Source organism: Staurois parvus, unplaced genomic scaffold, assembly GCF_062004578.1.
Source record: "Staurois parvus isolate SC_StPar_1 unplaced genomic scaffold, SC_StPar_1.0 ptg000549l, whole genome shotgun sequence".
In the NCBI taxonomy this organism is placed as follows: domain Eukaryota; kingdom Metazoa; phylum Chordata; class Amphibia; order Anura; family Ranidae; genus Staurois; species Staurois parvus.
In genome coordinates, this window is record NW_028318345.1 from 4227668 (window position 1) to 4516025 (window position 288358).

The 288358-nt window shown below is 41.7% G+C and overlaps 2 protein-coding genes across 2 annotated transcripts; one reads left to right on the forward strand and one right to left on the reverse strand.

The window, feature by feature from the left end:
• Positions 1-43002: 43002 nt before the first annotated feature.
• On the forward strand, positions 43003-176593 carry LOC149451072 (transmembrane channel-like protein 2-A). The gene is made up of 20 exons (XM_089691036.1): positions 43003-43048; positions 45868-45918; positions 57750-58092; positions 65022-65159; positions 69288-69378; positions 72234-72315; positions 86597-86703; positions 91762-91860; positions 100695-100837; positions 102841-102988; positions 117685-117873; positions 123960-124139; positions 127228-127377; positions 136829-136957; positions 141651-141718; positions 148721-148960; positions 150441-150566; positions 151614-151692; positions 168530-168653; positions 176265-176593. The coding sequence occupies exons 1-20, from the start codon at positions 43003-43005 to the stop codon at positions 176474-176476; spliced, it is 2745 nt and encodes a 914-aa protein (XP_089547162.1). The 3' UTR covers positions 176477-176593.
• A 20247-nt stretch (positions 176594-196840) lies between these two features.
• On the reverse strand, positions 196841-260555 carry ALDH1A1 (aldehyde dehydrogenase 1 family member A1). Its single transcript, XM_089691072.1, has 13 exons — positions 260376-260555; positions 238487-238591; positions 237045-237185; positions 232982-233111; positions 230406-230467; positions 229539-229667; positions 227063-227176; positions 223429-223531; positions 217434-217618; positions 211980-212144; positions 211233-211390; positions 203089-203163; positions 196841-197018 (listed from the first exon to the last, which is right to left on the reverse strand). Exons 1-13 carry the CDS (start codon positions 260457-260459, stop codon positions 196946-196948), a joined length of 1524 nt encoding a protein of 507 aa, XP_089547198.1. The 5' UTR covers positions 260460-260555; the 3' UTR covers positions 196841-196945.
• Positions 260556-288358: the final 27803 nt, after the last annotated feature.

Here is a 288358-nt window from a genome sequence, read left to right on the forward strand (position 1 = left end):
CCTATTGTCCGGGGGCCTCATGAGTTGTCAGTCTGCCCCTGGTCAGGACCATGTGTTTTGATGGGAACATGCACCGCATTGCAGTTTTGACTATTTCCAGACAGGAATGTAACAACGTATTCACTATGGTAGTTGGAAGGTTTGACATTTTTATTAAAATTAATTTTAATGAAACAAGAGAAAAATGGTGAAAGAAAAAAATTACAGAAAATATATTTCAAAATAGACATAAGCAACACTAAAATAAATTGATTAAAAATGAAAAATACTTACAGTATGTACATTTTGTCTAGTCTTTGGCTTGCAGAGTAAGTTCAATCTGATGTTTACAAGAGTCACTAGCCTTCAGACAGCACAGCAGCTTTTTGTTGCCCATACAGCAGGTGTTTTGTTGCCCATACAGCAGGTGTTCCAAATCTAATTACACCCAATTCATGGGTCCAAGGGATGTGGTGATAGGTGTACTTGGAGAATTTTTTTTATTTATTATTTATTATTTTATCAGTGAACAAACCGCTAATACCAACACTCCTAGGCACATTTGTACGTCCATAACAATCCAAAAACCAACATATTGTTTAGCAGCATGTAATTATGATTTTTTATAGAAAGAAATGTTATGGATCTTGGGCTCCATGAACACTGGGCTTAAAAAAAATACCAGCTCCCTTTGGAAGAAATAAACACTGATACAGGGTGGTTTTGTATCACCAGATATTTAGAGTGACCAGACCTGGTACAAAAAGCAAAAGTATTCCACTCACTCCGCCTAATGGAGCCTTAGGCCTCCTATAGGTCTTACTTAGTAAATATTTATGCAGAACTTATATTCTACTCAGGTGCAAGTAAATGCATTGTGGTTCTTTATGGTCACCTTGTTGAAGGCCCAGTAGTTGATACAAGGATGTTAGGAATGCCTACAGTAATGATGCCTGTGGCTGCAGTAGAACTGGAAGGATAGATACATTTCTTTCACAGATTCTCATTGATGTACTCTTTAAATGTGGCTAGCTCAAGTTTAGATTGAGAAATAATCCAGTTTGTTGGAATCACAGCACTGGGTGGAATTTCAGTCGGGCAGTCATGGATCTGACGTGATGAGTGTCTGTCCCCTTCTTCTCAAAAATTAGGTAGTAATGGTATGGATAGGGAATGCTCTCCTTTTCCACATCCATGCAGTGAAGGATGGCCAGGATTAGCTAGACAGAACTGGTGACAATAGTCTAGAGGAAAGAAGATTTCTCTTGTAGCTAGGACAAGTCCAAAATAACAGGAAATAACAGTGACAAGATGATGTTGAAATTTCAGTATTATTGATGACATGCAGAAATCATGGTAAAAAAAGTAGAAAAATGTCTTGGTGCAGGCACTTGAATCTATAATCAGCAGTGTTTTAGTAGTTCTTTTAGGGACCTGAAAATATAGAGGTAAGCATAGATAAGAATATATTTAAAAAATATATTTTTTTTAAAATATATATTTTTTAAATATATTCTTCAGATTTTTTTTAACATATAAAAAAGTCATTTTAACATATACAGTATTTTTACATATATTTGTAAATGCATTCCAAAAATGTAGATTTGTATATTTAAAGGCATACAGTATATTTGAAATCTATATTAAAAATATTTTTCATATATTTTGCAATAAAAATGCATTTCAACATGCATTATATATATATATATATATATATATATATATATATATTTTTTTTTTTTTTTTTTTTTGAGATATATTTTGAAATATATTGAATATGGCCAAAATTTTAGTATTTCAAATACATGGCAATATATTTGGGAAGAATATTTTTAAAATATATATTTCTTCCATGTGGATATGGACAATAGGTAGGCTGATAGACAGAGGAATCTGCCTTACAGGATGGTCTCACTGGACAGTTTAAAAGAAAATGCCCCGAGTGCGCATGCGCGGCCACCGGGATCGGATGTCCCGGCACTAGCTCCGCACATCTCCGGCAATGACAGCAGCCCATAAAAGGGCATAGTGCCGCTTCACCCCCGGGCCCCCCCCTGCCTTTCTCCGGATCTCGGGCACCTGTCAATATGCCTGGAAAGACGGCGGTGAAGAGCCGTGGAGGCTCCCAGCTGCGGCTCCCTGCGGGGACTGGGGGATCCAAGATGGCGGCCGGATCGGAGAGGGAGAAGATGGGCTCCTTGTCCCATGCTAATCCAGGGAGGACTGCAGCAGCATCATCAGCTGGGGTGAGTGACTCCCTGCAGCCCCCCCAGTCACCGTCCAGCCCTGTGCCACTAGAGTCCCAGGCTTCGGCCTGTTCATTGAGCCATGACTCCCCTGCATCCTCGCCCTTGAGCAGCGAAATAGCTGCCATTTTTTCAAGCCAGCATAGCGGTCCTGAGCCCACGGATGATAGCCCTGCTTCCTCGCCAATGATTCCTCCTGACCCGCCTCTATACTCTGGTGATGCGACTTTGATAGCTCGGTTCGCAGATTTGCTGCAATGCGAATTAGACAGAGCTACCTCAAAACTAGCGGCTGATCTTAAACAGGATTTTCAGGCCTTGGGCCACCGTCTAGACAGTATTGAGGCTAAAGTTGATGTGACAGTCCAAAGTATCTCCCAAAATTCTAACATGATCACCGACTTGCAAGATCGCCTGGAGGAGGCGTATTCTAAAATTGATGACCTGGAGAATTGGGCCAGGCGATACAATTTTCGCATTCGAGGTCTTCCTGAATCGGTTAAGGAGCTTACTAGCTGCGCACACACCCTCCTGCGGTCTGCTATGCCTGCTATTGATGACCTTCACCTTGAGATTGATCGCATTCACCGGGCACTGATCCCCCCCCGGCAAGGGGGGCCTCCTAGAGATATCATCGTCAAGCTTCATTTTTTCCAGGTTAAGGAAGCGGTTATGCGGTGTGGCAGGGAGAATCCGGATATAGAGCTTGCAGGGCACAAGGTACAAATCTTTGCTGATGTCTCGTCGGCCACTATCCAGAGGCGGCAATCCCTCAAGCCACTTCTCTCTCACTTGGTTCAAAAGGGCATTAAATATCGTTGGGCCTACCCTTTTCGTCTACAGTTCACTCTTAATGGAAAGTCCTATGGGTTTGCTACATTCCAGGATGGCGAGGAGTTGCTGCTTCAGCTGAATATTATATCTCGCAGTCCGACGTCCCATTCTCCTACGGGATCGGCTCCTCGACCTCCGCTGCTCCAGCCATTGTGGACTACTCCATCATCTAAGAAGAAGGGGTCCCGGAATCCACCTGGGAGGATTTCTTGAACTTCTGTGTTCTTTTGGGGACTTTTCGCTGGGATATGTTCATTGATGGTAGCCTCTCTGTGGCTCTTAAGAGCGTTGGCCGCTGTTGCTGTGTTGGTGTGGGGGGATGGGCTGGGGTGGGACTTGGGGTGTTAATTGCATCTATTTGCTGAATACCATTTCAAGTAGTTATAATTGTTTTGTTTTTATGTTCAATGCGCTGTGTGTTTGATTTATTGTTGATGGGTTATAATTGCTGTCGGTGCCGGAGAGTGTCTTTGCGCTCTCCCTGATTGGAAGACTCTTCCCCGGGATTGTTTCTCTGGGCAGATCTATTCCACCACAGGGCTATTGCTCTGTATTTCCTGGTACATTGTTTCATTAATTTACTAGTACTGTTTTGTGTACCGCGGTCACTTGGCATTTCGACTTTTGTGTTCCGAATGTTCTCTTTTCTTTTTTTTTCCCGATTTTTTTTTCTCTTTGTTTTTTTCTGATTTTTTGGGGGGTCAGCTGGCGAAATTTAAAGACTTCTAGGGATCTTCATACTCTTAAGGAACGAGGGGTCTTTATTATGCTTAGTTCCATAATTATTTATCATGTCTTCCTTACGGTCTACTAGCGGAGAAATGCGCTTCCTTTCTCACAATGTTCAGGGGCTCAATTCCCCATCCAAATGCATACAGGCCTTTAGCTCGTACCACTCCCTTGGGGCGGATATAGTTGCCTTACAGGAGACTCATGTTCCCCCCTCCTTCTCTCCACGTTATATTCATAAAAATTACCCTCTCTGCTTTTTTGCTAATGCTACAGAGAAAAAGCGGGGGGTGGCCCTATGCTTTTCTCGCCGAGTGTCCTTTGTCGAATCTAAAATTATCCGGGACAAGGAGGGGTGATATCTTTTGGTGAAAGGCCACTTGGGAGGAAACCTTATCACTTTTATAATTTATTATACTCCCAATGCCAATCAGGTTGAATTTTTCCAATCTTTGCTAAGCACTCTGGTCGGAGAATTTGAGGGTGACATTATTCTAGCTGGTGACTCTAATCTAGCGTTGGACCAGACTCTGGATCGTTCCCAAATCGCCACGCTTCAGCCTCCTTCTAGACGGAGCCGTAAATTGGCTCAACTTTTATATCGATATGATTTTATTGATGCATGGAGGGAGGCTAATCCTACTTCTCGAGACTACTCACACTACTCCTGGGCTCATAATAGTTATTCTCGCATTGATTATATTTTTCTTCATACATATTCACTCCCCAAACTTGTTACTGCTAAAATCTTTTCCACGCCCTGGTCTGACCACGACCCAGTTTCTATCACCTTGTCGTCCGAGATTCCTGGTAAGACGACTTTTCATTGGCGTCTTAATGACTCTATTTTGGGTAATCCCTCTCATTGTCGGGAAATCTCCTCACACCTACAAATATTTTTTGATTTGAATAAAGCAGAGGACACAAACCCGGCGATTAATTGGGCAGCTCATAAGGCCTCAGTCAGGGGATATTTTATTCAACTCTCTTCTCGTTTAAAAAAAGCTCGAAATGACCTACTTGCTACTAAAACTCAGTCGTATACTGACCTGGTTGCTCAACATAAGCAACATCCCAGTTCTGATTTGTTACTTAAACTTGACCAGGCCCGACTGGAACTTAACTTATGTCTTACCACCACTGCGAATAAACAACTTCGTTGGTCTAATCATAAATTCTTTACTTGGAGGGACAGGCCTGGCACCCTGTTAGCACGCAAGCTGACTCCTAGACATTCCCAGACGACCCTCCCCAAGCTCAGACTGGACAACGGTTCGTTATCCCAGGACCCGGGTAAGATCCTTCACAAATTCCATTCTTTTTACTCTCAGCTTTATAGTTCGCCCACGGGGGTTGTTCTTCTTCCTCTCTGGAGGCTTTTTTGGAGTCTATCTCATTTCCCCCCCTCCAGTAGGCCCATAGGGAGCTAATGGAACAACCTATCTCCTGTGAAGAAGTTGGGAATGTGGTGAAATCCCTGGCCTCTCATAAGGCCCCGGGACCGGATGGTCTTCCCAAAAATTACTATAAAGCTTTCCCAGACATTCTGATACCCCATATGGCCCTGTACTTTAATTATTTGCGGGAGGGGGGAGTGGTTCTCCCAGAGGAAAATAAGGCATTCATTAGTGTCATTCCCTAGCCTTTCAAAGATGCTGCTATGGTCTCCAGTTACCAGCCTATTTCTTTAATTAATTGTGATTTAAAGATTCTTACTAAAATCCTGGCCCTACGGCTCCATAACTTCTTGGCTCTATACATTCATGATGACTAGAGATGAGCGAAGTATTCAAAAATTCGATTCGACTGATTCGGCGAATTCGTGGAAAAATTTCGATTCGAGTTGAATATATTCGCTGCGAATTTAACTTATAAAAGGGTGTTTCTAGGCTTCAGAGAGACTTTATATTAGTGCAGAACACTGTACCTTTAATTTAAATGCCCTTGGAGTCTGCTGGGGAAGAGAAATAATACTGACAGTCAGTATGACATGCAGATGAGTGCCGTCGATCTTAGAATCACCACACACTTCACTCATTTGGGCAGTCACGGGGCCAAAACCAGAGTGTGGAGCCACAGTGTGGCGGTGGAGGCAGCAGCAATGGGAAGCCATACAGCACCCTATGACAAAAATGGAAACCACCAGCAGTGTGAGGAGACCTGAAAGTGGCACATGGCAGAGTGTGGCGATGGAGACAGCAGCAATGGGAGGCCGTACAGGGACCCATGACACACTCTGGACCTGGCAGCAGCCTGAGGAGGCGGTACAGGGGCCCATGACAGATTACGGGCCTGGCAGCAGCATGAGGAGTTGGTACGGGGGCCAATGGCAGATTACGGGCCTGGCAGCAGCAATGGGAGGCCGTACAGGGACCCATGACACACTCTGGACCTGGCAGCAGCATGAGGAGGCGGTACAGGGGCGCATGACAGATTACGAGCCTGGCAGCAGCAACTTGGACAGGAGGACGTTCAGCTTCTGCACCATTGGGTGCGTGCTCGCAAACTGTTGTCTCTTGGAAACGGATTCCAAGAAAGACTGCTGACGGAATCCGTGAAGAGGAGTAGCAGGAGAAGGAGCATCTGAACGAGCGGAATATGCCAACAAGCGACAACAGGGGCCCATGACAGATTACGGGCCTGGCAGCAGCATGAGGAGTCGGTACGGGGGCCCATGGCAGATTAGGGGCCTGGCAGCAGCTATGGGAGGCCCGTAATCTGCCAGCACCCTATGACAAAAAATGGAACCCACCAGCAGTGTGAGGAGACCTGAAAGTGGCACATGGCAGAGTGTGGCGATGGAGACAGCAGCAATGGGAGGCCGTACAGGGACCCATGAGAGACTCTGGACCTGGCAGCAGCATGAGGAGGCGGTATAGGGGCCCATGGCAGATTAGGGGCCTGGCAGCAGCTATAGGAGGCCCGTAATCTGCCAGCACCCTATGTCAAAAAATTGAACACACCAGCAGTGTGAGGAGACCTGAAAGTGGCACATGGCAGAGTGTGGCGATGGAGACAGCAGCAATGGGAGGCCGTACAGGGACCCATGACAGACTCTGGACTTGGCAGCAGCATGAGGAGGCGGTATAGGGGCCCATGGCAGATTAGGGGCCTGGCAGCAGCTATGGGAGGCCCGTAATCTGCCAGCACCCAATGTCAAAAAATTCAACACACCAGCAGTGTGAGGAGACCTGAAAGTGGCACATGGCAGAGTGTGGCGATGGAGACAACAGCAATGGGAGGCCGTACAGGGACCCATGACAGACTCTGGACTTAGCAGCAGCATGAGGAGGCGGTATAGGGGCCCATGGCAGATTAGGGGCCTGGCAGCAGCTATGGGAGGCCCGTAATCTGCCAGCACCCTATGTCAAAAAATTCAACACACCAGCAGTGTGAGGAGACCTGAAAGTGGCACATGGCAGAGTGTGGCGATGGAGACAGCAGCAATGGGAGGCCGTACAGGGACCCATGGCAGACTCTGGACTTGGCAGCAGCATGAGGAGGCGGTATAGAGGCCCATGGCAGATTAGGGGCCTGGCAGCAGCTATGGGAGGCCCGTAATCTGCCAGCACCCTATGTCAAAAAATTGAACACACCAGCAGTGTGAGGAGACCTGAAAGTGGCACATGGCATGAGACACTGTGGACCTGGCAGCAGCATGAGGAGGCGGTACAGGGGCCCATGGCAGATTAGGGGCCTGGCAGCAGCTATGGGAGGCCCGTAATCTGCCAGCACCCAATGTCAAAAAATTCAACACACCAGCAGTGTGAGGAGACCTGAAAGTGGCACATGGCAGAGTGTGGCGATGGAGACAGCAGCAATGGGAGGCCGTACAGGGACCAATGACAGACTCTGGACTTGGCAGCAGCATGAGGAGGCGGTATAGGGGCCCATGGCAGATTAGGGGCCTGGCAGCAGCTATGGGAGGCCCGTAATCTGCCAGCACCCTATGTCAAAAAATTCAACACACCAGCAGTGTGAGGAGACCTGAAAGTGGCACATGGCAGAGTGTGGCGATGGAGACAGCAGCAATGGGAGGCCGTACAGGGACCCATGACAGACTCTGGACCTGGCAGCAGCATGAGGAGGCGGTATAGGGGCCCATGGCAGATTAGGGGCCTGGCAGCAGCTATGGGAGGCCTGTAATCTGCCAGCACCCTATGTCAAAAAATTCAACACACCAGCAGTGTGAGGAGACCTGAAAGTGGCACATGGCAGAGTGTGGCGATGGAGACAGCAGCAATGGGAGGCCGTACAGGAACCCAAGACAGACTCTGGACCTGGCAGCAGCATGAGGAGGCGGTATAGGGGCCCATGGCAGATTAGGGGCCTGGCAGCAGCTATGGGAGGCCTGTAATCTGCCAGCACCCTATGTCAAAAAATTCAACACACCAGCAGTGTGAGGAGACCTGAAAGTGGCACACGGCATGAGACACTGTGGACCTGGCACCAGCATGAGGAGGCGGTACAGGGGCCCATGGCAGATTAGGGGCCTGGCAGCAGCTATAGGAGGCCCGTAATCTGCCAGCACCCTATGACAAAAAATGGAACACACCAGCAGTGTGAGGAGACCTGAAAGTGGCACATGGCAGGGGCATGATTCATGGCGGATTTAGTCAGTTGTGTCAGGAACTGGTGGTTTGAAATCCAGACTAATCCACGCCTGATTCATTTTCACAAACGTGAGTCTCTCCACACTTTGGGTGGACAGTCGTGTCCTCCGCGGAGTTACAATACCTCCTGCCGCACTAAACACGCGCTCCGATGCCACGCTACTGGCCGGGCATGACAGCCTTTCAAGGGCAAATTCAGCTAGTTGGGGCCAAAGGTCAAGTTTCGTTGCCCAGTAGTCAAGGGGATTGTCTACCTCGGTTGGCAGGGTGCTGTCCAAGTAGGCCCAAGCCTGTTGTTTGAGGTCCTGCTCCAGGTCCACCTGATGCTGCTGCTGCTGCGGCTGGTTACTAGTTTCCTCACTGCGCTGGTGAAGAAAGCTACTCATCATCGACTGCAGACTGAGTCAGCCGCTGCTGGTGGAGCTGCCACTGCTCCTACCACCCCACCCCTCCTTTGCTGCCATGGCAGCGGAACGCGAGCGCACAGGGCCCACAGTGTCTGAGGATGGACGTTGGCGCACAAAGGCAGAGACCAACTGTCAGGGCTCCCAGGTATGACCAGAGATGTGTGACTGACGCAGGGAAACGCAGACTTCAGATATGGGATAAACAATATCATTTATTAACACTAACAATACAAACATAAACGCAGTGCAATACTAAACATAATACAGTGCAAACAAACCAAACCAACCACCCACCCACAGATAACAGTACATACAAGCAAGCGTCGTCAGGCAGGCCGGGTCAATATCAATTGGGCAGGTAGGTACAGGGGGAGCAAGCGGAGAATGGTCGGGGTCACAGGCCAGGTTCAGCAGGTAGCAAGCAGCGTAGTACAGAGGGTCAAGCAGAGGGATGGTCAGGGTCACAAGCCAGGGATCAGAACAGGTAGCAAGCAGCGTAGTACAGAGGGTCAGCAAAGGAACAGAAACAGGATGCAGGACAGATACAGGGCCCAGGACAAACACACACCAAGGCAGAGTCTGTGGGTCTGGCCATCCCTTAAATACCCCAGCATAATCAGTTCCAGGTGTTAGCTGGCTGCAAAGTTGAGTCTCTGATTGCTGGGAGCACCCGCTGGCCAGCCCTGGTACTGCAGATCAAAAGGCAGGTGAGTCCCACCATTGCTGGCCAGTCCATTCCTGAGAGTACCCCCCCCTCAAGGAGCGGCCTCAGGACGCTCCAAACAGTCCTAGCTGGGAAAAATGTTCCACCGCCCCGGTCTGGTAACTGGCGGGATATCAAAGACTGGCACACCTGGCAGGACTCCGGGCAGCGGTACACCAGGCAGAGGCACATTGGGCTGGATTCCGGGCAGAAGCACATCGGGCAGAGGCACACCGGGCTGGACTCCGGGCAGAGGCACACCGGGCAGAGGCACATCGGGCAGAGGCACATCGGGCTGGACTCCGGGCAGAGGCACATCGGGCTGGACTCCGGGCAGAGGCACATCGGGCTGGACTCCGGGCAGAGGCACATCGGGCTGGACTCCGGGCAGAGGCACATCGGGCTGGACTCCGGGCAGAGGCACATCGGGCTGGACTCCGGGCAGAGGCACATCGGGCTGGACTCCGGGCAGAGGCACATCGGGCTGGACTCCGGGCAGAGGCACATCGGGCTGGACTCCGGGCAGAGGCACATCGGGCTGGACGGGCGGGGCGACAGGCATCGGGCTCCCAGGCGGGGCGACAGGCATCGGGCCCCCAGGCGGGGCGACAGGCATCGGGCCCCCAGGCGGGGCGACAGGCATCGGGCCCCCAGGAGGGGCGACAGGCATCGGGCCCCCAGGCGGGGCGACAGGCATCGGGCCCCCAGGCGGGGCGACAGGCATCGGGCCCCCAGGCGGAGCGGCGGGTGCCGGGCCCCCAGGAGGGGCGACAGGCATCGGGCCCCCAGGCGGGGCGACAGGCATCGGGCCCCCAGGCGGGGCGACAGGCATCGGGCCCCCAGGTGGGGCGACAGGCATCGGGCCCCCAGGTGGTGCGACAGGTCTCGGGCCCTCAGGCGGGGCGGCGGGCGCCGGACCCCCAGGTGGAGCGACAGGTCTCGGGCCCTCAGGCGGAGCGGCGGGTGCCGGACCCCCAGGCGGAGCGACAGGTCTCGGGCCCTCAGGCGGAGCGACAGGTCTCGGGCCCTCAGGCGGAGCGACAGGCGCCGGACCCCCAGGTGGAGCGACAGGTCTCGGGCCCTCAGGCGGAGCGACAGGTCTCGGGCCCCCAGGCGGAGCGACAGGTCTCGGGCCCCCAGGCGGAGCGACAGGTCTCGGGCCCTCAGGCGGAGCGGCGGGCGCCGGACCCCCAGGTGGAGCGACAGGTCTCGGGCCCCCAGGCGGAGCGACAGGTCTCGGGCCCCCAGGCGGAGCGGCGGGCGCCGGACCCCCAGGCGGAGCGACAGGTCTCGGGCCCTCAGGCGGAGCGGCGGGCGCCGGACCCCCAGGTGGAGCGACAGGTCTCGGGCCCTCAGGCGGAGCGGCGGGCGCCGGACCCCCAGGTGGAGCGACAGGTCTCGGGCCCTCAGGCGGAGCGGCGGGCGCCGGACCCCCAGGTGGAGCGACAGGTCACGGGCCCTCAGGCGGAGCGGCGGGCGCCGGATCCCCAGGTGGAGAGACAGATCTCGGGCCCCCAGGCGGAGCGACAGGTCTCGGGCCCCCAGGCGGAGCGGCGGGCGCCGGACCCCCAGGTGGAGCGACAGGTCTCGGGCCCACAGGCGGAGCGACAGGTCTCGGGCCCCCAGGCGGAGCGGCGGGCGCCGGACCCCCAGGTGGAGCGACAGGTCTCGGGCCCACAGGCGGAGCGACAGGTCTCGGGCCCCCAGGCGGAGCGACAGGTCTCGGGCCCCCAGGCGGAGCGACAGGTCTCGGGCCCCCAGGCGGAGCAACAGGTCTCAGGCCCTCAGGCGGAGCGGCGGGCGCCGGACCCCCAGGTGGAGCGTCAGGTCTCGGGCCCTCAGGCGGAGCGGCGGGCGCCGGACCCCCAGGTGGAGCGACAGGTCTCGGGCCCTCAGGCGGAGCGGCGGGCGCCGGACCCCCAGGTGGAGCGACAGGTCTCGGGCCCTCAGGCAGAGCGGCGGGCGCCGAGTCATCTGGCACGACAGTGGGCTCCGAGTCAACTGGCATGACCGCTGGCACTGGGTCAGACATTGGATCGTCTGGCTGGACAGCGGGCATCGGGTCACCAGGCATCAGGTCATTTGGCTCAACAGCGGGCACCGCGTCATCTGGCAAGGCAGTGGGCTCCGAGTCAACTGGTATGACCGCGGGCACTGGGTCAGACATTGGATCAACTGACTGGACAGCGGGCATCGGGTCACCAGGCATCAGGTCATTTGGCTCAAGAGCGGGCACCGCGTCATCTGGCAAGGCAGTGGGCTCCGAATCAACAGGCACGACAGTGGGCACCAGCTCATCAGGTACCGGATTGTCTGGCAAGGCAGTGGGCACCGGGTCACCAGGCATTGGATCGTCTGGCTCGACAGCGGGTATCGGGTCACCAGGTATGACAGCGGGCACTGGGTCACCAGGCATCAGGTCATTTGGCTCGCCAGCGGGCACCGCGTCATCTGGCAAGGAAGTGGGCACCGAGTCACCAGGTACGACAGCGGGCTCTGAGTCAATTGGCACGACAGCGAGCACCGGATCAGGTACCGGATCATCTGGATCAACAGCGGGCATCGAGTCAACTGGCCTAATAGGATCATCAGGCTGGATCAGTTCATCATGCTGGGTAGAGGCATCAGGCTGAATGCCGGCGTCCGGCCGAGTAGAGGCATCAGGCCGAGTAGAGGCTTCAGGCCGAGTAGAGGCTTCAGGCTGAACCACGGAAGGCAGGTTCACCAGTTTGGATACTGGCAGGATGGTATTGGTTGGAAAGAATTTTCGCTTTTTTCTGGTTTTAACTACTGGAGCACTGCAAGTAAACGCAGGTCTGCAAACGAATGGAGCAGCTGGAGACAGAGAAGAACTGGAGGATGGAACAGGAGAGGGAGCAGTTGCTACAGAGGGCTTTTTTACAGGGTTAAAGGCAGGATAGGTGCAGCGAGTGGGAACAGGGTACTGACATGCGGTAGATAGCCAAGTATACTGGGCTGTAACTGGAGGAGCTGTTGGGAATACAGGAGTAGAGTTAGAAGCAGGACTGGGTTTTTGTAAGCTGACTGAGGCTGGGTGCAACAAGTCTGTCCATGTCTGCAGTATGGGTTGAACAAAGCTGAGCTTACACAAAGCCTGTCTGGTCAATGACTGCACTGCGTTTATACAAACTCTTAGTGTCTGTGGTGAACATGCAGCATAATGCTCCAGAAAGTAACCCACATCATCCTCTAATAACCACACCAGGGACTCTACCTGGTCTGCACTAAATGGTGGCAAAAATTCATCCCTGCATTCGGGGGAACCAGATGAAACCAACTCTGCACAAACCTCAATCAAAGGCTGCGCCTCAGAGAACTCTGTGCCCTGATCTACTAGAACATGAGCGAGCCATATACATTCTAGCAGTTCATCCCGGGGATACTCCTTCAGAGTTTGATAAGCATACTCCCTGTCATCAAACACTAGCAGAGATAAATACTCAACCTCATCCAGATCCATCCTTCCCATCAACAAACCAAGATGGCTTCCCTGTGCAGCCACTTCTGGTCAGGACTAGCCTTGGTGTAATGTCAGGGCTCCCAGGTATGACCAGAGATGTGTGACTGACGCAGGGAAACGCAGACTTCAGATATGGGATAAACAATATAATTTATTAACACTAACAATACAAACATAAACGCAGTGCAATACTAAACATAATACAGTGCAACCAAACCAAACCAAACCAACCACCCACAGATAACAGTACATACAAGCAAGCGTCGTCAGGCAGGCCGGGTCAATATCAATTGGGCAGGTAGGTACAGGGGGAGCAAGCGGAGAATGGTCGGGGTCACAGGCCAGGTTCAGCAGGTAGCAAGCAGCGTAGTACAGAGGGTCAAGCAGAGGGATGGTCAGGGTCACAAGCCAGGGATCAGAACAGGTAGCAAGCAGCGTAGTACAGAGGGTCAGCAAAGGAACAGAACCAGAAACAGGATGCAGGACAGATACAGGGCCCAGGACAAACACACACCAAGGCAGAGTCTGTGGGTCTGGCCATCCCTTAAATACCCCAGCATAATCAGTTCCAGGTGTTAGCTGGCTGCAAAGTTGAGTCTCTGATTGCTGGGAGCACCCGCTGGCCAGCCCTGGTACTGCAGATCAAAAGGCAGGTGAGTCCCACCATTGCTGGCCAGTCCATTCCTGACACCAACTGACTACATAGGTGGTTTTTATAGTACGTTATTTTGGCCTCCCTCTCAGCAGGTGTGAAAAAGGCCACCATTTTTGAACGGTAGCGAGGGTCCAACAAGGTGGACAGCCAAAAGTCATCCCTCTGTCTGATGGTTCTTATTCGGCTGTTGCTACGCAAGCAACCGAGCATGCTATGGGCCATTTGTGCCAAGGAATGCGAGGGACTCCCTGCCTCCATCTCCACAGCATACTGCCACGGTGCGTCTGGGTCCTCTGTCTCCTCCTCCTCTACCAGATGCTCCTGCTCCTCCACTCCTGTCCACTGAGTGGAAAAACCACCCATTTCACTCAATAATTCCTGAGCACAAATGTCCTCCTCTACCTCCTCCTCTTCTTCCTGTCCTGCCCCCACAGGGGTCATGTGGCGTTGAGATCTGTGCGCCACGTCTACCGCACCCTGACCAGCCATTGTTAACAGCATTTGTTCCAGGACGTGCAACAGAGGAATGACGTCGTTCATCCCATAGTCCTGCCGACTCACGAATAGCGTGGCCTCCTCAAAGGGCCTGAGCAAGCGGCAGGTGTCACGCATGAGCTGCCAATGGCTGACATCGAAGTTACACAGGGGAGTACCTTTATCCGCTTGTAACATCATGAAATCGGTGATGGCCTTTCGCTGTTCGTAAAGGCGGTCTACCATGTGTAGGGTTGAATTCCACCTTGTTGCAACGTCGCAGATCAGGCGATGCTGTGGAATTCCGTTCTGCCGCTGCAGCTCAAGGAGGGTGTGCTTTGCGGTGTAGGAATGGCAGAAATGCATGCAAGGTTTACGTGACATTTTAAGGATGTCTTGCAGTGGGATGGTGGATTTTAGGAACCGCTTGACAACCAGATTGAACACGTGAGCCATGCATGGCGCATGGCACAACCTTCCTTGACGCAGAGCAGACACCATGTTCTTTCCGTTGTCGGTCAACATGGTTCCGATTTTCAGTTTGCGCGGAGACAGCCATCTGTCGATTTCTCTGTTCATTACACTGAGAAGTTCCTCCCCTGTGTGACTACGTTCGCCTGGACCTGGCAGCAGCATGAGGAGGCGCTATAGGGGCCCATGGCAGATTAGGGGCCTGGCAGCAGCTATGGGAGGCCCGTAATCTGCCAGCACCCTATGTCAAAAAAATGGAACACACCAGCAGTGTGTGAGGAGACCTGAAAGTGGCACATGGCAGAGTGTGGCGATGGAGACAGCAGCAATGGGAGGCCGTACAGGGACCCATGAGACACTCTGGACCTGGCAGCAGCATGAGGAGGCGCTATAGGGGCCCATGGCAGATTAGGGGCCTGGCAGCAGCTATGGGAGGCCCGTAATCTGCCAGCACCCTATGTCAAAAAAATGGAACACACCAGTAGTGTGTGAGGAGACCTGAAAGTGGCACATGGCATGAGACACTGTGGACCTGGCAGCAGCATGAGGAGGCGGTTCAGGGGCCCATGGCAGATTAGGGGCCTGGCAGCAGCTATGGGAGGCCCGTAATCTGCCAGCACCCTATGACAAAAAATGGAACACACCAGCAGTGTGAGGAGACCTGAAAGTGGCACATGGCAGAGTGTGGCGATGGAGACAGCAGCAATGGGAGGCCGTACAGGGACCCAAGAGACACTCTGGACCTGGCAGCAGCATGAGGAGGCGCTATAGGGGCCCATGGCAGATTAGGGGCCTGGCTGCAGCTATGGGAGGCCCGTATTCTGCCAGCACCCTATGTCAAAAAAATTGAACACACCAGCAGTGTGTGAGGAGACCTGAAAGTGGCACATGGCAGAGCGTGGCGATGGAGACAGCAGCAATGGGAGGCCGTACAGGGACCCATGAGAGACTCTGGACTTCGCAGCAGCATGAGGAGGCGGTATAAGGGACCATGGCAGATTAGGGGCCTGGCAGCAGCTATGGGAGGCCCGTAATCTGCCAGCACCCTATGACAAAAAATGGAACACACCAGCAGTGTGAGGAGACCTGAAAGTGGCACATGGCAGAGTGTGGCGATGGAGACAGCAGCAATGGGAGGCCGTACAGGGACCCATGAGAGACTCTGGACTTCGCAGCAGCATGAGGAGGCGGTATAGGGGCCCATGGCAGATTAGGGGCCTGGCAGCAGCTATGGGAGGCCCGTAATCTGCCAGCACCCTATGTCAAACAAATTGAACACACCAGCAGTGTGTGAGGAGACCTGAAAGTGGCACATGGTATGAGACACTGTGGACCTGGCAGCAGCATGAGGAGGCGGTACAGGGGCCCATGGCAGATTAGGGGCCTGGCAGCAGCTATGGGAGGCCCGTAATCTGCCAGCACCCTATGTCAAAAAATGGAACACACCAGCAGTGTGTGAGGAGACCTGAAAGTGGCACATGGCAGAGTGTGGCGATGGAGACAGCAGCAATGGGAGGCCGTACAGGGACCCATGAGACACTCTGGACCTGGCAGCAGCATGAGGAGGCGCTATAGGGGCCCATGGCAGATTAGGGGCCTGGCAGCAGCTATGGGAGGCCCGTATTCTGCCAGCACCCTATGTCAAAAAAATTGAACACACCAGCAGTGTGTGAGGAGACCTGAAAGTGGCACATGGCAGAGTGTGGCGATGGAGACAGCAGCAATGGGAGGCCGTACAGGGACCCATGAGAGACTCTGGACTTCGCAGCAGCATGAGGAGGTGGTATAGGGGCCCATGGCAGATTAGGGGCCTGGCAGCAGCTATGGGAGGCCCGTAATCTGCCAGCACCCTATGTCAAAAAATGGAACACACCAGCAGTGTGTGAGGAGACCTGAAAGTGGCACATGGCAGAGTGTGGCGATGGAGACAGCAGCAATGGGAGGCCGTACAGGGACCCATGAGACACTCTGGACCTGGCAGCAGCATGAGGAGGCGCTATAGGGGCCCATGGCAGATTAGGGGCCTGGCAGCAGCTATGGGAGGCCCGTATTCTGCCAGCACCCTATGTCAAAAAAATTGAACACACCAGCAGTGTGTGAGGAGACCTGAAAGTGGCACATGGCAGAGTGTGGCGATGGAGACAGCAGCAATGGGAGGCCGTACAGGGACCCATGAGAGACTCTGGACTTCGCAGCAGCATGAGGAGGTGGTATAGGGGCCCATGGCAGATTAGGGGCCTGGCAGCAGCTATGGGAGGCCCGTAATCTGCCAGCACCCTATGACAAAAAATGGAACACACCAGCAGTGTGTGAGGAGACCTGAAAGTGGCACATGGCATGAGACACTGTGGACCTGGCAGCAGCATGAGGAGGCGGTTCAGGGGCCCATGGCAGATTAGGGGCCTGGCAGCAGTTATGGGAGGCCCGTAATCTGCCAGCACCCTATGACAAAAAATGGAACACACCAGCAGTGTGAGGAGACCTGAAAGTGGCACATGGCAGAGTGTGGCGATGGAGACAGCAGCAATGGGAGGCCGTACAGGGACCCATGAGACACTCTGGACCTGGCACCAGCATGAGGAGGCGCTATAGGGGCCCATGGCAGATTAGGGGCCTGGCAGCAGCTATGGGAGGCCCGTAATCTGCCAGCACCCTATGTCAAAAAATGGAACACACCAGCAGTGTGTGAGGAGACCTGAAAGTGGCACATGGCAGAGCGTGGCGATGGAGACAGCAGCAATGGGAGGCCGTACAGGGACCCATGAGAGACTCTGGACTTCGCAGCAGCATGAGGAGGCGGTATAGGGGCCCATGGCAGATTAGGGGCCTGGCAGCAGCTATGGGAGGCCCGTAATCTGCCAGCACCCTATGTCAAAAAAATTGAACACACCAGCAGTGTGTGAGGAGACCTGAAAGTGGCACATGGCATGAGACACTGTGGACCTGGCAGCAGCATGAGGAGGCGGTACAGGGGCCCATGGCAGATTGGGGCCTGGCAGCAGCTATGGGAGGCCCGTAATCTGCCAGCACCCTATGTCAAAAAATGGAACACACCAGCAGTGTGTGAGGAGACCTGAAAGTGGCACATGGCAGAGTGTGGCGATGGAGACAGCAGCAATGGGAGGCCGTACAGGGACCCATGAGACACTCTGGACCTGGCATCAGCATGAGGAGGCGCTATAGGGGCCCATGGCAGATTAGGGGCCTGGCAGCAGCTATGGGAGGCCCGTATTCTGCCAGCACCCTATGTCAAAAAAATTGAACACACCAGCAGTGTGTGAGGAGACCTGAAAGTGGCACATGGCAGAGTGTGGCGATGGAGACAGCAGCAATGGGAGGCCGTACAGGGACCCATGAGAGACTCTGGACTTCGCAGCAGCATGAGGAGGCGGTATAGGGGCCCATGGCAGATTAGGGGCCTGGCAGCAGCTATGGGAGGCCCGTATTCTGCCAGCACCCTATGTCAAAAAAATTGAACACACCAGCAGTGTGTGAGGAGACCTGAAAGTGGCACATGGCATGAGACACTGTGGACCTGGCAGCAGCATGAGGAGGCGGTTCAGGGGCCCATGGCAGATTAGGGGCCTGGCAGCAGCTATGGGAGGCCCGTAATCTGCCAGCACCCTATGACAAAAAATGGAACACACCAGCAGTGTGAGGAGACCTGAAAGTGGCACATGGCAGAGTGTGGCGATGGAGACAGCAGCAATGGGAGGCCGTACAGGGACCCATGAGACACTCTGGACCTGGCAGCAGCATGAGGAGGCGCTATAGGGGCCCATGGCAGATTAGGGGCCTGGCAGCAGCTATGGGAGGCCCGTATTCTGCCAGCACCCTATGTCAAAAAAATGGAACACACCAGCAGTGTGTGAGGAGACCTGAAAGTGGCACATGGCAGAGTGTGGCGATGGAGACAACCCACCGACTGTTTTGCTCGCTGCCAAGCTGCCACCCTCTTCTCCTGATGATGCGGAAGCAATAGCCTGATGACGACGAGGCTGCCAAGTGCGATCAGCCTCATCATCATCAATTAGGGTCTCCGCCTCACTACTAGCCCCCTCGGCTGCGTGTGGGTCAGGAGACAGACCTGTCTCTAGACCGGCTACTGAGCCACTCTCCTCGCCACTACTTCTTCGCCTGGCTGCTGAAGAGGCGGATGTCTCCCCCCTTTCCTGACCGCCCTCTGTTAGCTCTTCCTCACTGTACTGGATGACACCGGGAGCACTGGCCTCTGGCTGCGAATAGTGCTGCCTCGACCCCTTCCTCTGCTGCCACGTCTGCTCGCTCCTAAAACATTGCCTCCTCTGCCACTCCTCTGCATGTTGTCTGACATACTCTTTAATTCAACGATTCTGTGTCCCTGAGTAACAATTCTGTGTCTGTCCCTGAGTAACAATTCTGTGTCCCTCAGTAACAATTCTGTGTCCCTCAGTAACAATTCTGTGTCCCTGAGTAACAATTCTGTGTCCCTGAGTAACAATTCTGTGTCTGTCCCTGAGTAACAATTCTGTGTCTGTCCCTGAGTAACAATTCTGTGTCCCTAAGTAACGTTTCTGTTGCCCTAAGTAATGTTTCTGTGGCCCTAAGTAACGTTTCTGTGGCCCTAAGTAACGATTCTGTGGCCCTCAGTAACAATTCTGTGTCCCTCAGTAACAATTCTGTGTCTGTCCCTGAGTAAGAATTCTGTGTCTGTCCCTGAGTAAGAATTCTGTGTCTGTCCCTGAGTAAGAATTCTGTGTCTGTCCCTGATTAACAATTCTGTGTCCCTGAGTAATGTTTCTGTGGCCCTAAGTAACAGTTCTGTGGCCCTCAGTAACAATTCTGTGTCTGTCCCTGAGTAACAATTCTGTGTCCCTCAGTAACAATTCTGTGTCCCTCAGTAACAATTCTGTGTCCCTGAGTAACAATTCTGTGTCTGTCCCTGAGTAACAATTCTGTGTCTGTCCCTGAGTAACAATTCTGTGTCCCTAAGTAACGTTTCTGTGGCCCTAAGTAATGTTTCTGTGGCCCTAAGTAACGATTCTGTGGCCCTAAGTAACGATTCTGTGGCCCTCAGTAACAATTCTGTGTCCCTCAGTAACAATTCTGTGTCTGTCCCTGAGTAAGAATTCTGTGTCTGTCCCTGAGTAAGAATTCTGTGTCTGTCCCTGAGTAAGAATTCTGTGTCTGTCCCTGATTAACAATTCTGTGTCCCTGAGTAATGTTTCTGTGGCCCTAAGTAACAGTTCTGTGGCCCTCAGTAACAATTCTGTGTCCCTCAGTAACAATTCTGTGTCTGTCCCTGAGTAACAATTCTGTGTCTGTCCCTGAGTAACAATTCTGTGTCCCTGAGTAACGTTTCTGTGGCCCTAAGTAACAGTTCTGTGGCCCTCAGTAACAATTCTGTGTCCCTCAGTAACAATTCTGTGTCTGTCCCTGAGTAACAATTCTGTGTCTGTCCCTGAGTAACAATTCTGTGTCCCTCAGTAACAATTCTGTATCCCTCAGTAACAATTCTGTGTCCCTCAGTAACAATTCTGTGTCCCTGAGTAAGAATTCTGTGTCTGTCCCTGAGTAAGAATTCTGTGTCTGTCCCTGATTAACAATTCTGTGTCCCTGAGTAACGTTTCTGTGGCCCTAAGTAACAGTTCTGTGGCCCTCAGTAACAATTCTGTGTCCCTCAGTAACAATTCTGTGTCCCTCAGTAACAATTCTGTGTCTGTCCCTGAGTAACAATTCTGTGTCTGTCCCTGAGTAACAATTCTGTGTCCCTGAGTAACGTTTCTGTGGCCCTAAGTAACAGTTCTGTGGCCCTCAGTAACAATTCTGTGTCCCTCAGTAACAATTCTGTGTCTGTCCCTGAGTAACAATTCTGTGTCTGTCCCTGAGTAACAATTCTGTGTCCCTGAGTAACAATTCTGTGTCCCTCAGTAACAATTCTGTGTCCCTCAGTAACAATTCTGTGTCCCTGAGTAACAATTCTGTGTCCCTCAGTAACAATTCTGTGTCCCTCAGTAACAATTCTGTGTCCCTCAGTAACAATTCTGTGTCCCTGAGTAACAATTCTGTGTCCCTGAGTAAGAATTCTGTGTCTGTCCCTGAGTAAGAATTCTGTGTCTGTCCCTGAGTAACAATTCTGTGGCCCTAAGTAACGTTTCTGCGGCCCTAAGTAACGTTTCTGTGGCCCCAAGTAACGATTCTGTGGCCCTAAGTAACGTTTCTGTGGCCCTAAGTAACGTTTCTGTGGCCCTAAGTAACGGTTCTGTGTCCCTCAGTAACAATTCTGTATCCCTCAGTAACAATTCTGTGTCTGTCCCTAAGTGACAATTCTGTGGCCCTAAGTAAAGTTTCTGTGGCCCTAAGTAACGTTTCTGTGTCCCTAAGTAACGATTCTGTGGCCCTAAGTAACGATTCTGTGGCCCTAAGTAACGTTTCTGTAGCCCTAAGTAACGTTTCTGTAGCCCTAAGTAACGTTTCTGTGGCCCTAAGTAACGGTTCTGTGGCCCTCAGTAACAATTCTGTGGCCCTCAGTAACAATTCTGTGTCTGTCCCTAAGTAACGTTTCTGTGGCCCTAAGTAACGATTCTGTGGCCCTAAGTAACGATTCTGTGGCCCTAAGTAACGTTTCTGTGGCCCTCAGTAACAAATCTGTGTCCCTCAGTAACAATTCTGTGTCTGTCCCTAAGTAACGTTTCTGCGGCCCTAAGTAACGGTTCTGTGGCCCTAAGTAACGGTTCTGTGGCCCTCAGTAACAATTCTGTGTCCCTCAATAACAATTCTGTGTCTGTCCCTAAGTAACAATTCTGTGGCCCTAAGTAACGTTTCTGTGGCCCTAAGTAACGTTTCTGTGGCCCTCAGTAACAATTCTGTGTCCCTCAATAACAATTCTGTGTCTGTCCCTAAGTAACAATTCTGTGGCCCTAAGTAACGATTCTGTGGCCCTCAGTAACAAATCTGTGTCCCTCAGTAACAAATCTGTGGCCCTAAGTAACGTTTCTGTGGCCCTAAGTAACGGTTCTGTGGCCCTCAGTAACAATTCTGTGTCCCTCAATAACAATTCTGTGTCTGTCCCTAAGTAACAATTCTGTGGCCCTAAGTAACGTTTCTGTGGCCCTAAGTAACGATTCTGTGGCCCTCAGTAACAAATCTGTGTCCCTCACTAACAATTCTGTGTCTGTCCCTAAGTAACAATTCTGTGGCCCTAAGTAACGATTCTGTGGCCCTCAGTAACAATTCTGTGTCTGTCCCTAAGTAACAATTCTGTGGCCCTAAGTAACATTTCTGTGGCCCTAAGTAACGATTCTGTGGCCTTCAGTAACAAATCTGTGTCCCTCAGTAACAATTCTGTGTCTGTCCCTAAATAACAATTCTGTGGCCCTAAGTAACGATTCTGTGGCCCTCAGTAACAAATCTGTGTCCCTCAGTAACAATTCTGTGTCTGTCCCTAAGTAACAATTCTGTGGCCCTAAGTAACGTTTCTGTGGCCCTAAGTAACGATTCTGTGGCCCTCAGTAACAATTCTGTATCCCTCAGTAACAATTCTGTCTGTCCCTGAGTAACAATTCTGTGTCCCTAAGTAACGTTTCTGTGGCCCTAACTAACGATTCTGTGGCCCTAAGTAAACGTTTCTGTGGCCCTAAGTAACGATTCTGTGGCCCTAACTAACGTTTCTCTGTCTTTAAGTAACGTTTCTGTGTCCCTAACTCTCTCCCTGCATACAGCCAGGTCTGCCTCTGTTGAATGACTGGAGGCAAATGGAGAATTTTAAAATGGCCGCTATTTATAGCTCGACCATTACACTGTGCTGGCTGGCTGGCTGCTGATTGGCTAATGCGATCACATGTCATGAATGAATGCATTATGGGTCAGCGCGCCTTGTCTGCGCGCCTTCCCAGACATCCCCGCTCCGTCGCCGCACATGTCGCCGCCATTTTAGGAAAAATTTCGATTCGCGCATCCGAAGTCTGCTTATTTTCGGATTCGACGAGAATCAAAATTTTCCTAATATTCGAAACGAATTCCACTTCGCCTACTTCGATTCGCTCATCTCTAATGATGACCAATCAGGATTCATAAGTGCTCGACAACCATCGGACCAAATTAGGCGGACTATAGCTTTCCTGTCAGCTGTGCAGTCCAATTGGGATGGATCGTCGCAAAGGGAAATTTTACTACTGTCACTGGATATTCAGAAGGCATTCGACAGTCTGTCCTGGGACTATTTGTTTAGAACGTTGGACAGGTTTGGGTTTGACCCTTATTTTACGACGCTGTTGCGGGCCCTCTATTCTACTCCGTCAGCTCAAGTTTCCATTCGTGGACATAAATCAGTCCCTTTTTCGATAGAACGAGGAACTAGACAGGGATGTCCTCTTTCTCTGTTGCTCTTTGCGTTGGCGATGGAACCTCTTGCGTTTGCTATTCGCGCTGATTCCACTATATCGGGTGTTACCTGTGGTCCAAGGGTTCATAAATGCGCCCTATTTGCCGATGATGTTCTTATGTACATGTAGCAGGAGAGATTAATCCTGTTTCATGGCTGTGATCTGCTGACTGGCCTCTCCTGTGTAACCTGACACTTGCCCTGACACAGACAAAGCAGTGAGGGATTTCAGCCCCCCCTTTCTCCTCTCAGACTGTAAGAGAGAGAGAGCCAATTATGAGAGCCATAAAAGGAGCCAATGACAAGGGCTCTTTCAAGCAGGAAGTGCAGCTGCAAAGCATTGTGGACGATGGAGTTTTGAACAGAAACGGCCTTATAGGCTAATATGGAGATAGAATTAAAAAAGAACCACGAAAGCCATCATGCTTAGAGAGAGCAGAGTGAAGGGGCCATCTTGGGTGTTCTCCTGAAGGAGAGGGAGATTGCATGTGGCAGGAGAGAGATTGGACCTGGAAAAGAAGTGCTTTTGGGCAGTGCACTGGATGCTTGGTGATCTGGATCAGACAAAGGAACATCCAAACTGAAAGAAGTGGTCTACAGTACAGTGCCTACACTGACAGTGTGAAGTGCTCATCGTGAGGTGACCAGAGGAATCTGTCATTTCCAGGACGATCGTTTGGGCCTTTGTCACAGGATCTGGTGAGAGGGATTTCTCCCACTGTCAGATGACAGGAACATTGCACACATACAGAGACATCATACCTTGCTCATATTCACCAGGCACTGGGTTGTGTAGATGGCCCCGCTGAACAGACACCATGTTCACTTTGCTATACAAATACTGCCACAGGATTACAATTACACTTTAAGTGTTTAAGGAGTTTAAGTGCACCAACGAAAGTGGCTAGCTGAAGATCCCAACATTCATCCAGTTACAAAGAGACTAAAGTTACTGGTGCCATACGAGCACGCGCATGCGTAGTCAGGCCTCTATATTGCATGGTGTGTGAGGGAATAGCTTTACCTTGAAAGTAGCTATTAAACATCAGTTGGGTACAGTGTTTTCCTATTGAGGTCATGGTGTCGGGGGTTAGAAGGGAGAAGTCTGACATAACAGAGAGTCATTCTTCTGCTCTCCTTCTGCTTGGACATCATGGGGCCCATTTTATGAAGAGGAGTTAAATCCACTTTGAGGTTGCCATTTAAGTGTTTGCCTCTGCTCTTGGGGTTATTCATGGTTGGAATCCCCTAAGAGCAGCCTGAGTGTAAAAGTGAGTTATATTGCTTTCTGTCACAGTATTTGTTGTTCTCTTGATTCTCCTAACATATACCTGTTGTTAATGTTTATTACTTCCCATAGAGGTCTACAGTAAAGCTGATCTCTGTGTTTTATTATAAAGTGTGTGCTTTTCATTGGTCCTTGCACTTACACTATTGCCAGGTGTGCCAGTGTGGGCTGAGACAGTTCTTGGGGTTGAGAGGCAGAGTGGCGGAGTGAACAAACTTAAGCAGCCCCTTCGGGGGTACCGCTACATGTGGGGGCTCGTCCGGGATTACTTGCTGCTCAATCACCCAACAACCACTCAAGCAGTGCCCTATACCAACTCCTAAGATGGACGTCGCAGCTGCGACCAAGTGGTGCAGCAGGGAAAATGCTTGCCCAGAACGGAGTGTAGTGGTCGAGTTCCCCAGAGAAATGGGGACCGAAGAACAGATTACCAAGATAGTGAATGCACTACCCACAGAGGGGAAGAAAACGTGTGTGATAGATGTGATACCCGCCTCAGACACCACCCTGGCATATGCCCTGCTAGAGTGGAGGAAGGGAATCCCTGACAGTTTCCAAGGAGCCAATATCCAAATAGAGGATGGGACAAGGCTCCAGTTACTTCAGTTGAACACCCCAGGGCCTAGTTGTGCAAAACCTGAGAGGGAAGAACCCCTGTCCCAGACACCTCTAGCCACCATAGGCCCGGAATTCCTCACTGCATTGGGGGACTTCATGTTAAAATGCCGCAAAGACCCCTCTCCATACACAGGGATGTATCGGGAGCTCCGATTCTTCTCGGGTAGGCAACCAATACCTACTGGGGAGGATGGCTTTGAAGAGTGGCTAGACCAAGCCATGCAAGCACTAAGTGAATGGGACATTCCTGAGGCCCACAAGAAACAGAGGATTACGGAGAGCCTAAGGGGCCCTGCATTGGAGGCCATTCGCAACCTAAAACTTAGCAAACAGGATTGCACTGCTCAGGGCTATCTAGATATTTTACAAGATGTATTTGGGCGCACTGAGAAGGCTTCAGACCTCATCTATCAGCTAGAGCATACCTACCAAAATGAAGGGGAGAAACTCTCCAGTTACATGGGACGTCTAGACAAGATAATACACCAAATTCTGCTAAAAAGGGGAATAGGCCCTGAAAGAGTAGATGAGGTTCGGGCGCAACAAGTCCTACGGGGAGCCAGGCCCCTAGACCCTATTGCCATTCTATTACGAACTCGGCGAGATGGTGGCCTCCTGAACTATCCAGACTTGATCCGGACTGTGAGAGAGGAGGAAGCCATGTTGGATGACAAAGAGAGACAGTCAGACTCTGTTGTAGGGGTCCGGGTAGTCAATGTGGGAGGTGACACCCCTGAAGTTGAACTCCTTAAGACTCAGGTGTCCCAATTAATGGAGATGGTGACCTTACTAATGGCGGGACCATCGGGTTTAGCAAGAGAGACGAGAGCAGTTTCTGAAAACCTGTCAGGAGTTGCCCCAACGCAAGCAACTAGTCCCATCATTCAAATGACCTGCTTTAATTGTGGAGGGACCGGACATGTCAGGAGAGTCTGTCCGAGCCCCAGGAAGCCTGAAGCTAAGCGCCAAAAACCGGCGGAAAACTTCAGAGGGCCCTGGTGAAGGAGCAACCCAGGGACCCCACCACCACAGCTAGCTCCACTCAACCAAGTAAAAGGGGGGCGAGGAGAAAATCTGGTCCTATCCAGAAGGACCCCACCATCCCTTACAAACAGCCTAGGGAAGATGCCACTTCACCTCAGGGAGTCAGTGCACACCTCAAACCTGGGAGTCAACCACGGCTTAGGCCGAGTCAAAACTCCCCCAGGAGGGGAGTAAGGATAAGAACTGCAGAACAGAAGAAGACGGCTACCTGTTCACCACTCCCTGAGAATTTAGTGGGACCCTCCCCTGTCGTCCCGATTCAGGTAGAAGGGATTTATACCAGGGCTCTTCTGGACACCGGAGCCCAAGTAACCCTTCTGTATCGAGATTTCTATGACAAGCATCTGAAGCATTTGCCCTTGCAGAAGCTGGAAGATCTGGAAATATGGGGCATAGGAACCCAGAAGTTTCCCTATGATGGTTACCTATCGGTCAGACTAACTTTTGATCCTTCCATGACAGGGAAGGCTGAGACTTTCGAAGCCTTAGCCATCATCTGTCCCCGGCCGCCTGGGGCCAATAGGAGTCCCCTAATCATAGGGACCAACACCAATCTTGTCAGAAGGCTGTTGGCGCCATTGGTCGAAGAGCCCAATGATCAACCCCCTTCTGTACATCCCATGCTGAGGCAAGCATATCAGCGCCTGGTACAAGAAAGGAGAACCCCAGCGGAAAGAATAGGGAAGATATGGCGCCTGGATCAACATGAGAAGGTGCTACAACCCGGAGAGGTGGCGTGTTTACAGGCATCAGTCAAATTGACCTGGAAGCAGCCAGGCCCCTTCATTGTCCTTGAGGCTGGTGGCTGTGAAGAGAACACAGGAGTGGAGATCCTCCCGGAGGTAGTGTCAACAAAAGCGCTACGGAGGAGCCACGGAAAGGTTTCGGTCAGTGTTCATAACCCAACTGCTGCCCCAGTGAAAATCCCAGCTCGGGTGCTGTTAGGACATGTGGATCCTGCAACTCCAATCTTGCCCACTGAGCTAGGGGACGGAAGAGAGAAAGAAATCCCTGTTGATGCGTTTTACCCAAGAAACACCCCCCTTTCCCCGGAATGGAGAGAGAGAGCGAAGAATCAACTCCTAGGGTGGCGGGCTGCATTCTCCAGAAGTGAGTTCGATGTGGGGTGTGCAGAGAGTGCCCATCATCGGATCCGGCTTCGAGAAGACGCTCCATTCAGGGAAAGGGTTCGACGAGTTCCATTGGGAGATTTGGAAGACCTGCGTGAGCAATTGGCAGAGTTGAAGAGGACAGGCATCATCAGAGAGTCCCGAAGCCCATACGCCTCTCCGATAGTGGTGGTCCGGAAGAAGAACGGATCTTTAAGATTGTGCATCGACTACCGGACGCTAAACCGAAGAACTGTTCCTGATCAGTATACCACCCCCAGGATAGAGGATGCTTTGCAAAGCCTATCAGGGGCAAAGTGGTTCAGTGTGCTGGACCTGAAGAATGGGTATTACCAGATCCCCATGCACCCAGAAGACCAAGAAAAGACCGCGTTCATAACCCCAATAGGGTTCTTTGAATTTGACCGGATGCCTCAAGGTTTGTGCAACTCTCCAGCCACCTTTCAAAGGCTGATGGAGAAGACAGTGGGCGACATGAATTTAATTGAAGTACTGGTATACTTGGACGACATCATTGTGTTCGGGAAGACCCTAGAGGAACATGAGGAGAGATTGGAGAAGGTACTCAAGAGACTTCATGATGAGGGACTGAAGTTGTCTTTGGAGAAGTGCCAGTTTTACCAACCCTCGGTCAATTACCTGGGTCATATCGTATCTGCCGATGGAGTGGCCACTGACCCCAAGAAGCTGGAAGCTGTTACTTCGTGGCCAAGGCCCACAAATGTCACAGAGCTCAGATCTTTCCTGGGGTTTTGCTCCTATTATCGCAGATTCGTCCAGGGCTTCGCTCGGATAGCCCGTCCACTCAATGAACTGCTCAGAAATGAAGAAGACAATGATGATGCAGATCTTTCTAGACCTGCGAAGCCAGCAGTGGGACCCAGGAGGCCTAGGGAATCTATTCAAGGACAATGGACAACCCAGTGTGAAGAGGCCTTTGAACGGCTGAAAAAGAGTCTAACCACCGCTCCAATCCTGGCCTATGCAGACCCAGCCAAGCCGTACGAATTGCATGTGGATGCAAGTAGAGATGGGTTAGGGGGAGTCCTCTATCAAGAACAGAATGGATGCTTGCGACCTGTCGCCTATGTGAGTCGGGGTTTGGCGTCCGCTGAGAAGAACTACCCCACCCACAAGCTTGAATTCTTGGCCTTGAAGTGGGCAGTAGTGGACAAACTTCGAGATTACCTATATGGAGCAGAATTCGTGATAAAAACAGATAATAACCCCCTCACATACATTCTCACTACAGCTAAGCTGGATGCTACTGGCCACAGGTGGTTAGCTGCCTTATCAGAGTTCACTTTCAGCCTCAGTTATCGGCCAGGGATTGGGAATAGGGATGCAGATGCCTTATCCCGAAGACCTCACTGTTCCAAGGATTCCCCAGAAGAGTGGACTCAGGTGCCCTCTGAAGGGGTACGAGCCTTATGCCAAGGAGTGGAACACCGAACAAGAGGTGGGTCCAGGGCAGAAGACATTGGGATTTCGGCATCTGGCGTTCCCAGGTGTTATTGCAATGTCACCCAGGTTGGGGGTGAAGGCCTGCCCAAGCTTTCCAGGAAGGATCTGCGAAGAGATCAGTTGGAAGACCCCCTCTGCGGCCTAGTATTGAAGGCTTTAGAAAGCAAAAGCCCTGATTTGCTTCTTACATCGTCAAGGGAGGCCCGGCGGCTACATCATGAGTGGGATCGGCTACAGTTACGCCACGGAGTGGTCTACCGAAGGGGCCCCTCTGATGATCCTGAAGAGAAATGGCAGCTATTTTTGCCCGCAAGACACAGAGAAACGGTGCTGACTGCTCTCCATGATGACCATGGCCATCTGGGACCAGAAAGAACCTTTTGTTTGGTAAGAGACCGCTTCTACTGGCCCTGCATGCGGACAGAAGTTGAAAGTTACTGTCACTCCTGCATCCGATGTATTCAGAGGAAGACTCTGCCTCAACGAGCTGCCCCAATGGGCCACCTTCAAAGTCAGGGACCCATGGAGTTGGTGTGCATTGACTTCCTGTGCCTGGAGTCGGATCAGAGTGGACAGGGAAATATCCTGGTAGTGACTGACCATTTTACCAGGTATGCCCAGGCTTTTCCTGCTAGAGATCAGTTAGCATCAACTGTGGCAAAGATTTTAGTAGAAAGGTTCTTTGTGCATTACGGACTACCACAACGTATCCACTCAGACCAAGGGAGAGATTTCGAGAGCAATCTCATCAAGAGACTCTTGAGTCTACTAGGCATCCAAAAGTCGAGGACTACTCCATACCATCCTCAGGGAGATCCTCAGCCAGAGAGATTCAATCGTACCCTCCTGAATATGCTCGGGACTTTGACTTCAGTGCAAAAGCAACACTGGAGTAAGCATGTAGCAGCCATCGTACATGCCTACAATAGCACTGCCAACGACGCTACAGGATACTCTCCTTACCGGCTGATGTTCGGCCGGGAAGCTCGACTGCCAGTAGACTTGGCTTTTGGAACCTCTGTAGACCATACCTCTGCAGCTTCCCATAGAGGATATGTGGACCGCTTAAGGAAAAGCCTGAAGATTGCTTATGAGAAGGCTCAAGCCACCTCAGATGCCAGGGGACAGAGAAACAAAGAGAACTTTGATCTCAGAGTGCGAGTACAGGACTTACAATCTGGAGACAGAGTCTTACTGAGAAATCTGGGCATCCCTGGAAAACACAAGCTGGCGGATAGGTGGCGATCAGAGCCCTATGTCATCTGCAAACAATTGCCTGGATTGCCAGTTTACCAGATTCGACCGGAAAAGGGTGTTGGCCCACTCAAAACCTGGCACCGCAACCACCTTTTGCCTTTGTCAGATGCAGTCCGTCTACCATCACAATCTGATCCACAGTCTACCCCCTCAACTTCTCAGAGAACTAGACCTGTGACCAGGTCTCAACCCACACCACCTCCTGTAAATGAAGAGGACAGTGAGAGTGAGGAGGTAGGGACAGATTTGCTGTGGCCATCTGACATTTCCGAACCCACCACTCCTTGTTCCACTGGAGTGACTGACGTAGTTCCTCTTAGGCCAGAGGCTCCTGAATTTGTACCTCAGGCTCAACATACAGAAGATTTGCAAGAGCCTGAGCCTTCTCTACCCGAGTTAGAACCTGAAGACTCTGGGTCCATTGTTGCTGAGGGAGAAGACATGGAGGAAGCTGAACTGGGAGAGACAGAGTGCGTCGAGCAAGAAGCAAGGGTTGATGAGTCAGTAGTGTCAGAACCAACATCGGAAGCAATGCCAGAACCATTGCTAGAGCCCAGAGAACAGAGAGAGCGTAGAGTTATTCAACCCCCAAAAAGACTGACATATGATGTGTTGGGTGAAAACTCTGAGGAAGTAGTACATGCTTCTAGAAGGAATCTCGTGACGCCTGGTTCTCCTACAGCAGTTTCGGTAGAGAACAGCCCCAACTCACCCCCTGGCACATCTGGTTGGGCCATTCCCATTAGTGTGGCCTATGGGCAGGACAACCCTCACTTTGCTACATGGTGGGAGGTTCCTCTGCCAGATTCCTATGCAAGTGTGAATAATTTAATTTCCTGTGTGTACTAATTTGTTTTCTCCGCGTGTATATATCAAGCATGTACCAGGTCAAGGATTGTTACTGCCTTTGGAGGACCAAAGGTTCTTTGGTGGGGGGAGTGTGTAGCAGGAGAGATTAATCCTGTTTCATGGCTGTGATCTGCTGACTGGCCTCTCCTGTGTAACCTGACACTTGCCCTGACACAGACAAAGCAGTGAGGGATTTCAGCCCCCCCTTTCTCCTCTCAGACTGTAAGAGAGAGAGAGCCAATTATGAGAGCCATTAAAGGAGCCAATGACAAGGGCTCTTTCAAGCAGGAAGTGCAGCTGCAAAGCATTGTGGACGATGGAGTTTTGAACAGAAACGGCCTTATAGGCTAATATGGAGATAGAATTAAAAAAGAACCACGAAAGCCATCATGCTTAGAGAGAGCAGAGTGAAGGGGCCATCTTGGGTGTTCTCCTGAAGGAGAGGGAGATTGCATGTGGCAGGAGAGAGATTGGACCTGGAAAAGAAGTGCTTTTGGGCAGTGCACTGGATGCTTGGTGATCTGGATCAGACAAAGGAACATCCAAACTGAAAGAAGTGGTCTACAGTACAGTGCCTACACTGACAGTGTGAAGTGCTCATCGTGAGGTGACCAGAGGAATCTGTCATTTCCAGGACGATCGTTTGGGCCTTTGTCACAGGATCTGGTGAGAGGGATTTCTCCCACTGTCAGATGACAGGAACATTGCACACATACAGAGACATCATACCTTGCTCATATTCACCAGGCACTGGGTTGTGTAGATGGCCCCGCTGAACAGACACCATGTTCACTTTGCTATACAAATACTGCCACAGGATTACAATTACACTTTAAGTGTTTAAGGAGTTTAAGTGCACCAACGAAAGTGGCTAGCTGAAGATCCCAACATTCATCCAGTTACAAAGAGACTAAAGTTACTGGTGCCATACGAGTACGCGCATGCGTAGTCAGGCCTCTATATTGCATGGTGTGTGAGGGAATAGCTTTACCTTGAAAGTAGCTATTAAACATCAGTTGGGTACAGTGTTTTCCTATTGAGGTCATGGTGTCGGGGGTTAGAAGGGAGAAGTCTGACATAACAGAGAGTCATTCTTCTGCTCTCCTTCTGCTTGGACATCATGGGGCCCATTTTATGAAGAGGAGTTAAATCCACTTTGAGGTTGCCATTTAAGTGTTTGCCTCTGCTCTTGGGGTTATTCATGGTTGGAATCCCCTAAGAGCAGCCTGAGTGTAAAAGTGAGTTATATTGCTTTCTGTCACAGTATTTGTTGTTCTCTTGATTCTCCTAACATATACCTGTTGTTAATGTTTATTACTTCCCATAGAGGTCTACAGTAAAGCTGATCTCTGTGTTTTATTATAAAGTGTGTGCTTTTCATTGGTCCTTGCACTTACACTATTGCCAGGTGTGCCAGTGTGGGCTGAGACAGTTCTTGGGGTTGAGAGGCAGAGTGGCGGAGTGAACAAACTTAAGCAGCCCCTTCGGGGGTACCGCTACATACATATCTAATCCTCGAACGTCTCTGCCTGGTTTCTTCCATCTGTTTCATCGGTTTTCTGAGGCCTCCGGTCTTACGCTCAACTCATCTAAAACAGTTGCTTTAAATATCTCGTTACCCAATTCAGAGGTTCGCTACTGCCGGGAAAACTTTGATTTTCAGTGGGCCCCTGGTTCTCTCCCCTATCTGGGGATTCTCCTTACGAAATCTTTATCGACGCTATACCAGGCCAACTATCTCACGCTTTTCAAACGACTTAAAAATGACTTACTAGCCTGGCAGGATCTATCACTTTCCTGGTTCGGTAGAATTAATTCTATTAAAATGACCTTCCTACCTAGATTATTATACTATTTCAGGACGTTACCAATTCTGATTCCCAAACGAGAACTAGTCTTACTACAGGCTGCAGTCTCCAGATTTGTATGGAGGGGAAAGCGCCCTAGGCTGAACAAATCTACCTTATTTTCTTTGAAGAGGCATGGCGGTTTGGGACTCCCTAATCTTTTCGCATACTTTCAGGCGGCCCAAATAGCACAACTATCTTGTACTACGGCCAGGGGATATGTCCCCCAATGGGTTGGGATTGAGGCTCTTTCATGCCGTCCATATGCTATTGGTACTCTCATGTGGCTTCCCAGTAGATTGCGCCCTCCTATTTTGTGTCCTACTCTATCCTATTTATTGTCAGTGTGGGATAGATGGCGAGCTCGTAAACCTTTCTACTCTCCGCATACCCCGTTGGCTCCAGTGTTTGGTAGTCCTGAGTTTGCCCCGGGTTTATCTTTCGCGAGGTTCCAATGGTGGATTAATAAGGGGTTGCTACGTATTGGGGATTATTTGGATGGGGTTCGCCCTTGGTCTCTTCATTATTTTGTGAATTTTTGTGGGAGGCCTCGTGGAGAGATATTTTGTTACCATCAACTTCGCTCTTTTATTGATAGCAAACTTAGACTACTCACAGAACCTTGTGCGCTTACTTCCCTCGAGGTCTCCTGTGGGGCAAGTGGCATGATGCGAGGTTGCTTGTCCATTGTTTATGCTTCGTTGGTTGATCCCCTAACTAAATTATCTTACATGATTCTATGGGAACGGGATTTAAATAGTTAATTAGATTTGGATACCTGGCGGACTGCGGCCCATGCCCTATCGAAGATTTCGATTAACACTGATCTTGTTGAATCTAACTACAAAAGGCTACTTCGATGGTATTTGGTTCCTGCTCGCCTAGCCATAATGTATCCTTCCGTTTCATCTGGCTGTTTCCGACGCTGTGGTCAAGAGGGTACCATGTTCCACGTCTGGTGGAAATGTCCAGTCGTGAGTAGGTTCTGGATCCGCATATTTAATTTTCTTTACTCAGTGACAGGAATTAATATCCGTAGATTGCCGGAAGTGGCCTTGTTTAATATACTACCCTCTGATGTTCCCAAAAAATCAATTAAATTAATTTTATATATCATATTGGCGGCTCACATTACCATAGCTAGAAGTTGGAAACAATCCTTGATCCCGCTGGATAGAGTGAAACAAAAACTCAACTGGATAATGGTTAATGATAAACTGACGAGTATCGTCACTGATGATGTGTCCAGATTTGAGAGGACTTGGGATCCTTGGATTAATTATATTACTGTATCGTGAGTGTCTTGCAGTTGACCCCCCCCCCCCCTTATATTTTTTTTTTCTTTCTTTCACTTAGGAGTACTTTCTTTTTCGTCTCTCTCTTCCTCTCTTTTTCTACTATTCGTTGAAACATTTTTTTTCTCTCTGTTATTTTTGGTTCATTTTGGTTTAATTTTTGTTTATTGATCTATGAAACCTGTATGTTCTGATGGCTATGACACTTTTTGTGTGAATTGTAATGCTATTGTCTACTAATCGTTTTATGTACCTACCAGTGTTATGATTATCATTCTACATCTTGTTCCACCATGCGGGTGGGCCCTTTTTTTTCTCTTTTATTGTTTGCCATCTTGTTTTACGCTTTAATATGCTTGTTTCTCAATAAAAATATTGAAATATAAAAGAAAATGCCCCCCCCCTTCCTCATTGGAAACAAAGATCAAATTGTCAACAATGCTAACATTCCTTGAAAGACAGAAAAGATCAGGATATACCCAACTGCATGGGTTCTCTCATACTCTGAGGTGTTAGGGATCTTTTAGCCACAACTGTCACTGGCAGTGAATTGTCAGGGACCCAAAGGAAATGGCAGGCCATATTTTCTCCAGCTTATATTATCTGAGTTGGAGGTCAATTTGAATAGCTAGTCTGATAAATGTACCAGAGATATTGTGACTGGTTAACTCATTTGTCAATTGCACAGAAAGACTGAGACAGAACTGATGCTTAAGAGTGGCATAATTCTACTGGGTATCTATACTCCATTTACAAAAACCTGAAATATTCAGTATTTTTCAGCAGATGAAGGTTGCAAAGATTAGACCCAACATTAGCAGCTTGTCAAGGGCCGTCATAAAGTTTGTCCAGAGCCCTGTACAGTTTGTTCCTCAGAGAAGATCCTTGTCTTACTTAAAAAGTATATGAGATTGGTACTACAAAAGACCTGGAACGAACTCCTGAAGCAATCAGGAAAATGTACTATGAACCCTGATGTATGACACCCCTGGGAAATGATGCATACTCTACCAAGGTGCAGACTCTACTCTACATTAATGCCCAAAGAAGAAAAAATAAGAAAGTGAGCGCTCTCTCAGCAGCAGCCAATGCACCCAAGGTAATCACAGCAAAACCCTCAAAATACAAAGAAATATAAGAAGTGCGGCGCTAATGAATATGTGTCTCAGATGATCTAAAACACAATATGATATATAAGCAAAGATAAAAAACCAATGCATCAGATAGATAATAATGTCCAAGCAAATAAACGCAGGACCTTGCATAGAAAGTAAAAGAACCAGGATCCAACGGTAAAATTGCGCACTCACCGGACGCGCTATAAGAAAGCGCATATGTAGTATGACCACTGGAAATCCCTCATCAAGCGGGGACGGTAGATAGCCATCCAGGAACAGATGATCTTGATATAATGGACAGCTTCCAGATCCAGAAATCCCCTTTAGACTGGGTGAATAATAAGTGAGGAACTCCCTCCGGTGGTGAAGATGAGCAATAGAATTTCCTGAAATATGTTAGCTCCAGATAGGAGCGAAAAAACACCTCATAGTGTAGTAAGTAAAATCAAAAACGTTTATTCCAAAAATTTTGATACTTAAAACAGGGCAGAGACACTGAAACAGTGAATGATGAATGAAGTGTAAACTGACCCAAAAGTAAAATGGCCGCCGGGCCTCCTCGTGGCTCCAGGCGGCTAAATGTCACGCTCTGCTGGCTCCTCTTAAGGCCTTTCGTGCTCCAGCACATCATCAGAGGGGAGGCCAACCCTTATAGCGCGTCGGGTGAGTGCGCAATTTTACCGTTGGATCCTGGTTCTTTTACTTTCTATGCAAGATCCTGCGTTTATTTGCTTGGACATTATTATCTATCTGATGCATTGGTTTTTTATCTTTGCTTATATATCATATTGTGTTTTAGATCATCTGAGACACATATTCATTAGCGCCGCACTTCTTATATTTCTCTACTCTACATTACTTGATCTTCAGCAAAGCACCCTGCAAAAAATAATTGGCCAGTACCCTATAGATCCCCGGAGCTATTTTGGTGCAAGCTGACACCAGGTTACTGACCACAGGATTGCCTCACCAAGGGGTTACAGGAGCAGGGTGGCTATGCTGAGTAGACAGGATGAAATATGATGACAGGTCAGTGTTCAGACAGAGCAGGCAGCAAGCTGAGAGTAGTCATTGTCTGGGTTGAAGTTGAGGCATCCAGCAGACAAGAGAAAATAAGAAACAGGCAGAGTTGGCAACAGGGGTTAGAGACACAAGCAGGTCAGCAACGTGTAATCAGAATAACAGCAATATAATGCACAAGGTATCTGGCAAGGAGACACAGCATTGGCCACTTCAAGAAAACAAAAACGTAAAGACCCTTCTGGGCTTGCTAACATTCCCAGCATCAGGGATGAGTGCAATTCATGCTAACAGACACTCACATGCTTACTCTTATGTGCATGATCAGCCAAGGCCATGAGCTTTTGTGTGCACACATGTAACACACTGCAGACATGTCCCTGGCAATAAAGAGGGTATTAGAGGCTCTGTTATAGTAATATAGGGGTGTGTATCTAATTGGTATCTTATTAAATAATTGTGTAACAACTTATCATGAAGGTAACTCCTCCACAGCTAGAATTATGGATTATGCATCTGTTTATAGCTATTTATGACCAAGCCATTTACAACAAAGCCCAAATAGAAGACATTTGCAGACCCTTCTAGTGGAGTTTTATGACATGTTGCATTCCTTCTTAGCTAGCTTCTGTTCTATCAAATTTATCACCTTCCATGACTGCCCACCAGAGACATAAGATTTAAAGTGTTTGTAAACTCTAGCAGTACATTTCTCTTTTTTGCACCCTTTTGGTTTACTAAGAGAGCAATTGAAATAGTTTTATTACATTGCATATCTGTTCATCAAATACAAAAAACCCCAAAACTGCTCATCCAGCTAGAACTTTTGTGAGCTGTACTCTCTGCCTTTGACTCAGTTAGCATTGTTCCCTGCTATCTCTGTGGACTACTAAACACCTACCTTGGTTATGAAGAAGACAGGGAGGTGTTATGTAGTCCTAACACACTCCCAGTCCTATCCATACAGCAGAAAATATATTTTAAATATACTGTAAAAATATTCTACCCAAATATATTGACATATATTTGAAATGCTACAATTTTGGCCATATTCAATATATATCAAAATATATTGCAATATATATATCTATATATATATATATATATATATATATATATATATATATATATATACTGCATGTTGAAATGTGTTTAATTACAGAATATATGAAAAATATTTTAAAAAATGCATTTCAAATATACTGTATGTCTTTAAAAATACAAATCTACATTTTTGGAATGCATTTACAAATATATGTAAAAATTACTTTTTTATATGTTCAAAAAAATCTGAAGAATATATTTAAAAAAATATTATTTTAAAAATATTTTTCATATATTTTGTAATATATAAAAAAATGGATTTCAACATGCAGTACCGTATTTTTCGCTTCATAAGACGCACCTGACCATAAGACGCACCTAGGTTTTAGAGGTGAAAAACAAGAAAAAAAATATTCTGAACCAATGGACTGCAGACACAGTACAGGAGATGACCAGAGACTGCGGACACAGTGCAGGAGATGACCAGAGACTGCGGACACAGTGCAGGAGATGACCAGAGACTGCGGACACAGTACAGGAGATGACCAGAGACTGCGGACACAGTGCAGGAGATGACCAGAGACTGCGGACACAGTACAGGAGATGACCAGAGACTGCGGACACAGTGCAGGAGATGACCAGAGACTGCGGACACAGTACAGGAGATGACCAGAGACTGCGGACACAGTACAGGAGATGACCAGAGACTGCGGACACAGTGCAGGGAATGACCAGAGACTGCGGACAGTGCAGGGAATGACCAGAGACTGCGGACAGTGCAGGGAATGACCAGAGGCTGCAGACAGTGAAGGGGATGACCAGAGACTGCAGACAGTGAAGGGGATGACTAGAGACTGCAGACCTTTGGGGAGGGAGGGGGAGCGGGTACCTGAATTTGACAGGTACCCGCTCCCAATTCCGCGGAGTTGCCTTCCCTCTTCTTCCCGGGCCGGCTTCTGTGACAGCCGGGTGCCCACTGCGCAGGTGCGAGAAGCGCTTCGCTTTGTGAATGGCCCGGCGCCTTCTGGGACCTTTCATGTGTCCCAGAAGACACCGGATCATTCACAAAGCGCAGCACATGCGCAGTGGGCACCCGGCTGTCACAGAAGCCAGCGCGGGAAGACTGTGCAGCGCTGGAGAGAGGAACAGGTAAGGCCCTGCAGGAGACAACAGCTGAGCGGCCGGCCCGGTATTCTGACATGGTGGCCGCAAAAATACCGGACCGGCCGCTTTATATTCGCTCCATAAGACGCACTGACATTTTCCCCCCTTTTTGGGGGGGAAAAAGTGCATCTTATGGTGCGAAAAATACGGTATATATATATATATTCGAATATATTGTGAAATATATTGAATATGGCCAAAATTGTAGCATTTCAAATATATGTCAATATATTTGGGAAGAATATTTTTAAAATATATTTAAAATCTATTTTTCTTCCATGCGGGTAAGGTGGCAATGTTGCTCAGTGCAGTTGTCACCTGAGGACAGGAAGTGAGTTATTGGTAGGATTACCAGGTGAAAATACAGAACAAAAGTGTGAAGAAAGAAAACTAATACAGTCACCCCAATCAAGGACCGGTAAGCTGTAATACTCTCAATTTTTGTTTTCCGGTTTAGTTATGCTTTAAATATAACTGTTTTTGCTACTGACCTGCAGATATTGGAGAAATGAGAGTGGCACTTTGTTAATTATGACTTTCCTAACAACTATGGGCTCATCAGACATCACTATTGTCACAGTCAGCTGTCTAAAAGAAACACTGACTTAATAAAATGAATAACATGTAAGATGCATCATGGTTAGTTTTAGCTACTGCATTTGTTATTACAAACCAGTTGTAACTCTGAAAAGAAGGCAATGAAATGTAATACGCCACATTAACATTTTAACACATTACGCTATGTCAGTCTTGTTCACAGGACAGAAATCCATACTGAGCCATCTGGACAACACTGTGTGGAATTAAAACAATTAGGCTTTATGCACACAAGCGGGTTTAAAAAAAAAAAAGCTATAATAAAGCTGTTAGGAGTGTTTTAGTAACGTTTAGGAGTGTTAGTGTTTTATTAGCATTTTTACTGTACATGTAGAGAAAAAAAAAAACCGCTTTATAAAGCTGTTAGGAGCATTTTAGTAGATTGCAAAGCTGGTTGGGATTTCAGTCCAGCAAAGGCAATATGTTGTCACCCCAAACAGAAAGTACCAAGAACAATGGATTGCTGGCAAATCAACATGTAGTTTTCTATACTTGCAGCATTTATGTGGAAATGTACATGTGATATAGAAATGTACTAATTGTGTATACCAAATCAAAACCTTCATCATGGGAATAAGCAAAAACAGTACCTACTTCCCCACCCTGCTCCACGGAATGTATTTCCTACTTTGGTAGCTCTTTACAATTGAGCCTCTGTCACTCTTTTCAGCTCCGATAACCAATCTGTGTCCACATCCTCTTCCTCAAAGTCTCTATAGAGTGAAGGAAAAAATGAAGGTAAGTCATCTCTGAATTTACACTGAAATTCGAAAGTCAGAAAACCCACTCAATTTTCCTTTAGGAGGACCTGTTAGTTTGTAAATAAAGGAGCCGCCAATGTTGATCTGTTTTTGGTGGTTAGATTTTTGGGTTTCCCATTCCTATTCTTGCTTCACTACCTATAAGGTTATTGTTATGGTGATTTTTGACTGTAAAAGTGATTTTTGATTGAATGCCAAGAGTTAATGAACTTGGCCTTTGGAGAGTATGCATAATTTACGTGTTTGATCATCTGAACTTGGCTGCAATATATCAATATCTAGGGAAATCTCCTCTCTGCTGTCTGTGGCATCTTTACCTGGAACGTCAATGCTAAGTGGTCCCTTCAGACATTCTTCTGCAGGTTCTATTGTACAAAGACAGAACATCTTAGCCTTAGAGTATACTTTATGACCATAGAAAGATAGATAGTACTCATGAATAATCATTAGCTGGTTTATGTCCTAACCTACCTACAGACAAGAGGTTACAGGTGCTTCACTTGCCCTCCAAAGGATTTACCCCCCTTCCTTACCAGGCCATTTTTTGTGATGGTCACGCAATGCTGCACCCAAATTAAATTTATGTCCTTTTTTCCCACAAATAGAGCTTTCTTTCGGTGGTATTTGATCGCCTCTGCATTTTTATTTTTGTGCTATAAAAAAAAGGCCAAGGAAAAAAACAATATTCTTGACTTTTCACTATTAAACACATCAAGTAAAATCTTTTTTAAAAAATAACATTTCGTCATAAATTTAGGCCACAATGTATTCTGCTACATGTCTTTGCTAAAAAAAAATCCCAGTACATGTAAATTATTTGGTTTACATGAAAGTTATACAAATGGCCATATAGATACTGGAACTTTTTTTATACTAGTAATGGCGGCGATCAGCGACTTATAACGGGACTGTGGGACTGTGGCGGGCATTCTGACACTGGGGGGGGGGGACTGATTAACTGTCACTTGAATCCCCAGTGACACCAATATAGTGATTGAAAGGATCTAGATAACTTCCATTTTGTATTATGTACGCCATTTTAAGTATTAAGTTAGCTTTTTGCAGATATATTAGAAGTTTAATGAAACTGTTTTAGTTGTTCAAGGATGTATCAACAGAAGCTAACATGACCCTGACAATGTCTTTATCTGGTTGTTTTTCAGAAAGTTAGCCAAAACAATTTGTACCAAGAAATGTATATGTCATGTTTCATGTAGTTAGCTCATGATGGAAATTTACAAGTTACAGTTTTGAAACTCGCTCCCCCCTCCCTTATTTTATCTGTAGTCTATATAATCTTATTAATGCCTAATAAACTTTGAACATCTCTGAACATAAGCTGCCGTTATTCCTGTGTTCAAGGGGTGTTCCCAGAATTCTGCTGATAAACCAGGAATCTCTCCACAGACCGGGGGTCTCTGAGGGGAAAAGAAAATCATTCCTTTCAGTGATCAGTGCTAATAAAAAGAACTGACACTGTACTAATGACACTGGGCAGGAAGGGGTTAACATCTGGCGTGATCAAAGGGTTAGCTGTGTGCTGTGTGTGTTTTACTGTGTAAGCACATTGCTTTGTATTGCTTTGCTATGCAGAGCAATACTTTGTCCTCCGCTCCCCATTAAGGATTGGTACCTTTGGGGAGTGGGGGGGGAGCAGGTACCCAAGTTTGACAGGTACCCACTCCCACTTCTGCTGCGATCGCCTAGGCGATCGGAAGCAGAAGTTGTCCTCCTCCTTCTCCCTCCCTCTTCTGTGACACGTAACAGGTCCCAGAAGACTACAGGGCCATTCGCAAAGCACAGCGCTTCTCACGCATGCGCAGTGGGCACCCAGCTGTGAAGCCGCAATCTGTCACAACCGAGTGCCCACACTGAAGATGCTGGCGCCAGGGAGAGAAGACTGGGGGACAGGTGAATGGCTGTATTTTAAAAGTCAGCAACTACAGTTTTTGTAGCTGCTGACTTTTTTTTTTATTAGCTGGAACTCTGCTTTCACAACTGATAACTTATCAGAGGTTCGCCTGCTGACAGCTGAAGTGTACACAAAAAAAAAAGCAGCCTAACAATGTTTATCAACAACGTTGCTGAGCTAAAACAGAAAGATAAAAAGAAACATTGTTTCTTTTTTATCTTTCTGTTTATTCATCTACAGATCAAAGGGATAAACTTCAATCTACAGATGAAGTCAATTAAAAGCAACCTGTCAGGCTCCATGCACACTAGCGTTTTTTAAAGCTCCTTGAGCCTGGGTTCACATACATGTGGTGCGGTATAACACACGTGATTCGTGCAGGAACAACGCCGCATTCCTGTGCAAATCACATGTGATTTGTGTGCGGTGCGATCGGAGGCATACATTTTGTATGGCTCTAATCGCACCGCACCAGCACCAAAAAAAGTGCAGGACCCTTTTTTGGGTCCGCACTAGAATCAGATTGCGTGGGTATTTACACCTATGCAATCCAATTCTGCACATCACACCATGTTTTGTGGTTTGCTTTCGGGGTGTTGTTAACTTAACATACACACCTGCAGTGGTTCACATGAACAGGGTGCGATTCTGATGCGGTGCGGAATTCGCACAGAAAACACTGCGAATTCCGCACTGCATCAGTATGAACCAGGGCTGAAGCTGTTATTAGTATTTTTTCTGTTCCTAGAAGCTAGATAGTGTTATCCATGCACACTACTTTAGGCTATTAGCATTTTTTGAGCTTCAGCAGAATAATTTTTTAGTAAATGTCTGGGGATTAGTTTGTTTTTACACTGCAATTCACAATCAATACCAACAAAACCAAGAACCACTGGGAATTTTAAAACAGAAGTCCTTTCTGAAAATTTTCACATACCTTTTTTTTGCAAAACCTTAAAATGTTTTCTGAGTTCACTTTTTGTGGCTCAGCGTATTCTGACTAATATATTGCAATTTCTGAGTTATTTTAAATCATTTCTTTTTCAACCTTGGGAAAAATATCTTGGTGTTTCATATGACATTATAAACATACTCATTGGACCACTCATATCTTATTAATCATAAATGAGATGCTAACCCTTTTTTTCAATATAGTGTTTTTAATTTTGATCAGAAGGGAAAAAGAAACTGTATTGAATAATAATAATAATAATAGTATTATACAAGTTTAGTTACAACAGGAGCACACAACTACTAAGGTAAATAACTATGGCAATTTATCCAAGGCCGTGAGAAAATTGTTTTAATAATTAATTTTAAAGTGTGAATTCACTATAATGGACACAGAAATTGCATTTTTCTGCAATTCATAGTATGAAGGCTTTATTTTAAATATACATATATGTTTTGGATGACCTCACAGACCATATATGCTTTAGACTAGTACCAGTGGCTCATATTACTATGTCTTATACAATAGCTAGGTGTGACTTGTAGTTTATTATTTAACATTATGTGAGATTATATGACACCAGCACAATGCATAGTGCCATTAGTGCAGACACATTCAGAAACCCTCAAACATAAATCTAACACGTCAAGGATTTCAACAAAATAATTGCCATTATACACCTTTCACAATGGTACGGAAATTTAAAAGCAAGATGGAAAACCTTATGGATAAAGGTATGTGGAAACTGTGATGAACTTTTTTTATATAGCAGACATTATAGCAAGCATTTTACTAAAAATACTGAAATTGTATGTTTGTAAATGTTACATGACACTGTGCTTTCTTGATTTCTGTTATTTTAATGTTTTTTTAATTACACTTTGCTATGAAAAAGTGATGTATAACTGAAATCAACTGTCACAATACCTGCAAACAAAATCTGGGCTTCAATGAAAACATCTTAGTGTCTTAATATTCATTTTAGAATTTCTCTGCTGTTAATGCTACATTTTGGTTTATCCACACAGTTAGCTTACATATGGCATACTATAGTAAAAGGTATAGTAAGAAATACAGCTTTCTGTACATTACAGTATACATTTAATAACACTTTGAAATGATAAACATTGAAATCACCTGCAGGTAGTTACATGCCATAATTGGGTGGGAAAGATCTCCTAAGGGAATTGATCCCTCAGTGATTCAGTACAAAGCCCTGACAGATGAAAGTAGCCTATTTGGACACTGAACTCTCAAAGAAACATTGGCGGCCATCTTGGGTGAGGGAACCTTTTAAAGGGACCCCATGTCTTTTTGGTGCATTGCTGGTGAGTGTGCGGTAGGTAAAGGAACCCACTTATAAAGAACAGTGCTTAGGATAGGGTCAGGTTCCAGATGAGGGGGGACAGCTAAGGGAAGGCTCCTTCTTCACTTTGTACAATCCAGTAAGCAGTGCTATGACAAGGGACCAGTACAGACTGCAGACACTTCTACGGCCTATGCCAAGAAGGTACAATACCCCTGGTAATGGAAGCCATCTTCTGGTAATATCTCCTGTTAAATACTGAGACTGTATATTTGCTGGTACATAAACTACATTAAGGTAAAAAACCTTCTACTGACTGCCCCCCCAACTTTTACCTGACTCCAAACCTATCCAGCACTGTGCAGGTTGCTGGTCTTTTCTCCCTCTATTCCTGGCCTCACAGGATTTGCTGAGAACAGCAGGAGCCAGGGCTCCTGCTGCTGTCAGTCAAATTCAATGAGCAGAAAGCAGGGGTGGGTCTGAGCCTCGCTGTGTGTGTCTATAGACACACACAGCCCAGCTCAGGAGCAAGTCCACACATCTGTCCCCATAGCGAGCACTTTGCTCTGGGGCAGAAACAGAAGAGGAGGAATCAAGATCGCCAGCAGGAGACCCCAGAAGAGGAGGTAAGCGGCGGCTCTTGTAGAGAACCTTTGCAGCAGGTATAAACCTGTTTATTATTTAAATTTTTTAAAAATAGACTTTACAACCACTTTAATTTACTGGAAACTTTTTTCTGACTACAGGAACACAAACAAAAAAACAAAGCTTTGCAAATTGTGCAACCATATCAATCTACTAAAAAGTATCACACACAAAAGGGAACCCTCATTATTGCTGGATCATACATCTGCACCTCCAGCAATGTGGCATATGGACCAATTTACACTAGAATGGTCAGCTGTTGGAGCACGTGACCTCTCAGACAGCTGGCCATTCCTGACTGCAGTAGGGGGCAATGTAGTACACCATTCAGTGCATCACACAGCTCCCTTTTTTTGTAAAAACTTTATTTGAAGTGTACATGTACACTCCACTGATGTTGCTGTACAGCAGTTCTTGTTCTTTGTGTGTCCTTGCAGTGACAGGTGTTTTACTGCATGTTGTGAATTCACCCTACTTCATGGCAAAATGTGCAACTAGGCATGTAGAGCAGAAGAGAAATTACAAAACAAAAGGAAGAAAAAGAGAAAGGAAAATATGAATAGTCTTCATACCAAGACCTAGGGCGAAAACAATCAAATGATACTCTTTTAAGGGTGGGTGCTATTTAAAGTGATAAATATAATGAATAAAGATGCTGTCATTATTCTAAAAAATCATTAGTAAGGTAATCCATTATTATAACTTAAAATTAAAGAGATTGTAAATGTTCGCTAATTTTAAAATAACAAACGTGTTTTACTTACCTGCTCTGTGTAATGGTTTTGCACAGAGCAGCACCAATCCTCCTCTTCCTGGGTCCCCTGCCAGTACTCCGGACTCCTCCTCCCCACCAAGTGTCCCCATAACAAGCTGCTTACTATGGGGGCACGTGTGCATGCTCACTGCCGCGCCGCCTCTGTGTGTCCATAAGATACACAAAGTGCAGATTGGCTCCTCCCCCAGCTTCCTCCTCGCTGGCTGTGATTGACAGCAGCAGGAGCCAATAGCTCTCGCTGCTTTGTCTGAGCCAATGAGGAGGGAAAGAGCAGAGAGAACCTGTGCTCTCATGCACATTGCTGGATTGAGTTTGGACTCAGGTATAGGGTGGCCAGTGGGGAGCTGTACACTGAAAGTTTTTCACTTTAATGCAGAGAATGCATTAGCCAAGGTTCACACTACACCAGTGCGGCATTCCTGTACAGATCACATGCGATTTGTATGCAGTGCGATTGGAGCTATACATTCTGTATGGCTCTATTCGCACCGCACCCACACCATAAATGTGCAGGACCCTTTTTTGGTCCACACTAGAATCAGATCGCATGGGTATTCATACCTATGCGATCCAATTCTGCACATCGCACCGCGTTTTGCGGACCGTTGTCGGGTGTTGTTAACTTAACATACACACCCGCGTTGGTTCGTATGAACGGGGTGCGATTGTGAAGTGGTTTGGAATTCGCACAGAAAACGCTGCAAATTCTGCACTGCATCAGTGTGAACCAGGGCTAAAATTAAACAATCTTCAACTTTCAGAACCACTTAAGAAAGACTTCAAAGAAATACACAGGTTCTAATTCAAATTAATTGATGTTTTTGCAGCTGGGATGGATGTTGATGGAAATGCGGACAGCTCTGAGGAAGAAAGTGAGGGTAAGTCATATAACCAGGACATGTTACGTCTAGTTAACACAGATTACAGTACAAGCAAAGCAGTAATGTAAATCACTTTTGATAAACATGATTAATGTGGGCAGATGAGCTGTGGATATACATCTTTCACTTAGGATTTGAACTTAGATTGGTGACATGAACGGTTAAACAGCTCTGTTCAGCTCTTAATGCACACAGGGTGTTAAAAAACTCCTAGAAGCTGTCCTCCAGGCAGCAGCGTTTTTGCAGAAAAAATGCCTGACACCCATAAAAGGATCTAACGCTTTTACAAGCGTTTAGGTGCGTTTACAAGTGTTAATTCATTTAATTGGCCAGACTGATAATTTATTCTGTCCATTTAAATGAATTAACTCTTTATGCGTTTTTGCAGAAAAAATGCCTGATGCTCATAAAAGTATCTAACGCTTTAACAAGCGTTTAGGTGTGTTTACAAGTGTTAATTCATTTCATTGGCCAGACCGATAATTTATTCTGGCCATTTAAATGAATTAACACTTGCCACTTCAAATGTTTTTTCTGCCAAAACGCTGCTGCTCCTGGAATCACTGGCCCTGTTTTTTCTCCTGCTGGTAAACGCTACTGCTGCTAAAAGCCTCTAAAAGTCTATGTGTGTATGGACATATAGGATAACGTAGAGGGTGGTTTGGAAGCAGTAAAAAAAACACCTGAAGCCTCTAAAAGTGGCTGCAAAAATGCCCTGTGTACATGAAGGTTCATGCTGTATCAACTGACAAGATACCCTTGTGAATTTACAACTAGCCTTATCCAAAGCTTTCAGCCATCATTGAGTTAGGATGCAGACACTGTTCAGGTGACATATTTTCACTCTGGCCTTTTGATTTTTCAGTTGACTTTTGTGGAGCCGGTTAATGCTGACAGGGTCACCAGTGGCTAAAATTTCAGCAGATTCAGCATTATTTAGCCAAAAATGTAGTTGTATAGCTAGCCTAAATGTTTTTATCCAACAAATTTAGAAGAACATTTGAAGAAATACTCTTACTTTTTAACTAACTGTGAAATAGAATTAGTTCAATTTAGCTTTAGAAATCCATCCTGTACATTGTTCTTATGTTGGCACTAAAGATACAGAACTACAATCTTTATCCAAGGCGATATTAGGTGCCCGTGCAAGTGGACCAATGCTCCCCAGATATTTCAGATCAGTGTTGGAGTAGAATCAAATTGTATAAAGCCTGAAGAAGGGACCTAATGGCTTTCAGAAGCTTGCATCTTTATTAACTTAAGTTAGCTAATACAGGGTATCACCTAAACGCCTAACTTTCTGCAAAGATTAATGTTGAAGACATCATGGCAGAAAGTTTTATATAGTTTGTGGAAGTGTTTTAAATAATTCCCATTTACTTTTGAAAACTAAGAACCATAAATGAAGTCACAATAGAGACGTTGTCTGCTGATGCATGGACAGCCCTGTTCTATTGCCCTGCTAAAGTGATCGGATCATATAATGACATTGCATGCCATTGACTTCTCCATCATGTCCAACAACGCCACCATCAAACCCGCCCCGCAGGCCAGAGTACTTGGTGTCATTTTGGACTCCGACCTATCCTTCCAGCCCCAAGTCCACTCTTTAACAAACTCGTGCAGACTCCACCTCCGCAACATCGCCAAAATCCGCACGTTCCTAACTCCAGAAACCACTAAACAGCTCATCCACTCCCTCATCATAGCATGACTCGACTACTGCAACTCCCTCCTCACTGGCCTGCCTCGCCGCTGGCTATCCCCGCTTCAGTCCATCCTGAATACGGCTGCCAGACTCATTCACCTTTCTAACCGCTCCGTTTCCGCCACCCCCCTCTGCCAATCCCTCCACTGGCTTCCGATTGCGCAACGGATCAAATTCAAAATCCTAACGCTGACGTACAAAGCTGTCCACCATACTGCCCCGAACTACATCACTGACCTAATATCCAAGTACCGCCCAGCACGCACACTCCGCTCCTCACAAGACCTCCTTCTTTCTAGTTCCCTGGTCTCCTCCTCCCATGCCCGCCTCCAGGACTTCTCCAGGGTGTCACCCATCCTCTGGAACTCCCTGCCCCAACCCATCAGATTATCACCTACTCTCCTCTCCTTTAGGCGCACCCTGAAAACCCATCTCTTCAGGGAAGCCTATACCACCCCCTGCTAACTTGCCGACCTCCTCCACTCTTCCTACCACTCCATCCCCCACAGCTATCTCCTCCTGTGCCACCACCCCCTCCCTCCTAGATTGTAAGCTCGAAAGAGCAGGGCCCTCAATCCCCTCATGTTTTGCATTGTATTGGTATTGTTCTGTCACATGTTCTGTCCCCCTCTGTAATGTACAGTGCTGAGCGAACTATTGGCACTTTATAAATACTGTATAATAATAATAATAATAATTTACAATGCGTAACTACAGTTTTAATCCCTGCATTCTAGAGGGTGGAGGACACCCCTTCCTTTAAAGTCAGTAAATGATTCAAATTATGAAAGGTGGAATAAATTAGATTTATACTTTATTTTGGGTCAGTAAGAAGAAAAGTTATTTTAATTTGAAGTGGAGTAGGTAATGCGTTATACCTCTTTATGTGTAAAATAATTATGCATAGCTTATTTTCCTCATGATTTTTTCTTCTTTTGCTTCTCTTTTTATGTAACTTTTCTTTATCATATTTATTAACCACTTCAGCTTCAGATGATTTACCTCCCTTCATAACCAGGCCATTTTTTGCTACACGGTGCTGCGTACTTTAACAATTGCACAGTCATGCAACGCTGTACCCAAATGAGATCTATATAATTTTTCCCCACAAACAGAACTTTCTTATGGTGGTATTTGATCACCTCTGTTTTTTTTTGCCCTATAAACAATAAAAGACTGACAATTTTGAAAAAAAAAACCAATATTTTTTTACTTTCTGCTGTAAAACATATCCAATAAAAACATTTAAAAAATCTAATTTCTTCAAAAATTTAGGCCAAAATGAATTCTGCTACATATTTTTGATAAAAAAATCCCAATAAGCGTATATTGATTGCTTTACGCAAAAGTTACAGCATCTACAAACTGTGGTGTATATATACTGGAATTTTTTTTTCGTATACTACGAATGGCGGCGATCAGCAACTTATAGCGGGACTGCAATATTGGGGCAATATTGGGGCTGACAGTCTGACACTAACTGACACTTAGATTTATGCATATTGAGATTTAACATCCACAGTTAAAAAAAGAACACATATGCCCAAGCATGGGGGCCTGGGGTGGCCAGTGGGTGGATCGCTCCTATGCTTTGGCATATAGAATTTTACAATTTTTTGGCACAGATTTAAAAAATGTTGTTTTATTGAGTTCATGTTCTATCGTTACTGTGTTTTATTGTTAACCATTGTTATTTTCTTTGCAGGAAAGCCATTCAGCTACAGCACCGATCTGTTTACTCTGACAGCAACAGGGTGTGCTCTCAGAAAAAACGTCAGTGAGTGCAGCGCTGTTGGATGAGATTTCTCATCTGCAGTTAAAAAAAAGAACATATATGCCCAAGCATGGGACCTGCAGTGGTCAATGGGTGGAATGCTTCTATGCTTCGGCATATATTTTTTACATTTTTTTGGGCGGAGATTTCTTCATCCACGTCGATCGATGAAGATTTGCATTCATTATTTATTTGAAAATAAAAATAAATAATAAAAACAAATTAAAGCACACTCGTGCACAATGTTGAATGCAAGTGTCAGCCCTGTGTTTTTATGTAAACAGCGGTTCTACCATGCAGGTGAGGTATCATTGCAAATGTCAGATCTAGGGCAGTAATTATAGCACTAGAACTTCTGTGTAAATCTAAAGTGGTAGCCTGTAAAACCTTTTAAAACATTGCCTATGGATATTAAAAATGTATGTAATTTGTCGCCGTTGCACAGGGTGTGTGCAGGTTTAAAGCATGTCATGTTTGGTAGCTATTTACTCAGCATATCATCAACTTTCTAGCTCCTGTATGTAGCTAGGCTCCCAAAAAAATCCCACACATGTGGTATTCCCATACTCTGGAGAAGTAGCAGTGTATATTTTGAAGTGTAATTCCAAATATACATATGGCACTTGTGAGCAATATACCACTTAAATGACCACTTTGTGTACAAAAACTCGTGGAAAAAAAATAAATCTTCCATGGACTCCACATGCCTATCAGAAAATAGCTTAGGGTGTCCACTTTCCAAAAATGGGGTCATTTGGGGGGGTGTTTGTACTGCCCTGGCATTTTAGCACCTCAGGAAATGTGATAGGCAGTCGGAAAGCAAAAGCTGCGTAAATTCCAGTATCTATACCATGTAAACATTATAACTTTCACACAAACGAATTAATATACACTTATTGGGATTTTGTTTACCAAAGACATGTAGCAGAATACATTTTGGTCTAAATTTATGCTGAAATTTGAGTTTATTGCATATTTTTTATAACAGACAGTAGAAAGTGTAATTTTTTTCAAAATATTCTGTCTTTTTTCATTTATATCACGGGAAAAAAAAATCCCATTAGTGATCAAATACCACCAAAAGAAATCTCTATTTTTGTTAAAAAGAGGACTTTTTGGGGTACAGAGTGGCATGACTGTGCAATTATCAGTTAAAATAGTGCTGTCAGGGATCTCCTCGATCCCCGCCACGATGGACCCGGCGCAGGCGCAGTGCACCGCCCTGTGCAGGGACACGGGCACTAGGTCCGGGCCGGCCGCGGCGTACGAGTTTGCGCATGCGCAGTAGAAGCCGCGGCCGCCCGCTGGGCACCAATGGCAGCGCAGGGCGGGATATTTAAATGGCCCTGAGCTGTCATTCAGTGCCTTCTGGTCTTACCTGTATCCTGTGAATCTGAACCTGTACCTAGTAAGTTATTTGACCTGGATTGCTCTTGACCTGCTGATTTCTCCTGCCCAGACCCTTGCTTTGCCTGACCTCTCTTCTGAATGCCCCTCATTAGATCTGACCTGCTGTTGCTGACCTGGCGTGTGACCCGACGATTCTCTGTCCGCTCCCTTGTACCGTACCGTCCTCTACGTTACCAACTCGGCCCGTCTGACTTCGGACTTGCTCAGCCATCCATCCCAACGGGGTCACCCGACCTCCTCATACCTGGCTCTCCCTGGTTGGAGCCCCTGGCGAACACCCCTACCACTGACAGGTGTGCTCAGTCGTTGCGACCTGGTCTCGGGGTACTCCAAGTCCATCCCCACCATCAGGGGCTTTGGTGAACAAGTACCCTGGGACTTAGACTCCGTGCTCTGGGCACGCCTGACCAGGGGAGTGCTAGTGGTGCCGCTAGGCGGTCCCTCACAAGTGCAGTGCTGAATAGCAAAAAATGGCCTCATCAGGAAGGGGGGGGGTAAATGGTCCGGAGGGCAAGTGGTTAAAAAAAAAGAGCTCGTAGTAGCTATACAATCAGGTATCTGGAGGTGCTGTCACATATCTACAGTATAGATGAGGTTTGGATTTGCCACTACCATGGGTTAGCGACAGGATTGTACTCCTAGTGAATTTAGCCATATCAAATTTTTTGTAATAATGCCTTTGAACTCAGGTCAGCTGGCTTAGAAGGGCCAGTACCAGGGGCGGACTGACCATTCGAGTATCCGGGCACTGCCCGAGGGCCCGGGGTCAGTAGGGGGCCCTATGAAATGCCCCTGGTACCTTTTATAGGCTTTGTGGAATATTGAAAAGGTGCTAAATAAGTACCTTTTTATAGAACTGCCTAATAGTAGCAGTAGCAGAGGTCATGGCAGCTGCCTCTGAGCAGTTTTATGAGCTTTTTAAAACACAGCAGTCAAACTTGGCTACAGGCAGAACTCACAGGCAATGCCTGAACAATGTGATTGCTGGATTGAGTCCAGGGCTGATGCAGGCAGTCTCAGAAAAGAAGACTCCATGAAATATTGAGTCTCCAGGCTGAAACACTAGCTGGAGCTTGTACAGTATGCACTGGACCAAAGGCGGACTGACCATTTGGGCACTCGGGCACTGCCTGAGGTGCCGGGGTCAGTAGGGGGCCCCATGAGATGCCACTGGTACCTTTCACAGGCTTTTGTGGGTATGGTTTGTGTGTGGATGGGAACACAGGGGCCCCATGATCCCCTATTGCCCCATGAGTTGTCAGTCCGCCCCTGCACTGGACAATGACATTTGGTTATGGAGAGGTGAATCCACCTATCTCTTATGGACTGGCTCACTTACATTAAAATGAACCATCCTTTCATTGCAAATAACTACTATACCCTTTATACTGATGCTACAAACTAAACAAATGTCACCTGAACAAAAAAAGATACCTGCCACCCTTAACACATTCTGGCACCTCTTCTGGCCTATTCCAGTGCTTCAGTACTGTAAAAGTGCCACACAATATTTCTGCAGCTTGACCTCAGATTCAAATTTTCATTGTTTGCTGTAGGGTAAATCCTCCAATGCACCACAAAGTTTTTGACTATTCCTGTGCTCCAGCAATGTAAATGTGAAACAATGTTTCAGCAACTGGACCTCAGCTTCCAAATGTCTAATATTTACTGAGGGGTAAATTCTGTGTTTTGCCTTAAAGTTTGCCAGTGCTCTGGCACTGTAAAGATACCATACATTGTTTCTCCAGTGGTACCTCAGCTGGAAAATTTCTAATGTTTTCTTCAGGATAAATCCTGCTTTATGTCTCAAAGTTTGAAGCTCTTTTCTGGTGCCCAGGCTCTGTAAAAGCAATACACAATGTTTGCACAGAAGGACCTCAACTGCTAAGTTTCTATTATTTGCTGTAGGGTAAATCCTGCATTGCTCCTTGATGTTTGCAGCCTATTCTGGTTCTCAGAATAGGCTGCAAAAATGGTGGGTGCTGCAATTTTTTATGTCACATAGTACTCACACAGCGATTTTTCAAACAGAATATTTTTTTTCTTAAATACACTTTTTTTTATTTTTAATGCCCAAAACCCAATATATTGGCTAATTAATTGGTAAAATATAAATGATGATGGTATGCAGAGTAAATAGATACCAAACATGACATGCTTTAAAACTGCGCATGCCCGTGCAATGGCAACAAACTGCATACATTTTTAATATCCATATGCAACGCTTTAAAATCCTTTTCACTAGCTACCATTTTAGATTTACAGAGGAGGTCTAATGCTAGAATTACTGCCCTTGATGTGGCGTTCATGGCAATACCTCACATGCATGTTTCAACCGCTGTTTACATACCAGCGGTGGGTCAACGCTCATGCACACATTTTTAAATTAATTTTACACTGTCCCTTTCATTTTTTTTTTGATCACTTTTAATGCTATCACAGGGAATGTAAATAACCCCTATAACTTCAATGGGCATTGTCATATATTCTTTTTTTTTTTAAATCTGGGGTCTATCAGACTCTAGATATCTCCTCTGCCCTTCCATTATCTAATCAAACCAAGATCGGTGGGATTAGAAGCTTTCCCAATTTACAAATGGCGCTGTTTATATCCTGCAAAACTGAAGTGATGAAATGCTTGTAGCTTCCGATTTCTTAGATTATAGAGATGATTGGCACCATTCCGGTCTCCAATCAGCTCTATGGTCAGCTCGCAGAAACACCGGCTGCATTCTTAGGTTCCCCCGATGGCATGGGACTGTCCAAGAAGGCCATGGAAGGCAGCTGGGGAAGGGGGGTATCATCTCCTGCTGTTTGTAAAAGCAATCCTGCAACTAATTAGGCGCTAGGATTGCTTTTACATGAAAGTCAATTGCCAGCTGAAAAAAAATCATACCAGGATGATGCCTGCAGCTGTAGGCATCATCCTGGTATAACCATTCAAAGTCCAGTGATGTACAAGTACGTTGCTGGTCCTTGTTGAGTATATATGCTATGTTCTTTTTTTTTTGTATGCAGCCTGTGGGCTGAATTAAAAAAAGGGAAGAAATCTCTGCCAGAAAAAGTGTGTGTTATGCCCACCATTAGAATATACCACCATGCATCCACCCACGTCTAATGGTGGGCATACATTAGGTCGCACGGTGCCACATGCGCCAATCCAAGATTGTACAAATGTCTAAACAGTGGCATGCTTGAATAAAAATTGTCCACGTATAAGTGGTACTCCATATGGAAAAAGGATGACACCAAGTCCCAAACTATCTTGCCACTATTCCCAATGTAGTCTGGGCATCCGGGGAGCTCCACGTGACTATCTTTTCCCTCGTAAATACAAAACTTATATGTTTAGCATTTTGTACTCTCACAGGTCTTATACATCTTGACCCCATATCTGGCACACTTGCTGGGGAGAAATTGTTCGAATGAAAGGCAGCCAGAAAAATTAATGAGGGACTCATCAACACAGATGTTTTCCTGGGGGGTATAGACATTTGCAAATTTTTGCTTAAGGTGATTTACGAGGGGCTGAATTTTGTGGAGGCGGTCAAATTCAGGGTCACCCCGAGGACGACAGAGTGCGTTGTCGTTGAAATTCATAAAACACATTATATTCTCATATCTATGCCTGGCCATGGCAGCAGAGAACACGGGCGTGTGAAGAATCGGGTCTCTGGACCAATACAACCGCAATTTATTTTTTTAGTAATGCCCATGTTGAGGGTAAAGCCCAAAGAAAATGTAAATTTGTAAACCGTATTGGATTTACATGCGAATGGTCTGGCAAGGTTTAAATTTGGGTTGCCGGCAATAAATTGTTGTGCATATAAATTGCTTTGATCCACGGTCAATGCATACAGATATTCCGTGAAAAACAGCTCCAAAAAATCAAGGGGAGTAGTTAAATTTGCTGTTTCCACCTGAATTCCGGGTTGGGCAGTGAATGGGGGGAAGTACAGATGCTGCAGAATGTGTGGGCTGCCAATTGGGATTTGCAAGCACAGGATAGGATACTATGGGCTCTATGGGCCTGTGTGCAAATTCTTGGTGGTTGCGGGACAATACTTGTACTCGCCACGGCACCAGCTTGTACTGCACTTATGGGACTCGCCACATCACCAAGTGATACTGCAGTGCTGGTATATGAAAGACCAGGATGTACTAGACCACTGGTGCTTGCCATTTCTCCAAAAGGTAGAGCACCACTAGTACTGGCACTCTGCTGCATATGAGAGTCATCAAAATTTACCGGCAAGTGCTAACAGAGATCAGGCCTGATTCTGCAAACACTGGTTTTGTGTGCAATGTGACAATGACCTACTTACACTGCACTTGCTGGGGGAGAAAGGGGGGAAGCGTAGGGGCTAAACACAGATGCTGGCAGGTGCTGGGGCTGATCCCACTAACGCGGTGTTTTTGGGAACACTATACTAATGTGAACGATGGTATAGTGCTGATCTGATCAAAGATATTGATCCGTTCATACACTATACTAGCAATAGATGTTTATTGTGTATGAGCATGTTCCTGGCAATCAAGGGGTTAAATGTGATTACTGGTGTACTGAGGGGCAATCTGATGTTATCTGGGAGGGGCGTGAAAACCGCGGGAGTATGAATCACATATATATACATGATTTTGCACACCCGTGTCGCTCTTTAGCAGTATTTCTTCTATAGTGCAGTAAGGAAGCAGTTACAGAAGTGGTTTGCGTTACGGTGCTGAGTTATTTTAACTGACAACTACACAGTCATGCAACGTTGCACTCAAATGAAATTTACGTCCTTTTTTTCCTACGAATTGAGCTTTCTTTCTGTGGTATTTGATCGCCTGTGCTTTTTTTTATTTTTTGCGCCATAAAAAAAAGACTGCAAATTTTGAGAAAAAAACAATATTTTGGACTTTTTGCTATAAAACATGTCCAGTAAGAAAATGTAAAATCAAATTTCGTCATAAATTTAGGCCAAAATGTATTCTGCGACATGTCTTTGCTAAAAAAAAATCCCAATACGTGTAAATTAATTGGTTTACGTGAAAGTTATAGCTTTTATAAATGGCGGTATAGATACTGAATTTTTTTTATACTAATATGAGCGGCAATCAGTGACTTATGGTGGTGATCAGCAACTTATGGAGGGACTGCAGGACTGTGGCGGACATTCTGACAAAAAAAAAAAGTACTGACACTGTACTAATGGCACTGGGGAGGAATGGGCTAACAATGCGAGGCAATCAAAGGGTTAACTGTGTGATTGGAGTGTTTTACTAGGGGACAGGGGGTGTGTGCTTCACTGTAAGCACACTGATAGGGGCGGCAGTGATTTGGGCACTGTGCCCAAACTGACAGGGAGGAGAACTGCATTGTAAACATTGTAAACAATGCAGCCCTCCTCCCTGTTGGTGTTTGCCGGTAATCACCGGGTGCCAGCGGGTAATCAGTGGCCAGGACCTGGTGATTGACTCGAGGGGCTGCGATCGACGGTGCGGGTAGCGCTGTCGAGTACCTCACGCGCGCCCCCTACCCGGAAATGGAGGATCATGTTTGTATACAAGATCCTGCGCACAGGGGCTGCCTTGCCGCAGTATATGTACTGTGGGTGGTCCCCTAGTGTTTAAAGGGAACCACAAGCCAAAATTAAAAAAATGTGGAGACCCCCCAAATTCCATAGCAGACCCTTATTAGAGTATGCAGCCTGACAGCTCAGGAAAGGGGGGGGGACCAAGCGAACGCCCCCGAACCATACCAAGGCACATGCTCTTGACATGGGGAGGTGCTTTGGGGAAAGTACCTTGTCCCCATGTTGATGGGAACAAGGGTCTCTTGTCCACAACACTGGGCTGTGGTTCTGGTGGTCTGCAGGCAGGAGGCTTATTGGAATCTGGAAACCCCCTTTACCAAGTGGGCCCCCAGATCCCACCCCCCCATATGAATGAATATGAGGCACACTATACATGTACTTATTCACCAAAAGAGTGTCAAAAATAAATAAAAACAAAGAGATGTCATAGGCTGGCCACGCCCATTTGTTTTTTTATCCTCCTTGGGAATTAGAGCTGTCAGACGGCAGGAGCCAGTGACAAGAATGAAAATCCCGCTGACAGCAGATGAATCATGGTTTTTAACCCCTTGACACCGAGCGTCTGGACCTTGACGCCGAGCGGACGCATATTTGTGTGCCATTAGAAGACACATAAGTGCTGAGAGCGCGTGCCCTGCACTCTCCCAGCACATATGTCCGTGACTCATGGAAAGGTCCCAATCTCCCCTTGCGATCGGGACCTTTTACGATCATGTGACCTCTGTGACAGCGAATCACGGCAGTCACATGACCCTAAAACCCTGCCTCCCGGCTTCTGAAACTCTTAAAGGGCTTCTGAAACTCTTAAATACACGGCAGCCAGGAGGCCTCCCTGCTCCTTAACAACAAGCTATTATCAAATTAATTTGAATAATTTGTTTTCTTTGGATCTGAAAGAAATTAATAAATGTTGTTAATGTTTCAGTTGAATTCATTGAAATTTGTTATTGTTGTATTCGGAAATTTGGATACATCCGAATGTCCAAATAATGAAAAATTTGTCAAAATTTTGATTTGAAATAAAATGAACTGCACATGTCCATTTATATTATTTCAACATCTTTTTTCTTGGCGGTTACTGCAATCACTATTTTAGTGTAACAGCCTTTGCAAGCACAATGGCCTTAGACACTCTCATGCTCAAATAAATTGTTATTATAGGGCTATCCCTGTCTATCTATCTTTTTGTTCTATATTTCTGTCAAGTGCATAAGAGATTGCTGGATAAAACAGGAATCTTTTGTTAAAAAAATGGCTACAGTACGCTTTTCTGTTGTACAGTCAGTCTCATATGACAGACATAGTGTATGTTCTCTCACTCATGGTTAATATCTAAAAACTTCAATCTTTTATATAGATATTGAAACAACAAGTTCATTAGACAAAATGCAAATAAAATATATAAAGAATAAATCTAACATTCAAGAAAACTCCAGTGACAGTGAAGATGATGAAGAAATTGGATTGCCAAAAAAGAAACGAATGATAAGAAAATCTACAAGGAGGAGGAAAGTGGAAGAACAGGAGACTGAAACAGAAACTGAGTCTGAGGAAGAACAAAGCAACAAAAGAAAGTCAATTGTAGTAAAAGACACCAACAAGAATGGGAAAGCAAGCAATCAAAAAATTGCAGCCAATGCTAAAACATCTAGCAAAAATAATAAAAAGGAGGACCACAAAAAGGATAGAAAAGATAGCAGGTATTGAAATTAACGTATTACTATTATCATACAGGATTTATATAGCACCAACAGTTTGCACAGAGCTTTACAATATAAAGGGAGACAATACAGCAACAATACAGTTCAATACAAGAGGGTTAGAAGGGCCCTGCTCCTTGGAGCTTACAATCTAAGAGGGTGGTACAAAAGGTAATAACTGTGAGGGATGAACTGATAGGAAGAATAGAAGATTAATTTATTAGCTGAAGGCAGGATAGGCTTCCTTGAAGAGATATCTTTTCAGAGATCACCTAAAAGTGGGCAGAATAGGCGATAGCTGGACAGCTTGGGGTAGAGAGTTCCAGAGGATGGGGAGGCTCTAGAGAAGTCCTGAAGACAAGCATGGGAGGAGGAGACAAGGGAGCTATGGAGCAGGAGGTCGTTGGAGGAGTGGGGAGGACATTTTGGGTGATATTTGGAGACAAGATCGGTGATATAATTTGGGGCAGAGTTCTAAAGTGCTTTATATGTTATTGTTAATGTTTTTAATTTTATTTGTTGGGCACTGGGAAGCCAGTGGAATTATTGGCAGAGAGGGATGGCAGATATGGAATGGTTAGTAAGGTGGATGAGTCTGACAGCAGCATTCATGATAGACTGAAGAGGGGATAGCCTGCGATGAGGTAGGCCATTGAGGAGGGAGTTACAATAGTCAAGGCGAGAGATAACAAGGGAGTGAACAAGTTGTTTAGTGGTTTCAGTGGTTAAGAACGGGCGTATCTTGGAGATGTTGCGGAGGTGAAGTCTACAAGATTTGGACAGTCCTTGGATTTGGGGCTGAAAAACCAGATGGGAGTCTAGGATTACACCTAATACCCTGGCATGAGGGGAGGGACTGATGGTTGTGTTATTGATCTTGATGGAGAAGTCAGGGCAGGGGGCATGGGCTGGAGGGAATAGTATGAGCTCCATTTTGGAAAGATTTAGTTTGAGGAAGTGGAGTGACATCCATGCTGATATATCACTTAGTAGGTTAGTAATGCGAGAGGAGACTGAAGGGGTGAGGTGAGGAATAGAAAGATAGGTTTGTGTGTCATCAGCATAGAGATGGTACTTAAAGCCATGGAAGTTTATCAAGTGACCAAGGGAGGAGGTGTAGATGGAGAAGAGAAGGGGTCCAAGGATAGAACCTTGAGGGACCCCTACAGAAAGAGGAAGTGGAGAGGAGGAGACAGCGTTATAGGTAACGCTGAAGGAGCGCTGCGATAGGTAGGAGGAGAACCAGGAGAGAGCAGAGTCTCGAAGGCCAAGAGAGTGGAGTTTTTTTGAGGAGGAGGGGATGGTCAACAGTATCAAAAGACACAGAGAGGTCAAGTAGTAAGAGTATGGAGTAGTGGCCATTGATTTTAGCAGTTAGTAAATAATTAGTGAGTTTTAGTAGGGCAGTTTCAGTGCAGTGTAGTGAGCGAAAGCCAGACTGTAAAGGGTCAAGAAGGTTTTTGTCAGTGAGGTAGGAGCTCAGGCGATTGTAGACTAAGCGTTCAAAGAGTTTAGAGGTAAACGGGAGCATGGAGATGGGTCTTAAGTTGTTCAGGTTGGTGGGGTCCAGCGAGGGCTTTTTAAGTATGGGAGTGATCTGTGCATGCTTTAGAGAGTGGGGAAGGAATCATTAGAGAGGGAGAGATTGAAGATGTGAGTGAGGGAGCATAGGACAGAAGAAGAGGGTGACCGTAGTAGTTGAGAGGGGACAGGATCCAGGGGGTATGTGGTGATAGGGGCTTCTGAGAAAACTTTAGTGACCTCTTCAGTAGTAGCAAGGTCAAAAGAGGAAAGTGTTGAGGGAGGTTTAGTATAAGATATGCTAAGTGGAATAGATGTCTGTGTAGTGGAGATGCCCCTAAAAATTACATCAATCTTGTTTTTGAAATGATTTGCAATCTTGTAAGCAGTGAGTGGGTTACTGGGTGGAGGTAGAGAAAGTAGAGAGTTAAAAGTAGAGAAGAGACGACGAAGACTGGATGACAAGGTATTAATAAGAGTGACAAAATAGGCTTGTTTGGCAGTATGGACTTTTAAGATCTCTGGTGTCGTCAGTCTGCCAAAGTTGTATTGGTTGGGGCCTGATACTGCTCATTGTATAAATTCACAGGTCTGTGTATAGACTGAAGCATGGGTCATTGATTTCTGTAACACACAACTACTATACATTCCTTTTAGGGGTGAAATCCAGACAAGCAACTAAGCTGAAATACAGTGGGGAAAATAATTATTTGATCCCTTACAGATTTTATAGGTTTGCCCACTTACAAAGAAATGAAGGGTCTTTCATTTTTATCATAGGTGTATTTTAAATGATAAAGACAGAATATCAACCAAAAATCCAGAAAACAAACACATGATACAAATGTTATAAATTGAGTTGTAGCTCAGTGAGTAAAATAAGTATTTGATCCCCTACCAACCAACAATAATTCAGACTCCCACAAACTGGCTATGTGCCCATGTGGTACAAAGGTTAGTCCTTTCAAATTAAGAAGGTGCTCCTAATGACAACTCGTTATGTGTATAAAAGACACCTGTCTACAGAATCTCTTTCTTGGGCACCACCATGGGCAAGACCAAAGAGCTGTCAAAGGATGTCAGGGACAAGATTGTAGACCTACACAGGGCTGGAATGGGCTACAAGACCATCAGCAAGAAGCTCGGTGAAAAGGAGACAACTGTTGGAGCGATTATTCACAAATGGAATAAATATAACATAACCATCTATTGTCCTCAGTCTGGAGTTCCATGCAAAACTGGAAGAATAAAAATGCTGACTATGACCCTAAGAACACCATCCCTAGAGTCAAGCATGGAGGTGAAAACATTATGCTTTGGTGCTGTTTCTCTGCTAAAGTTACAAGCACATTTTGTTTCAATGAGGGTCCAATGAACTGGGCCATGTATTGTAAAATCTTGGAAGAGAAACTTCTTTCCTCAGCCAGAACACGGAAGATGGGTCGTGGATAGATCTTCTAGCAAGACAATGACCCAAAACATACCACCACAGCAACAAAGGAGTGGCTCAAGAAGAAGCAAACATTTATGGAGGGAGCTGAAACTTCGAGTTGCCAAGTGACAGCCAAGAAGCCTTAAGGATTTAGAGAAGATTTGTAAAGAAGAATGGACCAAAATCCCTCTTGAGATGTGTGCAAACCTGGTAACCAACCAGAAGAAACGTCTTACTTCTGTGCTTGCCAATAAGGGTTTCTCCACCAAGTACTAAGTCATGTTTTGCTAGGGGATCAAAAATGTATCATGGGTTTTTTCTGGATTTTTGATTGATATTCTGTCTCTATCATTTAAAATAGACCCTTCATTTCTTTGTGAGCAAATTTACAAAATCTGCAGGGGATCAAATTATTATTTTCCCCACTGTATATATGCAGCAAACGTTTGACATGCCAAAAGATTTGTACTTCTGCTCAGCCAGTTTTATCATTTTTATACCTCTGTAAGAAAGCATAACCAGGTCATTGATGTCAGTGCAGCAGCAACTCAACTTGGTCATGAACACACACTGTAGCCTGCTAACAGGGCACTAATGGAGCAAAATACATATCTTGAAAATAATATTGTAGTCCCATATCTATTGTAGGAAGAGAAGCCACTCACATTGGCGATAATGATATTGATGACAGCTACTGCATGCAGACTACTGCATGTCACAGCCAAATAGATCAAAGCACTCTATCTTAGTGAGCTGTGATGTGCATAATAGTAAAGCACATTTTGGACTGAGTTTGGACTGAACATTAGCTGTTTGGACATTCAGATAAATGCATAAACATTTACACATTTGTCTATTATACATGACAGCTTTTCCCTGACAATAGTTGGTGAAGTGTTTGTAAAGGTAAAAATAAAACAAAAAACTTGCCCTGTATCCTTAAATTGTTTAAATGTGATTTCTTGTGTCAGTATTATATTTTTGGCTGTTGATTTTCTAATTTACCTGTTTGATCCTGACTGTGCTGCTCCTCCTACAAGTAAACTGAGCACGGTTGCATCCATGCCACCATGGTCAGTTAACATCTTTAGTCATCATACTGAAGATACAGGCGGCTGTGCAAAAGCACAGCATGGATGCATCTTCTATAGTCAGTACACAGCTACGCCCCCACCCATCCCTCTTGCCTTGACTGAAATGCAGAAGCTCAACGGCAACATTATTTCCTTTTTTGATATACATGCCCAAAACTGGACACATCTACCAGCAGGTCCGTGCATCACTATGGAAGCATTAGTGATCATGTGACCTGCACTTCTGAAGATGGAAACAACTATACAGGCATTGTTCAATTGTATAAATTAATTTATATATCAATTTATAGTGCAGCGCTCCTATTTGAAATCCTTAACTGTAAATAATCTCACACTTATAAATACACTAAAAGACTTTATTTATGCACTTTATTAGTTTATGTACATCCACTTATGAATTTGCACAATATTGATTAATTGATCACATGTGATATGTATCACCACAGATTATGATTTTGATTAATTTATAATATTATCTTATTTATTTTTATTTATAAGTCACAGATATTTATTTGATATAATATTATTTATGTATCAACCTAAGCACTTTTAGTGTATTTATAAGTGTGAGATTATTTACAGTTAAGGATTTCAAATAGGAGCGCGGCACTATAAATTGATATATAAATTAATTTATACAATTGAACAATAGCAACACAATTAAGTGGGTTTGTGTAAGTGCCAGCGAACCTTAGTACACTATACCAGCAGACAAGAATTAATAGCTTACTGAATACCTCATTCATAATAGCTCACAAGTGGTCACTTTTTATAGTTAAACTATACAGGCATGCTTTAAGAAAATCTAAGCTCACAGTAAATATAAGCTTGATTTTATCTGTTGAATAATGCTTTTTTTGTAAAAAAAAAGTTTTGTAGGTCCTTAAAAACTGGTGCTGTCACCTGCCTGAAACACTTACATGGCTGCAAAATATAAAATAAAAATGTATGAGGTCCCCACCCAAAAATCCATACCAGACCCTTATTCAAGCATTTTTTTTCTTGATATTTTGTGTGCAGTTCCCCCTTAATATTCATACCAGACCTAAAGGGTCAGATATGAATTAGGAGGGGAATCTCATGCTGTTTTGGTAAGGGTGCCCCTCATTACCATTATACCAGACACTCATGTAGGATAAAGGGCTGGTATAGATGAAAGGAATCCTTGGCTACCTTGGTTACATGCAGAACAAAGCAGCTGGGAGATGTCATTTTGTTGGCAATTTAAAAAACACACATTTTTCTTTATAAATCTCATTTAACTCTAGTAGGTTGTATACATTGCACAGATGTGCTACTTCATAGGTAGGGTCTGGGCATCCCCCAGGCATGGTTGTTTGCATATTTAATGTTCCACTTTAACCACTTGCCTCCCTGCTAAAGCACATTTACTGCAGCGGGGCAACACTTGCAGTCACATATATATCTATCTTTTGTTCAGTTGCATATATATATATATATATATATATATGTGATTGAGTCTGTTGTGGTTTAGAAGCATGCTAAGCCCCCGCTGGGGCATGCAGTGCACCACTCCTGTGAGCGATGTGTCCACTGGAAACAGCAGATCACTGTTATCGGTAACCAGGTATCATGTGATCATAATGATTGGTTATAGCGAACACATGATAACAATGTAGACATGCTTGGCTTTCCGATCATAAACAGCTTGCTTACTGTTGTGATCTGTGATTGGCACACAGCAATCACATAGTACCTGGCTACCTGTACTTTGTGATTAGCTTAGCCAATCACAGATCACAATCAAAAGAAAGCTGTTCATGAATGGGAAACCCACTCAAGACAGCTAAAGCTTTTGCTTATACCGTGATCTGTATAAGCAATAACAGGGCAAAAAAAATTCCTGATCACATCCCCTCCAGAGTTGTACAGTGTTACTATGGTGACACTGAACTACTTTGAAGACAGGATGTAAAAAATAATAAAACATTTAATACAATTATTTATTTGCATTTTGTCATCCCCAATCACTGCCACACCAGTCATATGGTGACACTGAACTACACTGGTGACAGTGTGTAAGAAAAACTATTTTTTTCATTTTCCAAAAAATTGTGACAAAAAATTTACAACTTCAAAAAACTTGCCATGCCTTTTGCTAAATACCTCAGACTGTCTACTTTCCAAAAAGGGGCCATTTAGGTGGTAATTGTACTGTCCTGGCATTTCAGGGGCTCAAGAAATAAGGATTGATCAATTTTCAAATATATAGTTTATATATAGTTCATAGATTATAGTAACTTTCACACAAACCAATTAAATAATGACTGTAGCAGAATACATTTTGGCCTAAATTTTTGAAGCAATTTGACTTTATTGGATATATTTAATAACAATAAGTAGAAAATATTGTTTTTTTTCAAGTTTATACATTAAAAAAAAGAAAAAAAAAAAAAAAAACAGTGGTGATCAAATATCACCAACAGAAAGCTCTATTTGTGTAAATAAAAATGTAAATTTAATTTCGGTACAGTTTTTCATGACTGCACAATTGCCAGTTAAAGTAGTGCAGTGCCGAATAGGCCTGGCCATGAAGGGGGTTTAACCTTCCGGAGCTCAAGTGGTTAAGCTTTACTACAACTGCTGCAACCAGCCAAAATAAACTTGTAAAAATAGTCTTTTGCTTTCGTAAATGTTCCCCATGGCAGTTACTGTAAAGACCACTAGTAATGTGCTGTGTCCCCCAAATGACAGAGACCATATTTCAACAAATAGCAGTGAAAACTGTATGCTCACAGGTTTTAGTAAGTAAATAATATTGTTAAACAAATATGTTGGTGGCCAGCATCAAGATTCTTGATTTGTTTGCTACATTAACACTTACATATTATATGGTGCATTTATATTTATTATTTTTTTAGCTCCTCTAGCTCTGATGAAGAAAGTATGTCAGAGGAAGAAAGAGAGAGGCTAATGGAGGAGGTCGAAGAGAAAAAAAAAATTATTTCAATCATGAGAAGCAAACCTTGGCGTATATCAAAGAAACTTCATGTGCTAAAGTAAGGTACTAATAAAAGTACGATGCTTGTATATTGAATCATAACTTTCCATAATGCATGTTTTGCCACCAAAATAAACAGAAGGTTTTTATTGCTCATGTTTTCAACAAGGCACTCTTTCGGAAAGCTACCTGATGTCCAAGGAATCAAATGCTAATTATAGGGAAGCAGCCCATTGGTGTCTGCAGCCAAAGAAGAGTTCCATAAAAAGATTGTGCCCTTTCTTTGATAAGTAGTGTTACCAGTGGAAAACTATTCACTTAAAGTAAAACTATAGGTACATTTTTTTTTTTATTCTGGATAGAGCAAGGGAGGGTCATATCCCCTGTCACATTTTTTTTCACCATCTGTGTCCCATTGCAGAGCTTTCCCTTCACTGCCTGTCCCATAGCCAAACAGAAAGTGGGAAGAAATTCCTTCAAAATTAAGGGAATTCCTTGGGGACCCCTTGATCACCAGAACTAATGTCTCCATTGGAAGATTCCCCCGCTATTACTTTCCTGGGGACAACCCAGAATTTGGGATTTTGTTTTACTTTCACTTTCAATGATAATGGTAAACAGGACAAATAGAGTGGAAGAATTTCATTAATACGGGCACAGACAGCAAAAAACTGACAGGCATTCGAAAACCCTGTCCATTCCATCCAAAACGGAAAAAAAAGTTTTTTCTTTAGTTATGCTTTAACTTCAACCAGTACAATGCAGTAGACCATTTCTCTGTTTTTGGAGCACTGACAAAAATAAAAAATTAAAAACCCTTTTTGTATCATTGTAATATTACATACAGTAAATATTATTTATAGGAAAGGTCTTTTGGATGGCTTATAGATGTTTGTCCATTACCCCATTTTCTCCAGTTTCAGCGAATAGATAATTGCATTAGTGCAGGGTACAGCCAAGCTTTGTGGGATGCTATCTTGTATATAATCATCTTTACTGCCTATTACATAAAATACTAATTACTGGTATCTATCAGAAGAGGTACTGGCAAAATATATCTTAAATCAACCAAGCTCAAGTAAAGAAACAAAAAAAGAAGAGCATACCAGCCTAATGCAACACCTTCTGACACCATTAAATTGTTAAAAATGTATTAAAATACTCAAGCCCTTTACTTCAGTTCAGAGGAAGAGGGCTTGACTCTTGAAGTGTGTTAGTACATGATTTAAACTCTTTTGCAAGTATTTTAATAAATTTGTGACAATTTACTAATGTCAGAAGGTGATGCACTCTCATTTTCCTTTGTTTAGTATTGAAGATCTCCCCAGCCAGAAGAGAGCTGCAAGGCCTGGACTGATTCCTATGCACAATGAAAACTGACTAGTATCATGGGAGTAAAGCTCTTATATCCTGCTTTTTGTATCTGCTGTTCTGTACACTTCGGCGCTGACATCTGTGACCAAAGCTGTGTATACACTGAGTGTTTTCTCATTCAGCCAGCAGGAAAATTGGCCTAAATCAACTATGAACTCTGATATATTTTCCTCGCTATTAACTATTGCGAGAGCACATCGCTTACACATGTACCCAAAAACTCCAGGGGCACCTCCACACCCTATACTGGTGACGTTTTTACACTTTAAGGAAAAAGGAAAGCATCCTCCACACTGCCTATACTATGGTCAAAATTAAATATAATGGCAATATTTAAATTTTTCCTGATTTTATTGCTGCCACCCAGAAGAAAAGAGTTGCCTTTACAACAAATAAACATAGGCTCAGGACAAGAATTCACGTAACAACATGATCTATCATGCAAAACTCAGGGTTGTCTGCAAAGGCAGATGCCTTGACATGGTTAGATGGTCTAGCCTAAGATGTCTTCTGTGACTATTGAATTATCAATCAGTTTTTAATAGGAAAGCAGAGAAATTGGCAGGAACACCAGGGGTTTCACACAAAGGAAGTAATACAAAGAGAACAGGATACTTTTTATACAAGTACATGGTACCAATAGGCACATATCAGGAATATTAAATACATATTCTTTAACGCAGATCTCAAAATACTTTCCAACATTTTAGCTCTCAGGTTAAATTAAGTTTTTGCATCACTAGTAATTTCTGACCAAACAAGATTCATCCCTGGAAGGTCGACCAATATTAATATCCAAAGACTTTTTACTAATCTTTAGGTCTCCAACGTCTCTCAGACCCCTAGAGCTTTTGTAACCTTGGATACTCGTAAGGTGTTTCATTCCATAGAATGACCTTATCTAATTCAGGCTCTGTGTATATTTGGATTTGGTGATAATTTTATCACTTGGATATATTACAGACATGCAACCCCTAGCATGTCTGTAATATAAACAACCACATTTGTTCCTTATTCATTATACAATGGGGCACTAGACAGGGCTTCTTTTTCTTTGCCTTGTTGTGTGCCCTAGCAACTGAGTCTCTACCGGAACTCATCTGCAGATCCACTCTGTTGAAGGGTATTCACATCAGTATGTTGGAATAACGAGTCTCACTATATGCTGACGATATGCTGTTATAGCTCTCTGATCCCTAGCAGTCCATATCGGAAGTCTTACGAATTGTTCAGTATTTTGGTTACTATTCGGGATTCAAAGTTAATTGGTCAAAATCACATATATTCTCAATGGACCCTGAACTCTCTTTCACTTTTCTGTCAGATTACAAACTACGAACCACGGATAATTTTCATTAGGAGCAGACATTCAACTGCCACTTTCCAAATACTATGAGAATAACTTACTACCTTGTAGCTCCTCTTTTCATATTATGAAAGTTCATTTGCTTAAACTTCCTCTCATTCTGGCTGACAGAGTAAATCTTTTTAAAATGATTTTCTTCCCCAAATGTTTTTATATTTTATCTAAGTCACTGACCTAAGTGCCTAAAAGGGTATTTAGGGAAATTGTTTCAGTTCTTTCTACACTCCTTTGGCACCCCAAATCAGCCAGTCTCTCGCTGGAGACTCTGCAGCTTCCCACTACTAGGGGAAGTTTGGTGTTATCCAATCTTCATCTCTATTATTACGCAGCACACTTTGTTTATATTCATTGGTGGCCCTACCCTCAGCTGAATAATGTGGCTACTATAGCAAAGTCTGTGATAGTTTTCTCATATGAGACTCCGGCCAATCTTATTTTCAGGCATACACTCTCAAAAACAGAGGGCACTGACATTTTATGGGTGTCAATGAGAATATATGCCAAGTGCCTGCCTATACTTTCAGACACTGCACACCTTAAACCTTGAACAAAAGGGTATTTACAACTGTAAAGAAAGCTAGAGAGGAAGATGAGAAGCAATACGAGGTGGGATCCTGTAAGAGGAAACATAAATCAGAAATGTTGTTATAATCCCTCCATCCCTCTATTGGGCAAATGAGCAAACATTTGGTAGTAGTCAATCAAAAAAAAAAGTCAATACTTACAACCATGTTTATGCAATAGAGAGAAGAGGTTGATTAACCACTGATGTCTTACACTTCTGTCGATCACATAATTCCATTTTATAAAAAACAAAGGCCTGGTGTTTTGCTTACATAGCTTGCTCATCTCTCTTTCCCTTGCTTTCAGTTTGCAAATAATCAGACAATTCATGAAGGCTAGAATCTTGGTAAAGTCTATGAAAATTCAGGACTTTGCAGGCTAATCAAATTTCATATGAATCCAACTTGCAACTTGCTGAAATAGTAGAGATCTGTCAAACTGCCTGATTGGTACTGTTTACAAATTGATTTCTTAGTCTCTAGTTCTAAAATGGCACCAAAGTGTGTGCATGTTATACAGTATGCTGGCTGAAATGTGGAGCATACAGTGTGCCACTAACCTGCCTCTGCTTAATGCTGTAGAAAGAAATCTGTGATTGGAGGCTGCTTCAATGACTTAAGACAGTTCCTCCTGCCTTTTTTTTTTATAATTCATTTTAATTGTTCACTGCTTGCTTCAGTGTCCTGCATCTAACAGAGCACAGTACATATCTGTGAAGTGTGGTGCTTTTATTGCGCAGTTGCTGCTTTATAAATGGACCACTTCGTATACTTTCTGTTATCTATCAAATGTAATGGAGCTACATATGGCCTCCAAATAGAAGCTGTCTATTATCTTTTGATGTGGACGTCATGTGATCAATGCGTTTTTTTCTTTAATCAGAGAGGCACATGAGTTTGTTGAGAAATTTGAAGGAGCTCTAGGAAGAGGAAAGGGAAGAAAGCTCTATGCATATAAAATCATGATGGCTAAGGTAATTACACAAAGAGTAATGTTTGCTGGAAATATGAACAGTATGTATTACTATACAATGGTTTAAAATAGTTAACCGATATTTCATTACCGTAACAGTCTTTCTTAATGTAAACATAAAGGTAAGTTAAATAGAAGCAATATTATGTTGTGATTTAAACAATAATCTTGTTCAATATACGGTAAAAGAATACAGTAAAGAAAAAAAAAAATATATATATATATATATATATATATATATATATATATATATATATATATATACACAATGGGGCAAAAAAGTATTTAGTCAGCCTCCAATTGTGCAAGTTCTCCCACTTAAAAAGATGAGAGAGGCCTGTAATTGGCATCATAGGTAGACCTCAACTATGAAAGACAAAATGAGAAAAAAAAAATCCAGACAATCACATTGGCTGATTTGGAAAGAATTTATTGGCAAATTATGGTGGAAAATAAGTATTTGGTCAATATCAAAAGTTCATCTCAATACTTTGTTATAGATCCTTTGTTGGCAATGACAGAGGTCAAACGTTTCCTGTAAGTCTTCGCAAGGTTGGCACACATTGTTGCTGGTATGTTGGCCCATTCCTCCATGCAGATCTCCTCTAGAGCAGTGATGTTTTGGGGCTGTCGCTGGGCAACACGGACTTTCAACTCCCTCCAAAGGTTTTCTATGGGGTTGAGATCTGGAGACTGGCTAGGCCACTCCAGGACCTTGAAATGCTTCTTACGATGCCACTCCTTCGTTGCCCGGGCGGTATGCTTGGGATCACTGTCATGTTGGAAGACCCAGCCACGTTTCATCTTCAATGCCCTTGCTGATTGAAGGAGGTTTGCACTCACAATCTCACGATACATGGCCTCATCCATTTTGTCCTGTACATGGATCAGTCGTCCTGGTCCCTTTGCGGAGAAACAGCCCCAAAGCATGATGTTGCCACCCCCATGCTTCACAGTAGGTATGGTGTTCTTTGGATGCAACTCAGCATTCTCTCTCCTCCAAACACGACGAGTTGTGTTTCTACCAAACAGTTCTATTTTGGTTTCATCTGACCATATGACATTCTCCCAATCCACTTCTGGATCATCCAAATGCTCTCTAGCAAACTTCAGACGGGCCCAGACATGTACTGGCTTAAGCAGAGGGACACGTCTGGCACTGAAGGATCTGAGTCCCTGGCGGAGTAGTGTGTTATTGATGGTAGCCTTTGTTACCTTGGTCCCAGCTCTCTGCAGGTCATTCACTAGGTCCCCCCGTGTGGTCCTGGGATTTTTGCTCACCGTTCTTGTGATCATTTTGACTTCACGGGGTGAGATCTTGCGTGGAGCCCCAGATCGAGGGAGATTATCAGTGGTCTTGTATATCTTCCATTTTCTAATTGTTGCTCCCACAGTTGATTTGTTCATCCCAAGCTGCTTGCCTATTGCAGATTCAGTCTTCCCAGCCTGGTGCAGGTCTACAATTTTGTTTCTGGTGTCCTTCGACAGCTCTTTGGTCTTCACCATAGTGGAGTTTGGAGTGTGACTGTTTGAGGTTGTGGACAGGTGTCTTTTATACTGATAACAAGTTCAAACAGGTGCCATTGATACAGGTAATGAGTGCAGGACAGAGGAGCCTCTTAAAGAAGAAGGTACAGGTCTGTGAGAGCCAGAAATCTTGCTTGTTTGTAGGTGACCAAATATTTATTTTCCACCATAATTTGCAAATAAATTCTTTCCAAATCAGCCAATGTAATTGTCTGGATTTTTTTCTCATTTTGTCTCTCATAGTTGAGGTCTACCTATGATGCCAAGTACAGGCCTCTCTCATCTTTTTAAGTGGGAGAACTTGCACAATTGGTGGCTGACTAAATACTTTTTTTCCCCACTGTATATCAGGGGCGGACTGACCATTTAGAAACTTGGGCACTGCCCGAGGGCCCGTGGTCAGTAGGGGGCCCCATGAGATTCCCCTGGTACCTTTTTCATAGGCTTTTTTGAGTTTGGGCAAGGACACAGGGGCCCCATGATCCCCTATTGTCCAGGGGCCCCATAAGTTGTCAGTCCGCCCCTGATAGATATATATATATATGAAAAATACCATAAGTTCTGGGATACATCCATTTCCAATTCATCTTTTTTTTTTTTTTTAAATAATAAATAAAATGATGCAAAAAAATTGCAATGAAAAGTTAAGTGCACCACTTATCATGCTTGGAATAAAAAATATTGTGGGAGATGTGTCAGTTGGAGAATAGATAGATCAAATTAGCCAATCTCTGACAACTATAGAGTCAAGGAGTTGGTTGAAAATGGCAAAAACAAAGATTGTACATATCGAGAATAAAACATTTTCCGTCTGTCCGTCTGTCTATCTATCCCCTCAGACTTTCCCATGGACTCCTATTTGCATTGTAACCTTTTGTATAAGCTTTTATTTCATGTGTAGGTTTTTATCAAATGTTGATCTCTAGAGGGGATTTGAAAAAAAAAGAAGTTGCAAGCTAAAAGTAAATTTGCCTCAACTCACTTCAGCTGCATTTATTTTTCACTTTTCTCCACTGTATGTAGAATCCCCAAAGGAGTCCAGTATTTCACAGATAAAGAAAGCCACTTATTGAAATCTTGCTCTTCTACAGCATACCTTCTTTTTTTGCTTACCAAGACCAATGGGAAGACATGGAGTAGGCCCCCATGTGCACAAACATTCATGTAGCTTTTTTACCAGTGGCAGTAGTGATTGCTAATGCAGCTCCAAAGTACCTTAACATGTTTTCAATTGCATTCAATCCAGTGTTAACTACATTTTAGCAATGTAAAACTCAATAAACATTTATTTTACCTTATTAAAACATAAAATCTGCATTTTATTTGTAGAAATGGATGAAATTCAAGAGAGACTTTGAAAATTTTAAAACTGCTTGCATACCCTGGGAAATGAAAATCAAAGAAATTGAAAGTAAGTGGAATTAGCATAAAGTACTGTATATATATATATATATATATATATATATTGTAACAGGGTTAGCTCGGCAGCGGGTGTGTGTGACCCCCTGGATGGGTGCACAACACAAAACGACAGGCACAGCACAACAACAGTGGAGGTGAAAACAAACAGGTGCAATTTATTTACAATATTTACAAAAAAATGGTAAACCAAAAAGAAACATCAAAATAAATCCTGGCCAACTTGGCTACTTACTGCAACAACCGCTTTCCCTAGCTACCCACTAGGTACAGCCTGCTGCTATACCTAGTTGCTAGTACTTGAAGGCTAGCCACACAGGCTTTGGTCTCTCTGCACACAGATAACAGGTCAGCTCCCCAGACAGTTCAGGCACAGATCTGGTTCCAGGGTGGAGCAATTCCCTAAGCACTCTGGGAAGTTTTATACAGGTGGTAATGAGCCCACTACCTTCAGCTGGGCTCATTACCTCAGTGCTGAAGGACTCAGCACTTCCCTCTAGTGGTACAAATCCCCATAAAGCCTGAACCTCGGACAAATATATCGTCCATCCAGGACGCAACCAGGTGATTTCACCTGCCTACTGTCACATACCCCCCCCTCTTGTTTCAACCTTGGGGTTGTAACACCAGTAGCCAGGCAGGCATGTACCCGGGATAAAGCATCCACATTTCCCATCTGAACTCCAGGGCGATGCTTCACCGTGAAGGTAAATTCCTGTAGGGCCCGAAACCACCTATTTACCCTTCTATTGGTCTCCTTATTTTGAGCCATCCATTTCAAGGGAGCGTGATCGGTGATCAGGTCAAAATGTCTGCCCAGCAGATAGTACCGAAGGGAATCTAGGGCCCACTTTACCGCTAAACACTCCTTCTCAATTGTGGCGTAATTTTCCTCATGAGACTTTAGCTTTCGGCTGAGATAGATTACTGGGTGCTCCTCCCCCTGCCAAACCTGGGACAGCACTGCTCCTAAGCCAACATTGGATGCATCCGTCTGGACCACAAAGTCTTTTGAGAAGTCTGGTGAGTATAGGACTGGCTGGCTACATAAGGCCCTTTTTAAAGACAGGAAGGCTGCTTCAGCATCAGGGGACCACTTAACCATGACAGCCTCCTTCCCTTTTGTCAGGTTGGTTAGGGGTACTGCCATAGAAGCAAAATGGGGAATGAATCGCCGATAGTAGCCAGCAATTCCTAAAAAAGCCTGTACCTGCTTTTTGTTAGTTGGGCGTGGCCAATTCTGTATTGCTTCCACTTTGTTTATCTGAGGTTTTATTACCCCTCTCCCAATAGTGTACCCAAGGTACCTGGCCTCCTCCTGTCCAATCGTACACTTCTTTGGGTTGGCCGTAAACCCAGCTTTCCGTATTGAGTCTAGCACAGCCTGAACTTTTGGCAAATGTGAGGCTCAATCTGCGCTATGGATAATCACATCGTCCAAGTACGCTGCAGCATACTTCTGATGGGGACGAAGAATCTGATCCATTTTTCGCTGAAAGGTGGCCGGTGCATTCTGTAACCCGAACGGCATTCTTTTATACTGGAATGACCCTTCTGGGGTTACAAATGCAGTCTTCTCCTTTGCTGACTTAGCTAGGGGAATTTGCCAATAACCTTTTGTCAAGTCTAGCGTTGTCATGTACCGGGCTGCTCCCAGTCGGTCGATTAGTTCGTCTATCCTTGGCATGGGGTAGGTGTCAAATTTTGTAACTTTATTCAACTGTCGAAAGTCATTACAAAATCGCCAGCTCCCATCTGGTTTGGGCACCAACACTATGGGGCTGGACCAGTCACTTTGGGTGTCAGGAATCAAGGAATGACCAGAAAGGTGTGGACTGACACAGGGAAATGCAGGTCTCAGGTACAATACAATACAGGTTATTATTAGCCACCCAGATATATATATATATAAACGCACAGTGAACAAACTAACCTTCCACTAATCTTAGGAGGTGCAGGAACACAGGCGTAGTCAGGGCTGGAGAGGTGGAATGGTCAGGCCGGCCGTAGGGTTCTGTAACGACTGCCTGGTGGTACCTCTAGCGGTCCTCAGGGCAGGATTCCCCAGGGCGCGGAGTCTAAGCCCCAGTCTGTCTTTTCACCAGAGCCCCTGATGGTGGGGATGGACTTGGCGCAGGACTGAGACCAGGTCGCGGCCCCTGAGTACACCTGCTAGTGGTAGAGGGATCCGCCAGAGGTATGTGCAGGTACGGCTGGATCCGTGCAGGATGGATGGATGGCAGAGTAGTTAGCGTGGTCAGACAAGCCGGGTCGGTAACGGTGGAGGCAGATCAGTACAGAGCAGCAGGCAAAGAGTAAACAGGTCACAAGCCAAGGTACAGCAACAGGAGGTCAAACAGCATAGGAGTAGGCAGAAGAATAGTCAGGGATGAGCCAGTAGTCAGAACAGGAGACGGTCAACAGAGATCAGGATCAAGCCGGGTCAGCAACGAAGCAGGAACACAGGGTACAGAGGCTCATGGGAAAACATACACCAAGGCCCAGAGCACAGGCCTGGTCATGCCTTATATACACCTTTCTGTAATCAGCCCCAGGTTTGGCTGATTGTGAGCTTCTGGCTGCTAAGAGCACCCGCTGGTCAGCTCTGGTACTGCAGCCCACATGGCAGGTGAGTCCCACCACCAGTGCTGAGTCCATTGCTGAGAGCACCCGCTGGTCAGCTCTGGTACTGCAGCCCACACGGCAGGCGAGTCCCACCACCAGTGCTGAGTCCATTCCTGACATTGGGACTCCTCTATTACCCCCAAATCTAGCATTCTCTGTACTTCCCCACGTATTGCCTCCCGTCGAGCCTCTGGGATTCTGTAGGGTTTCAGTTTTACCCTTTCCCCCGGTGGGGTGATAATGTCATGCTCCACCCCCGAGGTTTGTCCAGGCAGCTCAGAAAAAACATCTGTGTTGCGGAGCACAAACTCTTTAGCCTCCTGTTTTTGAATGGTAGACAGCGTGACTGCTATTCCAACCTCCGGAACCAAGCAGTTAGATGGCGCTGGTGACAAAACCTCAGCAACTAGGGATTCCCTGTCCCTTCAGGCCTTTAACAGATTAATGTCTGACCCTGTAATTCACCTCACTCACTCTCTCAATCACCTCGTATGGGCCATGCCATTTGGCCAGGAATTTGCTTTCAACCGTAGGGATTAGCACTAGCACCCTATCTCCTTCAGCAAACGACCTGGTCTGGGCCCCCCGATTGTACACCCTCTGCTGCGCTAACTGCGCTTGGGCCAAATGTTCCTTTACGATAGGCATGACCTGGGCAATTCTATCTTGCATTTGGGTGACGTGCTCAATCACACTCCGGTGGGGAGAACTCTCACTTTCCCAAGTTTCCTTGGCGATATCTAACAGCCCCCTTGGGTGTCTCCCATAGAGCAACTCAAATGGTGAAAACCCTGTGGAGGACTGGGGTACCTCCCGGATGGCAAACATCAAATAGGGTACTAAATAATCCCAACCCTTTCCATCCTTATCTACCACCTTCCTTAGCATTTGTTTCAGGGTTTTGTTGAACCTTTCCACCAACCCGTCAGTTTGGGGATGCTACACAGAGGTGTGCAACTGTTTTACCTTGAACAGCTTGCACAGCTCTTTCATCACCCGGGACATAAAGGGGGTTCCCTGATCCGTAAGCAGTTCCTTTGAAATACCCACTCGGGTGAACACGAGGAATAGCTCCTTAGCTATTGTCTTGGCAGAGGTATTTCGGAGTGGAATTGCTTCTGGATAGCGGGTGGCATAGTCGAGTATGACCAACATGTACTGATGCCCCCTAGCGGATTTCACCAGCGGACCTACCAAATCCATGGCAATCCTTTCAAAGGGGACCTCAATGATGGGAAGAGGTACCAGTGGACTACGGAAATGGGGCATAGGGACCGACTTCTGACACACAGGGCAAGAGGAACAGTAATTTTCTACCTCCTTAATGACCCCAGGCCAATAGAACCGCTGCAGTACTCTTTCCCGTGTTTTCTCCGCCCCCAAATTACCCCCAAGGATGTGTCCATGGGCCAACTCCAACACCAACTTCCTGTAAGGTCTGGGCACCACCAGTTGCTCAATGGTTTCTTCTGCCCCTTGAGCAACTCGATAGAGTAGGTCCCTTTCCACAAGGAAGTATGGATAAGCAGCAGTTTTCTCAGGACTCACTAGTTGGCCATCTACTTTTACTACATTTTCCCGGGCTTTTATCAGCGTGGGGTCTTTCAGCTGTTCGGTGGCAAAATTTTCCCTATGCACCTCTAAGTCCAAGAACTCCACAACCGGCAGATTTTCATCTGAGGAGGCGGGCTCCTCCCCAGTTCCTTGGGTCTCCCCAGCTAGTACCGACAAGGGGAACTTGGGAGAGACCTCACCACACTCAGACGCTTTCTGGGATTCACCTTCCTGGTCTGCAGGGGAGACAGTGGGGGGGTCAGAACAATCCCAGAGTTCCCAGAATTTTGGAAAATCCCTCCCCACAATGGCATCATGTGGTAAGTGAGGTACCAATCCTACCTGATGAGACAGGTTACCTTTGGGGGTCTCAAAAAACACAGTAGCCATGGGATACTCCCTAGTGTTCCCATGCACACAAATCACCGCCACCTTTTTATGCCCAGAGACCTCTGTAGTGACCATCTCCTCTCTTATCAAGGTTACCAGGCTACCTGAATCCAGCAACCCCACAATATTATTTCCATTAACAGTCATTTTGCACAAATGTTTCTCAGTGCCCGGGCTGGCCGTGCATACCACTGTCGCAAACAGCGACTGACGTCTATTGCTCAGAAAGTCACACTGCATAGGCTCATCCACCACTGGGCAATTAGCTGCAATATGTCCCTCTTGCCGGCAGCGGTAACAAATAATTTTTTTCACCGCTTCTTGCGGCCTTGGCCTTCCTGGCCGCTCTTGCCAGACATTGGGTAATACTCCCACCCTCTCACTCTCTCCACCCTCACCCCTTGTAGTCATCTTACCCGCCGCTGGGGATGGTCTGGTCTTAGGGTGGGAAGTCCGTGAATCTCTGGAAAAGGAGGTCAGGTTCTCAGTAGCCAAGTATCTCTCCACTAGATCCACCAGCTTGTCTGCGGTTTCTGGGTCTCCATGGCTGACCCACTTTTGAATAGTATTAGGCAGAGACCTTAGGAACCGATCCATGACGACACGTTCCACAATTTTTGGGGCTGTCAAAGTCTCTGGCTGCAGCCACTTCCTGCTCAGGTGAATGAGATCATACATCTGTGACCGGGGAGGTTTCCCAAGCCGAAAAGTCCAATTATGTACCCGCTGAGCACGGACAGCGAGGGTAACACCCAATTGGGCCAAAATTTCCGCTTTTAGCACATCATAGTTTTTGGCCTGGTCCGGCTCCAGGTCATAGTAAGCTTTTTGCGACTCTCCAGTTAATAATGGGGCCATCAATCCAGCCCACTGTTCTTTAGGCCACTTTTCCCTTTCAGCAGTCCTTTCAAAGGTGGTTAGAAACACCTCCGGATCATCCTCTCCAGTCATTTTTGGCAATAAACGGCCCACAAAAAATGATGGTGTTTTACCAGAATCATCACCAGCCTCAGTCTGCTGCCTCTGCTGGAGCTGCTTCAAAACAGCCTCAATTTGTTGCTGGTGTTTCTGGTCCTGTTGCACCAGCAATTCCCTATGGCGGACCTCTGCTTGTTCCAAGGCCTTCTGCTGGGCTGCAATGCTCTGCTGGAAACTTGCATTTGCCTGCTGTTGATTGGCATTTGCCTGTTGTTGATTGGCATTTGCCAGAGCCAACTGTCTGATTATCTCCTCCATGCTGGCCTTTAGTTACCACAACTGCCCGCATCCTCCACCATATGTAACAGGGTTAGCTCGGCAGCGGGTGTGTGTGACCCCCTGGATGGGTGCACAACACAAAAAGACAGGCACAGCACAACAACAGTGGAGGTGAAAACAAACAGGTGCAATTTATTTACAATATTTACAAAAAAATGGTAAACCAAAAAGAAACATCAAAATAAATCCTGGCCAACTTGGCTACTTACTGCAACAACCGCTTTCCCTAGCTACCCACTAGGTACAGCCTGCTGCTATACCTAGTTGCTAGTACTTGAAGGCCAGCCACACAGGCTTTGGTCTCTCTGCACACAGATAACAGGTCAGCTCCCCAGACAGTTCAGGCACAGATCTGGTTCCAGGGTGGAGCAACTCCCTAAGCACTCTGGGAAGTTTTATACAGGTGGTAATGAGCCCACTACCTTCAGCTGGGCTCATTACCTCAGTGCTGAAGGACTCAGCACTTCCCTCTAGTGGTACAAATCCCCATAAAGCCTGAACCTCGGACAAATATATCGTCCATCCAGGACGCAACCAGGTGATTTCACCTGCCTACTGTCACAATATATATATATATATATATACAGTATCAGTATATGAGCATGTTTCCTCTAAAATAGTACATTTGTTGACCGCTACCTCCACAGGAGCTGCTTGGTAGATTATGTTCTTTGTTTCTATGCTTCAACTCTGAGAACAACCTCAGCCCCACTGACACTAAGTTAAGCAAATGGATACTGCACTGCTACTGGGAACACAGATACAGTGATACCTTGAACTTAATTCGTTGCCTGACTCTTTTCGTGAACCAAGGCAAATTTTCCCATATGGCTCAATGTAAATAAGGTTAATCCATTCTGAACTTATTTTTTGTTTATTTTTGAATCACAGAAATATGAAACAAAGTACAGTATAGTACAGTATGAAGAGAGAAAACACTAACCTTGCTTGAGACGACTTCTTGCGTGGAGGACAGGAAGGCGGGTGGGAGGCGGTTATTGTTCGGAAGGAGAGTCCCCCTCCATAAGGACATTGGGGAGATCTCCTTCATGGGCTTGTTCCCCACCAGTGCCTTTTCTTCCTGTGTGATATAGATTCTAACAGAAGAGCCCTGTTTCATCACAGTTGAACACTTGTTGAGTGACCTATCCTTCTGCCTTTATGAATTCTACAAATTCTTTCTTGTAGGCTTTTGCAGCGGCCTTGTCAGAACTGGAAGTCTCACCATGTTTTGTCACACTGTGGATGCCACTTCTCTTGCGGAATTTTTCAAATCACCCTCTACTGGCTTTAAATTCTTCACTTGCTGCACTTGAGGATTTTTTTGCAGTAAATCACTGCAATTTCCTGGCTTTTTCACAGATCATAGCTTCGCTAATGCTATCACCTGTCAGCTGTTTCTCATTCAACCACACTAACAAAAGTTTTTTCACTTCTTCCAGCACTCTGCTTGGTTAACATTGTTACTCCTTTTGCCACATCAGCTCCTTTGATGGCAGCTTTCTTCTTCAAAATAGTGGAGATTGTTGACTTCGCCATCTTCTACTCAGAGGCCAGATCAGTCACATGAATACCACGGTCATGCTTTTCTACAATTTCATTCTTCAACTCAATGGTTACTTTTTCCACAACCTTATTCTTACCATTCTTGCTCTGCACATTCTTGTCACCTTCATTACTGCTCTGCACATTCTTGTCACCTTCATTACCATTCTGTACATTCTTTTGTACCACCATGCTTGCTCTGAATGTCCTTGTCACCTTCATTATCGCTCTGCACATTCTTGTCACCTTCATTACCACTCTGCATTTTCTTGTCACCTTCATTACCACTCTGCACTTTCTTTTTACCACCATGCTTGTTCTGCACATTCTTGTCACCTTCATTACCACTCTGCATGTTCTTGTCACCTTCATTACCACTCTGCACTTTCTTTTCAACAACATGCTTGCTCTGCACATTCTTCTCACCTTCATTACCACTCTACACTTTCTTTTTACCACCATGCTTGCTCTGCACATTCTTCTCACCTTCATTATCACTCTACACTTTCTTTTTACCACCATGCTTGCTCTGCACATTCTTGTCACCTTCATTACCACTCTGCATGTTCTTGTCACCTTCATTACAACTCTGCACTTTCTTTTCAACAACATGCTTGCTCTGCACATTCTTCTCACCTTCATTACCACTCCGCACTTTCTTTTTACCACCATTATTGCTCTGCACATTCTTGTCACCTTCATTACTGCTCTGCACAGTCTTGTCACCTTCATTACCATTTTGTACATTCTTTTGTACCACCATGCTTGCTCTGCACGTTCTTGTCACCTTCATTACCGCTCTGCACGTTCTTTTTACCTTCATTACTGACTGCACATTCTTTTTACCACCATGCTTGCTCTGCACATTCTTGTCACCTTCATTACCAATCTGCATGTTCTGGTCACCTTCATTACCGTTCTGCACTTCCTTTTTACCACCATGCTTGCTCTGCACATTCTTGTCACCTTCATTACCACTCTGTACGTTCTTGTCACTTTCATTACCACTCTGTACTTTCTTTTTACTATTATGCTTGCTCAGCACATTCTTGTCACCTTCATCATCGCTCTGCACATTCTTGTCAACTTCATTACCACTCTGCACAATATGGTTACGTTCATTACCACTCTGCATTTTCTTTTCAACAACATGCTTGCTCTGCACATTCTTCTCACCTTCATTACCGCTCCGCACTTTATTCTTACCACCATGCTTGCTCTGAATTTTCTTTGGAGCCATACTGGATGTCCAGTACAGTATGTGCTAAAAAGCACACAAAAAAAGTTTGCACAGGGATGTACAGTACAGTATTGTACAGTAGTTGCTAAAAAGCACACCAAAAAGCTTCTCAGTACTGTATGTGTCTTCACAGTACACTTTCAGTGTCTGTCTGTCTGTGACCGCGATCTCGCCTACAGGACACCTGTCAAAGCAGGGAAAGATGGCTACGGTTCATGTTTGTAAACTGAAGAGTTTGTGAAATGAAGCAAATTTTTGTGAATTCTTCTGTTCGCAAACCGAGTAGTTCATGAACAGAAGGGTTCGTGAACCAAGGTATCATTGTATATACACCCTGCACACAACTAAGGTTCAATATCAAAAAGCAAACATCAGACTGGTGTCACGTACCTTGTTGGGGGGCCTGATGTGGAGAGGAGGCGTCCTCTTACTACTCCCGCTCGGAGCCCCTGGTAGTGGGAACAGAGGGTGCAGAGCCAGGAGTGGCATGAGTGCCAGGTGGGTCTGGAGCTGATGGTAGGCAGGTGAAAACCCAGGAGATCCAGATGCAGGCCAGGTGCAAATGCAGGAACGTGGGTGCAGCAGCAGGTAGGTATGGCGGCAACCAGGATGCAGACTGGGAACGGACACAGGAGCGTAGATGTGGTAGCAACCAGGATACAGGCCAGGTGCAGATATAGGTAAGCATGTGCAGCAGAGTCAGACAAGCCGGGTCAGGATCAAACAAGAAAATCAAGTTCAAGGGGGCGGGCAAGCGGATAGTCAGGGATAAGTCGGGGTCGGTGCGGGCAGAGTTCTTTATTAGTCAGGGTCAGATCAGATACAGGCAACAGAATCAGGTTATGGAGTGCAGAATGTTATAGACCAGAAGGCATTGACTAAACTGTACTGGAGGTTTAAATAGCCTGCCTTGCGGTGACATGTACGCTAGTGCGCATGCACACACTTGCACACTCCTGCGCATGCGCACCCGCACACTCCTGCACGCTCCCGCGCATGTGCACTCGCACCTCCACAGCCAGAGGGGATCCGGCGCCAACGTTTGGCTGCACGGAGGAAGGATCCCTGACACTGGTCAGTGGTTAATGAATACAATATATTGTTACAGAGTTGCAGTAAATAGCAGAATACACATAAATGAGTAAGTAAAGGATTAGGTCAATCAGAGTTCACTAGACAATATATTCACTAGGATATACCAGCACACAATGGAGTTCTATGCAGCTAAATTAGAGTAAACCTGGTAATCCACACAATCAGTAATAAGTAATGGCATTAGAAAACAGTTACAGCAATGATAATCAGTACTGCAATAACTCTTCTGTGAACAGTAGGCTATATCCTATACTTTAGAGTGCACTCTATATGAAATGAAATTTAAAACACCCTGCTGGAAATCTGATACGCCTGCGCCTATGACCCCTGGAATGCTCTTGTCACTCCTAATGTCTTCCCTCTCTGCCTTCCTCTTTCCCTTCCTTTTCTTTTCTTTTCTTTTCTTTCTCTATACTCTTGGATTATTTTTCTAATACTAGTGGTCCCTCTTGGTTGGTCTTTACGTTCCCTTGGTTGTACCGAGAGGGGCTCGTCTGCTTTCAGTGGTTGAACAGTGTATTTTTGTGCCCTTCTTGTTAGTGATCTTGTCCAATATTTACTTTGTGTGAGCAACCTTAACCACTTGACCTCTAGAGGATTTAACCCCCTTAATGACCAGGCCTCTTTTTGCTACTCGGCGCTGCACTAATTCAACTGATAATTGCACGGTCATGCAATGTTGAACCCAAACATAATTTACGTCCTTTTTTCACACAAATAGAGATTTCTTTTAGTAGTATTTGATCACCTGTGCGCTTTTTATTTTTCGTGGTATAAACAAAAAAAGACTGAACATTTTGAAGAAAAACTGTATTTTTTACTTTCAGCTATAAAAAATATATAGTAAACTCAAACCTATTCATAAATTTAGCCCAAAAAGTATTCTACTACTTGTTTTTGGTAAAAAAAATCCAAATAAGTATATATTGATTGCTTTTTGTGAAAGTTATAGCATCTACAAACTATGGTATAGATAATGGAATTTACACAGTTTTTACTTTCTGACTGCTCATCACATTTCTTGAGGTGCTAAAATACCAGGATAGTACAAACACCCCCAAATGACCCCTTTTCAGAAAGTAGACACCCTAAGCTATCTGCAGAGAGGCATATTGAGTCCATGGAAGATTTATTGTTGTTCCACAAGTTTCTGGAAAATTACAAAAACATTTTTTTTTTTTACACAAAGTTGTTATTTAAATTATATATTGCTCGCACAAGCCATAGGCATATGTGAAATTACAATCCCCCAAAAAACATTCTGCTACTTCTACCGAGTATGGGGATACCACATGTGTGAGACTTTTTGGGAGGGTAGCCACATACAGGAGCCTGAAATCCAATGACCACTTTGAAAGCCTGAAGGTGCGTAACTTCATTTCACTTCCTCACTACCTATCAGTTTCGAAGGCCCTGAAATGCCAGGATAGCACCAACCCCCCCCCCCCCCAATTACAGTTGATAGACAATATCTTGATGGTCATTGCTATGGCTGTTTAGTGGAATTGATGCACGGTGATCAGTGGTGAGTTAGCAAGAGGGTCGCAAAACCAAGCAAATGGAAAAGGAAAAAAATAACTGCTTTCAAACAAAGGGAATTAGACTGTAGGCCAAAGGTGCTACAACAATGTAACTTGAAGGGGTGTGTCATGCACCTTGGAGATATATTGTGGGGGGAACAAGTTCAAGGACAGAGAGGAGGTCATATACCTGATCGGGCGGGCAATAAGACAAAGGAAGCCCCGGCACCCTAGTTTGCGGGAGTTTGTTTTGTGAGTGCATGGCAGCAGTTGCTGATCAGAAGATGTTGCACCAGGTCTTCCATTTCCTGGTGGAGGGTCAGGAGGTTCTGTCAGGTGATGGCCCAGGGGTGTAGAAGATGGATTCCATAATCCAATTAGGCGATGGAGTGCTTGGTGCCTTTGTAGGTTATTAGTAATTTTGTGTGATTAGCGCATTGATAAACTACTTTATGATTGCGCAGAGCCTTGGTTATGGTATTAAATTGTCTGCTCTGTTGGCAAGTGTGTTGCAATAGGTCTGGAAAGAGTTGTAGGTGTGCAAAGGGTTCAGGCAGGGTGCCCATGTTTCTTGCTTTATGCAGGAGTTGTTCCTTAGCATGGTAATAATTAATGCACAGGATCACATCTCTCAGAATTGTATCAGGGAGATAAGGAGGCTTGGGTAGGTGATGTATGCGATCAATCACTAGCTCTATATTCTAGAGATTTGATCAAACCCCTGACATATCCAGAGATATCTGACACTTGTACTTTTTCTTTGATTCCTCTTATTTTATATTGTTCTGAAAGGAGCTGTCCTCCCAATCTTACAATTTAGATTTGATCCATGTGCGTTCTTCCATGTGCTCCTCATGTGCATCAACTAGATTATTTACAGTCATGGAGAAATCTCCCATCTTGGACTCTATGTGGGTCACCCTCTCATCATGGTGAGAAATGTCAGAGTTAAATCAATGCGTCAAGGAAAACATATCACTTTGACGTGAACTTCCTAAGGACATCAACATTTGATCATCCACCTTAATTGTGGTGTCTAAAACTGGTTGATTGTTAGTGGGGAATGCAGCAAACAGATCATGCCCATGCTGGGTGCTGTTAGCGATCATAATGATATGGCTCACCTCTGAAGTGATGGTGAATGAGGTGTCCAGCTGCATTCTCGCTGTAGCAGGACTGTCTGTGGTTGGTGTACCCAGAGATGAGAAGGTAGAACCGGCTGCAGATGCTGAAGTTTCCATTGTGTTCTTCTGACAGTGTGGCTCAGGGAGAAGCTGTGGAGTGGAGAGCTGTGTGGTATGAGAGAAGACAGCTGCAGTCGCAGCGTCATCTTTCCTAGGTCTGGCTGTTGGTTTATAGAGAAAAGTTGTCAGCTTTTTAGGGTGTATATCCTCCTTTCTTTTAGGAAACATGCCACCTGGATAGCGTACCTGTCACATGCCTGATGAGGGGGTCATGCGTGCCCCGAAACATTGCACCTGTTCTGTTGTGATCTTTTCTGCAATAAACGTTTTGAACAACATTTGAAGATCCTTGGTGTGCTGGTGAATATGTGTGTTGATCTGGATAGTGTGGAAGTTCGGGCACTGGTTAGGAGCAGAAGAGCGCTATGGGGTGTGTGATAGCTCTGCTGTTCTTGGGTTGGCATTCTGAGCTGCCTCACTACATGTCCATGCTGCCCATGCACTGGACACGTTCCTTCTGTAAATATTTTGGTAGCTCCAGTGCATACAATGCAGAATGGAGTCCCCAATGGCCATACACTGCTTCAAAATTCTGATTGATCTATCTTGTCAAGGGAATTCTGGTCCTCTGATGGTAGGTGCAAGATTTACCATCTTGCTCCCCCCCTAGACCAGATCTGCCTGCTGAGTGGTCATTATCTCATGTAGTTGGATCAGACCCTTCATTCTCTTGAAACAATTACCCATGCCCTAGTGTGGCCCTATGTACTTGGGAATCCTGTCAAGAATGAAAGGGTCATTATTGCAGGGATGGTAGGTTGCCTGCTTTCTTCTGGAGTAGTACTACTGAGCGCTGCTGCTATACTACTTCCATCACTATTTTCAGAGATGCTCCATCTTGTTAAAAAATGTAAATTTCAAAGAAAATAGGTAATCAGATGAATGATCAAACAGGAAGTAATTAATTTGCAGTTTTCTAAAGAGGTACAAAGTTAGTAGCAATGGTGCAAAACACATGGGGCAAATAACATGCATACACTGAAGAATAATAAAAACAGGTTATGAAAGCTGAATAAACGTGGACTATTTACAGCACTAACTCTGTGACTCAATCAGGGTAACATGTGGCTGCATAGCATAGTCTCTATAAGACTTTATAACAACAGGGAGCCACGCTGAGAAATACTTCAGTAAAGCAGTACAGAACACAGCTACTTGTGGTTATTCTCATAAACAGCATTCCTCACAGTGAAGTACACGGTAGCAATGATAACACAGGTGAATAGCTGGAGAGATCGATTGCCCAAACAGCCAAGGTCCAGTCTGGGAGTAATTAAATACTAGAAGAGGAGAGGGCTATACTGTAAGTAACCATATGAAATATATGATATATCTATGCTTTTACATGCAATTTTTTTAAAGTTGGTGTCAGAGTCTCTGCCTTCGACCTAGTGCAATCAGCTTAAAGTGGTCGTAAAGACTCAAGGCTTTTTACCTTTCTTGCATTTTATTAATGAAGGTAAAAAACCTTCTGTGTGCAGCAGTGCCCCCCAGCCCCCTCATTACTTACCTGAGCCCCATCACGATCCATCAATGTTTACAACAGCCTCGGCTGTCCCGGACCATTGGCTCCCTCTGCTGTCAATCACAACCAGTCAGAAAATATATATATACATTTTTGTTCTTTTGGGTAGTTGTTTGAACTGAATGTAGTCTGCTTTATTTAGTAAAGTATTTTTTAAAACACCGCTCATAGTTACAGGGCAGCTCAGATTTCAGGTAAGAGAAATGTATCTGATAAATTAAAATAATTTTGTTCTATTTTGGATGTCAGTAAGTTAAAATAATGTTTTTGCATTTAAGGTCACTTTGGATCATCTGTGGCATCATACTTTATATTTCTCAGATGGATGTATGGAGTTAACTTAGTACTTTTGGGCATGGTGCTTGGACTGATTGTCATACCTGAGGCAAGTAAAAGGAAGCATTTTCCAAGCCATTTTGTTGCATTTGGCTGCTATAGATACCCTCCAGGGACACATTACCAGATTTTGTTTCCCATTGGGGTTTGTATTTATTATCTTCCAAATTCTAAACCTTTTGACCGGTTTGGCCAAACAGATCGAAAATCAAGGAATGTTTAAGTAACACTACCCTTGACTACAGATTGGAAGACCTGGAAAAAAAACATAAAAATTGTGAAAAAACAGTTTCCATTTTTTTCAAAGCCGTTTTTGTTTTTCTGGAAAAATTGGAAAAAAAGAAATCAGTGTGGGATATGTTATATTACAATGATAAGTAATATATCTATGATATGGTATTCAACCTGTATAACATTAAGTCTATAAAGTGATTGTAAAGGCTGAAGGTTTTTTACCTTCATGCATTCTATGCCTGAAGGTAAAAAACTTTCTGTATGCAGTATCCCCCCCCAGCCCCCCCAAATACTCACCTAAGCCCCCTCTTGATCCAGCGATGTGCACTGGAATCTCGGCTATCCCAGGACTCCCTCATCTCATTGGCTGAGGCAGCAGGAGCCAGGAGAGCCTACGGCGGACCCGAGAATAGGAAGATCTGAGCTGCTCTGTGCAAAACCACTGCACACAGCAGGTAAGTATAGATATGTTTGTTATTTAAAAAGAAAATTGCCTTTAGAATCACTTTAATGAAAGATTTCTGAGACTTTATGTAAAGTCTTACATTATTCTTAAATTCTCTCAGCTGAAGACAAGCAAATTCTGGAATACAGTTCAAGTAGCACTGTACTTCTTAATGCAGTTCTTAGACAAGATAAATATGCATTTCTGCCACTAGGGGCACTGCAAGGAAAAGGCTCCAGTTAATTTGCATGTGAGCTCCATCTTGTACCTCCTACAGTTGGGTGATTGTCGGGATACAGTAGATGATAGTTTCTGTCCTATCAAGCCTTCATTGAGGGTACATTTGTCTGACAAATTACTTTATATGTATAACCTTTAGATAATTCCTATTAATGTTCCCCACCATTACAGCATATTATTTACTTATAGTCTAGTCAGTAAATAGATTTTTCCCCTCTCAGTAAAATATTGAGAGCAACATCTAGAGTTTGGACACATTTCCTAAGTGCAATTTCTGCTGAGAGCAAAGCTGCAACTTACAAATATTGTGAGAAGAAATATTCTTTTCCAAATGCTTCAAGGATGACAAAACACATCCTGGCATGCCAGAAGGGCCCTAAAGACATAAAAAATTACTTTACGGAATGAAACGATGAGGAATATAATGAAAGTGCAAGTAGCTATTCCCTCCAGAGTTCTCATTCCAGAAACACTCTTTCTGCTACTTTGTGCTTAATCATAAAGTGTTTCTTCACCAGCAGCATCTTCAAGGAAGGAAGTGTTGCAAACCACAGCCTCCAAAAAAAATACACAATCCCTTCATTATAGATCAAAAAGACACCTGAAAATCGGGAGAACATTAATCAAGCTCTTCATAGAGCAATATACAGTATGCTTCTTGATCGGTATTGTCAGTAAGTAAAAATGCATATTGGCAGATAGCTTAGCAATTGTTATGAAGGAAGGGGTGGTGGTTATCTGTTTTCTTGATGCATACAGTCCTTGTTATTCCATTTGTAATAAAAAATACAATTTTAAAAAGCAATATTAGTTTCTTTACTGAATAAGCTGTACTTTTATTTCAGGCATATACACTGCATTTCACCTTCCCAGTGTAACAAAAGAACCTTCAATTTATAAAACTACTGCACACTGAATTTTGTTTGGTTTTAGCCCTCAAACTACAGTAACAGTTGAATTGTGTAATAGGGTGGAAGGGAGTGGAGCTTTTACAAAGGAATGCTATGCGTAATTGAAATGTGCAATTTCATGTTTAAATAAGGCCCTGGAAAGGAATGATCACAGTGAACTCTCTGGCAAGAATGAAGAAAGGGAGAAGGGGAGAAGAGAGAGATGAGAGATTAGAAAGAAAATAATTCATTACAGAAAAAAAAATGTATTATTGTCATGTCAGAATACCGAGCCGGCCGCTCAGCTGTTCTCTCCTGCAAGGCCTTACCTGTTCCTCGCTCCAGCGCTGCACAGTCTTCCCGCGCTGGCTTCTGTGACAGCCGGGTGCCCACTGCGCATGCGCTGCACTTTGTGAATGGTCCAGTGTTTTCTGGGACACATGGCAGGTCCCAGAAGGCGCCCGGCCATTCACAAAGCGCAGCGCTTCTTGCGCATGCGCAGTGGGCACCCGGCTGTCACAGAAGCCGGCGCGGGAAGAAGAGGCAAAGACAACGCCGCGGAAGTGGGAGCAGGTACCTGTCAAATTCAGGTACCCGCTCCCCCTCCCTCCCCAAAGGTCAGCAGTCTCTGGTCATCCCCTGCACTGTCAGCAGTCTCTGGTCATTCCCTGCACTGTCTGCAGTCTCTGGTCATTCCCTGCACTGTCTGCAGTCTCTGGTCATTCCCTGCACTGTCTGCAGTCTCTGGTCATCTGTACTGTGTCCCTGGAATTTTCCCTGTAGTATGTCCGCAGTCTCTGGTCATCTCCTGTACTGTGTCCTCAGTCTCTGGTCATCTCCTGTACTGTGTCCGCAGGCTCTGGTCATCTCCTGTACTGTGTCCGCAGGCTCTGGTCATCTCCTGTACTGTGTCCGCAGTCTCTGGTCATCTCCTGTACTGTGTCCGCAGTCTCTGGTCATCTCCTGTACTGTGTCCGCAGGCTCTGGTCATCTCCTGTACTGTGTCCGCAGTCTCTGGTCATCTCCTGTACTGTGTCCGCAGTCTCTGACTGTCTCCTCTAGTTTGTCTGCAGTCTCTGACCATCCCTGTACTGTGTCCGCAGTCTCTGGTCATCTCCTGTACTGTGTCTGCAGTCTCTGGTCATCTCCTGTACTGTGTCCGCAGTCTCTGGTCATCTCCTGTAGTATGTCCGCAGTCTCTGGTCATCTCCTGTACTGTCCGCAGTCTCTGGTCATCTCCTGTACTGTGTCCGCAGTCTCTGGTCATCTCCTGTACTGTGTCCGCAGTCTCTGGTCATCTCCTGTACTGTGTCCGCAGTTTCTGGTCATCTCCTGTACTGTGTCCGCAGTCTCTGGTCATTCCCTGTACTATGTCTGCAGTCCATTGGTTCAGAATATTTTTTTTTCTTGTTTTTCGCCTCTAAAACCTAGGTGCGTCTTATGGTCAGGTGCGTCTTATGGAGCGAAAAATATGGTACATCAGGTCCAGGGCAGAATTATCTCAGGATTTTATCTTTTTCACACATATGCGGTTTAGAAACGGTTCCCATAGAAGTCAATAGCCTGTAATCTGCACCTGATCCGGACTGCACTGCTCAGGATATACAATATATTGCCAAAAGTATTGGAACACCCCTTCAAATCATTGGATTCAGCTGTTCCAATCACCTCCATGGCCACAGGTGTATAAAATCAAGCATCTAGGCATGCAGACTGCTTCTACAAACATTGGTGAAAGAATGGGTCGCTCTCAGGAGGTCAGTGAATGCAAGTGTGGTACCATGATAGGTTGCCACCTGTGCCACCACAAGTCCATCTGTGAAATTTATAATAAATAAGTGCTATTGATCAATAAATATCAAAAAAATTAATAAATAAACTCTTAAATAATACTGTCCAAAATATATATGTGTATAATGTCCAGAACCATGGATATTCAAAAACAGTCCACAGAATGATGCTCCAGCAAGATGATCGTTCCAATAAATCTTGGAGATTGAACCTCAAAAGAAAGAGAATTAATATAGTGTAATACCATAAATGCATGGAGTTAGACGAACATCACTGCAAATGCATGTGAATCACACTGAACCACACACATCTTGGATATTTAATGTTTTTTCACCGCATCCAATCTGCATATGTGTGAACTTAATGTTGCATAGAATAAAAAAGGTAATACCAAAATAACAATACAATGTATGGTATTGTATATAAAAACAGTACACTGCAGGCTCAAATCAAAAAGCTAGCACACCATGACAAGGATCTTTTAAAGCAGGGGTGTCCAACCTGCGGCTCAGGGGCCGAATGCGGCCCAAGACAGCTATGAATGAATGCAGTCCAACACGCAATCGTAAACCTTCTTAAAAATATTGATTTTTTTTTTTAAAAATACGTTTACATTTAGCAAACACATACGGACAAATTAAAATCTGGCAGTGTCTCTTTACTGGACTTTTTTACGTTTTTATCTTCCCAAAGAAAAATATCCCACTCTTCACAAACATGCCTTATTTAGTTTTCTAGTTTTTCTAGTTTTCTAGTTTTCAGCAGCACCTATATTTGTGATCAACTATATCCGATGAGAACCTTGAGATACTGTTGAGAATTGCTACTAAATCCATCGAACCAGATATTTTAGTTCGTTTATCAAAAATATCAAATAGTGTCAAATATCGCACTGGTTTTATGTCATCGCGGCTTGGCCATTCAAGCTGCCAGAGCCTGCAAACCCAGAAGAAGGACCGAATTAAGATGGAAGCCCTGTCAGCGGTGACGGTTCGCCACTGAAGGGCTTCATTTGAAGGTAAGTTTCACATAATGAGCTAGTATGCAATGCATTACTGGCACATTATGCCTTTGTCTTGCAGGGAAAAACTTTTATTTTTTTACTAGTGGTTACTACTGCTTTAACTAGTGATCTGCCTGAATGTCTCTGCTCATCAGCTATTCTAGTGTATTTTATGTGTGGCTCAAAACAATTCCTCTTCTTCTGGCCCAGGAAAGTCAAAAGATTGGACACCCTTGTTTTAAAACATTGTGTCAAACCTCCTATTTAACATTGCTGATCCAAATGCATTTTTCATGGTGGTAGAAAACAGAATTTATTACTATAATATTATTACTTTGTATGGTTATTGTACTTTTTTTATTCGGAGAATCGTTGCATGCCCAATCATGCTTTTGTAGATGATAAATGTTATTTAACAATTTATATTAACGCACTAAATAAAAAAAATACTAATTAAAAATACTAAATTGCCTTTATGCTGAGTATATTTTCTTTACAACACAGATGCTAATGGGCCTTCCATACGGAAGCATTCCAAGAAAGATTGTACCAAGGTCTGAGGAGGCAACGGCTATGAACTATGATGTTCTTAGTGAGTTTGGGGTAAAAAATACATACCTTACTTCCTTACTTCCTCTAAAACTGGATATATACTATTATACATTAAATTAACAATCCATCCAAACCTTTTTTCCTGTTCAGGTGAATAGGGCAAGCCTTTGGTAGAATGTATGTCTTGTTTTTATTGTTGTCTGCTTTTCTGTAGGGGTATTTACTATCATTTTCTATCCTAGTGATAGTGGTCATCAAGACAGGTGTTTTTCACAGTAACAATGATTTTCACAGGTGGGAATCCTCTTATCTGGGACAAAGACATCAATGGAAAAGATTTCAGATATTTTTCCCACTCAGATGAAAACCACAAAAAAAAACAGTTTTCCCTAGAGTTAGACTTACATTTACGTTTTAGTTTTTTATTACTTGCTTTTTTAACCAAAATTTGCAATTTACATTGGACATTACTGTTTGAATCTAGGATCAGGTTATTAAAGTAGACTGTTCACAAATCTGAGTAATTAAAGCTGTTTATATGATGGAAAATGCATTTTGAAAACAATAGTAGCAAGAGAAAATGTAGGCTGTGATAACCAACTTCTTTCAGAAAATGCATGATATCATTATTGTAACACTTTAGGCCTCATTTACATGGCCACTGAGGGCCATATGCCATAAAAAAAGAGTATATTTCTACAACCAGGATGTTTGTTTGCAACTGTGGTGAGCAGCTTATGCAAATCAAGGAAAGGCTCACAGATGCTGTGACTGTATGTATGGCAGTGAAAAAAAGTTGTCAAAATAGCAACTTTTAACATTGGATACATGTAGGGGCGGACTGACCATTTGGAAACTCGGGCACTGCCCAAGGGCCCGGGGTCAGTAGGGGGCCCCATGAGATGCCCCTGATACCTTTTTCATAGGCTTTTTTGAGTTTGGGCAAGGACACAGGGGCCCCACGATCCCCTATTGCCCAGGGGCCCCATGAGTTGTCAGTCTGCCCCTGGATACATGCTTGTCTTTTTACAATTTTAAAAGGTGATATTTTGATCTTTGTTGCTATTTTGCAAAATACACCAAAATTACTAAAAAAAGGAACCGAATTTTAGCTTTATTTTTTTGTTTTATTGAACCTAATAAATTGTCTATGGAGGAGATTTACTTAAATTGGAACATTCAGAATCTTGTGCAGCTGTGCATGGTAACCAATCAGCTTCTAACTTGTTTAATTAAGATTTGACAATAAAACCAGGAAGCTAAATGGTGTCTATGCAAAGCTTCATCAGATTTTGCAGTCTCCAGTTTTTTGTAAATCTCCCCCTTTGTGTTTACAAAGAAAGTCCTTAACCACTTCCGGCCCACCTGCCCACAATTTACTGCGGACGGGCGGTAGCTGCAGGCAAAACGATGTACCCGTACATCACTTTGCTCCTTCGAGTTGAAACGGCGTATACGTGTGCCCCACGCTAACCCCTGCTGTTATTCGTTCTAGGAGGTGTATGTCAGCAGGTCTCGGCCAGTGTTTTTGACCGGGACTCTGCCCATCTCCTACAGCAAATGGAGATGCAGAGCTGTGCCTGTATTTGTAAATACAGGCACAGGATCTAGCTGGTTCTTCTCTCCCTTGAACCATTTTGTTCCAGAGAGAGAAGAAAGACATCACACGTGAGTAAAAGAAGCACACTGCACCCACACACATTAGATAAAGACATTTTAACCCCTTGATTGCCACATTGAACCCTTTGATTTCCCCCTGCCAGTGTCATTAGTACAGTGTCAGTGTACAGTAATTTTCATCACTGATCACTGTATTACTGCCACTAGCGACATCAGATAGCTTCAGATAGCATCAGGGTCAGCTAGCGTTATATTGCCCGCACACTATCGCACTCACGCTATAGGTCGCTGACCACTGTCATTACTAGTATATTGATTGTATGAACAAAACTATACCAGTGCCCCCTTAGTATTAGTGTCCCCAAAAATGCAGTGCTAGCAGGATGATCCACATTCGCTGCCAGCACTAGCGTTTAGCCTCAACACTCCCCCCCACCTCTAACAAGAAGTGCAGTGTCAGTATAATTTCTGATCACTGTCACCTGTAATACATTTCGCACAAAACTGCAGTGTTCACAGAATCAGGCCTGTTCTCTGTTAACACTTGCCGGTAAATTTTTTTGTAGCGGTTCAAGCAGTCCCTGACAGCTAGGTGGTCTTTTTCCCGTGAGTTGCACTAGGTACCTGTAAATTTAGAGTTCAAATTGTCCAACAAAAGGTACACTAGTGAAGAGGTCTACAGGATTCTGCGCATGTCAGGTGAGAGCGAAGGGGAAGACTCCCTGACACAATCAGCCTCAGAATACGAACCTGTAGACAGCAGCAGCACCCTGACAGGTAGCTTGGACGATGGAGACGTCTCTGATACGGTCAGGTTTCCCAACCCCATGAAGCTGAAGTACTAGGATTGCATGACTTGTCTCATATGCAGCAGAGTGCCAGTACTAGTGCCGCTCTACCTTTTGGTGAACTGGTGAGCACCAGTGGCCTAGTACATCCTGGTCTTTTTTATACCAGCACTGCAGTATCACTTGGTGATGTGGCGAGTCCCATAAGTACAGTACAAGCTTGTGTGGTGGCGAGCACAAGTAGTGTCCTACAGCTACCAAGAATTCGCACACAGACCCATAGAGCCCATAATGTCCTTCCGGATTATATTTGTAAATCCTAATTGGCAGCCTACAGATTCTGCAGTGCCCATACTTTTCCCATTCACTGCCCAACCCAGAATTCAGGTGGAAACAGCAAATTTAACTACTTCCCTTGATTTTATGGAGCTGTTTATCACAGAGATCTGTACAACTTGATTGTGGGCCAAAGCAATTTATACGCTCAGTCAGAAAGTAAATGCTGTGTAAATTCCAATAACTATACCATTGTTTTTAGATACTATAACTTTCACACAAAGCAATCAATATATACATATTGGGATTTTTTTTTACCAAAAACATAGCAGAATACGTTTGCCTAAATTTATGATGACATTTTAGTTTTTTGGATATTTTTTATGACAGAAATGAGAAAATATAGTTTTTTTTCAAATTTTTGCCACCAAAATACCAAAAGAAAGCTCTATTTGTGTGAAAAAATTACATAATTTTCATTTATGTACAGCATTGCATGACCACACAATTGTTAGTTAAACTAGTGCAGCGCTGTATAGCAAAAAATGGCGTAAATTGCAGTATCTATACCATAGTTTGTAGACGCTATAACTTTCACACAAAGCAATCAATATACACTTATTGGGATTTTTTTACCAAAGACCTGTAGAAGAATACATTTTGGCCTAAATTTATGAGTAATTTTGAGTTTACCATATATTTTTTATAGCCGAAAGTAAAAATATTGTTTTTTTTCAAACTTTTCGGTCTTTTTTTGTTTATAGCGTGAAAAATAAAAAGCGCACAGGTGATCAAATACAACCAAAAGCTATATTTATATGAAAAAAAGGACATCAATTTCATTTATGTACAGCATAGCATGACCACGCAATTACCAGCTGAAATAGTGCAGAGCTGTATAGCAAAAAGAGGCCTGGTCAGGAAGGGGGGTAAATCCTCAGGAGGCAGGGCCATGGATAAGGGGGTACCACCAGTCCTCCTGTATGGGGCCCAGGCCAGCAGGGGGGCCCAGACAGCTGAGTGAATTAGATGTTTGGGCAGGGAGGGTGATCGGCACAGCTAGGGGGGGTAATTACTGAACCAATCCCCTGTATGCCTCTCTGCAGAAGTTGAAAGCTGGCCTCTTCTTACCCTCCTGCTGGCTTTCAGCTGCTGCAGAGAGAGCCATACAGGGGATCAGTTCCAGTAATCCCCCTCCCGCCACACCCATCACCCTTACTGTGCGCCATACGTTTCCCTCTGCGGCCCAGGTCCCCCTGTGTGCCCCCATCCCTGCAGTGCTGCTGGATTCCCTCCTCTTCCCACCGGCAACTGCAGTCATGCAATAGGATCCTTCAGGATGGAGACTGAGGGAAGGGTCCGGTAAATATGTTACATTTACCAGCCCCTTGCTTTCCTAAATGAACGCAATGATCGGTACCGATCTGTCCTTGTGTTCATTCATAACTGAAGCATAGTAAACTCTGTTTTGTCTTTTTTTTAGGGGGCCCTGTCAAGTTGAGGGGACCCTGTCACATTGGCTGTATGGGGCCCTGTGGTTTCTAACAGCAGCCCTGTCAGGAGGGCAAGTGGTTAACTTATACTCTTCCTATGTGTCAAAAGTGAGAACATTGTTAAGTCATATTAAAGAATGTCAAATGTGAACCTCTCTATGACCAGGGTCAAAACACAACTTAATACCCAATTACACAATTTTGACATGTTTTAGTAAAACCGTACATATCAACACAGCTACTTCATGTATCTAGGTAGATTATACCTTATTTTTTTTAAGAATAGATGGGGCTTTCATGTGTTGGGAAATGTAAATGGATATCTTATGACTTTGTATTATCAAAGGAAAACTGTGCCAAAAATAGTAAAAAAAAACAACAAAAAAAACTTTTCTTTAGAAATTTAGATGCATTTTTTTTTATTCCATTACCATGTGCCACCAAACAAATCTGCAAAATAAATTCTTCTGCTAATGACGATCGCAGTGATGCCACATACAGTAAAGCAGAAAAGCTTCCAAAAAAACATTTTAATTGTTTTTTTTATCAATTTACAAAATGCAAAGTGAGTGAACAGAAGAGAAATCAAATCAATGTTTGGTGTGACTACCCTTTGGCTTCAAACCAGCATCAATTCTTACACTTATCCACTTTCTACACTTTAAGAAAGTCTGGGATTTTTCTCACTACTTCTCCTGAATCTGTGATTGGGGTGGTCTATGGCCTCGGTGCACACACAATCCTCAGCACCCGTTGCAAAAACTAGCAAGTGTTTCTTCAGCAGCTGATGGAGAAGGTATTGCTGGGATAATGAGTAATCCTGGAAGGGAATGGCTAGTTGGACAAACAACTGCTGGAACTAAAAGTCCAATTGGAATGAGGCAGCCTGTAGCTGGGCACAGATAGCTTCCACTGCAGGCTACAGCTCCATGATGCAGTGTCTGGGCACAACATAGAGGTCTTCAAGGGTCTTGTGCGCTGGCAGCTGGACAGGGGACATCCCCACATTGACGAACTGGACCAGTGCCCAGCCCCAGAGAAACCTTGGACAGGGTTCAAGCTATCAGTCACTCCTCTGACATCTTGAGGTCTTTTCAGGGCTCTACAACAACTGTGGCACACTGTAGCCTTTTGTGGGTTCCAATGAACAAGGACCAGATGACTTCTTGAAGGGGAGCCAGAAGCAGTTTTTTTGGGGGGTTGTGGAAAACTTCTACCTGTTCCGGCTGCCATTTCTCTGTCCCCTGTTGGACTTTGTTGGCTTGTACTACATTAAGCCGCAATGCCCATAAGCCACAACTCCATTTGAGCTCACTTAGCCACTCCACTTCTGCCAACAGGCAAGGCAAGTCCAGATTTATGCCCTGCACAATGGACACCAAGGACATGACTGGGCTTTTGGGTGAAAACTACTTTAACTCGTTCCACCACTTGGTCAAAAATGTGGACCTTCATCCACGTGACCCCTTTCACCCTGATGAATAAGTTGTTAGCTGCTTTTAGGGACAGCCAGGTTGGATATAGCTTTGGGTCCCAAAACTTTGGATGAAAAAGTCATATTCCATGAAAGTGACTTCAGATCCAATGTTGATCAAGCAAGGGACTCTGCCCTGGGAGCATCTAGTTTAATTGGTGAAAGGTCCCCTTGCTCTCAGAGCATCCACAGCTCCTGGCCAGGTGCCCAAAACAACCAAACTGCCAACACCTCTGGTCTTCATCCGAATCCTTTTGCAGGGCATTCTTGACCTTAGGAAGGTGGGCCAAATCCTGTTTAACTGTTGTAATTTCTTGCTGCATGGATGCCAGGTTATGGGTCCATTCTCGGATGGCGGTCTGGAGGGCAGTCAGTGGGGAAGGCACCAGAGCCTCTTCTCTGACATAGAGAGGTTCCCTTTTCTAGTGAGCTCATGGTGGCTTTTGTGTCCTCCTTTTTGCTGGCCACCACCTCCACCATTATATCATTGAAGGTGAGAGAGGGCTGAGACCTCACCCGTTCCTGTAGGACATGCTGGATAGGACCTACAATTACTCCTCTAATGAATTCATCATGTAGCAGCTTGTCTGGGGCGCAGCTTGTCTGGCACACCCTTGCAGGCCCTTTTTCTCTAATCGCTTCCACAACTCCTGGAGGCCTATGTCAAAGTGTGTAAGGATTTCATCCTCCTGCTGGATGAAGAACCTGCTTCTTAGCTCAGTGTTACATTCTCCCCTAATAGGCCCTCTAATGGTGCTACAATTTGCTCTAAGCTGGCACGTGCATCTTCTGGTTGCATGTTACTGACTGGCGGGCATCATCTTCCAAAAAATTGATAGCCAGTTTTGTGATCAGCCTGGTGGTTATCTAATAAAGGCATACAGCACTCTCCAGCCTTTCCTCCCAATCCGACAGGGAGATGTTAGACTGTTTAAAATTGGGCAATAGAACCAGGGCTGCTCCCAGTGGTGCCATGGTGGTCCCTACTCCCCCGTCTGTGTCAGCTGCTAAATAGGACATATCCTGCTGACTTTACCCTATGTGTAGGCTGCAGTGGTCTGGGTGGTAGGCACCCCAGAGGGAAGACACAGCACACACAGTGGTTGGATTTGTAGAAATTGGATTGTCATACACGTTTCAATATACAGTAACAGTCTATGTAGTGGCTCAGACTGGCAGCAACACTCACCAAAGGTAACACAATACTGGCAGAGAGTGATGCACAGGGACCAACAGCACCTGTCACAGGGGGAGGTGGATAGCAAAGTGTGGCTTAGCACTAGTAGCAGAAAGGTTTCCCTCAGAGACAGCCCCTATTCTGTCCTTCCTCCTCTGGAATCTCTCCCTATGCTAGGAACACTCTCCCTATCAATTTTGTTCCTGTCCCTGACCTAGCCACACACAATATGCATGCCAAAAGCAGTGAGCTTGTGCTTTTTTAAGCACTGCCCTCACTAAAGATGGCCGTCGGGGTCATTCAGGGTTACAGTGTCAAATCAGACAGCCACTACCCTGATGACTAGTATGGTGGCTTCAGAGGAACAAAGTTCCTCATAGTCTCCATTCTCCTACTGTAGCAGCACTATGAAATAGCACCATCTACAGCTAGGAGACTGCAATGCACCTCCTTACAAACACAAAAAACAAAAATGTAATATATTGCAGCTTACCAATCATTAGATGTGGTTGCTGCATTAGTTTTCTTTTTTGTAGGCATTTTTTCCCTCTGTTTTCACCCTCTGGTGATCTGGCCAGTAACACAGCTCCTGTATCAGAGTGCCTACACTCTGGATGAAGGAGCAACAAATATTTATTAACCACTTTCTGACAGCCAACATTACATTTACTGCTGGCAGACAGCTCCCTCGGGCACAATGAGATATCCATACATCGCGGTGCTCACCCCCCAGAGTAGTACAGTGTCGCTAGTGCAACACTGGACTACTTTGATGATGGTATGCAAAAAAAAAAAAAAGTTAACAAAGTTTTAAACAATGTAATAAAAAAAAGCTCTATTTATGTGAAAATAAGATATAAATTTCATTTGGGTACAGTGTTGCATGGTCAAGCAATTGCCAGTAAAAGTAGCACAGTGCTGAATAGCAAAAAATGCCCTGCTCATGAAAGGGGTAAAACCTTCTGCAGCTAAAGTGATTAACTTAGCATACATCAGAACATGCATATTTATGTAACTACAAGCACTCTAAATCCTATTAATTCATATATACTTTATAAAGTGACCAGCTCAAAATCTTTTTTTTTTTTGGTTACCAATTCAGCAGCTGATACTGTTATTATCATTTAGGACCCGTGGACACCTGAACTCAAAAATGCCCGTTTTACAAGGCGTTTGATGTTTTGTTTCTGCCTCTAAACGCCCTTCCATGTTAACCTGTGTCCCTGCACACATAAGCGTTTACAGGAGTTTAGAGGCATAAAAAAATATTTTACTTGTGCATTCTAAAGAGGAGTGTTTGGGCTGCAGAAACGTGCATAAATGCATGACAATGCTAGGTGCGTTTACGCCCGTTCATGCATTCTGTTTTCCAGAATAAATTAATATTCTGGCCATTAGAATGCATTAATGCCAAATGCATGAGCACACATAACCGGATATCATATGTACTCTCTAGCACCTCAGGAAATGCACAGCCAAAAGAGAAGCCAAGGGAACCAGGACAGCGACAACCAAAGGAGATGCTTCAGGGGTGCAGCCCTCCTCAGACGGGGAGATCAGCCACTAGATAGAGAATAAACAGGTGGTGCACACACCTAGTGCATTATCCAAGGTTTATTGAAAGGTATGAAAAGTAAAAAGAAGCATGTATCTAAAAAGCATTTGCATAATGACGATGGCCACAACGGCAAGCAAGGTGTTCCAACTGTCAGTGCGGTCAAATGGCTGACGTGTTTCGGGGACAAATCCCTTTCCTCAGAGCTACTGACCAGCCTCTGGTGTGTAGTGGATGGATGATGGGAGCCTTGCTGGTGATACCTTTCAATAAACCTTGGATAATGCACTAGGTGTGTGCGCCACCTGTTTATTCTCTATGAGCACACATAATTACGTACACAAGACTGCTGTTACTGCATTTTTTTCCTGCTGCTTTTCTCCTCTAAGGAGAAAAGGCATCCAAAGGATACAGTGTGCTTGTGGCCTTATGCTTTAAATGGTTCAAATGTTTCTTTTTGCTTTGGTATTTAACTAGTTTACTAAGTGTTTTCATTTTACAGGGAGTTTTAAAGTACTCACCCCTTTTCTATGGCTACTACAACAGTGAAAGAACTATTGGACCTCTAAAATTTCGACTTCCCTTGGCCTATTTTTTATGTGGTGTTGGCGTGTTTGGATACAGCTTAATCGTTTTGATAAGAACGTAGGTATTACTGCTTAATTAACTGAAGTGTCTCACATATCTGCGTTGTTTGTTTGGTGATAAGTCCCCTTATTGTATGTAACCATTCTTATTTTCATACATTCTCATTTTGTACAATGTGTATATGTTGTTAAAACTATTCTTAATAAAACTTAATTGTGAAATAAAAGTACGACAAGCTTAATTTCAAGATGGCAAGATTAAAAAAAATAAAAGCCCCTTAATGAAGTAGAATATTGGCTAGTAACTATGCAGTCGAAATCTGACCATGATTGCTTGCCAATATTCATGATCACTTAGGCTGGTTTACTAAAGGAGCTGTGAATCTTTGCTCATTAAATTGTGTGAAATATTCACTTAATTTATCCAGTCATGTGAAACTTAAGTTTCTGCTAATCCTTAACACCTAATCATGTGCAGATGAAATAAGTAAAGAGGAATTTGCTTTTTACATGCTTCATCAATTACATTAACCACTTCCACTGCCAATTCTGACATCCCTCTCCTACATGTAAAAAAATTATATTTTTTCACTAGAAAACTAGGTAGAGCCCCCAAACATTATATATTGTTTGAGGCAGAGGCCCTAAAGAACAACAATGGTGCAGCAGTTTTTCAAACACAATTTGGAAAAAAAATACAGCTAATTGAATTTTAATGCACAAAAACACATTATAATACCTAATGTTTTTGTAAAGAAGAGTACAACAGCGCCAAACTACAGTACCTAAAAAATCTCCATAGGCGACACTTTTAAAGCCTTTAAAGGTTACCAGTTTAGAGTTACACAGGAGGTCTGCAGCTAGAATTATTGTTCTCACTCTGACATCCTTAGCGAATGTGTGATGTGAGCTCCGTTTACATATGCATGTGAGACCTTGTATTTGTGCGCAAGCATGGCAGGAGGGAAGCTTTAATTTTTTTCTTTAATCTTATTCTTTAATTTATTTAAAAAAAAACCTTTTTTTACGCTGTCTCTTTATTTATTTATTTTTTAATCAACTTTATTGCCATCACAAGGGATGAACATCCCTTGTGATAACATGGGCCATGACAGGTCCTCTTTATGGGGTTTATTAGACCCCAGATCTCTCCTCTGGCCCCCAATGCAACTGATCAGACACAGATCAGCTGATTCACTGGCCAGTAATGGTCAAGCAATCAAAGAAACTGGAATTGACAAAATCCTCATTGCTTCCGATTTCTAACATCACACAGTGGGAGAAACAGCATCAGTTCCTCTCACTGTGTCCCAGGAACCGGATACTGCCAGTCACATCCTTACCAGTTTCCCTGGTAACTTGGGAGAGCCTAGTAAAAGCGGCAGCAGTGGGGGGAGTGGGGTGGGACCCCCTTCTTGCCCCCACTTGTAATAGTTAACTTTTACTTTGAAAGGAATCGCCAGCTACAATGCACACATACTCATTCACATAGGATGGGGGCCAGGATCTGGGGTCTCCTTGTTAAAGGGGCTTCCAGATTCTGAAAATCCCCCACCCACAGAACCAGACCAACAACTGCCCAGTGTTGTGAGGAAGAGACCCTTATCCTCATCAATATGGAGACAATGTGCTTTGGGAGGGAGCCCCCTGCCCCAAAGCATTCCAACATGTTGAGTTCATATGGCCATGTGACCTCTTGCATGCTGTCTGCCTTTCATATAGAGCTATAACTCATTTCACCAATACAAATAATCTACACACAAAATTAAGCTGGTTACATAATGCTTAAATATAGAGAATCTTGTAACTCTTTTAAGCAGTTCCTGTACATTTGTCCCTCCAGTTCTGCAACTGAATTTATCCATCCACAAATCTTCAGAGGTGCTGAGCCAACAAAAAAAAACTAAATGAACACAAGCCATTCTGATTTTTCCTTGACTTCTGTAATTTTTGCTGTAATTGTTTTCTGACTTCTTATGCATAGTTATGAGCCATGTTTCCCCTAGTCTATGTAGCCTTTTGATTACATATGTAATGCATTTTTTCCTCACTTGTGCACAGAATGGCAAAAAATATGAATGAAAGCGCTGTTGATGGAGATGATGATAATTTTACCTTCAGTTGGAAGATCTTTACTAGCTGGGATTATCTTATTGGCAACCCAGAAACAGCAGATAACAAATTTGCTTCGATTACAACTAGCTTCAAGGTAATTGCAAAAATGTACATATATAGGACAAGTCTACAGTAGCCAAAAGCCATCCCATATGTTAAAGGAAGTATTTCTTTAGGTCACACTACATATGCTTTTAACTCAGATATAAGAGGCAGCAAGACTAAATTGTTGTGCCTTAATTACAGATTCCTGACATCTGCATACACAACAATTGTTGGAGGAAGTATACTTGATTTGCACAATATTCTTGTTTTATGTTTAATGGAATCTTTTAAGAAAGCTCAAATAGTTCCAGTAATAATTTCCAAAATGAGACTAGTTACAGTGCATCCAGAAAGTGTTCACAGCGCTTAACTTTTGCCACATTTTGTTATGTTACAGACTTATTCCAAAATTTATTAAATTAATTTTTTTTCCTCAGCATTCTACAAACAATACCCCATAATGACAATGTGAAAGAGGTTCATTTTTTTCCTTTTTCTATTTTTAATAAATTGCAAAGATTTCAAAACAAACTTCTTTCACATTGTCATAATGGAGTATTGTTTGTAGAATATTGAGGAAACAAATGAATTTAATCCATTTTGGAATAAGGCTGTAACATTACAAAATGTGGCAAAAGTTAAGCGCTGTGAATACTTTCTGGATGCACTGTACTGAATATAATTGCCGTGTCTTGAGGACAGTTCCCAACTCTACAGTCTAATGCTAAAGAGTGCAGAATACTTAAAGTTGCAGTAGATGAAAAGCATTAAAATTGCTGAATAATCAAGTGAATATGTAATAGACGTATGTACTTAGAAAGTAAAAATGAGTAATGCATTGTGTCAGTATGCCCTACAACACTGTTGTGTGTAAGATTCCCTTCTAATAATTTCATTTACAAGGTATTCAAAATCAAATACACTTAAAGTGGTAGTAAACCTCAGACACGAAATATGAACAAAACATATCCCTCTATAGTGTGTATGTGTTCAATTAGGAGCACTAAGTGTCATTTCTGTCTGCTGCTTTATTCCTCTGCTATCAACATGAGTCACTTCTGACAAGAGAAAAATGGTGACAGGGGAGGGACCTTCAGCAGACTCATCTCTGTTCCTGTGAGCTGTATGGAGGAGGGTGTGCCCCTCCAATCAGCTCTCAGAACTCTCCTCACTGAGCCCTGCAGAGTGTACTGTCAGCTCTCCACCCCCTTTTTTTTGAACTCTCAGTCAAGCTTTAAAAATTCAGTATTTGAACAGATGTTGTGAAGAAATGGCTACATATAAACAAGTACAACTTATGTAGGATGATTTGTTTCATCTCTCTGCATCACCTGAGGCCAGTCACTTAACTTGGCATATGTAAAGGTTTGCAACCACTTTAAGTTCAACTTTAAAGCTGCATAATTATATCCTTGGTGAGATTAAAGGTTTTATATTGGTGGAGGCCTAAGCTATAAAATGTCAGCTCCACACCCTAGCCATTGCCTTCATGTCATTGCAGCTTCACATTAAACTAAAGGAGCACTGCCAAACTGTCAATACCTTAGGGGACTCTTTTACTAACATGCATAGGAGTATGTCTCAATCTCACCTTAATCAAGAGCAACATCTAATGAGGGAAAAAGGGAAATGCCTGTTTTAATGCTCCCCTTCCCTTATGGGCCTGTTGCAGTTAGGAAGTTTTAAGGCTTCCATGAGTGAGAGAGGGGGCTACAGGTTTCAAGGCCCCCTTCTCCTTATGGGATCTTTATGTAGTTAAAGAAATATTGGACAAAGAATGCAAAGGGGGTAGACTTGCTGGCCCTTTTAGTTTCCCTCCTTTTAGGAATTTTAGGATCTCTTTAAAATCTATTGTCCTGAAAAAAGAGCCCAATGAGTATAGATTAATCCATCATTTATCTTTCCTAAAAGAGGCTTTGCCTAATGATCAAATTGACAGTGACCTCTCATCGATTTCCTCTGAATCATTTGAAGATGCTTTGAAAAAACTTAGGATGCTGGGTAACAAGGCTCTTTTAGCAAAATCAGATATTAAATCTGCTTTTCGCCTATTACCCATTCATCCTACATACTTTAATTCATTGGGTATTTTCTATGAAGGTTTCTTTTATTTTGACAAGTGTTTACCTATAGGGTGTTCCATGTCATGCTACTATTTTGAAACGTCTACTTTTTTAAAATGGGTAATATCTGTGGAAATGGGCTCACCTTTCATCATTCATTACCTTGATGATTTTCTATTCATGGGTTCTGTAGCCTGATTGTCTGAGGGTGTTGAACTTCTTTTTTACAATTTGTATGCATTTTGTATTCCGTTAGTGCATGAAAGACTGTGTGGCTTACATGTTTTCAAGAAAAACAGGAGCAGATAAAAGATTTATTGCAGCTTTTTGTAAAGAAAAAAGGAAATTACCCGAAAAGAGATGCAGTCGTTGCTTGGATTACGTGTTTTTGCCACTCAGACCTTACCTGTTAGAAGAACTTTTTTGTACAGGTTACATTTGGCCATTGCTGGCCTGAAATTGCCATTTTCTCGTGTGTGTTACCCATGACATGTGAGAAGACTTGCTAGTTTGGTACCAATTTCTAGACAGTTTTAATGACAGAGCAGTTTGTCAGCAGGAGTTAATTTTAGATTGGATTTTTTGCCTTTTCATCGACGCTGAATGCTCTTTGGGTTTTTCAGCAATATGGAAGACACACTGGTGTGCAGAGACGTGGCATGACAAATGAAGATGCAAAGGCTATTTTAAAAATATAGTGCTTCTGGAGCTTTTTACCATCATAATGGCTATAGAATTATGGGGAGAAAGTTTCAGAAATAGACACTTACTTATCAGTACAGACAACAAGGAGTCTTGGTCGCTATCAACTGTCTCTCGTCAAACTCTCTGCCAGTCATTGTTTTACTGTGATATTTGGTCTACAGGTGTCTTCATTTAGATATATAGCTGAAAGCCAAGCATATCCCTGGTAGAGATAATGTTCTGGTAGATTTACATCTCGATTCCAGGTGACACGCTGCTTCGATTTACTACCTGAGGCGGACCCGACGGGTCCTTCTCATTTGTGGGATCTCACTTGAACCAGGTTATTGAAAATCTAAAATGGTCTTTAGCTCCTACCACATGGGCAGGATAACAATCTGCCTGGTTGCTATGGCTGTCATTCTTGAGATCGGTCAATGAACACCCTAATTCTTTTCCTGAAGCCTTATTTTTGTTTTTTTTTAATTCCCTCTTGAGTAAAGGATCAGCTTCTAACCTCAGCTTGTTCAGTTAAGCTTTGGCAATAAAACCTGGAAGCTGTTTGATTTATATGCAGAAGTGAACCTGATTTTGCATTCTCCAGCTTTAGTAAATAAATGCTTTGGCATCTAGGCCAGCATAAACAGTAGCAAGATCACCTCAAGGAAGGCAATGACCAGCAGTAAAGTGTAATCTACCGTGTGCTGGAACTATACTGCCAGAGAGCATTTATGGCAGGATTGCTAGTCCTAAACCGACAAGGTATGCACCGAAGAAATGGAGGATGGTAGAGGAGGGGGCAGGGGAACAATGAAGGCTTGCAGAATAATTAATATAAGAGCGGCAGTCCTTTGAGATGTTCTTCTGCCGGCTATCATTGGGGCCCTCTGCACTTAATGACAGTTCCAGTCGACTTGCATGTAGTATAGGTACAGAATAGATATGGTATAGTCTTGGCACAGGTGCAAGGTAGATGTTGTTCAGATGCTGTAAAGGTTCAGTATGGATTAGAGTATGGGTGCGGAATGGATTGGGTACACTTGGTGTCCTGCTCTCAGTGGCTCAGTTCCTGCTAGCAGTATCAGCAATGGGTAAATAGCCCTCCCGCCAGTCGCCAGGATGCTGAAGTGACCTCACACTGTAGAAGGGGGGCTCCCTCAGTTTTTCTCTAAAAGCCTCCAGTGGTCAGCAGTGGGAATTGTATGGTCTCCAGTCTCCATGCTGCAGTGGTGCAGGTGCTACGATGTAGATGGTGCTGCGCTGCCCTTGGGTGTCCTCACTCCCGGTCCCAGGCATAGATGTCCACTGGTATGGTCTCCAACTGGCAGGTGAATATCCAGATAGAGGTGCTCTCCCTCTAAATGCCTCTTTGCTAAGAGGAAGAACTTTTCCTAGAGTTTCATAAAAATCCTCTCTCCACTCCTCCTACAGTGCATATTGGGATCTGTAGTGTAACCATTAGAGTTTAGCCATTATATGGCTGCCATCTCAAACTACAACTCCCAGCATTCTTAGCTCTTTGCATAGAAGTATATAGGCTTCCCTGGCTTTAGCCCTCCCCCTCCTGGCCAGGGGAGAATGGTGCAGCATAACATCAGTATCGTAGTAGAGGGGGAAAATGATAAAAGGCAATATCTCCTTCTCCATATTGCTGTAGCTCAGCACCTTATTCAACCCCTTCACTGTTTTCCAGGTTAAAGATATTTATTTTTTAACACAAAGCAAGAGAAAGGTTACAAGTATTTTCACTGCCGATGATAGATTAATTTCCTGCCTTGTCCCTGAATGCACCAAAAGGGACTACAAATACTGGGAATACCAAATTTTTCACCCATAAAGTTGGTAACACACTATGAGACCGGATCTTGGCAGCCTGACAATCCTTTAATGTTAACAATATTTGTTGAGATCTTTGAGAATTAATTACTTCAGTTTACAAGCAGCTATGAAACCCAACATCTCATATAAATCATAAGATGCAGCGCTACAGAACCGGAATGTTTAAGTAAAGGCGAATAAATAAATCAAATGAATAAATAAATCAATACATAGATGACTGAACAGATGCAACAGTTCATAGAATAAGGTGACTTTTAGTGCTCTCCTCTATTTCATATCCTCCTGATGCTCAGGCGTTGTGCGAAATAGTGCTGAAGAAATGCACACTCACCAGAACGCACAGGAAAATGAGCGTTTGTCAATATAAATTCCCCTTAGAGTCATCAGCTGGTTAGGATAAGGTAGTATGATAGCCTCCCTCCAGAGCTCCTGGATATTCCTGTGCAATCCCTTGGTAGGTGGCCTATGGACTTCTCCTTAAAGCTTACATGCGTTCCTTACCCAGCAGAGAGATGAATAACTGCAAATGGATACTCCCCAAGGGAGTCAAGACAAAGACGTATCCATAGTGTAGTAGGTAGTTAAAAGAGGATTTATTAACACATCAAGTATCCGTGATACACAGCAGTGTATATAAAAGTGTGGACTGACCGTCCAATGGTAAAGATGGCCGGCGGAGCTCCACGATGCTCCGGCGGCGTGACGTCACGGCGTTCCTGGCTCCTCCTACGCGTTTCGTGCACACGCACGTCGTCTGGGGGGATTTGCCAATGAACGCCGAGCCGTGCGACGTCCATTTATATGCTAGGCGCATGCGCATTAGGGAGGCGCCATATTTTAGAAGTATAAACCAGAGACATCCGGATACTCGTACGGGTGCCATTTTTCGTTGGATTTATTGCTTATACACACTGTTATAGCAGCAGTATGTATAATCGGCTGGCTGTCATTATCGAATACACCACTGTGGCCCCATGACAACCTATGTTCGGTGTTTACAACCTAGAAGCCGATTGATATATAATAATTTATGTGGTAATGAGGTAAGTATGTTCCAATTGACCAAATTAAAGTGCGAATCGAATCCGAATTGTGTATATGGCACTAGCATATAAACCACTTCATAAAGATATATATACATATGATATTCGTTAAAAATATACATAATAAATATAGACCAAAATATCTAATGTTATGCAATTAAAACAATGGACATACATAAGTCCTTACTAAAATATATAATATAAAATGGTACATATAAAATATACCCTTTTAATTGTTACATATCCAGTATTAGCCAGTCCCAATCAGTGACAATAGATTATTATAGATGACACAATGAAAATAAATAAAAATACAGTAAAAAGATAAAGTAGGTGCAGTAGAATGACATCGTCATATCCTGTTCTCTTAATATGGTGATAAAAAATAAAATAAAAAGGTCCACAGAGTTTTAACTATTATTAATAAAACAATTTAGATCTATATCTATATTGTGGCCTTTTGGGTGCAGGGTCTGGAGCTCATATATCCAGCGTGTTTCGAGTTGTGAGACTCCCCGCAATTTATTCACCCCCCTCCAATGGGGTTGTACTATATCTATCCCAACAAACTGTAGAGATGATGGGTCATTATTATGTTTACGTTTAAAATGATAAGACAGTGAATGATCTTTATATCCCTTTTTAATGTTGTTGATATGTTCTCTCAGTCTATCACGTAAGCGTCTGGTAGTACGTCCCACATACTGGAGTTTGCAAGAACATTCAAGGAGGTATACTACATTTTTGCTATAACAAGTTATACATTTGTCTAATTTGTATGTTCTTCCTGTAGTACATGAAGAAAAAGTGAATTGTTTCTGTTTCCTTACGTTATTCGTCGTACAGATAACGCACTTATTACAAGGAAAAAAACCTTTTATGTTTGGTGCAAAAGAGATCTTATCTGGGGGGTTAATGGGATTCGGTGCTAGTCGATGTCTCAACGCCGTAGCTTTTTTATATATAACTTCCGGTTTCACTGGAAGGATTTTAGAAAGGATGGGATCCGCCATCAGGACATTCCAATTCTTATTAATAATGTGTTTGATGGCCCTATGCTGTATAGAATATGTGGTTAAAAAGGGGCAGGACAATGACTTATTAGTCATTCTTTTATCCTCCAGTAATGCGTTTCTATTTATATTAGCCACTTGTTGGATAGTGTCATCAATTCTATGTTGGGGATATCCTTTTTCCAGGAATTTTACTTTTAAAGTCTCAGCCTGCGTATAATATGTATCCAGTTTAGTACAGTTCCTACGTATTCTTGTAAATTGACCTTTCGGAATGTTTGCTAGCCACGCAGGGTGGTGACAGCTTTCTAGCGGAATAAAACTATTCCTATCGGTTTTTTTGAAAAAGGATTTAGTAATAATCATACCATTATCATTTAATAATGTCAAGTCCAAGAAATGTATTTTTGTATTACTATATGCATAGCTAAATTCAATATTAAGTGTATTGTCATTTAATGTTTTAAAAAAGTTATGTAAAGATTCCTCCTCCCCATTCCATAATAAAAACACGTCATCTATAAATCTTTTATAAAATATTAACTCTGGCCACTCTCTAGCATAGATTAAAAACTCCTCCCAATACGCCATAAAAAGATTTGCTAGACTGGGGGCAAACATCGCTACGCCTTTGGTTTGCAGGAAATAATTGCGATCAAACCAGAAATAATTGTTCTGCATTGCGAACTGCAGCAATATTAAAATGTACTCAATATGTGGGGGAGATAAAGTGCTATGAGTGTCCAAGAAATATTTAGCGGCTTCCATCCCATCTCCATGTGCAATATTGCTATATAAGGATGTGACATCCGCTGTGACTAAAAAGGTCTGAGATGAGATTCTGATGTCTTTGATATCATTCAAAATGTGCTTTGTATCCTTTAAAAATGACGGAGTTTGTGTGACCAGTGGTTGTAGGAAATAATCTATATATTCTCCTACTTTAGAGAATAATGAGCCTATTCCACTTATAATAGGCCGTCCTGGTGGTTTCGTCGGTATGATTATTACTAAATCCTTTTTCAAAAAAACCGATAGGAATAGTTTTATTCCGCTAGAAAGCTGTCACCACCCTGCGTGGCTAGCAAACATTCCGAAAGGTCAATTTACAAGAATACGTAGGAACTGTCCTAAACTGGATACATATTATACGCAGGCTGAGACTTTAAAAGTAAAATTCCTGGAAAAAGGATATCCCCAACATAGAATTGATGACACTATCCAACAAGTGGCTAATATAAATAGAAACGCATTACTGGAGGATAAAAGAATGACTAATAAGTCATTGTCCTGCCCCTTTTTAACCACATATTCTATACAGCATAGGGCCATCAAACACATTATTAATAAGAATTGGAATGTCCTGATGGCGGATCCCATCCTTTCTAAAATCCTTTCTAAAATCCTTCCAGTGAAACCGGAAGTTATATATAAAAAAGCTACGGCGTTGAGACATCGACTAGCACCGAATGCCATTAACCCCCCAGATAAGATCTCTTTTGCACCAAACATAAAAGGTTTTTTTCCTTGTAATAAGTGCGTTATCTGTACGACGAATAACGTAAGGAAACAGAAACAATTCACTTTTTCTTCATGTACTACAGGAAGAACATACAAATTAGACAAATGTATAACTTGTTATAGCAAAAATGTAGTATACCTCCTTGAATGTTCTTGCAAACTCCAGTATGTGGGACGTACTACCAGACGCTTACGTGATAGACTGAGAGAACATATCAACAACATTAAAAAGGGATATAAAGATCATTCACTGTCTTATCATTTTAAACGTAAACATAATAATGACCCATCATCTCTACAGTTTGTTGGGATAGATATAGTACAACCCCATTGGAGGGGGGTGAATAAATTGCGGGGAGTCTCACAACTCGAAACACGCTGGATATATGAGCTCCAGACCCTGCACCCAAAAGGCCACAATATAGATATAGATCTAAATTGTTTTATTAATAATAGTTAAAACTCTGTGGACCTTTTTATTTTATTTTTTATCGCCATATTAAGAGAACAGGATATGACGATGTCATTCTACTGCACCTACTTTATCTTTTTACTGTATTTTTATTTATTTTCATTGTGTCATCTATAATAATCTATTGTCACTGATTGGGACTGGCTAATACTGGATATGTAACAATTAAAAGGGTATATTTTATATGTACCATTTTATATTTTATATTTTAGTAAGGACTTATGTATGTCCATTGTTTTAATTGCATAACATTAGATATTTTGGTCTATATTTATTATGTATATTTTTAACGAATATCATATGTATATATATCTTTATGAAGTGGTTTATATGCTAGTGCCATATACACAATTCGGATTCGATTCGCACTTTAATTTGGTCAATTGGAACATACTTACCTCATTACCACATAAATTATTATATATCAATCGGCTTCTAGGTTGTAAACACCGAACATAGGTTGTCATGGGGCCACAGTGGTGTATTCGATAATGACAGCCGGCCGATTATACATACTGCTGCTATAACAGTGTGTATAAGCAATAAATCCAACGAAAAATGGCGCCCGTACGAGTATCCGAATGTCTCTGGTTTATACTTCTAAAATATGGCGCCTCCCTAATGCGCATGCGCCTAGCATATAAATGGACGTCGCACGGCTCGGCGTTCATTGGCAAATCCCCCCAGACGACGTGCGTGTGCACGAAACGCGTAGGAGGAGCCAGGAACGCCGTGACGTCACGCCGCCGGAGCATAGTGGAGCTCCGCCGGCCGTCTTTACCATTGGACGGTCAGTCCACACTTTTATATACACTGCTGTGTATCACGGATACTTGATGTGTTAATAAATCCTCTTTTAATTACCTACTACACTATGGATACGTCTTTGTCTTGACTCCCTTGGGGAGTATCCATTTGCAGTTACTCATCTCTCTGCTGGGTAAGGAACGCATGTAAGCTTTAAGGAGAAGTCCATAGGCCACCTACCAAGGGATTGCACAGGAATATCCAGGAGCTCTGGAGGGAGGCTATCATACTACCTTATCCTAACCAGCTGATGACTCTAAGGGGAATTTATATTGACAAACGCTCATTTTCCTGTGCGTTCTGGTGAGTGTGCATTTCTTCAGCACTATTTCGCACAACGCCTGAGCATCAGGAGGATATGAAATAGAGGAGAGCACTAAAAGTCACCTTATTCTATGAACTGTTGCATCTGTTCAGTCATCTATGTATTGATTTATTTATTCATTTGATTTATTTATTCGCCTTTACTTAAACATTTCGGTTCTGTAGCGCTGCATCTTATGATTTATATTGTTTTTAGGGTGTATGGTTACGTGATGTTCAGCGGCTATTTTACAGGTGCGCTCGTACACAAATTTCCCTTTCAACATTTCATATGCCTGTTATGTGCCTTCTGTACCATGCACTTGTATGAAAAAGTATCCTGTTCTCTTTGTATTGCCTCCTTTGTATGAAATCCCTGGTGTTCATGCCAGTCCCCTTGCGTTCCTATTAAAAACTGACCACACTAGGTAAGAGAGCACACCAAGGTCAGTTCTCTAACTGTGCTGGGAACTCAGCTTGCTCTCCTCCAATGATCAGACTTGTCCTGACAATGCCCCCCTCACACCTTCATGCACAGTCCTTCACTGGGAAGATTGATGTGCTCATGTGCAGCTGAGAACAGAGGGAATGTGATCACTTATGAAAAAGGGAAAAAAGAAAAAGGTTATTTATAATGTTATATATATATATATATATATATATATATATATACAGTTGTGTTCAAAATAATAGCAGCGTGTTGAAAAAAGTGAATAAAGCTCAAAAGCCTTCTAATAGCTTTTATTTCCATACACACAAATGCATTGGGAACACTACACATTCTATTCCAAATCAAAACATGAAGAAAAATATATCGAATTTGTGTTGTTCCTCTAAAAACAATTGAAGAAAAGTGAATATTCGACTGTTCAAAAAAATAGCAGTGTTTGTATTCTTCTTTACAAACTCAAACATTCACTAGATAAACTGAAAAATGTTTGAAGATTTTGCTTTCCTTTGAATCACTTAATTAATATTTAGTTGTATAAGCACTGTTTCTGAGAACTGCTGTACATCTGTGTTGCATGGAGTCAACCAACTTCTGGCACCTGTGAACAGGTATTACAGCCCAGGATGATTGGACTACATTCCACAGTTCTTCTCTATTTCTTGGTTTTGCCTCAGAAACTGCATTTTTGATGTCACCCCACAAGTTTTCTATTGGATTAAGATCCGGGGATTGGGCTGGCCACTCCATAGCGTCAATCTTGTTGGTCTGGAACCAAGATGTTGCACATTTACTGGTGTGTTTGGGGTCGTTGTCTTGTTGGAACACCCATTTCAAGGGCATTTCCTCTTCAGCATAAGTCAGCATGACCTCTTCAAGTATTCTGATGTATTAAAACTGTTCCATGATCCCTGGTATGCGATAAATAGGCCCAACACCATACTATGAGAAACATCCCCATATCATGATGCTTGTGCAACCATGCTTCACTATCTTCACAGTGTACTGTGGCTTGAATTCAGTGTTTGGGGGTTGTCTGACAAACTGTCTCCGGCCACTAGACCCAAAAAGAACAATCTTACTTTCATCAGTCCACAAAATGTTGCGCCATTTCTCTTTAGGCCAGTCAATGTGCTCTTTGGCAAATTGTAACCTCTTCAGCACATGTCTTTTTTGCAACAGTGGGACTTTGTGGGGGTTTCTTGCAGATAGCTTGGCTTCACATAGGTGTCTTCTAATTGTAACAGTACTCACAGGTAACTTTAGACCTTCTTTGATCTTCATGGAGCTGATTGTTGGCTGAGTCCTTGCCATTTTGGCTATTCTTCTATCCATTCGAATGGTAGTTTTTTCGCTTTCTTCCACATCTTTCAGGTTTTGGTTGCCATTTTAAAGCATTTGCAATCATTTTAGATGAGCAGCCTATCATTTTCTGCACTTCTTTATATGTTTTCCCTTTCCAATCAACTTTTTAATCAAGGTACGCTGTTCTTCTGAACAATATCTGTAACGACCCATTTTCCTTGGAATTACAGAGAGAAATGCACTGTAACCAGCATGTACATTTGCTGCCTTCCTTCCTTAAATAACTGCAATAATTGCCACCTGTTTTTCAAAGAATGAATGACCTCACTAATAGAACTCCACACTGCTAATATTTTGAACATGCCCCTTTCAATTAGTGATTCAATTACACAGAATCAGCAGCATGCATGTCATGACTGTTGGGTCTGTTGGATTTCTATTACTCTACTACACCTGCTAGTAAATGATTTGCCATGTAGAAATATCATTTCTACCAAAAACAGTGATTGATCAGGTTAGTGATGTCTGACTGCTATTATTTTGAACACAACTGTATATATACATACACACAAATGTTTTGCCTTTCTTTTCTATTTCAAACTGTAAGTAATATATCAACAGTATAGTTTTAAAAATTTGGGTACAACAGAACATGCAAATATTGTGAGCAGCAAGCGTTTTACCCATTAACTTGGTAAAACACTATGAGACCAGATCTTGGCAGCCTGCCAATCCCTTCATGTTAACAATATTTGTTGTGATGATTGAGGATCTTTGAGACGAGAAGGACATGAGTGAGGGCTTGTTTTAAGGGTTTTTACTGCTTGTAAAGTATATATCAATAGTTTGGGCATAGTTGCACATTAAGCACATATTAACATCACTTAAATGTTTGCACAAATCAGCTTTTAGTTAATATTTCAGGTACTCTTAAAAAGCCCTTCCTGGACCCCACCAACCTGAACAACTTAAGACCCATCTCCCTGCTGCCATTTACCTCTAAACTCCTAGCACGCTTAGTCTACAATCACCTGAGCTCCCACCTCACCGACAACAACCTTCTTGACCCTTTACAGTCTGGCTTTCACTCACTCCACTCCACTGAAACAGCCCTACTAAAACTCACTAATGATCTACTAACTGCTTAAACCAATGGCCACTACTCCGTACTCTTACTACCAGGGGAGGACTGACAACTCATGGGGTCCCCGGGCAATAGGGGATCATGGGGCCCCTGTGTCCCTGCCCAAACTCAAAAAAGCCTATGAAAAAGGTACTAGGAGCATCTCATGGGGCCCCCTACTGACCCCGGGCCCTCAGGCAGTGCCCGAGTTTCCAAATGGTCAGTCCGCCCCTGCTTACTACTTGACCTCTCTGCGGCTTTTAATACTGTTGACCATCCCCTCCTCCTCAAAAAACTCCACTCTCTTGGCCTCAGAGACTCTGCTCTCTCCTGGTTCTCCTCCTACTTATCGCAGCGGTCCTTCAGCGTTACCTATAACGCTGCCTCCTCCTCTTCACTCCCTCTTTCTGTAGGGGTCCCTCAAGGTTCTGTCCTTGGACCTCCTTCTCTTCTCCATCTACACCTCCTCCCTTGGTCACTTGATAAACTCCCATGGCTTTAAGTACCATCTCTATGCCAATAAAAATATAAAAGTGCAGCGCTAAAAATCATATGGTCATACGTCAAGTCTATGAATTAGCAGCAGGTAATCATAAATAAATAATGACCAGTATCTTTAAAGTGAAGGTGTGCAGTAATAGATATTTCTCTTTAAATCAGTGGTGGTGTTCCAAGTAATATAGAGAGATGCACAATGTAAATACGTATTATGTAAAACCAGCAGAAGCCTCCTTTAAAGGTCTGGTCTGGGGTAAAGAAAATCCTCCCTCTGAGTGGGTGATGAGGACAGGAACACACCAAGATAATCCTCCCGCTGAATGGGTAGTATTGTCAGGAACACACAGGGTAGTATAGAGATCCAGCTGACCAGAGGTCCCTTTAAGAGATGGATGGGTGCAGGTGCCTGTGTACAGGATATCCCTTCTCTGGAATTTTATAGGATGGCTGGATCAAGCAGGCTCTATAAATAGATAACTCCTTGTGTTATCTTGAAGGAGTAGCTGTATCTTATAAGGTTTTATATAGGTTTCCTTGAGTCCTACAGCTGCTTAGCTAAGAGCGCTCGCTTGTTTTATTGTATTGTATTTTACCATCTCTATGCTGATAACACACAAATCTATCTTTCTACCCCTCACCTCTTCAGTCTCCTCTCGCATTACTAACCTACTAAGTGAAATATGGGCATGAATGTCACTCCACTTCCTCAAACTCAATCTTTCCAAAGCTGAACTCTTAGTATTCCCCCCAGCCCGTGCCCCCTCCCCTGACTTCTCCATCAAGATCAATAACACAATCATTAGTCCTTCCCCTCATGCCAGGGTACTAGGTGTAATCTAGACTCCCATCTGTCTTTTCAGTCCCAAATCCATTCACTGTCCAAATCTTGTAGACTTCACCTCCGCAACATCTCCAAGATATGCCCGTTCCTAACCTCGGAAACCACTAAGCAACTTATTCACTCCCTTGTTATCTCTTGCCTTGACTGTTGTAACTCCCTCCTCATTGGCCTACCTAATCGCAGGCTATCCCCTCTTCAGTCTATCATGAATGCTGCTGCCAGACTCATCCACCTTACTAACCGTTCTGTATCTGCCACCCCTCTCTGCCAATCACTCCACTGGCTTCCCATTGCCCAACGGATAAAATTCAAAACACTAACAATAACGTATAAAGCCATTTATAACTCTGCCCCAAATTACATCACTGATCTTGTCTCTAAATATCACCCAAACCGTACTCTTAGCTCCTCGCAAGACCTCCTACTCTCTAGAGCTTCCCCCATCCTCTGGAAATCTCTACCCCAATTTATCAGACTATCGCCTACTCTGCTCACTTTTAGGCGATCTCTGAAAACCTATCTCTTCAGGGAAGCCTATCCTGCCCTCAGCTAATAACGGAATCTTCCACTCTTCCAACCAGTCCATCCCCCACAGTTACTACCTTTTGTACCACTAGCCCCTCCCTCTTAGATTGTAAGCTCCCTCCTATCCCTCTTGTATGGAACTGTATTGTTGCTGTATTGTCTCCTGTTATATTGTAAAGCACTGAGAAAACTGTTGGCGCTATATAAATCCTGTATAATAATAATAATAACAATACTTAGTTGATATTCTTTGTCAACAGGAATCTATTGTGGAAGAGCAGGAGAACACAAAGGAAGAAAATGTTCATCTTCGACGCTTTCTAATCATATTGGCAAATATTTTGATTCTCGCTTGTCTTGGAGGAAGTGGCTACCTCATATACTTTGTTGTACAGAGAGGACAAGAATTTAAAAAACTGGATAACCCAAGCTGGTATCAGAATAATGAGGTATGGTCCATGTGTTATAGTTGGGCTTTGTCTCAGTCTTTCATGTTATGTTCTTTTTCTTAGATATACAAAATGTGCATGTGCCTAGCCGTTTTTTCTTTACCTTCTTGTAAACTTTCATACTAGATCAGGATTATACTGTCTATTTGTTGCAGGGCAATGTAATTGTAATTGTAATTGTAATTGACCCTTCTACCTGGAGGGTTACTGTATGCACTCACCTTTGTATGGATCCTGTTTATTGAACAGGATGTTCAGGATCAGTCTATCTATCTTGATCCCACATGCTGCCTCCTTGTCTCATTAAGTTTTACATTGTGACACTGGGCAAAAGCATTTGCTGTGTCACCCTGCATAGGTAATTCAGTAAACTCAGAGGGCCTGGATTGGGAAGGTGCCTGCCCTGGCCTATCCTGGGCCCTCTGAGTTTCCAGTTTCACCTACACAGGGTGATGGGACAAGTCTTTTCCCCCATTGGCATACACTTTGCTCAGCCCATCCACCCTGCTCAGCTGTGCTGCAGAGCTGCGGTGTGAAAGTGGGGGGTTTGTATTTGAATCTGGAAGTCAGAGGCCCAGCCCTCTGAGTTTCCTATTTTTATACAATATCACTGTGCTCTGTGAAAGCAGTGAGTGGTAGCTTGCCAGGTCAGCTTTTGCATCAGGGCCCACAAGTTTCAAGCTATGCCTATGATTCTATTGCTCAGCTTCCTGCTGATTTATTTGCTTCTGCTGAACATTCTGCTACTTCCTTTCTGGTACTTTCCTGTGTTTCCTCTCTGCCATGTTCTCACAGCCCCCTGCCTAACCACACTTCTGGATCCTTTCTTCCCTTTTGCTCCCTGCACTATACCTCCTTCCCTCCCCACTATCATCACCACCCCTGGGGATGCTGCTACCTGTGCCTACCAGCCCTACCCCTTTCCTCCCTTTATCTGAGCCATTTCACTCCCTGCCAACCCCCTCCCTCAACAGCTGACAGATACAGTTGCAAGAAAAAGTATGTGAACCCCTTGGGATTACGTGGAGTTTTGCATGAATTGGGCATAAAATGTGTTCTGAACGTCATCTAAGTCACAACAATAGAAGAACACAGTCTGCTGAACATAATACTACACAAACATTAGATGTTGCCATGGTTTAATTGCACATAACATGTAAATATTCACAGTGCAGGGAGGAAAAAGTATGTGAGGCCCTAGCTTAATGACTTCTCCCAGAGCTAATTGAAACCAGGAGTGAGCCAACCTTGACTCCAATCAGTGTGATGATATTGGATGTGTTGCTGACAGCTGTATTGCCCTTAAAAAAAACACACACCTGTTTTGGGTTTACTGGTTTCAAGAAGCACTGTCTGATGTGAACCATGCCTCGCAGAAAAAGAGCTCTCAGAAGACCTACGATCAAGAATTGTTGACTTGCATGAAGCTGGAAAGGGTTACAAAAGTATCTCCAAAAGCTTTGATGTTCATGTGTCCACGGTAAGACAGACTGTCTACAAATGGAGAAAGTTTAGCACTGTTGCTACTCTCCCTAGGCGTTGTCGTCCTGTAAAAATGACTGCAAGAGCACAGCGCAGAATGCTACATGAGGTAAAGAAGAATCCCAGAGTGTCAGCTAAAGACCTACAGAAATCTCTGGCACATGCTAACATTTTTGTTGACACATCTACAATAAGGAAAACATTAAACAAGAATGGAGTACATGGGAGGACACCATGGAGGAAGCCATTGCTGTCCAAAAAGAATATTGCAGCACATTTGAAGTTTGCAAAAGAGCACCTGGATGTTCCACAGCACTACTGGCAAAATATACTGTGGACAGATGAAACCAAGATTGAGTTGTTTGGGAAGAACACACAACACTATGTGTGGAGAAAAAAAGGCACAGCACACCAAAATCAAAACCTCATCCCCACTGTAAAACATGGCGGAGGGAGCATCATGGTTTGGGGCTGCTTTGCTGCCTCAGGGCCTGGACGGATTGTTGTCATTGATGGGAAACTGAATTCCAGAGTTTATCAAGACATTTTGCAGGAAAACGTACGACCATCTGTTCGCCAACTGAAGCTCCGCAGAGGATGGGTGATGCAACAGGACAATGACCCAAAGCATACAAGTAATTCAACAAAACAATGGCTGCAACAGCACAGAATACGCCTTCTGGAGTGGCCCAGCCAGAGTCCTGACCTCAACCCGATTGAAATGCTGTGGCATGACCTTAAGGGAGTGATTCACACCAGACATCCCAAGAATATTGCTACACTGAATCAGTTTTGTGAAGAGGAGTGGTCCAAAATTACTCCAGATCGTTGTGCAGGTCTGATCTGCAACTACAGGAAACGTTTAGTTGAAGTTATTGTTGCCAAAGGAGGGTCAACCAGTTATTAAGTTCAAAGGTTCACATACTTTTTCCTCCCTGCACTGTGAATGTTTACATGTTATGTGCAATTAAACCATGGCAACATCTGTTTGTGTAGTATTATGTTCAGCAGACTGTGTTCTTCTATTGTTGTGACTTAGATGACGTTTAGAGCACATTTTATGCCCAATTCATGCAAAACTCCATGTAATCCCAAGGGGTTCACATACTTTTTCTTGCAACTATTTTTCCTTCTACCCCACCTGAGCTGGCAACCAGACCCACCTTTGCCAACCCTTCCCCCCACCTCCCTCTGCACCCCTAGGGATACTTTCACCCCCTCTAAGTCCCCTTTCCTTCTCCCTTAGCCACCCATTTTGCACCCATTGGAATCCCATTTAATTTCCACTGCATACTTACCACTCACCGGTCTGGGGATTTGAACTCTCAAACTCATGACCTCACACCTGCAAGTACGTTGCTCTACTGCCTGTGCCAACATCACAGGTGGTTATGCTGATGTTCAAAATGCAGGGGCCTTATCGTGTACTTTTGAGGCACCCAAGGATTTAAACCCTACAACAAAGACAGCACGCAGTAGTGCAGGGATTTGAACTCACGACCTCATGGTTCCAAGCCTTACTGCATGCACCACTGTCATAGCTGCATGTGATGATGTGTAAAATGCAGGGGCCTTATCATGTACTTTTGAGGCACCATATCTAACCTTAGCCACCTGCTAACAGCGGGTGCAGACAGGGGTTGGGGCTGATCAAGAGCAGCATGGGGACATTGGGGGGGCCTGGGCAAGGGGTTGATTCAGAGGGGGGAAGCTGCTGAGCAGCAGTATAGGTATGCTGGAAGTGGAATGTGGGAGCAGCTGGTGGGATGGCAGGGTGATTAGCAATCAGGGTGGGGGTCACTGATAGGGGACAAGTCGCTCTGACTGGTTAAAAGGGGATGCTGGGGAAAAGTGGAGAGGGAAGGGGGGGTGGAGGTAGGAGGGGAAGCTTTGAGGAAGGAAGAGTTGGAGTGGGGGACAGTGGGTGGTGCCTGGTTAAAAGGGGTAGCTGATGCAGGGGGTGGGGATAAGTAGGAGGGGAAGCTGAGGCAGGCAGATGAGGCGGTTGGCCTGGTTGAAAGGGGAGCAGGATGGGGAAAGGGTTGGTAGAAGGGGAAGCTGTGGTAGGGGGTGGGGATAGGGAAGCGGGTGGGGATAGGGAAGAGGTAGGAGGTTAAGCTGAGGCAGGAAGATGAGGGGGTTGGCCTGGTTAAAAGGGGATTCTGAGGCAGGGGGAAAGGGGAGCAGGATGGGGAAAGGGTTGGTGGAGGTAGAAGGAGGAAGCTGAGGCAGGAAGAGTGGGGGGGCAGTGGGTGTGCCTAGTTAAATGGGGAAGCTGAGGTAGGGGGACAGGTGAGTAGGATGGGATGGGGACCCTGGAGGGGGGTGGAGAAAGGGTTTGGACTGAGACACTCTTTGCATCTAGGCCACTCTGCTCCCCCTCTCTTCTGCATGAACTTGGCCCCCCTACTTGCTCTCCTTACAATGCCCTCTGTACAAACCCCACCACATCTCCCCTCTCACTTAGCCCATACCTCCCTTCCCTGCACTGAACCCCCCTATTTGACCCTGCACCTGCTCTCTTCTCCATCCTCTTTACTACCTGCCCAACCTATTTAGGTCCCCTACCCGTGCCCCCCATGCCTGACAACTAGCATTGACTCCCCCCTTCACTTCTCACAGCCTCACCACCCTTCTGGATCCTTTCTTCCCTTTTGCTCTCTGCACCATACCTCCATCCCCACTGTCATCCCCACCCCTGAGGGTGCTCCTACCTGTGCCTACCAGCTCTACCCCTTCCCTCCCTCTATCTGAGTGCCCCCCCTCCTTCCCCAGTGCCCCCATGCCTGACAACTAGCTTTGACCACTCCCCTTCACTTCTCACAGCCCCTTGCCTCACCACCCTTTCTTCCCTTTTGCTCCTTGCACCATACACCTCCCTCCCCATGATTATTCCCACCCGTGAGGGTGCTCCTACCTGTGCCTGCCAGCCCTACCCCACCAACCCCCTCCCTCAACAGCTGACAGATTACTATGTGTTTTTCCTCAGTGTCCTCCTGTCCACCTATTGCTGTTGGTTTTGCTGGATCATCAATTCACACTTTACTATACACACTTTACTGCTTCCTACTCTGTAACATTCTTCCTTTTGAACATGAGCCTCCTTCCAGTGTCCAGACTCATGATCCAAAACTCCATTCCTTAGCACTGAAGGACAGCTAATTCCACATTCTGTTTGCCTTTCACATTAAAGCATTTATCTGGCTTGTGAATGTAATTCCATTGCTGCTTAAGTTTGACTTAACTACTAATTGTAGTTGTGACTTTGATTTCTCTTCACCTGAAAATTGCATTATTAAAAAAAAACGAGTAGCATGGGCATCCTCCCTAATCCCTAACAATGCCCTTTGGATCTGGCATGACCCCATGCCAAAAACAAAAAAATGCATGGGATCCTCCCAAAAAAGAACCATTGGTATAGTATGGTTTTTAAGGCAAGTGCCCCCTCCTTCCTAAATTGTACCAGCTGTGGAACTAAGCCCTAATTGTAAATCATCATTTTTGGCAAATAACAAATCTATGTTGGACAAGGGTGTGTTTCCCTACACACCATCTGTCCAATTGAATCTAAAATATAACCTTTATATTGTTGTGCGCAGTACATTCCACTCCAATAGGCATTAATTACAGCTGAGCATACATTTTTTATATATTTGAATAAAGGTTATATTTTAGATTCATCAACTGGCCAGATGGTGCGTAGGGAAACGCACCCTCGTCCAGCATAGATTTCTAAATTGTTCCAGGCCACATGCCCTCAACATGTCAAAGCACGTTGTCCCCATGCTGATGTTGACAAGGGCTTCTTCCCCAAAATCCTGACCTGCTGGATGTGGGGTTATGGCTTATCAGAATCTGGATCCCCCAGGTCCTATCCCCCCTGATGTGAATGAGTAGGGGGTATATAGTTACTCTACTTATTCACCAAAAAATTTAAAAAGTAAATAAAAACACAGGACAGTTTTTGACAGGTCCTTTAGAAAAAAAAAAATCCCCCGTTGTAAATCCATTGTCAATTATGGTGAACTATGGTGAAAGGGGGCTTCCAGCTTCCTATATGCTGTCCCCTGTGTCTATACAACCATCAGGCCATCAACATGGGGACAAGGTGCTTTTCTGGTGGGGGTCCCCCCAGATCGAGGGCATATGACTTGGTATAGTTCAGGGGGGGGCGCTCGCTCTCCCCTCTCCCTTTCCTGACCAAAAGATTCTGGTATGGATTTTTGAGGGACCCCATGTATTTTTTTTGGGAGGATTGCATAGGGTCCCCAAAGGGTCTGATATGGATTGCAGGGAACCCCCATGCTTTTTTTTTTTTTTAGTAATTTGGATCCGCTGACAGCAGGGATGACATGTCGTTGTTAGGACACCAGTGAGTGTGGACTCCTAACTGATGATTCACACAGCAGAGATGAGTTACTTGTTGTTAGGATGCTGGCGGGTAACGACTCCTTGACAACCAATGACTCACGCACTGCAGCTGCACTACAAATTTGTATTGAAGATGAGATCAAAATTGCAGTGCAGTATTGTAAACCTAGCCTTGTTATATTCTATAGTCCATATCACGTTTTAGTATTTCAATGCATATTTTTCTGTTTCAGATTGAAGTGGTAATGAACTTGTTATCAATGTTTTGCCCTCCATTGTTTGAAAGTATAGCTGCACTGGAAAATTATCATCCTAGGTTGGCCTTGAAATGGCAGCTTGGACGGATATTTGCATTGTTCCTGGGAAACCTGTACACGTTCCTTTTGGCTTTAATTAACGATGTTAATGCACAAGTAAGGAAGCTTTGTATAGTACAATTATGCAGCATTTTAAACAAACAAACAAACAAACACAATGTATCATTAAAAAGATAATGTATCATCAAAAAACACTAAGCCCTGGTTCACACCGGAGCAACATGTCAAGTGACTTGACAGTTCCAAATCGCATGGCAAGTCGCATCTTATTGTCGGCAATGGAACTCGAAGTTGCACAGAATTCGAAAAAAGTTCCTGCACTACTTTCTGCGATTTCAGGTGCAACTTGCATAGACATCTGTACATGAAGTCGCACAGTTGTTAGGCAAATCGCACCTGAAATTGCACTGACCTGTGGCTTTAAAATCACGTCAAGTGAAGTAGCACCATTTCAAAGTCACATTCAGTGCGAATCAGGGTTTAATGTCCATGTGCTTAAATAACACTGCTTCTAGAGAAGTTTTTGCTCCTGCCTGTAGAAACAGCTCAGTAATATCCTATCTGTCCATTCACATTAGGGCATTTAGAGGCATACTTCAAGAGGAAAGTGCATTTTTGAGAGGAGTTTTCAGGCAGAAAAAAACACTAAACACTCATAAACTAGCCTAAATGCAGCTTTTAGGAGCATTCAGCATTTTCAAGTGTACATTGTTTACAGTGAAAAATAAGCAAAGGGGAAGATTTTGCAAAAAAGCACTTATAAAAGTAAATGCCCAAAAACTATCCTAAACTTTGCAATACAAGCTACTATGAAAATTGTTTAAGCCACGTTTTCTGCCACAGGTTATGGCATTTTTTTCTGCTCCTAGTGTGCATGGACCCTTAAGATTTCAACAAACATTTTTATAGAAACACATTTTTATGGTGTTCCCAAATGTCTAAGTATAGTATATGTGCAGAATTTTTTATTTTTAACAGCTGTGTGTAGCCATTATTTTTCTTTACCACAGTAAAAAGGTGGTATAAAGGGGATGTGCACAAATACCTATATTGTGTTTTTGGAAGCAAATCTGCTAAAATGAAAGTAGTAAGGACACTTACACAGATGCATTCGATTTAACCACAAATCTCTTGAGACTGTCAGATTTATCCTGAAAACAATCCACTGGATGAAAACTGTTCCTGATAAATTAGTTAGAGGCCCTTGAATATGGTTAGTTCAATTGTGGCTGTAAGTGGGCAGATCTCACATCTGTGATAATAAGTGATAGGATATCTACATGTTTTCATTACTTATTGCCAGTCCTTCCAGCCTACCACAATTGTTTCACTCAGGGGCGGGCTGACAACTCATGGGGCCCCCAGGCAATAGGAAATCATGGGGCCCCTGTGTCCACACTCAAACCACACCCAAAAAACTCTATGAAAGGTACCAGGGGCATCTCACGGGGCCCCCTACTGATCCCAGGCCCTTATGCAGTGCCTGGGTGCCGAATGGTCAGTCCGCCCCTGGTTTCACTCAGTAGAGCAACACTGAACTCAACCCTTGTTTAGTGACAAGATTACTCCTTGCTTCAATCACCTAAGAGATGTTGTACATGAGACCTTGTACAGTACATGCATATATTATAAAAAACATACTATAAATAGATATTTAGCTTTATCATACGAAACAACTGGTGAATTTAAATGATCTCCATACAGTAGATAAATTGATAAAAATGTTTTTGGGGTCAACAAAAATGTTTTTGGGGTCACAAAAAAAAAGGAGGGATGGGGAGAAATGGAGGACCGGAGAGACAGCATTATACTGTAATATATTTATTTAAAAATATCAAAAGCTTTTATTAGATTAGTATCTGTACTTACATCTGCATGGTTGCTTGAAACCTGTGCTTTCGAAAACCCATTTTTATAATGCATTCAGAGAATATATCCTTCTTCATACAACTATTTTATGATGGATCGCTCTTTAGGTATGGGGATGAATTTAGCTGTATTTGGTTGTCTGATTATTGCATTTTTAGTTAAAAAGAGAGCATTGCTACTGTTGAAAGAAAAAACTATTTTTAGTGTTTTATGCTTGTTAAAAAGTTCCTTTTGACAGAAAAAGCATTCCCTGAAATTCATATAAACTGGCAAAGACAAATTTTGAAAAAGCGTCTTTCATGCACTCTAAAAGAGGTGAAGAATGTGTCAAATTCATATACCTGTCTAGAACTTGTACCTGAATTTGGTTCATGCTGCACCACTTTTAGAATGTGCGAGAGACACTTCTGCAAAATCTGTTGGAGCCAGTTTTTCTATCTGTATGCCAAATGAGAGTTGGTCTTAAAGTGGTATTTAAGGCATCTTTAAAAAAAATCCAAACATGTCATACATACCTGCTCTGTGCAGTGGTTTTGCACAGAGCAGCCCCGATCGTCCTCTTCTCGGGTCCCCCACCGGCGCTCCCGGCCCCTCCCTCCTGCCAAGTGCTCTCAAAGCAAGCAGCTTGCTATGGGGGCACCCAAGCAGGCTCACTCCTCAGCAGCTGCTCTGTGTGTCCATTCACACACAGAGATGCAGCTTGGTCCTGCCCTCTCTCTCTCCTCATTTGCTCACTGGTTGTGATTGACAACAGTCTCAGCCAATGAGAAGGGAGGGTCCCCAGGGAGCAAATCACTGGACCGGAATAGGGCTCAGTATTAGGGGGAGCTGGGGGGCTGCTGTACACAGAAGGTTTTTTACCTTCATGCATAGAATGCATGAAGGTAAAAAACCTTCAGCCTTTACAACCACTTTAATTAACTCCACTTTTAAATTTGGCGCATTTCAATGCAACACAATGTAAAAGTGGCTGTCAGAACTAAAAGAGTCACAAATACTTCTTGAATTTGGCACAATACATTAATAAGAGGGATTAATGCCAGAAAAAGTGGTGCAGCAGCTTTCTTGAATTCCCCCTCTTGTGTCATCCCAAGTGCTCCACTGTCCACAACAAATATTGAAAGGAGTGTCTTGGTGGGTTTTTTTGTTTTCAATAAAACCAAAGTTCTGAATCTGAACGATGTTCACCAGGCATTGATACAAATTTTATTCCTCTCTCATGCTCATTAAGATACTGACATTTCCAATTTATGATGCTGCTATCACAATATCAATCACTACATGTATGATATTTTAATAATCATTCTGTTTTCAGTTAGTAGAGGAAGAAGCAATAAAGAACCAAACTGCAATATTGTTAAACAGCCTTTATAATTCTTCGCAAAGCAATGGGAGCACATCAACACCCTATATTCATCCAGCTGATATGCCTAGAGGTCCCTGCTGGGAAACTAATGTGGGAATTGTAAGTTGTTTTGTATGTAAAGATCAGAGAATATATTGTTTTTATCTCCTGTTAAGAAAGATAACCATTCTAGTCAGGCATTATGCAATTTAAAACAAACCTACTGTATGCAAAATTGGTTGCTAAGCTCTAGAAGATTTTTTTTTTAAATTTCGTTCAATTAATTTTTATTGTTTTGTTTTGTCTTTTTGATCTCAGATACATGAATATAATTTAGCGCAGGTACAGGCAAGATTAATTATCTACTGGGTACAGTCTTATCTGAAGTAGTTACAATTTTCAAGTAGTGCAATACAGGTGGCATTACAAAGAGTGCCCAAGCAACAGAACAACAACTACAGTTTCGTCTCAACCTCAATACATTAAACAGAGGTGGTGCAAAAAACATGTAAGGGTAGATTTAGACATGCACTTCATTTCCTCTGAAGCCTGGAGACTGTTCAAATCATGCTTCAAAGGCGGTGAGGAAGTGATGCAATACCTCCTAACCGGCTGTTCTAACCCCACTGCATGTGGTTACAGGACATTTGCTTGGGCTTGATTGTGTAGCACGGCTTGATTGTGTAGTAAATGGCGGGTGGCAAGTACGCTGACTGCTACATTTCTGGTAAACTTTGCTGTGGGCATGAAGCCAATATGGCATTTAAACACCCCATTCCGCTGCCTATTGCAACATAAGGAGGATTGGCTGGTGGGCAGCAAAAACAAATTTTTGCTGCCCCCCCCAACTGCATGTCTAAACTTTGCCTAAGACTGAAATATACCAAGAGTTTATGAAAGCACTCCCAAGTTAGTTGCAGAATTGAAGAAAAAGAAATCTAATGGGGGGGGGGGGGTAGGGTAGTAGTTGGGGGAGTGTTAAGGGGTAAAAGTAATCAAACAGGGATGGGAGAAGAGAGATAGGGAGAAAACAGGAGACAGTAATGGGTCAAAGGTTCAATCTGGGAGAACAACACCCAGAGTCTCTAGGTTCAGAGTGTCCGAGAATCCATGCAAAAGCTAGAAGACCGGTAGGATTCAAACCAAAGTTTCGGATTTTTTTTTCATGGTGTTTTTTAGTATAGCTGTACGTTTTTCATAAAACATAACCTGAGAAACCCGCTGCTTGACTTCTTCAAAGGATAATGTGGAGAACTTCCTTAAACTAAAAGGGATGAGCCTCAACTGTGCATTTATGCAGGCTTCCAGCTTTTTTTGTTAAAGCCTAACTTCACGTTTAATAAACCTCTAAATAGTTTGTTTGGGCCAAGGTGGCCCAACAAACTATTTACAGCACTAACAGATATGCTTGCTGGGCATGTTGTATACACTGTATGGAGATTCAGCTACATACAATATACATTGCTGTGTTCCACAGTGGGATGGGGATTTCCTGTCCCACTCCCAGAACAAAATAGAGTCAGGCTGAGTGCTGTTTCTGCCATTCCCTGGAAGCTTTGTATTCTATGAATGAATACAAAACTTCCTTTGATTGGCTGAGGCAGAGAGGCAGACTTATGATGCCATGGTCTCCACTTCAGACAATCAGAGGAAGCTTTGTATTCATTCATAGAATACAAAGCTTCCTGTGAATGGCTGAGCAGTGCACAGCCTAACTCTATTTTGTTCTGCTAGTGGGATGGCAAATCCCTGTTCTTGTGCTAGAACACAGTACTGTATACTATATACTGAAGCTGCATACAAAGATTTATTTACTAAAGCTGGTGCACTCAGAATCTCATGCACTTTTGCGTGGAAACCAATCAGCTTACAGGTTTTATTGCTAAAGCTTAACTGAACAAGCTGAGGTTAGAAACTGATTGGCTACCACGCACAGATGAATGAGAGTATGAATAAACCAACTTTAGTAAATAAAGCCCACTGCTTATGAAGAACGCCCAGCAAACGCACCTGTTATGCAGTAATTAACTATTTAAAGGCATATTAAATGCGTCAGGACAAGTCTGATCATTGGAGGAAAGCAGACTGAGTTCTCAGCAGTCAGAAAGCTGATCATGGTGTGCTCTGCCGCCTAGTGTGGTCAGATTTTTATAGGAAAGAAGAGGAACTGGCATGAAACACCAGGTATTTCACACAACGGAAGCAATGCAAAGAGAACAGGGTACTTTTTCATACAAGTACATGCTACAGAGGGCATAAATCAGGACTATGAAATGTTTGGTTTACATATTATTTAAACATGGAATTAGGCTTTAAGAAGGTATTCATATGGGTCTTTGTGACATGTAACACCAGTAACTGTATTAAGCTGTTGGTAGACTCTATTTCAAAATGTTTGATCTTTAGATAGTTCCATTAATTGTGCCAACATGAGCTGTCAGTACAGCATCCCCAAAAACATTGTACTGAGTAGGCTGGGACAGCTCAAGTGATCCTCAAAGGGACCAGGTACCATTTCAAAAGAAGTTTATAATTATCTTCTATTGCCAACACATGGGCCAGTCTTTAGGCCACCGTGATCTAGATCCTGTTCTAGGTTACCAGTGGGATAGCCGCACCAAGATCAGATACTTTTTTTGCACTTAAGTGAGTTTGTTAGTCTGCATTGATGATAAAAATAAGGAGTATGCAGGCAAAATATGACCTGGACCCGGGGATTGTGTGACACTGCTTTTTTCAAATGTCATGATCAAGGAAAGATCTGTTTTTTTTCTATTACTGTTTGGAGTAAATGCTGAATTTGGAGATATTGAAATACAGTAACCGGTTTGAGTTTGTATGTGAAGAACCTGAAAGGGACTTTTACCAGAATCCATAAGAAAGGGTTTAATAAGATACAAGTGATTATTAGACCAAGTTTTGAGGGTCAAAGTAGTAGTGTAGCCTGGGGAGAATGAGACATTTACCAATACAGACATCAGGGGAAGATGAGACAAAATCAGTTGGTGGGTAGCTTTGCTTTCAAACAACCCTATAACTGCAGTATATGTTTAGTAATTTGACCTTACACTGGTTCTTGGGAGACAAACAAGGTAGGTTAGTTATAGATATAGGGCAATGCAAATAGGCCTTTGATGAAACCCACAAAGGGACATTGCTGGAGGTTTTCCATTGAGCCATTTAAGCCAGTTGCGCGGACTGATTTGGCAAGCCCAAGTTACAAAGGATTTGTTTTTAAAGCTAACCACAGACTTTAAAGTAAAACTAAAGGGTATAACTAAAGGCAAAACTTTGTTTTTCATTTTGGCTACAGTGTAGAGGGATTAGGACATCTGTCAGGACTTTACTACTGTTTGTACCCCATTAGGGAGATTCACCCTCTATATTTATCATGTTTACCATTACCATTAAAAGTGAAAGTAAAAGAAAATTCCAAAATAAGGTTTATCCCAAGAACAGTGATAGAGAGTAAATTTTCCAGTGGCAACCCTGGTGACAAGCAGAGATTATCTCACTTTGGAGCAATTTCCTCTCACTTGTCTTGGCTAAGAGAGAAAGGAAGTAAAGGGAGCTCTCCCCAATGGGACAAAGATGGCAAAAAAAACCCCCAAACCTAACAGTGGTATAATTCTCCCTTACTCTATCCAAAATGAAAAAAAAATGGCTTTAGTTTTACTTTAATTCTAGTCACCTAGGTATCTGTATTTAAGCTTCAGAGTGTGCTTAATTAAGCAATGGTTCCCCCCTTCCACCTAGCTCAGCACAATATTCCAAGCTGCTCTAACCAATACAGAAGCTTGCATTACAGGCTCTGATGGAAAGTAACTATTTGCTTACTGAGCTCCTCAGGTTTCAGGGTTCCCTTTATAAACTGCAGATTAAACACACTAATGTGTACCTCTAGGTGCATGCTATTTAGGTCTGCATCCAATTTCAGCACAGAGGTAATTACAGGTTTATTTCAGTTATATATGATTAGTGACTGAACTGTCCTTCATGATTAATAGTGGTGGGCTGAACACCCCCCGTTTGTGGTCAAACATTCAAACCTAACGAAAGTTCAACCGCAAACTTCAAACTCAATGAAAGTCTATGGGACTCAAATTCAAAAGTGTCAATTTTGAAGCCTTGTTATTGGCCATAAAAGGGGTATGGGGACTTGGGTTCTGCCCTGAGGGACATGAATCAGTGAAAAAAAAAAATTTGAAATGTACCGTTTTTAAAGGGGCAATCATTTTTCATTGCTTAAAGTAAAAAAAAAAAATCCTTTAAATATCATGCCTGGTGGATCCCTTTAAACTACCTGCAAAGTAGCACATCTGAACGATGTATATCACCTGCTGCAGCAGGACTGACATTTTGTTGAAAAATGACATAAATAAATACATAAACAGCGTAGGGTTTCACCCCCCCCCCCAATCCATACCAGACCCACAAGGTTTCTGGCCTTTACTGCCCCCCCCCCACCCCCGTGGGAGCTGTATTTACTTATGTTATTTTTATTATGTTAATATTTATTTTAGATTTTCACATCTAGAATATTTAATTCTTCTGTTTTTCGGTATTGATATGTGGTTGGGGTGATGGATGCCTTCAATTCCTCTGCTTGGCTAAGGCAGCAAAAAGTTAAAAGTAGAATCATAATATTTTTATAGGCTGGCCACCCTTCCTCAAGTCAGACCTCCCTACCCCCCCATAAAAAAATGAAACCAGGCATAAAAGGATAGATAGAGTGGTGCATGTGGAGGTAGTAGGTGGAGAGCATTACAGCATCTTCTCCTACTTCACCTCCATCTCCATCTTCTCCTTCTACTCTTCTACCACCTTCTTTTCCTCCTCTTTTTCCTCCCATTTCACCATACATTTTTCTCATCATCAAGGGTGTAGAGAAGCAACTTTCTTCACACTATCCTTGCTAAACACCCCATTCTGCAAGTTTGTGGCCTGTGCTATACCTCAGTGCCAGCCACCAAAAGGCCACATACCAGCTGCCATTATTTTGCTCAGAATCCATCCCTGCCCTCAGTCAGCATTTGGAATGCCATTAGGTAGCAAGAGGCAGGAAGAAATATGAGGAAGAGGAGGATTAAGGTGCTGGAAGGGATAAAGAGTGTTGGTGTACTGGCAGTGAAAAGGAGGAGAAGGGTTGAGATGTTGGCAGTAAGGAGGATGAGGAAATTGTGGGCAGCTCTCCAAATACAAAGGTAAAAATTAACTGACACTATCCCAGAGGGAGCCCAACGTGTTGTTGCAGGACCCCTCCTGCCTAGGGTAGAGGAGTGGACTCACCTCCAGCAGGGAGAAATCTAGCATTTACCCTAGCGCAAATCCATGAAGAGCGTCACATAACAATGAAAGGCACCAGTCATTTTATTCTTTTCAGTTTAGTCATTTTATTGCTTAAGCTTATTAGGGAAAGAAAGTTGGGGTTAGGTCTCCAGTAGAAACCAGAGTTTCCAGACTCCATTAGCCCAAGGGAGTCCCAAAATTACTCTGAGGTTGGACACCAATCACCCTCCAGCAGACATCCATCAAGCTCTTCCACCTTGAAAAAGCATAAACTCCTCGACCATGCAGGACAGCTTGAAGAATTCTGTGCTAGGCCCCAAAGGACTCAGGCCTACACAGCAAAACAACTTGCACGCATCCTCCCCAGGCCACTCCCCAAGCCTGGGGGAGAGATAGCTCCCCAGGCTACTCCCCAATCTTTTACAGCCTTCCCCAGCATGTACCACTGGCAAGAAACTACTAATTGTAGAGACCATAATGGCTAAATAGCACAAGATTTGCTAGCATCCCATAGCTATTGCCCAGCTAAGTGTCATTGACACCTAGTAGAGGAAGTAGGGTACTGCAGCAATTCTAAAACGGGAGAAACCAAATGAGAAAATACAAATTATCCCATTCACACTGCTACTCAGGAAAGGTAAATTTACTGGACACTGCCAAAATATAGGGTGGCTACATGGTGCTTTGAGGATGTGCTGCAAACAACCACCATTTTGATGATGGCATGGTCTCCTCTCATGACAAATGTGCCTCCGATCCTATAATCTCTGAGAAAAGTTTCTTTACACCCCACCAAGGCCAGGCTACAGACAGCCTTCATTGATGACTACACTGGAATATGAGTAAGAGGGTTTGGATACTGGCATTGAGGAGGAATGTTGGGAAAGGCTTGAACCCAAGAGTAAAATCTAGGGATCTACTGCCACTATCCTAAACTGAACCCAAAATACTACACTTTGAGAATGTACTGTGAACAACCTATATGAAGGCATAGCTGCGGGGAAAACCTATGGCCAAGTACTGCTGGTCTTTCAACAACACAGAAAAAGTCAGGCAGCAGCAAATTTGTAAGGTAAGGGAAAGTGGGGGTGGGGGGGGGGGGTGGGCCTTAGTCAGGGGAAAGGGCAGGCAGCAGCAAACATTTAATGTAGAAACCTACCACCATAGCTGTACCCCTCTCCCATCCCCCCAAAAAAAAGTTTTTTGGGGGGAAGGCATATTGTTGTTTATACTGTTCATTTTCTATTCTTATTTTGGGGCAGCAGAATGTGTATTTGTTGCTGACGCAAGCAAAGTTGCCCTACCTTGCAGCTTGTCGTCTAATATTTGTGCTCTAAAGTGATGTGCACCAAAGCACCGCATATTTATCACCCCCAGTGGTATAACTGCCATTAAAGTTAGCCACCCCTTTATTTAAAGAGAGGTCAGGGAGGTCTGAAGTCTGGAGGTTCTGTTTGAGGTTGTAGGTTTTTATGAATTTTTTTCTTAAATACCATTGTACAGATTTTATGGTTTTTTTTGTAACATCGTCCCCAGGGGCAGACGGACCATTTGGAAACTCGGGCACTGCCCGAGGGCCCGGGGTCAGTAGGGGGCCCCATGAGATGCCCCTGGTACCTTTTTCATAGGCTTTTTTGAGTTTGGGCAAGGACACAGGGGCCCCATGATCCCCTATTGCCCGGGGGCCCCATGAGTTGTCAGTCCGCCCCTGGTTATCCCTATCCTGGTAAACACAGGCATGGACAGCAATTCAAATGATGTAGATCTTTCTTTTTAGGCAAGAAGGAAGTCCTAGGCCCTAACACCATCTTGTTCCTATGCAAAATTAAAAAGGGTTCCTTGCAAAATAAGGCTTCCAGCTCAAATATTTGCATCAAATGATTCAGCTTTTTTCTGCAAACAAAAAGCAGCTTCAAGACAAATGGTCAGTAACAAGTGATTGCTGTGATTTAAGCACCTCAACACAGGCCAGGGCTTTACTACTAGAGATAAGACACTGCAGAGGATACAGCAGTGTAAGACTAGCCATGCAGGAGGATAATTTTATTAAGGGAGAATTGTCTGCAATTTACTAGAGACAAAGAGTATAGGCAGGCTTTTTACTACATAAATGAAAAGACTGCAGGTGACAAAGCAGTGTAAATTTAGTCGGCAGGACAAAGCTTGGCCGAACTTTGTAGAGATAAAGAGCCCACACTGGGGCTCTACTACAAGAGTTAAGATACTGCAGAGGAATCTATGGGAATCTATGTGAATAGAGGATTACGGTGAATTTAAGTGATAATGTATAAAGTGAGGTGGTTTAGGTGCAAATTGTTCTTGCACTTTTTTTTTAAATAGCTGTCAATCAGTTGCTTTAGACAGACTGATCCCTAGAGGGGGTTTTGGGTGTACACAAAAACAGGGCACATAAGAAAATGTTACCCAGTACTACATTCAAAAAGCACAAGCATAGTTTATTAAATTAGATGTAAACCCAACCACCAAAATCTAGTAACAGCTTTTGGTGCTGATATAAAGGTCCTTATTTGGACACCCCTACCTTCCACAATTTCCCACCTGTAAATCATCCTGGTACATGCTCTTCTAAAGGAAATTATAAACCTGTGTGCTGAGGCACATTGCACATTCCACTGTTGTTACCATTCACAATATTAAAAATTCCCGTTAACAGAAAACTATAGTCAGCAACAATTGGGAAATTTCACTGTAATGCATGTGCCCAGAACCAGCCTGTAAAGAGACTGTAAAAAAATTAACTGCAACCAGCAATATTGAGAAAAACGCATGCAGCCTATTATCAGTGTTGTCCATGTGGTGTAAAAAAAATTAGGCTGATGCACATTCCACTATTAAGATGAAAAAATTGTTCCCTCCCATGACCCTCAGATTCCCCAAGATACATGACATTGTGCTACCCACAGGACATTCAGTAAGTACTCTACTTTAAGAAACCAGTGCCCACAAGCCCAACACCCCCTTTTTGGCTGTTCTAAATCCTATACACATGCCACCTAATTGGCCCTTCTAAGCCATCTTACCTAAATTCAAAAGCCAGAAAGCACATTATTGATAGTTGATTGCTATGTAGTGAAATTGTGCATTAGTTCAGAGGGTCTGCAAATGGACTGCGTTTGCCTCAAATCCATGCTTGGCGTAAACTCAAACCTCATGCCTAATCAGGATCAGGGGCGGACTGACAACTCATGGGGCCCCCGGGCAATAGGGGATCATGGGGCCCCTGTGTCCTTGCCCAAACTCAAAAAAGCCTATGAAAAAGGTACCAGGGGCATCTCATGGGGCCCCCTACTGACCCCGGGCCCTCGGGCAGTGCCCGAGATTCCAAATGGTCAGTCCGTCCCTGATCAGGATCAGTAATGGACATTCATTGGCCATAGGTCTTTTAGCAACTGCTCTGTTAGCTACCTATGCTGATACTTTACAGGGCCAAAAGTTCAGAAATGCAAAGTTTTATTGACCAGTTCCATTATGACCAGTTCTATTATCCTGTCACATCTTTTTCATGAAAGTTTCTAAGGATAAAGTAGTAAAAAGTGACTGGTACTATGCACTTCTTTTATTTCATTCACCTTCTTTTATTTCATGCATTTTCAGGTGGCCAATATGGCTAAGTAAACAGCAGCTTGGTAACTTCTTGTGGTCCCTCCATGGCAGAAGGCACAACTTTGCCTATTAGAACATGGCTGGACAGCTCAGAACACTGAATATTTTAAAGGAGTATTGAGCCTATACAACTGATGCTTCTGCTTGTCAAGCAACAATAAAAGTACACAGAATGTGTGCAGCAGACTTATGCACTTAGGCTCCAGGGGCCATTTTGAAAACATTAGCATCCTGATATGATGCTGAGAATGTTGTACAATGCATTGAAAATAATGCTCATGACAACCTGTAGAGAGTAATCAAAAATTGATGGCAGAGATATAGGTAGGAAGGTAAGGAAAGTGTAAGTGATACAATGAAGCTCTACCAGTGCCAGTGCATTTTACAAGTAATGTACAGAGGCACTGGAATTGTGAGACACTTTTATTTAGGAAAAATATTAACTTGTATTAGAAGAATTGGTAATCAGACTGACAAATGTCATGTTGGTGGTCCATGACTGACCATAGAATGAGAATCGCTGTTTTAGGATACCATCTATTTTATCTATTTCTCCAAACTTAATTTTTTTTTGCATTGTGCAGAGTTGTAATTGCCATAAATACTTTTTATCTGTGGAGGTTTTATTTTAAAGCAAATGCCCAACTTTTTCTTACAGGAGTTTGTGAAGCTGACAGTCTCAGATACACAGATGACGTATGTTATGATTCTTATAGGAGACTTTTTGCGAGCGGTCCTGGTTAGAGTTCTCAACAACTGCTGGTGCTGGGATTTAGAAGGTGGATTTGTAAGTTTTTGTTTAAGGGAAGTGTGGGGAAACATTTGACTGTTATATTTTAAAGGTAACTCCATCGTTATACACATTTTTGGCTAGGTTATTATTGTAAACCAGGGCAGCCAAATAAGGAACTGCATTATCAGTGTTTAGTTTGCTGGGACATGGTCTTGAAGTTTTCATGTTGTCTGTCTGATGATGATATTTTTACAGTGGTGATGATGAATAGGGATTGGCTGAACATACCTGGGTTCAGCTTGCGGGATATTCAGACAGATCACAAGTTCAGATGCTGAATCTAAACCCTATTGAAGTCAATGGGGAATCTGTAAACTAATTATCCCAATTTTCAAGGTAATAGACAAGAGATCATCAAAAGCAGGCAACGGGTGCTGGGCACTGCCCTTGGGGACATGTACCAATGCAGAATCTTAAAAAGAAATACCATTTTGAAGGGAGCGGTGATTTTAATATTACTTAAAGTGAAACATTAAAAAAGGGGCTCCCTTCACATCTAAACTACATCATAGTAAATGTATGTAACATAGAAATCCTCATTAGTGCAGCACATGCATCTTCTTCCCATATGCAATTAATTGGATCTATATTATCCACCTCCATACAAACGTGACTCCCATCGCTTGAATAATACTGCGCTCCCCTCCGAAATTAGACCCAGGACCCAACAAAATGGCAGCCACAATTTGAAGACATTCAGTTCAATTATAAATATATATACTTTACACCTCGCTCATTTCCCTGATGAAGTCACGAGGGACGTAATGTAATGTGTGGAAGAAGCCGGATGTCGGAGGCTGCAAGAGTACTGAATCGCGGCTGTACATACTTTTGTCTTAAAGGAGCTTTGACCTCAGATTTTATGTAAGTGCAATACTTTTAATAAATTGTTTGGTTTTAGGTACTACACTATGAGAGGCTGTTCTTTGTTTATCTGAGCATTTGCACAACGGAGGAGAAAGGAGGAGTGAGTGTCTATAGAACCAGGGAGGAAAAGTTTGTCTATTTTCCCAAGAAGGAGAGACCATTTATCCCATATATACTGTATATCCCATAAGGGAAAAGTGCATCTAGACCTAATAATGTATGTTCTTGGGTCTAATTTTGGAGGTGAGCACAGTATTATTCAGGTGATGGGAGTCAAGTTTGTATGAAGGTGACTAATATAGAACCAATTAATCATGTATGGGAAAAAGATGCATGTGCTGCACTAAGGAGGATTTGTTTGGATCTAGGATTTTCATAGACTGACTGAATTGAATTACTTGCTGTATTGTCACTTATTGATCACAATGTATTGTATTATATTACAGTTGGTGTTGTATTTTTGTTTAATTCAAAATATTAGCACATGCGTTTATGTTACATGCATTTATTATGATGTAGTTTAGATGTGAAGGGAGCGCTGCATATATCTTTTTTTATCTGAGTTTACTAAATATGGGAACACGCATCGATGTGAGCTGCACCTGATCATGAATTTTTCACCAATTTTTCAGCACATTTACATTTTAGATTTATTGGGTAGAAGAGAAGTTACATTGCACTATAGTTTTAAACATTAAAAAAGCATATTCCTTTTAAAAAAACCTGCTTAGAAAAAAAAAGAAACCAGTTGGGAAAAGTAAATTGCTGGCAACTGTGTTTTTTCCTTTCTGTCAGTTTTGCTGTAAAAAAAAAAAAAATCCCCCAAATTCATGCCAGACCCATATCTAAGCATGCAGCCTGGCAGTCCAATAAAGGGGGGGCAGCCATTCCCCATCCTTTCCTGAAATATGGCAGGTGACATGTTCTCAACATGGAGGGTGTCCAAGCTAATGAGGACTAAGGCCTTTTCTCCAAAACCCTAACCCGATGGATATAGGTGTATGTGTGTGGGGGGGGAATTATTGGAATTTGGAAGTCCCGTTTAAGATAATGGGGTCCCAAGATATCCGCCTGCCCCTACTTGAATGTGTAAGAGGTACCTCAAGAGTATCCCTGCCCATTCACAAAAAATCAATAATAAATAAACATACAAAAAACATTTTTCCAGTCTTTAAAAAATATCCATTGTGGTAAATTCATTGTTCTTACAGTGCATCCAGAAAGTATTCACAGAGCTTAACTTTTGCCACATTTTGTTATGTTACAGCCTTGTTCCAAAATGGATTAAATTCATTTTTTTCCTCAACATTCTACAAACAATACCCCATAATGAAAATGTGAACAAAGTTCATTTTGAAATCTTTCCAATTTATTAAAAAAACAAAACAAAAAACAAAACACATGTACATAAGTATTCACAGCCTTTGCCATGACACTCAAAATTGAGCTCTGGTGCATCCTGTTCCCACTGATCATTCGTGAGCTGTTTCCACAACTTGATTGGAGTCCACCTGTGGGAAACTCAGTTGATTGGACATGATTAGGAAAGGCATAAACCTGTCTATATAAGGTCCCACAGTTAACAGTGCATGTCAGAGCACAAACCAGGCCATGAAGTCCAAGGAATTGTCCATAGACCTCCAAGACAAGATTGTATCAAGGCACAGATCTGGGGAAGGGTACAGAAAAATTTCTGCAGCATTGAAGGTCCCAGTGAGCACAGTGGCCTCCATCACCTATAAATGGGAGAAGTTTGGAACCACCAGGAATCTTCCTAGAGAAGGCTGCCCGGACAAAATGAGCGATTGAGGGAGAAGGGCCTTAGTCAGAGAGGTAACCAAGCACCTGATGGTCACTCTGAAAGAGCTCCAGCGTTTCTCTGAGAGGAGAAGCTTTCAGAAGAACAACCATCTCTGCAGCACTCCATCAATCAGGCCTGTGTGGTAGAGAGGCCAGACAGAGGCCACTCCTCAGTAAAAGGCAAATAGCAGCCCTGGAGTTTGCCAAAAGGCACCTGGGGGACTCTCAGACCATGAGAAACAAAACTCTCTGGTCTGATGAAACAAAGATTGAACTCTTTGGCCTGAATGTCAAGCGTCATGTCTGGAAGAAACCAGGCACCTCTCCCCACCAGGGCAATACCATCCCTACAGTGAAGCATGGTGGTGGCAGCATCATGCTGAATCGATGTTTTTTAGCAGCAGGAACTGGGAGACTAGTCAGGATTGAAGGAAAGATGAATGCAGCAATGTACAGAGACATCCTTGATGAAAACCTGTTCCAGAGCACTCCAGACCTTAGACTGGGGCAACAGTACATCTTTCAACAGGACAACGACCCTAAGCACACAACCCACATAACAAAGGAATGGCTATGGGCCAACTCTGTGAATGTCCTGTAGTGGCCCAGCCAGAGCGCAGTCATGAACCTGATTGAACATGTCTGGAGAGATCTGAAAATGGCTGTGCACCAACGCTCCCCATCCAAATTGATGGAGCATGAGAGGTACTGCAAAGAAGAATGGGAGAAATTTTCCAAAAATAGGTGTGCCAAGCTTGTAGCATCATACTCAAAATGACTTGAGGCTGTAATTGGTTCTAAAGGTGCTTCAACAAAGCATTAAGCAAAGCCTGTGAATACTTATGTACATGTGTTTTTTTTTTTTTTAATAAATTGCAAATATTTCAAAACAAACTTCTTTAACATTGTTATTATGCGGTATTTGCAGAATGTTGAGGAAAAAAATGAATTTAATCCATTTTGGAATAAGGCTGTAACATAACAAAATGTGGCAAAAGTTAAGCACTGTGAATACTTTCTGGATGCACTGTATATTGCTTCCTGTTTCATTTTCCAGATGAAGGATCAGCTAACGGATCTTCGCTGAGCTCCATCTACCCTACTTAGTGACATCTGCCATGCGCACAGTGGGGGTTGAGGGTAGGGTTGCCACTTCATCCCTTTAAACCCGAACACATATTAATTATACAGGTTCTGTGGTTGTTTAATTTGGTAATTAAACTCACTTAGTGCCTTATCTGCAATAAATTAGCTTCAGAAGCTGTGTAATTAATATGTGTTCGGGTTTAAAGGGATGAGGTGGCAACCCTAGTTGAGGGGAAGGTGTGTTCTGGTGCCTGTGGAAATAATCAGGTGGCTATAAATCACTTCCAGGTAGAAGTTGACACTTGGCTTGTAAAGTATATGCAAATTTTGGAAGTGCTGTATTGTTTATGATATTTTGGTACAGAGTAATTGCCATAAATTATTGTTGTTACATTACACAGCAGCAACCCTGCTTGCATAAAGACTCTTTGTTTAAGTTATATAGGTTCTCTAAGTAACGCATATTATTATTTCAGGTACTTATATAGCACCGTCAATTTACACAGTGCTTTACACATATATATTGTACAGTCACATCAGTCCCTAACCCTTAAGGGGTGTACAATCTAAGGTCCCTAACTTACATTCATACATACACATACTAGGGACAATTTAGACAGGATCCAGTTAACCTACCAGCATGTCTTTTGGAGTGTGGGAGGTGGTGGAACATGCAAACTTGAGGCAGGTGGTGCCGTGGCTGGGATTTGAACCAACAACCCTAGTACTGCCAGGTGGAAGTGCTAACCATTTAGCCACTGTGCTGCCCATGCCACTATGCTGCCCATAATATGGCATACATGAATAGAATCAGTATGTTCTTCAGATTCTAATAAGGTTACATTTGGATTTTCTGTAGCTTAATTAGACACCAGGTAATAAAAAAAATGCACTCTCTTTCTAAATATAGACCACCCTCTTGTTTCTTTTACAGCCATCATATTCTGAATTTCCTGTAAGTGAAAATGTCCTTGGTCTTATTTTCAATCAAGGCATGATATGGTAAGATAATTGAATGCTGTGTGTACAGAAAACCACTGTGGTTTTTCTAAAGTAGTGCTATTCATTTGGATATGGGCAATATGCATCTTTGCAGACATAGCACACCTAGTGTCCCAGATCCATTTAGGTACTTTACTTGACTGGTAAATACAGGCTGTTAAGCTCATGAAAATCAGATCACAGCACATCTCATCATGCAGAAGAACACAGATTGTGCTAGATCATTTTGTATTATTGGCAGCCTACAGTACATTTGTAATGGAACTGGACCCTGACTGCACTTGGGTATTTCCATTATTATACCGCTTCCCCATCCGAACACCGACCACGGACACAACCCCTGACCATACGAGACTAGAGAACACCAGTCTTGAAATAAATTAGGAAATAGACTACTTTGTTTTAACACAGATACAAGATATATACATTCAAGGAAACAATTCCCCCTCCCTACACAGGGCGGGGCAATCCACACCCAGTAACAAGAGACACCAGTAGACAGTCCCATCAGGGAAGAGGGCTTCCGGAAACACCCCCCACCAAGCCAATCCACACAAACACATACATCCCTTAATAGTTTGCTCCCAAGTAAGACACACAATAGAACAATGGGATGCAACCACATGGCATTAAACAATCCACAACCCCCCACCCCACCTATATATGTCTACACAACATTAGGACATATCACCCTGCACCCCTAACAGGCACAGGGTGACTTACACATAAAAGAGATATGGGGAGCTGAGACAGGGGTCTCCCCACCTCTCCAAAGTGAGCTGTGTTCTATGGGCTCCCCACCCAAAGTGACTCCCGTCACAACATTTATTAGTTATTTACTTAATTAGTAAAATGTGCATCTACATGCAACAATGGTCCCAGGAGGAATGGCTGAAGACACATATTTATAACCAAGAACCCTAATGGTGGCCATACACACTGAGATTAATGATCAATTTCTTTTTTGATCATTCTCTCCATATAGAAATACTCAATATACTGTACAGTTGACAACCCAATTGATCAATGCAATACACACAAGGAAGACAATTTTGATTAATAGCTAGAAGATACAATCATATGTTATCGATTGCATCTTCATTTCTATTATATAATCTCTTAATCTGATCATTCAAAAAACAAAATAAATCCATGACCAAAGCATCTTAGTGCTGCTGATTGATGCAAGACTATTGATAATATCTGCCCTGGCCAACTGACTCAGTTTGATACAATCTGATATTAATTGTGTCTAAATCAATTGGAAGGAAAATTATGACTATTCACTGGTTCGCTGATTTCACTGTTTTGATTGTAGCGCACATCAATCAGATAACATAATCAAAATCTGTATGGCCACTGTTAGTGATTTAGCCCCTAGGTAATTGAATTTAAAATTACAATCTTAAAGGCTCATTCAGATGGGTGATTAAGCCCATCTTCCATGCAAAGCTGCTGAAAAAAGTCTGTGCATCCACCTTGGAGCTGCATGCAGGTAGCACATAGAAGTAGATGCAGATGCAGTGGCTGCACGGACACAATCACACATCCACCCGCTCCTACCCGCATGTTAAACTTTGACATGTGATTGTGTCTGTGCAGCTGCTGTGCATCCACTTATATGGGCTGCATGCACCCAGGTGGATGCACAAGCATCTGTCAAAGGCTCCGCACGGAGGATGTGCTTCATCGCCCATCTGAATGAGCCCTGATAGTAAGCGGACTGTAATTCTGGGAAATCAACACATTACAATTTCACCAATGCTATTTTAAAGTATTTCATTGTTTCAATCCAAAATATTGCAGCTGCCATGTTTCTCTTTAAAATAAAGATAATAATGTGCTGGAAAGTAATGGAATAATAGACAAAATGAACTTCTATCAAGATGTTGAAATGCAATGTTATATTTTGAAGATAAAGGAACACTTGTTCTCTAAGTTTTTTCCAGTAATGGTTTTTAAAGGGAGGTCTTGGGCATGGTGGATAGAGACAGAACAATGCTATTATCTACTTTTACAATCTGTTGGGAACAATTGAGTACTGACGTAATACTTTTTTTATTTGCACTAACATACAATTTTGAGGACAAGCTTTCGGGGTATGTCCCCTTCTTCAAGGTCCAGACAGTACTACTATAAAGTTTTAGCAGAATGTGGAAAGGGGGAGGAAAAAAAAAACCAGAAAGAAAAACACACAAACAGATGTACACAGCAATGGTTAAAAGACTATAATTAGACTAGAGATAAGACAACGCAAAAGCAAAGACTTGGGGGGGGGGGGGACAACACTCACAGAGGGGGTCATAAAACTGTTGGATAATGAGTGAGGAATCCCATGTCCAAATTAAGGCCCTTATCTATTGTGTCAAATAGAATTATCATTCTTAGTTCAAAAGTTTTTCTTTCCTGAATAGATTTGAAATTTCCTTCAAGAACTAAAGGTCTTCCATAGTGTGGTCTGGTTGTGCGAAATGGTGCCCCACAGGTGTGCAAAAGTCATCTTCTTTATGTTCCTTGATGGTATGTCTGTGCAGATTCATCCTTGTTTGCAACTTCTGTCCTGTTTCACCAACATAAGATCCTTTGCTACATTTTCTGCACTGGATAAGGTACACAACATTACTGGAGGTGCAGCTGTATGATCCGGAGATATTGAAGATCCCTTTTGAGTGTCTGACACTTTTTGATGGTTTGATTTGGTTGCACAGTTTGCAACATTTTTTATTGCAGGGTTTGCTTCCATTATTTGTGATATCATAATCAGAAGGACGTTTCCTACTGATTAGTTTATTTCTGAGGTTGGGGGGTAGTCTGAAAGCCAGTATTGGGGGTTGCTGGAATATTTCTTTCAGAGTTCCATCCTCTGTTATGATGGGTTGTAAATCTTTGATTATTTTTCTTATTCCTTCTAGTGCTGGGTTGTATGTGGTTACTAGAGGTACACGGTTGATTGTTTTTTTCTCTTTGTACTGAAGTAGATTTTCTGTTCAGGTTCTCAAGGCTGTGTTTATGCTGGTGTTGATAGTTTTGTCCTTGTAACCTTTCTTATGGAAGGGGTCTGCTAGTGTCCCGAGATGTTTATCTCTGTCTCTTTGGGTCAGAACATATTCGGTGGTGTCCAGGGGCATATCTACCGCGAGGCAAACAAGGCGTTTGCCTAGGGCGGCAATTTTTAGGGAGGCGTCACCGGCCCCCGGAAGAAGGGACCTTGAGAGCAGTGGCAGACAGAGCCATGCAGGGCCGCCAGCAGAGTGGTGCCTTTGGTACTCTTGCAGTGGCCCAGAGGACAGCAGGAGGATCGATGTGGGGGAGGGAAGTTGCAGAGGGATGCTCTTGTACCTCTCCCTCCAGCAGCTGACGAGCCGGGACCAGGGGACAGCCTGGAGCAGGGAGAGGAGAGGATCCGAAGGAGGTGAGCTGTGCTGTGGGATCTCCCTGTCTCCTTCCCTGCACTGACAGATCGTATCGGACTGCACACATCCCCCCCCTCCTTCCTGCTGCACGGAGATCAGCAGCCCTTGGAGGAGGTGTGTGTGCAGCCCCATACGATGTGAGAAACGGAGAGGGAAGAGAGGGGGGAGAGAGAGAGAGAATAGAGAGAGAGAGGGGAGAGAAAGGGGGAGAAGAGAGAGGGAAGTCAGAGAGAGGGGGAAGAGAGAAAGAAGGAAGAGAGAGAGAGGGGAGAGAGAGGGAAGAGAGAGAGGGAATAGAGAGAGAGGGAAGTGAGAGAGGGGGAGAGAGAGGGAAGAGGGGGGAGAGAGAGGGAGGGAAGAGAGAGAGGGGGAGAGAGAGGGGGGAGAGAAGAGAGAGAGAGAGAAGGAAGAGAGAGAAAGAGGAGATAGAGGGAAAAGAGAGAGGTAGGGGGGAGAGAGAGAGAGGGGGGGAGATAGGAGGAACAGAGGAGGGAGAGAGAGAGGGGAGAGAGAGGGAAGAGAGAGAAAATCATATATATATATATATATATATATATATATATATATATATATATATATATATACAGTGAGGAACAGAAGTATTTGAACACCCTGCGATTTTGCAAGTTCTCCCACTTAGAAATCATGGAGGGGTCTGAAATTCACATTATAGGTACATTCCCACTCTGAGAGACAGAATTTAAAAAAAAAATTCAGGAAATCACATTTGTCTTGCACTGCTGAACATAAGTATTTGAACACCTGAGAAAATCAGTTTTAATATTTGGTACAGAAGCCTTTGTTTGCAATTACAGAGGTCAAACGTTTCCTGTAGTTCTTGACCAGGTTTGCACGCACTGCAACAGGGATTTTGGCCCACTCCTCCGCACAGATCTCCTCTAGATCTGTCAGGTTTCAGGGCTGTCACTGAGCAACACGGAGTTTCAGCTCCCTCCAAAGATGTTCTATTGGATTTAGGTCTGGAGACTGGCTAGGCCACTCCAGAACCTTGATATGCTTCTTACGGAGCCACTCCTTGGTTATCCTGGCTGTGTGCTTCGGGTCGTTGTCATGTTGGAAGACCCAGCCACGACTCATCTTCAATGCTCTGACTGAGGGAAGGATGTTGTTGCTCAAAATCTCACAATAAATGGCCCCATTCATCCTCTTCTTAATACAGTGCAGTCGTCCTGTCCCCTTCGCAGAAAAGCACCCCCAAATCATGATGTTACCACCCCCATGCTTCACAGTAGGTCTGGTGTTCTTGGGATGCAACTCATCCTTCTTTTTCCTCCAAACACGACGAGTGAAGTTTAGACCAAAAAGTTTTTCTTTGGTCTCATCTGACCGCATGACTTTCTCCCATGCCTCCTCTGGATCATCCAGATGGTCATTGTTAAACTTCAGACAGGCCTGGACATGTGATGACTTGAGCAGGGGAACCTTCCATGCAATGCATGATTTGAAACCATGACGGCGTAGTGTTCTATCGACAGTGACCTTTGAAACTGTGGTCCCAGTTCTCTTCATGTCATTGACCAGCTCCTCCCTTGTAGTTCTGAGCTGATTCCTCACCTTTCTTATCATCAGTGATACCCCACGAGGTGAGATCTTGCATGGAGCCCCAGTCCGAGGGAGACTGACAGTCGTTTTTAGCCTCTTCTATTTTCTAACAATTTCCAACAGTTGATCTATTTTCACCAAGCTGCTTGGCAATTGCCCTGTAGCCCTTTCCAGCCTTTTGAGGTCCACAATTTTGTCTCTGGTGTCTTTTGACAGCTCTTTGATCTTGCCCATGGTAGTAGTTGGCGTCTGACTGACTGTGGGGTGGACAGGTGTCTTTAAAGATCTCAGACAGGTGCTACTAAGTTAGATTAATGAGTGGAGTAGAGGTGGACTTTTTAAAGGCACAGTAACAGGTCTTTGAGAGCCAGAATTCTTGATGTTTCTTAGGTGTTCAAATACTTATGTTCAGCAGTGCAAGACAAATAAATTCAACCCCTCCATGATTTCTAAGTGGGAGAACTTGCAAAATCGCAGGGTGTTCAAATACTTCTGTTCCTCACTGTATATATATATATATATATATATATATACACTTATTGACTCTCTCGCTCTCTCATTTGGGGGGGGGCGCAAAATTTTTGTGTTGCCTAGGGCAGCACAAAGTCTAAATACATCACTGGTGGTATCTAATGTCCTGACTGTGTATGATGGCACATTTCGTGTGTTGGGGGTGGAAGCTAGACCTGTGGAGGTAGTTGCATCTGTCAGTGGGTTTCCTGTATATTGAGGTGTGAAGCCTATCATCCCTGATGTATACTGTGGTGTCTAGGAGGTTGAAGTGTGTGTTTTGAGTATTCCATTTTTAAATTGATTGATGGATGAAAAGTGTTGATCAATGAGTAAAACTGTTTTAGGTTTTCTTCACCTTCTGTCCATATGATGAAAATATCATCAATATAGCGATAGTATCTGTATGGTTTTTGTTCCATGATGTTCAGGAAATTTTCTTCCAGGTCAGCCATAAATAAATTGGCATATTGGGGTACCATTTTACTTACCATCACAATACTCATACATTGAAGATAGATCTGCATCCCTGATATCCACCCAGCAAAAGAAAATTCTGTACAATCTTTCACCACTAGAGCGAAGGGCTATACACAATATCATACAGCTGCACCTCTAGTAATGTTGTGTACCTTATCCAGTGCAGAAAATGTAGCAAAGGATCTTATGTTGGCGAAACAGGACAGAAGCTGCAAACAATAATGAATTTGCACAGACATACCATCAAGGAACATAAAGAAGATGACTTTTGCACACCTGTGGGGCACCATTTCGCACAACCAGACCACACTATGGAAGACCTTTAGTTCTTGAAGGAAATTTCAAATCTATTCAGGAAAGAAAAACTTTTGAACTAAGAATGATAATTCTATTTGACACAATAGATAAGGACCCTAATTTGGGCATGGGACTCATTATCCAACAGTTTTATGACCCCCTCTGTGAGCGTTGTTTCCCCCCCCCCCCAGTCTTTGCTTTTGCTGTGTCTTATCTCTAGTCTAATCCTAGTCTTTTAACCATTGCTGTGTACATCTGTTCCTGTGTGTTTCTTTCTGTTTTTTTTTTTCCTCCCCCTTTCCACATTCTGCTAAAACTTTGTAGTAGTACTGCCTGGACCTTGAAGAAGGGGACATACCCCGAAAGCTTGTCCTCAAAATTGTATGTTAGTGCAAATAAAAAAAGTATCACGTCAGTACTCAATTGTTTCTGTTGCAAGTGCACTAATACTGCTACAATCACCTCAAGCACAATCTGTTGAGAAATTTGGAAAAATAATGGATTTGTTTTAAGGCTGTACAGAATGTTTCTATTTGCAGATTTTGCTTTGATGTTCTTTCAATTATCATATGCTTTAAAGCAATAACATGTGAATTACTTTTAAGTGGATAAATATATGGGAGCTGCCATTGCTGACATGCTTTTAAAAAGTACAGGCTTTGGGAATGTATTTCTTTTAGAGGAATGCAGAAATTAGAAATGATTTGTTGTTCACTATCACATTATGTATTCTCTACAGGATGGGCTTGTTTTATGCACCTGGACTGATAGTTGTGAATGTAATACGCCTCTTCACTTCAATGTACTTACAGTGCTGGGGAGTAATGAGCAGCAATGTTCCACAAGAACGGTTTTTCAAAGTTTCAAAATCAAACAATTTCTACATGGCTCTTCTACTACTTATTCTATTCATGAGTCTACTGCCTGTGGCATACACAATAATGACCATAACTCCATCCTTTGACTGTGGACCTTTTAGGTAACAAAACATGTTAAGAATAAATCAGTAGACAGTCAGATGGATAGATAGATAGATAGATAGATAGATAGATAGATAGTGCATACTGCATGACATAATGAGGACATATCAAGGTGAGCTGCAGCAAAATAAGAAATATGATTGTGCAAATTTTATGTATTTAGTGAGTTCCATGTACCCTGAAGCCACTGACATGTTTATGTGAATTGGCAATTTGTGATCTGCATTTATGATATCTGATATGCAATAAATTACTGACCAGTTTTCTCACCCTCTAATATACATTTAGTACACTATATTATCAAAAGCTTTGGGACACCTGCCTTTACACGCACATGAACTTTGATGGCATCCCAGTCTTAGTCCGTAGGGTTCACTATTGAATTGGCCCACCCTTTGCATCTATAATAGCGTCAACTCTTCTGGGAAGGCTGTCAACAAGGTTTAGGATTGTGTCTATGGGAATGTTTGACCTTTCTTACAGAAACACATTTGTTAGGGTTAGGACTCTATGCAGGCCAGTCAAGTTCCTCACCCCAAACTATGTCTTTATGGACCTTGCTTTGTGCACTGGTGCGCAGTCATGTTGGAACAGGAAGGGGTCATCCCCAAACTGTTCCCACAAAGATGGGAACATGGCATTGTCCAAAATGTCAAACCCCTGAAAAACAAGTCCACACCATAATTCCCCCTCCACCAAACTTTACACTTGGCACAATGCAGTCAGGCAAGTACCGTTCTCTTGGCAACTGTCAAACCCAGACACGTCCATCAGATTGCCAGGCAGAGAAGCATGATTCGTAACTCCAGAGAACACGTCTCCACTGCTCTGGAGTCCAGTGCATCCCATGCTTTGCATTGCACTTGGTGATGTAAGGCTTGGATGCAGCTGATTGGCCAGGGAAACCCATTCCATGAAGCTCTCTATGCACTGTTCTGATAATCTAAGGCCACATGAAGTTTGGAGGTCTTTAGCTATTGACTCTGCAGACAGTTGGCGACTTGTGAACGCTGTGTGCTTTAGCATGCGCTGACCTCACTGTCATTTTACATGGCCTGTCACGTTGTGGCTGAGTTGCTGTTGTTCCCAGTTCCTTCCACTTTATTATAACACCACTAACAGTTGACCGTGGAATATTTAGAAGCAAGGAAATTGCACGGATGGACTTATAGCAAAGGTGGCAACCTATCACAGTACCACACTTGAATTTACTGAGCTCCTGAGAGCAACCCAATCTTTCACAAATGTGTATATATAGTTTTTGGTGCATCCCAAGAGTAGTGGAAAGGCATTTTATGATAGAGACTATGGTCAATAATAGTGGAAATGCAGCCTTAAAATGATTGTAAAGTGATTTTACTTTTATTATCTATAAAAAGTTAGATTTAATGAATTTACTTACATGTGCATTTTCTTTCATTTTGATACAATGTATAAGAAGTTACTTTCATATATGCACTGTTTCTATTGTTTTCCAAGTGGAAAAAACAGGATGTATGATGTTCTACAGGAAACCATGAAAATGGATTTTCCACCTTTTATGACAACAGTACTTGGGTATGCATCTAATCCAGGAATCATCCTAGCAGCAGTTCTCCTAATGGTGTAAGCATTATGAACAAATATGTTTAAAAAGTATACACATATATAACACATGGTTATCATTATATCAAAGTGTAAAAATGGGAATAATCATTAAGCCCAAAATTGTTTTAATAAACAGAAACCATGCCTTAATAAACAGTACAAAACAATTAAAATGTATTTTTTTAAATATAATTTTACACTGTATTTGTACTGGAGCATTTCCATACATGTATTCCTCATTCCCAGCTTTAACTGGCTCTACTTTATGAATAAACATGAAAAAATTAAGAATCAAGTTTATACAATGTATTTATTACATAGAATTGCTTCAATTATTATCTTTTTTTAATCAAACCCAAACGTTAAAGTGTCACTAAACCCACAACAGTAAAAGCAGTCTGTATATGTAGTACAGCATGCCTGTTATACTCACTTTGGAACCTAAGGAGTTAACCCTCCACATTGTGTAAAAAGGCTGTTTGATCCTGTCTTCTCTGATCGACCTCTTCTTCTACTGTCCCCAATCCATCTGCTGACAGTACAGAGCGCTAGGACTCACTATGCACATGTTCAGTTTTGTGTGCATGGCTAGAGAGTTTTTCTTTTTTGGGGAAGGTGCATGTGATCAGCACAGGGCCAATCAGCACTGTCCAGACAGAGGGTCAGGGGTTATGCAAGCTCATAGGACAGCCAGAGCAGATTGAAAACTCCTCCTACAAGATTGATCAGTGCTCAGCTGTACACTGATATAAGTCACAAGACTGCTATACATTGCTGATGAGAAAAGGTATTTAGCAGTTTATATTTACTAAAATAATTGCATATCCATGTTGTGTGTACTGTGGGAGACCAGATAAAGTGAATGCAGAGTCATGGGTTTAGTAACACTATTAAACAATGTCACTTATTATACTGTGAGATGTTTATGAATGTGGGTACTATTTTTGTTTTACTTATACGTCAGTGTGACTCACTTTAGTGAAGAAGTTGTGATATTCATCTAAAATACAGCAAACCAAATATAACATATTAATTTATATGTTTTTTAAATATTGCTTTCTTCAGTCTGGCTTTATATTACCTCAATGTTATATCAAAGGCCTACAAGAAAGCTAACATTGAGATGAAGAAGAAAATGCAGACGGTAAGTTGTTATAGTACTGTTGTTATGCTCCAGAATCACTGTCACTGTTTATTATGTAGAAATGGCTTTAGATACTATATATTACAAGTTATGATTCGCTAACACATATTTAAAGAGTGCAGTTCTTAATGGGAAATACACTTCAGAAGGAATACAAGTAGGACATGTATTACATGTGTTATCCAGTCAAATTACATGACAGTAGACATGTAGGGAATTTTCACAGGCATGATCTACCCCCCTGAAAGACTGTCCATTGGCAAAGTAGTTTCTAAGATTTGAATGTAGTCAAACTAAAGGATTGCAGAAGAGAGTAAAATGCATAGATGAGAGTCTGGAAGAGTGGCCTGAAAGGCAAGCATGATGGACATGTGACTATAGAACTTCGTACTCATGGAGGAATTTCTGTGCATTTGCCTAGTTCCAACTATACTAACAAGAAAACTTAAGACCCTTTACCTCACAAAAGAACCTGGGAGCCACATCTGTCCACCAAGCCAATGGAATGCCAGACATCTTCCAATCCTGCTGCCACAAGAGTTCCAACCAAGACCTGTGCAATATATTGCCATGGCCTACCACAGACATAGGTGGCAAAGAACTGGCTTCCATACAACACTCCTGATCAGGAGATGAAGCTCACCACCAATCAACCCACAAACAGCAACTTCCAACCGTGGCTAACTTAACCTTGATCACTGTCCGCAGCAATGACCAAACTGAGATAGACATACAGGTTTGTAGGAAGGTTAAAGCTGGGAAGAAAAGATACCTAGAAACCCGGCACCTTTAACATTCTAGGATCCTACATATCTCTTATTTAGTTATTACAGGTATTTATTTAGCACCTCCAAATTAAAGTAGAACTATAGGCACATTTTTTTTTCCTTTTGGATACAGTAAGGGGGGGTTATAACCTGTTAGATTTTTTTTCACCATCCATGTCTCATTGGGAAGATTTTCTTTCAATTCCTGTTCTATAGCCAAACAGGAAGTGAGAGGAAATCCCTGCAAATAAAGAGAATTCCTTGGGAACCCCCAGGTTACCAAAACTAGTGTCCCCATTGGAAGGTTTCCCCTCTATTACTTTTCTGGGGACAACCCAAAATTTGGGATTTTCTTTTACTTTCACTTTCAATGATAATGGTAAACAGGACAAATAGAGAGGGTAAATCTCCTTAATGGGGCACAGACTGCAATAAAAACTGACAGGGGTTCTCATGCCTCTCCACTCTATCCACAACTAAAAAAATAAAAAATAAAAAATTTTTCTTTTTGTTATACTTTAAGCAGCACATGAGAGGAAACCGGCATACCCTGATGAAACCCACGCAGGCACAGGGAAAAGATGCAAACTCCAGGCAGTTCGTGCTGTGGTGGGGATTCAAACCGGACCCTAGCGCTGCCAGGTGGAAGTGCTAACCACTTAGTGACTGTGCTGCTCATTTCATTTAACTGCTGCTTGGAATTCCCTGATAATAGGGAAGAAAGTACAAGATAAGGATTAGAGGTCTTTCAGAATAGCTTATGCAAGAACAACTGAAGCCTGTGGCACAGGGCTTATTCAGTCAATTACTGGAATGCCCAATGGAATCACCCACAGACTTTAAAGCAGTAATAAACCCACACATATACATGTATTATATTGCAGCTTACCAATTCTTAGATGGACAACAGGAAGTTTGTTGTTTTCTAGCAGAAAAGCTATATTGCAGCTACAGGGATGAGACAGACCATTTACTGTAACACTGGCAGGGGTGCTTACAATGACCAGCTTTTATTTATGTGTGTAAAATCTTTATCCCAAAAGGAAAAACTGTTTGCTGCTACTGATGTGTCAAGGTCCTACCTTTCTTCAGAGCTTGTGCATCTCCATGTGCTGGCATCCATCTTGGGTTTCTGCAAAGCATGTTGGGAACCTTTATGCCTTCAGGCTTCTGCGGCTCCTCCTCAGAAGGGTGTGGTTGAGCACATTTAAACCTGCTGTCTGCAAGTGCTCTCTGCATTAGTGTCCTGTATGTTTCCTTGTTGCAAGCTCTTGTTCTGTTCTCGTTGCTCTCCTGGTAACTGACTCGACTTGGACAAGACTATTCGCTGCTTTAACCCTTTACCTGACCTCCCGTTGATCAACCCGTCCCGTGACCTGAGTATTCTTTGCTTACCGTCTAGTACTGTCTGCTCCGTTGTTATTGACCCGGCCTGTCTGACTACGCTATACGTGTTCCCATCTAGCTCCCACCAGCTGTACGCCATTGGCGGCAGTCGTTACCGCAGCTGGGGTAACTCGAGGGCCGCGACCTGGTCTCAGGCTGTGTCAAGTCCATCCCCACCATCAGGGGCCCTGGTGAAGGGTAGCCTGGGGCATAGACTCCACGCCCTGAGGGAATCTGGTCTGTGGGTAGTGGCTGTCGTCAGTCGCGGCGTGACCATATCATAGGGCTGCCTGCCCATTCCATCGTTCCTGCCCGGACATGATGATAGAGTATTAGCTGGAGTTCAGCTTCAATTTGTTTCTGTATTTAAATCTTTTAGTACTGTAGTCGTTTGTATATTACACAAGGTGTGATACTGGCTAGATCACCAGGGGAAAATACAGGGAAAAGCCTAAAAAAACAAAACTAAGGCAGCCACTGCATCCATTGATTGGTAAGCTGAAATATATTACATTTTTGGTTTAGCTTTAATACCACTTTAAAAAAAATCATAGTGCTCTACTTTCAAGGGGCCCACCAAGGGACATAATTTGTTGCCTTCCAAGTTTACCTCCTAAAGGGTTAGTTCACCTTTACCAAAAACTGCCAAAAAATCTGCACAGTTGTTTTTTTTATCTACAGGCGTCCCTTGTCTGTGTAGATAGTTTCTTTTTAAGAACTAACCATTTAAAGCATAGATTCTTAATAAGACACACAAGAAGAAGCAGATAACACAAGTACGAGGGGTGTTCAAGTCAAACTGGGACTTTTGATTTTATATGATAAAATAACACAAGTGTAAACTGCATTTATTTTTTGACATATGCTCCTGCTACATTTATGCACCTATCCCCACATTTAACTATAGCCTGGAAAGCTTCAGCATAGAAAGACTTGTCAGTATGCATGAGCCATCCTAGGACAGCCTGCTTCATTTCATCATCATTGTGTTCTCCGTTCCCAGAGAAAGATTCGTCTCCTGTGCAATTTCACAACAGGTTATGCGTCGATTATCCAGGATCAGCTGTTCCACACGCTGAATGTTCACAGGAGTGACTGCTGTGGGCTGAGAACCAACAAGTCCAGGATTGTTACTGATGGATGTACAGCCATCTATGAAACGTTTACACCATTCAAATGTCTTACTGCAGCTGAGCGTCTCATCACCAGTCTTCTGTAGATATATGCGAGTTTCACACTTTCATTCACAAGAAACTTCATCACCACACACTGTTCCATGCACGCACTAACACTGTTATCTGCCATCTTGATTAACAGTCTCTGGACTGGCCCGCGACATGTGCGCCACCTATCAGTAATAGGACACGTTTGCCACTTACTACTGCGTGTAGTACTACCATGCTAGCTTCCTTTTTTATACCTGTAAAATTAAAAATCCCGGTTTGACTTGAACGCCCCTTGTACATAGTATGACAGGCAGATACTAGGAATATCAAATGTTGGGATAACATATTATTGATGGAACCACCAGGATAGCATCCACTATATTTGTGTCGGGAGCATTTAACTCCTCTGATCCATGGTAGCTGCTGGTCTTATTCCAATGTCTTGGTTTTGGCTGAGCTGCACTCTCCCTATCTGACTGTCCACTTGCTACACATTCCCTCCGAGTAGTGTTCAAATCCGTATTAAGCCTGACAAGCCCTCAGAGTCATGCTTTTGATAGTGTTTTCAATACGTGCTTCAAGCTCCCTGTTTTTCTGACTTGTTCCCATGCCTTGACCTTCATCTTCAAGCGAACCCTGTCAGCTAGTTTGGATTTCCTTGTTATCAACCTCAGATTGGACTACACTCTAGACTCAGTCTGCCTTTTGACCACAAATTTGACCCTCACTACTCTCTGAACGCTGCCTGCCCTGAACTCGGGCCGCCACTAACCATTCTACCTGTCTGCCAACCGCAAGTACCTGTTGGCTGTGCTCTTTTTGTGCCTGCATGGTACCTAGGCACTATAGCATTGTGTATAAGACCTGGGGGCAACCAAGTATCAGCAGACCTGCTTTCCCTATGGGAAAGGGGGCTGCTATAGGCTAACAATACAAATTCATCTTGCATGGTGACTTAACCCTACTTATAGATGCTTCCATTTTGCACAGAATGTAGTCTGATCATCCTCCAATTATGGCTTACCTAACCTTAGGACAGGGTCCCAAATGCCTAATTATTCAGAAGCTAATTCTCTTGCTTTTAAATGATTTGAACAACACAGATGCATTTGAATTAGGGATTGTCCCCTCTCTTTTAAATTTGCCCTCTTTTTCCTTAGGACCTTTCCTCTAGCCCTTACCCTGGAGGTTCCCTTTCTTCTTTTTTTCTTCTTATTCATAGTGCTTTAGATTTCACCACCCACTCGTCTATCTTTCACCACCCACTCTTGTATGTTTCCCTGTTTACCCTCTTTTTCATTATAGATGAATTGGCTTTGAGGTACAATATGTATACAACAACCATATTTGATATTTCCTTGGGCACCTTCAAGCTTAAGGTTTTTCATGTTGATTTGATTGGTCCTGCTGCTTACAGTTTTCTTTCATTTATTTTTAAAAAGTTCAAGACTATATGCAAGTAAGATTCCATTAGAGGTAACTATAATTTTTATTATTATACAGAACTTATAGTGAAAGCAGTTTGCAATATACAATATAAAGGGAGACAGTACAGCTACAATACAATCAAAACAAGAGGATTAAGAGGGCCTTGCTGATAAGAGCTTACAATCTAATAGGGTGAGGCAAGTGGTACAAAAGGTTATAACTGTAAGGGAGCTGATGGAAGTGATAAATGTCTATTCGGAGGAGTGATAGGCTTCCCTGAAGAGATGAGTTTTCAGGAATCGCCTAAAGGCAGCCAGAGTAGGGGATAGCCAAACAGATTGAGGTAGAGAGTTCCAAAGAATGGGAGAGGCTCTGGTAAAGTCCTGGAGACAACCATGGGAGGAGGAGACAAGGGAGATTGAGAGCAGGAGATCATGAGAGCAGTGGAGAGGAAGGTATCGGTGGTACGTGGAGACAAGATTGGTGATGTAGCTCGGGGCAGTGCTGTGGATGGCTTTGTGTGTTGTTGTTAGTATTTTGAATTTAATTTGCAATCTTAAGCCAGTGGGGGGATTGACAGAGAGGGGTGGCAGACACTGAGCAGTTGGTAAGGTAGGTGATCCTGACAGCAGCATTCATGATAGACTGAAGACGAGATAGCTTACAGAGAGGTAGGCCTATTAGAAGGGAGTTGCAATAGCCAAGGCGAGAGATAGCGAGTGAGTGAACGAGTAGCTTGGTGGTTTCTTTGGTAAAAAGGAGTGAATCTAGAATAACATATATGTTGTTTATAACAGTGTTTCTCAACCATTTTCAATCAAGGAACTCTTAAAATAATGCACAATCTCGAGGCACCCCGTTCTAACATGTAAAAAATTAAACTAATAGTTTTACATATTGCAGCAACATCCACACATGTAGAACACCCAACATTAGATAAGATTTATTTTTCCAAAGTAAATACAGCTTTGCATACTGGTACTGACTAGTATTCCATTGTTTCTCTTCTCCCTCACCCAGCTAGTGTGGCTGATGTATAAGGGCAAACAAGGATGCTGTGCACGCACCCAACATCCACCTTATCAACTGATTAAGTTATTGGTCGTTGGGACACCAGTTGCTAGAAGGTTGAAATGGTGTCCAATGAAAACCCATGGCTTTGAGTAACCAAAAGGCAAGCTTGATATACGTGCTGGTTTGTGTACAATGTTTGGGCAATTATTAGGCATTTTGCCACCATTCACTCAGCTGTCAATCACCAGCTCCCGGCTGGGGATTACTCACCAACACCCGGTGATCACCAAGTATCTCTGACGGGGGAGAGACCTGTTTTAAAACAACATAGATCTCTCCCCTGTCAGCAAAGCAGAGCGATTCAAAGCAGTGTGCTTACAGTAAAACACACACAGCCAACATAGTGAAACAGCAGACAACCCTTTGATTGCCCCAGATGTTAACTGCCCAGTGCCATTAGTACAGTGTCAGTGCTTTTTATTAGCACTGATCACAGTATTAGTGTTACTGGGGATGTCAGTGACACCAAGTCAGTGTCAGAATGTCCGCCGCAGTCCCACAGTCCCGCTATAAGTCTCTGATCGCCGCCATTACTAGTAAAAAAAAATTCCAGTATGTATACCGCCATTTGTAAACGCTATAACTTTCACGTAAACCAATTAATTTACATGTATGGAGATTTTTTTCTAGCAAAGACGTAACAGAATACATTTTGGCCTAAATTTATGATGACATTTGACTTTTCACATTTTTTTTACTGGACATGTTTAATAACAAAAAGTCAAAAATATTGTTTTTTTCTACAAAATTGTTTTTGTTTGTTTATAGCGCAACAAATAAAAAATGCACAGGCGATCAAATACCACCGAAATGAAGCTCTATTTGTGGGGAAAAAAAGGACGTAAATTTCATTTGGGTGCAGATTTGCATGACTGCTCAATTGTCAGTTAAAGTAACGCAGCGTCGTATCTCAAAAAATGACCTGGTCAGGAAGGGGGGTAAATCCTCTGGAGGGCAAGTAGTTAAGGTTCACACTATAGATGCATTCTGGATAAATTTTTTCATGTGCCTTTTTGCCGCGTTTTTGGCATGTTCTGGTGCATTTTTGATGCGTTCCAGTGCATTTTTGGTGTGTTCCAGGGATATATCCAGGGATATGTGCATTCCAGTGCTTTTTGGTGCATTCCAGTGCGTTCTAGTGCATTTTTGGTGCATTTTACCTCGTTCCAGTACAGTTCTGTGCAGAAACAATGCAGCATGTTCTACTTTTTTTTCTGCAACTGGAACGTACTGGAACTGCAAGCGCTGATGTGAACTATGACAATGACAACCATATAACCTACTTTCTGTGTATTTTGGATGCAGAAAAAAACGCAACTGAAATGCATGTATTGTGAACTAGCCCTAAAAGATATTCTTTATTCATTTCATATTGCTTTTTATGGCAATATATTGCTTTTCACTTTCTTTGTGTGAAATATGAGGGCTCTTCTCCCTGCACATATTCTCTCTGCAATCAAAATAAAGCTAGGATCTCACTGTATGGTTTCACTTCTGCCATAAACATTGGATTGTTGCCCATTCAGGCTGAAACCAACTTGATTGAGTGACAGTTATCTCATGTCTATGGCTGTTAACAGTGAGATCAGAAGATTCGTAGGTGACATGCTCTTACAGCAAAACGTCAGCTTGTTCATTTTTTTTTTGTGAGACAAGACTATAAAATCATGAATACAAATACCTAATTTCATTGTACCTTCAAAGGCTATACACAAATCTATCATACCTAAATTAAACATTTGTTGACTTTGGGATGCATTGTGCATATTCAAGCAGTTTGTAGTTATCACAAGTTTGTCTACAGAAAAACATAGCCAAATTTGATAATTTCCTTTTTTGGATTATTATGTACTTGAAGCCTTTCCATAATAGGGACAAGGTAGATAATACATTTTATTAGGAGCTCATATTTCATGGCCCTGCCTTATAGTATCACAAATAAAATAATGTTTTTTAAATAAATTCTAAAGTATATCATGATTGGAGAATGAAATTGTCAGTCCACACAAAATGTGTCAGTATCTAAGTGACCTTTAGTTTTTTTATATCTTATGGAGCCATAATTTGCAGTTCTGCTTCACTTCTTCATCGCAGTCAGGGGTCTATTTAAAAAAAAAAAGTTTAATTGGATGACTTTGACACACATTCATCTATCTTTCACAAATTCTGGCTGGGCTTTTTTTAATTCAGTGGTTTCCTATCAAAGTGCAAACTAGTAGCTATAATGAGGTATTTTTTTCTAAATGTTATATTACAAAATAATAAATAAATAAAATACTGCATTATGGCCACTAGATGGCGATAACGATCATTTAAATCACTGTATGAAAAAATACAGTTAGAATTAGTACAAAATGAGCAAATGCTTGTCACATTTATCCAACTTCTTTTTTTTCATAACTAGACCCCCTAGTTTTCCCACTACTATTGTTGCATTTTTCAACAATTACAGCTAAGCTACAGCCATAACTTTTTTTTTTAGTTTATAATATAATGGGGAAGTAAGATCCCTTATCATGTTTTATTTGCTTGTATGTCACCAAAAGAGATATTTACCATCATTTCCTGTTCTAGTAATACCCCAACAAAAAATCCAAGTGGGGTAGTTGGGCCTCATCATAAACTACCATGGTAGGTGGGGACCAATGCCCAGAGATGTCATCATGAGAGTTCTTGGGTGACACATCATAATTTGGCTTACTAACCCTGTAATACATGCATTAGTGAAAAAAAAAACAGAAATAGAGCACTTGATCAGTTTTGTTGTATTTGTAAACTCTAACAATGAATATTTTTTATTTTCTCCCCCTTGATTTGTTAAACAAACAAAAAAAGGTTAAATAAGCAAAATGGTTCTTAACCTGTGACAAATGTATCTGCCCACCACCAAGCTGAAACAGATGGTGGTTACACATACAGTGGTTGGCAGAATACAAGGAGGTATTAAGACTGGTAAACCAGTCAGCATCTTAAACTGAGCCATGTTTGCTTTAACATGCCATTAAATATCTCAAAATAAGGGAATAATTCCTTATTTCTGGATAGTGGACAGAGCCATGCAAACCATTTCTTAACGCCCCATGGCTAACTTTATATTATTGGAAAATTCTAGTTTATAATTTACAAATTGCAAATTATATTCTTCAATTTGTTCTTTTTATAATGGCACTAGAATTTGTTTCTAGTACAAATATTTTTGTTGGGCTACAAATGTAAATTTTAAATTTAAATGCAAACTTTTAAAAAAAAGTAAGAAAACTAGCTAGGGCACCAAGGGGTGGGGTTAATAAAGACTAACATAAAAGTGACATATTTTTAAGTAAGAGTTAATAAGAGACTAACATTTTTTTTAATACATTTTTCTTATTAGTTATATTCAGGGCTTTCTCAGAGAAAAGGTGAAGGAACTCCTCCTTTCTGAATCACCCCTTGTTTCCACCCCCTACCCACCTACGATCACTGTCCCTTGTTTCCACTCCCTACCCACCCCCCCCCCCCCCCCAGTACCACTCTTTTTAGAGAATACAGAACCAAGTATCATTTTGTGGTGCTAAGTAAATTGTATGGAATTTGTTAATGATAACAAGAAAAGTAATGGATCCCCTTCAGCCAGCAACAATAGACAGCAGCAATAGATCCCCACACAACAATAGACCTCTCCAGCAGCAATAGACCCCCAGCAACAATAGATCTTCACACAACAACAGACCTCTCCAGCAGCAATAGATCCTCACACAACAATAGACCTCTCCAGCAGCAATATATCCTCACACAACAATAGACCTCTCCAGCAGCAATAGATCCTCACACAACAATAGACCTCTCCAGCAGCAATGTATCCTCACACAACAATAGACCTCTCCAGCAGCAATAGATCCTCACACAACAATAGACTTCTCCAGAAGTAATAGATCCCCCAGCAGCAATATATCCTCACACAACAATAGACCTCTCCAGCAGAAATAGATCCTTACATAACAATAGACCTCTCCAGCAGCAATAGATCCTCACACAACAATAGACCTCTCCAGCAGCAATAGATCCACGCGCAGCAATAGACCTCTCCAGCAACAATAGACCCCCAGCAAAAATATATTCCCACACAATAGACCCCCTCCAGCAACAATAGATCCACCCACAACTTAATACTACACTAGCAACAATAGACCTCCAGCAGCAACAGCAGATCTCAAAGCACCATCATCAATAGACCTCTCCCTCAACAGTAGATCCCTCACAGCAACAATTGAACCCCCAGCAACATAAGACCCCCCACCAGCAACAATAAATTCCCCATAAGCAACAATAGACCCCCCTAGCAACAACAGACCCTACCAAAAATAGATCCCCTCCAGCGATAATAGATGCCCCCACAGCCAGCATCAATAGACCCTTCAGCACACCCCAGCTCCCCTTGCCATGACACACATTCAATGCTGGAGATACCAGAGATGGATTCCCCCATGTTCCTGCTGAAAAAAAGCCCTGATTACATATAACAGTAATGCACAAATGAAGGCAATGTCTCTAGCATTCATAAATAAATAAATGAAGAGTAGGGCCAGGGGCGGACTGACAACTCATGGGGCCCCCGGGCAATAGAGGATCATGGGGCCCCTGTGTCCTTGCCAAAACTCAAAAAAGCCTATGAAAAAGGTACCAGGGGCATCTCATGGGGCTCCCTACTGACCCTGGGCCCTCGGGCAGTGCCCGAGTTTCCAAATGGTCAGTCCGTCCAAGAGTAGGGCATATGTTGATTTGTGCAGCAGTGTTTTTCTCCTTTGATGCACTGTGGAACAGACACAGGTAAACTGTTAAATAACCAAGCTACAGTTATTTGTGGTGATTCTTTTGAGGACATTGAATGAAGCTATTCCACGCTTATCACATAGCATTAGTACTGTATTGTTGTATAATAAGATCATACAGCTCTCAATTACGGAATTTTGAAATAATATCATTGCACAATCCTTGCCACAGACCTATAAATCTGTGAAAACTGTGAATGCAGAGAATGATAGGCTGACTGAGAGGTTTATAATCTTTGGAGCAGATAGCATTAATGAAAAGGACATTTGCACTGACCTGTCTTGGAAGTTGCAGAGGGTGCGCAGTAGAGAAATGTGATTATGTTGGGGTGTAGCCTCACAGATTAAGGATATCCAGAGGCCTCAGAATTAAAACATTTCCCATGTTTAAGGTTACAGATGAAAGGTTTAGAGGGGAATAGACTACAATTCTTAGTGATGCCTCCTTTAAACTAATGAAGCTAATAGTGAGCTACTGTACATACAATCCTGCTTGGAGGAGTCATGCATAGGAAACCAGAAAATACAAACTGAATTTGAGAAATGTAAAGGATCATAATCTAGATGCTGTGTTCAATACCCTGAAAGGTGAAATCGCTCATACTAAAAGGACTATATGTACTGTATAAGAGACAAATAGGATTACAAAGATCCTAATGTTTATACAGTAATTAGGATGGGTCAAATTGAAGAAGGTTTAAGAGGGCCTGCTTTCTGACGCTGAGGGGATTCCTCTATACAACCTGTGTCCCCAGTAAATTCCCCAGTAAATTCACATTCAAGGAAAGATGATAGGAAAAGAAAATGATCAAACACTTTTTCAGAAAATGGCTAAGAGATGGAAACAGAAAAGTCCAAATCTTACAAATAAAGGAAGACATTGAGACTAGGGGAAATAAAGAACAAGAAACAGATTATCATGAGGTTCAACATTACTAATGCATTAAATGTCACCAATTAGAATTTAGCATGACAGGGGATGTAGGTTTTCTCACATGGCTTGAATTTTGCACCAGAATATCACCTTGATTTGTTTGCCATATGGATTAATGTGAATAACTTTTTTGACATCTATAGTCACAGCATACACTTTCATTTTATAACATCAAAATTGTAATAGCAATACAAACAATAGTTATATTTTGACAATCCAATATAAACATACTTGAAAAATCTGAATTCATATTGTGAGTTTTGCCTGACCATCTCTTTCCACAATTTACTGGATCCCTTTAATGCTTTGCAGCTTTTCCTCTGATGTTTACCTTCCTTTTCTAAGGACTACATTTCCTACAATACCTTGATGCTTGCAATCAGTAATTCCTGTAATGATTCAGTCTTTCTGTAGTTCAGAAGGCAGGCTCTGTGAAGTCACAGCAGTACCTACTCACAGAGCATAGTCAATAAATGTCACATGTGTACGAAGTAAATTTACAAACTTCAAGAGTATTAGGAATAGGATAAAAATAATTGAAATACAATGTGGAAATGGATATTTGATTTTACATTTTGACCATAGATATGCTTTAACAAACACGATGGAGACATAATGGGGGCCCCACAAACTCAGGCTAACAAGTGGTGACCCAGATTGAAGGGTATCTCACTGGTTTCATTCCTTCAGGTTTCTGTCATGGTTATGACACTAGTTTTAGTTTTCAAGAATATTGTATACTTTATGATTTGTATTCTTTGGATGAAGGAGATCAATCAGTTTGAGGGTCACTAGTAAAATACAAGTTAAAAAGTTCTATTATGTTTAAATCCAGCATTTATCCTGCACATGAGGGGGTGGGAAACTGGATTTATTCCAAAAATATGTCAAGCAGGACTTGGTATTCCTGGGAGAAAATGTGAGAACAGGCAACCCCTATGTGAACTGCAATATGAGCAGACAGAGGAACATTTTATACTCACAAATAAAGACAAAAAAAACCTTCCTAAAGGGGATTAAGTAAAGCAGTCACTGGCTGCAAACTCATCTATGACCCAGTGTGGTGGATATGACATGTGGCTTGGGCCAGCTTTAATTATGCAAATAGGCTAGATAGGGTATTAATTAGAAAATCTTAATAAACAATTTTATTATCATAAATTCCACAGAATATAAACAAAAAATACCCAAAGAAAAACATCCCTACCTTCAAATCCATCCCTTCACCATAAATTAAACCATGTGGGGAGAAATTAACTGCTGTTTTCCTTGGGTCCTTTCCCAAAATATATTTATTTTTGAAGATTTTAGACCCTAAAGAAAAAATCAGCAATCACCATAAAAAATGCTGACAAAGCAACTATTTGATGATGACACCAATTGTAGAATGCGCTGAGATCTCACTGCCTGATATAAAAAAGTACTCAACGTTTTTCCGTTCAAAATTTTTTATTGAAAAAGTTTTAAGTTTAGAGAGTACAAACATAACTGCTGTCATGTGTACAAGTAAAATACAACAATAAGAGGTAACAGTGCAAAAGCAGTCATGCACAGAGAAAACATACCTGTAATTGGTAACAATGAAACGGATATGTCAAAACAGTAACATCAAAGGTATTGTATCGGTAAATTAGAATAAGATGTGGATAAGGGACTATACACCTATTGTCTAATCTCTGCCAATAGCAGAAGGAAAATTGTGGCATTTGGAGTGCACAAAGTGTATATTCGAACCAGAAAATGCTAGAACACATTGTAAATCATCCCTGAGGAAGAGCCAATAAAAAAAAGGGAGAAAGACAAGATAGAGTTGAAAGGAGAACATCAGAAATTACTCAACATTGTTATTAACAAGGCAGTAGCTGTGTGCATCTCCCAAAAGGTTCACAAAGAGGGAATCCTGATTCTGATCCTGAAGGTAGACCTATGGTTGCCAGAACTGGGCACCTCTGTGAGTATTTGGGGTATTTAATGTATAATCTTCTCCAGTCTTTGGTGAAAAAAATTTGCAACATATTTGCATGATACCAAACAATGCCATTCATAGGTTTAAGAAGAGACCATAAAAGACAGTAAACGCCTTACTGTTGTACCTAATTGTGATGTCAATTCTTTGTATTCTTGCATACCAAGGAATGAGAGCTTTGCAATATTATTGTGACTGTCATACTGACCATTCCCCCAGAATGTAGTATGTTTATCATGGACGAAGTTCCTTTTCTTTTGACCCATAATTACTTTTTATTTGATGGTATCTATCTTCCGATATATTGTCAAATTAGTACTTATGCCAACATGTATGTGTCAATGGAGATGCTATCCTGTTTAGAGGTCAGACTATGTTTTATTTCCTAATACATTAATGACCTCCTGTTTATTGTTCAACAGGAGTTGTTGATTAATACTTTTTGAAATATTTGAGCAATATTGAATGCAGTACCAGATTTATGAGAGAAGAATATGCGTTCCAATGTATTTCTTTGTATTAAATTGTGGGTTATTCATAGACCACTGGGTGAGTTGTACAAACTAATCCAAGGTCAATGTCCAGGAATTCTCTTCTCCAGGCTGACAGCTGTCACTTGACGCATGAGGGCCATACTAATGGAACAGTTTGTTTTGGCCCAACAAAATTGTTCTACCTTGAAGAAGCATGAGAGTGAGACTGAAATGGTGGTGAGAATTCTGGAGCAGGTTTATAGACAGTCTGTAAAAGGAGATGCATTCTCTAAAGCCAAGAATATACCAAAAGATATTCTCCTGCAGTTGAATGAGCAATAAGAAAAGAGAAATTATGCTAAGAGAAATCCTCAGTCCATTATATTCTCAACTGTTATAATTTACACATTGAACCAACTGAACAGATAAAATGCATTGTTCGTCGATTTTTAACAATCTTACATGGGTTAAAGAGAAGTTCTGGATATTGGGGTTCAATTGTTGCTAGAACAACACTTGGTGACACGTTATCACCTAATCTGTTTTTCAATAATACAGGCACATAGATAAACATGACAGGCATGTACAATTATGGACACATTCATTGTTCAAGGTCTGCCTATTTAGGTGATCCACATATTAATAAGTCATATCAGGACAACATAAATACTAAGTGTATAACACTTTGCAAATTATCATAGTGGACACTTGTCCTCCATTTAGAATATAAGTAATAGAGTAGATCGACTCATTAGGGGAGGAGACCAATTCTCTTGCCTGAGTAAAAAGGGGGGTTTATTGGATCTACAAGGTAGACATTAGAATCCCCAGAGGAATTAATTTGGAGTGGAATGTTACACATTTTTTTAGGTGAAATTCCTCTTGAGCAATATTCTGGTCTTTAAATTTTTTTTGTAGGGTCTTTTTTTCAAATACTTGTCAACCGTATGCCTACAATGTGCAGACGAGTGATGGATCTGGGCAAAGCAGCATACATACCCTTACGTCGCTTTCTATTTCCAGGTGCTGTGTGCGAATGCGCGCCCCCTCCGCTCCCCCCCTGTTGGTCCAGGGAGAGAAGAGGGAACACCTCACTGAGTAAAAGCACTACATTTTACACAGCCCTTAGATTAGCACATTTACCCTTTGATCGCCCTTTTAACCCTTTGATCACCCCATCACCCAGCCAGTGCCATTAGTACAGTGTCAGTATATAGAATTTTTCACTGATTACTGTATTATTGCCACTAGAAAAATCAGATAGCGTCAGGTCTGTAAGCTCCCCTCCTAGCCAGGGTCAGCTAGTTATATTGCCCGCACACTATCGCACTCATGCTATAGGTCACTGATCACCGCCATTATTGGTATAGTGTTTGTACGAATCAATATATTGATCATGAACAGAACTATACTAGTGCCCCCTTAGTATAGTGTCCCCAAAAATGCAGTGTTAGTAGGATCAGCCACGCTCGCTGCCAACACTAGCGTTTAGCCCCTCCACTGTTTTTCACAGAAGGTTTGTACCAATTGATTTTGGGCCAAAGCAATTTATACACACAGCAATACATGGCCGCTCACTCAAATTCAGTTCTTGCCAGGCAATTTGCATGGAAACCTATCACGGTTTCTGAATTTAAAATGTTTTTGGGCCTAACCCTCAACATGAGCATTACAAAAAAGAATGAATTGTAGTCATATTGGTCCACAGACCTGATTCCTCATATGTCCATGTTCTCTGCTGTTCATTTATGCCCAACAAGGACCAGCAACATAGCTGGACTTTGAGTGGTTATACTGGGATAATGCTTGCAGCTACAGGCATCACCCTTTTTTTTTCAGCTGGAGGTCAGCTTTCATTTAAAAGCAATTCGTCTCATAGGCAAATCTGAGGATATAACCGGCAGTTCCACTGACTGACCAAAGCACTGATCGGAGACTGGAATGCCTCAAATCATCTCTATGCTCTAAAACTAAAGAAAAAAAATCAAGATCAAAACCAAAAAAAAAATAAGCCCCACCCCCCCCTTCCCATGCGCAAAAGTGAACGCAAGCATCGGTCTCGCGTCGGTATGTAAACAGAAATTGGATCATGCATGTGAGGTAACAACATGAACGTCAGGTCGAGGGCAGTAATTCTAGCACTAGACCTCCTATGTAAATATAAAATGATGACCTGTAAAGGCTTTTAAAACATCACTTATCAATATTAAAAATGTATATAGTTCGTTGCCATTGCATGGGCGTGTGCAATTTTAAAGCATGTCATGTTTGTCATCTATTTACATGGCGTAATATCATCTTTTATGTTTTATTTTTTAGAAAATTTAATTTTTTTTCAAAATTTTTGGTCTTTTTTCATTTATATCACAAACAATAAAAAAAAAACCCTGTGGTGATAAAAATACCACAAGATAAAGCTACATTTGTGTGAAAAAAAGGACATAAATTTCATTTGGTTACAGCGTAGCATGACCATGCAATTACCAGTTGAAATTGCACAGCACCGAATAGCAAAAAATGGCCCGATTTTGAAGGGGAGTTGTGGAGCTGATGTGATTAATTTTCCAGTTTGTTTTGTCTGCACTGCCTTTAGTTCTGTTATGCTGCAGGCTACTTTGCCTCGCCATCATTTGCTTTCTGAAATATTAATCACCGAGCCTGGGATGAATCTCATTAACTCTGATTCCTTTCTTATGTCTACTTTATTGGTCTATTTGACACATATCGAAAAGTGCTTAAAGATGTATTTAGTTACTAAGAAATCATTGTTTAAATATTCATTTTTGTTATTCAACCAATATGTTAATATATGTATTTATTTTTGAATTTCTAAAGAAAAGAGATGAGGAAAAAAGCAGACGGAACAATACAGTATCAACCAACGAATTAATGAAAGATTTAGAAGACCTTCTGCCTCCTAGTGTAAGACTTGGTATCAAAAAAGAACGTGAAGACAAAGGTAAAATGTATTGGCTATACAGTAATGATACCCATACCTTTTAACTATCCTGGGTTATATGGCACTGTCCCAAGATTTCAACAAAATCCCAGTGTCCCGCAAATCCAGGCAAGTGTTCTCCATTCCCGTTGAGAGCATGGGTGCAGCTTCTGCATGCCTTGTGGCTCAGACGGCAGATCCTTTCACTAGTCAGCAGCAGCCAGTCGGTATGTTTTGTGCAGATACTGAAGGCTGGTTCTAGGCAGGACTAGGGGTGCCACAGCTACTGCACACTGTCCATTAAAAGCATTTTTATTTATTTATTTTTAAATGAGCAAAATATCACTTTGTCCAAAGAGCCTTTATCACACCTATATTGAAAGTTTTGGTGTTATAGCCCATCTTGAGGTTCCTAAATTATCCTATTGCTTTCTTTATTATAAAAAAATACAAACATTAAAACGATATTGGGGGGACCCTATTGTATTAGACATGGGAGGTATGCAGACTAGGGGGCGAATAGCACAGGGTTGGACAAACTGAGTTTTAAATTCAGTAAACTAAAATGGCAGATCACTTTGTAGTCTACAGGGGACAAATATTGTTAGTAAATTATGCCCATTTTTAGGGCTAATAGGCAAGCTATAGTAAAAATAAAAGGCAAAGGGAGCTGGATGATACCATGGGGAACATGTACCATGGTCAAAATCAGTTTTTAAAAACACCAAACAGTGGGGAGAGGGTCCTTTTCAAAATGCAAAATAGAATTAACTCTTTAAAGTACAAATCTGAAGGATACCTTAAAGTGCTGTATGAAACCACCTCAGTCTGATTATTTCAGATACGACTTTTTTCAGTAGCATCACGTGCTAAAATTGGTCAGTGGTTTGCTGAAGCTGTCCCTGTCCTGCCCAGGGGTGGACTGACCATTTGGAAACTCGGGCACTGCCCAAGGGCCCAGGGTCAGTAGGGGGCCCCATGAGATGCCCCTGGTACCTTTATCATAGGCTTTTTTGAGTTTGAGCAAGGACACGGGCCCCATGATCCCCTATTGCCCAGTCCGCCCCTGGTCCTGCCCCTGACCAATTTCTATTATCTTAAGAGGCGATACATTAGTGTAGAATTTGCCAGTGGCAGGACAGTTTTAAAGAGCAAGACTGGACCAAAATGTACTTGGAAAACAGGGCACAGGCAGGTGTTTTACTACGAGAATTAAGAAAACGCAGACAGTAAGGCAGTGTACTATTTGCCAATGGCAGGACAGTATGAAACATGAGAAAAGAATAGGTGTAACCACTCTATACCTACCTTTTATTTTTACTATAGGAATAGGGGATACAGTGAATGTGAGTGATATCATGTGCGATGGTTCTTGCACTTTTTTCTCTTTCAAATGTTGCAGTGAGGTACCTGTAACAAAGGGCTGTTCCAAGAACAAAGCTCAGTAATTGTGTGCTGTGCTTTGTGCATTTCAAACCTACATAAAAACCCTATCAACATGTAATTAAAGCCAATATACCCCTCACCCCCCAAAAAAAACTAAAACAGTACTCCCCTATTGCAAGGAAGGCCTTGGAACCAAAAAAAAAAAAAAAGAAACAAATTGCTTAAGGGAGGGGACAGAAACTATTGCCTTCAAAACTAGAATTACCACAAGCTAAAATTATTAACCAATTGAAGATTTTAAAAGTAGGAGGTAAACCCCAAAAAATATCCATTCCCCACCACTATTGCCGGTGATTACCATCTGTCAAAATGACAGCCAGGTATTGCTCTGGATTACATAACAGGAACGGCTGTCAAAATGCAGATAGTCTGCTAATGTAATTGAGTAATATAGTTTAACAATGCATTTTACACTGTATTTACTATTTCATTATTATGCAGATCAAATGTATGACCATATTACATCAGTTATAGAAACCTTAGAAGTAAAAAAAAAAAAAGTATTTTATTTTGAAAATAAAGCGCATTCCTATTTAATTAGCCTTCATTGACCTTTAGTTAATCTAATCAGAACTAATCAACTCCTCCCCCCTCTTAGCTTTTATTTTCCTGTTTATTTTTTCCTTTCTATTTTGTTTGCTACTAATATTTGAACCTTTTTTGTTTGCATTTGTTTAGTTTATTTTTTATTGTTGCATAAAAAAAGAAATGCAAGATTGAAAAGAATGCACCTTTTTTCGTTTAAATGCAACATATTATATAATAAAGTGTATACATTTCATTGACAGTGTAAAAACTTGTTTTTTAAACTATAACAATATGGGGGAGATTTACTAAGACTGGTGCAGTCAGAATCTGGTGCATCTGTACATGGTAGCCAATAAGCTTCTAACTTCAGCTTGTTCAATTAAGCTTTGGCAATAAAACCTGAAAGCTGATTGGTTTCTATGCAGAGCTGCACCAAATTTTGCACCCTCCAGTTTTAGTAAATAACCTCCTATATGTATTACTTGTGTAGTGCTTACCCCCACTGGAGCCACTTGGTATGATGGGTTCTCTGTTCTGCCACATCTCTTTAAACCGCTCCGCCCCACTGACACACCTAGTTATATAAGTTGAAGGCTGCTCACACCTGTATAACATAAGTGTTTTGTATACTAATATGATAATTTAGCATACAGCAAATAGGCCATAGACTGCTGAATGGTGGATCAAGTAGAAATATTATGGTAAGGTGGGATAAACACAATACACAAGCCAATAAACAGGTCAGAGCATATGGTAGAATGTGTTAGGACAACTGATGGGAATACTAACCTCAAATATGGCAATGAACTGGCTGAATGAATATGGCTGTAATACTATAAATATATAACAAAAAACTGCCCCTGCGCTAAGATGCAATCAGAAATGTTCATAAATGGGATGTACCAGCAGCTAAACACCTAATGCCATACCTATAGGACGAATTAAATTAAATGAAAAAATGGTGTAGCACTCAGTACCAAGTAGATAGATAATGTAAATACCATAAATACAGATAAGTGACACTGTGTGCTCCAAACCAAACAAGGTCGCAATAGACCTAATAAGTGACTGGTATATAGTGAACCCAATCCCATTCAGGGATCAATAAACATGTGACCCTTTGTCCCCACAAATGGGACTCAACCTAGGCATACCTGAATCCCTGTGGAGGGATAGGTGCTCATCAGATACACATGAATTAGCACAAATATATGAAAGTCCAATAAATGTGAACCAACACGTGAATACAGCTGAAGTGCTTCAGTCTTTGGGCTCATGCAAAAACCCCCATGACTCACCGGTATGTGCTCCTAGGAATGGCTGCAATGGCCTCTCACCTCCACTCAGCGACCCCTGGGGGCCACAAAGCCTTGCAGATCTCTCCTGGATCCTATTTGTATAGGTATTCCTGGTGGTCTGATATCTGGGCTGGACAGGACCCCTAGATATAATGTGTCCTCGCTAAGGAACCCCTCTGGGTCAATGGACAGGCAAGCGACAGGATACTTGCATACAGCTTAATCCAACAGGCCCATATAACAGAAGAATAAATCCTCCATGGTGTGAAACTGCTTTATTTGATACTCAAACGAATATAAAACAATATGCACTCACATTTCAGAAGACATCAATGAATGCAGGGTATTCAAAAATGGCGCCACGCTGGAAGTGCATCACGCCGGAAGCTACGTCAACACGCTGTACTGTCGATGCGTTGCGTTACATTAACACGTGACTTCATCAGGACTGCGTGATTGCCCGGCAACGTTCCTTAATAAAGGCTGATAGATTAGCATAATTCCACCTTTGGGCAGGACGATCGTGGCCATTTTAGTGAGGTCCGAGCGGTATTAGGGACACTTTACCGCCGGACTAATGGCACACGAATCTGATATGTCGAGTTACTGATTAAAAAAGCGGAGAAAACCATCCCGTATGATGTATACTCCCAATATGCCTCACCACAGGCGATGCCATCCGAAATTATTATTATCTATAAAAAATAAATAATAAAAATAAGACCAACAATGTAATAAAGAAAAACAATAAATCAATGGCAAAATGGTTGAAAAAATGGATAGAAACATCAAAATATATAAAATATGTGTAATGGTAAGGCAATAAAATTAGATAAGAAAGAAAATAAAAAATATATAGTAAAAATGGACAATAAAAAACCAACCCAAAAGAAAGCAATAAACACGTTGTAATCCATAATAATACGATAAAAAATACGGTAAAAATGCCAAACTCAAAAAATATATAATAATAGAATAAAAATATATAAAAATAAAAAACCTCATTTCATATCAAGACACTCATCACATGTTACAAAGATGCCAGGAAAAATAAAGATAATACAAATTAAAAATCACTGATAAAACAATTGAGATCAAACTCAATATTAGGTCCCAATGGCGTATGCGTTTCCATCATAAAAATCCATTTAGATTCAGCTTTACTGAGGATTCTAATTTTGTGGCTGCCGCTCCAATGCTTTTTGTATTTTTCCACTCCCCAAAATTTCAAGCTCGAGGGGTTTTTGTTATGATGTAATAGAGAATAAAACATATGAGGATCAAATGGCAATCATCAACTAATAATAAAGAGTTTAAAATTAAAGATTTCATATCCTGTAGGACTGAAGGAGTGGTCTACGTACTCCAATGTGGGTGTGGTCTCCAGTATGTGGGGACGACTAAAAGGCCATTATGGGTTCGATTGAGGGAACATGTCAAAAACATTCGGAAAGGTTTCCCAAAACATAGCGTAGCCAATCATTTCCTATTACATCATAACAAAGACCCCTTGAGCTTGAAATTTTGGGGAGTGGAAAAATACAAAAAGCATTGGAGGGGCAGCCACAAAATTATTTGGTCTATTGTGACCTTGTTTGGTTTGGAGCACACAGTGTCACTTATCTGTATTTATGGTATTTACATTATCCATCTACTTGGTACTCAGTGTTACACCATTTTTTCATTTAATGGCTGTAATACTGCTGAACCAAACTTAACAGGTATACAGTTAATCAGAACAGCATAAACTGTGAAGAAACATTAGCAACAATAAAAGAAGTCCCATAGTGACTCTCTGTAATAACTAATCAAAAGTGTCCCAGAGTGCACACTGAAAGTATACCCCTGAATGTGGGTATATGTATATTTTTTCTCTGAGCAGTGTACTCCTGGGGATGGCTGTAAAGAACTTGTTACTGTCTCTTTAAAACTGCACATAATGGATGACTTTGGGACTACTAAGTAAGGAGCAATCTTTACTGGCATTAACTGTGGACAATAATGGGGAAAACTCAGTTGATTCCGCTCAACACTCCTGATACTCAATGGTGCCAGTCAGGAGCACTTGGTGGTCTGTTGTCCCTGGTGGAGATTGGGTCCCCACAAGGCTCTGTTCTTTCTGACATAGGCACTCACACAGCAAATGGTCTCTCCAGCTCTGGTCCCAGCACGGCAAAAGACCTTTCTGTGGCTTAGTCTTCAGGCCTTCTTAGGTTCAGTCTCTCTGAATGTGTGCACAGATACCCTAGCGACAGGTTTGTACTTTCCAGTCCCACACTGCTCTGGTTCTGCAAAAGGTCACTCCTTTCTGGTTCCCAAGACAAAGCAACTCCCTGTGGCTCTGTCCCTCACCTCACCAGAACCTTAGGACAGAGCAGTAGGTCTGTAAACTCTGGTTCCCATATAAAAAAAGCTGTGACTCGTAGCTCAAATCCTGAGAAAAGACTGATCTCTCCTCTTCTTCTGGTATAGGGGATAGTGGGAATTGTAGTTTCCAGCCCATACACCTCAATGGCTCAGATTCCTTGGAGACTACATGTCCCATGATCCATTGCAACCTTGTCTCCCTTTCAGATTATATCTCCTAAGTGCCCAGGTACCATCTCCGGGCAGGAGAGTTGAGCAGACAGATGAGAAGAGCCCCCAGGTGAGCGGATCTGTAGCACAGTAGTAAGGGGGAGGTGGGGGAGGAAGAGGAACAGGAACGCCAGTTAAACAACCCATTGGACTAAATGCAAAAACATAATACTTTATTATATATCAAAGTTTAAAATACACCAAAAAACTCCACCCATACATAAACACACATTTAAAACATATGCCCGCCTCTCTCAAGTACTGATCACCCCTACCCATATATTATCTACAGTATTATCTCTATATTACAGTATTATCTCTATATACTCTAGTTATAAAATTGTAATAGTAATGGTTTGGGTGGTCCTATGGTTATCCTATAATTGGAAAATTCCAAACTGATAGCAAACACACAAACTCCTGCACCTGGGAGTGGGCCCCAGAAATAGCAATTCCCTATATTTTCATCCTGACTTCAATGGACACACCTCGCTTAGAGTCCCTGAAAAATTTAGGAAACTATTAGGTAGTTTACCTCTTCAGCTGACCATTTAATGACCTTCCTTCCAAATATATGGGTTGAGTGGCTGCATCTTATGGTCTATGATCATCTTACATTTTACTCCAGAAAAAGGAAACATGGAAAAAAAGATAATCAAATGGGTAAGACATGTCTTACATACAAAAGACTTACAGCTCTGATCATTCAAATTATTGATCTTCTGGTATATTAGCTATAACCCAGCTTTCTCCACAAGGTCATCTTCATATACAGTATGATTAACATATTTTTCTAGCTACACAGTTAGAACGTTATTTCATCACATGGTCTAGTGGGTTTTAATAAGGACGCTGAAAGCAATAGCTCTAGAGACGGTTAAAGTGTTACTAAACCCACAACAGTAAAATCAGTCTGTATATGCACTAAAGCATGCTTGTTATACTCACTGTGGAACCTAAGGGGTTAATCCTCTGCATTGTGTAAAAAGGCTGTTTGATCCTGACTTCTCTGCCCCTCTTCTTGTTGAAATGACCACCTGATACAGACTGAACTGATGGTCACATGCTCAGTTTGGTGTGTATTGCTAGAGAGGTTTTTTGTTTCTTGGGAGAGTGCATGTGATCAGCACAGGGCCAATCAGCACTGTCCAGACAGAGGGTCATGGGGTTTCACATCCTCCTAGAGCAGAAAGAAAACTCCTCCTACAAGCTTTAACCAGTGCTCTGCTGAAGTCACAAGACTGCTCTAAAAAGAGAAAAGGTATTTAGCAGTTTATATTTACTAAAATAATTGCATTTCCATGTTCTGTATACTGTGGGAGATCAGATATAGTGAATGCAGGGTCCTGGGTTTAGTAACACTTTAAACTTGACAACCAATATATTATTCCCTGCTTATTCTCTAGAACTCAGTATGACTATCATTTGAATATTAGCCCTTCAAAGATCTCACTGTTAATTTAAACTGGAACAGAAAAGGCGGAGAATTTTTTGGAGGTTGCTACTGCACCAAGGAAATTAATCAAACTGCTTCTGAGCCTTATTAAGCTGCTTTAAGTTGCTTTTTCATTCACGCCGACTTGTATAGGCAAGAAAAGTTGCTCAACTGCAACAAAAGACCATGTACACAAACCCTTCATGAGTTGTGGCAACACTATATGAAGAAAATTGTAAACCAAAGATTATCTCTTTGTTGTAATGATCATTATTTCCAAATGTAAAATAAATATGCTAACATCTGGTTTTAACTCATCTTAATATTATGTCTACTTTTTTCTTATAGAGGATGGAAAACTGATTACTACAAATTCAGCCAATGAAACAAATGCTAAAAATGGGAAGTTGACTGTACCTTCCCAAAAGGGCCCACGACTAATGGTTACAGAACCACCTAGGCAAACTGCGCTTGTGGCAACAACCTCTATGAAGAAGCCAAATGTTAAACCTCCTGCACCACCACCACCTGGAAAAGGCAGAGGACAAGCTCGTTCATGATACACAGACCAACTACAAATTCAAATACTGTATATCTTTCATCTTCTATAAAAAAACTAACTTTATCAATACAGCTATGTATTAATTTAACATCAATAAATGTGTTTTTAAATGCAACCAATGTAAGTACTTGAATCTGACCTATTATCAACCACTTTAATTCCCCTTTAAAATGGAATGGGAGAAATGGGGGGGGGGGGGGGTGTTCAGGTGTATACTTATATACTGACAAAAAAAACACGTTGACAGAAGAGAGCGGATAGCTGTCAGTTTTAGCTCCAGATTCAGCCCTCCATGCCTGTTTTGCTTGGGTGTCTAGGTAAGGTTACTTTTCAGTATAAGTCACCCTAGAGTCCTCCTTTCAGCCTCTGTTATTGGCTTTTTATTTAGAAAGAATAGGCAGCCAATACCACATGGGTGTATCCTGTGTTCAGCTATTACACTGATGTAAACATTCTCCAGTTCAACGTTGAATCATACATGCCGTAGGCAGGGGCGGACTGACAACTCCTGGGGCCCCTGGGCAATAGGGGATCATGGGACCCCTGTGTCCTTGCCCAAACTCAAAAAAGCCTATGAAAAAGGTACCAGGGGCATCTCATGGGGCCCCCTACTGACCCTGGGTCCTCGGGCAGTTTCCAAATGGTCAGTCCGCCCCTGGCCCTAGGTGATACATATTTGTCAGAATTACTGTAAAAACAATGGAAGTATTTAACCACGAACTGACTTTAGCCCAAAATACAACAATAGTATCTAAGTTCCTGTTGTTTTTAGAAGATAGTTTGTGAAAACAGTTTTCAGTAACATTTTTTTAAGAAAGTGTGCACTCAAACATCTAAAGTAACGTGATTTCTGTTTCTAAGACAAACAAATGGATCCTTTCATGTAACTCTGAGAAAAAAATAAAACGAAACAGACATATTTATATCAAACACAATATATTCCGCCCTTGATTTTCTCTCAGACTCCACACAGAAAATAACTTTATTACTAACAAACTTATACTAAACATTCATTCACCTGGAATGCAACCCCCTTCCATATTTATGCCAATGAGAAGGCGTTTCAGTCTTTAGCAAAAAGATCATTAGAAAGTCTATTAGAAAGTCTGTTAGAAACAAATCCAGGCTTGTAACACATCAAAGGCCTTGCCCTCCACAGCTCTTTTAGTCTTCCATCATTCTGTCCATCATGAAGCCACTTTCTCTGGTCTTCCTGTGGATCAAATCGGAGACAGCCTGTAGAGTGGAAAACAAAGCGGATTGTCTATTCCTTGTAATAATACAGTACATACATAGTAGACCCTTGCCCTTCAGATACAATCTCTCCTCTAACTGGTTTCTTGCCTAGATCCCTGACCAACACTTTGCCACCTGCCTGTATCCACTTCTGATTCTCCCAAAGAACATTGATAGGGAGGAGAGGAAATATACTGATACTCTCCAAAAGATCATTGCTGTTTATTTTGGAAGGTGTGATATTATAAAACCTCACTTTTTACTCTTGCTGAGAAGTGTTCACTAACTAGTCAGAGTCCTAGCCACTGTTCTGAAGCTCATCTGTCAATTCAAATATAACTTCAAAGCTTCCTGTCAGATTCCCTCTCATTCCTAGATAGGCTTCAGCTTCAGATATGTCACACTGGTCTAGTTGTCATGGGAAGCAGTAACTTGGTGCTTATTAAGCCTGTTCTTTTAGGAACCTTACATAAATATTGAACTCTGCACTCCATCTGTGAAATCTGTGCCCCATCCCCCACCATCCTCTCTTATTTTGTGCTTTTGGCTATTGGCCTAGAATGTAATAACACAAATGCCTGTGTGGGGACCCAATCCCATTCCCTTAGTGTATGTGTGGGTGTAAGCAGGGGTGGACTGACAACTCATGGGGCCCCCGGGCAATAGGAAATCATGGGGCCCCTGTGTCCTTGCCTATACTCAAACCACACCCAAAAAAAGCCCATGAAAGCTACCAGGGGCACCTCATGGGGCCCCTTACTGACCCCAGGCCCTCGGGCAGTGCCCAAGTGCCTAAATGGTCAGTCCGCCCCTGGGTGTGAATTGGCATATCTGGTCCTTCAATAGCCTGTGGTATCTTTCAAATAAACAAGCTGCCTGTGAATGTATGGGATCTGGAAAAACCAGTACACTCCAGAATCTTTGGCACACTGTTGTACTGTTGATCCGGTGAAGTGTGAGCCATTATCACTTTGCACTTGTGTGGGACAGCCATAAGCAATGACAAGTTTCTGGGGCAATTTAAGCATAGTAGCTTGAGCTGCACGTTTGCAGGGATGAACAACAAAAAGTCCTCAATAGATGTCCACTGCAGTGCAGCAATACCTAAGTCCATTGTTTCCCCAGACAGGGGATCGATGACGTCAATCTGCCACATCTCTGCAGGCCTCTCGACCCTCTTAATAGACTCAGTGGAGTACTTTTGCAATGACCATTGTTGCACTTCTCCACACTGTACAGTTCCCTATTACAGTCTTTATCATGTCCATAGATATAGGCAATCCTTCCTGCTGTGTCCATTCATATGTCACTTTCTGCCCCAAATGTCCCAGATCAATTGGCACACCTGCATTCACCTTGGCAATTTCATCTGCCACTCTGTTATAGTTCTCAAAGTCTGGGACCAGGGGCACATGTGCATCACCATGCCCCACTTTTATGGTGCAGGAGTGAGCTTCCTTCCAGATGTAGTCCCAGACTTTCTTGCCTCTACACACCACCTTTCCATGAATCATCCATTCACTGTACTTTTACGTAGGTATCCAAGTTATTAGCCCTTTAAAGACCACCCAGCTGTCAGTGTAGATAGTGACATGGGGAGAAGGATCCACCTGAAGAGTCATTACTAAAGCTTTCAACTCTGCATAATGGCTGGACCCTCCAATTCCGGTCTCCTGCAGGACTGTGTCTGTACTCGAGCTGTAGGATGCTGGTGCCTATTGACACCCAGATGAGGTGACTATGGCTAAACCATCAGAGAACCATGCTGACACTTTCATGTCTTCTGACAGAGACTCATGAATTTCTTCTTCTGGCACGGTGCTGCTAAAAGTGACAAGCCCTGCCAACTGTTTTTAAATGTCTCCGACATCCCCAGCTGCAATACTCCCTCTTTCTTGTAGGTACCACTTACATTTCATTGGTGCCTGGTTCTGAGCTTCAGTTGGTGACTGGATCCTTTCCTGTAATGGTCTCTGCATGTTGAAGTACTGTGTAGGCCCCAAACAGGTACTTCTCTAGGGGCGTGAATCTCTTCTGTGCCCCTGTCAGTTGTTTAGACCAAAATCAAATGGTCTTGCTCCCTGTCCTTTCTTTTCATTTGACTGCCACAGACTTCAAGACATGGTACCATGCTGCTCCACTACATCCAGTTGAAATGGTACTCTTTGTCTCATAGGTCCCAATCCCTGATTCTGCAAAATGACTTCTTTAGTAGCAAGGAATGCAATCTGCTGCTCTGAACCCCATGAGAACTCAGTCTTTTTGCTGGTGACATTGTAAATAAGTCTCAGGATCAGTCCAAGATGTGAGAGGAATGATCTCCAGAACCCATCAACTCCAATGAACCTCTGTGCCTCCTTCTTGGTAGTGTACAGCTGTCTCTGGAAGTTTGCTCTGTGGTCCAGTCCACATCATTCCCAGGAATTTCACCTCTACAGCAGGCACATTCTTTGTTCCCTATGGGCTGTATCAACAGGTGTATTGCTTAAGTTACATCTTCTTTTGTAACAGAGATCATAATGTCATAGATGTAGTGAAATACAACAACTTTTAAATTCAGAGTACCTAAATGTCGGGCAATCAGTCCATGACAAAATGTTGGAGAATGAACATGCTCTTCTAGAAGCATGGTGAAAGTGTACTGGCAGCCATCCGACACGAAGACAAATTGGCCCTAACACTCAGGGTCTGTTTGAATTGAAAAGAAACTGTTAATGTCTATCACTGCATAATATTCTCCTGCCTCTTTGGCAATTTTCTCAATGATGGAAATCATATCAGGTACAGCTGACTTCAATGGAGGTATCACTTTGTTTAGACCTCTGTGCTTCACATTCATTTTATATGTCCCATCAGGTTTCTGTAAAGGGAACACCCAAGACGAGAAAGGACTTACAGCAGGTCTAATGATCCCTACTCTCAACAGTTCTTGAATAGTTTCCCCAAATTCTTTGTAGACTCCAGGAAGTCTGTATTGCTTGAGACAGACTGGCTTCTCTGGTGGAGGAATGTAGACAGGGGTCCATTTTGCATGACCACAGCCTTCACCGCCCTAACTAGATATGCTTTATCAGAATACTTGAATGTGAATGTACTCAGTTCAGTCTGAATTGACTGACCTTAAAGTACATCCATCCCAAGAATATTTTCAGGTAACTCTGATACCAAAACATTTGTCCAAAATTCTGGTCCCTTGCAAATAGCCAATTTTACCCGTGTCCTAACTGCTGTTGTTATTTGCCCTCCTAAAACTTTTACATTAATTACTTTTCCTTTGTGATGGGAAGGGTTTCCTTGCAAAGGTGTGACTTCAGCTCCAGTATCAACTAAAGCCATCACATAAGTAGAAGATGACTTTCCCTACCATACAGTGACAAGTGCATGTGGTTGTTTCCTGCTGTCACTGTCCTCACTGCTATTACAGGAGACCCACCCTGCCTTCATAAAGGATAAGAACTTCCTAGTCCCCCTTTCTGAGTCTCTAACTCCACCCCAGGATAAAGGGATTTGGGTTAGGGTTCATGTGCAGAGTGGAGAATTAGTTTGGGGCTAGCAGGAGGGGTCTGTTCTGTTTCCTCTAAGTCTAGGCTGATGTTATCTTTACTAGGAGTAGTGTTTCTAACCCTGACAGTTTTCCCCACTAACTCTTTCCACCTCTTCAGAAATTATGCAGCAGAAATCCCATCTATCTCATCTTTAGGTACTCCTGCCTTTATTAGGTCCACCCACATTTGTTTCCTAGAGATACTGTAACTAGCCTGGTTTTTCACTTCATCTCCCGTCTTCTGTCCCACATTCCGTTCCTTTATTCCCTGTTCTTTACTGCTTGTTTTCCTCCTGTCTGGCCTTGACCTTATCTACTGCCCTGACAGGTTTTGTTTTAGTCTCCTCTAATTCCCCCAACTAGCTTAAAAGGGTAGTGGCTTCATGAATCTTGCTGATTTATCCCAGGGCTCCCAGGACAATAAAGGAGCCCTGAAATCACCACCACACCAGTTAAATGATAATGCTGTACTGCACTGGTGACAATATGTAAAAAAAAAATGTGAACATTTTTTTTATTTTTTCATTTTCCCAAAAAATATGACAAAATATTACAACTTCAAAAAACTCGCCAAGCCTCCTACTAAATACCTTGGACTAAACTAAAACAAAAAACCATCTGCGCCACAAGAACTATGTGAAAAATTTGAAAGTGAATGCTGCTGAGCCTTGATAAGAATCAAAAAGATTGATGAAAATAAAAAAATCAGTGAAAAAAATAAAAGCGCAAAACATGAAATGAATCAAAATAATTATACACAAATCATAATAAATTCTGTGGTTATAAAATAAATCCAAAACCACCAAAATGGAAAACAATTATAAAATTTGTGTCCAAATACAAAAAGTGATGAAATCAAAAACAAAGAAAGTCCCCTTTAAACATGCAAATAGTGCTCCAAAAAAATTTAGGATAAGTGTAATACAGAGAAAAGACTCCACGGATCCACACCTTCCTGTGAATACTAATGTATTCCGTAATCACCAGAGATAAGAATAAATTGCACTTTATGGATACAATATTATCCTCCAATTCCCAGGGAAAATTTCTTCTCCATAGCCTCCTCCATATAAAAGAGCTTCCTTACATCCAACTTCAAAAGTGATTTCCCCTCATAATGATGTGTTATATAGGAAGACAAAGGAGAACCAATATTGCGATATTGCAAAGACTTTTAATTGAATAAAATAGTGCTCAATCTACTCACATTATAACTTAAAATAAGTCGCCAATAGATAAAATCCTCCAAAACAGACTTCCTAGTGTAAAACGAACTCCAGAAAGTAAACCAAACTGGCAGCACTGAGTAAGAGATCAGCTCTAAGCATGTACACAATGACCCTGGAACGCACCGACCGGCATGCGCTCCACTCACCCGGATATGACATCATATGCTCAACATAAGAAAAGGGGAAGTACGTCTACTAACGCTTTTCGCCCCTCCTTCAGGGCGTTATCAAAGGTCTTTGATAACTATCTCTCTCGCTCTCTCTCTCTCACCCTCTCTCTCTCACTCCCCTCCCTCTCTTACTTCCCCCACATGGCAGCCATCTTTAAACCTGGAAGTGCCAAGTGGCTTCTACGGAAAGAAGCCAGGAACATGCATGCAGTATTTGCTGCAGTATAAATTTAAATGTCCCTTCTATACAGCTGAGCTGCAATATGTAGGTGGGGCATTGTGTGGGTGTGGCTTGTGTAGGGGGCCCCATGAGTTGTCAGTCCGCCCTTGCCTACATGATCCAGGTAAGTGTTTCAACATGATGCTTTCTATAATCACCAATAAATAATGTATTATGCATAAATGCATTTACCCATGCATACCATGTAAACACATTTAATTTTTACAAAACTTTAAAATAAAAATTACTGATAAACAATTGAAGTCAATAGATAAATCACAAATATATTATACACAAATGCATGTAACCATGAATGCCATGTAAACACATGTAGATTCAACAAAACATTTGAAAGATATGAGCCTACAGGATCTATGTGAGTATTTTGGGATGATGCTTTCCATTCTCCCCAATAAACAATGCATTACATGAAAACACATGTGGCCATGTACACCCTGTAAATGCATGTAATCCTACAAATATTTAAGTAAAAATTACTGATAAACAGTTAAACTTAATAAATAGGTAAATAATGCATTATACACAGATGCATGCCATGTGAATGCATGTAAATTCTTCTAAACCTTTTAAGTTAAAAACTACTGATAAAACAGTTGAGATTGATTTCTATATTTAAACCTTGAGGCTTGAGGGTCTGCAAATCATTAATCCACTTATTTTCATTACAGGAAATATTCCTTTTTAAATAAGATTCATGCCAATGTTTCTCAACTTTACCAATAACATAAAAAGACACAAATTTGTTTTTTTTTTCATGTACTAATCAGAAGTGATTTGAAACACTATGTTTTATGTATCCCTTGTGTATATTATTTACAGTTGCAAGAAAAAGTATGTGAACGTCATGTATGTGCTCTGAACGTCATCTAAGTCACAACAATAGAAGAACACAGTCTGCTGAACATAGTACTACACAAACATTAGATGTTGCCATGGTTTAATTGCACATAACATGTAAACATTCACAGTGCAGGGAGGAAAAAGTATGTGAGGCCCTAGCTTAATGACTTCCCCCAGAGCTAATTGGAGCCAGGAGTGAGCCAACCTTGACTCCAATCAGTGTGATGATATTGGATGTGTTGCTGACAGCTGTCCTGCCCTTAAAAAACACACACCTGTTTTGGGTTTACTGGTTTCAAGAAGCACTGTCTGATGTGAACCATGCCTCGCAGAAAAGAGCTCTCAGAAGACCTACGATCAACAATTGTTGACTTGCATGAAGCTGGAAAGGGTTACAAAAGTATCTTCAAAAGCCTTGATGTTCATGTGTCCACGGTAAGACAGACTGTCTACAAATGGAGAAAGTTTAGCACTGTTGCTACTCTCCCTAGGCGTGGTCGTCCTGTAAAAATGACTGCAAGAGGACAGCGCAGAACGCTGCATGAGGTAAAGAAGAATCCCAGAGTGTCAGCTAAAGACCTACAGAAATCTCTGGCACATGCTAACATTTTTGTTGACACATCTACAATAAGGAAAACATTAAACAAGAATGGAGTACATGGGAGGACACCAGGAACCCATTGCTGTCCAGAAAGAATATTGCAACACGTTTGAAGTTTGCAAAAGAGCACCTGGATGTTCCACAGCACTACTGGCAAAATATACTGTGGACAGATGAAACCAAGATTGAGTTGTTTGGGAAGAACACACAACACTATGTGTGGAGAAAAAAAGGCACAGCACACCAACATCAAAACCTCATCCCCACTGTAAAACATGGCGGAGGGAGCATCATGGTTTGGGGCTGTTTTGCTGCCTCAGGGCCTGGACGGATTGTTGTCATTGATGGGAAAATGAATTCCAGAGTTTATCAAGACATTTTGCAGGAAAATGTACGACCATCCGACCGCCAACTGAAGCTCCACAGAGGATGGGTGATGCAACAGGACAATGACCCAAAGCATACAAGTATTCAACAAAACAATGGCTGCAACAGCACAGAATACGCCTTCTGGAGTGGCCCAGTCAGAGTCCTGACCTCTACCCGATTGAAATACTGTGGCATGACCTTAAGAGAGCGATTCACACCAGACATCCCAAGAATATTGCTACACTGAAACAGTTTTGTGAAGAGGAGTGGTCCAAAATTAGTCCAGATCGTTGTGCAGGTCTGATCTGCAACTATAGGAAATGTTTGGTTGAGGTTATTGCTGCCAAAGGAGGGTCAACCAGTTATTAAGTCCAAAGGTTCACATACTTTTTCCTCCCTGCACTGTGAATGTTTACATGTTATGTGCAATTAAACCATGGCAACATCTAATGTTTGTGTAGTATTATGTTCAGCAGACTGTGTTCTTCTATTGTTGTGACTTAGATGACGTTCAGAGCACATTTTATGCCCAATTCATGCAAAACTCCACGTAATCCCAAGGGGTTCACATACTTTTTCTTGCAACTGCACATGTTCCCCTATTCTTTTTAGCAACATGCTTGTGGTTCTACCCACATCTTACTATCCACATGTACATTCCAGTACATATGTGACTTATCTGGTGCTGCATTGATTAATTTATTTATGGGATACTGTTTTAAGGTTTGATGAGAAATAAATCCCACTTTTTTCTTGGTAATTTGTTTGTGTTTCTGCATGGTTCACACCTTCCATATCTATAAAATCCTATTTAATCTAAAAATGTTAAGGTTTTTTTGAGGGGGGAGCTCTGGTATGTTATGGACTATCTGATTTCTGAGTCCTGGGGCTCTTCTATAAATAAAGGCTGTTTTTTAATTAAAATTTTCCTCAACGATGGGCCAATGCTTTTTAAAACTTTTTTCCAATTTCTTGTATTGGATGTTATATCCTGTGATAAAGGCTAGGTTATATGAGTTGTTCCTTTTTTTTTACTTTCCAATAATGTTTCTCTCCTTATATTACCTACCTGCGTTCTTACGTTTTCAAGTTCTGCCTTCACATAGCCTTTTCCCAAAAACCTGTTTATTAATGTATCTGTATGTGTTATGAATTCTCATACACTGGCCTTTTGGAATGACCTTCTTCCACTTAGGGTGATGGCAACTGTGCATTGGAATATAGCCATTCCTATCGATTTCTTTGAAATAAATTGTTGTGCCCAACGTATGTCCATGTTTAAACACCACTAAATCAAGAAAATTTACATTATCGTTCTGTATGTTAACTGTAAACCAGATGCCATATACATTGAGGTTTATATGCAGAATAAACTCTTTAAGGGTGGTTTCTGTTCCCTGCCAAATCATTATGATGTCATTAATGTACCTTTTGTACATGCATAGCTGTGGCCTTGTTCTACCATATATATTTCCTCATCTTCCCATTTTTTGAGGAAAAGGTTAGCTATGCTGGAGGCATACTTAACTCCCATAGCTACCCCTTTCACTTGGTGGTAATACTGTTTACCATACCAAAAGAAATTATTGCTCATGGCCATGTTCAGATCTTCCAGAATTAATTTCTTTTGTGATGTTTTAATTTCTGTATATTAATGAAGAGCTCATTCTACTGCCATCATAGAATCTGTTTGATTAATATTAGCATACAAAGATTCAATGTTTGCAATAACTAAAAAGCTGTGCTCATCTATTCATCTTTCAAAAGATTGATTAAATCCCTGCTATCTTTAAGATGGATCCTTGTTGGCCAGAAAATGGAGATATGTGTCTAAATATTCACCCAATCTAGAAAAAAAGGAGTCAATCCCAATAATAATGGGTCTCCCAGGTGGGCATTCTTTATTCTTGTGTATTTTTGGTACTTGGTACATTACAGGCACCTTTGGGGACTCAGGCTATTAACATCTTCTTACCCAAAAAAAATTTTTTGAGCCCTTATCTATCAATTTGTTTTACGATCTTTTCTTAGACGATTACTGGAGTTGCTCTTGAGTTTTTTCTATGTACTTTCATCATTTAAAATGCATCGCATTTCTGCTTCATAGTCCCTTTATTTCAATATCACAATTTCTCCTTCCCTGTGATCCAGGTGGATCACTCTGTCTTTTCTTTTCTCTAAGGCCCTAATGCCTTAAAAGTGGACTTATTTCTAAGGCCACTGTGTATATACTGACTTTGCTAATTGTGAATTTCTTTTCCTTGTTTTTCTAAAAAAAATGTTTTTTGATCCCTAGTTTGTGTATACATTTTTGCAAATCAATGTAGGCTTCAAATATATTAATACTTTTTGCAGGTGCATATTTTAAGCCCTCTTCCAGGACTACAAGTTTCTCCTTTGTAGACACAATGTCACTAAAATTAAATGTTCTTCTCCCTAGTTCTCTCTTTTTTGCTTCCCCCCCCCCACATCCCCTTGGTTGTGTCATTTTCCTCTGACTGTTCTATTCCAATTGGTTGGATGGTTTTGGTGTAACTATGGTGGTTTGTATGGCTCTTGTCATTCCATCTCCCATCGGGGGGGTTCTGTAATGCTAGGGGTTCCTTCCCCTGCCTCTCCCTCTGTTTCTGCCTCTCCATGGGTGTGAGTGATATTGGTAGTCCCCCTGTGTGTGGGGTCTGGGTGTATTGGGGAGTTGTCTCTAAGGGCCTCAAACCTATGTTGGACAGGAACTCCATATTTTGGTGTATGCTGTGGGTTATTTTGTAGTTTGTTAGCTCCACTGCGTCCTGGTTGAAGAGTGTGTGCTTGTAAATTTATACTTTGTGCTTTAACTATGCTTTCTTTATTAACTTGTATGTCTTCTTCCTCCAGCTTCCGAAACGGTGAACACTAGCTTCCTGAAGACGTCCAATTACATACGAAAGTAGTTGAGGCATTGTTCCTCAGCTGATACGTCACATCCCATCCCTAGAGCACAAGTCATCTTCTGGTATTGGGGCAGCGGCAATTATCTTAACCACAAGCGCTGTATGTACCTAGTGCCGGGCCATGGACACATATACATTGGCGGTGTATTGCATTGGAAGAAATCACATCCTGGTACATATGAATAGTCAAGTTGGTAACAAGACACACAAGAATGTGTCCCAATCCATACTTGTGCCCCCTCCGGTCTAGCGATGTTCTCGACAGCCTCTTTTGTCTGGAGACTCTTCCTCCTCATTGGCTGAGATAGCAATGGGAGCCCATTGGCTCCTGCTGCTGTCAATCACAGTCAGTGAGCCAATGAGGAGAGAGCAGGGGGTAGGGCCGAGCCACAGCTTTATGCTTCCTATGGACGCATAGAGCAGCAGCTCAGGGACAAGCATGCAGAGGTGGCCCCAGCGCGAGTAGCTTTTCCTGAGGGCACTGCTCAGGGAGGAAGAGCCTGGAGGGAACCCGAAAAGAAGAGGATTGGGGCTGCTCTGTGCGAAATCACTGATGAGGGCAGGTAAGTATAGGCATGTTTGTTATTTTAGAAAAAAAAACAAGCTTTAGTGTCTCTTTAAAGATGTTCCTTCATAGAAAGTTGACTTCATGAGGGTAATTTTCAAGGTATTTTCACAGACTACCACTACCCATCTGCTTCTTCAGGAGACATTTTGAACCTTCTCTATTACTGTTATGAACATGCAATCTCTATATCCTGCTATCCATGAAATAGGCATTTCACATTGATACTTATTAGGTATTGCCACTCAGTCATGAAAAGGACAAAAAAGTAGACCGGACCCCCAGTACATGGAAGAAACTAATGAGGATAATAGCAGAGGGGTACCCATCCATCAAAGAAAAAGTATCTACCAAGTTGCTCTAAGGTAGGTAAAGAATTTTTGCATTAGTAAAATAGTAAATTCTCCTTATTTGTATACATATCCTTTCAAACAGCATAAATACCAAACAATTATGTATAGTCCTCCACTATAAATTTGCCGCAAAACTTCCACCTTAGCAGGGCTAGAAGACTTAGCAAGCAAAACTCCCATGACTAATGTACCATGGATAAAATAATATTTATATAGTATATGTAGATATTTCCCAAATTTCAATCAAACACTAAGAATTTTAAAATTATTACCCACTGCTGTTTTTGGTGTATGCCAGTAGTCCCATTAGAAAAGATGGAAGATATAACACATGGGTTTGCAAAATATCTTCAACTTGATTTGTACTGAATATTATTACACAATAGTGTGCCCGTTCCAGAACAGATAAGATTGGATCTATTACAATTATTATTGAATAATTGTTTCATTTGGTAAGATGTGCAGGAGAACAGTATGGAGGTTTTGGAAGTTTTGCCATGGGGTAGTATATGAAGGAAAGGACTGCACAGGGTATGAAGGCCAGTATTTGCAGCAAAGGATTGTGGAGGATATGATGGTGGGCAGTCTGTACTAGAGAAGAGTGCTGAGCAGCTTATGATGACAGTGAGTATGTGCAGAACAGTGGTATACCTAGCACATTTGGCACAAGGGGCCAATAAAACCAGGTAAAATTATACAAAGCGCCACACTCTTTCTTTTGCTTTTTTGGAGAGATGAGTTAGAGTTCTGCTGTGAGGGTGAGTGAGGGCTCATGGGGGCAGAGATGTGCTGTAACTGCTGTGGAAGGTGGAGATTCCTCCTGTCATGTACCTTGGCTTCAGTTCCGCAATTTCCAACATGTTCATAGAAAATCCTGATCCTAGCGAACCAAATGCCAAAGCTCCCCAACCCACTGCTTCACAAGTCCTGGGTTCTGAGGAATGGATGGTGCTGTGCCAGGTAGGGGGTGAGTTAGGTTTGAGATGCTGTGTAGGGTGGAGGAAGGGAGGGTGTATGAAGAGGCTGGAAAATACTTTGACCACAGAGGTGAGGTGGGTAGGGAGTGTTTTGACATGGAAGTTCCATTTAGGTGCGTAGGAGTGAGGAGGTTGGCACTGTGCTGCTGAAGGTCAGTAAAGGAGTTCTATGCGCCCAAAGCTGTTAAAGTATAACTAAAGGCTAATTGTTTTCTTTTTTGCTTTAGTTTAGGATAGTGAAGTAGAGGGATTAGAACAACTGGTAGGTTTTTATGCTGTTCGTGTTATTTGTCCAGTTTACCGTTATCACCAAGGATGAAAGAAAATTCCACAATTTGGGTTGTCACCAGAGCAGGAACAGAGAGGACAACTGGGAAGTCCCTCATTTTGGAGAGATCTCCTCTCTCTTTCTGTTTTGGCTATGAGACAGGAATTGAAGGAAAATCTCAGCAATGGGACACCAATGGCAAAAAAAATGGACAGGGGTTAAAACCGTCCCTTACTCTATCCAAAATATTAAAAACAAGTTTTTTCTTTCTTTAGTCGTAATTTAAGTAGCTGAAGCTGTGACACTGTGCTACTTTCTGCAAGTTGCCTGAAAGAAGGTGTACAAAAGGAGATGTCAGCACAGCTTAGCTCAGGCAGCTTACAGAAAGTAACATAATGTCATTGCCCCAGAAAATAAACAGCACATAGAACTTCTATCCTGCACTTCAGTAGGGCAGTATAGCATGGGACAGGGGTGAAATCTGTAGCATGCAAATTTGGGGTGAAAAACACTCGCAGCACGGAATCAATGTACACTGCAGAGTGTGTGTATTGGAAGGGACCTGTCTCTGTTGATATATCTGGAGGGTTTGAGTGGGCCAAGCACAGCAATAGGCAGAGGAGGAGATGGTACCTTATGTGTGAAGGCTGGTGTGGTTTGGCCAAATGTTGAGAGAGATTTGTGTGAGGCGGTGTGGGGTAGGCAGGCAAAAGGGACAGAAGAGGGGCTCAGTGTGCCAGGGGTTTGTGCTTGCTATCCTGCACTACTGGCATTCTTTCACTGGGGGGACCAGAAACAGAGGCATAGCATGACTTGTGCCTCTGTATCTGTTCCACACGTGTTACATGTGTTCTTGATTTTGGACAAAAGAGAAATGGGACACCAGTGGTCCTATTAGAAAAGATAAAAGATATAACTTCTGGGTAGAGTAAATTTATCCATTTCCATTTAACATTGTAAAGAATATACAGTAGATATTAATAATAAATATCTATAAATAAGAAGCACAGAGAATAGATATCTAGCGTCAGCTCTGATCTGATTGCAAGTAAGGAGCTTCAAGAAGTGCCTTCCTTCCGTGAAACACAGGTAGCCTGCCTTCCCTTTCTGCGAGGGTGTCCACTTACTGGAATTATTTACTCAAGTATTGATAAGTTAGCAGTAATATGGATATGTATCTCCTTTTATTGCACAATATTATGCTATATCCCACTCAGAAATTAGCAAATAAGATGGATTTTGTTTCTTTATTTTTTTCTTATAGCCCCTTGCATACCTTCAAATTCAAGCTGACTCCACATATCCAAGCTTCTGATCTGTGGATATTTATAATTTCCATCTTTACACTTTTATTAGAATAATATTCCGTGGGAATGGATTTGTATCTTCCATCTTTTCTAAGGAGGCCACTGATGATGAAAATAAGATACAATCATAACTAATGACTGTTACGATTGTATCTTACTATCAGTCAAAATCTACTTTCCTGTCTGTCATATAATTAGTTTGTCAACTATAGATCAATTATTTCTATTGGAAGACATTGTTTGCAAAAGAAATTGACAATTATAAAAGTGTTTATGGCCACCGCTGAAGCAGGATTGAAATGTACTACTGTAAATACCTAATAATGTTTTCCATAATACATCAGTGTCTTCCCAGCATGGGGAGTTTTGCTTGCTGAGTCTTCTAGTCTAAATAGATAGGTATACAACTAAATTAACAGAAGCCTTTACTAATGCAACAATTTCTTACATAGATTTTTTTGGAGCAACTTGGTGGATGTTTTTTCTTTGATTGTTTCGTACCCCATCGCTGGTGGATTCTTCCATGTACATGGAATGAGTGTTATATATTATGTATGTTCTATTAGGCAGAAAATAAGCATGGTGTATCTGAATGTGATGTGTTGAAAGCAGAAAATATGGGCATCACAGTTTGTGTATAGGGCTGCATAGACGAAGATTGGTCAGGGTGTCCATGTTGACCCATGCCCATAGACATAAGCACCTACAATGGGCACGTGAACATCAGAACTGGACCAAAGAGCAATGGAAGAAAGTGGTCTGATGAATCACATTTTATTTTACATCATATGGATGATCGGGTGCATGTGCATCATTTGCTTGAGGAAGAGATGGCACCAGGTTGCAGTATGGGAAGAAGGCAATCAATCAGAGGCAGTGTGATGTTTTTGGCAATGTCCTGCTGGGAAACCTTGGTCCTGCAATTCAGGTGGATGTTATTTTGAAACGGAACACCTACCTAAACATTGTTGCTGACAAATACACCCCTTCATGGAAGCGGTATTCCCTGATGGCATTGGCCTCTTTCAGCAAGATAATGTACCCTGCCATATTGCATAAATAGTTCAAGAATGGTTTGAGGAACACAACAACGAGTTTGTGTTGTTGACTTGGCCTCCGAATTTCCATCTCTCAGTTCATCAAGCATTTGTGAGATCTGCTGAAAAATCCATTCCATGAAGTCCCCACCTCGCAACATACAGGACTTAGGCTTAGGGCCAGATACCAAAGCATACTTTCAGAGGTCTAGTGGCATCTATGCCTCAATGGTTTTGGGATGTTTTGGCAGCAAAAGGCGGACCTACTCAATATTAGGTGGGTCATCATGTTATGATTGATTGGTATACAGTATATGCTTTTAACAGCTATTTTGCAATAAATAAAATTCATATTTTATAGTTATACGTGGGTATAAATTGATGTAGCACCTTAAAAGTCCTATTTCCCAATGCAAAATTTGTATCAATGGTAGTCTACAGTATGGAACCTCTAGGTAACTTCCAAGTTACAACTGAAACTCTGCCCTGCACCCATGTGAGAGAGCTTAGTAGCCAACTGCCAACCACTATTTCTGTCAAATGGGTAAAAGGAAATGAGTTGCATGTTCCAGAATACTCAGAAGTACCTGGTATGTCACTTTCATTCCCCAAGCATTTTAAGTACCAGCAAAGCACAGGTTAACATTAGAATAATCTTTTTAAAGTGCAATGTTCCTGCATGTACCTTGGCACAGCCATTTGCACCCATCAGGATCACCTAAATCGAGGATGCTTTAATACGCAAATATTAAATCTTGTACAAGGTCATTCTTGATTGCTTTTTAAGGTGATGGAAAACAAAATGTCCTATAGAGAGTTGTGGGAAAAGGCTGGCAAGCCCTCAGCTGACATATCAAATGTTAACATTTGCTCCTCGGCCTTAGGAACAGGAATGGTAAAATAAACTTCTTGAAATAATTTTGTAATACGTTGAGAAATACAATTGTTACTTGTGTGATTAAAACATAACATAATTCAGCAAATACAACACATTTATTTACTGTTCACATTAGAATTACAGTCAGTTTATCAATTACATGCAGCACTTTCTTGTAGTATTTTGGAAAACAATCCTTTGTATAAAAACTACTCTACAATTAGTAGGTAGCATGGTGGTTTAATCATTGTGGCTACACCTACATTACAACATACAATTCTGAGCACATTAGAAGTATAACACATTAGCTTTAGTTATGGCCTGTATAGGAAACAAACTAAACTAGTGAAAGTTATGTGCGCTTGAACATGGAAAACTAAACAGGATTTAAAGATACATTTTTCTTTAAGTGTCTGTATGGCTCCTAAATCGAATGCAAAACTAACAGTTTGCCCAGCTATGCAGCTAGGAGAGAGCTGTAAAAAAGTAATTAAACTGTTAGGATTTTTAAAATAAAAGTCCTGCCTAAAAACAGGATTCATATGATGCTGATATCATATTTAAAATCTTATGAGTCCCTCAAGCTTGACTTTGTTTTGGGGATGTTTAACTACAAAGTTGGAGAAGTCAAGCTCTTATTAAGAAAATGAGCTGCAAGGCAGGAAAGAGTACAAAGTACTTTTTTTCTAGCTAAGTAAAATAACAACAGGCAGGAACTTTAGTTATATAATTTTACAACGGCTGACATGCTTGCAATAAATGAGTTTAGTAATAGACCAAACTGATAATATTGAAAGATGTTGCAACCAGATAGGACAAAATTCTCTGCCCATGGTAAAACATCCCCTCATATTAATAAAAGCATTGTGAAGTGCAATGACTGTATGGGATACAGCAACTCAGAACAACAAGTATTATATTTTACTAATCAGCCAACATTAAACCATAATATGACTGGTTAGTATCAAGTACTACTGGAGATGACTTGTTCTAGCATGAGTCTGAATCTTTACCTGTTCTCACATTCATATAAAAAAGCTAAAAAAGGAAAGAAAAAGGTGTTTCTCCAAAAATATCTCGGGTCCCTATTTTGAAACACTATTACCAAGCCAAAAGACATATAGACTGGCATTAAACAAGCCAAAGACCGGGATGCTTGTGGCCCTCTTGTTATGACATCATTTGGGGCAGTGTTATTTTTTTGATAAACTTCTATTCACAGATATTTGTGAATCAACTTTGGATGCTGGTTCATGAATCATATTGGGTCACTTATATCTACATTCTTCGCTTTCCTTACAGTCATTGTACTTTACAGTACCTTACTAAAGGAAAACTACAGTCAGAATAAAAATCACAATTAAATTTACATAATCTCACATTATTAAAACCTAGAGTTTATTTTGAAGGGTGGTTGCCTGCTCAGTACATGCAATTAAATTTCCATTTAGTGTTTTTTATTCCTAATAACATGGATAGAGAGATTTACTGGTGAGTTAAACTGCACCATATCTAATACCTAGTTGGAGTCAGGACCACGTACAAAAGGGATCGTGACACAGGCCTCATTTCAGCATTAAGGCCTAAAATTTCCTAAAGTGCTATTACTAGTTCATCCAAACTGTGCTTTAAAAAAAAAAGGTAGTAACCTTACACATTATTAAACAAGGGGTCTTCAAAAAATTTCCGCACTTTTTAACTATTTATTAAAAATTTCAAAAACAACATGACCACTCTTATACTAAACTGAAAGGTTAGCCGGCTTTTCAGATAGACTATTCCCAGACACGACCAATTACTACTCTTCCTCCTCTCACAATTCCAATGAAAATATAAAAGTGTTGAAGCGTTTTGAAAATCCCTAATTTATTTATGATTATGTTTTGTGTTTTGCTGCAGTTCTCCTTTCAATACTGTACATTGTTGATTTATTTTCAAATGGTTTTTTATCCTTAAAGCCTAACTCCACATTTATTATTCCATTAAATAGTTAATTTGTGAAAAGCTGGCAGAAACAAACTATTTACTGAACTAAATGATGGGCTACCTACAGTATACAGCACTGTGTTCCACCAGAGGGGCGGGAACTTCCTACTCCACTCCTGAAATTAAATAGAGTCAGGATGAGTGGTGCTCAGCCATTCATTGGAAGCTTTGTATGCTATAAATAAATGCAAAGTTTCCTCTGATTGCATGAGACAGAGAGGCAGAAAGATGACATCATGATCTCCGCCTCAGGCAATCAATAATTTTTTCATAGAATACACTCAGCCAACTCCGGAGTTCCGGAGTGGGACAAGAAGCCAAAACACAGCGTTGTATACTGTATTAAATAATAAAAAAAACTGCACAAATTTTCCACACTCACATAGTACAAAGCCGAAAACACTTCAAGAGGACATCCTCTCTCAATGGGAATATATAAACAATTAATGTTGCGCTATGTGTGAGTAAAGTGACAAACCCGTGAAAAAATAGAGACAACTGATATAAATAAACAGTAAAGTGCTAAAATTAATCATACGAATATAATCACAAACACTCCATAAGGAGGACAATAAGTGCTCAAAGTCCAAGTGAATAACAGCCTTAGCAGACAGTTCATGAAAAAAACATCAGTTTCTTGAGTGTAATAATCAGTAGTGATATTCTTCATTCCAGCTACAAAACCACCAAAGTGAATGGACCACCACCATATAGACAAAATGGAGGCTTACCGGATAAGGAGACTCCTTAATTATAGGGGGGTCAAAATAGGCTCTGTATAGACACAGCTCCGTCCAGACTCCTATACTTTCGTTGGGACCCAGGTTCCACATAGATGTCAGTAAGCCACTCCGATCTTTATATCAAGATTAGCCCATGTAAAAATAAAAAGTGCCTCTCATAGTGCAGTAAAATCAAGGTGTCTTTATTGCACAAGTAAAACCTTCCTTACAAACACTGAAGGAATAAGCAGCATTGTATCATAAACAGATTCAAAGATGGCAGGCAACAGGATGATGTCAGAAGGGAGGCTCCGCCCAACGTGTTTCGTCATCAATATAATTTAAGTCCCGGAAGACGTCTGTTGATGATGAAACGCAACGGAAGGAGCCTCCCTTCTGATGTCATCGCGTTGTCCACCATCTCTGAATCAGTTTATGATATGAATGCTGCTTATTCCTTCAGTGTTTGTAAATAAGGTTTTATTTGCTCAATAAAGACACCTTGATTTTACTGCACTATGAGAGGCACTTTTTATTTTTACATGGGCTACTCTTGATATCAATATCAGAGTGGCTTACTGACATCTATGTGGAACCTTGGTCGCAGCCAAAGTATAGGAGTTGGGATGGAGCTGTGTCTGTACAGAGCCTATTTTGACTCCCTATAATTAAGGGGTCTGCTTATCTGGCAAGCCTCCATTTTTTCTATATGGTGGTGGTCCATTCACTTTGGTGGTTTTGTAGAAGGAATGAAGAATATCACTACTGATTATTACTCCCAGGAAACTGATGTTTTTTCATGAACTGTCTGCTAAGGCTGTTTTTCACCTGGACTTAGAGGACTTATTGTCCTCTGGATGGAGTGTTTGTGATTATATTCATATGATTAATTTCAGCACTTTACAGTATATTTATATCAGTTGTTTCTATTTCTTCATGGATTTGTCACTTTACTCACACATAGTGAAACATTAGTTGTATACTGTATGTAGCTGAGGATACGTACAGTTAATATAGCATTCTCAGCAAGTGTATCTGTTAGCGCAGTAATCAGTTTGTTTGGGCCAACTTGGCCTAAGTGAACTATTTAAAAGGACATTATATGTAGGCTTAGGCTTTAAAACTGTTTTACATTTGTTTTTACAAAAACATGATACTCTTTTCCAAGATTGTTGCAAATTTAAAAAGAGGAAAAAAGGAGAAATCTGTAGATGTTTAGGAGTTCTTCTGTGAAATTTTCAAGGTAACGGACTTCACCTCTGTGTATTCATGTAGGCCATATTCTCCCCTAATGGAAATAAATACAAAAAATAAAACCATGACTTGAGCCTCTGTAACATTTGCATTAGATTGAAAAACTTGAACACAATTTTTTAAGAAGAATGAAACCACTTGTTTGTGCTTTCTCCTCTCTTAGAGCTTTTGTACTGCCAAAATTCTGGACTGTACTTTCCACGTTTCATTTCATACTGTATTTTTGTAGTAGGCTGTCATTCTACCAAACTTTGCAAGCAGCAGTAGGATGAGTGTGTCTCACTCTTTATAAAAAGGGACTATGAAAGGCCAAGAACACATTGGAGTTGATTTACCAAAAGCAAATAAACTATTCACTTTGCAAGGTATGTTGCACATCGTAAAGGAATGTGCTTCAAGGCTCAGTGAATGTGGTGAAGTTCAGGTTGCAAAGAATACCCAATACAGTGCAAGAAACATTTTTTAAAAATGCATTTATGCTTGCTCATGATGGGATGATGGAAGTCAGCAGAGTTTCACCTCAATCGCTAAACTCTGGAGCAAATTTCCTTGCAAAGTGCAATTTCCCTTACTAAGGACCTACTTGCCTTTAGTTAATCAACTCCATTGTGTTACTGTTGGGAAAGAAACAAAAAAAATAGATCTAATTAATAGGGGTCTGTAATATTATTTGTGTAAACATAATATTAAAGACCTATACAGTATACTTCATATTCTTTTGTTGTTCTTAAAACCTTTTAAATTACTTTTCTTTTCGATAACCACTTGCCCTCCACAGGATTTGCCTCCCTTCATGACCAGGCCATTTTTTGTGTTACGGCGCTGCGTTACTTTAATTGACAATTGCGTAGTCATGCAACACTACATTATTAAATTTAAGCCCTTTTTTTCCTCACAAATAGAGCTTTCTTTGATCGCCTGTGAAGTTTTTATTTTTTTTTTTGTGTTATAAACAAAACAAAACTGACAATTTTGAGAAAAAACAATATTTTTGACTTTTTGCTATTAAACATATCCAGTAAAAAAATTAAAAAAATCAAATTTCGTCATAAATTTAGCCCAAAACATATTCTGCTACATGTCTTTGCAAAAAAAATCCCAATATGTGTAAATTAATTGGTTTATGTGAAAGTTATAGCGTTTACAAATGGCGGTATATATACTGGGATTTTTTTTTTCTTGGTGTCACGTATATATACATGATTTTGCACACCCATGCCGCCCTGTAGCAGTATTTCTGCTATAGGGTGGCACAGAAGCAGTTAAACCATAAAGCGTCATACCGGATAAATGACTCCGATTTTTTGGTTTTCATATGCTAGTCTCATATCAACAACGAATCAGTTACTAGAGTTATGAAAGTTCTTGTAAGACAGAATACAGCTTCCCGTGATGATGTAATGTATTGTACTGTATGGTAATGTATTCTTTCATTTCCATACATGCGTGGTCCAGGACACTTGATCTTTTGTACAGACGAATGCTGTACTGATTAAACGAAAATCGTTTGTTCTGTTATCGTATGAGAAAAATGTTCACATTTGTCCCTTCTGATAATTTCATATGAACTGCTGTGATCGGTTCTCAAAAGCTGTGTACTAACAATCAGATTATCAGACGATCCCTCTGACAGCTGTATTTTTCAGAAAAGTTTCACATCGTTTGTACTAGTCTTTGGTTTTACAAGTTTTAGATTAGTCCTTAGTAAACAAACACTCAATGTAAATTTCTTGACTAGCCAAGCACTCTGTATACAATTTAACATTTTCTTTGAGAGATGCATACATCAAAATAATTTTTTTTTTTGCTTTTCTTCTTCTGCTATATATAGTTCATTATTGTTTTCTTTTTTAAAGTTCTAGGCATTTTGCACAGAATGTAATATACTTAGGGTACGTGCAGATGGCAGTAATGAATAATGCATTTACCCACATACAGTATTTATGCATATGTGCATACAATACTGACCTTGGATGCAGATTTTTCAATTTTGTTCTTACAGATCTGTACGCAGCACAAATCTATTGATCTTTAGGCACTGTATGCATAGACCTATAGAAATCAATAGCAATGCGTTCAGATCTGTACTGAAACTCAAGATTACTTTTACAGGTCTTCTTGCTATAATGCCTTATTCAGTGATGTGTATTCTGTAATGTGGCAAAGCTCAGCTGATTTCTTTCATCCAATCATGTGCAAGCAAAAATGCTGTTTTTTTATTTTCCTTGCATGTTTCCCTCAGATCTAGAGTAACTGCACTTTTATTGAACTTGCAGTGTGCTTCCAAATGCACTTGGAGTGCACTTGCAGTGCACAGCCTATTTGTCTTTAGCAAATCAGTAAATCAATCCCATTGACTTCACTGCAAAAAATGTTCACCATTTAGTACAGAGCAGGGTATATGTATTAGTTTGGATATTTTTTGTTTGCTTTTTTGGCCATGCTAAAATAGAAATAAAAGGGTTAAAGTAAAAAAAAAAAAAAGGTACAAGGAGTGATAACACTAGATAGCAGGATTTCTTCTTGGATCACAGTTTCAGCTTTATACATCCACCTGTATTGATCAAACAGTATATATAAATGTATACATGTACTGTTGCATGTACAGAATGCTAGACTGATTTATGGTAGCTGTAAAATGAGAACACCTTCATTTTATAGAACTGACTTTTTTCATGTACTGATATATTAATGAAATTGTGTATATTGTTCAAAAAAAGTAAAATCTACTAAATTAAACATCAGCTGAACTGTACGCTGTTCAGTTTGTAAATGATTAATTTCTCGGTTTTTTTTTTCTGCAGCCTAATTGTTAGTTGGTATGTTTTCATCTGCCATCACTTTATTACTATCATGCCCTCCTGGGTTCTTGTGATAATTTATTGTAAGCAATTTCTATAAAGGAGAAACACAGGGACATTCATGATGTGACAGTGATAAGCAGGATAGGGACAGGGATTGCATTGTATTATTGCAAACCTGAAAAATGTAAGGTCATGCATCCTTTGCCCATTTATCAGTAGCTCCATCTGCTAATTAAACATATTTTGCTTGAACAGTGCAAACACTCTTGCCATGTCCTCGTTTGACATAGATTAGCTAATTTGTACTAAAAGCACAATACTGAAAGAAGACCCAGCTATTAAATAATATTTTTTCACTAAGATTTCAATCATCTTTCTCCTCTTTCCTGCCCCACTCCCTTTTGTTTTCCATGTGTTCCCCTGGTTATCAAGACAACGCCTTAAATCAAGTAAAAAACACATTTTTTTTCCTTACTTGAGCAGTAAATGCAATGTTTAATCTTGTTTCTTTTATAATAGGATCTACAACATACAGGGAGGTTACTGCTGTCCTAAATGCTAGTTTTCTGGCTCTCTTTCATCTGAATTTTAGCATTTTTAAGCCACTGGCATGAAACAGGTATGTCGATTAGGAGTTCTGGTTTGCTGCATGCTTGTTTCAAGGCAGTAACTCAAAGTACTGAAGCCAGGGACAGCTAGAACAAATCGCATTTTCAGACAGATTTCAGGAACGACAGCCTAAGTATTTTGTCTAGTATATGTTTCCATTTCCAACCCTCTTGTAAAATGGGATTTGATTACCAACACTTCAAACCTGCCTGGATGGCCATATTTACCCTAGGGAACCCAAGGACTACAGAATCCAGGGCTACAGAATAAGGGCCTTGTCATTTTAGCGATCCTGTTGCTGTTGGCTGCTAAGAAGAGAGCATCAACAGAGCAATGTGTTAATGCCACATGAACAACAACATTGTTTTAAGCTTAATTCTACTTTAAAGGCCAACTCCAGAGTGATTTTATAAATTTTTTTTATACATCTTTATTTAAAACTGTGGTTGCAGTACACACCTTCAATCTTGAGCTGGCCCATATAGCACCTGATCTCTGCATTAAAACTTTAGAAGAAACTACAAAAAAACACCATATGAGCTTTTAAGGTGCCCCAAAGAGTAATACACTGTAAACACATGTTTAAAAGTATAAGGGAGAATCACTCCCCATAATACTAATAAATAAAAAAATAATAATTTATTGGTAATGAATATAAAAACTAGACAAAGTCCAACTAAAATCCTTCTTAACTTGCTACATTATAGCAGAGCCCACAATAACCATACATTGCATTAGACACAAAGGAAATGTGATATAAATTGATCTTAGCAAGGTATAATAGCTGTATTGAAGATGACTATAGTTCCTCAATGTGTTTTCGCATGTTTTCTGCTGTAATGTATTACTGTGTGTTACTCTTTGGGGCACCTTAAAAGTCCATATATTGTTGTTCTGTAGTTTCTTCTAAAATCCTTTTGGATGTGGTGTCCCCATTTTTGCAATCAGATGCACCCAGTACGTTTCTTTGTAGGTATCTCTGATTCAAGATGTACTAAGACATCCAGGATGTTTGATACCCAGCGTCTTTCAACCCAAATAACTGGAGACAGAGTAAGAGTGCAGCAATTATGGTCCTACCTTCTGAGAAGGTGCCATAACAGTGCCCTGTACTCTCAGCATATTGAGGCAGAGAGCGAGAATCATCCAGGAACACCAATCTCTGGAAGAAGACCATAGTGGAAGAAATATCAAGAACTCATTGCCACATGTGACTTGCCAAAAGACATCAGAAAAAGGAAAGTAAAAATATATATTAAAAAAAACCCACATTTTGCTGCACGGACTAGGAGTCTTCTGGAAGAGGAGGATGGAGCCCAGAATTGTGCTTTAATTATGTGAATCTATAATCTACTACTTTATGCATTGTCAGGAAATAGGAGACAACATGTGAGGTAAAGCAGTGCACATAACAGCAAATCTCAGATTTTATATATCTCTGACTCCTAAATCTTAAAGTGGAAGTTCAGGCAAAACCAAAGGCTAAACCTACTCCTACCCCCATTCTAAGGCTATTCTATCTAACCCTGTAAAGAAAAGACCTGTACACTTACCTATTCTGAAGCCACTCCAGTCTGGTCTACAGCAAAGGCTTCTATGTAGAGGAGAGGACGTCACCCATAGACATAATATGGGCATCCATTGTCGGCTGCTCTTCCTCTACACAGATGCCGCTGTTGACAGCTGACCCTGGGACCAGACTGGAGAGGCTTTAGAATTTGTAAGTATAGGGATCTTTTCTTTACAGGGTTAGATAGAATATCCTTAGAATGGGGGGTTGGAGTAAGTTTAGCCTTAGTTAGGTTTTAACTGAACTTGCAAGATATTTCATAAGTAAGCTAGCACATTCTTAACTATTTAAAACTGAATGTTCAGATTCTCACTAAGCCCAATCATTACTGATTCTCTTTAAAATAGGTCAGTGTCCCTCTCTATATAATGCTATGATTCTTTTGGCTGGCTTGATCATTTAAGGTCTAATTAGCTGAAGGATTAATTTCAGTTGCCAATGAGGCAACACAGTGGCTAAATGGTTAGCACTTCTCCCTTGCAGTACCATGGTCGTTGGTTTGAATCCCAACCATGGTACCACCCACTTGAAGTTTTCATGTTCTCTCTGTGCCTGACTGAGCTTCCTCCCACACTCCAAAGACATGCCGGTAGGTTAATTGGATCCTGTCTAAACTGGCCCAAGTATGTGTATGTATGAATGTAAGTTAGGGATTGTATACCCCTTGAGAATTAGGGACTCATGTGAATGTATAATATATATATGTAAAGCACTGCATAAATTGACAGCACTATATTAGTACCTGTAATAAATAATACAAAATAAATGGTAGTTAATATACTGTATATTTTTGTACAATCAAGGATACTACATAAGGACATATATTTTTTGCAATCCTCTGTATATGCAGTCCTTAGGCAAGCACTCCTGTCATGACCAGTGCAATCTGAATGTTTGTGGAGAATATAGAAATGGTGAAATTTTCAAATATGACCAGGTAAACGCATAATGAAATTTAAATTAGGCCCAAACGCACAATGAAGAATCAGTTTCTACTGGTGCATGTTTGGGAAAGCTTGAATTGGCTTCCAAACAACAAAAGCAAAGTTAGGGTAATTACACTGATAGATGATCCCTTTTCAAATAACTGTTACTAAAGGTCTGTCTATATAATTACTTACATTTCACGTCCATTTCCTGACATTTTAAATCCTCCAAATGGACACTGTGGGGACAGGGCGCTGTAGCAATTTATCCTGAAATATAAATAAAAAGAAAACAATGGTATTCTTAAAAACTGAAATATATAGGAACTATGAAAGACATAAAATACCATAGAGCAGGGGTGGGTAACCTTAAAGAGGTAGAAATCTACCTGAACAACATGGGAGAAATCAAAGATCACCAAGCACAGTGTTGCCTCCTCACACCTGATTTAACCTCTAATTGCTGTACTACCATGTCACAATTGCTTGCACTGCACAGCAATTATGGGTTTAAATCAGGTGATGAGGAGGCAACATATCGCCTCCTCACCACCTGTTAAATGCACTGGGATCGCTTTGCAGAGGAGCAGTAGTGCCTACTGCACCTGTGAATGAGCCCTTAGTTGTAATAGGCAATGGCACCCTAATGGATTGTTCACATGTAAAATTGGGGGGTGGTAAAACCCTACAGTTGAATCATGGTTTTACTGCCCCCAATCCCTACCCCCTTTAGCTACTGAGGCAGCAGCCAAAGGTATACACATGCCGCAGTAGGAATTACACCCCCTGTTGCTTTTGGTGGGTGCTACCATCTATCAACCAAGACCCATTCAAGTAAATGGGCCACTCTGCACATGCCCTGCAGGGGCCAAAGGGTTAAAGCAGGTGGTGGGAACGCAACACACCACTGCCTGTTTAACCCCTTGTTTGCTGTACTGCACAAGGTTGCAGGGTAATTTTAGAGCGGCCTCATTCACTTGAATGAGCCATGCTTGGTAGGTGCTAAACCCAACAACCATGACAGGGCATAGGAGTATCACTACAGAGGACACATCAGCTTATGTGACTCTTTCTTCCTACTACAGCTCCAACTTTACAAAAAGTTCCTCTGCATTGCGCTCTGTTTGATGCTCTGCGATGGCAAGCTCAGAGAGAGGTCTACAAGTCACCTGGCCAAGATCTACTGGTAGATCACAAACTACTGGTTGCTGACCCCCACCATAGATCAAGCTGATACTGCAGACCTTAGTAATACTTTTTTCTGAAAGACATGCAGCAAGATGTACAATTCACACTGCACTTTTGATTCTAACAACACATCAATTAAATTAATCATAATTTTACCAATTACAAAGGTATTTTTGAGCAGTGTGCTGATCATTGACTCCTAAGGGCTTGCAAAAGAGGAAGCTGTACCCTGGGACTGGCAGGGAAATAATTTTCCTGACTCTGCTTTAAAGGTTAGGTTCACCATTTGGAACAGTCAGTCGATACACTGACTTCTCAGGCTCCTGCAGGAAAAAATATTAAATGCATTTTTTTTTGGAACAATATGTGCATTTATTCTTTTTTCCTTAATAGTGAACTTAGAATTTAACTATTCTGTATTTCTGTGCTTTCTCTGACTCTCCTACTGCTTCTTGAATTTTAACCCACTACTTATAATAATTAAGTCATCAGTTTAAGTCATTGTCCTTGTGTCAGTTTTGGCACTAGGAAGTCCTGCTATTCTACCAATATGACAACAAGTATCACTCTCATGGCATTAGGGGACATTATGTTCGCTTTGGCTGGATATGGATACAAGTATTAAAAAGCCACATTTGCTAATTTGTTTATATGCCCCTATTTTACAGTTGGGCTGAATTATATATATATATATATATATATATATACACTATATATATATATATATATATATATATATATATATACAGTATATATATACAGTATCTCACAGAAGTGAGTACACCCTCACATTTTTGTAAATATTTTATTATACCTTTTCATGTGAGAAGACTGAAGAAATGACACTTTGCTATAATGTAAAGTAGTGAGTGTACAGCTTGTATAACAGTGTAAATTGCTGTCCCCTCAAAATAACTCAACACACAGCCATTAATGTCTAAACTGCTGGCAACAAAAGTGAGTACACCCCTAAGTGAAAATGTCCAAATTGGGCTCAAAGTGTCAATATTTTGTGTGGCCACCATTATTTTCCAATAATGCCTCAACCCTCTTGGGCATGGAGTTCACCAGAGCTTCACAGGTTGCCACTGGAGTCCTCTTCCACTCCTCCATGACGATATCACGGACCTGGTGGATGTTAGAGACCTTGCGCTCCTCCACCTTCCATTTGAAGATGCCCCACAGATGCTCAATAGAGTTTAGGTCTGGAGACATGCTTGGCTAGTCCACACCTTTAATCTCAGCTTCCTTAGCAAGGCAGTGGTCGTCTCGGAGGTGTGTTTGGGGTCGTTTATCATGTTGGAATACTGCCCTGCATCCCAGTCTTCAAAGGGAGCTGCAGACTGGGCTTGGCTGAGTATGACTCGGAAAAAGGGACTTTATTTTGGAAAGCAGTTACTTAGGGTGTTATTAAGACAATTTAGCAAGTGAAATGCAGCCAGTAAATGTAAAGGGAGTAAATTGCTCATAAATCCTAATGGGCCTGCTCAGCTGGGAGTGGAAGATTGAGCTAAGAGGTAAGAGAAGAAAAAGCAAAAACACATTCCACACACCAAAGCCATGAGCTGAAGATGTGGCTCAGCAATCCATATAAACTCACTGGAACTGTTTGTAGAATCAGCAAGGGGTTGCTTTCTGGTATTCGATTTATGAGTTAAAGTGTTTGTGAAAATTACATTGACCATACAACTCAGTATTAAAATCTATTTTTTTTACATTAAATATATTTAAAGCATATGTAAACCCTATGAATTATTTTTACTTATTTGTTTTGCTCTGTTAAATATTCAGTTGAAAGCATATTTATATCTGTTCAACAAGTGCAAAAAATACCTATTGATCTTGATAGAAATTCAGAGTTGTCCTCCTCCTTATTCCCCTTTTTGTGGTATCTCAAGGAGTCTTGTCAGACCTCCTAATTGTTTTCTTTGATTACAGAGCAAATGCTCTGTATGTTGTAGAAGGCTCTATGTTGGGAAGGTATTCACAAGTTTAGCAACACCATTTCTTGTAATTTAGTTGTGAATTGTCAGCATACAGAAATTAGGAGCCAAATACATTTTTAGCAGATCAAAAGGTGTTTTACTGTACATGCTGGGTCTTTAAGGAGATTAAACAAATGGTAATTTGCATGTATTGCAGATATGTACTGCATTTGTTCTTTGGCCTGACATATAGTTTAAACTCTTCCACCCAGGTGAAAGCTAAAAAAAATGAAGAAGGGGGGAGGTGGTATGATTACAGGTGGCACATTTTCTGCTAAAAGCAATACACACATGGCTAATTGAAAATTCAAACCTTTTCCTATTTACCATATTTGTGATCATAATTCAAATAGATTTTGCCCATATGTCTATTTGCATTATTTGTGACCAGCTTTAATAATGACAAATATTAAATTTGAAAGTTATGTGTTACATAATAACCTTACAAAATAATGCATTCATGATAATGCTAGTATACTATGAAGATACAATTTTGTGCAAGCCACTATTATATCCTGAAAGAGTAGTTACTGTAATGATAGTGTATGTAGTTTCATTAATACCCTCTTTTATATGGATGACTGTTGGAGTACACGCTAAGATATTCATTGCTGCCAAGTTTCAGTGTTTCTCCCAGTTATCTTCTTCTCTGAAGCTCTGCCATGTTGTACTTAGATGAAAGTCCAGAATTATCAGTAGGTGAGAAATACTGTCCAGTTATTCCGGTTATTAGAAAATCTGACTTTTCTCCCATAATATGTGGCTCATTTAAAAAAATAAATACTTTTGATATGCTTTCCATGTTGAATTTCTATCCCCACTTAATAAAGATTTTGAGCAGAGATCAAAGGAGCACAATCAAAGGTTGGAAAGGTTAGACTGGTATACAATCCTTCCGAGAAAACACAGGAAAGTCTACTAGCTGACAAATGTAGGTCTGTCTCCCTTTCCCTTTTATCTAATGTGTGCAATTATTATGCATGTCTTAGTTGTACTTTATCAGGCCCAAAATTGGATATGTTTGTATTATTCAGCTTCCTAAAGTATTTCACATCTTCTTGATTGTAGTATTAGCATTAACATTACTACTGGGCATATGGTTAATTTCATGTCAATGGGTGTTGTTTTCCTGCTTTTGACATGCATTTGGAAAACACAGCAAATGCAGGTCAGCCAAATCCCGCTGACTTTAATTGAGCAATACAATTACAAGGGTTTTCAATTTGAACACAGCTACTTGCATTTAATGAAAAATGCAGTGTTTGGCTAGAAAGCCCAACAACGAAAACCCTTAGGTTTTTATAATGCACCATTCTCTGGTGTAGAATCATTCACCCTCATTTTAAACACATGGACTATTCTTCTGCAGAGAATGGTTGCTGAATGTCAGATTTAGTACTTGATAAATATGCCTTTCTGTTACTCTATGTGTTAAACCATCCACAGATGGATCAAAATTCAGCCAGTTTAGCAGGAACTGCTATCTATGGGCAGGCTCTATGGGCAGGCTGGTTGTACTGAAACCAATCTATCAAACGACTTCAGAATGAGCAGCCTGTCAAATGTTTTTCGCATGATTACTGCCGCTGGCTATAGCGAAGCATGCACCTAAAGAGGAGTGGACAGAGTGTGGGTGTACCTGAAGTGGGTTCATCATTGTGTACAAACATAAAGTACATGGGCTGTAACTGGTCAGTACAACCGTTCTACACATACCTCAGTCAGATTGACTATAACGTTATTAGTATGATTTAATACAACATTTTATTTCTAGGATGTAACTTGTTTTAATGAAGGCTAAAGATTGCTCAAGAAGCTGATTATGTCAGCATTTATACTCAGAGCTACCTACTGGGCAGCTTCACTCAACACATCCAACTCTGGGAAAATATGTGACCTTTAGAATGCTATCAAACAAATAAGCCAAGTTCATGCAGGTTCTATATTCCCAGCTTCAGCCAAAGACAACTAAAGGTAGAAATTCTGTTAACACATTAATGATTTACCAAGACCCGTTTACTGCACTATTACTAAACCTTTAATGTTCTACTTGCAGCATTGAAAGTTTATATTTGTAAAAAAGGTTTTTACCTCTATGTAGTAGCTATCACACGTGTATTTTATTCATAATCTTTGTTATATTAGTTCTGGATTTTAAAGTTGTTCTTAATAATCAGTCTGTTCCAAACTAATTTTCTCCATGGATCACTACAAATTGTTATGCATTATATATACATATCAAAGGTTGGCATGTTTGTTCAAAACATGATGTGTAGTATTGTACAGATTTAGGTGTCCTTTTATCAAGCAGTAGTAAATGACCGCTGCTCAGTTCTCCGGCATTCTCAGAGGAGACAGTTCTCTTCTGAATGCGTTTTTATGAAGCGGTGTAGATCACTTCTCCGAATGAAGAGAGAAGCGATCTACAAACGTTTTCAACGCTGGAAAACGGCGAGATTACAGTAAAAGATCAGTTTACTAAACAGCGGTAAATTATCACTGCTTCGTTTCTCCAGCTCTGGGCTGGAGAATCTGGATGGAGAACACAGATTGCCAGTGAAGGGCTGACATCGCTCCTTCATATACTGGCCATCTGTGTGCTGAGATGAACATGTTCTCCGCTGATCATCTGTTTCCTAACCACAAATGATCGGAGATCAGCAACGATCCTCAGGATTGCAGCTGATCTCTGTTTCATAAAAGGACACTTAAAGCAGTATTCAACCCAAAACCAAAAATACTGAAAAATGTATTGCAGTTTACCAATCCTTAAACGTAATATCTGCACTAGTTTTATTCTTTTAAGCTTGTTTTCCTTTTTACCTGGTGATCCGGCCAGTAACACATTTCTTGTTTTAAGGTGTTTCTGCTCTGGATGAAGGAGCAACTTTAGACAGCAGTGTTTTCAGTCTGAGGAGAGGGTAGTGTTTAGCCAGTCATACATGGATCGGATGAATTTCAATCCATGTATGTGCAGGGTGGTTGTACACAAGTCAAACTACTGATTGACTTCTGCACAACCAACCTGTCAGATTTTTGTCACTCTATCAGCTCTAGTTGGCAGTGCTAATCAGTGTATTCTGACAGCAGGAAACTCTCTACTCTATCAGAATACAATAGCACAGAGGATGGGTAATTTTTTTCCATTCAACCCACTGGTTGAAAAAAAAAAAAAGACTCATCTATGGCTAGCTTTATATGCACCAACAAATTTTCATTGACTTGACAAACGAATTCAAGACAAACTTGTTACAGCATCAGTTGTATTTTCTTTCAGTGTTAAGTGGTTTGTCTCAACCTTCTAACTCACACTTTTAAAGAAAAAAGAAATAGTTTGCTGTGCCTCCCAATACAGGTCCAATCTAAAGGTGGACTGTAGTGATGTGAAGTATAACAAGAAGTGGAATGAAGTAATATATTATATGCAAATGAGAGAAGATATTCCCAATTTATATATGGACATTCACTGTTAATAATTTATGCATATAATCACTTTTGAATAGCATATGTATTATTTATAGTATTGTATATTGGATTGATTTGTTGGATTGGGAGGCGCAGCAATCTATTTCTTTTTTCTTTGATGTATATTGATTGCGGGAACACAATTACATTACTAACAGGAACTCCCTTTAACCTCTTGCCGTCCGCCTGCTGTTTATAAACGGCAGGGCGGTGGCAGTCCAAGGTCGGGTTGCCGTTCCTAAACGGCACCCGCCTTTTCTAGCTGTGCGCGCTCCCTAGGAGCGCGCACCACCGCGATCCGGTGTCCGCTGTGTCCTCCTCGGAAGGGACCTCTGTACGAGGTCCCGGTCATGTGATCACTGATTGGCGAATCAGTGATCACATGCAAAGTAGTAAGCAAGATGTCACTTGTGACATCATTGCTTACTACGTGTGAAATCTGTGAATGATCACAGAGGTCACATGGTACAAGGCTATTCACAACAGCCTTGTACCATGTGACAAGCTGTGGCCAATCACAGCTCACTCAGTATTTCTCAATGACTGCAAGAATGCAGACAGAGAGAAAGAGAAATGATTGCTTTTACATCCTATATGGGTGTAAAAGCAATCAGTGTAAAAAAAAAAAAAAAAATCTTCATCACCCCCCACAAGTAGTACAGTGACACCATGGTGACACTGTACTGCTAGGGTGACAGTATGTAAAAATAAAAAATAAAAATAAAAAATAATATAAAAAAAAATAAAATAAAAATGTAAAAAAAAATGTTTAAAAATTATAATGTTTGGTTATAAACTAATTTGGATTTTTTTTTTTTACTAAAAAAATAACGGAATAAATTTTGGCCAAGATTTAGGATGAAATATTATTTATTTGCAAAATTTTATAAAAAAAACACTTTTTTTCAAAATTTTTGGACTTTTTCATTTACATAGTAAAAAAAATAAAAATCCCAGCGGTGAATAAATACCACCAAAATAAAGCTTTATCTGTCTCAAAAAAATGGTAAAAAATTCATATGGGTACAGTATTGCATGACCGCGCAATTGTCATTCAAAGTGTGATAGCGCTGAAAGCTGAAAATTGCCCTGGACAGGAAGGGGGTAAAAGTGTCCGGACAGGAAGTGGTTAAGAACATAACATAACATTATTTGGTTCATTTTTCATTTAAAAGAGGCGGGGATATTTTAACTCTTATTTTTTGTTAACTCACTTTTGCTGGACAGCTTGGTCTGTTAAAGGGAGCTGAATATGTAACAGATTTAGGCTTCATGCACATGGCCATGCAGGGGTTGTACACTGAGCAGAGCCTATGTAATTATTCACCTGGGACCTGCAACTGGCATGCACAGCCACCTATTGAAATACATTAGGAAATTTGGCTGATTATTTACACAGACACTGCATGCTGTTTGCCCCCCTGTATGGCCACATGTATAAAGCCTTACTTGCAGGCGATAATAAAGGGAAAAAGCCTGAAAAAGAAAACTAATACAACCACCACATCTAAGAATTGGTAAGCTGCAATATAATTAATTTTTGTTTTTGAGTTAAACACCGCTCCAAGATTTGAAATGTTGGCTATTAAGACCAGTATTTTTTATTGCACTTGGACACTGTAATTGATTACATTTCTGAAGATATTATTTTTTCAGACTACTAACTGAATATCACAATTGAATATATTTTCAAATGCTTACCAGACAGTTCCTGCTTCAAGGGCGGAGGAAACAGTTATTGCTTTATCAATATCTTTGGTGAAAATTCCTGCAGCCAATCCATATGTTGTGTTGTTTGCCCTCTTAATTACGTCCTCAATAGTTTTAAATTTCATAATCTGCTGTACTGGCCCAAATATCTATAAAGATAAAATAGGTAATCTAGATTAATTCCTAATACCATAATACATTATTTAGAGGATTGACTCTATTCAATAATAAAGGTCAGTCCAAACAATTAAAAAATTATATTTTTGTAAAATGGAGTCATAGGTTTTTTCAGCTCCTGACTTTTTAAATGTCTTGGATACCCACAAGATCTATGTTCCATAGTTTCTGATTACATTCCTATCCACTGATCATTTTTTGGTGTTTCTGATCTCTGTTTTCTGATCAAGAACTCTATGATATCAAACTTTGTTTCTATCACAGGAAAGCACATATTCATGAAAGAATTAGAATTTTAAAGTGGTGATGCAATCTTTTTTCAAAGGTCATTTCCAGTATATTATTGGCTTGAAGCTGGGGTCCAGCAATTTACACAGAATTTTACAGCTTGGTAAAAATTAGTATATTTTTTTTTCAAAAAAGTAAAGTTTTTACTTATTATTAGACTGAATACATGTTGAAGTATTACATTAAAAATGGTCAACCTCTGCATCAGAATCTCATATACTATAATTTCTTTTGTAAACAAAAAGCTATTATTCTATGTTAATTTCAACATACCTCTTCTTTGGCAATGCGCATATCATCCTTGACATCTGAGAAGACAGTGGGTTGGATAAAGAACCCTTTGTTACCCCAGGAGCCACCTCCACATTCCAACTTTGCTCCTTCTTTCTTTCCACTTTCAATTAAGTCAAGGATTCTGTCATACTGTTCTTTGTCAATCTGTAATGCAGAGTTTTTGTTGTATTAAAAATGAACACATATCTTCCAAAAGATTGACATGACCTATTTTAATCACAGATGTATGATCCAAAATGAACAGAATGTTAGGCCCTTTCATTAAGCTTGTAATGCTTTTTCCTAAGCTTACCCATTGATTTTGTAGTATAAACATTTCTATACATAATAAGTTACCTTTGCCAACTTCAAGGAGAACTAGTCAAAAGCCATGATACATAGCAGCACCTCAAGACTTCAGCAGACACATAATGCTGGTTGATCCTTTGGGAAGTCTTTCACTTTTATGTTCTCTTGGCAAATAACTATTGGTTGCCAGTTTCTACTGAGAGAACATGGTGAGTGCACAGACCTGCACACTTGCATAATGCAAACATTCATATTTATTTCAGATAATTACAAAGCGCCATCAATTTATGCTGTACTTTACATATATATTGTACATTCACTTCAGTCCCTAACTTACATTCATACATACACATACTAGGGCCAATTTAGACAGGATCCAATTAACCTAACAGCATGTTTGGAGTGTGGGAGGAAACGGAGAACCAGTACATGTTCCCCTCAGATCTAGAGCAACTGCACTTTCAGTGCACGTGCAGTGCACAGCCTATTTGCCTTTAGTAAATTAACCCCAATATATTGCTGTATACTCTGTGTGTCATATACATTTGCTTCTTGCCAATAAAGCAATTGAAACTGATGTTAACGTACAATATGTATGCAAAGAGCTGTGTAAATTGAAGGTGCTATATAAGTACCTAAAAATAAATAAATAAATCAGTAATGGACAAGATAAGATAAGAATCTTTTTCTGTTTATCGCCCTGGTCCCCTGCATGGTCTGAGAGCTGATATTTTGAGTGTCTTTGATTATCTGAGGTTTACTTGATATACTTTATTACCAATAGCCTTAATCTGGTAAAGACTGGTTGAATATAAGTTAAGTGCCAACACTCTCAATGCATTTCCCTGGCAGAGAGGGATAAAGAAGAATGGTCTTAGGATAGGCTTTTCTAGAATATGTGACTGATTGTGTTTGTGTGAAATGTATTTTCTTTAGAGATCTTATGCTGGCCACTCACTCTGCAAATTTCACAAGTTTTTAATTAGCTATTGATCACAAAATAAATAACAGATGAAGGCAACCTACCTCCAACTCTTTAAATAATTTCAGCGTCAACAGAAACTGGTTTGTTGAGTTCATTCTTTTGGTCATTTTTGTAATTGAAATTCAGATTCCACAACTAAAAAGTGATGCTCCATTGACTAAAAGACCACAAATAAGCAACCAACTGAAACTTTAATAGCCTACAATGCAATACATTTTAGTATACAAAATCACTGTCCTCTTTTTTTATATATACCGTTTAACCTACTAATTGAAAAGATGAAAAACATGTTTATAAAATGTAAACTGAAAATGTCAATCTCTTTCATATGTTCAGTGGGAACAAGATGTCATTATATAATCTTCATAACTTCGAAAAGAAAGCCAGGTAAATTGTCCTGTTTGTGCTTGCCTTTTAATAACATATCTTTAAAATGCATGCAATTCTACGTAATGGTGGTATGCAGCAACTATCTTGTGCAATGTCTTCAAACCATAACTACTCATGATCACAACATGAAAAGAATTGCTCTGAGAATCACACAGTATTGGTGTGAATTTTTTTTCTTTCTATTTAGCACTTGAATTAAGGGATCATTTAATCCCCTCTTTCTCAATCTCAGGTTTCTTTTCTAACAATTAATTTTAATTTGTTTAACTAGTAACTCGAGCCAAGCTTCATAATGCAGAATTTGTATACCAGATAATGAGAATAGCTACAAAAGTGCTATGCTTGATTGGGTAGCTGTCTGCTTTGTAAGGACATAATATGGAAAGGAATTCAGGTAATTTAGTGAGTGGATCTTCTTAACACAATAAATGTATGCCATAGTGTATACATTATATTCTGTTTGTATACTTCTTCTATTCTTCTACATAGGAATGACTGGAGCCAAAGCATACATTTTTGTTTCTAAACCCTTATATAATTATTATCATACTTGGGCACCACTAAAAACACACATAATTTTGTTTGCAAATGTTTTTATTATTATTATACAGGATTTATATAGCACCAACAGTTTGCGCAGTGCTTTACAAAATGTTTTTACTAAAGTTTTAAACAGAAAGTATGGTAAAAAAGACACCTTATGGTCAAAAAGACATTTACCCTGAGTTAATAAAGGTGATGGTTATTTTTGCTCCATAAGAACAATTTCAGTGCATTGCTTCTATAATTTTGTAGTGCACCCCCAATGTTGATTTCTGTATACTATATATAAATATGCAAACCAGTGTGTGTCTCAGATTCTGAAAATATTGTGGGTTGAATACATTTCAACTACTCCTGATGCATCACTAGCTCTTAAAATATTTTAACACTTACCTTTAGACACCATTAGAATTACAAACCATTTGCTACAAGGATATAACTATAATTATGTACACCCTAAACAATGCCAGTTCATGGTACATGATATAACCTAATCATTTTACACCAGCTCTATTCAAATGTAAATGGAATCACTTTGCAACTAGGCTATATATATATATATATATATATATATATATACATATATTTATATATATATATGATCATCATACCCCAGTGTGTAATATGAAAAAATAAAACATTTCATTTTTTTTCATTAGCAGGATATAATCTCTATCCAAATAACAGCCACATTCTTCTATTTTACAAATCCCCTTCCTACAGTTGTATCTCAGTGAACACATCTGACTGGATGCAGTTACTGTTTGTCAGACAATTTTCTACCTTCAATTTTTTAATCAAAGCTATCAAGCTGGGTTGTATAGAGAGTTCCCTCCCATGGTTGAATTTTGACTGATTCAGTAGAAAATAGTCAAAATTTACCATGTATCATAACCAACAATACATTTTGCCCCTGAAGCAGCCCAGCAACATGTCCCCCCATTGCAGGTTTGCTTGGTACACATGCCAACTATGGTGTACATGCAGTGGGACAAAAATGATTAGAGCTGAAAATGTATGACACATTGGGGGGTGGGACACGTGAACATATGTCTTAGATGCCTTTTAAAGATCCTGAATCCAAATGTGTTAGATAACAATGTAAAGAGCATTCAATTATAAAACAATGTTAATTACTTTTGTGGTCTTGCTTCTTTTTTAGCATAATCATGGCTATATTGGTTATAATTGTTGTGTTTTGTGGCTCTGTTATGTCTACTTTTTAGGCTGACATAGTGACTTGAGAACACAGTGGGAAAAAGACTATGGGGTTGATTTACTAAAATTGGAAACTGCAAAACTGGAGGCAACTCTGCATAGAATCAACTCCCAGCTGATTAGTTTCTAAAATTAAACTTTTATTGTCAAAACTTATTTGAACAAGCTGAAGTTAAAAGCTGATTGGCTACCATGCACAACTTCATCAAATGTTGTTACGTTCAGTAAATCAACCCAAATGTACCCTAGAGTTGACCTAAGCACCGCTTCAAATACTCTCCTCTAATAAATTACTTATCTCACCTTTGTGAGTAGTTCTAATCATCTTTTTTCTTATACTTAAGCTGGGTACACACAGTCAGCTTTTTTTTCGTTCAACCCAGCAGCTGAACGAAAAAAAAAACTGAAGCGCTCAGGAAGAGGTCACTGTAGTTACTACGCAAGGATAGTACAGCAATCTCCCTGCTGAGCTATTGTGTTCTGGCAGGAGGACTGTCCCCCCCCCCACCAGAACACACCAGTCAGCACTGGCAGGCACTGGCTGCCAGCACTGATCGGATGCTGGTTTTCCAGAAGTCAGCCGTTCAGGCGGGTGTACACAGGGACCGAATGTTTCTATTGAATCAGCCGATACCGACCAATATTTGGCCCTTGTGTCTGGGGCTTTAGTCAAACTATATAGTTTCCTATAAACTCTCCTTAATGGATTTGATTATATAATGCATAGCATTCAAATGGTGGTAGTTCAAGATGTAATGAAATATGTTTGGAAAAACTGAAGATAATAACTAGTTTACAATTCACTGCCAAAAACTTGTTTGCTGAAAAATTCTTTTGAATAACATAACATAAGAACCAATAAAAGCCAATAGATGAATAATGAAAACACACAACTTATGCAGGAGTTTTATATGTCACCACATTCTAAAACAAACTTTATGCAGTTGAGAAATACAATGGGCAATTCTAAGAGGATTGTAGGCTTTAGATCTTTCTTTGTCGAAAGTGATAGTCTGATTAGACACCTAATAGAAAAGAGGACCAAAAATGCATTTATGTTGAACAATCAAGTCTGCTTGTTAAAATCTCACAAACGACAGACTTAGTTTTATAGTATAATCTCCCACTACTAAGATATGGGTTTCTTATCTTCTTCTCTGTAAAAAGATGTACACATCAGAATTCAATTTGGTAGCTGTTCAAGCGGTATGTTTAATCATGTGGCTAGGCCAAGGACTGAACACAACACCTTGGACTCTGGCCAAAAGCTAGACTAGTTATTTTCTTGCACATTTTGATCCCAAAGCATAGAAAGCCTGGGAACCTGGCAAATTCACACACGACTGATACAGCAGCTTTTACTTGGATGTATAATTATAATACCTTTGGGTCTGATTATGTGCAAAACTCTTTCCTTAATGCACACACAAATGAATCATTCTTGCATAACTGTTAAGCTAAAGGTGTTATATTCACAGTGCATCTGCTTATGTGATATGATTGCAAAATACAGTCAGCAGCACACCTGCTATGAGGGAAGATAAGCAACCCACTGGGGATAGAGAGTTATTTGGGCTTATTCAGAATATGAAAGGCGTGGTAACCCATAGAAATGAATCAGAAATCATAGTAAGACATGCCGAGTATTGTGGTGGAGAGGCTGAAAGAGAAAGATTGCCCACTTTGCATCAAAACACTTAGGATGCTTGACTAGAAGGGTAGGAAAACTGTCATACAAATTTGCTGTCAGTTCAGTTCTAGGTATAAAGACACAGAGAGGTGGAATTGTAAACACACAGTACATTATTTCACTGATGCCAATGCACAAACCATGCAGGAAAAGCAAAAATGTGTTTGAATGTGTGCTGGCCCTGAAAGACCTTGTCCTCCATCCTGTGTTGGCTATTTAGAAGTCCATCCCTTTTTGCCTTGTTGTTGTTGACTATATTAGACTCTAGGTTCCCTCTGGAGTAGCATTAGGAGTTGATACAATATTGAGACATACTCACCTGTGGACCATGATGTGTTCCAGGTGTAAGAGGATCTCCTAGAACTCTCTTTTTTGCCCTCTCAACACTTTTGCGCACAAATTCGTCATAGATTGTCTCTTCCACAAATATCCTAGATCCAGCTATACAACATTGTCCTTGATGATAGAACAGACCATGGTGGGCAATCTCCACAGCAATGTCCACTGAAAAGGAAAAATATAACCCACATTACTAAAGGATTATCTGTTATTGCCAATTCATTGGATTGATCTAAATATACTGTATATATACTGTATGTGTGTATGTGTATCTTAGCGTCAATCTTATTTTATGCACAAATATCTACTTGCAGCAACAGATTAGTGCCTTGTTAAAGTGGTGGTAAATTGCATTAACCCCCCTCCCCCCCACAGGCTCATGTCATAAAGTGCTATTATGCACCGCATACTAGCACATTATGACAGACTTACCTAATAATAAGTGGATCCCTTTAGTGATGCTCTATCACTGCTGACAGGAATTACATACTCACCAGGTCTTCCATCCAGGTTCACAGGCTGTTGCCATTTGAATGGCTGAGCCGCGATGACATCACTTTTGCACATGCATGCAAGAGTCACAGCTGTGGCACACCTATCTCACTGGATATGTATATCTCAATAAGCTGTCCACTGAGAGCATAGTGCGCATGCACCAGTGACTTCACTGACTGCTACAGATCTTGAATATGTACCAAAACAGTTCATGTTTATTCACTATACCAACAGGTAAGCCTTATTATAAGCTTACCTGTAGGTACAAGATAAAAAGCAGCATTTATTACAACTTTAAAGGCATAAAGTGAACCATTATCTGTCGGACTCACCTGCTCCACTCTCCAGTGCTGGGTCTTGTGCCCTGTACCAGACCACTGGCTTGCAGTCAATCAGTGGCCATCAATGCCTCAGCCACTCTGCTGTCAGGCTGTCTCTTAATGGTTGGCGCATGAGATGTTGCCAATTGAGCAACTTATCTCAATGCTAGCTGCTGAGTCCCTTATATTTCCTAGTGATTCCATAAGAGCATCTCCAGTGATCCTCTGTGACCCCTGCATGTTCCTCAGTGTCTCCAATGTTACTAATTCCACTGATACTCTATAATAGACAATTCCAGCCTGCTCCCTACAACCAATTCCTGTGTAATTTTTTAGTGTATACCAGGCATAAACTTGGATACCAGCATTTGTGTGATTCTTTATACACTCCAGCCTCCAACTAATGTGCCTGTACCTTTTACTTCCTTGTGCAATCCAGCCAGTATCCAGTCTTCTTTCACCTGTATGACTCCCTATGCAATACAGCCAGCAATCCCCATATCAATACTTCTGTGATTCCCTGTGTATCCCAACCGGCAACTTGTTACCAGCACTGTGTGATTACCTGATCACTTCAGCTTGCATCCAGTCTCTCTATACCAGTGCATCTCCTGGACTCTATAGATGTCTTCTGTGCCCAGAGGTTGTTTACTATTACTTCTAATGAACCAGCACCCCAGTGCTGCATGAGACTTATCCTGGTTTATTTGTGTTCTGTCTTATTTAGCTGGCTACTTGGGTGAGTCAGAGGAGTCATCTTAGAATCATCATCAGCAAAACCCATCACCCCTTGTGGGGTGCTCTGGTGAAGACCAGGCAGCTCCTTAGATCCTGTGCTTTGATCCTAAGAGCTCTCACCTTCAATGAATAATCTGGCATGCTGACCTCATTCCCTTCCCTGCCATTGAGTATTCAATCACTGCAAAGTCCTTTGTTTCTGTTACCCTGCAAGACTGTGCCTTGTCTGTGGCCTACACAATCACCTAGCCCAAGTAGTTACTACCAAGTCCTGGTTAGCCAGTCTGTCCCGAGTGGAAACAGATCCCTCATCCGTGACATCACTCTATGATTCTTCTGATAAACATTCTGTACCAAGAAACTACAGCATAGTTTGGATGACCCTGCATTATTCATGCACATACATAGCTATATCTAAAAGAGCTAAATATCCAATGCACTACTTTGCTGTGAGTTCTAGTACTTGACATCTGGAAAAAGTCAGCAAGTCTAGCTTGCTGCATAAAATTGCAAATTCACCATTTGCCAAGAATAACTACAATGGCTTTTCCTGTGGCTCCCTTCTTTAAAGGAGAAGTAAGGCTTAACATACAATAAACACACATACTCAATTCTACACTGCAGCATCAGTGCGATGCTGAAGCTGTTCCACGTTAGCTCTAAGCCTGAGAACTGAGTAGTCACATAACTACTGATTGCTCAGCTCTTAGTCTGCTCAGGGTGGAAAGCAGTGACCGTCAGTCACTGCTCTCTGCTCATCCATCCAGCACTCACTGCAGCACCAGGCTGGGGAGGGGGCAGACGCAACTGGCTTCAGCTCTCAGTTCTCAGTCCAAATGTTGAGAGGTGGAGCCAGCTGTCCATCAAGCAGCTGGATGGATCCAAAAAACATTATCGGGACCCATCTGGAGCGGCTTTGCCATGTTAGCTGATAGCTGCAATATCTTGCTGATCTGGGTCACAGGACAGCAAAAATAAGTATACCCCAGTGACCCACAAGAGAAGTATGACCAAAAAAAGATTTGGCCATACTTCCCTTTTATTAAGATCAATGAAAAACAATATACATAGCAAGTTATAGAATAACTAATAACCACATCCAGCTAACCATAATGCATGTTTATACAGAAATGATGTACTCATACTTACACACACAATGTATTGCCAAAAGTATTGGGACACCTGCCTTTACACGCATATGAACGTTAATGGTAGAGATGAGCGAATTATTCAAAAATTCGATTCGGCTGATTCGCCGCGAATTTATTCGCCGCGAATTTAACTTATTAAAAGGGTTTCTAGGCTTCAGAGAGTCTTTATATTAGTGCAGAACACTGTACCTTTAATTTAAATGCCCTTGGAGTCTGCTGGGGAAGAGAAATAATACTGTCAGTCAGTATGACATGCAGATGAGTGCCGTCGATCTTAGAATCACCGCACACTTCACTCATTTGGGCAGTCACGGGGCACGACGAAGAAGAAGAATGAAAAGAAGAATGAAAAGAAGAAGAAGAAGAATGAAAAGAAGAAGAAGAAGAATGAAAAGAAGAATGAAAAGAAGAAGAATGAAAAGAAGAAGAAGAAGAATGAAAAGAAGAAGAATGAAAAGAAGAATGAGAAGAAGAATGAAAAGAAGAATGAAAAGAAGAATGAGAAGAATGAAAAGAAGAAGAAGAAGAATGAAAAGAAGAATGAGAAGAAGAATGAAAAGAAGAATGAAAAGAAGAATGAGAAGAATGAAAAGAAGAATGAAAAGAAGAAGAAGAAGAATGAAAAGAAGAAGAAGAAGAATGAAAAGAAGAATGAAAAGAAGAAGAAGAAGAATGAAAAGAAGAAGAAGAAGAATGAAAAGAAGAATGAAAAGAAGAAGAAGAAGAATGAAAAGAAGAAGAATGAAAAGAAGAAGAAGAAGAATGAAAAGAAGATTGAGAAGAAGAATGAAAAGAAGAATGAAAAGAAGAATGAGAAGAATGAAAAGAAGAATGAACAGAAGAAGAAGAAGAATGAAAAGAAGAAGAAGAATGAAAAGAAGAATGAGAAGAAGAATGAAAAGAAGAATGAGAAGAATGAAAAGAAGAATGAAAAGAAGAAGAATGAAAAGAAGAAGAATGAAAAGAAGAATGAAAAGAAGAAGAAGAAGAAGAATGAAAAGAAGAAGAAGAAGAATGAAAAGAAGAATGAAAAGAAGAAGAAGAAGAATGAAAAGAAGAAGAATGAAAAGAAGAATGAAAAGAAGAAGAAGAAGAATGAAAAGAAGAAGAACGAAAAGAAGAAGAAGAAGAATGAAAAGAAGAATGAGAAGAAGAATGAAAAGAAGAATGAAAAGAAGAATGAGAAGAATGAAAAGGAGAATGAAAAGAAGAAGAAGAAGAAGAATGAAAAGAAGAAGAATGAAAAGAAGAATGAGAAGAAGAATGAAAAGAAGAATGAAAAGAAGAATGAGAAGAATGAAAAGAAGAATGAAAAGAAGAAGATGAAGAAGAATGAAAAGAAGAAGAATGAAAAGAAGAATGAAAAGAAGAAGAAGAAGAATGAAAAGAAGAAGAAGAAGAATGAAAAGAAGAATGAAAAGAAGAAGAATGAAAAGAAGAATGAAAAGAAGAAGAAGAAGAATGAAAAGAAGAATGAAAAGAAGAAGAATGAAAAGAAGAAGAAGAATGAAAAGAAGAAGAAGAAGAATGAAAAGAAGAATGAAAAGAAGAAGAAGAAGAATGAAAAGAAGAAGAAGAAGAATGAAAAGAAGAAGAAGAATGAAAAGAAGAAGAAGAAGAATGAAAAGAAGAAGAATGAAAAGAAGAATGAAAAGAAGAAGAAGAGGAATGAAAAGAAGAAGAAAAAGAATGAAAAGAAGAATAAGAAGAATGAAAAGAAGAATGAAAAGAATAAGAAGAAGAAGAATGAAAATAAGAAGAAGAATGAAAAGAAGAAGAATTAAAGTACAGCAAAAAGTGTATCTGCAGAGAGCTCCGCTATTTCTGACAGTTCTCTGACAGTTCCTTCACATTTACAGCGGTTGAAACATTGTATCTATTTATTTCCGAATAAAAACATCTGTATCCTAAATGGAAACAAATAGATACAATGTTTCAACCGCTGTAAATGAACTGTCAGAACTGTCAGAAATAGCGGAGCTCTCTGCAGTGACACTTTTGCCGGCTGATCGGGAAAAATTTGATTCGTGCACCCGAAGTTTGCTAAAATTCGGATTCGATGCGAATCAAATTTTTCCTGATATTCGAAACGAATTCCACTTCGCCAGGTTCGATTCGCTCATCTCTAGTTAATGGCATCCCAGTATTAGTCTGTAGGGTTCAATATTAAGCTGTCCAACCCTTTGCAGCTATAACAGCTTCAACTCTTCTGGGAAGGCTGTCCACAAGGTTTAGGAGTATGTCTATGGGAATTTTTGACCCCCTCCACCACACTTTACACTTGGCACAATGCAGTCAGGCAAGTACCGTTCTCCTGGCAACTGCCAGACTCTGCAGATAGTTGGCGACTTCTGCGCACTGTGCGTTTCAGCATGCTCTGACCCGGCTCTGACATTTTACGTGGCTTACCACTTCATGTCTGAGTTGCTGTTCCCAGTTGCTTCCACTTTGTTATAATACCACAAACAGTCGGCAATGGAATATTTAGTAGCAAGGAAATTTCACGGATGGACTTATTGCGCAGGTGGCAACCTATCATGGTACCACGCTTGAATTCACTGAGCTCCTGAGATCGACCCACTCTTTCACAAATGTTTGTAGAAGCAGTCTGAAAGGCTATGTGCTTGATTTTATACCCCTGTGGTCATGGAGGTGATTGGAACACCTGAATCCAATGATATAGAGGCGTGTCCTAATACTTTTGGCAATATAGTGTATATTATATACTTACATACTATATTATAAATTATGTACTTATCTTTATGCATATGTATCAAGATGTTGTAGTGGATTGACTATGTAGCCAGATTGAATCATTTTTGCTGTCCTCACAATATTGGTGCTTGAACTAGTTTTAGTTTTGACTGTGTTTCTTTGCTTGACTAGGGGTGTTGGGTGTGTAGCCTTCTTATCTATGTACTATATCAGATTTTTATGAGTTTTATGGCTTCCTACTAAATCATTTGCTCCCTTTGAATTTATTTCCCACACAGTTCTGTCATGAATTGTAAATCAATGTAAGTGAGCGCATAGTCTCTGGCTGATAGTGTTAACTATTGCTATTTTATTTAATAGTGAGGATGTGCTAAGTGCAGCCAGTCACAGTTCAGAAAAATTAGACATGGTTGCCATGGCTGTTTACACTTTTCACATTGCTATTTGCCTTATTATCAAAGGCTGATCAAGGCACATCAAACTGCAGATGTCTGTAATGATGTTTTAACTAACCAGATAAGTTAGGAAATAGTTAAGACAGTATAGTGCTACTAACAATCTGCATCAGCAAATATGATTACTGGACTTTTCCCTCCGAGCTCCAGTGTAACTCTTTTCAGATTACTTTTTCCAGCTGCTTCTTTTATGAGCTTCCCAACCTTAAACAAAAAGAATGGTTACTTTACATTTGAACTCAGATAATAACATATAGATACAATGTTTTTATTGGGTCTGTCCTTACTGAAAACAGACTGGCCACGATAATTCTTCAAGCTATCACAAATCATGAGTAGTGTTAGGCATGATGTCCGAGTTAAACATAAGTTTGACTCGAACATCTGCTATTCCTGTGTACGGCGAACACACGAATGGTAGGGGTGTTTGGTGGGCTATGTGCCCACCACGTCCCACAATGCACTGATCCCTGATAGTGCATTGTGATTGGCCAAAGCTATGCACCTGACAACAGGTCAGGTGCAATGATTTGGCCAATCACAGTGCATGATTATTATTATTATACAGTATTTATATAGTGCTAAAAGGTTTGCTCAGCGCTGTACATTATAGTGGGGGACAGTACATGAGACAATACAGTAACAAAACAAAACATGAGGGGGTCAAGGGCCCTGCTCTTTTGAGCATACAATCTAGGAGGGAGAGGATAGTGGTACAGGAGGAAGTGGCTGTGGGGGATGGAGTGGTAGGAGGATTGGAGGAGATTGGCTGTTAGGTGAGGGTGGGGTAGGCTTCCCTGAAGAGATGGGTTTTCAGGGTGCGCCTAAAGGTGAGGAGGGTAGGTGACAGTTTGATAGATTGGGGTAGTGAGTTCCAGAGGATGGGGGAAGCCCTGGAGAAATCCTGCAGTCGGGCGTGGGAGGTGGAGACCAGGGAGCTAGAAAGTAGGAGGTCTTGTGAGGAGCGAAGATTACGGGTAGGGTGGTATTTGGATATCAGGTCGGTGAGGTAGTTTGGGGCAGCATTATGAATGGCTTTGTATGTCTGTGTTAGTAGTTTGAATTTAATGCGTTGGGCAATCGGGAGCCAGTGGAGGGATTGGCAGAGGGGGGTGGCAGAAGCGGAGCGGTTGGTAAGGTGGATGAATCTGGCCGCTGAGTTCAGGATAGACTGAAGCGGGGATAGTCTGTGATGAGGTAGGCCAGTGAGAAGGGAGTTGCAGTAGTCCAGACGTGAGATAATAAGGGAGTGAACGAGTTGTTTAGTAGTGTCTGGGGTTAGGAACGTACGTATTTTGGAGATGTTGCGGAAGTGGAGCCTGCATGAGTTTGCCAACGATTGGACATGGGGTTGGAAGGATAGGTTTGAGTCTAGAGTGACACCTAGGACTTTGGCTTGTGGGGTGGGACTGATGGTGGCGTTGTTGGTCGTGATGGAGAGGGTGGGGGGGGAGCGGGCTGGGTGGGGGGAAATCAGGAGCTTGGTTTTGGAAAGGTTCAATTTGAGGAAATGGAGCGACATCCAGTCTGATATGTCGTTCAGTAGCTGGGTGATATGGGCAGAGACTGAAGGGGTGAGGCAAGGGGTGGAGAGGTAAATTTGCGTGTCATAGGCGTAGAGGTGATAGTTGAAGCTGTGGGAGTGTATCAGTTTGCTGAGGGAGGAGGTGTAGATGGAGAAGAGAAGGGGCCCGAGGACAGAGCCTTGGGGGACCCCAACAGAGAGGGGGAGGTGGTAGCATTATAGGTAACACTGAAGGAGCGTTGGAATAGATAGGAGGAGAGCCAGGAGAGAGCGGAGTCTCTGATGCCGAGGGAGTGTAGTTTATTAAGGAGGAGGGGGTGGTCAACTGTGTCAAAGGCCGCGGAAAGGTTGAGGAGTAAGAGGTCTGAGTAGTGGCCATTAGCTTTGGCGGTTAGCAAGTCATTAGTGATTTTGAGTAGGGTGGTTTCGGTGGAGTGCAGGGGACGGAAGCCAGACTGTAGTGGATTGAGTCTGACATCACAAGGGGGTTGGGTGACTACACTTTTTTTTGTGAATGAGTAGCGGTCTCATACCCCATACTCATTCACATGGGGGGCGGGATCTGGGGAGCCCTTATGTTAAAGGGGGCTTCCAGATTCCAATAAACCCCCTGCCCCAAAGCATCCCCCATGTTGAGGGCATGTAATCTGGTATGGTTCAGGAGGGGGCACGCCGTTTTAAAAAAAGAAATTTATTTGTTGATTTGCTGGGCAATGCTAGCAATTCATTTTACATTCAGCTGTCAGTGGGGAACCCTGTTGACAGCTGAAAAATTAAAGAATGTTTTCACTACTGCATGACTGAACAAAATAACTCAGGAGATATTTTAGTAGCTGTGCGGTATCTTTCCTCATACTCAGATGCGGTAAGATGCCACTTAGTGATTTGTCCCCTCTGTTTGAAGTTCGTGGTCAAATTTTCGTTAGGTTCGAATGCTTGACCATGAACCGAACAGGGGGTGTTTGGCCCATCACTAATCATGAGTATTATGCTACCTCTAGCTCTATTAATTTATCTTCTTAAATTATGGTAGTCAGTAAACAGACTCTTAAAATTATATAATGAGGAAAAGTATGATCAAGCTATAAAAAACCATGTATAATGTAGTCTGCCCATAGCAATAGGACTGTTTTTCTAAGTACTCCCTGGAACATTTATAAAAAAAATCTGTTGACCCTCCCAGTAGAATGAATGGATAGGTGGCTCTTTTGATAAGGTGACAACACTCTTCTTTCTGCAGTGAAATGACTGCAGTGTTGTCACCCTTGATGCTGCTGTAGCTGCTTAGAAACCATTCTTAGCTCCTCCCACAGCCCTTTAGATTGGCAGAAACTTAGGAAAAATATGTAAATGCCTTCTTTATTCCCACCCACCCCTTTAGCACTGTCTATCAGACAGCAGGAGAATTCAGCTTTTCAGCTGCATTTACCATTACAAAAAGAGGTCAATCACATTTCTTTTAAGACATATAACTATGTCAACATGCATTGCAAATGCCTAATTAAACACTCTGAGAGAGAAAAAAAATGTTTTAGATCTTAGGTAATCTAAGACAGCATGAACTATCTATTTTATTAAACAGGCCACTGGGCCCCTTTTGCAGTTGGGCAACTGACTACCCTTGCAGGAAATATTCAGCGGTTAATTCTTTTCAAAGGAAATGTGTCAGTTAGTAATTTGTCAGTGTCAAATCTGACTTTTTTGCAGCTGCATGCTTAAGGTCTATCATCTTTACCCTTGCTTATCCTTCTACATGTTACACCTGATATACTCATGCATGTTCCAGGTCAGTGACTCACTAAGTATTGAAGGAAGTATATAGTAATCCTTGAACTTGCACCTCCCTCCCCCCTACCCCATAGCCTCTACTCGGGCAGTCGTAGGCACTGTGATTGTACTGTAGGTGGGGACCCCCCAAGCTGCCCACAAACTGGTGTCAGGTAGAAAAGGAGAGCATCAGTTACTGGGGGAGCAAGGAAAAGGTAAGTAAAAGTCTCATTAATGGTATCCTAGGCATAAACAAGCATTTAAGCCTTGTTGTGTGGATAGCCCCACTGTAAAGGATGATTTTCTACAGGGTTTCTTTTCCCCAGAGTTTAGCTTTAACATTCAAGCTATTATAATGTGTAATTTTATATACTTGAGAACCCTTTGACCATGTGCTATATGTCGAGAATCACCATAGGAGAAATGTAACAAAAGATAAGTACCTCTGTTGAACCAGTGAAAGCCACTTTATTTACATCCATGTGATTTGATATGGCTGCTCCTGCAGTGGGTCCATATCCAGGCACAATATTCACTACACCTGGAGGAAATCCAGCCTGAAGGGAAACAAATACAAATTGAATCAATTTCCTTGGTTTTGTTACATTGTACTGCTTTTTTTTACTTATAACATATATAAAAATTGTAAAAACTGTTGTATTTGAACAAGTTAAGGCAAATTAGAGATCAGCTAAATAAAGCAGTTGTAATCCTTTCTGCATACCAGTTTCAAGTGATAGACTGAAAGCTCTGAAGCAAGTGGTTTAGCAAGTTGCATTTTAATGAAGAAGAGGGGGAAACACCATATGTTTCCAAATATCTCTAATGACAGGTTTCCTTTAGTTCTGGTTCACACGTGTGCATTTCTGATGCAACTTAAAGTGGAACTTCACCCAAAAGGGGAATTTCTGCTTGTTTGCCTCCTCTCCCCTCCATTGCAACATGTGGCACTTTTTTTAGAAGCGGAGCGGGTACTTGGTTTTGTCAGGTACGCGCTCCCAGTTATGGGTAAGATCACCATGGTGATCTTTCGACCTCTTCTCTATTCCCCGCAGCTTTCTGAGACAAGCACAGGTCCCATAAGACTGTGGGACCTATCACACAGCGCAGTGCGGCTCACACATGCACAGTAGGAAACCGGCGGTGAAGCCAGAAGGCTTCACTGCTGGATTCCCTTAGCCAAGAAGCCAACACCCAAAGCCGACTGAAGAATCGGCTCAATTGAGGACATCACTGGATCCCTGGATAGATAAGTGTCCTTATATTAAAAGTCAGCAGCTACAGTATTTGTAGCTGTTGACTTAAATTTTTTTGGAGGGAGACTTATGACTTTAAGTCATACAGAATTACATGACAAGGGAAATCACAATGGTGCCCATTCTCATTAATGCGACTCACGGTGTGATTTTAGTGAAGGTTCCTGTGCTACTTTGGTGCAATTTACAGTGTGACTTGGCCCCATAGATTATGTAAAAATGCAGCCAAATTGTATCAAAGTCGCATTACATAATTGCATTGAAATTATAGCAAAATCGCATCACAGTAGTGAAAACCTAGCCTTAAAGACCTTGATCTATGAAGTTAGCATTAATGCAAAAGTTCAGGGCATCCTTACACAGTTGGTGGGTCCCAGCTGTTATTTTGATGGGCAGCTTTTTTTTTCCTTTCTGATCAACTGTGGGTATAAGATTATAACTTTTTTTTCCCTATGGTTGAACTGGATGGACTTTTGTCTTTTTTCAGACTGACTAACTATGTAACTATGTAGCTTCCTCTCTATGTTTAAGAAGTGATGACAATGGGTCCTGTATAAATGAAGCCTGCAAAGCGACTCAGTAGCTCACAAAGGGTAAGAGGGCCAGTATTGCGGCCAGGCAATTAGCATTCTCAGAAGGATAGCTCAAGAATAGTAGCCTCCATGTTTGTCTCAAGAAAGGAATCCTTCTGGCTAACAGATGCTAACTTGCACTGGAGCCACTGACCACATGCAGGCTGTATAATAAAGTCATTGCTAAGATGAATAGGAATTTGCTCATTCTTTTTATGGCAGGTCTTGGTCTGGTCATTGCTTTAAGTCTAGGTTCACACCTATGCAGGTTGCGTTTGAGGTGATTCTGCATTGCATTTTTGCACTTGTGTTTTTGACATGTTTTTGCCACGTTTTTGATGTGTATTTTTCTTGTTGCTAGGCAGATTTTAAATGCAAAATGCATAAAAAATGCAGCACAAACACAGCAAAAACGCAATACATGCTTTTCTGCAGCATTCCCATTGCAGTCTTTGGAACCAAAAACACAATGTTTTGCATTCAAAATAGTCCCTGACCCTTTCCAAAAAACACACCGGGTGAAAATGCGGAGATGTGAACCTGTCCCATAAGAGATCATATTAAATGGACTGTACTGCGTTTCTGCAAAATGCAAACACTGCAGAAAATGCTTAGGCATGAACCTAGGGTAAAGGCCGGTTCACACCCAAACATGCATTCATTCGTGTAGGTTTTCATGCGTTTCTGCATGTAAAGAATACGGTAGATGCGACTTATAAAATTGTGCCTGCACCAAACCATATGGTACTGCGGTACCATATATTTTGGTGGCCTCAAACACATGTTTGTTAGATGGGTTGTCATTGACAATTAATGGCACCTGAACATGCCCAACAAGGGATATGATGTGAATTGGCCCTAATACAGATCATGATCTGTTCAATTCTGTCTCACTTTTCTGAAGAATGGTACATTTACCCTTTAATGCAAAACGCATAGGTTTCAAATGATTGCATAACTGATAACCAAATACACTGCAATTGTACTATTGTAATATAAGGTATATGCATGTAACTACACATGCTTTTTAAACCAATTCAAAGGTCTACTACAGTAATGTAAAGTATTTGCTATTACACAAACACACTCACCTCTTTTATTAGTGATCCCATGTACAGAGCTGTCAGTGGTGTTTGCTCTGCTGGCTTGATGACAACTGTATTGCCACAGCAGAGTGCAGGTGCGATTTTCCAGGAAAACATTACAAGTGGAAAATTCCACTATGGACAAAACAATAAACAATTAATAATCCTACTAATACATCACCTACTAATGCAACTCACCTTGTTACACCTATATTAGATTTATTCTCCCTAACAAATGAACAGAGCAGAACACAGCAATAATCGTTTGTCTTCTTGGATGAGTGACTACAGTAGATCAGACATAGACAATAATGATGATGTCTTTCTTAGACCCCGGTCACACTGGATGCGAATTGGCATGCGATTTGCATGCCAACGACTTGCAAATTGCATGCCAAATTGCAGCCTATTGTCTGCAATTAGAGCGGTCATATCAGTGCAGTTCCGACTTGATCAAATTTCAAAAGTAGTACATGCACTACTTTTGGTGTGATTTGCATAGACATCTGTATCAGATGTCTTGGAAATCGCACCTGAAATTGGCACTTCACTGTGAGTCGCACAATTTCAAAGTAGGGCTTGACGTGACCAGGGTGTTAACCTTAGAAAATGTTGCGTAAGCCACAGGTAGTGGTATTGCACCATATAATATCTACATGACAAAAACTAACTACAGTTAATGTGCCTGACCGAACAGTCAGTTATGAAAAGGTACAGTATACCTATAATATTCAAATGACTAAAATATATAGACTTTGTTACCCATAAAGCAAAAATTGTCCCTAATAAATCCTCATTCAGTTCTCCCTAATTGACTTGTCAACAATGATTACATCTGAACATTAAACAACAGGAAATACTTTGCATACTCACAGGGATAATTTGACCACATACTCCAACGGGTTCATGTCTTGTGAAAGTGAAGTAGTCCCCGTCTATAAATAAAAAAATCAAAAACTAATCACATAAACAAAAGAAGCATTTTGGAACAGATTGCCTGACTTTAAGTAAACAATGAAAAGTGTCCTGTACTGATTCTTTTTCAGCTTTTATTGTCTATCACTTACAACTAAAAAATTGTCTGGATATAGACTTTAACTAAATGTAACTTTGGCTAAATAACTAAATTAAAACGAACACCATGTTATTCTGATACAAGATTTAAAACTAGATGTGAAGATTATGGAGAAGCAAACACTGGTTGAACTCCGACTGTAACAGATCACAGACTTGAAAAACACACTTTCAAATATATTACTGGACCAATCATTTGACAGGTATTGCCTTTACAAATTATAGTTCAAGTCTGATCACTGCTGCTACACAGCTCTAACAGCCAACGTTCTGGAATGATTTATGCCCATGACCTGGTACTTTGGTTCCCCCTGCTGTAAATTATGGAACTTGATCAGTGTTGCTTTAGCCCAATAGGGGTTAGTCTAATAAGTAATTAATCATTTTGTTGGTCAAATGAAAATGCTTGAGGCCATCATTCTTAATGTAACAGAACAGTAAGTTGTTTCTTGCCACAACAACAACTTTTTAGGGCCTACCACATCTTTTGTTCAGCAGTGGAAGTGGCACAGAGAATGGTTCTGGTGTCCTAGTACAGTGTACTCAGTGTTCCCACCTTGGAATGCATTAAACATGAGCATGGGCCTATCCAAAAGGCAGGCACTACTTAGTATAGTACACTCCTGCCATACCATCACATCAGTTTCCATTACTTAACCAGAACTTACAAAAGAGGAAATCACTGATCTTCTCCCCGCCACTACACATTGGGTCCAACAGCATATTTGCTTCTTCTCTCTGATTTGGTCACCTGCTTTGGATATTGCAACAGCATTCTCTGATGTACAGTAAAAACACTCAAAGAGTTGGATGCTTATTAACTCCTTCTCTTGTGATAGCAGAGCAGTCTCATAGTTGGTACAGCATATAAAAGCATTAAAGCATTAAAGCTCAGCATATAACAGTCACGATAGCTTGGTGCAATCTTCTTAGAATAGCTTAACAATGACTCACAAGGGAGTTGTATGTATTTTTCCCTAAATAACTTCTATTTGGGAGTCCAGTCACTCACAGGAGAACACAGCAAGTAACATGTTCCCTGGAGGCAGGAAAACACTGTCTAGCTGCCACTTGAGCCTACCCTAATACATAAACCATACAGGAGATCTCATTTATACATCTGCAATAACTTTTTGATCATGAGTTCCACTTTCTCTCTGATTTCATATGTAGGAAACATAGTAAATATTGACTAGTGCTATGCTTGCCATCATAATTTGTCACTGCAGCCAATTTAAAGTTTGTGAAGGCTAGGAATTTTAAGCAGGCTTCATTTAGATAGGGCAACCATCTCAAGTGTGGCATCCCTCAACTACTTTGGAAGTTGGTGTCAAGATTTTTTTTTCTGGTAGTATAGTGAAAATATCTTGAGCCAATGTTGGGTAACTGGGGGCCCTCCTTTGCAATGATGTTTTTTTTTATATAGCTTCATAGACCCTAAAGACTTTATTATTTCTGTGTGTGTTAATAAATACGTATTTAAAATGTTAATGAACAGACTGTAATGGCCACTAAAATCATGATCTTGGTGTAGGATCTGGGATGTGTTGATCAAAAAAGGTCTAAGGTGTCCAGACCAAGAGGGCTGGTCAGTGTTCTCTAGTGAAGCTCAAGATGTCCACCAGAAAATAGAAGTAAGAGGCAGAAAGCCCTTACAATGTAGTAAGTTGGTTAGAAAAATGGAAATTGGCTCAAAGAAATAAATGGTTCAACCTAAGGTAAAAAAAAATGACTTTTCAATGACTTATTGTATATCATGTTGAGGCTATGGTCACCCTAGGAAGTGGAAACACACAAAGTATGTGGGTGGATAAAAAACCTGTCTCTATGCAAGATGAGGGTGGTAACTCTCGATTCCATGGGTGTCCCAATCATGGGTCCTGAGCTAAATAGGAATCTGTAAAAAAGCCATTCAGTGGTCACTTTGGTGCTGTCATTCATGCCTGATGGATCTCTAGAAGGCTTCTAGAGATACAGCCAGTATGCGTGACAGCACAACAATGTACTCAACATATGACAACAGACACCTCTGCTGATCTGACCAGCAACAGACTCCTTCTGAACTCAAAGCCCTTGGTGTGGTCTTGTTTATTATGTTCTGTGAAAAACATTTAGTGTGTCGAAGCAGGTGGGCCTGTACATCTTTTATACCCATGTCTTAGAACCTGAAAATCAGGAGTGTTAAAATGGTGGTATCTCAGCTCCCTGTTGACCAGTGAATTTTTTTTATTGTTCAAATAAAATAGGAAGCTCATAAATGAGATGGTTGCTTGTCCAAGCCAAATTTTTATATCACTGGTTTTCTTTAAGACAGCAATAATGATGATAAAAGAGTTGTACTGACATAATAAACACACGTGTGGAACATAACATACCCATTGGTATTGTGCGACCATGGTTTTTGTCTGCCCAGCCTGCACAGTAACGTAGAGATTTCACAGCTCCGGGAATGTCAGCCAAGTAGGATGCAGCAAATGGTTTTCCTGCATCTATGGATTCCATACTCTGAGAATAAAATCCACACCACAAATGTATTATATCTACCAAATACATGTTGCTGATTAACAAGCCAAATAAACTTTATTTTTAAACTTTAGTAGTTTTGCAGTTACAGAAACATACATACATGAATTTGAATAGCTGTAAAATTTCTAAATTGCATTGACTCCAAGATTTTTAGAAAAAGTCCATATTTCCTTAAGGAACGGAAGGAGAGTAGAATGGGTGTGACAGTACAGTATTGTGGAGACCAGATTTCCAAATAAGTACAGTAGGCCAAGGCAAATTAGCAGAATTTCCTTGTACAGATTTTAACTACATGCAGTATATGTTTAAAGAAATTTCATATGAGCTTGCTTACACTTTGTCACAATAACTTTGAGCATTTTAGGACCAGCAGAACTGGAAAATGCTCTTTGTAATAGAAGTTGTGTCAGCAGGCTCCAATGATGGATTTATGGCCCTGGGGGAAGGCATAATACTGTATACTGAAGTAGTGTGTCCTGCACCTGACACATCAGAGGGAAGAGTTACAGCTCACAAGTAATATGACCTGAACTGGTGAGGTTGTAAAAGAACCGAAAATAACACAAAATTCCTCATTCCACAAAAAAAAAATTGTGACCAGTCCAAAAGATATGTGCCTATAGACTAATAAGACTAACTGCCTTACTAGAAATTTCACCAATATCTGCCTTCAGTATTTTATTAATTTTGGTGCTGCCTTACATTAGAGCTGTTTTTCGCCATTGAAGGTTAAAGAAACAGGTATGCTATACTTCCCCCTTCCTAGCAGCACACACTCATCAATTCATTTCTCCCTGCTGCTATATTTAGCTGTCAGGAGGAAAAAAAACAAGCAATAGTTTTGGGCATGTATAAGCATGTGGCTCACTCCATGTTGCAGCACTGGGCCAAACACCAAGCAGCATTGCTCTCATATGAGAAAGCCCATAGCCCTGTGCAAGCTGTGACTTGAGTGACACAGCCAACACAGGATGGATGTTACTGCTTTTGGCAGCCAAACATAGCAAAAGGGAGAGCAAAAGAAAATATATGCTGCCAGGTGAGAGGTGGAGAATGGAAGTGACCCTGTTGATTTGCCCTACATGGGCAAACCACAGGTTCACTTTAAGAATACAAAGGAAAGAACGAGAAAAGGACTTTTAAGGTACCAAAAAGAGTCATAAAGTGCATACAATACAATAAAAGTTGATAGTTTTCATTTAAACAGTCATAAAATAGTATGTTTTCCAACTGGTAAAGGTCTGTTGACCTTATTGTTATCTTCCATGTGTTTGTGATCTTAAGTATGGCAAAGAGGCCATGTTGGGGGTGTGTCTCCCTTATATTTCCCCAGTGTATTATGGAGCCCTGCCTAGCACCATCTGCACCATCATTGCTCACAACACAAACTGGGTGTGCATGTGATTGCTATTGTAATTATATATATATATATATATATATATATATATATATATACATACAGTATATATGTCAGGGCGGGGCTGTGGAACGGACAGGTAGGCCTAGTGGCAGGGTAACGCACTGGCTGACGACAACCACCACCAACAGACCGTAGTCCCTCAGGGCGCGGAGTCTAAGTCCCAGGCTGCCCTTTACCAGGGCCCCTGATGGTGGGGATGGACTTGACGCAGCCAGGAACCAGGTCACGGCCCCCGAGACACCCCGGCTGCGGTAATGGCCGCCGCCAATGGCGTGTAGCTGGTGAGAATGACAATAGGGTAGCCAGGCAAGCCGGGTCGACAACAACGGGACAAAACGGTACAGAACAGTAGACAGAGAATCACAGGTCACGGGCCGGGTTCAGCAACGGAAGGTCAGATCGAAGGAAAACACAGAGAATGGTCTTAATCACAAGCCGAGTCAGATACCAGAAGAGTCACGAGCGTATACACAGAGCTGTAGGAAGACAAAGACACAAGAAGACAAAGACACAAGTGCAAAGAGCATGTGCGGGCCACAGGCTCATATGTCATCAGCCACACCCCTCTGGGGGATGGACCTCAGAGACCTGAAGGCATAAAAGGATTCCCACCATGCACAGCAGAATCCAAGATGGACGCCAGCACATGGAGTAATAAAACCTCAGGGAAAAGGTAGGACCTTGACAATATATACACTTAATTACAATATCCTTACAGTGATGTCAGCCACCAATCATTATATAGGTCACAAAAAGGCTTCCCACTCCCTCTGTAGACAGACACACCCAGCCCCAGAGACTCTCACTGGAGCTGGGTGTGTCTCTTTGTGGTTGGGGGCATGGAGTGGGAAGCCTTTTTACCCCCTTTTTTGGACAAACCCCTAATGTGGTCTTATTGCCATGTTTGGGATTGCAAACGCCTGCAGGAGGATACTGAGGTGAACAGATGTTTACCACTTGTAAAATAATATTTCCTTTTCTTTTTTCAGTTTAATTGGTAAACCCAATTGTTTGCCCACCATTAATGCCTGAAGAATTTGAAATCAATGAAATGAGTAGAGATGCTTGTTTGTCTGTCTCCAATAATGTTGCGAGTATGCTATACATGGGCTTTTAGAAGACTTCTCATTATTCAGAATAAGTAACCAGCATAATCAATAAGTACCAGATAAGTAACATGGGGAATAAGAGCATGGTGTTGTAGTGTTTTACTATATTTGAGCCTTGTTGTATCAGGTTCTATTATGTACTAAGTAAATTGTATTTTATGACTGTTTAAATAAAAACTAGCAACTTCTATTGTACTGGAGGCACTTCTTGACTCTTTCTGGTGCCTTACGCTTCTCTCCTATACACAGTATTGTTTATACTCATGTTGTTGGTACCATTGCACGCACTAAACAGTCCCAGGTCAATATACACTTTTTTGGTAATCACTTTAAGAATATTAAGAAAATAGGTTCTCTATTTATTTGAAAACTGCAGATTCCCACAAGCCACACTCAACTCAGCTTATCTTGTTTCTGTATATATAAAAGAGATGCCAGACATAGGCCTAATCAAAAAAAAGAATAAAAGAATATGCAAAATTCAAACCTGTTTATTTGTATGCTTCCAAAATTATCACCCAGTCTGCACATACTTATGTGTAATAACCATAAGATGGATTCAAAAAATTGAGAAGGTGTGGAACTTATAGCACCAAAATTTCTACCCCCCTAGTGTCATCATCTCCATATAATCACAATCATCTAGAAAATGAGTGTTTGGACTATAGCTATGCCGTTACAGAGCAACCAAGTTTTCAGTAAAAAATATGCAAATTTTTATTATTACTGTATAAAAGCACATAAACAATGTATAAAAGCATGCACATGCCTACACTCAGCATACAGGGTTGAATGAACCAACACAATATCCAAAGAGTGCCTCATTGGGCACATAGGAACCAAAATGCAGTCTTAACCACTTGCCTACTGGACACATATACCCCCTTCCTGCCCAGGCCAATTTTCAGCTTTCAGTGCTGTAGCACTTTGAATGACAATTGCACAGTCATGCAACACTGTACCCATATGGAATTTTTATAATTTTTTTCACACAAATAGTGCTTTCTTTTGGTGGTATTTAATCACCACTGGGTGTTTTATTTTTTGCGTTATAAGCAAAAAAAAGCAAAACATTTGAAAAAAAAAGGTTTTCTTTGTTTGAGTGTGAAACTGTATAAATTTGTCCGAAATACAAGTTTTACAAATCTATTAGGTGTAATTTTTTCTTTGTCAGTACATAACAGCAATGTGACTAAGGCTGATTTACAAAAAGTGGGGCAAAGAATGATGGAAAAAAGGTAGGCAGTTGCCAAAAATCTCATATTAAGTTTTAGCTTTCAAAGAAAAGATTGGATGTAATGAATAATTGCTTCACATTTCTCTAGTTTTCTTCACTCATATTTTTCATCAAGCACACTATATTAGCATGTGAAATTTACTTACACTTAGAATCAACCTGTCACGTTCAATGAGATCAGCTAATTTATTCAAGAGTTTTCCTCTTTCAGAAGCATCCATCGTGCGCCATGGTGACCCAATCGCAAATGCTTCTCTTGCAGCCTTTACTGCTTTATCTACATCTGCCTGGAATCAAAAACAGTATTTACTCATATAGAATACATTTAGCAAAGACCTTCTAACTAAAACTTGATTTGTTGACTGTTGGCATGTATCTATTTGCTAAGGAACATTATAATGCATATTGGTACATTTATTTTTTTGCTATTTTTTTTAGAAAGGGCTCTCATTTATTTTAATTATTTCAGGTACTTATATAGTGCTGTAAATTTACACAGCACTTTACATATATATTGTAAATTCACATCAGTCCTTAACCCCCAAGGGGCATACAATCTAAGGTTCCTAAGTTACATTCATACATACACATACTACAGCCAATTTAGACAGGAGCCAATTAACCTACAAGCATGTCTTTGGAGTGTGGGAGGAAACCCACACAGGCACAGGGAGAACATGCAAACTTCAGGCAGGTGGTGCTGTGGCTGGGATTTGAACCAATGACCCTAGTACTGCCAGGCAGAAGTGCTAACCATTTAGCCACTGTGCTACTCATTTATAATCTGATATATAATTTAAAAGATCTGTACCAAATCCTGCAATTTTCTGGCAAACATTAAATATTTCCAGTTTTAATTCACCAGTCATAGAAGGTAAGTAATTATTTCTGTGTGGATGCCTCAGGTTACTGTACTTGGCAGTGCAGAATATGTCCATTTATTGTGAAAGCTCTTTCAATGGTATTATGTTCCAAATTTGAGGTGTGCAGATGACATTTAGGGATCCCTAACGGGTGAAGCCAGGTTGTAATGGGGGGGATGGGCAGTAGAAAACAGAATCTTGTTTAAAGGGAAAGTGTACAATAAGTAATGTGTATTAGTTTGATAAATATGAAATATAGCTTAGTCTGAGGTTTCAAACAAAGTCACAAAGTGAGCACTGTCCCTTTACTTTAGATAACTCATTGTGCTGTTGGATTCTGAAGAAAGAAAGAAAGAAAGAAAGAAAGAAAGAAAGAAAGAAAGAAAGAAAGAAAGAAAGAGAAAGAAAGAAAGTTGGATGGATAAAAAAAAGCCAGATAAAAATGATCTAGAGAAATTTAAAAACTTTAAAATGTAAAAACAAAACAAAATACAATATCCTTGACTCCAAACCATTACAGCTTCCATTTAACTGTATTAAGCAGAATGAGAAAAAGTGGGAGAAATGGTTCCTGAATAGCTGTAGGTAACTATCTTATTTACACAATGTCTGCAATTATTTGTTCTGTATTGTACATTTTGCTGAATAATTGGTTTCAATGAGAAAACAAAATCAGAGCCTTAAAGATTTTAGGCACTAAAGAGCTATACCAACTGTATCCTTACCTTATCTCCTTCTTCCACATCACATATTTTTTCTTCTGTAGCGGGATTAATAACAGGGAACTTTTTACCACTGACTGAATTGTGCCATTCATTGTTTATAAATATCTGGAGAGAAAAGCCACAAATGTGATACTGTGAAATCACTTGCATATTATAGATAGATTTATACAGATATATATCAAAACAACTGATTCTAATAATTACATTTTGATGCATGTGCCTTGAGAGACTGAGGCATTTCATGTAAAACTTTATTATTTTCACAACTTTCCAGTGGTGAAAACCCTACACCAAAATGAATACCGAAGGATATGTACTCACAAACCAAATATTTAAATACATTTAACATATCTTCTCATTACGTTAAATTTTAGAATAAAAATGTAAAATTGTAGTAAATTGTATATTTATAATTGTATAACTGTAAAATGTATAATTGTAGTAAACATTTATTTTTTATTTTATGTTGACGGATAGTGTGTGAAAAGGATAGAACACCTGTTAGTTCTTTTATTGCTGTCTATGGTGATCACAGTCCCTGGCACTGATAGTGATGGCAGATCCCTAATTGTGTCAAGGGAGTAGGCATAGATACCTTCCAACAACTGTCAGAGCTGGAATCCCCCACCCCTTTTTTTTGTAGAGGTTTCTACTTATTTTCTAAAACTGTGGAGGCCTAGCGAGCGCACACGTAAGCAGCTAAATGCACTGATAAAAGGAACCACAAAACCTTTCAATAGCAAGCAAAATAAAGAAATAAAGTGCAGTGCTAAAGTAATAGAAAACTAATGAATACAGTCTTAGGTAGACAAGCTCCTTAATGGATATAAGGAGGGCTGACGTGACAGTTCTGTTATGAAATCCAAAGCGGTATCCAGTGAAAGAATGGTAAGATTGCCTACTAACCAGAAGCGCAATCAATATGCGCATATAGGAATCCAAGACCAGCTGGAAGTCTGATGTGAGAACAGCCAGGTGGAATATTGATGTCTTCCAGGGGGTCCCTCAATCAAATAATGGATGCTGGTCTGGTCTATCACCTGGAATGGAACACCAGGGGGTCCCTCAATCCAGTAGTGGGTGCAGGTCTGGTCTATCACCTCCCTCCTCTGGTCCGAATGGGACATCTGGGGTCCTGGACTGCTCTGTGCAGCCCTCGGACCAGAGGAGGGAGGTGATAGACCAAACCTGCACCCACTACTGGATTGAGGGACCCCCTGGTGTTCCATTCGGACCAGAGGAGAGGTGATAGACCAGACCAGCACCCATTATTTGATTGAGGGACCCCCTGGAGGACATCAACATTCCACCTGGCTGTTCCCACATCAGACTTCCAGCTGGTCTTGGATTCGTTCATATATGCGCATATTGATTGCGCTTCTGGTTAGTAGGCAATCTTACCATTCTTTCACTGGATACTGCATTGGATTTCATAACAGAACTGTCACATCAGCACTCCTTATATCCATTAAGGAGCTTGTCTACCTAAGACTCTACTTATTTTCTGTTGAGTTTCTTGGAGCAGGACATATAAGCAAATCTCCATGATGGTGACATAGACAACAGTCAAAACCAGACAGAGGATCTTAGCCTTCCAGTGCATTGAAAAAAACATTTGGGCTTTTGGTTTCAGGTTTATTTATTGCATATACCATTTCTCCTTATAGTATAGTTATTTTGCATTTAACACACAACAGCTTTTCTGCCCACTTACAGCATCAGTAGTAGAGATTGAAAGGCCAGCGAAATGCTGGCTTGTGATTTATCTAAGGGAAGAGGTGTGTTCAAGTTTATGGCATGGGTGCACACAGTGGAAAGGCTTGGAGGGTGCTATGCAGAAGTGATTAGTATGCAGATTTCAGAAAATCAAAAGGTAAGCAGAAAAGCATATTAGAGACTTTATGATTTTTGGTGGGGGGGGTTCAATACTTTAAACTCTTAATAGCTTTAGGCTAACAAATTCATACCTATGTAATATTTGGTTATAAAAATTTTACATTTTAATGAGAAAAATATTAGATAAAATATCAAACAGGGTTAAATGAATTAATGCAGCTTAGTGAAGACAATAATGTATAAATAACTGGGAAAGTACACAGCAGGAGGGGCTGAGGCGCACAATGGGAGAAACTGAGACCTCTGTTTTAACTGAAACATTAGAAGCAGCTTTTAATTAGGCTCCTTTTGCAGCCTAACAGGGCTGACTGCTGGGAAACATTTATGTTTGGTATAAAGTCCTAACTGAGAGCTCAAATCATTGAAATTCTTTGATTACACTACATGTGGAAACTTTGCAAGCACAGCAGCCACTGTATTCAAGATAGTCATCAAAACTTAGTGAATGCAACTTATAATATTTATTAAAAACACGTATGACATGAAAACGCACATTATGTCAGTAATCAGTTTGGCATCAGTGCCAGCAATTATCTAAGCCATTTAACGTTTACAGAGTGATCAGGTAATTTGTTTCCACTAGGTTTAGTTCTGTTTATGTAGGTATTATAATACAAAATCCACAATATTAATAGGCTGAAAGTAGACTCAGGATAAAACTGGCTCTTGTTATTAATCCTGCAATAATTTTTTTTTAATAACCTGCCAAAACTGTCAAACAAAAAAAAAACAAGTCCCCCTAAACAGATTGTATTTTGTTCTTGACCAAAAAGTGCTACTCAAGTGTTTTACAAAATGGGGCATAATTATGAAATTAATGTTTTTGCTGCATTGAAAATTATTTTCTAACACTGTCAAGTGATAATTCTCTGTAATTGCTTTTCACGGGTTTGAAAATGAGGTTAGACAGGGTGCTGAGGAGTTTCTCAATTTAAGCCAAAGGTTTTTTTGGTTGCTGATTGCGGAAATCACACTGCTTGGCTGTGATAGTAGAGTATACTTGCCAAAAGGCAAATATTACCCTCAGAAGTGAGAAGGCATGGTTTACTGAACCTCATTATGCAGAACTCAAGCTGTGTTCATCTGTATATGGTCAACTATTGACTCCTCTATGCAGGGCAAGTTCTTCACCCATTTCAAAAGGAATTACTTGAAAACCCACAGGAAGCACGGACTTGATTAGTGAGAAATGTTGGATCAGAAAGTTAAATCAGATTTCTTTTTATTATTTTTGGTGCATTTTGAAATAATGACTATGACACAGTGAAATGAGTTGTATAGTAGTTTTGACTGGGTATCAAACACATACTGTGCTCATTTCATTCCACTCTCTACAAATAGGCCTCTACTGACCTAACCCAGCCATACTGCTCAAGCAGAATCATCTGCTCCCACACAGAAGCATCTCTGTTAGCTGGTGAATTACTGCATTGTCTAGATCCACTGGTCATCTGCAAACCACTAGTGTGTGATATTAATGTTGAGTTCATATACTATATTTTATGATTTTTGTATTCTTTGGGAGAAAATGTATGACAATCATATGTTTTAAAGCATAACATTTAATGGTGAATATTATACTATAATGTAAGATAGTAAAAAAATAAATGGGAAATTGCATTTCTTACCTGCCTGTTTCTATTAAAGTGGTACTAAAGTTTAGGTTTTTTTTTCTTAAAAATAACAAACATGTCTTACTTACCTGCTTCGTGTAATGGTTTTGCACAGAGCAGCTCATATCCGCCTCTTGGGTCCCCAGCCAACACTCCTGGCCCCTCCTTCCTGTTGGGATCCCCCACAGCAAACAACTTGCTATGGGGGCAGCCGAGAAAGCATGCTATTGAGTCGTAGCTCTGCAGGCCCATTGACACACAGAGCCGTGGCTCAGCCCCGCCCCCTCTATCTCCTGATTGGCTCACTGGCTGTGATTGACAATCACAATGGCTCCTGCTGCCTCAGCCAATCAAGAGTGCAATTCCACAGAGAACTGAGACTTTTGTGGACATCACTGGATCAAGAGGGAGCTCAGGAAAGTGTTAGGGGATGCTGGGGGATGCTGCACACAGAAGATTTTTTACCGTTATGCATAAAATGCTTGAAGGTAAAAAACCTTCAAACTTTATAACCACTTTAAGTTTTGCAGTATCTGTTGTTTATAATACTGCAAAACATAACACAATAAGATAAGGTTAAAACTTTGTTTACTGAACATCTTTAATTAATATAGTATTGATTTTTTTGGATTCAAGCTTTTATTGGTAACCCTTCCAGTTCAGAAGGACTGGTTTGGATGCATTGTAGCTGAACTCCAGATGAATATGAAAAAATATAATATAATTTATATAATCCACAAACAATACCCCTCTCTGTACTAATTGCTGCTGTAATAAAAAAAAGCCTGAACTAAATGGCCCAAATACTCACCTAAATCTGTTGACAGGTTGCGCCAGGTCCTGACTATTCCCTCTTGTGGAGGGAGGGTCCTGCTTCGAGTTCCCACACTACTGTCTTGTGATGTGGACACTTCCCAATCAGTCCATTAGCATGGTTCCTAGAAAGCCCTAAAGGCTCCAGGAGTAGCATGATTAGGGGCAGGAACAAGTTGGTGGTGGGCCTAAACTGCAGCAATGGATTAATGGTCTTCACTCACTGAAGAGGCATTGCAGAGGGCCACATAACAGGGGATCTAAGTAGAAGAAATGAGTTTAGGAAGTGTTTTGCCAAAAAGAAATTGCAAATAGATGGGAGCAGGGTGGGTATTTTTAAAAGGGGAAGACTTTAAATATTAAGTGTATTATTATATAGAAATAGCATACATACCCTAATCTGTCCTGATACCATCATCGGTAATTTCCTACATAGTAACAGTATTTAACGTCCTTGTGAACATATTGGTAATGTTAATTAAAACATGCGTATTGCATGAGCATCAAACACTCATGCAAGCTTGGACAATGTCATTTGCCATTTTTACAATTACAGAAAACGTTAGTGTTACATTAATGAATTATGGAAACTATTTTTAGAAAATGTACTGTTACAAAAAAAGCTTACCTGAGAATTGCATTTTATGTGGTTTCCTTGTACTCAGGATTAATGTGCTTTCAGGAGAGTATTTGGGATTGTACTTAAGTAGTTTTAGGATAATGTCACAATGAAAACAGGAGGGTATTAGGTATGAGGTACAGTATAGCACTTGATAGGGCAGGTGATTAAATCAATTCAGATGTGGCATATACCTTTTCACAAACAGAATTTGATGAAGGGCAAATTAGAATGAAAAGTGATCTTAAATGATCTAAGTAGAATAGTTGTTCAGCTACTAAAGATGGCAGATAGTTAATACATGGAAAAAACTAGCACTCTTTACACTCTTCTTAGATGTAGTCATCCTACAATAATCAGAGCAATCCACAAACATAAAAAAAAAATCAGGGTTACCTAAGGTACTGTTTTGAATCCAGGAAAGGAGCAAAATAACTATTAACTGCTGCATAGATTAGATTAACAGTTATAGAAATTGTTTGTTTAAGATTATTGCCAAGTGAGAAGGTTGATTTAATTTTAAATATGATGTTTCACATCAGTAAGTAAAGGAGACACACACTGTACTAAAACCTCTTTATAATATCCACAAAGTTTCCAAGTTTCTAGTTTCCAAATAGAACTGAATAGAATTGATGTAGTTATATACTATATACTGTGAGTAGGTTTAGTTCCTATTTCATATACAGCCAATTCTGCTTGTGCTGCTTGATGCCATAATGACAGGACCTCTGCAATATTACTTGAGTCAGTGATACACTGAAACTGTGGCCTGCCTCATACCTCAGACCTACCGTAGGTGTTTTCTGTGACTGGGATCCTGGCTTTGTTCCTTCTGAAGCAGTCCAGATCCATATTAAAGAATAAGTAAACCCAACATTTCATATTCCTGATATGTGCCTGTTGTACCTTGTACTTGTATGAAAAAGTATCCTTGCTTTGCTTTGTGTGAAGTCCCTGGTGTTCCTGCCAGTCCCTCTGCTTTCCTATTTTAAAAAAACTGACCACACTAAGCAGGAGAACACTCCGTGGTCAGTTCTCTAGTTGTGCTTGGAACTCAACCTGCTCTCCTCAGAGATCAGACTTGTCCTGACAACCCCTTCCACCCTCACCCCCGAACAGTCTTTCACTGGGAAATTCAGTGTCCTGCTGTTTATTCTCCCCCAGCTCTTATGCAGCTGAAAACAGAGGTAATGCAATCACCTATAAAAAAGGGATAAAAGTATTCATAATGTTTTTATATATATACACAAATGTTTTGCCTTTCATTTCTATTTTAAACTAATGATTTACATGATAATATAAAGACCTGACATTGGACTGCTCAGCTCCAAGCACTTCATCTTGGAAAGAAAGGGAGGGGGACACATGCAGAGGAGTTAATCAGTTACTCACAAGAATCTCAAATGTATGAGAGGGTAACCTTTGAAAGAGAAAAGGAGGAGTATGTGTGCAAACCTATAGTCACATTTTAAATGCTTTTTTTCCTGCTTTGAAGATATCCCCTTAAACTGGCTAAAGATGGAGAGATCTTTCCTGCAACCACCGGAACCAATGTATAAGCACTCGGGAGTGCCTGCTGTGGCTTGTGTATCGTAAATTTACAGTATAACCTTATTATGTATAGAGAAAAAGGGTGCAACCAAAGCCCTGCACCCTTTGAGAATGTGCTTGATGTTACTTTCCAAATAAAGTGTTTATGCAGTATCACGCTATGTGATGTCCCTTATTGGGCTCTCCATGAGCGCCACCCTTTCACAGCACCAAGTTTTAAGGAGGGACTCTGGAGATGCAGTAGTGTCGGATGCACCATTGAACCAGGATTGATGACCGGTGAGATTTAGTGAACGCAGCTTCACCTGGATGGGGAGATCCTAGATGCACCAGGAGAGAGGATACTTCTTTTATGCGTATTGTAAACGCACTTCTGGTGAGTGCGCACTTTACTTATTTCCTGCTCACCTTGGATCATTCACCTTTTAAAGGAGACCTGGCAGTATTGGCACATTGCACCTCATTGCATGTTTTAGGACATTTGATTGAATATCGTATTTATGACGAATATATGTCTTCATGTCCTCATTTGTTCTAGTCCTATAATTGATTTTATATTGATGTTTTGCTATTAGCGCTGCACCTTTTTTCTCTATATATTATCTTGGAAGGTCATGTTGGTTACCTTTTTGGTGTTCTAGCGGCTCTCTCTTTTTTCATATCCGTATTACAGTAAGCGCTCGCTGTACAAATTTGTATCCCATAAACTTATTATGCCCACAGGTACACCCTAGGCCAGTTCTTCAGCGCATGTGTGAAACTTTTTGTACCAGAAAGAACAATTTCTGGTATGCATGTAATGTCACCCAACAAGTAACATTAATATTCAGCCCCCAACCACCAACATGAGTAAAGTTTTTTGCAACACAAGTTGTACCTTGCCATTAAATCTGAAAACACATTTCTTATAAACTGGTGCTTTTGTTCTTAAAGCATATTTAAAGCCAATTTTTATTTTTTTTACTGTATATGTTTGTTAGATTTAAAAATTGTGTTTTTTTTATTGCATCCTAAAAACTGTGTTGATTTTTTTTTTAGAATTTATTTCTTGTATTCAAAGTCCTCAGGTGGTTAAAATCAGTAGCTTATTTTTGGGATGTTTGTTGCAAATACAATTCTGCCATGGATCATTTCACCAGTATTAGTGAAAGCACATTATCTGATTAGGAGTTTCAGGCCTGTCAAAACTGTTCAATTAGTTCATTTACAATTTGCTCTTCATTATAGAATGAGTATTTTTGAAAGTTGAGTTTGCATCTGGGCTCACATTCATTGTATCTTTTGTAATAACTACTAAACTGCTTTCTTTACTTGGCAGAACTATTTCCTCATGTGTTATAACCTGCAAATGTCACTGCCTTTCTCTTCAACTCAATATGTTAAATAACAGAACTGTCCTATTTTTTTTAAGAATAAGACTAGCAAAGGTGCATTGAACAGCCTAGTATGGAAGAAGACAGAGACCACAGAAGTGCACATTGGTACAGTGGGGGCAGGTGCTGAGACATGTGTTGGTAGAGGGGCAGTGAGAAGAAAGGTAGGCATTGGCGCAGTGGTAAGTGAACTGGGGCATGTGGGAGAGGTGGTGAAAGCAAGAGGAGAGGATGGGCATCAGACACAATGGCAAGAGTGGAAGTTGGTGTGCATACGGGGTGCAGGAGGAAGAGGATGGGGGTCAGCTGTGGTAATGAAGCCAGAAAGTACCCACATGGAAGAAAAATATATTTTAAATATATTTTAAAAATATTCTTCCCAAATATATTGACATATATTTGAAATACTACAATTGTGGCCATATTCAATATATTTCAAAATGTATTTCAAAAAATATATATACCGTATATACTCGAGTATAAGCCGACCCGAATATAAGCCGAGGTACCTAATTTTACCACAAAAAACTGGGAAAAACTATTGACTCGAGTATAAGCCGAGGGGGGAGGAATAGTGCCCCATCGTTGGTGTCAGTGGGGGGAGGAATAGTGCCCCATCGTCGGTGTCAGTGGGGGGAGGAATAGTGCCCCATCGTTGGTGTCAGTGGGGGGAGGAATAGTGCCCCATCATTGGTGTCAGTGTGGGAGGAATAGTGCCCCATCGTTGGTGTCAGTGGGGGGAGGAATAGTGCCCCATCGTTGGTGTCAGTGGGGGGAGGAATAGTGCTCCATCATTGGTGTCTGTGTGGGAGGAATAGTGCCCCATCGTTGGTGTCAGTGGGGGGAGGAATAGTGCCCCATCGTTGGTGTCAGTGGGGGGAGGAATAGTGCCCCATCATTGGTGTCAGTGTGGGAGGAATAGTGCCCCATCGTTGGTGTTAGTGGGGGGGAGGAATACTGCCCCATCGTTGGTGTCAGTGGGGGGAGGAATAGTGCCCCGTCATTGGTGTCAGTGTGAGAGGAATAGTGCCCCATTGTTGGTGTAAGTGGGGGGAGGAATAGTGCCCCATCATTGGTGTCAGTGTGGGAGGAATATTGCCCCATCGTTGGTGTCAGTGGGGGGAGGAATAGTGCCCCATCGTTGGTGACTCCTGCTCCAGCCTGGGCTCGCTCGCTCCCTCCCTCTCCCATGGTACACACTTACCGGTCAGATGTCTTACTTCTCTGGCCGCTCTCCTCCTCTTTACTCGCTCGATCTTCGCGGTGCCGCTCGGCTCCTCCTCTCCAAGCTCCACCTCCTCGCCGGTGATTGGGCGCCTGTGTGCCTCTCCTGAGCTACAGTTCCGCCGGCCAATCACCGGCGAGGATTGATCCCGGGGGTGTGTCCAGATGACAGGGACGGCATGTCATCTGCAGACGTTGACTCGAGTATAAGCCGAGGGGGCCGTTTTTCAGCACAAAAAATGTGCTGAAAAACTCGGCTTATACTCGAGTATATACGGTATGCTGCATGTTAAAATGTGTTTCTATTCCAAAATATATGTAAAATATTTTTAAAAATACATTTCAAATATACTATACATCTTTAAAGATATAAATCTATATTGTTGGAATGCATGTACAAATATATGTAAAAATATATGTTAATATGACTTTTTTAGATGTTAAAAAAATCTGAAGAATATATTTAAAAATATATATTTAAAAAAAATATATATATTTAATATATTCTTCAGATTTTTTTCACAAGGAGTGGACTACGGCTGGTTTCAGTTCTTCAAGAGCTACCACACAGATGTTTCCAGGACATGGGCTAACTGTCGCATTCCTTGTGTCAAGCCACACCTGAACCATTTTGCATTTCATTTGGAAATCAAGGTCCCAGGGTATGGAGGGAGAGTGGAGAGGCACAGAATCCAAGTTGCATGAGGTCCAGTGTGAAGTTTCCACAGTCAGTGATGATTTGGGGAGCCATGTCATCTGCTGGTGTTGATCCACTGTGTTTTATCAAGTCCAAGGTCAGCGCAGACCTCTATCAGGATATGCTAGAGCACTTCATGCTCTACTGCCCTGCTGACCAGCTTTATGGAGATGCTCATTTCATTTTCCAGCAGGACTTGGCACCTGCCCACACTGCCAAAAGTACCAATACCTGGTTTAATGATCGCCTGACCTAAACCCCATAGAGAATCTGTGGGGTATTGTCAAGAGGAAGATGAGAGACAGCAGACCCAACAATGCAGATAAGTTGAAGGCCGCTACCAAAGCAACCTGGGTTTCCATAACACCTTAGTAGTGCCACAGGCTGATCGCCTCCATGCCACGGCACATTGATGCAGTAATTCATGCAAAGGAGCCCTGAAGTATTGAGTGCATACCCAAAATACTGTACATGGACATACTTTTCAGTAAGCCAACATTTCTGTATTAAAAAACGTTTTTTTTTCATTGGTCTTATGTAATATTCTATTTAAAAGAAAGAAATGCTTGAAATAAATAACTATCTATATAATTTATGAGTTTCAGTTTTTGAATTGAATTACTGAAATAAATTAACTTTTTGATGACATTCTAATTTATTGAGATGCACCTGTATATGTCACATGATATACTCAAGAGAGCTTAAAAGAATTATAAGAGATGATACAATTTCTGTGCAGGGAGACATTTAGTGATACATGCTGGAATCACTGGTTAGATGCATTTAGCAGCACTAGTCATTAGTTTAAAATGATGCAAGGAAAATGTAAAATGACATAATTGATGCAGTCTGTCACTAGCATTAAGCACAGTCTCAATTGTATTACTGATGTTTTTACCTGTTCATCCTGTTGTTATTTTTAAATTTCCTTTAACAGGCCACGCTGTGCAGCAAAAATGGTAGTTAGAGCATTTAGACAAACCATTTAACACTGACAGGGGTGATTACAATGGTCATCTTTTAGGATGGCTAGACACTGAGCTGATGTACCTTGGCCGCAGCACAGTGTACCCTATGGTTTTGGTGCGGGTTAGCTGCGCTTTGTTGTAGACTCTATTACAGTATGTCCTACATGCATAAAATTTCTTTTTATTGCAAGAGGAAAAAAAACTGTTTCTGTAACTGCTAAAAACACATTAGCTTGAATTCAGCTTATTTGTTCATTTGTTAGTCACTTATATTACATGACATCTAAGCAATGGTAAGCTGCAATATAATACATTTTTGGTTTTGGGCTTAGATACACTAAAGTGTTCATTTTGGATCGGTGAGTTTGTTTCCACTGGGAAAGTGTGCTGAAAGAGTGGATACTTTTTTCTCTGGAGCACTGATTTAAAATAAACACTGACTTTAATCCATCTAAAGCTATGAAGTATCCTTGCACTGTATGCACTTTGGGGCTATGAAGCAGATTTGCACAGATAAGACTGCACTGCTCTGGAGACCTATGTGGACTTTGTTTTGCATTTCTATGATTGTACTTAATAGTTTGTAGGATGTATATAATAACTTACATGATTAGTATGCTTTCACATTGATTGTAGTTTTATGGTTTATTCATTTTCAGTTTTTAGCACTGTATTTTTTCCTTTTTATTAAAAAAACAGACTTACGACTTTTTTTTCAATGCAGCATGCCACAATGAAAGGAACATGCACTACAGTGTGAGTCTGTTGACACCTAACTTACTTATGCATTGGGATGCCATTCTAAATGAATAGCCAATGCAGTCCCTGGTGCTACTGTGGTTGTAAAAAGAACATTATAACAATGCATAAATCTGAAGGAGGTGTAAAGGCTAGTAAAAGTTTCAAATAGGTTCATCATAATGTCTCCCCTTCCCTTAATAACTGTAGCCCCTTGTACTTACTTTAGAACAGTGAGTGTTGTGGTCCAGGAGCTTGCACCATATCAGATGGTGCTCAGTCACATAAGACATAGAAGTAGAGAACTTTTCCCTATGAAGAACTCAGTAGCTCTGGAACTCTGCACCCTTATACCTCCCTGCCACTTGGCACCCCCGACTCTGAATCTTCCAATCTCCCTGCACCCCTGACACTGTACCCTGTCCACCATTGAGTCTGAACCACCCTGTCACCCAGCATCCCTGTCACTGAACACCAACACCCCAGTCCAAGGAGCTTTCTGGCAGCTAGCAACTCACCACAGCATATTTCATCACTGGCCCCCTGTCCCTGCACCCCCTTGTCACCTTTGCATACAGAGAAAGGGAGATGCTGAGCCTGTAGTTTTTGGGCTCTCTGCTCACTTCCTCTTCCCATTGGGGACATCACCTTCTCCGCAGTGCAGCCTGTGAAGGTTGGTCAGTGTTTGTTAAGTGTGCTTCTGATGGGAAGGGGTAGGAGGTGTACACTTCTGAGCTAGGAAGAAGAGGGTTGTTAAACACTGAGATGCCCATCACTATGAAACTCCTCCACTGTAGCAGTTATTTTGTAGAAATTCAACATCCAAATGTATTCTATATTTCTTCTATCTTCAAGGTAAGCATTGTATTTGAAATACAAATATTGAAGTTTTATATTATTACTTTGAACTTGCAACATCTATATCAGGTTGTAACTAGGGGGGGTGGACGACTTAAATTTCAATTCCCATATTCTTCTTTTACAATAAGCATAGGATGAGAGCCGCATATTATTTAAACCCTTTCCATTTCCACAGTGAAGCATCAACAAATTGATGCAACAATAACTTTACAGAGTCAACTGTACTACACAGAGGAAAGGCACCTCATTCTCTATTACAAAACTCATGTGGTTTTTCTAGTTATGAAATATTGGATAGTCATTATACCACTGCGTAACATTTTGAAAGAGGTAAACTAAATAAATGATTCTTGCATTGTCAACAAGTCTAACTAAAGGGTGGTTTAAAATACAAATGGCTTAATTAACAGATACATGTTGCTATGTAATAATGTTTATATGTGAAAATGTATCTAGCTAATTGAGAAATAAGCAGATTACTTGGCAAAGAATATCATTTTAATGGCACACTAAAAATTGACAGGAGCCAACACAAAAAAACCCATAAATATTAATGGTTAATAAAACCACAATAAACAAATAAAAAAAAAAAATCAGCAGAAAAAAAAAATAGTTGAAGGGAGAAGGGAAATAAAGATTTATTTAGGGCAGATTAGGGTAAACTAAGGTTAATAGAGGGTTAAGTAGATACAAATTTTATTTAAAAAAGAAAGCCTTTTTTTTTACTTGTCAGGTTGCTTTAACTGATGCCTTACACCTAGAAGTCCTTAGAGACCGTAGCTCTGTTATAACCAGACCATTGTTTCTAATTTTTAAGGACATCTTACTATTGTCATCAGCTAATTGATGTAAAGCAAATGTAATACCAATATTTAAAAGAGGGTTGAGATGTATGCTAGGAAGTTACACACCAGTCAACTTAACATCCATTGTATGTAAAATATTTGAGGGACTGGTAAGAATAAAAATTGTTTAATTTAAAAAATTGTTAGTGATAATTGTATCATATGTAAAAAAAAACAGCATGGATTTATGAACGATCATTCTTTTCAGACTTTTTATCATTCCCTGAAGAAATGGGTAGGAATTTAGACAAAGGAATGCCAATTTCAGTAGCATTTCTGAATTTTACTAAGGCATTCAAAGTTGTACCTTAAACTTTTAATTTACAAAAAAAGGTCTATTGGTGTAAAAAAATGTATGAATATGAATAGAAAGCTTGTTCCAGTAACATATCCAGAGACTAGTGATCCATGGTTCCTTCTCTAAATGGACTAAGGTTGTGAATGGTGTACCATTGAATGGTGAATGGTGGGGTTGAATATTGTATGGGATTGGGATAGACTCCTTTGGGCAAATCTGTGATAGAAAATAATTTGGGGGTATTTGTACATTGTTGATCACAGACATAGCAACAGCATGCAATACCAATCTGCAGCTAGCAAAGTAAGAAGAAGAAATAAATCCACAATTCTGCCTCTTTATAAAATATTGGTTCAGCCTGATCTTACAGATGCAGTTCTGTTTTGGTCACTATTCCACGGAAAGGATATCCTTGCACTAGAATGGTGTCAACAAAATTAATATAGAGAGGTGGAGAACCTGAGTTATGAGAAATAACAAATGTTACATGTATTCATTCTAGAGCAAAGGTGCATAGGGGGGAATATGATCACAATGTATACATTTATCAATGATGATAAAGTCCCTGAAGAAGACATGTGGCCATAATATAAGGTTGGATGAAAAGGGGGGTTCATTTTAAACTGAGAAAGAGGTTCTGTACTTTTACAGCAATGAAAATGTGGAACTCTCTTCTCCAGGAAGTGACATTAGCTGAGAGTGTTGATAACTTAAAAAACCAGCAAAAAATACAGGAATATGGGAATTCTTAAATTTGATAAGATGTTGATCCAGGGATTGAACTGACCAATAGTATGGGTTCACAAAGGATTTGTTTCGCCTTCCTCTGGATCAAACAAATGAAAATAAACAGAACAAAAACACACAAAGGCGCTTGCACATACACATATACACTCATTGAACTAAAGCTTCTTTAAAGAACTGATCCACCAAATAATATATATTTTAAGTATATGTTGAACCTGTCTCATCCTGTCAGACTGGGTGAATTTTGAGGTGAACTGATGTCCCATCTTGGGCCACATTTTGGTATTCTACCTTGTTTTGTGGGTAAGATGCCAGGACCTGCATTATAACCCCCTAGATTAATGGTGCAAGACGGTCTCCTTAAGCCTCCCACCATGTGATATATTTGAAAATGACCACAATAATATGATTCAATTACTTTTGTATCCTGCTGGCAAAACCACTTTCTTTGAAAGGCCAGTCATTGGAGAATTACATAGTTATTCTTGATCAAAGAAGACATGCATCCATCAAGTTCAACCAATATCATATATGAATAAATGAATAAAGTACCTCCATATTCAGAACCATATATTCACAGTTGATCCAGAGGAAAGCAAAAAAAAAACTCTTATAAAGCATGGCATGAGTTCTCATTGAAACTTCTGTTGCTTTGTCACCCTTTCAGTCCTTAAATCACAGCAGTATGTCAGGACGCAATCAGTGGGCTTGCTTCCTGACATTGTTTCTATTTATTATCCACTACTAGGCTGCCAATCAACCACTACCCGCACCTGCAATCTTCTTATTTAAAGTGTAGGAAGGTAGAAGTGAGAAGGATCATGGGTTTTGAAGTCCCCTGCTACCATAAGTAATGTTCTGGTGCATTGCTCAAAATCCCCTATGGACACAACAATGATCTAGGAAAACAGAACAGAAATGAAATGCCACCAAAAATGTAAATTATGCACATTTCTAATGTTTTTAAAGCACTTTTATGCAGGGAAGATTAGGCCTAAATGCATATGCATATTTATATGTAAGTCTTTACATCCTCTTTAATCCTATATAGTTAATGATATAGTATAATTATAGCCATTTAGCACCACCCCTGGAATCTGTGTTGGCATTGGCTTGGAATTCTCATACTTTCATTTTGTGGAAAAAGACATCAGAAAAACAATTTAGGTTTCAATCACTTTGTACTCTAATTGATATGTACGCCAAATTTCTGGAGTATTTTACCATTAAGAAAATTATTCTCACTATGAGTAAAGTATTACTTTGTTTAAACTAACTTCTTGACTGTACAATAAAATATAAGACACACACTAACAATGTTATTGCATGCTGTTTGATACATTTTGAAAGCATGTAAATGTGTCAGTCTAGGTGGATATTAAAAATTCAAATTAGGTTTATATAGAATTACATTTTGAGTAATAGCTTGAAGAATTTGTATGCATTTGTATAATTTGTTTGTGTTAGTAATTAATCAGCAATAGTCAGATATTAACCAGATGTAGTGAAAAACCTGGTTGTATGGTAACTTCATCAGCGTGATCTGTCACTGTATGACTGCTACTATCCTTACTCTGTTCCTTAGCTCTAGAAGTTATTCAGAAATACACCTGTCTCTATGTTATAAAAAGTAAATGGATTTTGTGTGAAATATGCTAGATCCCACTACAATCACTACTATAGTCATAGTTTCAAATATAAAGAGATATACACAATAAAATGAACCTGGAGCCAGGCTACAGACAATCAAGCATCTTCATATTCCTAACAAGCAGGGAACTTTAAAACAAGCCCTAAGGTGACCTTGTTGCCAATTTCAACACATTTTATATAAGATTATATGTGCATTTAACATATTTTATGCATGTTAATTAACTGTGTGTGGACATCCAAAAGCTTTTAAAGTACTGATGAGCTTGGATGTGATGTCAGCAGTCCCAGCAGGCTCACAGCTGCCACTCAAGTGATACTCTATAGTATTCCCCTTCACTCCTACCCTAGCAGCTACTTAAGGGGAGTTGAGGGGAGAGGTGAAGGAGTTAAATCAGCACAGAGAGTAAAAAATGCACAATAAGAGAAGAGGGCTATCACTTGGAAGGAGGAAAGGGACTGTGCCAGGAAGTTAACTAGTCGATTTTTCTAATAAAAAAAAATTAAGCATCACAAAACCCAACAAAATTATGGGCAAAACAATAATAAAAAAATATATATAAAAAAACAAATAAAGGCAGCTGCCCCTTTAAGTGAAATTAAACTTGACATAAATGTGCAATTATTAAAATTAAGCACTCACCAAAATAGTGCAATCGTGACCATCATAGAAAATAAGTCGACATAACATGAATAGAAAATACTGTGTCACAAAAAAAGTGAAATCCAAAATCCCAAAAAGTCTATTCTGATGTGACAGTCCAATAAGTGTCTAATTCTTTTGGCTCCGCCTGAACTTCCTGAGGACATGCTACTCATGAAATGCATTGAGGCTTGAGCTGCACACACTTCAAGTTCCTTTAACGTCACTTTCGGCACTGGAACGCACTCTGACTGCAGGATCAGTGGCGGTGTGGAGGGACAGAACCCCCTAGTGAGCTGTTTGGGTTGGTGCTCCCTGTGGCTCCTACAATATGTTAGTGGAATATATATATATATATATATTTGTTTTTTATTTTTTTTATTATTTTAAATAAAGAATTTGCTGCACTATTATTATTTCTCTTGGCCTTTTTCTGAGACATGGAGAAGGTGGTTAATATCTTGGGATTGAAGGAGGTTGAAGGATTCTGCAGGACTGTGCCTCATACCTAAGGCATACAGGATCTGTGTTTACAAGCTTGCTTGCTTTGTTGGCCAAGTAGATTTGGTGAGTTCCCATTTTAGCCTTAAATGGCGGTGGAACGTTGTTTGAAGTCGAAAGAATTAGATACCTGTTGGACTGTGACATTAAAATAGACTTTTTGGTATTTTGGATTTCATGTTTTTTGTGACACAGTATTTTCTATTCATGTTATATTGATTTGTTTTATATGATTGTCATGATTGCACTATTGTGGTGAGTGCCTACTTTTATTAATTGCACATTTATGTAAATAGTTGATTTTTGTAGTAAGTTCAAAGCACATTGCAAGTGAATTTAAAATTATTTATAGAAAAAAAAACATTGCAAGTAAGCATCCTTTTCTGGAGATAAGAGTGATCTCCAGATAGTGCTGCAGTTGCTACAAAGGACTTTAATGAATGCCCTCCTGGCATGGGGAACTTGCAGAAGAATGCTATTTTACAGTGGGGATTAGAAAGGGACAATGCACGTCTACTAAGACCATAGCTGCAGGAAACAGTCGAGTGACAATAAGTATATATGCATAAATGTTCTTTTAAAACTCTAAAAATGGTAAGTGTACCTCCTCTGATGCAGGAATGCATTGCAAATTACAGCTATGTCTTTAGGTGATAAAGAAGCTGACTATGAGAGGAGACTGGAGCACCCAATTGACACCCCCGCTGGGACAACATGCATCATGCAGTGTATGCCATGGTGGCATCTAATCCCTGGATCATGATGAAACCTAAAAGACACTAAATTACTAAGTGGCCAATAAAAATTAACACAAATATGTAACTACCTGGAACATGGAACATATGACCTATTAGTGGTTCCTGAACACAAAATTACTAAATGTATTTTTAAATGCAGCTAGTGCAAGTATCTACATTTATTTTTTTATATTATCCTTATTTTTAAGCTGGAACAATTACCAAATGACATTTTATAGAACAATAATTCCAGTGTCTGTACTAAAAAAGAGCATCTACAAGCCTTTCAGCGTGAAAGGGACACTGGAGGAGGGAAGGTTCATAAGCCAATATGGCTATAAAGACATGCAATAAACCAAAACCTGTAAAATATCTGAATAAGGTTTAATATTAGTTTATACTAACTGAACATGATAACAAAAGGAGAGGACAGAGTGAACAGAGGGATAACCTCATTAGTGTCCTGCTGCTCCACCACTGTTCAGTCAATAAGTTAGGGGTGTCCTTGACCAAGCTGTGCTGCTGTAGTGGAGGACGATAATTTGGTTGTACTGACTGACAGTGGACCACAAGGTTGGCTAAACATAATTATATATCTTTTAGTAAGTTTTCTGATCTAGCATAGGAAATTAAAGAACATGTGGCAGCAATATTGAAAAGTAGCATGGATTCCAGAGTGGATATGCATTTTGAAAAGCAATTTCCTAAAACAAAGGATATTGATTCTTTGTGTATGAATGCATATGGAATTCAAGTATACCTAAAGACCAAATTTGTTTTATTATATTTTTAGTTCAAGAGGAAAAGTGTTCAAATTCTGGCAGGTTTTTATTGTTTAATAAGATGAGGCATTTAAAACGGGAGGCTGGAGTATATCAAGGTTAAAATTGAAGTCACAGTCTTTTTTGCTTACCAATGTGGAGATACCACAAATGATGAATACACAAGTAAAAACACGGAGACTGACTCACCACTCAAGCCAAGAAAGAAAATACCTGAAACCAAAAAGGTTATACAGGAACAAAGACCTTGAAAAAAAATATTCCTTTTTTTTTACTGCTGTTTGAGTACCCACTGTGGAAAATAACAACCTCTTGTCATCATAGTCACCAAGACAAAAAATTATAATAGGTCTAAAATTTGACATATGTCATTGGAACAAGAATGGAAGAGAAATCTTCCAATGGGGACACCTGTTCTAGCCTCAGCTGTCTAAGAGGGGATTTCTTAATACTTTGGAGGTATTTCCTGTCACTTCTTGTTGTGTATTTAGGATTGGAAGCCACGGGATAACGCCCAAAGGAAAACATACAAAAGAAAACACTGACAAGGATTATCACTGTTCCATACTCTATCTTAAAAAATAAAGTTTGGCTACATATATACTTCAAGTCATGTCCATCTGTTGTGAAATATTGCTGTTTGTGTATGCTAGAAGGGGTTGTAGCAACCAAATTTGATTGAGTAGCTAATTTGTTTAAAATGTCTGACCATTCAAAGAATAAAATAACCTTATACTAGTAAAGTCAGTTATTTGAAAGGGTTATTTAATAACAACCACATACACAGACTAGAGTAGTGCATCTATACCTATATCTAATATCCGATCACCAGCAGAAGTCATATATGATCATCATCTTAGGTCTACATGAACAAATTAACTATGGTGATTGTCTCATGCATGGGCAGATAAATTAAATACTTTGCTGGTTCAAAGAATCCAATAATTTATTGAATTATGACACTCATTTATCTATTATTACATTTGACAGGTGGAAACAAAAATTTACTTCTGTCAAAATGTATTTTTGTATGTTATGATCACCTACACCTAGTAGAAAAGTAAGAGCATGTAAGAGTGAATGTTCCAGAAGGGATGGAGGACACTTGATACTGTATGCTTACAGTTACCACACCTTGCTCTGTAAATGAACACCTTTGTCCTATTCCTTTCACTAGCACTATCGATTGAAAGCTTGGAAATTATTCACACACTTCAGGGAATTAGATCAAAAAGACTTTCAAAAGTAGCATTATCTTTTTAAGAATGAAAAATTCCACAGAATTCTCCAGGTGGATACAAGAAGGAACTTAATTTATGGAGAAACATTATACTGGAAGGTTGAGATGTGATCATGTAATTAGTAACTTATTATAGCTGGGTTTACTATATTTGCAGTTTAGTATAATATTTTTTCTTCCAGTCTACAGATTGAAGTAAAGTGTTTTAAAGTGTTTTCCTTCAAATATTTTTTTTGCCTGAGACTTACCATACTTTGATTTTGGGGGGGGGGGGGGTTCCAGAAATATGTACAAATTAACAATTCAAAACTGTAAAATATTTCAAGTCTTTAAGTCATATGTGTGTGTTGTGTTTTTTTAATACCTTCAATTCCTATACATTTAATTTAGACATATAGGGGTGGATTTACTAATACTGGAGATTGCAAAATCTGGTGCAAGGGTGCATGGTAGCCAATCAGCTTCTAACCTCAGCTTGTTAATTAAACTTTGCCAAGAAAACTGGAAGCAGATTGGTTTCTATGCAGAGCTGCACCAGATTTTGCACTCATTTTTGGTAAATCAACCCCGTAGTGTTTGTATACATCAAACAACTATGTCTATTCTGTGCTTTAAAATACCATTTAATGATGACTACAAAAGGATAATCTGTGATTGCCACATTTGCGTGAATCTTTGCATGAGGATCTGTCTATTTTGAGGAAAGCCACTCCAGCAAAGAATCTAATTGTGATTCACAAATCTCTGCAGCCTGGACATATCTACATACATATATCCAAGCGAAAAAAAATTGCAACTTCTCTATTTGAAAATCAAATCACTCATTACTTAAATAAATATCATGCAAAGGGCAGTCAAAATAGCACTGCTATTTTTATCTACAACCCTCACTTAAAAAAAAAAAAGACTTATAGTGCAGACTTTATTCATTTAATTCTAGAGCTGATAGTCACTAGCACACTTTGGAAAGTGATATAGTTTGAAAAAAAACGACAGAATTCACTGAAGGCATTGTACTATGCTATTCACATCACTGCTTCACAATGCAGCATGTGGTTAAAACATTTCATCTAACTGTTTTTAGAAACGATTCATAATAGCCTCTTTATCCAAGGAAATAACAGGGTTAAGCTGAGATACTTGTGCTGCCAACCATGCACATTTCACACATTAACATTCTATATGGAAGCTAATTATGAAGAATATAAACTACTATTTGTTCAGCCTTTGTGAATAAAACTACATTTTGGGTAAGTGTATTTTCTAAAAAAAACCCTTTTTAATTTTTTTTTTTGCTTTTTATGGTGTTTGCAGGATCCTCACTGCTATAACTACCAGGAGGCACAGAAAAAAAAAGGTTTATTGTATACAGCGCTAGTGTGACACATAATACTTTTAGACTTTGCATTCTAAAAGATATAACATAATCAAAAAGGTCAGCAGGCCTACATTCCATTGATATCTGGCAAAGTCTAAAGTACACAAGTTCAACAGTCATTTTCTATCGAAATGTTTTATCAGTTTACAAGTGTTTGTGAATATTGCTTGCTACGTACAGACAGGGAACTGAGAAAACCATGTCACCCAATATCTGAATTTAACACACAGCATTCCCTAACATTTACTCATTATTTTGTTTTCGAGCAGTTAAAAAAAAAAGAAATAATCTTGTGTTTTGCTATCTACTTGGCCCATGTACAAGTGAATGCATTCCAAAACAGATGGATAGTGCTGAGAAATTGTGCAAATGTTTTCTAAACAGTTGTTTCTTCTTAACATATCACTCACACTGTTGTAGGGAAACAGCACTGAGAATGTTAACTTCAACATGCCTGAAAAAAAGTACAAACTTATATGTTCACAAAGTTTGGCTGCAAAAAATAACACATGCTGCATATGTCTTAACTTCTGACAGGCTTATATAAATACACGGGGGTGTAGGGTTGTTTACTCCCTTCTCATACATTACAGTAATAGACTTCTGAACAGCCATATAATAACGTACTGAAATGCAATGTTTAAACTAATATTAAAAGAAATCTGAAAACTGTCATGCAAAAAATAAAATAAGTAGTGTAATTGATTCTTACCTTGGTGTATTCAATTTCCAAGTTGCTGAGTGGAGCAGGCAGTCCACTTATCCCATCAGATTTTTGCTTATTGTCGGATGACATTTTGAGGCTATTAACTGAAATACAGGTGGAATAAAGTGTAAGTGTTAATCAGGCTCAGCGAGTTTGTCCTGACTGAAGACTAGCTTTCCCTTTGTCTTTTATTTAAGATTGGACACAAGTCTATTTGCATACAAAGAGATGATTGGACAGATCCATCCATAGTCAGGAAATAGAACACTATTCCAAGTAGTACCTCCCCTAAAATGCTTTTGCTCTGGTTTAACATTTTTTTTTCTCTGTTCTGTTTATGTTTTCATTGTTTATTTTTTTCTTTATGTATTTTGTTTCTTTCTTTCTATCTATCTATCTATCTATCTATCTATCTATCTATCTATCTATCTATCTATCTATCTATCTGTCTATCTGTCTATCTGTCTGTCTATCTGTCTGTCTGTCTGTCTGTCTGTCTGTCTGTCTGTCTGTCTGTCTGTCTGTCTATCTATCTATCTATCTATCTATCTATCTATCTATTTTCCTATTCAAACAAGTAGCTTAATTAAATGCTCGCTATTATTTAGCCGTATTTGTTAAATAAATAAAAAAATATGTTTTAAAAATAGCATAACACGCTGTTAAAATGCAACAAAACAACAAACTAATAATTTAATGATACTTTATCACCCTTTTTGGAAGTGAATAACTTAACTAAAAATAATTTAAATCATTTCAATTAATTCTCCTTAGCATCATGTCAGACAGGTGCATTGTTCTTACTATAAAAGAGCAGAGCTTACTTCTTGCTGATGTTGGATATAAATGGTAGACCAAGCTTTCCCTTTAAAAAAGTATTAGAAAAAGTGATGAGCTTAAAGTGTTACTAAATCCAGTACCCGACATTCATTATATCTGGTCTCCCACAGTACACAGAACATGGAAGTGCAATTATTTTATTTTAATTATAAATAGTTTATTAGTTTTCAAATTTCAGCATAACTACAAAACACAAATCATAACATAAAAAAAAATACATTTCCTTTTAACCACTTCCAGTCCAGACACTTTTACCCCCTTCCTGTCCAGGGCAATTTTCAGCTTTCAGCGCTATCACACTTTGAATGACAATTGCGCGGTCATGCAATACTGTACCCATATGAATTTTTTACCATTTTTTTGAGACAGATAAAGCTTTATTTTGGTGGTATTTATTCACCGCTGGGATTTTTATTTTTTTTACTATGTAAATGAAAAAGTCCAAAAATTTTGAAAAAAAGTGTTTTTTTAAATAAAATTTTGCAAATAAATAATATTTCAGCATAAATCTTGGCCAAAATGTATTCCAAAATGTTTTTTTAGTAAAAAAAAAATTCAAATAAGTTTATAACCAAAAATTATAATTTTTAAGCATTTTTTTTTACATTTTTATTTTATTTTTTTTATATTATTATTTTTTATTTTTTTTATTTTTTTTACATACTGTCACCCTAGCAGTACAGTGTCACCACGGTGACACTGTACTACTTGTGGGGGGTGATGAAGATTTTTTTTTTTTCTTTACACTGATTGCTTTTACACCCATATAGGATGTAAATGCAATCATTTCTCTTTCTCTCTGTCTGCATTCTTGCAGTCATTGAGAAGTACTGAGTGAGCTGTGATTGGTCACAGCTTGTCACATTGTACATGGCTGTTGTGAATAGCCTTGTACCATGTGACCTCTGTGATCATTCACAGATTTCACACGTAGTAAGCAATGATGTCACAAGTGACATCTTGCTTACTACTTTGCATGTGATCACTGATTTGCCAATCAGTGATCACATGATCGGGACCTCGTACAGAGGTCCCGTCCGATGATCGGTGTTTCACTGTGTCCGGAGGACACAGCGGGCACCGGATCGCGGTGGTGCGTGCTCCCAGGGAGTGCGCACAGCTAGAAAAGGGTGCTGTTTAGGAATGGCAACCCGCCCCTGGACTGCCACCGCCCTGCCGTTTATAAACAGCAGGCAGACGGCAAGAGGTTAAACATACCCCCAAGAAAATCCACCTCCCCCATGCCCCACTCTCCCCTCTTTCTCCCCCCTACCACCCCATACCCCCATGTCTTTACCCTTAGCTCCCTGTTCCTCATCACTTGTGAGTATCCTCAGAATACCATTCTCCTTCTTCCTATCTTACTTTCTCCTTTTTAATTATACATGTCCTCTTGTCCCCTTTTTCTCTATTTCTCCCATTTCAACATATTTATTTGATCTCTCAATCCCATCCCATTTTTCCCACCTTTCTCGACATCATTCCATTGTGTCTTCTTCTATGTGGTCGAGTTCCTCCATTCTATATATATATTCTACCTTACTTATCCAGTCTTTTATTTTCGGTACCTCTTGTTCCTGCCAAAATTTGGGTATCAATCCTTTTGCTGCATTTATATGGTGAAATATGATCGAATTCTTATATTTTTCTACTGTAGTCTTGGTTTTATGGAACAGGCATATTCCTGGATCTTTCGGATTTTAACCCCAGTTATCTCCTGGATTTGGTGAATTATTCCCCCCCAATATTCCTGGATTTTAGGACACTCCCACCATATATGTGTCATTGTGCCCTTAATCCCACATCCCCGCCAACACATGGGTGATTTATCTTCGTATTGCTTATGTGCCACACTCGGTGTGAGCACCTAGCTAAACATTTGTAGTTCATTTCCACCACCTTCATATCTACAACCCCATGTGCTAGTCAAAATATTTTCTTTTTTTGTTGCTCATCAAATGATATTCCAATTTCCCTTTCCCATTTCTCCAAATACCAAAGGGAATTAACCTCTGTTATTACAGTAAGAACTTTATAAATTCGTGAAGTACCGTGCTTCCTATCCCTATATGTGCTAAATAATTGTTTGAATGGGTTCAAATCCGCTGTTGTCCTTAAGGGCCACTTGTCTAAATGTAGAAAACAGCTCTTTCTTTTTTTCAGCTCCTGAAGGGAGTAAATTTCCTCACCATACATTATATCTTTTAACTAAGCATCCGCTCTTCTTATCCAATTACATGAAATATTTCCTTTCCCTGGTGGGAAAAGATCTGTATCCACCAACGGCATCAACATGGAATTAAACTCCCATCCCATTTGTTGGAAGTGTAATTATTTTAGTAACTATAAACTGTTAAATACCTTTTCTCATCAGTAGTTAGAGCAGTCTTGTGACTTCTATCAGTGTCCAGCAGAACACTGGTTAAAACTTGTAGGAGTTTTATTTCCGCTCTAGGAGGATGCAAAACCCCTGACCTCTGTCTGGACAGTGCTGATTATCCCTGTGCTGATCACATGCACTTTCCCCCCCAAAAAAAACCTCTCTAGCAATTCACACCAAATTGAGCATGTGCACTGTATCTCCACACCATATGTCTTATCAGGAGCTGATAATGGGGCACTGGAAGAAGGGGAGGATCAGAGAAGTCAGGATCAAACAGACTTTTTGCACAATGCAGAGGATTAACCTCTTAGGTTCCACAGTGAGTATAACAAGCATGCTTTGCTGCATATATAGACTGATTTTACTGTTGTGGATTTAGTAACACTTTAAACAACCAAAGCTTTTAGAGCTCATTCAAATGTGAGGCTTGGAAGTGGTAAAAGCAGATTTTACCATTACCTGACCACCCACCTGAAGAAGTATTTGTAGCCACTCTTTGCTGTACACATGACATAACCGCAATGCTTTGCTTTGCAGGCAAGGCAAAAATGAAAATGCATGTCACATTTGTTAGGTGGTACTTTCGCTGAGCACAACTCATTACAGTGAATGGGTCCGTGCCACAACCACCCTTCAACATTCAGAAATGCACACAGTTGCAGTGCAGTGCATTTTCAGGATTGAAGCAGACGGTGAGGAGATAACATATTGCCTTCTCCCCACCTGTCAAACACCTCTGAACAGCAATGCACCAGAGATTTTTTTTTTCAGAGAGGTGGCAAGGGCTGTCAGACATATGAATGAGCCCTTTGAGAGATGTCAGGCAGAAGCTTTCACTGGCAGGTTTTCTTTTACCTTCAAAAGATTCATGAGCAAAGCAAAAGCAGTAACCCACAGCAACAACCCACAGCAACAAATCAGAAATAGTCTTTCAATGGTCTTAATGCTTCAAACTAATGTTTCTCTGACACATGACATTCATGACAAATGATGTATAAATGTAAATTTCGTGGAAATGTGCTCCTGTCTACTTTTGTAATAACCCAAAATTGATGACTTCTGAACAATCCCTTGTCTGATTAATCACAAAAAAGTATACTAATATCTGTTTTATGTATGTTTTAATATTAGCTAAAACTTTACACTGTTAGTCTAAATTGCTATAAATGTACTTGAATACCCTTTGAATTTGTCAGAAGTACTCTTCAGGGCAGATGGTTGAAATCCTGGGGGAGATTTACTAAGACCCCGTTCACATCAAGCCCAACTTTGAAATTGTGTGACTTACAGTGAAATCGCACAATTTCAAAGTAAGGGGACCCGCCGATTTCAGATGCAATTTGCAAGACATCTAATACAGATATCTATGCAAATCGCACCAAAAGTAGTTCATGTACTACTTTTGAAATCGGTACAGCTCCGACCGATTCGGATCCGCACTGATGTGACCGCACTAATTTCGGACAATAGGGTGCTACTTGGCATTCGATTTTCAAGTCGCAGGGCATGCAGATCGCATGCCAAATCACTCCAATGTGAACAGGGTGTAAAGTTGGTTCACTCAGAATCTGGTGCACCTGTGCATGGTAGTCAATCAACTTTTAACCTCAGCTTGTTCAATCAAGCTTTGGCAATACAACCTGGAAGCTGATTGGTTTCTATGCAGAAAAGAGCCTAATTATTCACTCTGCAGTTTTAGTAAATAAACCTCACTGTGCTTTACTCATAAAGAGTAGAATTGGCTGCTATGCTTTAGCACACTTAATGGTGGACAGTTAGGTCCCCTGTATGTTTTTTTTAATATTTTCCAGGGTTTGTTGAAGAGATATCCCCTTACTTTCTGTTCTGGGGATATCATTCTGCTAAACAGATAGTGAGAAAAAAATTCACCAGTAAAATAGACAACAGTTAAAAGTTAATGAAGGTTCCAACATTCACCAATGTAATTAAGAAAAAAAAATTCTGTCCGTGTTGTCCTGACTTCCTGTCTTGGGGAGTCTAGGGACTCAGATTGCAGTAAAATCTGACAGTTCAAATCATCCTTACCTTTATAAAAAAAAAATAAAATAAAATACGTTTTTCGTTGAGATACACTTTAACATGTTAATGTTATTTCTAATGTACTAAATATTTTTTAAATCTGAGCCTTTGTTTAAATCAGAAATTAAGTTTATTATACTTTTCGGTGTACAATCCAGTACAACCAACAATGAAGAAAATAAACAATCCAGTGTTTATAGCCAACCAATTATTGAACTCAAAATGTGGTACAATTCTATATAGATAAAGAAAACAATCACTGATGCAACTGAAGCCCTGTAGGTGCACCAAAATGGAAGATTGAAGAAGTAGCACCATTCAGTGTTTCAACATCGAACCTGACCAACCAAGGGGAAGCAGAGTCTCAGTAAGGAACTTGGAGCAACCTATACATTACTAAATCAATTGAGGCAAGGCCTGGGGTGGCCTGCCAAGCTTTCCAAAGTTTTTTAAATTTTCCAGGGCACCCACAATGAAGATAAACAGTCATACTTCAGAATGGCCTCCGTATTCCACCTCGAATCCTCCAAGGTTGGGGGAGACTCTGATTTCCAACATAAAAGAATAGCTATACCCCCCCCCATCTTTAGGGTGCTGTAATTGTTCCAGCTTTATTCTTGGTGGACGGTCCCCCAGAGTAAGGATCAAAATATGGTATTGACAGTAGAAAATATTTTGAGTGGGATCATTACTGGGAAGTTGTGGAGGAAATATAATAATTGGGGCATGAAGATCATTTTATAAGATTAGCCCTTCCAGCTAGGGGGAGCCAGAGTTTGGACCACACCTTTACCTTGTCCATGAAACAAATACACAAAGGAACTATATTAAATCTGAACCTTTTTTAAAAAAAATACTTAATGATACTGCCATGTTTAGGGATCAGTATTATAGCATGACAACACTCCGTTCTTGTCTACTAGTTATGCTATTGCATGGTCACCCCATCACATGGGCTTCTGAAGGAGACTACAAGTGGATATATCAACTCACATTGCACAGAGATGATCCACTGTTGTCAGCACCAAGAAGCCTGCTATGAGAAATGCTGTGAACCATCACTGGAGTGCATGCATGTAGATAAGAAGTTACTGCAAAGGGGCTGCAGGAGGATAGGAGCACTACGATATGATAAAGGATGAAAAATATGAAAGCAGAATTTTATAAAATGAAAACATTATGATACACAGTGACATAGCAAAGTAAATTTCATATAGTTTGGTTTACATCTACATTATCAATCAAAGTTACATGTAAGATGATTTGATTGATGGACTAAAGTAGTTGAAAATATGCATATAATAAATTGTGTGACTATTCACTTCGATTATAAAATTATATGCAAATGAAAAAAAAGGAATTTGCTTTCCACATGCTTGAATAATGAAAGTGAATAGTCTCAATACCTTTAGTAAATCAGACTTATTCCAATACCCACATACACATTAGACACAGTAATTGCTTGATTATATATATATATATATATATATATATATATATATATATATATATATATATATATATTTATCACTTTCTTATTACAACAAAATAAATATTCTTCATTATAATAACTAAAAACTGATAAATATTAACACCTGAAAAGAAGAATAATAGCAGGGAGCCGTATTCTCTCTAAATAACCACTCAATATCCGGTAACTACAGTACACAATACAATTATAAGATTTGTCTTGTTTTTCCACATGTTTTGGACACTGTTCTCAACTGGGAGGACTCTTCCATCATAAAATCGGAAGGCAAACTCTCATGAAAAATCTGATTGTAAACAGACTATGGAATTAGACCACATAATTAAACTGTACAAAGATGTTTGAAGGAAAACACTGGCATATAAATGGGTAATGAATCAGTCTATTGTGGAAACATGCTCTATTTGAAATAATCATTATAATTGTACAGAACAGGCATGTTTTAGAACATAATGCCATATAATTTCAGTACCTCTGAACATTAACTGAAGTCAACAGAATGTTGACAAGTTACGTTTATCTGCCAGAAGAATGCAAGCAGTGACGCAGATGTAAGCGTACAGGTTGCAAGCCTTTACAAAATCATAATCTGCATCCTACACTGTCCATTAGAAGAGGATGCGTAGCTGGTGTTCAAGTGCTCGAAGGAGTAAAAAACTTGTACACACAGAGCAGTGACATATACAAAAGTATTCAAGTAGGGTGGCTGCAACACTACATATCCAAAACTAAAACACTACAAATATAAAATAAAAGAACATAAAAATATATCAATCATAAACAGCACAGCTGTATGTATGAGTATTTAAAATGGAGTATTCATTTTTGTAGTACTACAATGTCTACTATATTTTGTGCACCGTAAAATTAGATTAATATTATTTTTTTGTACAATTCCCTCCATTGATTCTTGGCAACTGCTGTTAAGTTTTTACTACATGAGAAGAACTCAATACAGGTTTCAATATGATCAATATGACTCTGTGAAGTCAATCCAAATGTTGGCTGTTTTTATAGTACTTTTTTTTACCAACAATTAAAATTATCTTGGACTCTCAATTTGTTTTGGTCTTGCATGTCTTTCTGTATTTTTTGGTTTGAGCTAAGAAAATTGTTAACATTTTCAATCTATTTGGACAGGCAAACATTAGATCTTTATGCAAACAGTGACTTATAGGTAACATACCAGAACAAATGGCACATAAATCTAACAGAGTGTACTCATTCCCATTATAATCTAAATTTTAATGAAAGTGCAGATTTTCACCTGGAAAACGTCAAGTGCCCCCCTACATTTAATGCCACCTAAAATCCATGAAATTAGAATCAGGTGTTCCAGACTGAATTATGATTAGAACCCAATTAGGAGTATGCTGGTGGATCGAGTATTATTTAAATCGCAGACATCCTGGGTCTGGTTTCCGCTTTACTATTGAGGTGTGGGCTCATCAAGTAAAGATCAAAAGAGCACTTTAAATACCACAAAAAGAAGGTTTTGGATACTCATGAGTGTGGCAAAGCATGTAAAAAGAATACCAAATTATTTCAAATCAATCATTCCACTGTAAATGTAATTTCAAATGACTGATAATTTGTCCAGGATTGGCCAGCCCAGCAAATTTAGTCCAAGAGCTGACCATTTGCTGGTAAACAGAAGTCTTCAAGAACCCCAAAATTTAATTGCTGTCTTCAAAGTCCGTGCATATATAATCAGAAAGAGACTGCATCAATTAAACCTGTATTGGAGGCATGCCATAAAAAAGATTTTGCTGCCAAAGAATAATTTTTTAGCAAGACTGCAGTTTTTCCCATTGAACATATAGGCAAAAACAAGTCCAACTAGAACATGCTGTGGACTGATGAATCAAAGATAAAGTTGTTTGGCCACAGTAACAGTAGACATGTTTGATGGATATCGAAGACAGAATTTCAAGAGAACAGCCTTGTATCAACTGTGAAGCATGGTGGTGGAAATGTTATGGTTTGTGGTATTCTTGATGCTTCAGGTCCTGGGAAGATTGCAGTCATCAGTTAACTATGAATTCTACATCATATTTGAAGCTGAACCAAACATGGATCATTCAATTCAGCAATAAACTGAAGCACACTAGCATATCCTCTAAGAAATGGTTTAAAACAAAGAAATGGGGGTTTATGGACTGTACTAGTCAAAACACTGATTTGAATCATATTGAAATGGTAAGCTGGGATACAAGCAAATAATGCAAGAAAACTCACAAACATCTTGTAACTGAAGAATTCTGCATAAAGGAGTGCTCAAAAATGTACTGATTCGACATCAGAGACTGGTCTGCAGTTGTGCAAAACTGCTACAAGAAGCAATTTTTACTGAAGAGGTCAAGACTAGCTTCTGGGTCCAAGGGTGTATATACTTTTTCTATATTACACTATTAAATATATAGACATTTTTACTGAATAATTGATTAAGCACTTCCTTACCGCGCTATAGCCAAAAGACTGCTACAGTGTGGCTCTCCAGTTCTGGGAGGGCATCCATGGACATCCTCCTGAGAACGTGCTTCCCATGAGCCCCCTGGGGCACACAACAAGAACCATCTGTGATTGCTGAGTGCCTTAGATCAGGGTAAAGGGCCAATCACAGCAGCCCTTTACCACGTGATCACTGTGTTCAATCACAAGCGATCAGAAATGTAAACACAGACATTGTTGCTGGTTTGACAGAGACCATGTCAAGGTGTGAGGGAAGGAGATCGGATCTGTGTTGGACCAGTGAGTGATATAATTTTACAGTTTCACACAGTGCCACTCAACACCAGTGCAGCCTCATCATTGCCTATCAGTGCTGCTTATCCGTGCCTATCAATGCTGCCCCATCAATGCCGCTTCATCAGTGGAGCCTCATCAGTGCACATCAGTGTAGCTTATAAGTGACACCACACCAGTGCCCATCAGTGCAGCCCTATCAGTGCAGACTCATTGGTGCACCCTCATTAGTGCACATACGTTCAGCCCCATTAGTTCACATCAGCAGTATGGGGAGAAGTTCCCAGTACTAGCTGTCACTTTCAAAAACAGTGTGTATATCACCGTGGATGTGATATACATTATAAAATTCGGCCACTACTTTTTTCTCCAAGAAATTTTTCCAGTTGTATAACCTGGAAAAAAAGATCTGTGTGGAGGAGTCAATTGTCCACTTCACTGGTAGGCTGGGCATCAAGCAGTTCATACCAGTAAAAGGACCAGATATGAGATAAAACTGTTAGAGTTGTGCGACAAAGCCATAGGGTACACATATGCCTTCCACATGTACGAAAGAAAGGACACCCACTCTTCGAAAAGGGTTATCATTAGAGATGAGCGAATCGAAGTAGGCGAAGTGGAATTCGAGTCGAATATTGGAAAATTTTCGAATCCGAAAAATAGCCTACTTCGGACGCGCGAATCGAAATTTTTCCTAAAATGGCGGCGGACATGTGCGGCGACGGAGCGGGGATGTCTGGGAAGGCGCGCAGACAAGGCGCGCTGACCCATAATGCATTCCTTAATGACATGTGATCGCATTAGCCAATCAGCAGCCAGGCAGCCAGCACTGTGTAATGGTCGAGCTATAAATAGCGGCCATTTTAGAATTCTTCATTTGCCTCCAGTCATTCAAGAGAGGCAGACCGCTCTGTATTAGGGACAGAGTTAGGGCCACAGAAACGTTACTTGGGGACAGAGAAACGTTACTTAGGGACAGAGAAGCATTACTCAGGGACACAGAATTGTTAATGAGGGCCACAGAATCATTACTTAGGGCCAAAGAAACGCTAGTTAGGGCCACAGAATTGTTACTCAGGGACAGACAGAATTGTTACTGAGTGCCAGAGAATTGTTACTTAGGGCCACAGAAACGTTAGTTAGGGCCACAGAATTGTTACTCAGGGACAGACACAGAGTTGTTACTGAGGGCCACAGAACTGTTACTTAGGGCCACAGAAACGTTAGTTAGGGCCACAGAATTGTTACTCAGGGACAGACAGAATTGTTACTGAGTGCCAGAGAATTGTTACTTAGGGCCACAGAAACGTTAGTTAGGGCCACAGAATTGTTACTCAGGGACAGACACAGAATTGTTATTGAGGGCCACAGAACTGTTACTTAGGGCCACAGAAACGTTAGTTAGGGCCACAGAATTGTTACTCAGGGACAGACAGAATTGTTACTGAGTGCCAGAGAATTGTTACTTAGGGCCACAGAAACGTTAGTTAGGGCCACAGAATTGTTACTCAGGGACAGACACAGAATTGTTACTGAGGGCCACAGAACTGTTACTTAGGGCCACAGAAACGTTAGTTAGGGCCACAGAATTGTTACTCAGGGACAGACACAGAATTGTTACTGAGGGCCACAGAATTGTTACTTAGGGCCACAGAAACGTTACTCAGGGACACAGAATTGTTACTGAGGGCCACAGAACTGTTACTTAGGGCCACAGAAACGTTAGTTAGGGCCACAGAATTGTTACTCGGACAGACACAGAATTGTTACTGAGGGCCACAGAATTGTTACTGAGGGCCACAGAACCGTTACTTAGGGCCACAGAATTGTTACTGAGGGCCACAGAAATGTTACTGAGGGCCACAGAACCATTACTTAGGGCCACAGAATTGTTACTCAGGGACAGACACAGAATTGTTACTGAGGGCCACAGAATTGTTACTTAGGGCCACAGAAACGTTACTCAGGGACACAGAATTGTTACTGAGGGCCACAGAACTGTTACTTAGGGCCACAGAAACGTTAGTTAGGGCCACAGAATTGTTACTCGGACAGACACAGAATTGTTACTGAGGGCCACAGAATTGTTACTGAGGGCCACAGAACCGTTACTTAGGGCCACAGAATTGTTACTGAGGGCCACAGAATTGTTACTGAGGGCCACAGAACCATTACTTAGGGCCACAGAATTGTTACTCAGGGACAGACACAGAATTGTTACTGAGGGCCACAGAATTGTTACTGAGGGCCACAGAACCGTTACTTAGGGCCACAGAATTGTTACTCAGGGACACAGAATTGTTACTGAGGGCCACAGAACCGTTACTTAGGGCCACAGAATTGTTACTCAGGGACACAGAATTGTTACTTAGGGCCACAGAAACGTTACTCAGGGACACAGAATTGTTACTGAGGGCCACAGAACCGTTACTTAGGGCCACAGAATTGTTACTCAGGGACAGACACAGAATTGTTACTGAGGGACACAGAATTGTTACTGAGGGACACAGAACTGTTACTTAGGGCCACATAATTGTTACTCAGGGACACAGAATTGTTACTGAGGGCCACAGAACCGTTACTTAGGGCCACAGAATTGTTACTCAGGGACACAGAATTGTTACTGAGGGCCACAGAACCGTTACTTAGGGCCACAGAATTGTTACTCAGGGACAGACACAGAATTGTTACTGAGGGCCACAGAATTGTTACTGAGGGACACAGAATTGTTACTGAGGGCCACAGAACCGTTACTTAGGGACACAGAATTGTTACTCAGGGACAGACACAGAATTGTTACTGAGGGCCACAGAATTGTTACTTAGGGCCACAGAAAAGTTACTCAGGGACACAGAATTGTTACTCAGGGACAGACACAGAATTGTTACTCAGGGACAGACACAGAATTGTTACTGAGGGCCACAGAATTGTTACTTAGGGCCACAGAAACGTTACTCAGGGACACAGAATTGTTACTCAGGGACAGACACAGAATTGTTACTCAGGGACAGACACAGAATTGTTACTGAGGGCCACAGAATTGTTACTTAGGGCCACAGAAACGTTACTCAGGGACACAGAATTGTTACTCAGGGACAGACACAGAATTGTTACTCAGGGACAGACACAGAATTGTTACTGAGGGACACAGAATTGTTACTGAGGGCCACAGAACCGTTACTTAGGGCCACAGAAACGTTACTCAGGGACAGACACAGAATTGTTACTGAGGGACAGACACAGAATTGTTACTGAGGGACACAGAATTGTTACTGAGGGACACAGAATTGTTACTCAGGGACACAGAATTGTTACTGAGGGCCACAGAACCGTTACTTAGGGCCACAGAATTGTTACTCAGGGACAGACACAGAATTGTAACTCAGGGACACAGAATTGTTACTGAGGGCCACAGAACCTTTACTTAGGACCACAGAAACGTTACTCAGGGACAGACACAGAATTCTTACTCAGGGACAGACACAGAATTGTTACTCAGGGACACAGAATTGTTACTGAGGGACACAGAATTGTTACTGAGGGCCACAGAATTGTTACTCAGGGACACAGAATTGTTACTGAGGGACACAGAATTGTTACTGAGGGACACAGAATTGTTACTGAGGGACACAGAAACGTTACTCAGGGACACAGAATTGTTACTCAGGGACAGACACAGAATTGTTACTCAGGGACAGACACAGAATTGTTACTGAGAGCCACAGAATTGTTACTTAGGGCCACAGAAACGTTACTCAGGGACACAGAATTGTTACTCAGGGACAGACACAGAATTGTTACTGAGGGCCACAGAATTGTTACTTAAGGCCACAGAAACGTTACTCAGGGACACAGAATTGTTACTCAGGGACAGACACAGAATTGTTACTGAGGGCCACAGAATTGTTACTTAGGGCCACAGAAAGGTTACTCAGGGACACAGAATTGTTACTCAGTTACAGACACAGAATTGTTACTCAGGGACAGACACAGAATTGTTACTGAGGGACACAGAATTGTTACTGAGGGCCACAGAACCGTTACTTAGGGCCACAGAAACGTTACTCAGGGACAGACACAGAATTGTTACTCAGGGACAGACACAGAATTGTTACTGAGGGACACAGAATTGTTACTGAGGGACACAGAATTGTTACTCAGGGACACAGAATTGTTACTGAGGGCCACAGAACCGTTACTTAGGGCCACAGAATTGTTACTCAGGGACAGACACAGAATTGTTACTCAGGGACACAGAATTGTTACTGAGGGCCACAGAACCTTTACTTAGGACCACAGAAACGTTACTCAGGGACAGACACAGAATTGTTACTCAGGGACAGACACAGAATTGTTACTGAGGGCCACAGAATTGTTACTTAGGGCCACAGAAAGGTTACTCAGGGACAGACACAGAATTGTTACTCAGGGACAGACACAGAATTGTTACTGAGGGACACAGAATTGTTACTGAGGGCCACAGAACCGTTACTTAGGGCCACAGAAATGTTACTCAGGGACAGACACAGAATTGTTACTCAGGGACAGACACAGAATTGTTACTGAGGGACACAGAATTGTTACTGAGGGACACAGAATTGTTACTGAGGGACACAGAATTGTTACTCAGGGACACAGAATTGTTACTGAGGGCCACAGAACCGTTACTTAGGGCCACAGAATTGTTACTCAGGGACAGACACAGAATTGTTACTCAGGGACACAGAATTGTTACTGAGGGCCACAGAACCTTTACTTAGGGCCACAGAAACGTTACTCAGGGACAGACACAGAATTCTTACTCAGGGACAGACACAGAATTGTTACTCAGGGACACAGAATTGTTACTGAGGGACACAGAATTGTTACTGAGGGCCACAGAATTGTTACTCAGGGACACAGAATTGTTACTGAGGGACACAGAATTGTTACTGAGGGACACAGAATTGTTACTCAGGGACAGACACAGAATTGTTACTGAGTGCCACAGAACTGTTACTTAGGGCCACAGAACTGTTACTTAGGGCCACAGAAACGTTACTCAGGGACACAGAATTGTTACTCAGGGACACAGAATCGTTTAATTAAAGAGTATGTCAGACAACATGCAGAGGAGTGGCAGAGGAGGCAATGTTTTAGGAGCGAGCAGACGTGGCAGCAGAGGAAGGGGTCGAGGCAGCACTATTCGCAGCCAGAGGCTAGTGCTCCCGGTGTCATCCAGTACAGTGAGGAAGAGCTAACAGAGGGCGGTCAGGAACGGGGGGAGACATCCGCCTCTTCAGCAGCCAGGCGAAGAAGTAGTGGCGAGGAGAGTGGCTCGGTAGCCGGTGTAGAGACAGGTCTGTCTCCTGACCCACACGCAGCCGAGGGGGCTAGTAGTGAGGCGGAGACCCTAATTGATGATGATGAGGCTGATCGCACTTGGCAGCCTCGTCGTCATCAGGCTATTGCTTCCGCATCATCAGGAGAAGAGGGTGGCAGCTTGGCAGTGAGCAAAACAGTCGGTGGGTTGTCTCCATCGCCACACTCTGCCATGTGCCACTTTCAGGTCTCCTCACACACTGCTGGTGTGTTGAATTTTTTGACATAGGGTGCTGGCAGATTACGGGCCTCCTATAGCTGCTGCCAGGCCCCTAATCTGCCATGAGCCCCTATATACCGCCTCCTCATGCTGCTGCCAAGTCCAGAGTCTCTCATGGGTCCCTGTACGGCCTCCCATTGCTGCTGTCTCCATCGCCACACTCTGCCATGTGCCATTTTCAGGTCTCCTCACACACTGCTGGTGTGTTGAATTTTTTGACATAGGGTGCTGGCAGATTACGGGCCTCCCATAGCTGCTGCCAGGCCCCTAATCTGCCATAGGCCCCTATATACCGCCTCCTCATGCTGCTGCCAGGTCCAGAGTCTGTCATGGGTCCCTGTACGGCCTCCCATTGCTGCTGTCTCCATTGCCACACTCTGCCATGTGCCACTTTCAGGTCTCCTCACACACTGCTGGTGTGTTGAATTTTTTGACATAGGGTGCTGGCAGATTACGGGCCTCCTATAGCTGCTGCCAGGCCCCTAATCTGCCATAGGCCCCTATATACCGCCTCCTCATGCTGCTGCCAAGTCCAGAGTCTGTCATGGGTCCCTGTACGGCCTCCCATTGCTGCTGTCTCCATCGCCACACTCTGCCATGTGCCACTTTCAGGTCTCCTCACACTGCTGGTGGGTTCCATTTTGTCATAGGGTGCTGGCAGATTACGGGCCTCCTATAGCTGCTGCCAGGCCCCTAATCTGCCATAGGCCCCTATATACCGCCTCCTCATGCTGCTGCCAGGTCCAGAGTCTGTCATGGGTCCCTGTACGGCCTCCCATTGCTGCTGTCTCCATCGCCACACTCTGCCATGTGCCACTTTCAGGTCTCCTCACACACTGCTGGTGTGTTCAGTTTTTTGACATAGGGTGCTGGCAGATTACGGGCCTCCCATAGCTGCTGCCAGGCCCCTAATCTGCCATAGGCCCCTATATACCGCCTCCTCATGCTGCTGCCAGGTCCAGAGTCTCTCATGGGTCCCTGTACGGCCTCCCATTGCTGCTGTCTCCATCGCCACATTCTGCCATGTGCCACTTTCAGGTCTCCTCACACTGCTGGTGGGTTCCATTTTGTCATAGGGTGCTGGCAGATTACGGGCCTCCTATAGCTGCTGCCAGGCCCCTAATCTGCCATAGGCCCCTATATACCGCCTCCTCATGCTGCTGCCAGGTCCAGAGTCTGTCATGGGTCCCTGTACGGCCTCCCATTGCTGCTGTCTCCATCGCCACACTCTGCCATGTGCCACTTTCAGGTCTCCTCACACACTGCTGGTGTGTTGAATTTTTTGACATAGGGTGCTGGCAGATTACGGGCCTCCCATAGCTGCTGCCAGGCCCCTAATCTGCCATATGCCCCTATATACCGCCTCCTCATGCTGCTGCCAGGTCCAGAGTCTGTCATGGGTCCCTGTACGGCCTCCCATTGCTGCTGTCTCCATCGCCACACTCTGCCATGTGCCACTTTCAGGTCTCCTCACACTGCTGGTGTGTTGAATTTTTTGACATAGGGTGCTGGCAGATTACGGGCCTCCTATAGCTGCTGCCAGGCCCCTAATCTGCCATAGGCCCCTATATACCGCCTCCTCATGCTGCTGCCAAGTCCAGAGTCTGTCATGGGTCCCTGTACGGCCTCCCATTGCTGCTGTCTCCATCGCCACACTCTGCCATGTGCCACTTTCAGGTCTCCTCACACACTGCTGGTGTGTTCAGTTTTTTGACATAGGGTGCTGGCAGATTACGGGCCTCCCATAGCTGCTGCCAGGCCCCTAATCTGCCATAGGCCCCTATATACCGCCTCCTCATGCTGCTGCCAAGTCCAGAGTCTCTCATGGGTCCCTGTACGGCCTCCCATTGCTGCTGTCTCCATCGCCACACTCTGCCATGTGCCACTTTCAGGTCTCCTCACACTGCTGGTGTGTTGAATTTTTTGACATAGGGTGCTGGCAGATTACGGGCCTCCTATAGCTGCTGCCAGGCCCCTAATCTGCCATGGGCCCCTATATACCGCCTCCTCATGCTGCTGCCAGGTCCAGAGTCTGTCATGGGTCCCTGTACGACCTCCCATTGCTGCTGTCTCCATCGCCACACTCTGCCATGTGCCACTTTCAGGTCTCCTCACACTGCTGGTGTGTTGAATTTTTTGACATAGGGTGCTGGCAGATTAGGGGCCTCCTATAGCTGCTGCCAGGCCCCTAATCTGCCATAGGCCCCTATATACCGCCTCCTCATGCTGCTGCCAAGTCCAGAGTCTGTCATGGGTCCCTGTACGGCCTCCCATTGCTGCAGTCTCCATCGCCACACTCTGCCATGTGCCACTTTCAGGTCTCCTCACACTGCTGGTGTGTTGAATTTTTTGACATAGGGTGCTGGCAGATTACGGGCCTCCTATAGCTGCTGCCAGGCCCCTAATCTGCCATGGGCCCCTATATACCGCCTCCTCATGCTGCTGCCAGGTCCAGAGTCTGTCATGGGTCCCTGTACGGCCTCCCATTGCTGCTGTCTCCATCGCCACACTCTGCCATGTGCCACTTTCAGGTCTCCTCACACTGCTGGTGTGTTGAATTTTTTGACATAGGGTGCTGGCAGATTACGGGCCTCCTATAGCTGCTGCCAGGCCCCTAATCTGCCATAGGCCCCTATATACCACCTCCTCATGCTGCTGCCAAGTCCAGAGTCTGTCATGGGTCCCTGTACGGCCTCCCATTGCTGCTGTCTCCATCGCCACACTCTGCCATGTGCCACTTTCAGGTCTCCTCACACTGCTGGTGTGTTGAATTTTTTGACATAGGGTGCTGGCAGATTACGGGCCTCCTATAGCTGCTGCCAGGCCCCTAATCTGCCATGGGCCCCTATACCGCCTCCTCATGCTGCTGCCAAGTCCAGATTCTGTCATGGGTCCCTGTACGGCCTCCCATTGCTGCTGTCTCCATCGCCACACTCTGCCATGTGCCACTTTCAGGTCTCCTCACACTGCTGGTGTGTTGAATTTTTTGACATAGGGTGCTGGCAGATTACGGGCCTCCTATAGCTGCTGCCAGGCCCCTAATCTGCCATAGGCCCCTATATACCGCCTCCTCATGCTGCTGCCAAGTCCAGAGTCTGTCATGGGTCCCTGTATGGCCTCCCATTGCTGCTGTCTCCATCGCCACACTCTGCCATGTGCCACTTTCAGGTCTCCTCACACACTGCTGGTGTGTTGAATTTTTTGACATAGGGTGCTGGCAGATTACGGGCCTCCTATAGCTGCTGCCAGGCCCCTAATCTGCCATAGGCCCCTATATACCGCCTCCTCATGCTGCTGCCAGGTCCAGAGTCTCTCATGGGTCCCTGTACGGCCTCCCATTGCTGCTGTCTCCATCGCCACACTCTGCCATGTGCCACTTTCAGGTCTCCTCACACACTGCTGGTGTGTTGAATTTTTTGACATAGGGTGCTGGCAGATTACGGGCCTCCCATTGCTGCTGCCAGGCCCGTAATCTGCCATGGGCCCCCGTACCGACTCCTCATGCTGTGACGTTGCAACAAGGTGGAATTCAACCCTACATATGTTAGACCGCCTTTACGAACAGCAAAAGGCCATCACAGATTTCCTGATGTTACAAGCGGATAAAGGTACTCCCTGTGTAACTTAGATGTCAGCCATTGGCAGCTCATGCGTGACACCTGCGCTTGCTCAGGCCCTTTGAGGAGGCCACGCTATTCGTGAGTCGGCAGGACTATAGGATGAACGACGTCATTCCTCTGTTGCACGTCCTGGAACAAATGCTGTTAACAATGGCTGGTCAGGGTGCGGTAGACGTGGCTCACAGATCTCAACGCCACATGACCCCTGTGGGGGCAGGACAGGAAGAAGAGGAGGAGGTAGAGGAGGACATTGGTGCTCCGGAATTATTGAGTGAAATGGGTGGTTTTTCCACTCAGCGGACAGGAGTGGAGGAGCAGGAGCATCTGGTAGAGGAGGAGGAAGAGGAGACAGAGGACCCAGACGCACCGTGGCAGTATGCTGTGGAGATGGAGGCAGGGAGTCCCTCGCATTCCTTGGCACAAATGGCCCATAGCATGCTCGCTTGCTTGCGTAGCGACAGCCGAATAATAACCATCAGACAGAGGGATGACTTTTGGCTGTCCACCTTGTTGGACCCTCGCTACCGTTCAAAAATGGTGGCCTTTTTCACACCTGCTGAGAGGGAGGCCAAAATAACGTACTATAAAAACCACCTATGTAGTCAGCTGGTCTCTGCCTGTCTGCGCCAACGTCCATCCTCAGACACTGTGGGCCCTGTGCGCTCGCGTTCCGCTGCCATGGCAGCAGGGGAGGGGTGGGGTGGTAGGAGCAGTGGCAGCTCCACCAGCAGCGGCTGCCTCAGTCTGCAGTCGATGATGAGTAGCTTTCTTCACCAGCGCAGTGAGGAAACTACTAACCAGCCGCAGCAGCAGCAGCAGGTGGACCTGGAGCAGGACCTCAAACAACAGGCTTAGGCCTACTTGGACAGCACCCTGCCAACCGAGGTAGACAATCCCCTTGACTACTGGGCAACGAAACTTGACCTTTGGCCCCAACTAGCTGAATTTGCCCTTGAAAGGCTGTCATGCCCGGCCAGTAGCGTGGCATCGGAGCGCGTGTTTAGTGCGGCAGGAGGTATTGCAACTCCGCGGAGGACACGACTGTCCACCCAAAGTGTGGAGAGACTCACGTTTGTGAAAATGAATCAGGCGTGGATTAGTCTGGATTTCAAACCACCAGTTCCTGACACAACTGACTAAATCCGCCATGAATCATGCCCCTGCCATGTGCCACTTTCAGGTCTCCTCACACTGCTGGTGTGTTCCATTTTTTGTCATAGGGTGCTGGCAGATTACGGGCCTCCCATAGCTGCTGCCAGGCCCCTAATCTGCCATGGGCCCCTATACCGCCTCCTCATGCTGCTGCCAAGTCCAGAGTCTCTCATGGGTCCCTGTACGGCCTCCCATTGCTGCTGTCTCCATCGCCACACTCTGCCATGTGCCACTTTCAGGTCTCCTCACACTGCTGGTGTGTTCCATTTTTTGTCATAGGGTGCTGGCAGATTACGGGCCTCCCATAGCTGCTGCCAGGCCCCTAATCTGCCATGGGCCCCTATACCGCCTCCTCATGCTGCTGCCAGGTCCAGAGTCTCTCATGGGTCCCTGTACGGCCTCCCATTGCTGCTGTCTCCATCGCCACACTCTGCCATGTGCCACTTTCAGGTCTCCTCACACTGCTGGTGGGTTCCATTTTTTGTCATAGGGTGCTGGCAGATTACGGGCCTCCCATAGCTGCTGCCAGGCCCCTAATCTGCCATGGGCCCCCGTACCGACTCCTCATGCTGCTGCCAGGCCCGTAATCTGTCATGGGCCCCTGTTGTCGCTTGTTGGCATATTCCGCTCGTTCAGATGCTCCTTCTCCTGCTACTCCTCTTCACGGATTCCGTCAGCAGTCTTTCTTGGAATCCGTTTCCAAGAGACAACAGTTTGCGAGCACGCACCCGACGGTGCAGAAGCTGAACGTCCTCCTGTCCAAGTTGCTGCTGCCAGGCTCGTAATCTGTCATGCGCCCCTGTACCGCCTCCTCATGCTGCTGCCAGGTCCAGAGTGTGTCATGGGCCCCCGTACCGACTCCTCATGCTGCTGCCAGGCCCGTAATCTGTCATGGGCCCCTGTACCGCCTCCCCATGCTGCTGCCAGGTCCAGAGTGTGTCATGGGTCCCTGTACGGCCTCCCATTGCTGCTGCCAGGCCCATAATCTGCCATGGGCCCCCGTACCGACTCCTCATGCTGCTGCCAGGCCCGTAATCTGTCATGGGCCCCTGTACCGCCTCCTCATGCTGCTGCCAGGTCCAGAGTGTGTCATGGGTCCCTGTACGGCCTCCCATTGCTGCTGTCTCTATCGCCACACTCTGTCATGTGCCACTTTCAGGTCTCCTCACACTGCTGGTGGTTTCCATTTTTGTCATAGGGTGCTGTATGGCCTCCCATTGCTGCTGCCTCCACCGCCACACTGTGGCTCCACACTCTGGTTTTGGCCCCGTGACTGCCCAAATGAGTGAAGTGTGCGGTGATTCTAAGATCGACGGCACTCATCTGCATGTCATACTGACTGACAGTATTATTTCTCTTCCCCAGCAGACTCCAAGGGCATTTAAATTAAAGGTACAGTGTTCTGCACTAATATTAAGTCTCTCTGAAGCCTAGAAACACCCTTTTTTAAGTTAAATTCACAGCGAATATATTCGACTCGAATCAAAATTTTTCCACGAATTCGCCGAATCAGTCGAATCGAATTTTTGAATACTTCGCTCATCTCTAGTTATCATCTATACGTTGATAACTATTATACAAGCCTGCCCCTTTCCATAATCTTTACCAGAAGCAAACACTAGCATGTGGCACAGTAAGAGCTAATAGGAAGGGCTTCCCACAAAGGCTTTGAATACAAAGCTACAAAGAGGGGAGTTGGTGAGTTTGCAGAACGAAGAAGTGCTGGCAGTGAAGAGGAGGGACAAATCCACAATGCCACCTCCATGGAAATCCACAGAATGAATGCCTAGTCCAGTACACAAATGTGTGCATGAGTACAATATGTTAATTGGGAGGGGGGGTTGGTTATAAATATCAGAAGATCCAGCCCTATCTTGCAAAAAGTAGAATCCACCACTAGTGCAAGAAAGTCTCCATTTATCTTCTGAGTTTGGCAATTTATCATTCTTATATTATCTATTGTAAATCCACTGAAAGACCTAAATACTTTCTCAGATATGAGAAGGAAATCATCACTGTTCTTGTGTACCAGGAAAGCCCCCAGAAAGCCTTCATTCAGATGCAGTGAGTAGACTCCATTAACTCCATTTTCCATATAAAGTCCCTCTCAGAGAAACAAGCCAGAGAAACATCAAAAAAAAGTTGGGTATGCTCCAGAGGGGGAGTTAGAAGAGACACCATATAATATTGTCCCCTGTGTCCTTTCCAACCAGGCCTATGCATAAAAGACGCTTCCGCCATTACAATACTTCTCTACGATATTAGTGAAGTATGGTGAACATAATTCTGATTACTTGCCATTTCCCCATATTTTACCATATCTTTCCACATTTTCCAAAAACTTGTGAAAAAATTACATGTTAAAAGGGCTCATTATGCCTCACAGAAAATATGTTTGAGTGTTTACTTTCCAAAATGTGGTCATTTTGTGGGTGTTTCCACTGTCCTGGTGCTCCAGGGCCTTCAAAAATGTGATAGGTAGTTAGGAAATTAAATGTGTAATTTACCTGAAGGTGCTTCTTGGATGTTGGGTATCTCTATGTGGCTAGGCTGTGAAAAAGTCTCACACATGTGGTATGCCCTTACTCAGGTGGAGTAGCAGAATGTGTCTTGGGGTATATTTGCAAGTATGCCTATGCATATGCGATAATTTTGTGAAAAAAATTCCAGAGAATTGTGGGGAAAAAATTACAACTTCAAAAAACACACCATGCATCTTACTAAATACCTTAGACTATCTACTTTCCAAAAAGGGGTCAATTGGGAGATATTTGTACTGTCCTGGCATTTTTGGAACATAAGAAATTAGATTGGCCATCAGTACATCAGGATTGATCAATTTTCAATGACACATAGCATAGCTTGTGGACTCTATAGCTTTCACATGGACTAAATAATATAGACTGATTTAGTTTATTTTTACCAAGATATGTAGCAGTGTAAATTTTGGCCTAAATCTATGAAGAACAATTTTAATTAAAATTTTATAATAGAAACTAAAAACAAGTGATTTTTTTCAAAACTGTTCAGTCTTTAATCGCTTATATCTCAAACAATAAAAAAAAATCAGTGGTGTGAGGGTACCAGTGGTACCACCAATGGTACCACCAAAAGAAAGCTCTATCTGTCTAAAAAAAAAATGATTACATTTTTGTTTGGGCACAGTGTTCCATGACTAAGTAATTGTCATTCAGATTGTGAGAGCACTGAAAACATTCCCAGTATTGAGGTGGTTAAAATAGTTTCTCATGTTTTTATTCAAATATTTTACTTTTCTGTAGCACTAATTAAATCTAATGTTTGCCATTTCAGTTATGTTGAAAAAGTCAATGATCTCTATAGGGTGTACTTTCTTTTTCACTGGACAGTATGTGAAAAGTGACCACAGTGTTGTAGAAAAAAAACTAAAATGGCAGAAATCTCTTCAGATTAAAATTAACTGTTTAACCAAGACTGGACTATTTCACCTCCTTCCAGGTTTAGACCATTTTTCAGATTTAAACAATGTCACACTTGACAATTATTCAGTCATGCAACACTGTACTCAAATGAATCTTATATCATTGTTTTGAGAGACAAAGAGGTTTTTTAGGTGGTATTTAATCACCATTTTTTTAATTTTTAATTTTTTTTTGCTATATAAAGGAAAAAAGACCAAACATTTTGAAAAAAAAATAGTTTTTTTTTAGTTTATGTTATAACATTTTGCAAATAAATAATATTTCATAATCAATTTAAGACAAAATGTGTTTTGCTACATTTCTTTGGTAAAAAAAATCCAAATTGGTATATACAGTGGGGCAAAAAAGTATTTAGTCAGCCACCAATTGTGCACGTTCTCCCACTTAAAAAGATGAGAGAGGCCTGTAATTGGCATCATAGGTAGACCTCAACTATGAGAGACAAAATGAGAAAAAAAATCCAGACAATCACATTGGCTGATTTGGAAAGAATTTATTTGCAAATTATGGTGGAACATAAGTATTTGGTCAATATCAAAAGTTCATCTCAATACTTTGTTATATACCCTTTGTTGGCAATGACAGAGGTCAAACATTTCCTGAAAGTCTTCACAAGGTTGGCACACACTGCTGCTGGTATGTTGGCCCATTCCTCCATGCAGATCTCCTCTAGAGCAGTGATATTTTGGGGCTGTCGCTGGGCAACACGGACTTTTCAACTCCCTCCAAAGGTTTTCTATGAGGGCGAGATCTGGAGACTGGCTAGGCCACTCCAGGACCTTGAAATGCTTCTTATGAAGCCACTTCTTTGTTGCCCCTATGTTTGGGATCATTGTCATGTTGGAAGACCCAGCCATGTTTCATCTTCAATGCCCTTGCTGATGGAAGGAGGTTTGCACTCAAAATCTCACGATACATGGCCCCATTCATTCTGTCCTGTACATGGATCAGTCGTCCTGGTCCCTTTGTGGAGAAACAGCCCCAAAGCATGATGTTGCCACCCCCATGCTTCACAGTAGGTATGGTATTCTTTGGATGCAACTCAGCATTCTCTCTCCTCCAAACATGACGAGTTGTGTTTCTACCAAACAGTTCTATTTTGGTTTCACCTGACCATATGACATTCTCCCAATCCTCTTCTGGATCATCCAAATGCTCTCTAGCAAACTTCAGATGGGCCCGGACATGTACTGGCTTAAGCAGGGGGACACGTCTGGCACTGCAGGATCTGAGTCCCTGGCGGCGTAGTATGTTACTGATGGTAGCCTTTGTTACTTTGGTCCCAGCTCTCTGCAGATCATTCACTAGGTCCCCCCGTGTGGTCCTGGGATTTTTACTCACTGTTCTTCTGATCATTTTGACCCCACAGGGTGAGATCTTGCGTGGATCCCCAGATTGAGGGAGATTATCAGTGGTCTTGTATGTCTTCCATTTTCTAATTATTGCTCCCACAGTTGATTTGTTCACACCAAGCTGCTTGCTTATTGCAGATTCAGTCTTCCCAGCCTGGTGCAGGTCTACAATTTTGTTTCTGGTGTCCTTCGACAGCTCTTTAGTCTTCCCCATAGTGGAGTTTGGAGTGTGACTGTTTGAGGTTGTGGACAGGTGTCTTTTATACTGATAACAAGTTCAAACAGGTGCCATTGATACAGGTAATGAGTGCAGGACAGAGGAGCCTCTTATAGAAGAAGGTACAGGTCTGTGAGAGCCAGAAATCTTGCTTGTTTGTAGGTGACCAAATACTTATTTTCCACCATAATTTGCAAATAAATTCTTTCCAAATCAGCCAATGTGATTGTCTGGATTTTTTTTCTCATTTTGTCTCTCATAGTTGAGGTCTACCTATGATGCCAATTACAGGCCTCTCTCATCTTTTTAAGTGGGAGAACGTGCACAATTGGTGGCTGACTAAATAATTTTTTGCCCCACTGTATTAATTAGTATGTGTGAAAGTTATAGTGTCTACAAACAATGGTATATATACAGTATATGAAAATTGATCAATCCTGACTCCTGACCCTGAATCTGATTTTTCAAGGCCTTAAAATGCCAGAAAAGTACAAATAACCCCAAAATTACCCTTTTATGGATCGCAAACAGTTCAAGTTATTTAGTAGGAAGCATAGTGAGGTTTTTGAAGTTGAAATTTTTGTATTTGACCTATACTGTGGCATTGATCAGGAGCACTGTTGCAGGCTGCACTGGTTTGGTGACACTGGGACTTGTATAGTGATGATCAGGAACACTTTTCCTGATTTACACTGGTCTGATGACACTGTGACTGGTATGGCCATGATAAGGAACACTGTTGCTGGCATACACTAGTCTGGTGACACTTGGACTGGTGTGGCGGTGATCAGGAAAACTGTTGCTGGCTGCACTGGTCTGGTGTGGTGGTAATCAGAAATACTGATTCTAGCTACACTAGGTTGGAGACATTGTGTGGTGGTGATTGGATAGACTGTGACTGGCTCATTCAGGTAGTTCAGGTATAGAGGGTAGTAAAACCTTATGGTTGAGCCACAATCAGGGGCGGACTGACCATTTGGAAACTCAGGCACTGCCTGAGGGCCCGGGGTCAGTAGGGGGTCCCATGAGATGCCCCTGGTACCTTTTTCATAGGCTTTTTTGAGTTTGGGCAAGGACACAGGGGCCCCATGATCCCCTATTGCCCGGGGGCCACATGAGTTGTCAGTTCGCCCCTGGCCACAATCCCTCAACTGTTAATTTATTTAGCTGCAGAGACAGCTTCCAGGGGTGTACACATGCCATGGATGTGATGCTTTGCTTCACAGCTGTGGCAGGAATTATACCTCCTGTACGCCTGCTGATCACAACCCCTTCAAGTGAAAGGAGTTGCATGTGTGGGATCCAAGAGGTTAAAGCAGATGGTGAGAAGGCAATACAATGCCTCGTCAGTGCCTGTCAAATGCTGTCTGAAGAGTAATCCAAATACGTTTGGCTGAAAAAAGAAAAGAACATCCAGTTCAACCATAAAAAAAATAAAGTTATAATCCTACACCCACAGTTGATCCAAAGGAAGGCAAAAAACCCAGCACAGCATGATCCAATTTGCTCCTGCAGGGGTAAAAACTCCTTCCTGATCCCCCGAGAGACAATCAGATTTTCCCTGGATCAACTTTACCTATACATAGTAACCAGTTATATTCTGTGTATCCAAGAAAGAATCCAGGCCTTTTTAAAAGCCATCCAATGAACTGACCAGGAATAACTCTTGAGGGAGTCTATTCCACATTTTCACAGCTCTTACAGTGAAGAAACCTTTCCGTGTTTGGAAATTACATTTCTTTTCCTCCAGACATAAAGAGTGTCCCCGTGTCCTCTGTGATGACCTCAGGGTGAATAACTCTGCACTGAGTTCACTATATGAACCACTGATGTATTTATATATGTTGATCATATCCCCCCTTTATCTCCTCTTCTCAAGAGAGAATAAATTCAGTTCCTCTAATCTTTCCTCATAGCTGAGCTCCTCCATGCCTCTTATCAGTTTGGTTGCCCTTCTCTGTACTTTCTCCAGTTCCCCAATGTTCTTTTTGTGAATTGGTGACCAAAATTGAACTGCATATTCCAGATGAGGTCTTACTAATGATTTGTACAGGGGTAATATGATATCTCTCTCTCTGGAGTCTATACCTCTATTAATACAAGAGAGGATTTTGCTGGCTTTAGAAACTGCAGCTTGGCATTGCATGCCATTATTAAGCTTGTGATCTACCAGAATCCCCAGATCCTTCTCCACCATTGATTCCCCCAGTTGTACCCCCCCTAGTATGTATGATGCATGCATATTCTTAGCCCCCAAGTGCAGAACTTTACATTTATCAACATTAAACCTCATTTGCCATATAGTTGCCCAATTACACAGTGCATTGAGGTTGGCTTGTAAGTTGGAGACATCCTGTAAGGACATTATTTTACTGCACAGCTTGGTGTCATCTGAAAAGACTGAAATGGGATTTTTAATCCCAGACCCTATATCATTTATAAATATATTAAAAAGTAAGGGTCCCAACACTGAACCTTGGGGTACACCATTTAACAACCCTAGACCATTCAGAGTATGAATCATTAACCACTACACTCTGAATACGACCTTTTAGCCAGTTTTCTATTCATTTACATACGGATTTTTCCAAGCCTGTAGACTTCACCTTACAAATTAGCTGTGTGTGGGGAACTGTGTCAAACGCTTTTGCAAAATCCAAGTATATCATGTCCACAGCCACCCCTCTGTTCAAGGTTTTGCTCACCTTCTCATAAAAAGAAATTAGATTTGCTTGACAACTTCTGTCTTTCATGAATCCATGCTGTCTGTTGCTTAAAATATTTTTTTTTCAGCAAGAACTCATCTATGTGGTCTTTTATTAAACTCTCCAGTATCTTCCCAGCTATAGAAGTTAAACTAACAGGTCTATAATTACTTGGTAAAGATTTTGACCCCTTTTAAAATATTGGCACCACATTGCCCTTATGCCAATCCAGTGGTACTATGCCAGTCATTAACCACTAGCCTACAGGGCACTTATACCCCCTTCCTGCCCAGGCCAATTTTCAGCTTTCAGCGCTGTCACATTTTGAATGACAATTGCGCGGTCATGCAACACTGTCCCCTATGAAATTTTTATCATTTTTTTGAGACAGATAGAGCTTTCTT

Bases quoted from the DNA above. Each gene is read 5' to 3' on its own strand.
- ALDH1A1 (XM_089691072.1), bottom strand. From the start codon at position 260,459: ATGTCATCCGACAATAAGCAAAAATCTGATGGGATAAGTGGACTGCCT. The intron at 233,112-237,044 runs GTAAGTAAATTT...TTTTATTCTCAG, and splicing joins GTGACAGGTTGATTCTAAGT to AGTATGGAATCCATAGATGC. The intron at 197,019-203,088 runs GTAAGTAATTAT...TATTTCCATTAG, and splicing joins TCAGGAAATGGACGTGAAAT to GGGAGAATATGGCCTACATG.
- LOC149451072 (XM_089691036.1), top strand. From the start codon at position 43,003: ATGGTACGGAAATTTAAAAGCAAGATGGAAAACCTTATGGATAAAG. The intron at 102,989-117,684 runs GTAATTGCAAAA...CTTTGTCAACAG, and splicing joins CGATTACAACTAGCTTCAAG to GAATCTATTGTGGAAGAGCA. The intron at 150,567-151,613 runs GTAAGCATTATG...TGCTTTCTTCAG, and splicing joins GCAGCAGTTCTCCTAATGGT to TCTGGCTTTATATTACCTCA.